Genomic DNA, 288,358 nt, shown 5'->3' with positions numbered 1-288,358 from the left:
TGCTATATATTATTTACAACTAGTCTTTAAGCCCGTTACATTAACGGATGCTAGAATATATATGTGTGTGTGTCTTTATTTCTTTCTCTCTCTGTCTCCTTAGCCGCTTTCTGTATTTCTGTCTTTCTTTTTTTCTTTCTGTCTTTGTTTTGGCTGTCCACCACCACCCCTTGCGTGCTCCCCCTGTCCATTCTCCCTTCCTTTTACCTCCCCTGTGTCCACCACCACTCCTTCACTGCTCCCCTTATCCAGCAGCAGCCCTTCTCCCTTTGTTTTACCTCCCCCCTGTCCATCAGCACCTCTTCCTGCTCCCCCTGTCCAGCAGTAGGCCTCCCTTCATTTTTCTGCCCCCCCTGTCCATCAGCACCTCTTCCTGCTCCCCCTGTCCAGCAGTAGGCCTCCCTTCATTTTTCTGTCCCCCCCTGTCCATCAGCACCTCTTCCTGCTCCCCCTGTCCAACAGTAGGCCTCCCTTCATTTTTCTGCCCCCCCCTGTCCATCAGCACCTCTTCCTGCTCCCCCTGTCCAGTAGTAGGCCTCCCTTCCTACCTGAGTGCTTTAGCTGTGCTGCCTTGAAGGAGGGCCGCCAGCGCCGCTTTGTGAAGGCCTCCTCCTGGCAGCCGCTGCTCGCGGCCGAAATCGACTCTTCCTGTAAGCCGCTCCTGGCCCTGCGTCTGCCCTCAGCTGACAGCCGCCTGTCTCAAAGCCCTCCTCCCGGCAGCCTCCGCTCCGTGTAGCAGGAAATCGTGCGAGTTGGCGAGAGCCAGGGACCGCCTCAAGCGCTGTGTTGGGGGGGTAGGCAGGCGCGGGGACCGGGATGCACGCTTTTGAGATCGAGTTGCCGCCATTTTGAAGATCGTTCTACCCTGCTCCTTGCCTTAGTATATTTTTAAGTTGAAAGACACGGTGGCGGTGGCTCCTCTCAAGATCCCCGACTGCATTGGACTTCCGACGCAGGTGGGGATCCTGAGAGGAGCTGCTGCCTCGTCTTTCAACTTAAAAATATAGTAAGGCAAGGAGCAGGGCAGACTGAAGAACAGCAGAGTCTGGTGCAGTTCGAGAGAGGAGCCGGTAGCATGCAGAGTGAGAGGCGGGGGTGAGGAAGGCCGCCACAGCTGAGTAAATTTTTTTTTTAAATTTGAAAGCCGCCCGCCGCAGCTCCTCTCTCAATCCTGGTGCAGTTCGAGAGAGGAGCCGGTACCCTGCAGAGTGAGAGGCGGGGGGCGAGGAAGGCCGCCGCAGATGTGTAAGTTTTTTTTAAATTTGAAAGCCGCCGCCGCAGCCGTGTCGTATTAAGTGAGCAGGTGGTGACGTAAAACTCGTGCATGCGCACTTGTGTTTTCGCGACGGACCAGGGAACACGTTTTTATAGTGCGCATGCGCGGCCTATCATTTTATTATATTAGATACGTTTGTAACACACAATTTTTTTGACAATGTTTCTATAACCATAAAATTCTATGACATCACAATACAGCTGTAAAGAGCCGTTAGACAATAAGGAGAGGAGGAGAGAGTGGATGCTGTGGATGGGCCATTTGGCCTTTATCTGCCATGATGTTACAATCTGCTGTAATAAAACCCTTAGCGCGCATGCGCACTTCAAACGCCATGCATCCGTGATCTATGCTTCCGTGCCACGCATGTGCAGTACCTGCCTCAGCTGATTTCCTGCCCCAATCTCCAATGCCAGCTGACTTTCTGCCTTCTGACTACACTGCCACTGCCGGGACACCTCTTCTTCTCACCCCCGGCCCAGCAGTGGCAACAGCCGCAGTTTCATAAAGCAGCCGCGGGGCATTTGCTAGGCCGGCCCACTTCGATAATGCGAGGCAGGCCGGCTTAGCAAAATCCCTGAGGCTGCCCAGCCTAGCAGATGCTGGACAGGGAGCAGGGAAGGGAGAAGGGGTACTACTGGACAGGAGGGAGGTAAAAGTAAGGGAGAAGGGCTTCTGCTGGACAGGGGGGAGGTAAAAGGAAGGGAGAAAGGCTACTGCTGGACAGGGGGAGCAGAGAAGAGGTGCTGCTGGAGATGGGGGAGGTAAAAGGAAGCGAGGTGGGCTACTGATGGACAGGGGGAGCAGGGAAGGGGTGCTGCTGGACAGGGGAGATAGACAGAAAGAAAGAAATACAGACAGCAGGCAGCGAGAGAGACAGAAAGAAAGACAGGGGGCAGGGAGACAGAAAGAAATACAGACTTACAGGGGGCAGGGAGACAGAAAGAAAGAAAGAAAGAAAGACAGACGGGGCAGGGAGAGAGAAATAAAGAAAGACAGACAGACAGACAGGGGGCCAGGGAGAGAGACAGAAAGAAAGAAAGAAAGGGGGCAGGGAGAGAGAAAGAAATACAGACATAAAGAAAGAAAGAATGCCTAAGTCTACATATCTATTCTAGCACCTGTTAATGTAATGGGCTAAAAAACTAGTGTTTCCATAATCACTCAATGACAAAAAACATCCAATATTATTCACAGCACTATGTACTAAAAATTGGAGAAAAGACCTCAGTGTCTAATAGGAATTGAAAAAACCAATCTCTCCACATAGACTTTCCTGCTTCAATATTACACAAATTTTGAAGCAGGGAGACACATCCTTGGTCTAAAAAACTCCACCTTCAGGGAAATGAGCGTCAATTGATCCGCTTCACAACTGTTATGAAGCGGATCAATCGACGCTCATTTCCCTGAAGAAGCGAACAGGAAACAGGGGGCCCTGTTGGAAATGGACACTTGAGAAGACGCTGCGGTTCTATTTTAACCACTTTTCTATATTAGACATTGACTTCATTTTGGCGATTTTTTTCTACTTCAAAATAAGTCCAGCACTAGGATACTTCAAAAAAGATAAGTGGGCATGTTTTTTTCAGGCATATGTAAGAATTTTAATATGGGAAGCTGCACTTTAGACACTTTATGAGATTTTGAATTATGCTCTTTATTTGATCAATTGCCTTTCTTAGATAGTTGCCCTTTGGAGTTTTTTAGGCCGAGGATGTGACCTCCTGCTTCAAAATTTGTGCAATATTGAAGCAGGAAAGTCTATGTGGAGAGATTGTTTTTTTAAACTCCTATTAGACGCTCAGGTCTTTTCTCCAATTTTTAGTACATAGTGCTGTGAATAATATTGGATGTTTTTTTTGTCACTGAGTGATTATTTATTAGCATCCTTACTTGAAGGTTTGTTTGGTGTGGGTTTTTTTTTTGTAACAATGTTTCTATAAGCATAAAGTTCCATGACATCACAATGCAGGTGTAAAGAGCCTTAGCCAATAGTTTCTATGTTGACCTATTCAGTTTAAGGTCAGATTACATTATAAGAGGTTGGGTCGGTTCATACACAAAATTGCGCGAGACAACGGCGCGCCGACAACTGAGCGCAGACAACTGAGCGCAAGGTTGACGGCGTGCCGAAGAAAAGCACTATTTTAAAGGGTTCCGACGGGGGTGTTGGTGGGGAACCCCCCTATTTTACTTAACAAACATCGCACTGGCGTTGTGGGGGGTTTGGGGGGTTGTAACCCCCCTCATTATACTTTAAACCAAACTTTTTGCCTGTTTTTTAGTGAAAAAGTTCAGTTTTAAGTATAATGTGGGGGGTTACAACCCCCCAAACCCCCCCCCCCAACGCCAGCACAATGTCTGTTAAGTAAAGTGGGGTTTCCCCCTCCACACCCCCCGTCGGAGCCCTTTAAAATAGTGCTTTTCTTCGGCGCCCCGTCAACCTTGCGCTCAGTTGTCGGCGCGCTGTTGTCTCGCGCAATTTAGTCCCGTCACCGGTTGGGTCAGTTACCCAGGAAGTTTGGCACGGACATTCAGTAGAGTTGCTAATAAAGGTAGATCAGTGCAGTTATTAATACCATTAGGTCATAGTTACAAATACTTAGTTACAAGTTCAAGTAGGTTATCATTGGTACATCGTTATGTCCTAGGAGTTGCATTAGACAGTTTTAGAAATGGGCTTTTACAATTCCCATTACAGTTACTTCAAGGTTGGCTCCCTGTCTTGGTACAGAAATGCTTTTAAAAGTTTTCTGAACCTGAGATAGTGGTCACAAGATTGTAGTGTAAGTGGTAGTTGGTTCCAGCATTTTGCTAATTGATATTGGATGGATAAGGATCAATGACAGATGCTTCAGAACTTGAGTAATGGTATAATATGGGAACCACAAATTAACACCATTCTATCATCTGAACAGTTGGTTTTTCAACTATATGTGCAGGTATCAACTCAGTTTAGACTCAAATGTACACAAATATCAATATGGAGAGCCTGAAAACCTGACTGGCTCGGGTGCTTTCAGGAGTGGGCGGAACGCTACCGATGTATGCATAGAATGAAATGTTGACATCCGGGTAAACAGAGCCTGTATTATGTTTCAGGGCAGCTTAGATAGTAGGGGGTAGGAGCAGGGCTGGAATAAAGGGTAGGCCCATGCCTCGGGCCTGAAAACATTCAGTGGGCTTCACCGGTGTGGTACTATGATGTCACGCACCAACAAGGACTGCCCAATCCGATTCGGCGATGGTGTTTCCTACCTGCTTCCTGCCTGGTCCTGCACAGCCGCAATCAGCTCCCGGCCCCAGTGGGTGGGGCGTGGGCAAAGGCAGAACTAGGGGGCCCAGTGTACTTGTGTGCTTAGGGGCCCTCGAAGAATTAATCCCGCCCTGGGTAGGAGGCATGGATAAGGGGAAATTCAAAGTTCGGAAAGAGATTTGAGTAAGGCTGAAGATTCACCCTAGGGCAGCAGTTCCCAAAATGGGGCCCCCAAAATCCTCATTTGTGATTACAAGCACACCTATATATGGGGAGAAAGGTAAAATGATGGTCTTATCTAATGAAACAGAGTATTAAGGTTTACTTAAAAATACCTGGCGGGGACTGAGCAGGGCACTATGGAAAGGAGGCGTGAAGTGCCGCTGGACGCTCCTCTGTACTCCATTCTCGTTGCGAGGGAAGCAGAAGCATAGGTTCCTTTTAAGGTGAGCTTAAACCTGGGTAAGTGAGGCTATGTAAATTTAAAGCCACTTGTTTGATTTTCAAGGTCCCCCCCCCCCCCCGGACAAAACGGATCAGAAAACTCAAAGAATAAGCTAACCCTTTACACACCTTTGAGACCTCTGAGGTCCTCTCTAAGAACATTACTCTCTGTACCCTCGTCAAAAGAAATTCTACGATGTGATATCTGCTCAGGAGTTGCTCCCACGCCCTGGAATTTACTCCTGACGACCTCTACTTCAGGAAGCAGGTGAAAGCCTGGCTCTTCGCCCAAGCCTAATACATAAGAGTGATTGACTGCACGCATTCTGCACTAGGACTAGCTTGCTACACACTAACTAAATCAGGTCCAAGTTTCCAAGTTTATTAGTTTTTAATATCCCGATCATAAAATGAATATCTGACCGGTTTACAATTATAAATAAAGAAAATTAAAAAACAAAACAAAACATAATTTAATATAGAATAGAGAGAAATAAAAAAAGAGTGTAAAAGAGTAGATAGAGAGAACAAGTATGACATTTACAGACAAACTAGAAAGTGAGGAAAGATGGGGAGGTGGGAAAAAGTTACATAATTAAAGAAGAAAAAAGGATATAGAGGGGAAAGGGGATGACACATGAGGGGTGGGGGCATAATAAAGAAGAAGGGTGGACTGTTCTAAAAAAAAAAAAAAAAAAAAAAGATGATTTTAAGATTAGGGTTTGTCGTATGCATCTTGAAAAAGAAAAGTTTTGAGATTGATTTTAAATTTTGGTAGTTGTAATTCATCACGAAGATATTGAGGGAGAGAGTTCCATAAGGTGGGTGCTGTTATTGCGAAATTAGTTTTTCTAGTGTAATAGGATTCTTTTAAGGATGGTATATATAGAAGTTTTTGATCAGTAGATCTTAAAGAGTGAGGTGAACTTTGGGGTATTAATAATTTATCAAGAAATGAAGGTAAGTGAGAGTTTTTAATTTTGAAAGAGAGGAGAATAATTTTATAAGTTATACGGTGAGTGATAGGAAGCCAGTGAGCCTCTTTAAGGAGCGGAGTGACATGTTCGAATTTGCCTTTTTTATTTATTAATTTGATTGCTGTATGTTGTATGAGTTGTAAACGTCGAATTTCTTTTTGAGGTAGACCGTTAAGAAGAGAGTTACAATAGTCTAAATGTGAAATGACTAAGGAGTGGATTAGAATATTAATTGAGTCTGTATTTAAAATAGAACTGAGAGAGCGGATGATACGTAATTTGAAGAAGCAGGTTTTAACAACAGAACTTATGTGGTCATGATAAGAAAGCGTACTGTCAAAAATGACACCTAATAGTTTTATATGAGTTTTCATAAGTAATGGGATAGATTTAATGTAGATAGTTCCTGGTAGTGATTCAGAGGTTTTAATTGGGAGAAGGAGACCACAAGATTTTTCAATATTGAGTGAAAGTTTGTTAGAAAGGAGCCAATCACTTAGAATATCTAATTATTAAACTGTATAGAACAGTGGATTTTAACCTTTTTACACCTATGGACCGGCAGAAATAGAATTATTCTGTGGACCGGCATCGGTCCGTGGACCGGAGGTTGAAGAACACTGGGCTAAGTCGTGGGCCAGACCCCGCCCATCTCTACCCAATCTCCACCCCAGACCCCGCCCCCATAATAGTACTAATTGCACCTTGCACGTCCCATGCCTCATCTGGAGGCAACGTCAGAGAGAAGGCTTCCGGTTCAGGCGCAGGATGCCCGTAGGAGCCACTGCCCGTGGCTTTGTGCACTGAATCAGTTAGGAAGAGGGAACTGGCTCGAAGATAACGCCGCATCGATCGCACCGTGGGCAGGCGGTTGAACAACATTGTTATGGGCTTGATGCACGTGCTGGCCCTGTGGACCGGCAGGAAATTTCTGTGGACCGGCACTGGTCCATGGACCGGTGGTTGAAGAACACTGGTATAGACCACCTGCCTGAGTTTGGCCTTCCCTCTGTTTGTCTCAATGGACTCTGTACCGCCCATCTTGTCCCCATCTAGTATCTGCACTTGGCCCTTTGGATGTACGATAAGATGTATTGTAGCAAAGCATTAGCGCCATATGCTTGGAACAAGCTGCCCGAATCCCTACGGCGGGCCCTGTCTCTGGCAGTATTCAAGGCCCATTTAAAAGCCCACCTCTTTGACTCCTAACTCCTCTCACCTTGCGTTCTGCACTCCCTACCCTCTATGTCATGTTTGTCTGTCCAAGGTAGATTGTAAGCTCTTCCGAGCAGGGACCGTCTATATATGTCAAAATGTACAGCACTGCGTACACCTTTCGGCGCTATATAAGTGATAAGTAGTACACTTCTCCCTCGGTATTCGCGGGGGTTGGGTGCAGAGCCGGACCGTAAAGTGTGAAAAATCACGAATAACTTCTCGGCCGGCTCTGACTCACCCCCGCCTCCCTCCTGCGTCCCCGGAACCTTACCTGGTGGTCTAGCGGTGAAGCGGGGCAGGAGCGATCTTCCTATGCTCCTGCCCCGTGCAGAGCCGTCATCAGAATGGCCGCCGGAAGTTCCCGTTGTAGTGTCAAACTCCCGGCAGCCATTCTGATGACGGCTCTGCACGGGGCAGGAGCAAAGGACATAGAAACATAGAAAGATGACGGCAGATAAGGGCTACAGCCCATCAAGTCTGCCCACACCATTTACCCACCCTCTTAAGTCTACTGACCCCCTAAAGTATAATTGTAATGATACTGTCACTCTACTGACCTGCTCATTCAAGTCCATACCCTAGTGACCCTATCCCTTGGCATGACCCTTGTAGGGATCCCACATAGGTATCCCATTTGTTCTTGAAGTCTGGGATGCTGCGTGCCTCGACCACCTGCACTGGAAGCTTGTTCCAATGCTCAATCACTCTCTCCGTGAAGAAGTACTTCCTGGCGTCTCCACGATCGATCCTGTCCCACTTCACCGCTAGGCCCCCAGGTAAGGTTCCAGGGAGGCTTGGACGGCTTAAAAATTGCCGAAAAATGAAAATAGTTTTTTGTAAAAAAAAAAATCGTGAGTAACCGAATCCGCGGCTACTGAAACCCAGCAGAGATCAGCGGCAGGCTCTTTCTGCACCAGCACGTCCTGTGGGTTGCTGCCGCGTGCCGGTTCCCGATCGCGGTAAGGGTTTGGGCGGGAGGACGGGGGTGGGTGTGTGTGATGCCGGTTCTCGGGGGTTGAGGTGGGTGAAGCCGGTTCCTGGGGGTGGGGTGGAAGCGCACCACTTGCCTCGGGGGTGGGGGAGACTTTTGGGGATGTGGTGGGGTGGAAGCGTGCCAGTAGCCTCGGGGGGGGGGGGGGGGAGGGGAGGGATGTTTGGGAAGTGGAACAAATCGCCTGCATTTCCATTCACTCTTATGGGGAAAGTTGCTTTGATATACGAGCGCTTTGGTTTACGAGCATGCTTCTGGAATGAATTATGTTCACAAACCAAGGTTCCACTGTTCCGGAATGTACACCGCTTTGTTAGCTTTCCAGCTTCCAAGTGGTGTATTAGAAATTACCCCTCCCCCCCCTTTTACTAAGCTGATTAGTACATCGGATAGTGGTCATTGCACCGAAGCCCATTGGGAATTAATGGGCTTTAGTGGCCATTGCAGGGGGTGTAAGTAAGTTAAACCCAAAACTGTTGAATAGTAAAAATAATGGATTGATTTAGCTTGTATCCAGACATAAGAACATAAGAAGTTGCCTCCACTGAGTCAGACCAGAGGTCCATCTCGCCCAGCGGTCCGCTCCCGCGGTGGCCCACCAGGTCCGTGACCTGTGAAGTGGTTTTTGTCCACTTTTATAACCTACCTCTAGTTCTATCTGTACCCCTCAATCCCCCTATCCTCTAGGAACCTATCCAAACCTTCCTTGAACCCCTGTAAAGTGCTCTGGCCTATCACCTCCTCCGGAAGCGTGTTCCATGTGTCCACCACCCTCTGGGTAAAAAAGAACTTCCTAGCATTAGTTCTAAACCTGTCCCCTTTCAATTTCTCCGAGTGACCCCTAGTGGTTGTGGGTCCCCACAGTTTGAAGAATCTGTCCTTATTCACTTTCTCTATGCCCTTTAGGATTTTGAAGGTTTCTATCATGTCCCCTCTAAGTCTCCTCTTCTCCAAGGAGAACAGCCCCAGCATTTTTAACCTGTCAGCGTATGCAAAATTTTCAATACCTCTTATCAATTTAGTCGCTCTTTTTTGGACTCCCTCGAGTACCGCCATGTCCTTCTTGAGGTACGGCGACCAGTACTGGACACAGTACTCCAGGTGCGGGCGCACCATTGCGCAATACATAGGAACAAATTCCCTGAAAGGTATCTTAAAGTGAGGGGGTGAACTGAGAGATCCTTTGTTAAATAAGTCATTTTCAGCAGACAGCATTTAGGGCTAAATTTGATAGATTATGGTGCCTGAAATCGGCTATTCTATAAGCCAAGTTTAAAATTAGGTAAGGTTTATAGAATAGCCGTTATGCCCGGGAGCCGCAACTACATTTCAGCACGGCCATGTGCACCAACAAAAATGTGATGCAAATGCCTGCGCGCCTTAGTCTGTAATTAAGCGCATCATTTCAAGTAATGCCTCCATTTGCCCATGACCTGCCCACGTCTGCACCTCCCCCCCTTTTTTTGACCCACGTCTAATATTTAGGCACAGATCTCGATCTAAATTTGCATAAGTATATAAGAACATAAGAATGGCCTTACTGGGTGGTCCATTAAGTCCAGTAGCCCACTCTCACGGTGGCCAATCCAGGTCCCTAGTACCTGGCCAAAACCCAAGGAGTAGCAACATTCCAGCATCTCAAAAAAGAGCAAGATTCCGGAACCCCAATGAGAGCAACATTCCAGAGCTGAGATTGTGATGTCATAATGCCTCATTCCACAGTGCCTGAGAGCCAACCTCATCAGTGATGCAATGGCTTAACTGTCCTATACTTGGCTCACGTAAGAACATAAGAATAGCCTTACTGGGTGGTCCATTAAGTCCAGTAGCCCGTTCTCACGGTGGCCAATCCAGGTCCCTAGTACCTAGCCAAAACCCAAGGAGTAGCAACATTCCAGAGTTGAGATTGTGATGTCATAAAGCCTCATTCCATAGTGCCTCAAAGCCAGCCTCACGAGTGTTGTTACAATGGCTTAATTGTCCTATACTTGGCTCACGTAAGAACATAAGAATAGCCATACTAGGTCAGACCAATGGATAATCAAGCCCAGTAGCCCATCCTCACTGTGGCTAATCCAAGTCACTAGTACCTGGCTAAAACCCAAGGAGTAGTAACATTTCATGCTACCAATACAGGGCAAGCAGTGGCTTCCCCCATGTCTTTCTCAATAACAGACTATGGACTTTTCCTCCAGGAACTTATCCAAACCTTTCTTAAAACCAGCTACGCTATCTGCTCTTACCACATCCTCTGGCATCACATTTCAGAGCTTAACTATATTCTGTGAGAGAAAAAAAATGTCCTCCTATTGGTTTGAAAAGTATTTCCCTGTAACTTCATTGAGTGTTCCCTAGTTTTTGCAATTTTTGACGGAGTGAAAATTCGATCCACCTGTACCTGTTCTACCTTGCAAATGATTTTAATTAGCGCCAATAATTGCTTGTTACAAAGCCAATTATTGGTGCTAACTAGCTCGTAATTCAATTAAATTGCACATGCACAGAGTACAAGACAGAATTACATTTCTAAAATTATAACTAAGGGGGTCCTTTTACTAAGGCACGTTAACCGATTTAGCACATGCTAAATGCCAAGGCGCCCAATATATTCTATGGGCAGCTTAGCATTTAGCGTGCATTAATCGTTAGCACACGCTAAATTAGTTAGTGCACCTTAGTAAAAGGACCCCTAAATTACAGTATCATAAAATACATTTTCTTAAAAAATTAAAAAAAAAAAACCATTTGGACTCAATAAACAATTCCCAGGCAATTAATAACAAAGGCACTTAACAATCCACCTGTTGACTCAAACATAGAGGGCTACATTCACTAAGCACACCGATCGTGTACCGATCGGTTTGTGACCCCTTTGCGACCTGATTTTCCTCCGACCTGATTCACTAACCTCTGTCCCGATCATCCTCTGATCTGCGCATGGAAATGAGGAAGAACGGCATTGAAATGATGGCAGGCAGCAACTCACAAACAAAAACCCTGCAACACCGACTGGGCTGGCCGATCACAAACAAGCGATTGCTGGGGACCAGTCGTTCACTGCTTTACGACTGCCATCTGCTCTGCCTGCTGTCTACCCTGACTTTCCAGCTCTCTGCTCCCCGACTCTCTGCTGTGATTTTCTCCTGCCGCCCTGCTCTGCCCCAAATCTTTTCTCCTGGTCCTTGCCCCTGACTCTCTGCCTTGAATCTCCTGCACGGCTCCCTGCGCCAAGCGCTGCCTGTGGTTTTGACCAGCGGGTTTAAAGCAGGTTAAAACCATGGGCTCGCTGGGCTAGTAAAAGTTTAAAAAAAAAAGTTGCGGCTCTTAGACGCATGCGAAGACCATCTGCAGATGGTCTGCGCATGCGTCGGGATTGCTACAGCGTGATCCCGGCAGTCAGCTGGGGGCGTGATTCTGATCGCCCTCATTTGCATGAGGGCGATTCATGAATCAGCCCCCCCCCCCGGACACGGATCGGATCCCTCACGGATCGGATCTGATCCGTGCCCTTAGTGAATCTAGCCCAAAGTCAAGACAGCAGTTACATCTCTCAGGAAATATATATGGGAAAATTGTGCATGCAATTTTTAGCGCTTTTTAATAGAATTGGAGGTGGGGTTAATGTTCAGTATACCACCCTGCAGTTCCTACTGCCCTGCCTTTCCTTATTGCTTGAGTAAAGAAGAGAGAAAAGCTGCCTGGTCCCTCTATTTAAATAAAGGGGTTGAGTCAGGGTTCCCATTGATCGTCAACCTCCCCACATTGGCTTGCTGTATAATGCCTTAATGGCTCTTAGGAAGCTTGATCCAAAATTCAATTTCTTTAACAGGTTTGCATAATTAAGACCACTTAACCTAAATGTCTTTCCTGCATCCAGAGCCAGGAAAATAGCTGGAGCACATCTGTCCTTGATAGAAACATATAGGGCGCCCCTGCGATCCCTATAGAAAGGTCCTATTATGCGCAGTAGTGCGGATCGTAATCTGCGCCTCTTGCAAATGTCGCTTTTACCTGAACGGAAGTATAAATGTCTTATTCCTACCCCCAGCCCCCGTGGTGCCACAAAAGTCAAATATAACCAGAAACAAATCAAATCCCACGTTATTTCTTAATTTTGTCTGTGTGCGTGCCTTCAGAATTAATAAAGAATACATGAATCACAGGGTGGTGTTTTGTGGGGTTGCTTTTTGGTTTTTTTTTTTTTTTTTAATTTAATGAAACCAAACTTTTATTTTCCGGTTTTTCATGTCATTAATCTTTTTTCACTGCAGCTAGTCTGAGGCACGATTATTCTGAGCCCAGAATACAGCTGCTACCCTCTCCGCTAAGGAAGCTAATTTCCTTTTTCCTTTCGCTTGCCCTCGCTGTAAATCCCGGTGGGGGAACAAAGATCGCCGTTTTCATCCTCTTAAGAGAATGCGCTCGATTTAACTGCAGACTGAATGATGCTAAGAGAGACCTTTAAGAAAATAAATCAAAGCAGAATTTGGATAATTGGAACTAAACCAAACCAAACCAAAGTGTTCTTTTCATTTGAGGCCCTGTATATATTACCGAAGCAAACAGTATCAATAGGTCTTTCTCCTTATTTATTCAAACTCTATTTTCTAGTCATCCCTTTATAAGAAACTTCCTCTGCAACGCTTGGGGCTCCTTTTATCAAGGGGCCCTAGCGGGGTTAGCGCGTCGGACATTTCATCACGCGCGAGCCCCCGTGGCAAGCCAAAAACCTAACGCCTCGTCGATGGAGGCGTTAGCGACTAGCGCGGCAGGCGGTTTAACGCGCGGTATTCCACGTGTTAAACCCCTACCGCACCTTGATAAAAGGAGCCCTTGATTTTGATCATCCAAAATTCTAATATTTGGGGGAATTATGATGGATTAGCGGCTATTGATCCCATGAGGATCTGTTTTACTGCCAGTGTTTGGAAAGAAGAAAGTGGGACTTTGGACGTTCTTAAGAGGATGAGTGAAAATACGTTTTTTTTTTTTTCAAGATTATTGGCTCCTTTTACTAAGGCGCGCTGGCGTTTTTAGCGTGCGCTGAATTGCCATGTGCGCTAACCCCACGCTATGCGGCTAGAACTAATGCCAGCTCAGTGCTGGCGTTACCGTCTAGCGTGTGCTAAAACCGCTAGCGCAGCTTAGTTAAAGGAGCCCTATGGCTATTGATCAGGAAATCGTTCTAAGATAGTTGCAACGACGGGGAAATTTTGAAAAGTTTTGTGGATAAGAACGAAAAGGTGCGGTGGCCGTGTTGGTCCACTCTTCAACGCAATATGTAGAAATAAAGCAAAAACAAAGGGGGGGGGAACCCCCAAACTCCTTTTTTATTGAACTATTTATTTATTTTAAAAAATTTGTCAACCGCCTAATTCCTGGGCGGCATTTCAAAAATGACGCACACAAAATAAACCAGACAAGACTTATATAAACATCATAAAAAACAGATGAGTAATTACATCTTTAAAAAAGCCTTATCCCCCTCTTTCACAAAGGTGCGATAAGCTTTTTAGCGCGTGCTAAACACACGCTAAACGCTAACATGTGAATTTTATCCTATGGATGCATTAGCGCAGTGGTTCCCAAACCTGTCCTGGGGGACCCCCAGCCAGTCAGGTTTTCAAGATATCCCTAATGAATATGCATGAGAGAGATTTGCATACCTGTCACTTCCATTATATGCAAATCTCTCTCATACATATTCATTAGGGATATCTTGAAAACCTGACTGGCTGGGGGTCCCCCAGGACAGGTTTGGGAACCACTGCATTAGCAGTTAGCGCATGCATTGATGCAGTGTGCGCTAAATCCGCGCTAAAACGCTTAGCGCGCCTTTGTAAGAGAGGGCCTTAGGGCTCCTTTTACTAAGGTGCGCTAGCGTTTTTAGCGCACGCAGGAAATTACCGTGCGCTACACCGCGCGCTATGCTTCTAGAACTAACGCCTGCTCAATGCTGGCGTTAAGGTCTAGCGCGCGGGGCAATGTAGCGCACGCCATTCCGCCCGTTACAGCTCTAGCGCACCTCAGTGAAAGGAGCCCTTAGTTTTAGAAATTCTCATCATATCAATTCATCATAAAACCGGCATTGAGCTTCTACTTTTAGGTATTTTTTTAAACTTCTGAATGTCGGATAGAGCCCTTAGTGGTCCAGTTAATTTGTTCCACAGCGTTATCCCATGATGGAGATAGCAGTTCTCGTATTCTCATAATGCATTTTTGAGAAGTCTGTCCATGTAGTTAATGATTAGCTTTGGAAGGTAACCCCTTCTTCTTCAGTTCAGAAATAAGCAACTCCGAACCCTTTTGCCTTCCCTCCACTCAAAGGCACTCAGCGCAAGAAGATGTTTGACAACCTTCTGGCGACGCAAGCAGCAAAACTTAACCACTCCATCTCCAACCTGCTGAAGGCAACGGGCGACCTCAAAACATTTCGAAAAGAAATCAAAACCCTGCTTTTCAAAAAATTTATCCAGATATCTTAACTCCCCTCCCATTTCCCCTCCTCCCAGACAAATTCTCCCCCCAAACCTCCACTTAGGTAATCTCTTCCTCCCCAAAACACCAACCAAGAATATAGATCCCTGAAATGCAATGTAATCTTATTTGTATTCTAACTGTAATCTATTTGTTATATCACACGGTAACGTACAGTCAATTTACTATCCAATTTGCAAGTTCTTCCGAAATTTATCCAGCTATCTCTCCTCTTTTGTAACCAAAAAAAAACCCCCCCCAAAAAAACCTTTGTAACTTCACTGGAAATGTCTAGTCAGCTCTTATAATCCGCCTTGAACTGCAAGGTATAGGCGGAATAGAAGTCCCTAATGTAATGTAATGTAATGTAATGTTGGCATCACCAATATATAGAAGAGAAACATGAAAGCATTCCAGTGGTAGTTGGAAACAAAGAGGTGACAAAATACAGTCGAACCTCGGTTTGCGAGTAATGCGGTTTGCAAGTGTTTGGCAAAACGAGCAAAACACTCGAGCAAGTTTTAACTTGCAAAACGAGCGTTGACTCCATAAGCGAGCACGGCCCACCCCCAAACCCTTACCTCAAGCGACATCACCAACTCACGCCGGCACTACCGCCTTGCCCATGCCGCATCCAGCTCTGCCGGAAACAGGAAATGAAATCAAAAGGGGGGTGGAGCTTGGATGACAGCATGGATGCAGTGGCAGACTGGGCTCTCGACGAGGCCTGCTCAAGAAGGACAATACTGGCTGGATGGCGAGTTGCTAGCAGCTGGCACCGGCGGAGGCCCCGGGGTCAGCGTGGGAGTCGGGGTGAGTCCGGTAGGGGTGGGACAGCGCCTGGAGAGTCCCGGCAAGGTGTGTGTGTGTGGGGGGGTGGCTACACACATGAACGGCAGGGCCAACAGTGCCCATCCAGGCTCGGTGGCGGCAGCAGTTTGATTACAGCCAGCACCACCCACAGCGACATGAGCACCCTGCAATACAGCCCTCCTCTCTGGTTCCCAGAGCTACATGAGAGGCAGCGAACAGCAGCAGAGTCCTCCTCGAGAAAACTGGAGGAGCCGCACATATAGGTCCGTGGCCGAGGCAATGGTGGAGGCATCACTAATGGTAATTAAGTTTTTGGGATCTGGAATGAATTGTCAGAGTTTCCATTAATTCTTATGGGGAAAGTTGCTTTGATATACAAGCGCTTTGGATTACGAGCATGCTTCTGGAACGAATTATGCTCGTAAACCAAGGTACCACTGTAGTTTCTTTATAGTGGGAACAAAGCCAAGGGGTTACCTTCGAAAGCTAATCATAAACTACATTGACCCCCCTCATTTACTAAGGCTTGCTAAACGCTAACGTATCCGTAGAATATAATGGGTGCATTAGCGTTTAGCGGGCGCCAAATCGTCTTGTGCGCCTTAGTAAAAGGACCCCTAAGTTATTTTTTCCAAATGTTTTCATTTTATTTCTACTAACATCTGGATCTGGAAAGGCCCATTTGGCCTCCTGCCCCACACAGCCCCCCCCTTAATTCCTTTCCCTCTGCTAAACCCCCACCCCTTCACTTTCTACACCCTACCACATGCATCACTTAACAATGAACAAGTTTTAATCAAAACACAGACCCTTTCTGTTGGGAAAACCAGGCTGCAGCTCTGTTTATTGGAAACCAAAATTATGCATACATTAACAGTTGAATACCTTCTGAGCTAGCACATGTGTGCCATAAGAAACCATATTATATCCCCCTGTCTCTGCCATGTCAGGTAGGGCCTGGGGGGTGGCGTGGACCTCCATGTCCCATTCCCAGCTCACCCGACCCAATGGCATCCACTCCCACAGCTTACTGCCAGTCAGCCGCTCATCGCTGGATGAGCCCAGTGCCCGGTAGCTCTGGATCACCGCCACTGCGACGTCCCAAGCCCCGTTACCAATATGTACCCCATCTCAGAGCTAGGAGGTGGGAGGGAGGGAAAGCCGCCTCCGAGGAAAAGGAAATAGGTCTTAGTTCCCGACCTTTATTTTCCTCCCAGGACCAACCGATTCCATTGCCCTCCCCCCAACAATCAATTTAAATTTCAAACAGCGGGAAGCCTGTTTTCCGCTCGTGCCCCTGCCTGCACACCTACCCTTTTTCACGCCTATCACTACCTCTGTCTTATGCTCTTTTCTCCCCTCCCCCCCCACAAAGACCTAACAGCTGGTCCCAACAAGCGACCAACACAGGCCTTCCAGCCCCATGTTACAGTTGCCATTTGAGACAAGCTCTCACATATTACCATGGATAAGAATGAATCGGGATAGTTCTGGACACCGAGAGTGGAATATTTTAGACTAATGATGTGTCCTTCTGTATGTTAAGTTTTAGACGTGGGGTCACTGTTGCAGTAATGGAGAGTTTTTGGTATCTCCATGGTTGGCAGCCACACTGAGGTCTTTTCTCCACTTTAAAGGTTGTAGAAAGGGCTGCTGAAAAGTTCTCAGCCCAAGTTGGGCTAATCGGTTAGCGCACCTTAGTAAAAGAGGGCCTAAGTGTATAGCCCTTGACAGTGGTGTACCAAGGGGGAGGGGGCGGTCCACCCCGGGTGCAGCCTTAGGGGGGGTGCACAGCTGGACAGGTCCAGAAAATTCCTGGGCTGCGACGGCACTCAGCGGCATCAGCGCCCCCCCTCCATGACGGCACTTAGCGGCATCGGCGCCCCCCTGCCCCGCGACAGCACTCAAGTTTGGCCTCCTTCTCCCGGCATCAGCAGAACTTCAGATCGGCAACAGGTGCTCAGTCAAAAGCTTCCCTTGACTGAACTGCCTGGGCGGAAACAGGAAGCTGAGTCAGGGGAAGCTTCTGACTGAGCACCTGTTGCTGATCTGAAGTTCTGCTGATGCTGGGAGAAGCAGGACAAACTTGAGTGCTGTCGTGGGGCGGGGGGGGGGGGGGCACCGATGCTGATGAGTGCTGTCGCAGCCCAGGAATTTTCCGGACCTGTCTGGCTGTGCACCCCCCCTAAGGCTACACCCGGGTCAGATCTCCCCTCCCTTGGTAGGCCACTGGCCCTCGATGAAGACTGCCCCAACATTGTTGCTTGGGCTGAGAACTTTTCAGCGGCCCTTTTTAGGTCTCATATTTTCCCTTGTCCTTGTTTTTTGTTTGTTAGTTTTGGTTGTGTGAGTTTTGGTTGTGTGAGTGGATTTATGGTGTGTTTTTCATTTGAACTCCATTCTACCTTGGTATTTTCTGATGGCTTTTGCACACAAAGCCATAAAATTGATCTAAAAAGCACCTGTCCTGGGAATGGTAACCCCCACTGCCAGTTCAATTCTTAGTAACAATAAGCAAAACCCCCAAAGCTTCAGATTAACTTCATATTTCTTGATCCTCTGCTGGCTTCGCAGGCTTTCAGCAACGTTCAGTTGCTAGATGCTAGAGCAGACATGGGCAACACCGGTCCTCGAGGGCCGGTGTCCAGTCGGGTTTTCAGGATTTCCCCAATGAATATGCATGAGATCTATTTGCATGCACTGCCATCAATGCATATTCATTGGGGGAAATCCTGAAAACCCGATCGGATTCCGGCCCTCGAGGATGGGAGTTGCCCATATCTGAGCTAGAAGCTGAAAACAAATTGAGGAGACAAAGGGGGCAGGGAAGAAATCTTTTGGGAAATATTCCTTCTTGCGCATTGTTCATCTAAGCCTGGCATATGTTACTCCCGGACAAACATCTGCCTTGTGTAAGCCTACGCGAGCCCTTGAACTCTCTGTGGAATGTGTTCCTACTGTATCTCATAACGTTTCCCCGTTCCAATGGAATGCAAGAGATGCAAACCTCTTTCTGTTCATCAGGGAGAGAGGCAAGAACTAGTTGAAAGAGGCAATAATTAGGCACATGGGCAGACAGGACAATGGCTACACATATTGGACTCAAATCTTTAAAGGGCGCTGAAAGGTTTTCCCCAACAAAATCTGTGCTAAGCAATATTCTATAACACAGTGCTCAAAGGCCCCCTTTGATGAAGCCACATTAGGGTTGTTGTTTTTTAATCGCCGGCCGCAGCGGCATTAGCTCTGATGCTCATAGGAATTCTATGAGCGTTGGAGCTTTTACCGCTGGCGATAAAAAAAAGCCTAATGCAGCTTCATAAAAGGGGGGAGGAGTGGGGTGGGGGTATGGAGAGAGTTAGGTGTCGTTTATAAAATAATGCTTAGAAACTAGGATCTAGGCCAGGGGTGTCAAAGTCCCTCCTCGAGGGCCGCAATCCAGTCGGGTTTTCAGGATTTCCCCAATGAATATGCATGAGATCTATTAGCATACCATGAAAGCAGTGCATGCCAATAGATCTCATGCAGATTCATCGGGGAAATCCTGAAAACCCGACTGGATTGCGGCCCTGATCTAGACCGACACCCCTGATCTAGACCGACCAAACCTTGGTGTAAATCCTCGGGTCTAAATTAGGCACAGATCCCCCTTATTCTACCACAGCGCGCTTAAATTTCAGAAAGGCCTCTGATCTGCCCAAGACCTCTCATTGGCATACTCCCGTTTTGGTGCCTAAAAAAGCTTGCAGAATTGTTAATTAGTGCCAATAATTGTTAGCACCCAATTATCGGTATTAATTGGCTTGCTAGTCAATTAAATTGTCAATTAAATTGTCTAGTCAATTAAATTTCCATGTGCAATTTTTAGCGCCAAGTATAGAATGCTACTCGTATATTTATATAGCGCTGCAAGGTATGCGCAGGATTGCACAGAGGGACTGAGTCTCTAAAGGGCGCCTAACTTAATTGGCAATTTACCCTTAATAGACTCAGTAATTGCTAAAAGAAAAAAAAAATCAATTGGGCATCAGACGCCAATCTGATTCTATAAAAGGCGCCTATTGCATGGCGCTTAGCGGCACCTAACGCCTAAGTGAGTGTTTCTGTGGATGGAGCGTGATTCCCCCCCCCCCCAACTTAGGCACCTGAAAACCTTCGCCTACATTTCAGGCGCCTAAGTTTTTACATAGGCAGCGCTTGCCGCAATTCTGTAAACAGCGCCTACGTGAGGTTGACACATGGCTGGCGTCTATTTTTTAGGCACCGTTTATAGAACCAGCCCCAGAAAGCTGACAAGCCTTGCTCTATGGCGCTTACAATCTAGTCAACAGATGGAGACTGAGGAGAAACATAGAAACATAGAAATAGACGGCAGATAAGGGCCACGGCCCATCCAGTCTGCCCACCCTAATGACCCTCCCCTACCTTTGCCTAGTGAATAAATCCCATGTGTCGATCCCATTTGGCCTTAAAATCAGGCACGCTGCTGGCCTCAATCACCTGCAGTGGAAGACTATTCCAGCGATCAACCACCCTTTCAGTGAAAAAGAATTTCCTGGTGTCACCTCGTAGTTTCCCGCCTCTGATTTTCCATGGATGCCCTCTTGTTGCCGTGGGTCCCTTGAAAAAGAAGATATTTTCTTCCGCTTCGATGCGGCCCGTGAGATACTTGAACGTCTCGATCATGTCCCCCCTCTCTCTGCACTCCTCGATCGAGTATAGCTGCAGTTTGTCTAACCGTCCTTCGTACGGGAGATCCTTGAGTCCCGAGACCATCCGGGTGGCCATTCTCTGGACCGACTCCAATCTCAGCACATCTTTGCGATAATGTGGCCTCCAGAATTGCACACAGTATTCCAGGTGGGGCCTCACCATGGATCTCTACAATGGCATAATGACTTCCGGCTTACGGCTGACGAAACCCCTGCGTATGCAACCTAGGATCTGTCTTGCCTTGGTAAGAAGCAAATGTGGATGAGCATTTTCTCTCTTTGTTGTGATCTGTTGACAGGTGGCTGGTCATACTGGAATCTGGAAGGGAACCTAAAAGCACAATATGTGATAGGTACAGGGAATTTCTTGTGTGCACCCAAAAATTAAACATTATACAAAAGTGATTCCTACAATTATGCATTAAGGGCTCCTTTTACAAAAGTGCGTTAGGGCCTTAACGCGCGGAAAAGCACGCCCTAAACTGCCCCGCCTGCTATCCGCTACCGCCTCCTCTTGAGCAATACGGTAGTTTATCAGGTAGCACGCGCTAATCCGGTGTGTGCGCTAAAAACGCTAGCGCAGCTTTGTAAAAGGAGCCCTTTCAAACCAAATGATATTGTATTATGTTAATTTCACAAGTTTATTGCTTTTTATGCAGTTTTAAAATTGAATGAATGAATAAATTAAAAAAAATGTCATGTCATAAATTAAAATTCACCTTATATCAATTCAATACATTTTTTTAAAATAAATCTTTATTCATATTTTTAAAACTCACAATAAGTATAACACAAATACAATCATTTTATACTTTAACGTTACTTATTATATCATCAAATTATAGCTTTCATCAAATATCCCCCTCCCTTATATCCAACAATTAATCATAAACAAAATAAATCATAAAATATTTCCACCCCCCCCACCCCACCCTGGATGTGTATAAACATAAGGGAATTAATATTTATTCTATGTAATAATTTCAATCTTTACAGTATCTCGTTAATGGCTCCCAAATAACCTGAAATTTTTAAAAATTTCCCTGCTGTATAGCAATGATCCTTTCCATTTTGAATACTCAATATATTTGAAAAAAATATATTACAAAACTGGAGCATGAATGGATTACAACTAGTTAAAATGACCCATTTATATCTAAAGCGCTCGACAATGATGTATTGATATCTAAAACAACTACTTAAAATCTAACATCTAAAGCGCAAGATGATGGTGTATTTGCAATCTGACCAATACACCATGGGGCTCATAATCGAAATGAAAATACGTCTAAAAAAACGCCTTAAGTCAGCACACTTGGATGACCTAAAAGATAGGTCGTCCAAATGCCGATAATGGAAATGAGTTTTTAGACGTATCTAGAGCCATTTTAGGCCTCTGACTGCCACTGTGTGTCTAGAGCAAAAAGGGGCATTTTTTGAGGAGTGGTAAGGGCGGGAGGTGGGCAAGGGTTTCACAATTTTTTTAGCTGGCGCTTATGACAGATGCTGGTTAAAGAATCGTGCTGTTGGGTGAAGGATTGGCCTCTCTTTCGCCTACAAGGTCTTGTTTGGGCATTTGGGACTTGGGCGAATTTGAGGTCGGGAATATGTTGTAAAGATAGATGTAGTAGCAATCTGGGCGATTAAACACCTGAACATTGAACGTACAGGTAGGCCATTCTTGATTTTGGATGTTTTTTTCGAGAATGGACATTTTCCTGCTGACAACTTTTGGTGCCTAGCGCCTTAGGTCAAAAAGGGACCTACCGGTAGACCAGTGGTCTCAAACTCAAACCCTTTGCAGGGCCACATTTTAGATTTGTAGGTACTTGGAGGGCCGCAGAAAAAATAGTTAATGTCTTATTAAAGAAATGACAATTTTGTATGAGGTAAAACTCTTTATAGTTCATAAATCTTTCCTTTTGGCTAAGTCTTAATAATAATATTGTAATTTATAGCTAAAGAGACATATGATGAAGATACTGTTTTATTTTACTTTTGTGATTATGATAAACATACTGAGGGCCTCAAAATAGCACCTGGCGGGCCACATGTTTGAGACCACTACGGTAGACCTTTTTTTTTTATTATGCCCCTCCACATTATCTATTATCAGTCATATGTCTTGCAACTGCTTGCACTAGTCCCCAATCATTTAATAAAAATCTATATCTATTCACGTCTGTTATTTAATTCATATAACTGAGTCTCGGCAATAACATTTCTTAATTGCCTCGCTATTCAACCACATAAATTACATATTGCCAATTTGTCTTGAAAACTTATAAATTAAATTCAAATAACAACGTTAATACAAAATTAGTAAAACCATGATTTAAAAACAGATTGCAGCAATTACTAGCAACAAATGCAACATATTCACCAGCATAATGTCTCAACAGACAACCATTATAGTTAATACTGTCATCTATTTTAAACTGACTTCTGCAAAATGAATGAACCTGATAACAGAATGTTTTCATTTGTTTTGCTTTCTTGAATTTAATATAAAAAAAGTAATCATTTAAAAAAGCCACTAATAATTAGATATATTTTCTTATAATTTGACAAAAGATGGTCCTGCTTAATGACTGTTGATTAATGCTTGTATGCAACTAACAAAAACACCCATGACTGAAAAACTTCAAGATTTCAATATACTCATTTTTTTTTTACTCCCCCTCTTATTAAAAAACTGTTTATTAGACAACCCAGTGGCATTATCATATGATACTGTGCTGTTTGGTATTGCAATGAGAGCAAAAAGTCAGATTTCTTCAAATAATAACAAATTATTACTTATAATGACTGGGGTTGCCATTCAACAAATTACCTATAATTGGAAAAACTGGAGTAGATCAAATTATAATTTCTGGTGGAATTCCTTATGTCATGTTTATAAAATGGAGAGATTTATTGCAATACAGCGAGGATATTTTAGGAAATTTCAAGATGTGTGGGAGCCATTAACAAAATATTGTACTGATTAGATGACATTTTTTCCCTTAAATTTACAGGTTCAATTATGAGGGGGGAGGGGAGTAATTTTATGATTACATATTGTACAAGTTATTTGATTATATAATAGGAAATGGTGGGAAGGTTGGGAGATAATAATAATAATAATAATAATTTTATTTCTTGTATACCGCTATACCATGAGGTTCAAAGTGGTTTACAGTATAGATACCATAAATATGCAATAAAAATTGAAATGAATGAAAAAAGGTAAGAGCATATCATTTGTATTATTGATGATTATTAAGTAATATATTTATTGTTAATCTGTTTTTAACATATTGACACACTTATTGTAAGTTTGAAAATGAATAAAGTTAAAAAAAAAAAAAAGAACAGAAAACTGCGCAAGAGGTTCTTGGCCTTAGCTGGTACGCTGAATGCTTTGTGTTGCTTCGATGCTCATAGGAATTGTATGACCGTCGGAGCAGTGCAGAGAATTCAGCGCACTGGCCTGTGCTAAAAACCTCTTGCGTGGTTTTGTAAAATGGGGAGGTTAATTCATCATATATAGATATATCTTAGATCTTTAGTGTAAATCGTGTTTTATTGTTGTACAATCAGCAAACATACAGAACAAAGCAACAGCACAACAAGGTCGAGAAAACCAAAAGTACAAGATAAGTTTTGGAAACAGACCCCCGTCTCCCACTCTGCCTTCTCCCGATTGCATACACTCCACCCATACTGGAATCCTACACCCCACATCCCACCCCATCTCCCCAAAGAAAACAAACAGACCAGAAGAACTGCTGAGCAAGCTGTGTTCTTATGCCAATCAGCAAGCACCGAACAGAGACATCCCCAACCCCGACCATCCTCCCACAGAAACCACCTCCACCCTACCCAGCAGATATATTCTAGATCTTTAATAAAAAAAACAAACCCCTTAAATGATAATACAGGCAGTCCCCAGGTTAAGAACATCCAACTTACGTCGGGCTCATACTTACAAACCGGGGTCCTGCCTCTCCCTTCCTGTGCTAAAGCACCCCCCTCTTCTAATCTAATCTAATCTTCTATTTCTGCGTCGCATATACCTAAGCAGGCTAAGACGACTTAGAAAGAGAAGAGAGTGGATTGAAGAGGGAAGGGGAGGAGAAAAGGGGGAACATTTGAGCAAGGGAGGATCTGAGATGTTCAAGTGTCAAAGAGGTTGGTTTTCATTTTTTTCCAAAATGTGGTGTAGTTGGGTTCTTGTCCAAATGTGACCCTTCTCCTCCCTTCCATGTCCCAATGCACCCTTCATAGTTCTTCATCCCAAATTCATGCCTCCCTCTTGCTGGTATTTACCTCCCCTGGCCGGCTGCCTCCTCCCAGCCGCACTTCTCTTCACAAAGCCACAGCTGCGGTTCCTACATGCGGCCAGTGGCTCACCCGGAAGCCTTCCCTCTGAACTCAGATGGGAAGGCTTCTGGATCAGCTGTGGGCCGCATGTAGGAACTGCGGCTGTGGCTTTGCGAAGAGAAATGCGGATGAGAGGAGGCAGCCAGCCAGTGAAGGTAAACATCAGCGGGAGGAAGGGAGGCACAAATTTGGGATGCAGAATGGAGGGAAGGACTACAAGGGATGCATTGGGATACATAAGGGACAAGGAGGGTCGCATTGGGACTGGAAGAGAGGAAGGAGGGGTGCATTGGCACAAGAAGGGAGAAGCAGGCGCGTTGGGACACAGAAGGAAGGAAGGGAGCACAAACTTCGGACATAGGATAGGAGGGAGGGAACATGAACTTGGGCCACAGAATGGAGGGAGGGAAGTATGAACTTGGATTGAACTAGGATTGAAGAATGGAGGGAGGGAGGGAGGGAAAGAGATGCTGAGGTGGGGAAATGAAGAGAGAGGTGAATTATTGGATATGATGAGAGAGATGTCAGGTACAGATACATGGGGAAGACAGAGATGAGAGGAGGGCAAGTGTTATAGCCTGCAGGCTTATGCTAAGAATAATCTCACAGACCAACCTACTGTATATGAAAAGGGTGGGGATTATTGAGCGTTTTAAGACTTTGTTAAGCTTTCAAATCAGATTTGAATTTGTCAAAAGAGGTCTGAGTGTGCAGAGAGAAGGGCAACGCACGTGATGGAGAACAACTGGTATCATGATTAATTTGTCTGAAAGAGGGGACTACCATGTCTTGTGATAATCTAAGGACATGAAGTGAAGAATATGGTAACAATAAACAAAAGAGAGGTAAGAGAGAAGGGCAAAAGGGGGCAGGGAAGCTACTGCGGCTGAGGAAGGAGCATTGGAGTTGGGTGACAACAATGAAAGTAAACCTTGATAACACCTCAAGTGTTACCTCTCATCTTGTGGTTATCACACAGTGTCTATAATGCTATATTTGTCATGCTACACTTACCTACTATTTTTGCTATGCTGTGTCATACTATGTTAGCCATGCTTTGTAACACTGTTTGCCATGCTATGCGCCCCAGATGGTGTGAATAACATGAAGAAAGACCTGAACAAGCTTGAAGAATGGTTTGAAATTTGGTAGCTAAAACTTAATGCTAAGAAATGCAAGGTCATGCATTTGGGCTGCAAAAACTCGAGGGAATGGTACAGTTTAGGGGGGTGAAAAATTTATGTGCACGACAGAAGAACGGGACTTGGGTGTGATTGTAGGTGATGATCTTAAGTTGGCCAAACAGGTTGAAAGGGTGACGGCAAAAGCTAGAAGAATGCTAGGTTGCATAGGGAGAGGTATGGCCAGTAGGAAAAATGAGGTATTGATGCCTCTGTATAAGACTCTCATGAAATCTCATTTAGAATATTGTGTACAATTCTTGAGACCGCAACTTTAAAAAGATATAAAAAGAATGGAGTTGGTCCAGACGAGAAAGGCTACTAAAATGGTGCGTGGTTGACGTCATAAGGCGTATGGGGATAGACTTTTAGATCTTAATATTTATACTTTGGAGGAAAGGCGGGAGAGGGGAGAGATGATAGAGATGTTTAAATACCTACATGGCATAAATGCACATGAGGAGAGTTTCTTTCATTTGAAAGTGAGCTTCAGAATGAGAGGGCATTAGGATGAAGTTAAAAGGTGATAGGCTCTGGAGTAATCTAAGGAAATACATTTTTACAGAAAGGGTGCTAGATGCGTGTGTAACAGTCTCCCGGAAGAGGTGGAGGAGACAGAGACTGTGTCTGAATTCAAGAGGGCCTGGGATAGGCACGTGGGATCTCTCGGAGAAAGGAAAAGATAACGGTTACTGCAGATGAGCAGACTGGATGGCCATTTGGCCTTTATCTGCTGTCATGTTTCTATGCTTCTTTATTGTTTTGCCATGCTTTGCTAACTGTGTTTTGCTATTTTTGCCAATGTTTGCCATGCTGTCCTTTACCATACTATGTTTGCAATCAGTTCGCTCTATTATGTATGTAAACTTGTAACCCGTTCTGAGCTCTTCTTGGAGGACGGGATTTAAAACTAAATAAATAAGAAATGTTGGATGTGGTAGTGGAGAGGAAACAGTGGGGCGGATGAAGAATGAAAGTACGTGTAATGTAAACCTCCTACCTTTTCTTTCTATTTAAACTACAGTACTTTATTCTGAGGACTGTTTCTTTAATGTTTAATGCTTTTATAGACTGTGTATTGTACAGGATCCGAGTTACATACAAATTCAACTTAAGAACAGTTTAAAAAATGCTTAGTGACTTTCTTCTAGCAGCCCACCTTAGTAAAGTTTGGTTGGTTGGTTTTCAAATCATCCCATTGTTTGCAGGATATTTACTATAAAGTCTGGCCAGTAACGTCCTCATGTTCCAAGTTTGTGGAGTTCCCTTTGATGCCCTCCCCAGCCCATCCCACGCCGAATCACCATATATGGGACACAAACGGTACAAGTCTGTCCAATACCGGCCTTAGTTCTTCAATTTATACCACTTGTTTTCTAATTAAAGATCCTCTGTGTTTATCCCACACGTTTTTGAATTCCATCACCGTTTTCCTCTCCACCACTTCCGTCTGGGGAGGGGAGGGGAGGGGGAATTCCAGGCATCTGCCAATCTCTCCGTGAAAATGAATTTCCTTACATTACTCCTAAGTCTTCCTCCCTGCAACCTCAAGTTCTATAGAGTGTGACCATTTTCCCTTCTCTGGAAAAGATTAATGCACAGGACTCAAATCTCTTGGGATTAAAAGGAAGCTCTAGAATAGGGGAATATAGAATGAAGATGAAAGGACACAGACCACCAGCAATCTAAGAAAACACATCTGTACAGAAAAGGTGATGGATGCAGAGAAAGGCCTCTCAAGAGATGGTGGAGGCAAAGACTATCTGAATTCAAGAAAGCATGGGAGAAGCTAAGGGAGGAGAAGGTATCGTAGAAATTAATAGTCAATATGAATAGACAGACTAGATAAGCCAAAGGGTGGTGGTATTTGCCACCCTTTGCTACCCTTTCTCTGCCTTTATCAAAGGAGGGGCTAGAAAACAGTCCCTTCCCAGTGCTTGCAAATATATCTCATGCATTTGCATTGTGGATAGCCTGAAAGCTAGACAGACTGGGAGTTCTTGGGGACAAAGTAGCCCATTGGTTCTCAACCTAGTCCTTGGGGAAGACTGCCTTTTTCTGGCTTTGGCATTCAAAGTGGTGGGCACTGGAGGATTAAGCGACTTGTCCAGGGTCACAAGGAGCAGCACTGGGATTTGATCTCACAACCTCTGGGTGCAGAGGCAGCAGCTCTACCAGCGAGCCATGTGAATCAAGTATAGGACAATCAAGCCACTGTGACATCACTGATGAGTTTGACTATTTGGCATTGGTGGAATGAGGCATTATGACATCACAATCTCAGCTTTGAAATGTTGCCCCACTCTTTGGATTTCTGCCTGGTACTTGGGACCTGGGTTGGCCACTGTTGGAAACAAGATACTGGGCTTGATGAAACAGAAAGGGAATGGGGGACTTGTAGACTGCCTTTTTCTGGCTTTGGCATTCAAAGTGGTGGGCACTGGAGGATTAAGCGACTTGTCCAAGGTCACAAGGAGCAGCACTGGAATTTGATCTCACAACCTCTAGGTGCAGAGGCAGCAGCTTTACCAGTGAACCACACCTTTCCAGTCTAGAGTTCAGGTTATTTACACCAAATGTGGATGAGAGAGATTTGCAAGCACTACCTCTACTGTATGCAAATCTATCTCATGCCTATTCATCATGATTATCCTGGAAACTCAGGTAACTGAGGGTGCATCGAAGAACGGCTTGAGAATCACTGTGTTAGTCTATGGTGACCCCCCCCCCCCCTACTATTACATGGCAGCCATAAATCTCCCCAGGACAGAATCAGATATCTCAGATCAAGCTGATATACATTACATTAGAGATTTCTATTCTGCCAATGCCTTGCGGTTCAAGGCGGATTACATCAAAGTTAACAAGAATTACATTAAAAGTTTTCAGGAACAGCATAAGCGATGTCATAATATTTACTTAAGAAGTACCAAAGAGTTGTCGAGATCTTAAGGTGATAAATGTTGAGTATACAGTTTCATTTTTTGCTGCTTTCCAAAATCCAAGAACACTGCTATAGTTCCAGTAACTTCTGGTAATGCCCATTTGTGTGGCTCATGAATTATAGAAATGTATAACTCTGCGTTACATATATAATGCAGGCAGAGCCATATAATTTAAAATATATTGGTCTTCGTTGCCAGAATTTTATGGTAGATAGATGAAAATCTTAATTGAATTCTCCACAAATGCAAGAATAGTAGTAGTTATTATTTTTACAGCCTTTCTAGATGCAGAATCCTTTAGGCTGAAACATTTTCTTTACCATTAACTCTGACAAGATTGGTTTCAAATAAAGGATTTCAGATACACTGTCCAGGCAATTGTAAATTATGGAAGGACAGTTCTTTTGCCATTAACCTTTCATATACATTTTTGCCTCCCATTATTGCTGAAAGGGGCCTTTTCTTGAGATATACATTGAAAACTAAAATATCCATGGAGTGCATATTGGCCTGTTGTCTGAGGATACTCAGTGAAGTGGAACTGGACACGGAAAAGGTAATTTTCAAAAGGCTCTTCTGGGGTTAAAACCAGAGGCGTAGATAGGTTTTGACATCTGGGGAAGAAAACTTATAAAAAATAGGTTAAAATTAATCAAATATGATGGAGCACCAATGGTGTATATGATGCGATTTAAATCAAGGGAAAAAAGACCTCAAAATACCCCAAGAATGCAATCAATAAGTCACAATCATATTGGGGTTGGGTATCATCATAGGTCAAAAACCCTTGAATTTTTAATTTTAATTCATTAATAATTTTAATTTTATGTGATAATTTTATATTATTTTTATAATTAACTTTTCATTATCATGATTAACTTTTCATTATCTCAACTTTCTTCTAGCCAATGAGCATTGAAAAACCAGCAATTGTATATTCAAGATTAAATGGGATGTGGTCCTACCAGGGTACAAACTCTATAGGAGGGACAGGACACATAAGAAGGGTGGAGGAATAGCACTATGTATAAAGGACTCCATTCCTTCAACCAGGATGGAAACAACAGTAAGGGCGGACGGCTTGGAATCGTTATGGGTTAAGCTGATAGGAGGAAAGGGAGCAGACATAAAATTCAGCAGAATTCTTACAGGAATAATAGCAAAATCAATACTTAAATATGGCCAAAAATTCAAATGTCTAGTACACAGTTTACTTCTCTCTGAATCACTAACTATTCTCTGTACTCTTTTAAATTTCTAATCTAATAAAGCTATATGGTGCTTATTTACATATTGCGGCACCATATACACTGTAAAGAGATTATTGGTCTGATATTAACATACACTTCATTATATGTGTATATGTGTATATATATATATATATATATATTAATTCTTAATTTTTTCACTTGTATGGACCTTCGGATATCAACTGGACCATGAATAATGCCCAGCAATCTCTTGTCTTCATTAGTCCACTTTATTGTTTATTTACTCAAAACTCTAAAATTCATTTAGTTTCATACTTATTCTTAATTTCATAACTCCATAACTATTTCTTCATTGTATTTCATTTTAGTTCACTTCACTTACTTACTTAATATCTTTTTCTTCTAATTCAATCTTATTACTTAACTTCGAGGTTAGCTCTCAAGCGTTCATCAATGCCACCTCTCCCGACATGCATGTTTCAAACAAGGTTTTTCTTCAGGGTCGAGTCAAGTATGTGCAGTCTTTCTTCAAAAAGATATTAAGTAAGGAAGTGAAGTGAACTAAAATGAAATACAATGAAGAAATAGTTATGGAGTTATGAAATTAAGAATAAGTATGAAACTAAATGAATTTTAGAGTTTTGAGTAAACTCATGGAGGCTCAGGGACCATTCCCCTGGTAGCAAGATTCACTCCTGGGTGGGTTCTGGAGCTGAAGCACAGGATGTGCAGTCCCCTGTCAATCCTGAGGGCTCTATCGGGTGCCAGCTGCATTTTCTCTGTGGAGGTTTGAGGTCTCAATCCAATTTATGATCTGATTGGCAGCCCCCAAGAAACAAACCTTTGGATTGCTTTTACATGCTTGTCTGAGGCAGAAGTCTTCTCCATTTCTCAGCTGCTGTTAGAGCTGAGGCAGGCACAGTACCAAAAGAACTGCAAAAGAATTGTGAGTAGAGTCTATTGCTGTCTATGGGAGACATCAAGAGGTCTCAAATTTCAATTTTAAAGGTTTCTGGTGTTTGTATTCAGGTCCCCTACCTCCAAAAACACCTTTTAATTTTTTTGTGTTTTAATATAGCTCTCATGGGCCATTTTTGGTGGCAAAATGCTGCAGCGGTAGCCATCTTGAATTTCCTGATTTAGTTTTAAAAGCCTCTATCTGTCTAAACCCATCTTGATTAAAATGCTATAGAGAGACTCCTCAGGCTGTTTTACCCAGTTCATGCCAGATTTGCGCTGAATGGCCTGCTGAGGAATATCCATGTGCCTCGTGCCGGGGGAGCAAATGAGGGGGGGTCAAGAGTCATGGTCTTAGCCTCCTCTGGTTCCTCTGGGCTGATGGAGTCGCAGGTAGCTTGGTTTTTGCATCAAAAATCCTCTTTAGAGCCCTCAGTTAGCGACTCGGCATGTTCAGCAATGCGCAAATGCACAGCAGTCCATAGGCCCATGAGAAAACAAGAAGAGTCCTTGCAAGGGTCCTCTGGGCGTCCTGTTCATGGCTTTATCCCTGATTTTGCGAGTCTAATATTTGAAGCCTACCAGCTGGGATCTCACCGGTAGTTTCACAGGAGGGTTTATCCTCACAGAGTGCCATTCCTCCAATGAAAGTTCATCCACAGGAACAAGAGGTCCAGTTTAACAGGAATGGGATGACTGGGGGTCAGAATCTATAAATTTACTCCTTCAGAGTGAATATTCAGTTTTAGAAGATCCAGGATCTCATGCGAGGGTCCACCAGCAGAGAGTCTGTGGCAGCCCTGGACCAGGGAGAGGACCCCATAGTGTGCTGCCTTTTTAAGCCACGGTCTTGCTGGAGGTCATTACAGGATCTTTGTGGAAGTTAAAGCCTGAATCCCCACAGATCTCTGATGCTCAGATTTCTGTCATAAACACGAAGGAGGGCCATACACGAAGGAGGACACGGTACTACTCGAAAGGGTCCAGAGAAGAGCGATTAAAATGGTTAAGGGGCTGGAGGAGTTGCCATACCTTGAGAGATTGGATATATTGGGCCTCTTCTCCCTTGAAAAGAAAAGACAGAGGGGACATGATCGAAACATTCAAGATAATGAAAAGAATAGACTTAGTAGATAAAGACAGGTTTGTTCACCCTCTCAAAGGTAGAAAGAACGAGAGGGCACTCTCTGAAGTTAAAAAGGGATAGATTCCGTACAAACATAAGGAAGTTCTTCTTCACCCAGAGAGTGGTAGAAAACTGGAACACTCTTCTGGAGTCTGTTATAGGAGAAAACACCCTCCAGGGATTCAAGACAAAGTTGGACAAGTTCCTGCTAAACTGGAATGTATGCAAGTGAGGCTGGACTCATTTAGAGCACTGGTCTTTGACCTGGGGGCCTTCACGTGAGCGGACTGCTGGGCATGATGGACCACTGGTCTGACCCAGCAGCAGCAATTCTTAAGTTCTTATGTACGCAGGTAAGTCTAGACTCAGTTAGGGCACTGGTCTTTGACCTAAGGTCTGCCGCGTGAGCAGACTGCTGGGTATGATGGACCACTGGTCTGATTCAGCAGTGGAAATTCTTATGTTCTTATGTTCTAAGTTTGAAGTTTATCATCTTCTACCAGACTTATTTGTGAACCCTCTGGCCGGATGGCCAGAGAAAGTGATCAGAGTCCATACCAGCCCAAGAATTGGGCTTAGTTAGATACTCCATACACTTCATCTTGCTCAAGAAATACTCAGACAATTGGAGACCAATTCTAGATCTGAAGTTAGTCAATACAGTATTGATTGTACCCCAATTCATGATGAAGGCCGCATGTTTGATCATAGCTTCGGTGGTTCCGGGGGAATTCCTAGCCTCTCTGATGAAGGCTTACTTGCCATCCCCATATTTCTGGATCACAGGACGTTCCATGTGCTGGGCAGACATTACTAGTTCTCGACACTCCCATTCAGTTTGGCAACAGCATCTCATACCTTTACTAAGGTGAAGGTCATTGCAGCAGCACACCTGTGCAAAGTGGGGATACAGATACATCCCTACTTGGGCAATTGGCTGATCAGAGCTCCACCCAAATTTGAGGGTGAGAATGCTGTGGCATAGGTTATCCAACTCCTACAGGAGCTGGGTTGGATCATCAGTTTTTGCAAGAGCCACCTTGAGCCAATACAATCCCTGGACTATTTGGGGATCTGCTTCAATAAAGTAGAGGGCCATGTTTTTCTTCCAGAAACATGCAAACTGAAGCTACGGCACCATATTTTGGAGATCCTAGCGATGCCAGCTCCTACGGCTTGGCACTATCTACAAGTCCTGGCCTCGATGGTAGAAACCATAGAGGTTGTTCCTTGGATGAAAACTCATATATGCCCTCTTCAGGTTGTGCTGTTATCATGTTGGTCACTGCAGATGGATTTGCTCCAGATGCTACTGACCTGGATGGAGAGAGTGTGTCACAGTTTGTGTTGGTGGTTCCAACTGGAGTCCTTGGCAAAAGGCTTGCCTCTCATGGGTGATCCTGACCATGGATGTTAGTCTTTATGGCTGGGGGGGGGGGGCATTTTTAGGGTCATCAAGTTCAGGGGTGATGGTCGCCCTCACAAAGGACATGGTCTATCAATTGATTAGAACTATGAGCCATTCATCTAGCACTGCAGACTTTCGATAACACACTGGAAGACAAAGCTTTCAGGGTCTTCTTGGACAATGCCACAGCTATGGCTCATATCAAGATGCCCCATTAAGACTATTAAACTACAATAACGTGGAACTCACTACCCACTGAGATTCGCACGTCCACCATGTACGCTGTATTTTTTAAATACCTGAAAACATAGCTCTTCCAAAAATCCTGGCTAGGAGCCTAGCTCGACCCTAACTCTGAACTGTATGATTATGAAGCGATTACATTACCCATTAACTCACTGTACCAGAAGTTCACATTAGGAGTACAACTGGACTTTTTCCTGCACTGTATTTATGTTTGTGTTGTAATAATTACTGTCGTAATGTTTGTGATGCATTAATTGATGTTCCGCCTCGAACTCCAATTCGGAGATTTGGCGTGCTATAAGACCACAATAACATAACACTCACACTCATAAAATATGTTATAAATGTGATATAAAATACGCATACTTGAGCCCTGACAGCCTTTCACATTTTTGGAACAAACTATAGAGTCTGCCTGGCATGAGCTTCACTTTTCCAAATGCGGGTGTCAGGCATCTTCCTTCCCCATGAAAACTGAATGTTACCACCTTGGAAGGAAGCATCCAAAACTGTTTTCAGGGATCTCAGTAATAGTAACAGTAATATGCATTAAAAAAAAGTTTGGGTAGTCACGATGGTAAAACTTTACATTGGATTTAAAAAAATATATAAGCACTTTTGCACATTATAGACATTAGACACATGCATTTGGGACTAACAGGAGTGCAGTACCTCTTTCCGTTCAGTGGCTGGAAGGTAGGCTTGTTTCACAAACAGTAACAATTAAGAGCTTTGGAAGCCTGGTCAGGATGCTTTATATAGCAAAACAAACACCACTTACTATTGGCGGCTGTCCCACTCAGATTCCAGCTCTCTGTCTCGCCTGTGCCCTGGGGGCCTCCGTGAGCCATTGGAAGTTTCTGAAACATTTAAACAACAATAAATTGTGCACAGACCTTGGCTTGTAATTCCAAACGCCAGACACAAATTTGTGAAGAAATAATGTTCAGCCCTGCGAGTTTTTCTCCTTTTGCCAACAAAACATGTAAATTAAGGAAATGCATCTCTCCTGTTGGGTTAAGCTATTATAGACTGGATGAAGCAAGCTGATTTGGGGTTTGCCCAGTGCTCCATCCAATCTAGGGAAGTTAACAGTAAAGATGCATTTTTTTTAACGTGTAGCAGGTCCTCCACAGGGCTTCTTTTTAACCCAGTCCTCTAAGGATGTGCAAAAATTTTTTTTTCATTTGAGCAAAAAGTTCTCTAAAAAAATTTTTTCATGTGAGCAACTAGTTCTAAAAGCCAGATTTGTAAATATTTTTGTGAGTGAAGCTTCTAGAATGTATGAGCAATTGCTCATGTGCTCCGCTTAGAGCAGCGGCCACATTTTGGATTTCTAGGTACTTTGAGGGCCGCAGAAAAAATAGTTAATGTCTTATTTAAGAATGACAACTTTGCATGAGGTAAAATTCGTTATAGTTTATAAATCGCCATATCTTAAGAAGGATATGGCATTAGTCGAGAGGGTTCAAAGGAGAGCAACACGTCTGATAATAGGTATGGAAAACCTGTCATATTCTGAGAGATTGGAGAAGCTGGGTCTCTTTTCCCTGGAGAAGAGGAGACTTAGAGGGGATATGATAGAGACTTATAAGATCATGAAGGGCATAGAGAGAGTAGAGAGGGACAGATTCTTCGAACTATCGAAAAATAAGAGAACAAGAGGGCATTCGGAAAAGTTGAAAGGGGACAGATTCAAAACAAATGCTAGGAAGTTCTTCTTTACCCAACGTGTGGTGGACACCTGGAATGCGCTTCCAGAGGACGTTATAAGGCAGAGTACGGTACTGGGGTTCAAGAAAGGATTGGACAAATTTCTACTGGAAATGGGGATAGAGGGGTATAGATAGAAGATTACTGCACAGGTCCTGGACCTGTTGGGCCGCCGCGTGAGCGGACTGCTGGGCACGATGGACCTCGGGTCTGACCCAGCAGAGGCATTTCTTATGTTCTTATGTTCTTATGTTTCCTTAATTGCTTCTGATAATGTCAGCTATGCACAGCTGAAAACAGTGCAACATGCAGAAAGTGAAAAACTATCAAAGTATCAACTGCAAGAGACAAGATTTTGGATCAACTATTTTGAGGCCCCCGGTATTATAAAGAATGATTCTTTATGGAAATCTTGTGCCTTAAGTGTCTGGTGGTTGCTTCCGCAACCGCCTTCAGCTCTCACCTCCTCCAGCACTGGATCCAACCGCCATCTTACATCAAGCAGTCATCGCCAGGAGAGATGCCAAATTTTGCGAGAGTTCGCGAGATTATGTACACACGCACAAGCTGCACTGCTCCAGTGGTTACCTTATGTTCTGGAATGTTGCTCGCCCCACTGCCGTAACCTCATACAAGTGCTTTCCTGCGTCTGTACGCGATTGTCCTCTCCACGCCACTTCATTATCGCATACAGACTTAGGAAAGCACATGCGTGAGATTACAGCAACCGCAGGACACTTAAGGCACTGATTTTCAATAAAGAATCATTCTTTATAACACCGAGGGCCTCAAAATAGTACCTGGCGGGCCACATGTGGCCCGTGAGTTTGAGACCACTGGCTTAGAGGGAGCATAGATCATAACCTAGCCAGTCAGGTTTTCAGGATATCAACATGAAATAGCGTTTCATGATCTATGACCACTGTATGAAAATTTATCTCATGCATATTCACTGGGGGCACCCTGAAAACCTGACTGGCTAGGTGCGTCCCAAGGACTGGGTTGAGAATGTTTCTGGAGTCCTGTTGCTCTTTGTGCTGGGTAAGTATACATATGAGAAGTAACAGGACATTGACAAGTATTTCATGAAACGAACACCCCTGGCATTGCAAACTCCTGCGCAGGGAAGATACATTCATAGAGAAGTGTTGACACTGCCCAATAGATGGCAAGGCGTGCTTAATCGGTAGGGCACCATATGCAAAATGGCGGTGCCCTTAGCTGTCTGCATGGTAGAGAAGCAGCGAGCAGTCATCAGAGTTTTGTGGTTGAATGGTGTGAAACCTCCTGAAATTCATAGAAGAAGGCTGCATAAGTATGGCGATGTCTGCATTGGTGAGAGAAGAGTGTACAAGTGGGTAGATACGTTTAAAAATGGGCAAACATCAATCCTTGATGAGGAACGCTTCGGCCATCTCAGCATGGCCATCACTGGTAAGAAGGTGGGTCATTCTGACATCATTATTCGTGATAACAGGCACATTTCTTTAGAAGTTCTGGTCATGGAATTGGATGCCAGTATCAGATCTGCATATACCATTATCACAGAGGTTCTCAATATCGCAAGTTGTTTGCATGGTGGGTGCCTAGGATGCTGACTGATCAGCATAAGATAATTTGTGTGCAGACTTCTACAGATTTTTTTTAGTGTGGTATAATGATGAAGGAGAAGGCTTCATGGCACATATTGCTACATGGAATGAAACCTGGGTGCATCACTATGAGCCTGAAAGCACGAGGCTGTCTTCACAATGGTGTCACACATCATCTCCAGTCAAGAAGAAGTTCAAATTTCAACCCTCTGGAAAGGTCCTGTTCACTGTCTTCTGGGATAAGAATGGACCAATTTTGGAGCACTATCAGGAAAAGGGTGAAACACTGAATAGTGCCCGAAGTAGTGGAATGTTGGAGGAGAAGCTGAAGCCAAAAATATGGAGCTGTTGCAGAGGACTTTTGTTTAAAGGCGTTCTTCTCCTTCATGGTAACACACACACCTTCATATGGCTACTGCAACTCGACAGCATTCGGAGATTGAAATTTCAAATCTTACAACATCCTCCATACAGCCCTGATCTCACTCCCTCTGATTATCATGTGTTTGGACCCTTGAAGGATGATTTGAGAGGATAAAGATTTGGAAGCAATGAGGTCAAAGAAGCGGTGCATTCCTGGCTGAAGGCACAACCAAAAATGTTTTTTTTCCAATGGAATTAAGAAGTTGATGAAACGGTGTGGGAAGTGTATTGAAAAGGAGAGTGATTATGTAGAAAAATGACATATAATTTGTATCTCTAATTGAATTATATATCTGAAAATATTCAATTTGCTGTTAAGAACATAAGAAGTTGCCACCACTGGGTCAGACCATTGGTCCATCGCGCCCAGCGGTCCGCTCATGCGGCGGCCTGTCAGGTCTATGACCTGTAATGTGGTTCCTGCCCATTTCTGTAACCTACCTCTTCTTTTTATCTGTAACCCTCAATCCCCTTTTCTTTTAGGAACTTATCTAAACCTTCCTTGAAACCCTGCAATGTGCTCTGGGCTATCACAACCTCCGGAAGCGCGTTCCATGTGTCCACCACCCTCTGGGTAAAAAAGAACCTCCTAGCATTTGTTCTAAACCTGTCCCCTCTCAATTTCTCCGAGTGACCCCTTGTGTTAGTGGTTCCCCACAGTCTGAAAAATCTGTCCCTGTCCACTTTCTCTATGCCCCTCAGGATTTTGAAGGTTAAATAATAATAAACTAGCTTTAAATACTCAAAAATCAAAAACAATGCTTTTCACTTGGAAAGGAGACATAATTCAAAAAATACCATTCATAATAGATAATACTCTACTTGAATCAGTATCTCAATTGAAAATTCTAGGAATATTAATTGATACAGATCTTTCATTCCACAGTCATATAAGTGAATTAGTTAAATCTTGCTTCTATAGATTACGGCTTCTTCGATCTATTTCCTCCTTTCTAGATTCTAAATCAATCAATATACTAGTACACTCACTGATCATCTCAAAACTAGATTATTGTAACTCTCTTTTGATTAACATAACCCAAAAAGAAAAGAGACTGCTCCAAATAATCCAAAACACCGCAATCAAATTAATTCATAAAGCAAGAAAATATGATCACGTAACCCCACTTTTTATTAAATCACACTGGCTCCCTATCTCTCATCGAATCACCTTTAAAGTTATATTTTTGGTTTATAAAACATTAATCTTCAATGAACCTCTATTCATATCAAAAATGATTGTCCCTTATAATTCCTCTCGTTCCCTACGATCGTCTTCAATGAATCTACTTTCGATCCCGTCTTTGAGGGTTATCGGCACAAGACGAAATGATATGTTTTCAGTCGTAGCACCTTCCTTGTGGAATACCCTCCCAAATTTTATTAAACTTGAAAAAGACATCACTTCTTTAAAAAAAATTTTTAAAACATATTTATTTCAAGATGCATTTGATTTATAACAAATATATTCCAATTTTCTGCATTTTTATAACAATTAAAAAAAAAAAATTTTTTTTTTTTTTTTACATTCCTATCCCATTCTTACCTAATGTATTTCCCATTTATGTAATTTCACTAAACATTACAATTGTAACTTTTTCCCCTCTTACCCACTCATTCATGTATGTCCATTCCCTTTGTCTAATGTCTTGTCCTACAATATTATATGTATTACCAAAAACTGTTGGTTTTTAATATATACATCGCTTAGATATTGTAATAGGCGATCCATCAAATGTAAATAAACTTGAAACTTGAAACTTCTATCATGTCTCCTCTAAGTCTCCGCTTTTCCAGGGAGAAGAGCCCCAGCATCTTCAACCTGTCAGCATACGAAAAGTTTTCCATACCTTTTATCATTTTAGTTGCTCTCCTCTGGACCCCCTCGAGTACTGCCATGTCCTTCTTGAGGTACGGCGACCAGTACTGGACACAGTACTCCAGATGTGGGCGCACCATTGCACGATACAGCGGCATGATGACTTCCTTCGTCCTGGTCGTGATACCCTTTTTAATGATACCCAACATTCTGTTCGCTTTCTTTGAGGCCGTTGTGCACTGAGTTGATGCTTTCAATGTTGTGTCCACCATCACCCCCAGGTCTCTTTCAAGGTTGCTTACCCCTAGCAGTGATCCCCCCCATTTTGTAGCTGAACATCGGGTTCTTTTTCCCTACATGCATGACCTTACACTTCTCTATATTAAAACTCATTTGCCATTTTTTTGCCCACTCTTCCAGTCTTGTTAGGTCTCTTTGCAGGCCCTCACAGTCTTCCGCGTTTCTAACCCTGCTGCAAAGCTTGGTGTCATCAGCAAATTTGATAACCTCACATGTCGTCCCCGTCTCCAGGTCGTTGATTAAACAGAATTGGTCCCAGCACCGACCCCTGCGGAACTCCACTTGTGACCCATTGCCAGACTGAGTAATGGCCCTTTACTCCAACCCTCTGCTTCCTGCCTGCCAGCCAGTGTTTGATCCATCGGTGGATATCCCCCTGCACCCTGTGGCTCCACAGCTTCTTAAGTAGTCTTTCGTGAGGTACCTTATCGAAGGCTTTTTGGAAGTCAAGGTAAATGATGTCTATGGATTCCCCTTTATCCACCTGGTTGTTTATTCCTTCAAAGAAATACAGTAAGTTCGTGAGGCACGACCTTCCCTTGCAGAAGCCGTGCTGGCTCGCCTTCAGTTGTCCATTGCCTTCTATGTATTCGCAGACTGTGTCTTTGACTAGTGCTTCCATCATCTTTCCCGGAACCGAGGTCAAGCTCACCGGCCTGTAGTTTCCCGGGTCACCCCTTGATCCCTTCTTAAAGATAGGCGTGACATTGGCTATTTTCCAGTCTTCTGGGATCTCCCCAGTTTTTAAGGATAGGTTGCATATTTGGCTTAGTGTGTCCGCTATTTCGTTTCTCAGTTCTTTTAATATCCTTGGGTGGATGCCGTCCGGACCTGGTGATTTGTCGCTCTTCAGTCTGTCTATCTTTCTGAGAACATCCTCTTTGTTTACCTCTAGTTGGACTAGCTTCTCATCAGGGTCTCCATTTATGTGCTCCTCGGGTTCTGGGATATTGGATGTGTCCTCTCTCGTGAAGACTGACGAGAAGAACTTGTTTAACCTGTCAGCTATCTCTTTTTCCTCCTTTACCACTCCCTTCCTGTCTCTATCGTCTAACGGTCCCACTTCCTCCCTGGCTGGTTGTTTCCCTTTCACATACCTGAAGAATGGTTTGAAGTTTCTTGCTTCCCCCGCCAGCCTCTCCTCATATTCTCTTTTTGCTTTCCTAACCTCTCGGTGACAGTCCTTTTGGTGCCTTTTGTGTTCCTTCTGGTTGTCCTTTGTTTGGTCTTTTTTCCATTTTCTAAATGATGTTTTCTTGTCTCTTATCGCCTTTCTCGCCGCATTTGTTATCCACGCCGGGTTTTTGGTTCGATTTTTTTGTTGCACCCTTTCCTGAACCTGGGGACATACAGGTTTTGTGCTTCGTTCACCGTGCCCTTGAGTAGGGCCCAGGTATCCTCTACGGTCTCCATCTTCCTTGAGCTGTTGCTGAGTTTCTTTCCCACCATTTTCCTCATGGCCTCGTAATTTCCTTTTCTAAAGTTAAATGCTGTTGTTGTAGTTCTTTTCACCTTTGATGCTCCCATTTCTAGCTTGCACTGGATCATGTTGTGATCGCTGTTTCCTAATGGCTCTAGTACTACCACGTCCTTTGCGGGTCCCCCTAGCCCGTTGAGTATTAGGTCAAGAGTGGCATCTCCCCGTGTTGGTTCCATGACCAGCTGCTTCATGAAACAGTCCCTCACCACCTCCAGGAATTTTGTTTCTCTCGTGCAATTTGAGTGTCCAGTGTTCCAGTCTATCCCACGGTAGTTGAAGTCACCCATCACCACCACACTTCCGCTTTTGCATACCTGCCTCAATTCAGCCTCCAGGTCCTGGTCGTTTGCTTCCAGTTGTCCTGGTGGGCGGTAGTAGAGCCCCAATTTTATGTCTGCTCCCTTTCCTCCTATCAGCTTAACCCATAACGATTCCAAGCCGTCCGCCCTTACTGTTGTTTCCATCCTGGTTGAAGGAATGGAGTCCTTTATATATAGTGCTATTCCTCCACCCTTCTTATGTGTCCTGTCCCTCCTATAGAGTTTGTACCCTGGTAGGACCACATCCCATTTATTGTCCTTGTCCTCGGACCACCATGTCTCTGTGACTCCAATTAAGTCTAGGTCCTCCTTGCTGGCTATAACTTCTAGTTCCCCCATTTTGGTTTTTAGGCTCCTAGCATTTGTGTATAGGCAAGTTAAGTCCCTGTTGTTTACCTTTTCTGCTTGCTTTCCTCGTGGATTGGTGCTCCTGCCTACCCCTTCATGGTTGGTCAGCCCCCGAGCCTCATTTCATTCATCCTCCTCCTGCGGTGTGTCCATTTCGTCCTTGCCCTGCTCCTGTGGTGCGTCTAAATCGTCCTCAGCCTGCTTCTCCATTTTTGTATGTCCCTCTGGCTCTGGCTGTTTCCTCCTTTTTCTGCTCTTTAGTTTCATTTGTTCCTTGGTCCCCTGCATTGTGTCCTTGGTTTTTTTTTCCAAAAAATGTCCACTCAGTCCCTCTATTGTCCTTGGTTTTTTTTTCAAAAAATGTCCACTCAGTCCCTCTACTGTCCTTGGGTTTTTCTTCAAAAAATGTCCACTCTATCGCCTTTTCCCAGTTCAGTATCCTTGTTTGATACTCTAGTTCGATGTGTCGATGTTGGATCAACTATCGGCTTTCCCCTTGTCCTTAGTTTAAAGTCATGTCTATGCCGTTCTGGATGTTGCGTGCCAGCATCCTCGTTCCAGCCGTGCTCAGGTGCAGTCCATCTCTCCTGTAGAGCTTACTTTTCCCCAGGAAGGTTGGCCAGTTTCGTACAAAGTGGAAACCCTCCTCATCGCACCATCTCCTCAGCCAACCGTTCATTGCTTGCAGCTCGGTCTGCCTCCTTGCATCCACCCTCGGAACTGGCAGGATCTCTGAGAAGGCTATCTTCCTTGTCCTCAGCTTCAGTTTCCTCCCCAGGATCCTAAACTGCTCGGTCAGTGTGGTCCTGTTGTAGTTCCTTCTGCTGACGTCGTTGGTTCCAACGTGGATTATCACTGCTGTCTCCTCCGTCTCAGCTCCCTCAAGGATTCTCTCGATTCTGTCGGAGATGTCCTTTGTCCTCGCTCCCGGGAGGCATGTCACTAGTCTGTCCTCTCTGCCTCCTGCTACGTGACTGTCCACTTCCCTCAGGATTGAGTCTCCCACTATGATTGTAGATTTCCCTTTTTTCAGCTTCCTCTTGGGTCTCAGGTCTGTATCAGTGGCTCGATCCTCCAATCCTTCCTCCGGGTTCTGTTGGGTCTCTGCCTCTTCTGCTCGCTCAGTTCCTCTGCAAGATCCTTTCCCCCTGGGGTCTGGTGGGTTCTGTCTTCCCTCTGTTGGTTCCCCTCTGGGTTGCTGGTGCTCCTGTGCCACCACCATCTTGCAGGCTTCCTCGATGAATCTCTCGAGCTCTCTAACCTGCTCGTTGATGTGGCTCTCTCTGGTGATATCCTCAGTTTCCATGATTTCCCACGGTTGCTCCACGGTGCGGAGTCCCTCCAGCTCCTGGATCCCAACCTCCTTCTTCAGGCTACCCAGTTCCTGACATCGACTGCATATGTACTCCTTCCTTCCGGAGGGGAGGTAGTCATACATATGGCATTCGATGCAGTATACTGGGAAGCTTCACTGGGTTCCTGCTGCCTCCATTTCTCCTTTCCCGTACCTGAAGTTCCTCGGTGTGGTGGGGTGTGGTCGGCGTGCAGCTAGATTGAAAAAGAAGAGAGAGAAGAAGAATAAATGAGAACAGAAGAAAGGGTTTTTTTTTTTTTTTTTTAGTAGTTCAAGTTTTAGTAGGTTAAGTTTAGGTTTGAGTTTAAAGTTGCTGCTGGGCAGCCCGATTTGGCTTGCACCCCTCCTTGCTGGCTTTCGTCCTCTAACTCACTGCTCCTCTGCCTCTCCTATTCAGATCCTGCTTTCTCCCCTCTGCCTTTTTAGGGCTCCTTCTCAAGGCTCCTTCGCAAAGGCTCTCGCCTTCGCCGGGCGCCGAATGGCTGGGCGCCGTTGGCTCCCCTCCTCTTAAGGGGGAGTCCGGCTGCTGACTTGTCTGGTGACGCGGCGTGGGTGGGCGGAGCTTACTCTCGCAGCTACCCGCCCTCGCCTCCGCTACCCTCTGCTCTCTGTCTCCGGCTCAGCCCTCCTTCCTCCTCCCGGCTACCTCTCTCCGCCGCTGCCTGCTGCTCCAATCCTCCACGCGGCTTGTGCTTTTTGAAACACCCTAATATATATTGAACTACCATGGGGGCTGACCTCCTAAGCGGGAGTTTTAGAGTCCGCCCCCATCTTTATTGCAGGGGCTTCAGTATGCTGTTTTGGCTCTTTTTGTGAATTCCAAACCTCATTCTGGCGCTCCAATAGCTTTTCTCAGTATATTTCAAGTCTCATGTTGGTGCGCCAATAGCTTTTCTCTGTGAGTTCCAAGACTCATTCTGGTGTTACTTCTTTCTGCAGGTATTTTAGAGTGCTTTGGTGTGATCCCCCAGTACTATCTGTTAGTTTTTTGCTGCTCCAGGGTCATTAACATTGGCTAGGGGGACGCAGTAATGTGATGCGCTGGGGCCGAGAATGTATTGGTTAAAATTGTTCTTCATTTTAAATATTGTATTGTTCTTTCATGGCTTTTATACAGTGTGCATGGGAATTTGTTTGTGGGTTTGTTTGGGGGTTTTTTTCAAACTATAGTCCGGCCCCCAACAGTCTGAGGGGAAAATGCTTGAGTACCTGAGTGGTATATAAATACTAAAAATAAGTAAGTAAAAAAGGGTACCGTGAACTGGCCCCCTGTTTAAAAAGTTTGAGTACCCCTGGTTTAGAGTAAGGTATCTTCAAGTAATACAGGTAAAATGTGGGAGCCTGAATATCCTAGTAATAGGTTATGAAAAACCTACGGTGCACTGCCAAAAGTTGAAGTAGCCCAGAGGTATTTAAATTAAAAAAAAAAACCAGACAGAGATAAATGACTCCCAAGGTAGACCAAACAGGCTCCGATTGCATCAGTGATAAGGTCATCCTTCATGGTGTTACAAAAAAAATAAGATCAATTAAATCATGGTTGACGCAACACGATTTGAAAACTTTTTTATTCCAAAGGTCGCCTATTGTAATTAAATTTACAATGGCCTGACACAATCTTCTCTGAAAAGGTTACAATTAAGACAAAACATGGTGGTTAAACCTCTTGCTGGAGCTCGCCATTATGACATGACTGCTTTTGCCAATAAGGTATTGCATGTTTTATACTAGTTATCCAGGAAGCAACACCTGTTAATTGGCCAAAGCAATGATATTCTGCTGCATTATCCAATTAATGTTTCAAGTTTATTTTGTAATTGATATATATCACCAAATCAGAGAACTTCCAAGGCGAGTTACAGACTACAGTTAAAAGAAGAACTTAACAAGGTGTGTTACGCATATTAATAAAAAACAAAATACTGTAGAGCAAAAGGATAAGCAAAACATAAAATACTATTAAAATAAACAAATAACAATTATGCATTACCCCCTAATTCTATACTGTATATTCCAAGCTAATAACTCACTTTTTTGAAGCCGCATTCAACTCTTAACTCCCACTCACCGTCAGATACCGGTACCCATTGAATCATTCCTTCTACTAGAAACTCCCCCAACACTAAGGGCTCCTTTTACTAAGGTGCACCAGCGTTTTTAGCGCACGCGCTAATCCCATGCTATGCGCCAAAAACTAACGCCAGCTCAATGGAGGCATTAGCGTCTAGCATAGAGGTTTGCACAGGAACGGGGATCGCGGAAATCCCAAGGGAATCCCCCCATAACCCATGGGACTCCCATGGGGACCCCCCTCTGGCCCACGGGACTCCCACAGGGACCCCCCCTCTAGCCAACGGGACTCCCACAGGGATGGAAGGCTTTGGAAGAAGGGTTCGTCCATATAATATAATGGACACATCAGCCTTAGTAAAAGAGGGGGTTTATAAGTTAATTACCTAAACAGAAAACAAAAAAAGGGTTCCACCAAAGAGATTCCACAAGGAAAACAGCAAAAGAAACTGTAGAATTGATGATCCTGTCAGAAGTAATTGCTGCTTTTTAGGGGGACGGGCGGGGATGGAGGTAATTCCTTGCGGGGATGGGTGGGGACGGAGAGGATCCTGATGGGGACGGAGAGGATCCTGGCGGGGACGGGTGGGGACGGGGAGCATCCTGATGGGGACGGGCGGGGATTTCTGTCCCCGCGCAACTCTCTAGTCTAGCGCAGCTTAGTAAAAGGAGCCCTAAGATGTCCTGTCTGTCCAAATAAGATTGTAAGCTCTTCTGAGCAGCGACCATCTGTTGAATGTACACCCTTCAGCGCTATAGAAATAAGTAGCAGTGTGCGCACAATTCAATTGCATGACAAGCCAATTAGCACTGATAACTGGACGCTTTCAATTATTGGCAGTAACTAGAATTTGCGCACAAACTTTTGTCGGCGCTGTTCTATAACGAGGCGCACATACATTTTTCCGTGCAGACCCAAAAAGGTCTTGTGGTGTGGCTACGGGAGTGGCTTGGGCAGATCAGGTTTCTGGTTTGTTTAAAATTTCTTATACCGCTCAATCAAGCTTTCTAGGCAGGGTACAAAAACGCCAAAAGAATGCGCCAATTAAAATACAATTTAGACAAAAACAAACCCGGGGAAATGGCATTTTTTAAAGACATTGACGAACGGGAACAAAAGGGAAGAAGGGTTAGAACTACAATTGATAGAAAGAAAGGAAACACTCAAGGGAAAGAATAACAAAGGGAGTGGGAACTGAAGGTAGAAACCTTTCGTGAATCTAAGTCGTCCTTAAAAGGACAGTTTAAGTTACAAAAGCATCAAGGAAGAGAAATGTCTTTAACTTCACCTTAAAATTGGCAAGAGTTGTTTTTTTTCGCAGTGTTAGACTTAAGGATTTACACGAGGTTTCACTTGATGGGAATCCTCGTGTCCAAAATTAGGCCACACACTGTTCTCTAAATCAGTGTTCTTCAACCATCAGTCCATGGATCAGTGCCGGTCCACAGAAATTACCTGCCGGTCCACGGGGCCGGCATGTGCATCAGGCCCAAAACAGTGTTCTTCAACCGCTGGTTCATGGTGCGACTGATGCGGTGTTATCTTTGGGCCGGCTCCCTCTTCCTCACTGATTCAGTGCACAAAGCCACGGGCAGTGGCTCCTACGCACGCCCTGCACCTGAACTGGAAGCCGTCTCTCTGACGTCGCAACATCAGAGGGAAGGCTTCCAGATGGCCCACAACTTAACTCGGTGTTCTTCAATCGTCGGTCCGCAGACCGATGCCGGTCCACAAAATAATTCTTTTATTTCTGCCGGTCCATAAGTGTAAAAAGGTTGAAGAACACTGCTCTAAATAGCGTTGAACTTGGAACACTGTTTATAGACTAGTTCTTAACACTCTTTCTTTCTTTTTTTTTCTGCCTCTTAACAGAATCTAACCCTATCTTTACAGAGGTGGGAATGACACCAGGAAAAGTGCTGCGACAGTGTACCAGAGGCCGTGGAGATAAAGAGAGATGTCCGACTGCCTGTCTGACTTAAAGATCTCAATATGCATATTTTGGGGGAAAGGCGGGAGAGGGGGGATATGATAGAGATGTTTAAATTACCTAAGTCACTTTTTTGAGAGTCCAATTATTTTTAGTGCAGGGATAAAAATCAAATATCAAAAAAAGCCCCGACACATATCACTACCATTTTAATATTTCAACTGCGAGTGAGATATCAAACATTCTAACGACATACTTTGGCGTTTAAATGCCCTCTGAATAAGGTTGCATAGTCCACTCTGGGATTTAAACACAACCAACCATTTCATCCTTGGACTCACACCTTCATTGTGGTTATAGTGGATAATGCGCAGTGGTCATGTAGCAGAGTACAGAGAAATTGCATTGCAAAGATAATACGATTCTAAGCTATGCAAAATTATTTTTGTTTTTACTTTCTTATGGTGTCTCCCATTGAATTAAAACAACGTGCACTTAACCTGCTGCGAGTACTTCACTGGACCACTGCCGACCCGGCCAGTGTTTTGTCTCCTGCTTCAGGGCCTCTCTCTTCACTTATCTCCCCCTATGCTTCTGCCTGCGAACTCCATTCATCGGGCAAGCCCCTCTTTGATGCAGCATCATTCCACTTATTGGTTCAATCTTCCATCTTAAGCATGCTCGATTATTGCAACATCATCTACTTGGGTTCCTTCAAAAAAAACCATTCTAAGACTTAGAGGTATTCAAAATTCGGCAGTGCGACTGATTTTTGGGCTGAGGATATTGGGAGCACATTAGTCCCTATTACCAAAAACTTCATTGGCTGCCCCTGGAAGCACGAGTTCTGTTTAAATTTTTCTGTCTTTGTTATAAATCAATATTTGGTCTGGCCCTTAATCTGGATAGTTATATTAGGCCCACACGTAGAATTCATCTGTTCCCCTATCCGACAATTAAGGCCTGCCACTACAAAAGATTCCTGAACAGAACTCTCGCCTTCCAGGCAGGCAAATGGAACGATTGGCTGGGTAACATTATCACGCATTCCTCATCCTACCTCAGTTTTAGAAAATCTGTAAAAGCGAATTTGTTTAATCGATTTGTAACCTAAGAATCCTATAACTTTCCACTTCTTCCACTCTGTAAGCTTGTATTCGATGACTTTATATTGTGACCACTTCGCTATTTGTCCAGCACCTTTCATTGTAAACTGCCTCGAAACATCATGACTTATATTAGATAACTCTTTATTGTAACCACTTCGCTGATTGTCCAGCTCATCTTGTTGTAAACCACCTGGAACTATCATGGCTTTGGCGGTATATAAGAATAAAATTATTTCTTACTATTATCTGTACCCTTCTCTTCCACAGCCAATTCTAGACTCCATCCCTTCTTTCTTGCCTCACCGTATGCCTGAACAGACTGCCTGAATCAATACGTCATGCTCCATTCCTAGCAGTATTCAAATCCAAGCTAAAAGCTCACTTTTTTTGAAACTGCTTTCAACTCTTAATGCCTACTCGCTAATGTCAGGTACCTGTACCCACTGTATCATTTCCTCTGCCATAATCTCCCCAATCCTGAGATGTGCTGTCTGTCAAATTAGATTGTGGATAAGGATTTTGGTGGTGCTCAGAAAGGAGAGGTCAGATTTTGGTAATATTATAGAGGAAGAAGTGACAGACTTTAGCAGTTGGATCTGAGCAGTAAAGAAGAGAGAGGAGTCAAAGATGACCCTTAGATTGCAAGCTGACAAGGCATTTAATTTACACAGTATAAAATCCCTTATATAATAATTTTATAATTTTTAGTCTTATATACTGCCAAACCATCAGTTCAAGGCGGTTTACAATAAGAAGAGGCTGGATAACAGTGAATTACATTCACGAGCATCAAATGTTTCTCAGAAAATATAAATTACACTTAAGTCATATATTTCTCAAACAAATAAATTGTAAGAATTTTTCACAATAGATAATAAGATTGAGCTTGGGGAATAAGAGCATTCTAAAAAATCTCAAAGTTAACAGATATTTTTGAAAGAGTCTAAACAGTCAATAAGAAGAAATCATCCTATGTAAGGAACTGAACAATATCAGACCATAACCTGTAATTGATTTCCATCTCGTCATTTGTAAATTAATTGTAGAAGAACTTGGCAAAGCTAGACTAATTTCAGGTTCTAACCTCAGACTTCTCCCTGGAACAGAAACATTCACCATGTAACATAAATATCCTGGAGCCAATCCATATAAAACTTTTAAAGTAAATTAAATTTGATTCTGGCTATTACAGGCAGTGAAAATGAGATTCAGAGTAATAGGATCTGTATAATTCCCTCCCCAAATCATAAGAATAGCCATTCTGGGTCAGACCAAAGGTCCATCTAACCCAATGTCTCTCAGACTGTGTGCCATGGCACATTGGTGTGCCCCAATGAGATTCCGGGTGTGCCATGAGATTCCAGAATTTACTTGATTTGAAAAATTTCTCTTCATAAGTATACACTAGAATAGATGACATGTATCTAATCTAATCTTATATTTGAGCGTCGCACATACCTATAAAGGCTCAAGGCATCATAAAGAGTGGAAGAGGATTGAGGGGAGAAGGAAAGGCAAGAGGGTGGAGTGAAAATTGAGAGGGAGAGAAGAAGGGAGAGAAAGGGGAGAACAAGTGTCAAAAAGATGGGTTTTCAGTTTCTTCCGGAATATGGTGTAGTTAGGTTCTCTTCTGGTTGATTCTGTGAGGTTATTCCAAGTTTTTACTCCTAGAAAGGTAAGCATGGCATGGAAAACACGCTTGTTTTGAAGGTATGTATGTCGTGTACGCAAGAGTCATAGAAACATAGAAACATAGAAATAGACGGCAGATAAGGGCCACGGCTCATCCAGTCTGCCCACCCTAATGACCCTCCCCTACCTTTACCTTGTGAATAGATCCCACGTGTCGATCCCATTTGGCCTTAAAATCAGGCACGCTGCTGGCCTCAATCACCTGAAGTGGAAGACCATTCCAGCGATCAACCACCCTTTCAGTAAAAAAGAACTTCCTGGTGTCACCTCGCAGTTTCCTGCCCCTGATTTTCCACGGATGCCCTCTTGTTGCCGTGGGACCCTTGAAAAAGAAGATATCTTCCTCCGCCTCGATGCGGCCCGTGAGATATTTGAACGTCTCGATCATGTCTCCCCTCTCTCTGCGCTCCTCGAGGGAGTAGAGCTGTCAATGTTATGAGTGTCTGTGTGCATAAGGATACAACCACCCATACAAGCATCATTCTTTTTTATAATTACCAAACGTAGCTTAAAGAACTTTAAATAAATAACTCTCAAATTTAATTTTTTGTTGGCTTTTGCAATTTTATAATTTCAATCATAATGTGCCACGAAAAATATTTGCTCCGTTTAGTGTGCCAGAGCTAAAAAAAAAGTTTGAGAGGCCCTGATCTAGCTCATTCTCCTGTTTCCAACAGTGGTCAATCCAGGTCACAAGTACCTGACAGAATCCCAAACAGTATCAACTATTCCGAGCTACCGATCCAGTACAAGCAGCACCTCCTTCCATGTCTGTCTCAACAGCAGACTGTGGACATTTTCTCCAGGAATTTATCCAAATCTTTCTTAAACCCAGATCCATTAACTCTGTTACTACATTCTCTGGCAATGAGTTTTAGAACTTACTCATTCTTTGAGTAAAATAAATATTTCCTCTTATTTGTTTTAAAAATATTTCCATGTCATTTCATTGAGTGAGCCCTGGATTTTGTACTTTTTGAAAGGGTGAAAAATTGATTCACTCTTACCCGTTCTACACCACTCAGAATTTTATAGATCACAATCATATGTCCCCTCTCAGCCATCTCTTTTCCAAGCAGAAGAGCCCCAACCTCTTTAGTCTTCCCTCATACGAGAAGAGTTCTATCCCTGTTATTATTATAGTCGCTCTTCCTTGAACCTTTTCTAATTCTACTATATCTTTTTTGAGATACAGCAACCAGAACTGTGTGCAATACTCAAGATGGAATGATACTGAGGCATTATAATATTCTCATTTTTATTTCAGAAGATGAATACAATAACAAAGACTGTTCAATGATCATTTGAATTCTTAAGGAAAAAAATAATAACTCTCAGGGATTTTCCATAGTCTCACTTTTATTCCTCTTAACCTGGGTATAGCTCACAGTGGATTACAAAAAGATAAAAAAGGAAAAATTGGGCCATACTCCTAAGTCAAAACAATGTCCTTTTGTGTATAAGGACTAAATAGATTTACATTGAAATTGCTAATTGGAATTCGAAAGATCAAATAAGTAAGCTTTCACATAACTCCCAAATATATGATAACTGTTGGGCCTGGTTCACAAAGCCGCGCGGTAACGGCCCCAAAGCCCACAGAGATTTAAAGGGGCTCTTAGTTTAGCCAATAATTTATTCCACAGATCAAGGCCACTGCCTACAACAGATCTCTTCCTAGTGCTAGATTTCTGGCATGCCGAGTTTGATGGAATGGTCAATCTAATTTCTTACGCTGAAAGCGCAGTGGTCTTGTGGCAGAGTACAGAGTATTGCAAAGATAATGCGATTCGACGCCATGCAAAATTTTAAAAGATAAACATTAGTCATTTAAAATGCATTCTGGTCTTTATTGGGAGCCAATGCGGTGTAGCTAGAAACGGGTTGCTTGGTCGCTGCATTCCGGGCTATCTGGAAGCCCTAATAGAACAATGTGAAAATAATCCAATTGATTCATGATCATTGCCATCAGCACTATTTGTAGTTGAGAGGAACCTAAGAATAGCCAGACTGGGTTAGACCAATGGTTCGTCTAGCCCAGTATCCTGTTTCCACAGAGGCCAAACCAAGTCATTAATACCTGGCAGAAACCCAAATAGTAGCAACTACTACTACTACTAATTATTCCTATAGAGCTACCAGACGCACGCAGCGCTGAACAGTCACAAAGAGTAAGTCCCTGCTCGAAAGAGCTTACTATCTAAACAGGCAAGACAGACAAACAGGATGTCATGGATACAGTTAAGGGGAACGGTTAATTTGCTGGCTGGGTTGGACGGCAGAGGGGAGTACAGGACAATCAAGCCATTGTGACATCACTGATGAGGTTGACTTTTATTGGTGGAATGAGGCATTATGACATCACAATCTCAGCTCTGCTTCCTAAAGACAAACAGGATGTCATGGATACAGTTAAGGGGAACGGTTAATCTGCTGGCTGGGTTGGAGGGCAGAGGCCATTGTGACATCACTGATGAGGTTGACTTTTATTGGTGGAATGAGGCATTATGACATCACAATCTCAGCTCTGCTTCCTAAACTGTCATGGATACAGTTAAAGGGAACGGTTAATCAGCGGGCTGGGTTGGAAAGCAGAGGAGTAGGGTTAAGGATTGAAAGCTATATCAAAAAGGTGTGGTTTCAGTCTGCTTTTAAACAAGGGAAGGGACTTGACGGATACACTCAGGTAATTTATTCCAGCATAGGGGGCAGCCAGATGAAAGGAACGAAGTCTGGAATTGGCAGTGGAGGAGAAGGGTAATGTTATGAATGACTTACCTGAGGAATGGAGTTCTCTGGGAGGTGTATAAGGAGAGAGAAACGAAGAGAGATATTGAAGGGCAGCAGAATGAACACACTTGTAGGTCAGCAATAAGATCTTGAACTGTATGCAATAGCAGATAGGGAGCCAGTAAAGTGACTTAAGGAGAGGAGTGACATGAGTGTAGCGAGGTTGGTAGATGATGAGTCACGCAGCAGCGTTTTGCACATATTGCAAGGGGGAGAGGTGACACTGAGGGATACCAGTTAGGAGTAGATTGCAGTAATCTAAGCGTGAGGTTACGAGAGCTTGGACAAGGGTCCGGGTAGTGTGCTCAGAAAAGAAGGGGCGAATTTTGGCGATATTGAAGAGATAGAAGCGACAAGTTTTAGCAGCATGTTGGATATACGTAGAAAATGAGAGCAACATTCCAGAATCCCAAAGAGTATCAAGATTCTATGCAAAATCTCAAAGAGAAGTAAGATTCTGGTACACCAATTAGTAGCAACATTCCACGCTACCGACCCCAGGGCAAGCAGCGATTCAATTTGACGAAACATCCAAGCTTTCCTGTTTCATTACATAGACAGGCATGAGACAGGCATGCGGGATCTCTTAGGGAGAAGAGGAGATAGTGGATGGTGTGGATGGGCTGATTGGACGGACCATTTGGCCTTTATCTGCCATCATACTTCTATGTTTCTACTCTATGTTTCTACAAATGGTTGTCTGAAAAGAATTGTTCTATTACTTTAGCAAAGTGTCTCTTAGAGGATACTTCTGGTTGAGACAGCTCCTCACCTACGTCTGACCATACTAGAGGGCGATCAATTTTACCTCTAGAGAGAATCATTTTTCTTTCTTTATAATGAGGGTGTCTGTCCATAAATAAAATGTAAATTTATATAAAAAGAGGTCTGACCATAAAGACTTAGCAGTGGACCAATGGTCTATCAGAGCACTGTGTACGTTAATAATAGCATCTAGTTTGTGACCTGCCTCATAAATGCTGCCAATATTGATAATCTTAAGATTAGGTTTCAGGAAGAATTCTATCACCTGCCTGTCTTCTAAGTCCTCCAGATGTAAATTAAATATCTCCAGCTTTAACAATAGACTGAAATTTAGAAGAGGATTACATAATAATACAAAGCTTCAGTACATTTTCTCCAACTCCCAGGTGGTTTGTAAATCACTAGAAATCCCTCAACCAAACCCTTTGGGGGTGCCTTGATTTTTAGCAAGATAGCTTCCAACTCAGCTTTCATTACTCTTTTGACAAGTTAAACAAAATATTTAAACTTTTTTTTTAGGGGGCATGTCATAGGATGAGAGCGGGCATTCTTGTGCTACCCAGTTAACACTTCTACGTTACCATGCATTATTTGGTTGGCACAAGGCTACCACCTGAGTAGGGTTGCCAGATTTCCTCTTTGAAAAAGAGAGGACCGGCCCCGCCCCGCTCCATTCCCACCCTATTCCACCTCTGGCTCCGCCCTGTGATGAATTTTGTCACCGTGTCATTCTCTATTTCTTGGCTTAAAATTCTGGTACCTAGGAACACCTAACTCAATCCATGCCCAAACTCCAGCTGAAATCCACTCTTAACCACGCCTACTTGCTGGTAGGTGCCTACTGGCAAATTAAATTTTAAAATCATTTTTGAATTGGTTTCTAATGGCACTTCCAACTATCAGTTTCAAGTTTATTTCAAATTTACTATACCGCCCACTCGAACCTTCTAGGCGGTGTACAAAAATGCTTTAACAATATATCAAATAAAATATAATTTAGTCTAAAACAAACCAAGGGAAAAAATGATTTAAGGACACAGACGAACAGAGACAGAAGGGAAGAAGGGATTAGAACTACAATTGATAGAAAGAAAAGAAAACAATGGGAAGAACTAAAGGTTGGGGAAATGAAAATGGAAATATTACTTAAAAAACTAAATCGTCCTGAAAAGGACAGTTTAGGTTACAAAGGCATCGCGGAAAAGGAATGTCTTTAGCATTACCTTAAATCTGATCAGTGCTAATTAAGCCAATTAAAAATATAAGTTTGGCACCTAGATCAGCCAGGCATCCTGATCTAGGCACCTAAGTGGGTTTTTAAAAAATAGAATCAGGGCCTTACTGTCATTGATACTCAGCTTCTGGAAGTCAGTATGGGGACAGATTAACCTCATACTGGAATCAACAATCCCTTTGACGTATGAGGCAATTATATGTTGAACATTGCTGCATATCAAGCCTCCCTTGGATCGCTACAAAGGCAGGCTCTTCTTGATAATGACAGGGATAGGTATGCAAATGATAACACGCAATTGGAAGAATTGCGATCGCCTCAACTTTCCATTATGGTGGGCCAGTTTATGTTTAGGGTACAAATACGAAAAGATGAATGCGGATATGTTAGGGCATAGCAAATTATTTAATTTGGTTTGGGGTCCGTTGACATCCTTTGTTAATTCAACATAGTTGTCTTGGTTTAAATTATTATTTTTTTTGTTTTGTTTATTTTTATACGTGTCCAGGACGGGGAGGGTGGGTGGGGGGGGGATATCTTTTTGGATTATTTCTTGATTAAATTGATAAAGGGGAGGGTTATTTTATCTTCTGCATTGTTATTAATGGAATTTAAGTGCTTATTTTGTTATTAATGTCTGTATAATTTATGCCACTTTGTATTAGCTTTGAAAACTAATAAAGATTTAAATAAAAATAAAAAAAAGAATCAGGGCCTTACTGCTTGCAAAGTGGGTGGTGCTAAATGCTCACACGGTAATTTATAAAAATGGTTGCACGCTAATGGCAACATTAGTGGAACATCATTAATAGGAAAAATAGAAAACTGGCCAGTTTATAGCTGCAGTAACAATGGCCTAAGTGAGTAAGAAAGACCTGCGTAAGGGCATGCTAGGGAAACTTTATGCCGTCGCTTAGTAAAAGAACTCCTTTATTGGGTTCTGTTTTGTTGAAAACTACTAATAATAACTTTGTATGTTCATTGATGACTTTTACCAGGTATTTTATTTGCAGTAAATCAGCAAAGTTGTGTTTCATTAAAGTAGTGTTCAGACTAGAGCATGAGAATGAGTTTAGACAGGCCTTTGAGTAATTAGCCACACTGGCCCCTATTTTTATATGAATATGTTCCTCTGATCCCATCTTACCACTCTCTCTCCTATCGTCATCCCCTTTATCTGCTATATCCTGAACCTAACATTCTCCACCGCAACTGTGCCCAATGCCTTCAAACATGCATTGTTTCACCACTCCTCAAAAAACCCTCACTGGACCTTACTTGCCCCTCCAACTATCGTCCTGCCTCCCTCCTCCCCTTCTTATCTAAACTACTTGAATGTGCTGTTCACCACTCTTGTCTTGACTTTCTTTCATCTCAAGCTATCCTTGATCTGCTTCACCCACTTCATTCTACAGAAACTGCCCTTACGAAAGTCTCCAATGACCTGCTCCTGGCCAAATGCAAAGGCCTTTAACTCCGCCCTCATCCTTCTTGATCTATCCACAGCTTTTGACATGGTAAATCACCACCTACTCGTCGATACACTGTCCTCTCTTGGATTTCAGGGCTCATGGTTTTCTTCCTATCTTTCCCATCGCACCTTTAGCATAGGCCGTGATGGATCCTCCTCCACCGCCATCCCACTGTTGGTCAGTGTATCTCAGGGCTCTGTGCTGGGACCACTTCTTTTTTCCATCTACACTTCTTCCCATAGTACTCTAATCTCCTTCCATGGCTTCCAGTATCACCTCTATGCCGACGACTCGCAGATCTATCTATCTACACCTGAAATCTTGACAAGACATTCAATCCCAGGTTTCAACCTGCTTGTCTGACTTTGCTACCTGGATGTTTCATTTTCATCTAAAATTAAACATGGCTAAGACTGAACTCCTTATCTTTCCACATAAACCCGTCTCTCCGCTTCCCCTGTTCTCTATTTCTGTGAATAATGCCCTCATCCTCCCTGTCTCGTTGGCTCGCAACCTTGGGGTATTCTTAATCTCATCTCTCTCCTTCTCTTTACATATCTAAGACTGCCAAAACCTGTCGTTTATTTCTTTACAATATTCTAAAATCAGACCCTTTTTTTCCTGAGGTCATTGTTACTACACTGTTAAGACCCTCGTCCATACTTTCATCGCCTTTCACTTAGACTACTGCAACCTGCTTCTCATTGGCCTTCTGCTAAAACATCTCTTTCCCTTTCAATCTGTTCAGACCCCTACTGCACACTACATATTCTGCCAGTGTTGCTATGTCCACATTACCCCCTCCTCAAGTCACTTCTTGGCTCCCTGTCTGTTTTCACACACAGTTCAAACTCCTCTTAATGATCGACAAGTGTATTCGCTCTGCAGCTCCTCAGTATCTCTCCTCTCTCCCCATACTCCCCCCCCAGGGGCACTCCATTCATTGGGTAAGTCTCTCCTGTACCCTTTTCTTCTACAGCCAACTCCAAACTCTGAGCCTTTTTACTTTGTTGCATCGTTTGCCTAGAACAAACTGCATGACTTGGTACATCAAGCCCGTCTCTAGCAGTATTCAAATCCAGAGTCAAAGCCCACTTCTTTGAAGCAGCTTTCAGTTCCAAACTCCAACCCACCTGCTAAGCGCCAATATCTGTCTCATCATTCCCTCACCTGAACACTGTGTACAGATGCACCTTCATGTCCACTTTGTCTGTCTTGACTAGATTGTAAGCTCTTTTGAGCAGGGACTGCCTCTTCTGTGTTTTGATGTACAGAGCTACTTATGTCTAGTAGCCCTATAGAAATGATTAGAAATAGTAGAAGCTGTCTGAACATTCTGTGACATCACAATGCATCGGGGTCATACCCAGAATTCTTGATGACATCATAATGCAGCTATATATGGTTCCCCCACCACAGCACTGTGTACAGATGCACCTTCTTGTCCAGTTTGTCTGACTTGACTAGATTGTAAGCTTTTTTGAGCAGGGACTGTCTCTTCTATGCTTTGATGCACTGCGCCACGTATGTCTACTAGTGCTATAGAAATAAGTAGTACACATAAACCAGGGGTGTCAAAAGTCCCTCCTCGAGGGCCGCAATCCAGTCGGGTTTTCAGGATTTCCCCAATGAATATGCATGAGATCTTATTGCATGCACTGCTTTCATGGCATGCTAATAGATTTAAGAACATAAGAACTTAAGAATTGCCGATGCTGGGTCAGACCAGTGCTCCATCATGCCCAGCAGTCCGCTCACGCGGCGGCCCTCTGGTCAAAGACCAGCACCCTAACCGAGACTAGCCCTAACAGCGCCCGTTTTTGTTCAGCAGGAACTAGTCTAACTTTGTCTTGAATCCCTGGAGGGTGTTTTCCCCTATAACAGCCTCCGGAAGAGTGTTCCAGCTTTCAACCACTCTCTGGGTGAAGAAGAACTTCCTTACGATTGTATGGAATCTATCCCCTTTTAACTTTAGAGCAGGGGTGTCCAATCTGCGGCCCAAGGGCCACATGCGGCCCAGTGAAGTATTTTGTGCGGCCCCGGTTCAGGGCAAAGCAGTGTGTTTTCCTCTGCTGCCCCCGGGTGTTTACCGTTTTGCTGGCTCCCTCCTCTGTCTTGCTGCAGTGTTTGCGCTTTTGTGCGGCCCCAGAAACATTTTTTTTTTTTTTGCCAATGCGCCCCAGGGAAGCCAAAAGGTTGGACACCCCTGCTTTAGAGAGTGCCCTCTCATTCTCCCTTTCATGCATATTCATTGGGGAAATCCTGAAAACCCGACTGGATTGCGGCCCTCAAGGAGGGATTTTGACATCTCTGACATAAACTGTCGTATGAGTGGGATCAACTTTTTAAAGCCAAAACCTGTTGCTTGAATGGGAAGTTTTGAAGAGCTGATGCAATCATAGTTTAATCTGCTGGCACATAATTCTTTCTTTGGATATAAGCATCGTATATCAGCCTTTGAAACAGTAGCTGAGTCAGGCACTAGATTCTATCAATTCCCGCATGCTCAGACTATCAAAGCAAATACTTATCAATATTTCAGAATACAGCTTTCATGTTCTCTCTACTTCTTTTAACTGCCAAACCACAATAAAGCACTGAGAAGCAAGCTGACCTCCGCCCTTTCCTTTAAGAATTTAATTTTCTGAGGTAAGGATGGCTCTGGATTCCTCAGGAACCCTGGTATTCAATCCCATTAATGGTTTACACCGCCTGAGCTTCACTGTGCTGTATACAGTGGAAAATATTGTATTGTACTGCTGTTATCTAATACTTTTATTTATTAAAAGACTTCTACACTGTCTTTCCAATCCAAAAGGAAGTTCAAAGCAGTTAAAAATCAATCACAATTGAATTATAAATTAAATAAATAACTTCAAAACTCCCTACAAAACAAAATGACCATCAATCAATTAAATTAACCCCCCCAACCCCACTGAATCACTACTTAAGCTTACCTCTGATGGTCCTTATAGAAGTTGTTAGGGAAATAAGCAAACGTTATGCTTTTTTCTGGAAGCTCAGATAATTTTCTTCCACTTGAATAGAAGCAAGTGACTTGTTCCAGAAGAGATGCGCTATTGCTTCTTAGACCATTGTTGGAGGAGCAATACTAGAAAAGCATTTTTTGTTAGATAGCACAGATAACAAATCATTTTAAAGTTTTGTTTAGTCTTTCTATGCCATTCCTGAAATGATATCAGTACAAAAAGAGGGTCTCTTACTAAAGGGAGTTAAATCCCAACATGCCATGAGCATGTGAGAAAAGGCTAACCACAGAACATGTCAAAGCGTTTTGTGGTTAATTGCCCTGTTTCCATGCACTGTGCATGCATTAAGTAACATGGAGGGCCATTTTCAACCGGACATCTGAGTCTGGATGTCTTGAGAAAGATGTCCAAAAATCGGGTGGAAAAATGCCCAATTTCAAAACTGCAAGATATTCTCTCCCCCCCCCCCCCCCAAGATAAAAAAAAATAACCTGCTAGATGTCTTGGTCTAGCAAGATGTCTTATCTTTTTTGGTCATTTTCGAAGAATAGGACATCCAGATGAAACACGTCCAAAACAATTCATTTGCATATAGGAGGAGTCAACAGTTTGAATGCTCAAGAAGCTGGGGAACCACGGGATGAAAGGGGATGTCTATCGATGGATTAAACACTGGTTGGAGGGCAGGAAACAGAGGGTTGGAGTGAAGGGCCAATACTCAGACTGGCGATGGGTCACGAGCAGAGTTCCGCAGGGGTCGGTACTGGGACCGCTCCTGTTCAATATCTTCATAAACGACCTGGAGGCGGGGACAAAATGTGAAGTTATTAAATTTGCAGACAACACCAAACTCTGCAGTAGGGTTAGAACCACGGAAGACTGTGAAGACCTTCAAAGCGACCTAGCGAGACTGGAAGAATGGGCAAAAAAGTGGCAAATGAGCTTCAATGTAGAGAAATGCAAGGTCATGCATGTAGGGAAAAAGAACCCGATGTTCAGCTACAAAATGGGGGGATCACTGCTAGAGGTAAGTAACCTTGAAAGAGACCTAGGTGTGTTGGTGGATACAACAATGAAAGCATCGGCACAATGTGCAGCAGCTTCCAAGAAAGCAAACAGAATGTTGGGTATCATCAAAAAGGGTATCACGACCAGGACAAAGGAAGTCATCATGCCGCTGTATCGGGCAATGGTGCGCCCGCATTTGGAGCACTGTGTCCAGTACTGGTCACCGTACCTCAGGAAGGACATGGCAATACTTGAGGGAGTTCAGAGAAGGGCAACTAAATTGATATAAAGTATGGAAAACCTGTCATATGCTGACAGGTTAGAAAAGCTGGGGCTCTTCTCCCTGGAGAAGCGGAGACTTAGAGGAGACATGATAGAAACCTTCAAAATCCTGAAAGCCATAGAGAAGGTAGACAGAGACAAATTCTTCAGACTGTGGGGAACCGCAAGTACAAGGGGGCACTCAGAGAAATTGAAAGGAGAGAGGTTTAGAACAAATGCTAGGAAGTTCTTCTTTTCCCAGAGGGTGGTGGACACATGGAATGCGCTCCCAGAGAATGTGATAGGGCAGGGCAAGCTACGGGGGTTCAAGGAAGGTTTAGATAAATTCCTGAAGGATAAGGGGATTGAGGGGTACAGATAGAATTAAAGGGTACAGATAGATTTAGAGATAGGTTATAGGAAAAGGCAGGAACCACTTAACAGGTCGTGGACCTGATGAGCCGCTGTGGGTGCAGACTGCTGGGCGCGATGAACCTCTGGTCTGACCCAGCGGAGGCAACTCTTATGTTCTTAATGGACTGGCCACACAGACATCCCTGCAGAGCAGTGGGGCACCTTCGAGGGCACTGCTGTGAACTTCACATAAAGGATGCCAGGTTTACATCTTACCATGACCCCCTTATAATGTATGGTAAGCCCTTCAAAACTTCCCCAAAACCTATTTTTCTCACCTGCATACTGCCCCAATAGCCCTTCTGTTACATCCACTCTGAAGTCAGTATGAATCTGTCAACCGGGTCTTGCAGAAAGCCACACATTGTTTTCTGCTCTTCCTACTTAGCAGAGGAATACCGTTTTTTCTTTCTGCAAGAGAGCCGTGCAGAAGTCTTTCTGATCTGCTCTGCTTATTTTATTCTTTTTTTCGACATAAGTTCATTCGTTCGGTGGCGTCAGTGCCTTGAGACTTCTTATTCAGGGGTTCTCTGGCTGGGAAAGGAAGCAGTTCCTGTGGAGCTGGACTGCAGCTTCACAGAGTAAGCTTCAGGTGGGTCTGTGGAGCCAGCCTGTTATGTGCCACCATCTAAGCTCGGGGTCTGTTCCCCTGAGAGTGTAAGTCTTCTGACCTTGTCAGAGGCTTAAGCGCAGGCTGTATGCGCCCCGAGTAAGAGCCATCAGGGCGCCGGCTGTATTTTCCCGCCCCGGTCACATGTTGAGGTTCCAAAAGGGCGAAGGTTTCGGTCGGAGTCTGTCTGACTGCCAGCCCACAGATCCTGAAGATTGGACTGTTCCTGGAGAAAATTCAAGGCAGAAATTCCTTTCCTTTCATTTCAGCTCCAGAGACAGAGCTGACAGGCAGGCACTTCTGAGACTGTGAGTACAACCCTATTATTTCCTGTGGGAAAATTGGGAGGGGGGTTCTAAAAACATTGTTTTAGCAGTTTCTGGGGGGTAGGTTTCAGGTCCCCCACCTCCAAAACCCCTATTTCAGCATTTTTTATTTTTTCAATCATCTCTATGGGCTATTTTTGGCACAAATTTACTGGTGGTGGCCATCTTGCATTTTATCAATCTTTTTTTTCAACTTCTTTTTTCTGCCTCATAACCCCTTGATTTTGTAAAAAAAAAAAAAAAATAAAATTTTCAGGGACAGACTCTTCAGCCTCTAATCAGATGAATTGTGGATTGCACCAGACTTCTGGTCGAGGACTGTTCATGTACCACATGCCGTGGCACAAGTGAGGAGGGGGTGGGAACTTCGGGCTTTACCTCCTCCGGGTCTTCTAGGGCTGGAGAACTGATGTAGGTCTGGGAAATGTGCAGAAAATCCCACCAGTACCCAGGGCAGGATTAATTTGTCGAGGGCCCCTAGGCACACAAGTACACTGGGCCCCCTGCCCCACCCCACCATGCGCCCAGGTGGAAACAGGAGCTGCGTCAGAGGGAAGCTTTGGGCAAGCAGCACCGCTTGCACAATTAAGAACATAAGAAGTTGCCTCCACTGGGTCAGACCAGAGGTCCATCGCGCCCAGCGGTCTGCTCCCGCGGCGGCCCATCAGGCCTATGACCTGTGAAGTGGTCCCCGACTATTCCTATAACCTACCTCTACTTCTATCTGTACCCCTCAATCCCCTTATCTTTTAGGAATCTAACTAAACCTTCCTTGAACCCCTGTAGCGTGCTCTGGCCTATCACAACCTCCGGAAGCGCGTTCCATGTGTCCACCACCCTCTGAGTAAAAAAGAACTTCCTAGCGTTTGTTCTAAACCTGTCCCCTTTCAATTTCTCCAAGTGCCCCCTTGTACTTGTGGTTCCCCACAGTCTGAAGAATCTGTCCCTGTCTACCTTCTCTATGCCCTTCAGGATTTTGAAGATTTCAATCATGTCTCCTCTAAGTCTCCGCTTTTCCAGGGAGAATAGCCCCAGCATTTCCAACTTGTCAGCGTATGAAAAGTTTTCCATACCTTTTATCAGTTTAGTTGCTCTTCTCGGATCCCCTTAAGTACTGCCATGTCCTTCTTGAGGTACGGCGACCAGTACTGGACACAGTACTCCAGATGAGGGCGCACCATTGCACGATACAGCGGCATGACTTCCTTCGTCCTGGTCGTGATACCCTTTTTAATGATACCCAAACATTCTGTTCGCTTTCTTTGAGGCTGTCGCACACTGTGCTGATCCTTTCAATGTTGTGTCCACCATCACCCCCAGGTCTCTTTCAAGGTTGCTTACCCCTAGCAATGATCTCCCATTTTGTAGCTGAACATCGGGTTCTTTCTCCCTACATGCATGACCTTGCATTTCTCTATGTTAAAGCTCATTTGCCACTTTTTTGCCCACTCTTCCAGCCTCGTTAGGTCCCTTTGCAGGTCTTCGCAGTCTTCCGCGGTTCTAACCCTGCTGCAGAGCTTGGTGTCATCTGCAAATTTAATAACCTCACATTTTGTTCCCGCCTCCAGGTCGTTAATAAATATATTGAACAGGAACGGTCCCAGCACCGACCCCTGTGGAACTCCGCTCGTGACCCATTGCCAGTCTGAGTAATGGCCCTTTACTCCAGCCCTCTGTTTCCTGCCTGCCAGCTAGTGTTTGATCCATCGGTGGACATCCCCTTGCACCCCGTGGTTCCACAGCTTCTTAAGCAGCCATTCGTGGGGTACTTTGTCGAAGGCTTTTTGGAAGTCAAGGTAAATGATGTCTATGGATTCCCCTTTATCCATCTGGCTGTTTATTCCCTCAAAGAAGTACAGTAAGTTCGTGAGGCACGACCTTCCCTTGCAGAAGCTGTGCTGGCTCACCTTCAGCTGTCCATTGTTTTCTATGTGTTCGCAGATGCTGTCCTTAACCAGTGCTTCCATCATCTTTCCTGGAACCGAGGTCAAGCTCACTGGCCTGTAGTTTCCCGGGTCACCCCTTGATCCCTTCTTAAAGATAGGCATGACATTTGCTATTTTCCTGTTGCCTTTCTTACCCATGTTGCTTACTTGTCTTCCTTTCCGTCAATGGGGGAGGGCCGCATTGCCGATCGGGGGGGGGGGGGGGCCGCGTTGCCAATCGATACTGGAGGGGCCCATCACTGTTTGGAAAAAACAATGTTGATGCCCTCCTTCATCGGGCCCTCCTGGACATTTCGGGCCCTAGGCACGTGCCTACTTGGCCAATTGGTTAATCCTGCCCTGTCAGTACCTGGTTTTGGGGTCCAGAGGGAGTCAGTTTCAGCCCGTGTGTGTGGCTTGTCTACGGAATTTGTCCAGCTCATGTGAAGAGCATATCTTATGTACCCGGCTCATGTGGCATTGACAGCGGGTGCTTCGCAGCCTTCCAGGACAGTGGAGGTCCCTGCCCAGGTCTCCAGTGCCCAGGTTCTTACACACCCAGGCTGCCTTAGTTGGCGCACTGATACTATGCCTTCTTTGTCCCCAGATGCTGCTTCCACCCTGGATGAGACCGATTCCCTTTGCAGAACAGTTAAGTAAGATGCTTCGGGGAGTCCTGATCCGGTTAGAGACCCCTCCCATCTGCCGGCTGTTTCAGGCAGCGATTTCAGTGCCATGTCGCCAAGCTTGTTAGTCACTCAGTCTCTGAGGCTCTCTTGAGTACTGAAAGCTGCCAGTGAATTAATTAAGGTTGAAAAATGAGGGTTATTGAAGTAGGTGGCAGGAGAGATCTGACTAACACCCTCTCCTGAATATGACACCACGTGATCTCTCTATGTACTAGCTTTTAAATGTCTTCCCCACTCAAAAAAACAATGTCTTGCAAAAGGACTAATCAGTGAAAGAAACCAAAGGGATTGCTATGGGATAAGAGTAAACTTTAGAAACTTATCTCTACCGTGTTCCTTGTAAATACATAGAAACAAAGTACTTATGGTACAGAGATATTTTTAGCTAAATTACTCTGATGGCCATATTCCAGTTCCATATGATATGCTATGAATCAAGTATACATTAAAAAAAAATCTCCAGGCTGCAATAAGTACGTATATATAACCATCAATATCAACATTGTACTTATCCCATACACTAATGCAATTCCAATTACAAACCTTTTCAAATGCAATGCATAATATAAAAGTGTTTTTATATGTGGCTCCACAGATGGCTGACTGAATACATTTCTCATTAGACGTTCAGCACAACTCTTCATTGATCCTTCATATTATTGTTCTGTATTTTTATATATATATAAAATATATACTAGTCTTATAGCCCGTTACATTAACGGGTGCTAGAATATGTGTGTGTGTATGTGTGTGTGTGTGTCTTTATTTCTTTCTCTCTCTCTCCTTAGCCGCTTTCTTTCTTTCTGTCTTTCTTTTTCCTTGGCTGCCCATCACCACCCCTTGCCTGCTCCCCCTGTCCATTATCCCTTCCTTTTACCTCCCCTGTGTCCACCACCACCCCTTCACTGCTCTCCTTATGCAGCAGCAGCCCTTCTCCCTTTGTTTTACCTCCCCCCCTGTCCAGCAGCACCTCTTTCCTCCCCCTGTCATTGCGCCAAGTTATCGTTGCGCTCAATTGTCTTGCGCTGAGTTATGGTTGCGCTCAATTGTCTTGCGCTGAGTTATCCTTGTGCTCAATTGTCTTTGCGCGCTATTGTCTTTGTGCTGAGTTGTCTTCGCGTTTTTGTCTGCGCGCTATTGTCTTGCGCGCATTTGACCTGTCACCGGAATTCCAGAGGTTTTTACCAGCAATGGAAAAGAGAGCTAGTTTAGATTTCACATAGCGAATACTATCTTCCTTTAGACTCGTTAGGTGCCTCAGTCAGTGCGCCTAGCAAATCTAGGTGCCTCGCTTAATTGTTTAAAAGGTTTAATCATCACCAGAAATTGGTAATTAACAACTGATAATCAACATTAATTGCACTTAATTGGATGGTAAGTGCCTAGTCCAAGACATCTACCAGAAAGCAGGTGTGGTTAGGGGGCAGATCGTGGACGTGTTTTTCATGTAGGCACCTGTTTTGGACTTAGGCACTCATTTAGGCCAAGAAAACCCTGGCTTAAATAGGGTGCATCTAAAGTTAGGGCCCAAGTCCAATTTAAGCACCACTAAGTGCATCTAACTCTTATAGAATCGCACTTAGTGCTGCACTTAACCTTTAGGCGCAATTTATAGAATTTCCCCGTTAGTGCACACTAATGCCCATTAACATGCTAGGCTTTATGAACAAGGCCCTTAATTAATTAACAATGCAACATAACACAAATACCAGAAATTATTGTAATTTGGCAGAACTCTGTTTAACTAGTTGGGATCTAGCTAGGTACTCGGGACCTGGGTTGGCCATTGTTGGAAATAGGTTACTGGGCATGATGGACCTTCAATCTGTCCCAGTATGGCAGTTCTTATGTGAGTCAAGTATAGGACCAACAAGTCATTGTGACATCACTGCTAGGATGGCTCGTAGGCATTGGTGGAATGCGTATCACATCGTATTGCTGGCATTATGACATCACAATCTTAGCTCTGGAATGTCGCCGTACATGAAAAAGGACACGGTACTACTCGAAAGAGTCCAGAGAAGAACGACTAAGATGGTTAAGGGGTTGGAGGAGCTGCCGTACAGCGAAAAATTAGAGATACTGGCCTCTTCTCCCTCGAACAGAGGAGATTGAGAGGGGACATGATCGAAACATTCAAGGTACTGAAGAGGATAGACTTAGTAGATAAGGACAGGTTGTTCACCCTCTCCAAGGTAGGAAGAATGAGAGGGCACTCTCTACAGTTGAAAGGGGATAGATTCTGTACAAAGTTCTTCTTCACCCAGAGAGTGGTAGAAAGCTGGAAGGCTCTTCTGGAGGCTGTTATAGGGGAAAACACCCTCCAGGGATTCAAGACAAAGTTAGACAAGTTTCTGCTGCACAAGGACATACGCTGGCAGGGCTAGTGTCAGTTAGGGCGCTGGTCTTTGACCAGAGAGCTGCCGTGTGAGCTGGTCTGACCCAGCAGCGGCAATTCTTATGTTCTTATGGTACTCTTTGGGTTTTTGCCAGGTACTTGGGACCTGGGTTGGCCACTATTAGAAAAGGGATGCTAGGCTTGATGGACCTTCCCATACTGTCTGTCCCAGTAAGGCAATTCTTATGTTCTCTTGAAAGAAAACTGTTTTCTAATCCTGAATATTGTGTAAAGAAATTGCAGTGTAATCTTGCACTCAAAATTACTATTCATTCTTCAAGCATATCTTAATTTTTATATTCAGTTGTAAACCTTATACCTCATTATAGCTATGGTAGATTTTACTTTTAACATTCAAATTCTCTTTTTGCAATTTCGCAGTTCACCTGTTTCTTATTGTAAATATCTTCCACTATCTTACTCACATTGTAATATACTGTATCTTACTCTTATTGTAATTATCTTCCTGTAAGCAGCTCTGATCTCTTGTACCTTGTTCTGAACCCTTCGTTCTGTAACATGACCCAAATCACTTCGCCTCTTATTGCTAACTCCTGTATTCTAATCGCCTGTATATTCTTGCAAGCTACCCCAACCAGTTGTATTTTTACAGCCATATCTTCTTGCAAACTGCCCCATACTGATTTACCCTGATTCAATCCAATGTATCTTAGATATCCTGTTCCAAAGTCAATGTATCTCAGATTCCTGGTCCCAAAGCTGGTATCTTATATCTTGTTCTAAACATATGTATCTTGTTGTAAACACCTGTTCTCCTGCTGTAAACTCTGCACTCTCTCTCGGCACGACTCTTATTGTAAACCACTTTGAACTTAGGGTATAGTGGTATATAAGAAATAAAATTATTATTATTACATAGGACATGATGTGAGAGCGTGTTTTGTGTTGAGGGACAGGTGAAGATGGATTGACGCTATCAGCTTGTATATCAGACCTCTTTCTGCTATCTCTGTCTAGACAAACAGCAAGACTGAAGCAAGTCTCTGGTATTTTTAAAAGTGTGGTTCCACTTCCTCTTGAGTGCCAAAATAAAAATCTCTTTCACAAGTACTCAAAATTAGAAATGCCTCCCTTCTACTGACCACATCTGCCTACACTGATTACCTGTTGCCAAATTCTACGAACTAAAACTACCCACACCCAATACTTTGGTTAGAATAACTTATGAAATAAATTGAATCTTCTGAACGTACTTTCCTTTGCCCATAGTAATTTATTGCTCTTTTTGGAGTCATATTCACTTTTATATAGATGGGAGAGGCCAAGTGGTTAGAGTAATGAGCTGGCAGCCAGTCTATCCAACCCGTGCTATAATGTTCACATTCCAACTTTATTTGGTACACTGCGAATAAAAATGGGGTCGATATTCAAAAAGAGTTTATCCAGGCAGTTAAAATCTGCGGAGCTAGCCAGTTTCTGATATTCAGTGGCACTTAGGGACAATTCATCAATGGGCGCTAATTGCGTTAACTAAACGCTAAAGATGCCCTTATATTCTTATAATATAGCTTTAATACAACAGGCTATTCATAGACTGGTTTTAAATTATAACTTCAATGCACACATACTCCAGTCTTCTTTTATGATCCTCAGAGGGCTAGAGAATCCTTATGGTTTATGTGAAACAAATCACAAAAACCCGATCGTCATAGGATCAATATTTTCTACCTTTTTATATTTTTATGTATTTTAACGACTTTTTCACATTTTTATATACTTATCTTAATATTAGCAGCCGATTTTTGGGAGCACCTCTACCAACATGCACATGTTTCAAGAATACTTTTCATCAGGGTTGAGGCTCCCGTATTTAATCTAAAAACAAATACAAAAATATACGGTCTTAGCCAATGAGAATAACAATAATTTACTTTTAATTTATATTCTATATTTGCTAACTAGGACCTCTCATTTATTATATATAGCTTAAATTATAGTAACTTACTATCGTGCTTCAAAGAAACCGCTCCTCTCCATAAGATATCATGTTCTGATGGCGAAACTAATTATGTGATAGAAGCGGATACCTCCTGAACTAATTCAAACCGAAACTAATTATATGATAGGAACGGATACCCCCTGAAGGACAGACGAGCACTGACCAAAGGTGACATAATTACAATTAAACTGAAAAACCTCAATGATATTAATGATATTAAAGAAACCTTAATTTAGACTAAAGACATCCAGTCAATTTCTTCATTCAGACCATTAGGAGCCAAAGTATTTAAGGAACATGTGCATGTTGGTAGAGGCACTCCCAAAAATCGGCTGCTAATATTAAGCTAAGTATATAAAAATATGAAAAAGTCGTTACAGCGTAAAAATGTATAAAAGTCATTAAAATAGTGATCCTATGACGATCGGGGTTTTGTGATTTGTTTCACATAAACCAAAAGGGTTCTCTAGCCCTCTGAGGATCATAAAAGAAGACTGGAGTATGTGTGCATTGGAGTTATATTCCTATAGGCATCTTTAGCATTTAACATGTGCCAATGTGGCCGCATCAGTTAGTGCTACTGAATATTACCACTAACTGGCCATCCCATAACCATCTAAGGTAGGGATGGGCTGGGGGCAGTAGCTTACCAGGTTAACAGATAAATCAGTCCACTAACCGGCCAAGGGACTTTTCACTAAGGTGAACTAATGATCAGTGCATGCTAAATGCTAAGAAGCCCAAGAGGTACAAAATGGGTTTCTAAGCATTTAGCTCTTGCTAATTGCCAGCATGCGCTAAATATGTTAGTATACCTTTGGAAAAGGGACTCTACGTAGGTGCATAAAATTTAGACAGCAAAAGACAATGTATATGGTAGTAGATCCCGGGTATGTGTCACATTAGGGTAACAATTTGAATTGAAATTCTTTCATGGTAACTATGGAAATTTAACCTGCAAACTATATATTATGTATATTAGTATTATATTCCTAGTGTGTGTTAAGTTAGAATAATAACTTGTATTGAAAAACTTGCACTGTAAGGATGACTGTGACAAACTGTATATTGGTATTAGACCCCTAGTATATAACAAGTTAGGATATATAAAAAAAAAAAACCAACAACTTGTATCATAAATTGTAGTGTAATTATGGCAAATCATAACCTGTTAACTCTCTTTTATGTATGTTCCATCTGTAACCCATTCTGAAATCTTTGGGGACAACGGGATACCTATATTAAATACCTATATAAAAGACTGTCCTAATTCTATGCATCAAGTTGACTGGGCATAGGTCTAACTTCTGGGTTGGCGAACCTACCTGGATAGTCAAAGCCAGGACCGCACATGCTTCTGCATTGAGTATCTGGAGTTAGGTCAACTTGAGGCTGGAAATGACTTACCAACCCCTTACTGTTGCAGGCTAAATCTTCCCCCAATTTTTCTAAGTGGTAGACAATAAATTGAAGTACAAGCAAGGAAGAAAGTAACATAGTAATTGACGGCAGATAAAGACCCAAATGGTCATAGTAACATAGTAGATGATGGCAGATAAAGACCTGAATGGTCCATCCAGTCTGCCCAACCTGCTTCAATTTAATTTTTTTTTTTCCTTTTCTTCTTAGCTATTTCTGGGCAAGAATCCAAAGCTCTACCCGGTACTGTGCTTGGGCTCCAACTGCTGAAGTCTCCGTCAAAGCTCACTCCAGACCATCTACACCCTCCCAGCCATTGAAGCCCTCCCCAGCCCATCCTCCACCAAAAGGCCATATACAGACACAGACCATGTAAGTCTGCCCAGTACTGCCCTTAGTTCTTCAATATTTACTATTATTTTCTGATTCTAGATCCTCTGTGTTCAACCCACACTTCTTTGAACTCTTGTCACCATTTTCCTTTCCACCACCTCTCTTGGAAGTGCATTCGAGGCATCCACCACCTTCTCCATAAAGTAGAATTTCCTAACATTGCTCTTGAATCTACCACCCCTCAACCTCAAATTATGTCCTCTGATTTTACCATTTTCCTTTCTCTGGAAAAGATTTTGTTCTACGTTAATACCTTTCAAGTATTTGAACATCTGAATCATATCTCCCCTGTCCCTCCTTTCTTCTAGGGTCTGGTTCAGACTGGTCCATCCAGTCTGCACAACGGTACATGCTCTATAAATTAATAATTTAATTTAAATTGTCCTTTTTCTTAGACATTTCTGGGCCAGAAACCCAGAGCTCTACCTGGTACTATGCTCAGGTTTTATCTACTGGAGTCTCAGTCAAAGCTCACTCCAGCCCATCTAAACCATCCAATCCATCGAAGCCCTCCCCAGCCTGTCCTCAACTGAATGGCAATATACGGGACACAGACTGTGCAAGTCTGACCAGTACCGGCCTTAGTTCCTTCAATATATACCTATTTTCTGATTAGAGATTCTCTGTGTTCATCCCATGCTTGTTTGAACTCTGTCACCATTTTCCTCTCTACCACCTCCCTCAGGAGTGTATTCCAGGCATCAACCACTCTCTCCGTAAAGAAGAATTTCCTAACATTGCTCTTGAATCTACCACTCCTCAACCTCAAATTATGCCCTCTGGTTTTACCATTTTCCTTTCTCTGGAAAAGATTTTGTTCTACGTTAATACCTTTCAAGTACTGTACTTGAATGTCTGAATCATATCTCCTCTGCCCCTTTCCTCTAAGGCAGGGGTGCCCACACTTTTTGGGCTTGCGAGCTACTTTTTAAATGACCAAGTCAAAATGATCTACCAACAATAAAATTAAAAAAAAAAACACAAAGCACACTGTACGCAGAGAAAATGTTAATTATCATTCCTATTCCAGGGTTTTTCAAAGAGGTCAAAGCAGATGACTCTATGCACTCTCTCCTCAGTAACAACCATACAAAAATAGACAAATATACCCCCTCCCTTTTTACTAAACCACGATAGCAGTTTTTAACGCAGGGAGCTGCGCTGAATGCCCAGCACTGCTCTCGACGCTCATAGGCTCCCTGCGCTAAAAAACTCTATTGCGGTTTAGTAAAAGGGGACCTTAGTGTAAAATATAGACAGCAGATATAAATTCAGACACATTTTGATCACTAAATTTAAAATAAAATCATTTTCCCTACCTTGTCTGGTGATTTCATGAGTCTCTGGTTGCACTTTCTTCTTCTGACTGTGCATACAATCTTTCTTCCCTTATTTTAGCCTGTATGCTTCCTCTCCTCCAGACCTCATTCCTTCCCTCAACTTTTCCTTCCTCTTCCCTGCCCTTTCTTTCTCTCTGCCTCCCTTTCATATTTTTCTGTTTCTCTTCTTTCCTTCTGTCTCCCTGCCTGCCCTTTTTCTTTCTTTCTTCCTGCCCTCCCCCAAGCCACTGCCACTGCCATTACCATCGGGGACCAGGACCCAAACGCCACCAATAACAGGCCCCAAGCTCTCCCTGCTTCGGCCAACCAGCATTCCTCTCCCCGACGTCAATTCTGCCGTCGGGAAGAGGAAGGCTGATCAGCCCAAGATCGTGATCAACCTATTGGGGGAAATGCTGCCGGGTCCTGCCTTCGCGGAAACAGAAAGTAGGCAGGACCCGGCAGGAAGAAGAACAAATGCTTCACTAACCTGTCTCCCGCATTAGCCCGTAGCGAACGCTTGCTTCAGGGCTCTCAACATGTGCGTGCCGGCTTCCCTTCTCCCCTCCCCCCCCGGACATAACTTCTGGTTTCGGAGGGAAGAGAAGAGAAGCCGGCACGCACACTTTAGAGCCCGGAGCATAAGTTCGCTATGGGCTGAAATCTCCAAGCCGTTTTTTTTTGGGGGGGGGTTTAATGTTCAGCAGCGGCAGATGACAGCTGGGCGGACCGCCCAGCTAAAAGGCCCTAGGGAGAACACTGGAGAGGAAGGCTGATCGGCCCGTAGATCAGGACGGCAACTCGAGTCTATCACAGAGCCCGGGATGGGCTCCGCGATCGACTCGCGTTGCCTTCCTGAGCTACTGGTCGATCGCGATCGACGCGTTGGGCACCCCTGCTCTAAGGTATATATATTCAGGGCTCTCCTCATACGTCTTTTGGTGCAAACCTCCTACCATCTTCATAAAGACAATGGTAAAGACAGAGGGTGTAGGTCAATAGTCTGAAGGTTCCTAAACATACAAGCCAGCTCTTGGAGGGGGAGGGGAGGGTGATGAGCTGTGAAGGTTAACAGATGACAGTCATAGAGTTGAGGTGCAGAATTCTAGTTTAATCTAATCTTCCATTTGTGAGTCGCACAAACTTATACAAGCTCAAGGTGACAGATCAAAAAGGAAGAGGAAAAAGGAGTAGGGAAGGGGGCTCAGAGAAGCAAGGGGAGGGGCCTAGGAGGAGGGGGTGATATACAGAAGCTGAAACAGTTAGTTGTCAAAGAGGTGTCTTCAGGTTTTTCCTGAATGCGGTATAGTTTGTCTCCTTCCTGATTGCTTCTGGGAGGCCATTGTTTGTCAGAGAAGTTGAAAAGGTCAAGGCAGTGGCCATTCTGGTGCCTAGGGGTAAAGGAGCACTGCTGGAGATTGTATGATGTTGGGGTAAGAAACCTGGAAGTATAGAAGTCAGAGGGGTCATCAGCATGGATGTTGAAGTAATCAAGGATGAGGGTTTGAAAAAGGGGAGCAGGAGTGAGGAAGGAAGAGAGGAACTTATCAGGGGGTCAGTAAATAACTGCTACTCAGAGAGTCAGAGGAGCAAAAAGACAGATGGAGTGGACTTCAAAGGAGGGAGAGCAGTGAGAATGAGGCGGAGGAAGGGGGTCGCTATCTACAAGATGATGAGAGTAACAGCCCAACACCACCTAACAGGGCCTCTGTTTCATGATAGCTTCATCAGGATAAATACTATAAAAATAAAAAAAATACATAAGATAATCGCAAAAAGCAAAAAATTAATCAATCACAAAAAAATAGATCAATTACAAAAAATATACCTTCAAAGTAAGTCTTTATATTGGCACTTTTCAACATTGAATGCTTTTTGATTGGTTTCAGGTTTAATAAGAATTTGATTGATCGCTTAATTAGAATTCTAAGCGATGTACATATCAATAAAATTACAAAATTTAGGGAATACAACAAATGACAAAAACTAAGTCTTACAAGACTAATTATAAACTAACATTACAAACCCATTAAAACACAAGGAGAGGTAGGGAGAGGAAATGCAAATTGTTTGATAGTAAGTAAGACATTCAAGGAAAAAAACAAAAGGAAAGGAAAAATCAATATACTTCAGAAAAACTATAAAGTGCAATTAAAATAAGGCCACTAGACTAGCTTACTAATTATCAAATGCATCCTTAAAAAGAAAGCTTTTTAATTTGCTCTTAAATCTATCCAAGTTGCGTTCTTCCCTTAAATAAATAGGGAGTGAGTTCCATGTTTGAGGGGCTGTGACAGAAAAAATGAATTGCCGCCATGTATTAATAATTTTAAGCGAGGATCACATTCACAATCTGTGAAACTTTTATCATCCTCTGTATCTCCCATTCTGATATATTCTTCCTTTTATTCTATAATTTTTCAAGCCTGCTGGTAGTTGATATTGCTTCTCAGTGTTGTAGCATATAGAGATATTGAAGGATCAAATACTTCTTCAGAGTCAGCTATAAGTTATATGCTGACGATATCCAGTTTCTGGTGCCAGTAAAAGGTTCTATATTGGAAGCTGTTGAACGGGTCAAATACTGTTTTGGTGTGATCAAGGAATGGATGGATTCCAACCATTTGAAACTGAATACGGATAAAACTGAAGTTTTACGTTTTGGCCATCAAAAGCAACTTGATTTATTTCGCTCAGTGATAGCTTGGATAATACAGATATTTCAGTTTCCCCTATAAGTAAATACCTGGGAGTCATTTTGGACTGTACCTTGTCTTTTAAATCCTAGATAAGATCAGTTGTTTCTAAAGCCTTTTTCAAACTACGGTTGCTTAAATAAATTAAAGGACTTTCCGCCAGTAGAAGCCTTTCACACAGTGATAAATGAGATATTGACCCCGACACTTGATTATTGCAATGTCTTTTACTTAGATTTGCCAAAGTATGTGATTCGGGCATTGCAGTTGGTACAAAATGCTGCGGCGCGATTAATCGTAGGGTCTGCTAAATCTGATCATATAACTCCAATTTAGTCAATCATCATTGGTTACCTGTTTCTGCTTGGATCCGAGTTTAAAGTGCTCCGTTTCATTTACAGACTGTGACACACTAAACAGCCGGTAGTGATGAGCAGTCTTTTAAATCTATATCAGCCAATCTGGATGTTACGTTCTGATCAGCAACTCTGTTTAGAGGTGCCATCTTTGAAACAGGTTAGACTAGGGTGTCCTCGCCATTCAATGTTTGCAGTTTAAGGTGTGTTGTTGTGGAACGCCTTACCGCTTGAAGCAAAGAGAGCTCCAGCCTTATTAAGCTTCAGGAAATTAATTATAACAGAACTATCTGAGTGTTACTATTCAGTTTAACCTGATGCTGGTATTACTGTTCCAAGATGAAGCTGATTTTTATGTTGATTTATTAAGGTTATTATACTGTGAAGTATGTTTTTAAATTATGATTATTCTTTTGCGACTCGCACAGAATTGTAGGATGTCGCAAGTAAGAAATTTTTAAATAAATAATAAAAATGTCTACATCTTTTATAGTTTCTCTCACCTGTAGGACTTTTATTTCATTCTTTACAGGCCTGTCTCTAATTAGGCAGCGTTGGGGGTGCATCCCTTCTTTCAAAATCTATTTGTTTTTTTGCTAGTCTTAATCTTTTCCTTCTGTCATGGATAAACTATACTATTTTTATAATCAGTTTTATCTCTTCTATTAACGTCTTTGTTCTAATTCATTGTAGAAAACATTGAAAGAGATCATTTTCTCTCAAGAAAAGAAAAAAACAAATTCTAGATTTCTAACATAACAACCAATTTCTAGACCGAATAGTCTCAAGTTCAATGCGGTTACCAAAAAGTTATGTTAAAAATACATATTGTGTTGCAAATACAACAGAATCTAATTAGTCAGAAATTTTGTAAACAGAAAGTTTTCAACAGTTTTCTAAAATGTTCATAAGAACTGGATCTAAGTAGCAGTGATTGAAAATCTTTATCATAATGAGCTGCTTGGTATGAAAGAGTGTGCTCATGATATTTCTTACTTTTGCAGCCCTTAACTGCCGGAAATAGAAAAAATGTATGTGATTTTCTACTGTTCTTGAGTGACATTATAAGAAACCCTTCTGCAAGATATAGTGGAGCAGCTCTGAAGGCGACTTTATAACACAATCAACCGGGCGTCTATGGGGAGCCAGTGCAGCTCTCGATAACAAAGTGTCACATAGTCATATTTCCTCAGACCATCGATCAATCTCACTGCAGTGTTTTGAACTAAGGTCAATCTAGCCAGATTTTTCTTAGTACTCATCAGATAAATATTATAATAATAGTCAAGCATTTTTAATTAACAGCACATGGTCTAGAGCTGTGGTTCCCAACCTTGTCCTGGAGGACCACCAGGCCAATTGTATTTTCAGGCTAGCCCTAATGAATATGCGTGAGAGAGATTTGCATATAATGGAAGTGAGAGGCATGCAAATCTGCTCCATGCATATTCATTAGGGCTATCCTGAAAACCCGATTGGCCTGGTGGTCCTCCAGGACAGGGTTGGGAACCACTGGTTTAGAGAGCATTTATTTAGTATAGCCTCTCCAAGTTCTCATAAAATCAACATCTTAGGTGCCTTTATTATCCATGGTCCCCTAGGAGTATATGTGTATGTAAGGAATATGTTTGTATGTAATTCATTCCAGATCAATCACCTACTGTATGTAATAGTCGCTTCCCAATAAGAAAATAAAACCATTGTCAGTATTATCACCCTCATTTTGCTTAAAAAACAGTTCCTAAGGAAGCAAGTTCTGAGGATCATCTGCAAAGCTCAGAATCTCTTTCCATAATGACAGAGACATTGGCCCTGATTCAATAAAAGATGCCTACCTAGATCGGCATGCCTATAATTTAATTTTTTATTTGGTTCAATCGGAGCTGTTAATTGAACTGTGCCATTAAAAACCATTTTTAAAAAAATTTATTTTTTGGGTAGGCATCTAACTCAGTAAGCATGATGTAGGTGTCTACACCAAAGCACCTACCCGAAATGTAGGCGTGGTTAGGGGTTAGAGTTTGGGTGTGGAATGAGTTAGGTGCTGGAATTATAGACCATGAAAACCCTGGCCAAATATATCGGTGCCTAATTTGTTAGGCGCCATTAGGCATGATTCTATAAACAGCACCTAACTTTGAATGACACACGGTAGGAGCAGTTTCCTTAGGTGCCTATCAATTTAGACGCCATTTATAGAATTAAGTCCGTTGTCCTTCAACAATCCAAAGGATAGAAAGTAGTAGAGCAGGGGTGTCCAATGTCGGTCCTCGAGGGCCGCAATCCAGTCGGGTTTTCAGGATTTCCCCAATGAATATGCATGAGATCTATTAGCATACAATGAAAACAGTGCATGCAAATAGACCTCATGTATATTCATTGGGGAAATCCTGAAAATCCGACTGGACTGTGGCCCTCGAGGACCGACATTGGACACCCTGTAGTAGAGGTACCAATTTGCAGACTGCACACAAGGGGTTAAAAGGAGCAGCTCACATGTTGTTCATAATTTTTTTTTTTCGCATGGGAGATCTCACATAACAAAAAGCCCATGGCCATGTTTCACCCATAGGGCTGCTTAGTTTGATCTCCTGTGAGTATATATCTTTAATGAAAAAATTAGGTTCTTACCTCATTAATCTTCTTTCTAGTAGACAGACACTGCATTCCTAAACCTGTGAGCAGTCAATCCCTTTTTGAGAGAATTCTTGTAGGGAGCTTCATTAGCATTCTTTTGCTCCGCCTCCCATTCTTCTGGGCTGTCCTCCAGTTCCTCGGTTCATACTAAAGCAGCTGGCCAGCCCTGAAGAAGAAACAGAAGAGGGAAGGGTACAGGGACACTCCCCAAGAAACATGTCTGTTCTGCTCATATTATTAAACATACAAACAAAACTTAACCATTTGCAACACATAACAAGGAGAAAAACAAACAAGTCACCAATTGAATGCTACCTGCACTAAAAATGTGGGAGATTTCATAGATACCCCTAACTTCTTCAACATGGCAGTCACATCCTTTATTCTTGTCAAAGCTAGACAACCCCCCCCCAAAAAAAAAAAGATGTCCCGATTCCCAGGCACCTGAGGCAGTAAGCAGGCAAATGAACATCTGAGAGGACAGGCTTCAGGAATGGAGTGTCTGTTTACTAAAAAGATTAACGAGGTAAGAACCTAATCTTTCCTTGCAGTGTGACAGACACTCCATTCCCCCGAGTTTAGGGTGGGATAGTTGAGCCTTCTGTCAGAATTGACAATCCGAATGCGGAGTCCTGTTTGGCTGCCACGTCCACCCTGTAAATTTTTGTGTATGTATGGACAGAAGACCAAGTGGCAGCTCTATAGATTTTTTCTGGGGACACCACAGAAGATTCTGCCCATGAGGAAGCTATGCTTCTAGTATAGTGCACCTTTACGGATATATTTATTTTTATACCACTTATAGCCTCAGTGGCTTACATCCAACATAGGCTGAAGAAATGGCCATATGGATTCATCTTGAAATGGTTGCTTTCGAGGATGGTTGACCTTTACAGGCAGTTCCAGCCAATATGAAAAGATGATCCCATCAGTGTTGTGATCCCAGCAGCACAAACAACCCATGGTCTTGGTTTCCTGTGCTTGATTTTTTCTGGGGACACCACAGAAGATTCTGCCCATGAGGAAGCTATGCTTCTAGTATAGTGCACCTTTACGGATATATTTATTTTTATACCACTTATAGCCTCAGTGGCTTACATCCAACATAGGCTGAAGAAATGGCCATATGGATCCATCTTGAAATGGTTGCTTTCGAGGATGGTTGACCTTTACAGGCAGTTCCAGCCAATATGAAAAGATGATCCCATCAGTGTTGTGATCCCAGCAGCACAAACAACCCATGGTCTTGGTTTCCTGTGCTTGAGTGCTAAGAGAGAGAGAGAACTTCACACACAAACAAGGTTCAATACAATTAACCACAAAAGCTTTCGGAAGGCAGGACCTGATCAGTTTAAAGGCAACCAAATCCTCAGGTCTGTCTTCAAGAATCCCTGCCAGCCTTATGCCTTTAATTAGGATTCAGATCAAAATTGCACAAGCAGTTGCCAATCAACATGTCATCTGATACAATCAGGCCATTTTCATGTCAACAAAACTCATGCAGGAAAAACCCAAACATAGGCACCTAGACTAGATGCAATTAGATGTGATGACATTGCTCCACAGAAGATGCATAAAAATTGTCACTAGTGCATTACATAATAGAACATATGCTATCCTGTTGACCCATCACCCATTCTACATCTAAAGGTTGTGTCCTTTCAATTCTTAGTTCCCTGTTCCCTTTCTCCAATGCTTATTCATATTAGCCTCAAGGTTTCTGCAGACGTTCAGAATGTACATTCCATAAACAGTTTTCACTTGTTTCTTGTCAGGGCGCAGGACAATCAAGGCTGCAAGTAATTTAAACAACATAACATTCCCAAGGATTTTTAATCCATAGCAAAACTCTGCTCTTATGACTAACATTTCACAATGTATGCAAAACTTTGTTCTTTTAAGTTTTTACATATATATTTTCTGAGGGGGCCCCTGATTCTCACCTAGTCCCCTTTGGGCCCATCAATCCAACAATCGAAATTCATTTGTAACCTCTAGATACTGCAGTAAGAGTCTGAGCACATTCAACAATTTCAACACCTGATCACTCTCTCTCAGTCCTGAAGGAGTGAAAGCAAGTAAACGAACTTCTTGACTGATGTGAAAGCTTGAAACCACTTTTGGTAAGAAAGATGGGACTGTGCATAAGACCACGCCTGAATCCAAAATTCTGAGAAATGGATCTCAGCAGGACAAAGCCTGAAGTTCCGATGATGTAAATGCTGTCTTGATGGTGAAGTCCATCAGGAAAGCTTGCTCCAGAGGATTGTAGGGCACTCTGGCCAGCACCTGGAGGACCAGATTAAAATTCTACATGAAAAAGGCTGTCACACCAGAAGATGGAGGCATAACACACCCTTCAAAAACCTGGCCACATCTGGATGTGTGGCTACAATGCTCTTATTAATTCTAGGCCCATAACAGGCGAGCCCCGCAATCTGAACTTTCAGAGAGCCAACCACAGTACCGGGTAAAGCTTTGGATTCTCGCCCAGAAATAGCTAAGAAGAAAAAAAAAAAAAAAATAATAATTTAAATTGAATCAGGTTGGGCAGACTGGATGGACCATTCGGGTCTTTATCTGCCGTCATCTACTATGTTACTATGTTACATTAGGCCTTTTTCCAGACCTTCCTGCAGGAAGGCGAGTACCACAGAGATTGGTGCCGAACTTGAGTCCTTGCTCCACTGAGTGCACCAAGTTTGGGAACACTTCCATGCTTCCACATATGCTGCTATAGTCACCTTCTTCCTACATCTTAGAAGGGTGGAGACAACTCTATCTGAATAGCCTTTAGAAACATAGAAAGATAACGGCAGAAAAGGGCTATAGCCCATCAAGTCTGCCCACTCTACTGACCCACCCCATTAAGTCTGAGTACTAATGACCTATTTCCTAAACTCGACCCTCGTAAGGATCCCACTAGGGCATCCCATTTATTCTTAAAGTCAAGCACGCTGGTGGCCTTGATCACCTGCTCTGGAAGCTTGTTCCAGTGATCTACAACCCTTTCTGTGAAGAAATACTTCCTTACGTCACTATCGAATTTCCCTCCTCTGAGCGGATGCCCCCTTGTGACCGAGGGTCCTTTGAGAAAGAAGATGTCTTCTTCCACCTCGACACGTCCCGTGATATATTTAAATGTCTCAATCATGTCCCCCCTCTCCCTGCGTTCCTCCAGAGTGTAGAGCTGCAATTTGTTTAGTCTTTCTTTGTACGAGAGACCCTTGAGCCCCGAGATCATCCTAGTGTCCATCCGCTGAACCGACTCAACTCTAAGCACGTCTTTACGGTAATGTGGCCTCCAGAATTGCACACAGTACTCCAGATGAGGTCTCACCATGGTTCTGTACAGTGGCATTATGACTTCAGATTTGCGGCTAACGAAGCTTCTATTGATACATCCCATAAGTTGCCTTGCTTTGGATGCGGCCTTCATGTCTGCACTGATGATTACTCCCAAGTCTCTTTCTTCTGAAGTCCTAGCTAGTGTTTCTCCATTTAAGGTGTAAGGTTTGCATGGATTTCTGCTACCGAGATGCATAACCTTACATTTCTTAGCGTTGAAGCCCAGCTGCCATGTCGACGACCAGTTTTCCAACGTAAGCAGATCCTGCGTCATACTATCCTGCAGATTGCTTTCACTTACTATATTACATAGTTTGGCGTCATCAGCAAATAGAGTTACTTTACCCTGAAGCCCTCGGGTCAAGTCTCTTATGAATATGTTAAAAAGGAGTGGACCCAGGACCGAGCCCTGTGGCACTCCGCTGGTCACCTCTGATGTCTCAGAGAGGGTGCCGTTGACCACCACCCTCTGACGTCTTCCACTCAGCCAATCATTGACCCATGCAATTAGTGTCTCACCTAACCCCATCGATTTCATCTTGTTTAATAGTCTACGGTGTGGGACGCTGTCGAAAGCCTTACTGAAATCCAAGTACACTATGTCCAGAGACTCTCCCGAGTCTAGCTTTCCTGTTACCCAATCAAAGAAGCTGATAAGATTGGATTGGCATGACCTACCCCTAGTGAATCCATGTTGACTAGGATCCTTTAGATTCCCCTCATCCAAAATCGTGTCTAATTTACCTTTAAGTAGTGTTTCCATGAGTTTATACACTATTGATGTGAGACTCACTGGTCTGTAATTCGCAGCCTCCGCTCTGCAGCCTTTTTTGTGCAGAGGAACGACGTTAGCTGTTTTCCAGTCCAGGGGGACTCTCTCCGTACTTAGGGAGAGATTGAAGAGCATGGATAACGGTTCCGCCAGGACATCGCACAGCTCTCTGAGCACTCTTGGGTACAATTTGTCTGGTCCCATGGCTTTGCTCACCTTGAGTCTTGACAGTTCGCTGTAAACATCAGCTGGTGAGAACCCAAAATTCTGAAATGGGTCTTCCTTGCTTGGCTTTGCTTCCAGCTGTGGCCCGTGTCCAGGTGTCTCGCAGGTAAAGACTGAGCAGAAGTAATCGTTCAGTAGTTTGGCTTTTTCGGAATCTGTTTCCACATAATTCCCATCTGCTGTTCTAAGGCGTACTATCCCGTTTGTGTTCTTCTGCCTGTCACTAATATACCTGAAGAAGGATTTGTCCCCTTTCTTAATGTTCTTTGCTAGAGTTTCTTCCACTCGAAGTTTGGCCTCCCTGACTGCTGTTTTGACCGCTGTAGACCTTGTCTTGTATTCAATGTTAGCTTCTTTCTCCCCGGTGCGTTTGTATGAAAGAAATGCTCTTTTCTTGTCCTTGACTAGGTGTGAGACTTCATCAGTGAACCAAAGGGGTTTCTTCTTTCTTTGTTGTTTATTTACCGATTTTATGTAGCGGATAGTTGCTTCGTGTAGTGTCCTTTTCAGTGTTGACCACATAGCTTCCACATCATCCGTTGTTTCTTGAGCCTGTAGCGTCTGGTGGATGAAATCACCCATGCTTGCGAAGTCAGTGCCCCGGAAATTGAGTACCCTCGTTTTTGTTTGTGATCTAGGGAAGCCCTTCTAAGGTTGAACCATACCATGTTATGGTCACTGGTTGCCAGCGTTTCTCCCACCGAGACTTCCGTGACGCTTTCCCCGTTCGTAAGTACCAGGTCCAGGATGGCCTGGGCCCTAGTAGGCTCAAGTACCATTTGTTTGAGCTGTACTCCCTTCATGGACGTTAATATCCTCCTGCTACTACAAGTTGTTGCTGAGAATGTGTTCCAGTCTACATCAGGCATGTTGAAGTCCCCTAGCAGGACAACATCCCCCCGTAAGGTGATATTCTCAATGTCTTCAATTAATTCTGTGTCCTTGTCCTCCGATTGTCTTGGAGGTCTGTATACCACACCAAGGTATAGGCATTTCTCTCCGCCTCTGGCCAGGTTTACCCAGATGGATTCCCCAGTGTACTTGACATCTGTGATCCTAGTTGTTTTGATGTTCTCTTTGATGTAAAGTGCTACCCCACCTCCCAACTTACCCTCTCTATCTTGGTGAAGCAGGTTGTATCCTGGTATAGTTATATCCCACCCATGAGAGTCTGTGAACCATGTTTCGGATATTGCTACCACATCTAGGTCTGCATTTACTATTTCTGTTTCTAGTTCTAGAAATTTATTCCCTAGGCTGTGTGCATTTACATACATAGCTCTCCACTCTTTGTGTCTACTAAACTCCTTTAGAGAGTTACCCATCTGATTTAGAGTGTCTCCTAGCAAATCTTTTGCAGCAAGGGTACTTACCTCTGACTTAGAAGTGGAGTTTTGGTTCACCTCATCAGGATTGTTACTTACTGCTCCGATATATAAATGAGTACCCTCCCCCAACTTACCTAGTTTAAAGCCCTTCGAAGCAGGCGGGCTACTCAGTGTCCGAAGACGTTCTTACCTCTGTTGGTCAGGTGGAGTCCGTTTGATCCCTGGAGTCCCTGTAGTGCCTCCCCGTGATTCAGGAATCCGAAGTTCATTTCCCGGCACCATCGTTGTAGCCACTCATTTGTCTTCAGAATACGTTCGTCCCTGTCTCTTCCCTTGCCCCTAACAGGAAGAATTGAAGAGAATAATACCTGTGCTTCTGTCTGCTTCAGCCTCTCCCCCAGAGCTCCGAAGTCTCTAGCTATGCCTTCCAGAGTGTTCTTGGCAGTGTCATTCGTTCCGACGTGGATGAGCAGCATTGGGAAGTGGTCCTTGGGCCTGAGAAGCCTATCAAGACAGGCTGTCACATCTCGTATTCTGGCTCCAGGCAGACAGCAGACCTGCCTCGACTGCATATCTGGTCTGCATATTGGTCCCTCGGTGCCCCTCAACATGGAGTCCCTGATGACTATTACTCTGCGCTTCGTTTGGGGATGTCGATCAGATGTCCCCGGAACTGGAGTCATGTGATGGGTGTCTTCCTGATTTTCGTCGGCCGTTCCTTCCTGTAAGATCTGGAATCTGTTCTTCAGGGTGAGTTGTGGGGTTGATGTGAAGCTACCCTGTGTACGAGAAAGAGAAGAAGATGAAACTAAATAAGGGGGGGGGTCTTCTGCGCTTGCCTGTGGAGGAGGTTACAAGCTGCCAGGAGTCGGCGTCTTCAGGCGTCTCCTGTACCCCAATCGTTGGTCTCAAAGCTGAAGGTTTGGGCGTCTCGAGGATGGACTTGTCGTGCGCCTGCACGGTGATGTGGGACAGCTCCTGGACGACCTCATCGATGAATGCCTCATCCTCTCGGATGCTCCTCAAGCGTTTCACCTCCTCCCTCAGGTTCCATAGTTCCTGCAAGATGTCACCGTCCAGCTGTACCACCTCCTCTGTCTGCGTAGACTGTAGTGTACTGCTGGGGGAAGGCCTCGGTCTGCACAGCAACCTCTGTCCACCATCTCGGGTCCTCCTCTGTCTGAGCGCAGGCCGTGGCCATCCCCTTCAACCCCTCGGTGACAGGAATGCTGTTCTTGATGGTAGTCTTAACGCTTCTTGTTCTCCCTGCCATATCCAAGTTGCAAGCGAGATCTGCCTATTCGTTGGATAAATAAAAAGAGAAATTAGAAAAGTCTGCCTAAGTGTGACCTTGATAGGTCTGGTGCTATTAGAATCATTGTCCCCTAGTGTGTCATGATCCTGCAAAGAAATTGGCCATAGAGGGAAGGGTTGCACCAGGGTTCCAGGCCTTCGCCTCCTGACTCCCGTCTTCAATTGAAGAACCGAACCACCTTCTTGTTGACTGCTGATGTCATCAGATCAAATATCAAGCGCCCCCACCGATTCACAATGCAGGTGAAGGCTTCATGAGACAGTGATCACTCCACGGGATCCAGGTTCTTCCAGCTGGGAAAATCCACTTGCACATTGCCCACTCTTGCCATATGCACTGCTGAGAGCCTTAGAAGATGGGCCTCCACTCATTGAAACAGTATTTGGGCTTCCAAGCATAAAGCAGCACTTTTGGTGCCCTCCTGGTGATTGACATAGGCTACCATCATTGCATTGTCTTGAGAAAACTCATACCTCTTTGATCTGCATTGCGCTCTTGAACTCCTGAAGCACCAGGCAGATGACTTAAAATTCCAAGTGGTTGATCGACCACTTCATCTGGGAAGGGGACCAGCATCCATGAACTGGATACCCCTCACAATGTGCCCAACTTTATAGACTGGCGTCCATCGCTGGAGTCACCCATGAAGAGATGCAAAGGGGAACTCCTTTGGTGAGAGACTGGGATTCCAACCATTAGGCTAGACGTCGACGAGCTTCAACTGCCAAGGAAGCTGCTGGTGAAGCACATTCCTCTGCTGGCACCATTGGGAGAGGAGCAAATCCTGGAGCAGCTGAAAGAACGTTCTTGTCCAGGGGACTATATCTATGGTCACTAATGATCCCAGTATCTGCAAATAATGCCAGGTTGTCAGAGCAGACTCACTCAGTAACACCTGTATCTGATGCAGAAGCTTCTCACTGCGGGCTTCCTGAAGAAACACTGTTTTCTCTTGTGTTGAATTTGATTCCCAGATACTCCAAGATCTGCGCCGGCTCTAGATGGCTTTTCCAAATGTTGACCACTCAGTCCAGCTTCTACACTCTTCGGATTTGGACTGGGCTCTTATTAGCCAATTGTCCAGATATGGATGGACCTATATGCCTGCTCTGCGTAGGTGTTCTGCAACAACCACCATTACCTTGGTGAAGATCTGTTGTTCCATGGCCAGCCTGAAGGGCAAGGCTGCGAATGGGAAGTGTTGTTCCAGCACATGGAAATGCAAAAACTTTCTGTGCTCTGTAAAAATGGAAATGTGCAGATAGGCCTCCATCAAATCAAGGAGAGAAATTCCCTTGGTGTTACTGACGCAATCCCTGACCTTATAGTCTCCATCTGGAAATGGAGTATCTTGAGGGCTGCATTCACTGTACTGAGGTCTAGAATCAGCCTCCAGTCGTCTGATCCTCTCTTGGGCACTATGAATTATATTGAGTATCTGTCAGAACCCAAATCTTCCTCTGGTATGTGCTCTATGGCTTCCAGATCCAGCAGCCTTTGTACTGTTGCTTTGACTGCTTTATCTAGCTTTCCAGCTGGAGATTCCAGAAAGAGGCCCACAAGGGGATGAAAGAACTTGAGCTTGTACCCTGTATAATGTCTAGCACCCAGCAGTCTGTAGTGATCTCCACCCACACTTCCCAAGAGGTCAATAACCTCCCTACGATGCTCGTCTGATGGTTTGGCCTCATAACTGCTTCTTGGAAGGTGTTGCAGATTGGGATCCTGAAGTTTGGAGGCACCTGACCCCTCTCTGAATCCTTGTCTCAAGCTTTGAAATGATCTCTATCCCGAAGGCCTTGTCGACAAATGGTGATATCTTCTGGAGGCCTCAAAATCACCATGACTTGACCCCCTAAGGGTTCGAGATCTGCTGTACGGTAAAGACTTCTGCTTCCAATCCTGCATGCTAACCTTAAGATCATCCAGACCTTTCCCAAAGAGTAAATGAATCTTACATGGTAATTTATTCAAGGTCGTCTTGGAAGAAGAATCCCCCGCCCACTGTCGGATCCATAGCATCCTGCGGGCAGAATGGAATAAGCAGATATTTTGCTTATGACTCTGAAAAGGTCATACAGATCAACAGCTACACAATCCACTCCAGACAATAAATACAGTCAACCCTCCTGGCAATTGCATCCAGATCACAATGCAACTCAGCCTGGCAAGCCCGGGCAACAAAAGATGCCACTGAAGCTGCTTTCAAACCTGAGGCCATGGCATCAAAGAGATTCTTATGAACAAAGTCCAGCCTGTGGTCCTGGGAATCCTTTAATACCACGCCACCTTCACTGGAAAGGAAGGTATGTTTGGGAACCCGTGTCACCAAGGAATCCACTTTCAGTGGAACAAAGAGCTGGTTAAATTCAGTATCCATAGGACAGAGCCTTGACATGGCTTTGGCCACCTGAAGGGGTCCCTCTGAGGCCTCTTAATGGCCCATGAACATTTTTGTAATGTCTTGATGAAAGGGAAAACAGGTGGTCTGTAGTACTTTTGTGCTGCTCATAAGTGAGCACTGTGTATCAGAGTCTCCATCTTTAATTCCTTGAGGGAGCACATGATCACCTCCAACAATCGAGTCCTCTCCGAGATAAGGGGCCTCCAAAAGATCAAGATCTTACCCCCTAGAGCTGAAGCAGCATCTCATGGTACAGAAGATCCTGGGAAGAGTAAAGGTATTGAAAGTGAGCCCTCGGCAGCTCAGTCTTCATTAGAATGGATCTCCCTATCTTACGCATGGCACTATTTCTGGGGAATTGCGCTCACAGGGGAATGAATCTATGACCCCAGCATGGCTGCGATCCCTGGTTTCATTCAGCCTTTATTAATCACATAAGCTTCAAACATCTTTTAAAATTTTGGTTCAATCGTCAATTCTTTCAGTATTAGATTATTGCAACATTATTTACTTAGGTCTTATTAAAAAAAAGAACTTTCAGTATTAGATTATTGCAACATTATTTACTTAGGTTCTTATAAAAAACAACAACAATCATTCGATTGAGAATAATACAAATTACAACAGTTCGTCTGATCTTTAATCTTAAAAAACATGATCATATCAGCTTATATTACCAAAAACTTCACTGGTTGTCATTTGAAGCTAGAGTATTATTCAAATTTGGCTGAATTTGCTTTAAGATCTTCTTATTTGGTTTAGCACCATCTTATCTTTCTTCCCATTTTATATTCCATACTATTAAAAACATCAGAAGACCAGTTTGGTTTTCTTTTCCCTTAGTAAAAGCATGCCACTACAAAAAATTTTGGGATAGGACTTTGGCATTCCAGGCCGGAATAATGAATTAATGTTTGAATGTCCTTATTTCCCCTTTCTTTACTTATTATAAATTTCAGAAAGATCTTAAAACTTATCTATTTAAAAAATGTGAAATACAGAATTGATGTTAATCTTTATTCTATATATCCATCTAACTTCCTATTTGATTTTTTGATTATTTGTACTGTCAATTGAATTGTGAAATTTCTATTTAATAGTTTTATGATGCTGAAAACTTCTTTGCCTAATGTTTTATTATTCTGAATTATGTAATTTATATCCTTAATAAATGTCTAATGATTTCGTATTTCCAATGCCTAGTGCATTATTATTGTGAACCACCATGAACTGATGGTTTGGCGGTATATAAAAATAAATTATTATTATTATAATGATGAATTCAGGGGAGAACCCCAGTCCAGATGGCACCTGCAAACACTCATGAGCTCCTTTCTGGGGTTTTGCTGCAGCGTCATGATTGCGCTTCACTGGGGACACATTTGCATTGCTCTTTGGTCCAAACATGGATTTTCCCCCGTGGCCCTCACACCATTTCGGTACTGAGACCCCCGAGGGACTAGGGGAGGCTAAGCCATCGGCTTATGCAGCACCTGGGACACAGATGATCCTCAGATGGCCATCCATTGTGAATATGGACTGAATCCAAGGTATCCTGGCCTGAGGAGTCCATCATACCTGTTTTAAAGCAAAGTCAAGGTGTTTTGAGACAGATAGAGGCTTTTATTTTCAAATCAGGAAATCCAAGAAGGTCACCACAGCGGGGGAACCTAACTTCATAACCCCCCCCAAAAATCAATTTTAAAGACTTCCCACCCTACGATTTTATTTGCCATGCTGTGTGCTGCGAGCTACAAGTGTGGAAACTGCAAACAGCTTACAGGGAGAACCTCTGATTCAACAAGCCTAGAATCTGGACTGCTTTTCTCTTCTGACTGCCTCTCGGGCCCAACGAAGCGGCTGGAGGCTCTACCCCCACCAGATCATGCGCATGCAAATGTGGGGAGGAAAGCAGTCTGCCCTGATGCTGGAAAAATCATCACGAGTCACTCAGCCTGTGCTCATGCCCACTGCTGACAAATCTGGGGCAGGCCTTGCTCCCAAGGGAATGGTCCCTGAGCTCCTGAACTACTAGTACAGACTTTCCAAGCAGGTGTACTGCAAAGTAGTCTGCCCCTTGGAAGGAGACCCTCAACCTCAGTCTGTGCTCTCCCACAGCCAGAACTGTCCCATGAGTGGGATCCTTTGTAGCACTGAAAAGCTTTGCAAACAGTCCAAAAATCTAAATGAAAAATAAACACAAGCAGAAAAGACTGGCTCTTACCATCTCACTTGCAGAGAGTCAACTGAGGAACTGGAGAACAGCCCAGAAGGATGGGAGGTGGAGCAAAAGAATGCTAATGAAGCCCCCTACAAGAATTCTTGCAAGAAGGGATTAACTACCCACAGGTTCAGGAAAGGAGTATCTGTCACACTAGAAACGCATTTTATGGAAGATCCCATTTGAATTAGTTTTATTTCTAGTTTATTTTTATTTATCTATTATTTTATCTATTATAATAAAACACTAAGTGCGCATGCACACTCTTACCTGCGTGATCCCTGATCAGTAGGTCCGTGGCCGGCAGGAGTGCGCATGCACGCTTACAAAGGATGCATTGGAGCTGGAGGGGAGGGAAGGGGAGGGGAGGCAAAAAGCTCGAAAGCAGAAAAGGACACATCGGAGCCGGAGGAAAGTAGGTGGAAGGCAAAAAGCTCGGCAGCAGAGACGCCACCCCCTCTTTATTTACAGCCTCAGCGCTTACAACTGCCCTACACTTGCGGACCTCCACATATTTCCTCCAGATTAAAAAGAATACATCGGAGCCGGAGAGAAGGGGGGAGGCAAAAAGCTCAGTAGCAGAGACGCCCCCGCTCTTTATTTACAGCCTCGGCGCGGCGCATTCTTTGTAGAATGCTTTTTGCTTCCGGGATGCAAATTTCACTCAACCCCTATTTCAATGGCGCCATCCGGTGGGAGAGAGGGCAGACCTGTGGAGGCTGTGGACCAGGAGGTTTGTGGAGGGTCCATCAGGGTGAAGGGCTGGGGAGGGGTCGCCTGCCCAAAGATTTAGTGCACTGGTCAGGGAGGAGGTAGGTGGGGGAGGGGTGGGGTTTGAATTGAGGGAAGACCTGTGGGGGCGGTGGACCAGGTGTGTGTGTACAGGGTCCATCAGGGTGAAGGGCTGGGTAGGGGCAGCCTGCCTAAAGATTTAGTGCAGTGGGAAGGGAGGAGGTAGTTGGGGGAGGTGGGTGCAGTTGGGTGAAGAGGATTAAAGTAATGTGGAGGGGGAGAGTTGCATTACTGTGGGGAGGGGCAGGGGAGAGACGAGAGAGAGAAATTGGTCCTGGGGTGTGGTACAAGAGAAGGGGTAAAAAAGGAAGAGAAGCTGAGTGGGAGTGGAATATAGGGACAGGAAGAATGGCCTTAAAGGCAATGGAAGGAAGGATAGATAGGAATGGAGCTGGGACTGAAAAGGTGATAAATGCAGTGGAGGATCGATGAGGGCCAAAATGGTACAGAGGACTAAGGAAATGGTGATGGATAGCGCTGGGAGCCAATACAGGAAAGAAAGACATAAAGACAGACAGGGAGCAGGGAGAGAGACAGAAAGAAAGAGGGCAGGGAGAGAGAGAAAGAAAGAAAGGGGGCAGGGAGAGAGATAGAAAGAAGAAAGGGGGCAGGGAGAGACAGAAAAAAGAAATACAGAAAGAAAAAAAGAAAGAAAAGGGGGCAGGGAGAGAGACAGAAATTCTACACATCTATTCTAGCACCCGTTAATGTAACGGGCTTAAACACTAGTGAGTTAATATTGTTGAATCTACATTTGCCCTTGACATAACTCTTTGGGTGAAACACAGCCAAGTTGGGCTTTTTTTCTGTGTGATTTCCTGTGCTGAATAAACATTCTGAACTCTCTTGACATGTAAATTGCTCCTTTCAATCTCTTGTCTGTAGATAACTAGCACCTCTGCTTTTCCCTATCTGTTGGTGCTCAGGGTAGCCACCATTCTTGGCTCCAGAAATCCAAATTTTGCTCTCCCATCAAATGGGCTGCTTTTCCATCCTATCATAGGATTATGTAACCAATATACTGCAAATTAATCACAAAATTAAAAGTAAAAAATTTAGAATGTGCTCATTTCTACTCGCATTACACTATAAAAATAATGTACTACCAAACTTTTTGCTTTTCAGAATCACCAGCTTTTACTTGTTGAAAATTTAACAGCTTTCAAAAAGTTATAATTTCAAATGTTGACAACATAAGACTATTAACATTTCATGTTATTTAAACTTTTCAAGCACCTCAAATATCCATGTTCCGATTTACAGTATTTGCAAGGCACATACAAAAACATCCTCCTTTTAATTATACAACAGATATTCTCCCTGAAATATAATTTAAAAATCCTCAAAACAATTAGAAAGACTACAAAGTTAGCAGTTTCTAGTTATAAATTTTGATCCTGAAAGACCATGCACTTTTTTGGTGAAACAATCCACGAAAACCTTTATGTAAATATATTTGTACGTTTGCACTTTTTAAAATGCAAATATCTGTAAAGAAATATTACTGTGGTAGGACAAATGTGAATTATTGCCTTCATTACAGGTTGTATCAAGGATGTCTTCAAGTTTTATTATTTTATAAAGAAAGAGAACAAGATTTGCAATTAAAAAACAAGTCCTACGTTCTTCCTCCTTTTAAGCATTTTGTAAAACCACACCCAGTTCTCTCAGGAAAACAAGTGAATGGCTTTGCCTTTTTCATTGTGAACTATCACCTGTACTTTATATACTAAATTGGCAGAAACACACGATTTGTCTCAACAATTCTCATGTCTAACCCACTCTAACTAGAAATGTCACTGAAATTTTAAGATGCTTTTCCATGATGTACCTCACTTATAAATATAACTGTAAAGAAAAACAAAAGAAAAACAAGCACAAATGTCTTTCAGTACAAGGATCAGGTCTTAGAAACAGCAAGGTAAGTTATCTTTCGCAGTATGAGACTTTGGCAGTCCAAGGAATTTCTACGGTGTGCCGATCTGCAGTCAGTGCATATTGGACTTTCCCCTCACTAGTTATCAAAACACGAGCCTGCTGATAGTGCTAAATCCACCACCGCCGCCGCCACCTCCAGTGGGGCCACAGCTTCCGGGAGGGTCATTGTCATCAAACCCATTGGGCCGAAAGTAACACGAGGAAGAGGTTGCTTGCAGGGCTCTTGTCCGTGCATTTAACTCTTGCTCCTGAAATGTTTAAACACAAAAACATCAGAAAAACATGATGGTGTCCCAAGTTGTTTTTTTTTTTATAGAACAGAGAACATGCCACAAATTAAAAATCCTATAAAAGGTTCCTCACCAGAAAAATGTAAAAGCTAGGTAAATTGGTAAGAATGAAACATAAAAAATAAAAATCAAAGCTCATAAGAACATAAGAATTGCCGCTGCTGGGTCAGACCAGTGGTCCATCGTGTCCTGGAGTCCACTCAAGCGACGGCCCTTTGGCCAAAGACCAGTGCTTTAAATGAGTCCAGCCTTACCTGCGTACGTTCCGGTTTAGCAGGAACTTGTCCAACTTTGTCTTGAATCCCTGGAGGGTGTTTTCCCCTATAACAGACTCTGGAAGAGCGTTCCAGTTTTCTACCACTCTCTGGGTGAAGAAGAACTTCCTTACGTTTGGAAAGGGGATAGATTCCGTACAAATTTAAGGAAGTTCTTCTTCACCCAGAGAGTGGTAGAAAACTGGAACGCTCTTCCAGGGTCTGTTATAGAGGAAAACACCCTCCAGGGATTCAAGACAAAGTTGGACAAGTTCCTGCTAAACCGGAACGTACGCAGGTAAGGCTGGACTCATTTAGAGCACTGGTCTTTGACCAAAGGGCCGTCACTTGAGTGGACTGCTGGGCACGATGGACCACTGGTCTGACCCAGCAGCGGCAATTCTTATGCTCTTATGAGCTAACAGGTTTTTTTCAGCATCCACTCCAAAATGAAACCTCTACAAACCTTCAATCCCTTTGAAACCCAATGATTTAGAATAGCAAGATGAGACTGTGCTCACTTATCAATTCACAAACCTCAGGCTACAGTGAGTTCTATAGAAGAATATAGCAGCATGATTCCAAAATATAGGCAAAAAATACAGCATGATATGGAGTTCAGCTGGCTATAGTGATGTGAGCAGGGTATTCCAAGTACACAGCAAAGCTGAGGGTATGTGACTGACAGTACCGAGACATAGAGGCTTTCAAAGCAGAAGCGGGAGAACTCAGATGCTGACGTATTTTATTTCCTGAAGGCGTAACAGAATCCAACTTAATCACATGATTTGAAAAGGTTTTGAAGCTTAGGAAATGAGATGCGATCGGGGTAATTCTATAAATTAGCACCTCAGCCATGCGCTTAGCACCAATTCTATAATGGCATCTTGGCACCAAGATGCCATTATAGAATACTAGTACATATCAGCATTGCTATGCCCTCTTATGCCATGTCAATGGCACGCATTAGTTTGTGTGCCTAAGTGTGCCAAGTGATGTGTAATATAAAGGATTCTATCAGGCTCATAAGCAAAAAATGGATGTCCAAAAAGTATCCTAAATTGGCACTTAATCGCCAAGACATCCAAGTGCCGATAATTGAAACTGTCTTTCTGTACATCTAGTGAGGTGTTCCAGCCTGTGCATCCAGAGCATGAGATGGGCGTGGTGGAGGCATGCTATGGGTAGGCTTTAGGTGTTCCCAAGGGTGGGTTAGACATGGACATCTTGCAGCGATAATCAAACATTTTGCAAGACATCATGGACGGAACTTAGACGTTTGGAACTAGACCTGTTTTAGAAGGGTCTAAGTGCCACAAAGGGGCCCAAACTGACCAGAAGACCACTGCATGCATCAAGGTAAGACACCCCCACACTCTCCCAGTGCCCACCATACACAAATGAGAACAAAAAGGTACATACTAGTCTCTAAAACAGCTGCATCTGGTATGGGGAAGCCTAGTAGAGCTGCATACAGGTGTCTTAAGTAGCCTGGTGGGTGGACTAGTGAAATATAGAAAGAAGGACCTAGGCCTATAAGCCACTCTAACTACTACATTTATGATTAAGGTGACCATACGTCCCATTTTGAACGGGACCGTCCCTTTTTCTGATCCCCATCCCAATGTCCCCACGCACAGCTTCGGGATGCTGAAATGTCCTCTTTTCAATGATGGTGTCCCGAAGCTATGTGTAGAGACAACGGGACAGGCGATCATGGGAGAATGGGCTCTCTCCTTGCTTACCTGCCCTTGCCACAACAACAGCTGGAAAGGCATGTCCCGACACCAGCCCATAAGCCTTTTCCCCGACGTTAATTCTGACGTTGGAGAGAAAGTTCTGAGCCAGCCAATTGCTGCCTGGCTGGCCCGAAACTTCCTCTCCGATGTCAGAATTTACGTAGGGGAGAAGGCTTCTGGGCCGGTGCCGGGACATGCCTTTCCTGCAGTTGTTGCGGCAAGGGCAGGAAGTAGCAGCGAGTAGCGTCAAACCCGGGGGTGGGGGAGAGCAGAAGAATCAAGTAAGCTTCGGAGAGAGGGAGGGAGGCAGGTAGACAGACAGGCAGTAGTCCTACCTGCAGTTCAGATTTCTCATATTTGGTGTGGCAGGGAGGGAGGGAGGCTGGATGGCTTCAGGGAAGGGGGTGGAACAAAGGCTGGAAGGCAGTGAGGGAGAGGCAGTCAGGTTGGCTTTGGCAAGGGAGGGGCACTAAGGACATAGGAAGGAGGCACTGGGGGCACTATGGACATAGGAAGGAGGCGCAGGGGGCACTATGGACATAGGAAGGAGGCGCAGGGGGCACTATGGACATAGGAAGGAGGCGCAGGGGGCACTATGGACATAGGAAGGAGGCGCAGGGGGCACTATGGACATAGGAAGGAGGCGCAGGGGGCACTATGGACATAGGAAGGAGGCGCAGGGGGCACTATGGACATAGGAAGGAGGCGCAGGGGGCACTATGGACATAGGAAGGAAGCGCAGGGGGCACTATGGACATAGGAAGGAAGCGCAGGGGGCACTATGGACATAGGAAGAAGGTGCGGGGGGCACTATGGACATAGGAAGAAGGTGCGGGGGGCACTATGGACATAGGAAGGAGGCGCAGGGGGCACTATGGACATAGGAAGGAAGCGCAGGGGGCACTATGGACATAGGAAGAAGGTGCGGGGGGCACTATGGACATAGGGAGGCGCAGGGGGCACTATGGACATAGGAAGGAAGCGCAGGGGGCACTATGGACATAGGAAGAAGGTGCGGGGGGCACTATGGACATAGGAAGGAGGCGCAGGGGGCACTATGGACATAGGAAGGAGGCGCAGGGGGCACTATGGACATAGGAAGGAGGCGCAGGGGGCACTATGGACATAGGAAGGAGGCGCAGGGAGCACTATGGACATAGGAAGGAGGCGCAGGGGGCACTATGGACATAGGAAGGAAGCGCAGGGGGCACTATGGACATAGGAAGGAAGCGCAGGGGGCACTATGGACATAGGAAGAAGGTGCGGGGGGCACTATGGACATAGGAAGGAGGCATTGGGGGCACTATGGACATAGGAAGGAGGCACTGGGGGCATTAAGGACACAGGAAGGGGCACTAAGGACATAGGAAGGAACCCTGGGGGCATTAAGAACATGGGAAGGAGGCACTGGGGGCACTAAGGACATAGGAAGAAAGGAGGGAGGGAATAGAAAGGGACAATTGTTGGGCCTGAGTGCAGAAAGAAAGAAAGAAAGGAATGAAAGAAAGGATGCACGGTAAGAAGGAAACACAACCAGAGACTCATGAAATCACCAGACAGCAAAGGCAGGAAAAATGATTTTATTTTCAATTTAGTGATCAAAATGTGTAAGTTTTGAGAATTTATATCTGCTGTCTATATTTTGCACTATATTTGTCTATTTTTCTATAGTTACTGAGGTGACATTGCATATTTTAAAGTCATCTGCCTTGACATTTTTGAAAATCCTTCAAATATAAATGATAATTAACATTTTCTATGTGTATAGTGTGCTTTGTGTTTTTTTTAATTTTATGGTTACCATTATGAATTAAGATATTATGTGTACATGAAAAATGAATGGAATAAATTAGGAGCGGGGCTAGGGCGGGATTGGGGGCGGAATTGACAATTAAAAGATGTCCTGTTTTGATGAAAAAAATAAATGGTCACGTTATTTATTTATGTGTGAGCCCACCCAAACCCTACTATACTGCCATATAGGTGCCACTTGCAGCCATAAGTGCTATTTGGGTGGTACACAGGAGGATATAGTAGGTTTGAGTGGGGGAAGTTGGGGGCACTGTTGTGAACTTCACATAAAGGGTGTCCAGCTGTATATCTCACCCTAAACTATAAAGGGGGTTATTGTGAGATATACGCTGGCACCCTTTATGTGAAGTTCACAACAGTGTCTGTTAAGGTGTCCCATTGCTGTTTATGTGGTCAGGATTAGGATGTTTTCAACATGGATGTTTTTCTAATTGAAAATAGGGTATAAAGTTAGACATCCCAGTGGACAAGACATCTAAGTAGATAATTAAAAAAAAAAATAATAAAAAATTTATATTTGGACGTCCAGCAGTTTGCCATTCAAAAATGGCCATTTTTGTTCCTCCAACTTTGGATGGTCAACTGGAAATGTCCAAGTTGGACTTAGACTTTTTTTTCAAAAATGCTCCTCTATGCATATAACTGGGAGACATGCCCCTTGCCTGCCCATGCTCTGCCATATGCATGCCCCCCTTTGTATTTAGATGCTATGGCACTTAGTGCACATAAGTACCTTTCAATTAATGGCATTTTTGATGTGCATAAGTGGTACGTACTTCTAATCTACAGATTTATGATGGCAGATAAAGGCCAAATGGCCCATCCAGCCTGCCCATTCACTATCTTCTCCTCTCCCTAAGAGATCCCACATGTCAGTCCCAAGCTTTCTTGAATCCAGACACGGTCTTTGTCTCCACCACCTCTATCGGGAGACTATTCCATGCATCTACCACCCTTTCTGTAAAAAATTATTTTCTTAGAATATTCTTGACCCTATCACCTTTTAACTTTATCCTTTGCCCTCTCATTCTGGAGCTTCCTTTCAAATGAAAGAGACTCGACTCATGCACATTTATATCACATAGGTATTTAAACATCTCTAACATATCTCCCCTCTCCCGCATTTCCTCCAAAGTATACAGATTGAGATCTTTAAGTCATATGCCTTATGACGAAGACCAAATCCATCCTTTTTATATCTTTTTGAAGATATGATCGCCAGAACTGTACACAATACCTCCTTTTTCCTACTTTCCAAATCTCTCCCTATGCACTCTAGCATCCTTCTTTCACCGTCACCTTAAGATCATCACATACTGTACTATCAAGTCCCATTCCTCTTTCGTACACAAAAGTTCTTCACCCCATAAACTGTAGCGTTCCCTTGAGTTTTTGCAGCACAAATGCATGACCTTACATTTCTTAGCATTAAATCTTAGCTGCCAAAGTTTAGACCATTCTTCAAGTTTTGCTAGGAAATTCCACATGTTATTCAGGGTGTCTACTCCATTGCAGATTTTGGTATCATCCACAAAGAGGCAAATCTTACCTGGCAACCCTTCAGCAATGTCGCTTACAAAAATGTTTAAAAGAACAGGCCCAAGGACCGAACCTTGAGATACACCACTGGTAACATCGCTTTCCTTAGACTACCTTCTGTCGCCTTCCACTCGACCAGTTCCTGACCCAGTATATCACCTTGAGGACCATTCCAAGGGCACCCACTTTATTTATTAGATGCTTGTGTGGAACACTGTCAAAGGCTTTGCTAAAATCTAAATACACCACATCTAACACACTGCTTTTAGCCAATTCTCTGATCACACAGTCAAAGAAATTGATGAGATTTGTCCAACAAGAATTGTCTTCAGTGAATCCATGTTGCCTTGAGTCCTGCAATACACTTGATTCCAGAAACTTCACTATTCTCTCTTTTAAAAGTGTTTCCATTAATTTACTTACCACAAAAGTCAGACTTACCAGCCTGTAGTTCCCTACTTCCTTCTTACTTCCACTTTTGTGGAGAGGGACCAAATTCACCCTTCTCCAGTCCTTTGGTACTGCTCCCGACTTTAGAAAAACACTGAAATGGTCAGCCAGCGTAACCGCAGGAACTTCCCTAAGTTCCTTCAGTACCCTTGGATATACACCATATCAACCTTGGATGTCACTATATCAACCTCTTTGGCAATTGCATTCAGAAACTGCTTTGAGGCTGGTTGTTTCTCATTTGAAGAATATTCATTATGCTATCATGAGAAATGCAGCCTTAGTGGCTTGTCCAGTTTTATGGAACACACTACTTGGAACATTGCCATTGTGTTCACACACAGAGGAAATTTTAAAAAATTGTTTAAAACACACTTGTTTATACACCCATTTATGGCCCAGTAATATATTTTGAGGAGCTCTTAGGTTGTGCTATAATTGCTATTATCTAGATGAGGTGGGAACAGTCTGTTTTTATTACTGTGTATGTATTTTGTGCTCGACTTAGGTATAAGCGGCATATAAATATGAAAAATAAACAAATCTTATGGCTAATGACTATATTGAAGATTAAATAAATAGGAGAAAAAATCTTTTATAAATCAATTCACCTAATAAATAATATAACACTAAAAGTGAATCAAAGTATTTAAAGTATATATTAAATTATTAAAAAATAATTTGTAGAGTGCTCAGTGTGAAATCTTATTCAAAACCAACAGGTTATTAGAATGAAGATGTAGTAACATTCCATCATTGCACTCACCTACCTACCAGCCCTATATGATTGATTGAATATAAGTTGTTCAAGCAGAATAATAATAGTGAAGAAGTATAAATAAATACTTAGCTGGATATACTTGATGACAAACTTATGTATATCTCCACTGAATGTCCTTGAGATCTGCTCATTAATGCTGGAGGTGGTGCAATGGAATCTTTCTTATATCGTTGGTTTAGTAGATAATACAAAAGAAGTGAGTCCCCAAGTCCACCGTTAAAAATTAATCCATTTCAGCATAAAGCTAAAACTTCTTGTAGTGAAAACAATACAACATTTCCTTTGAGGAGATGTTGGATTGTTGAAATGTTGGATTGTTGAAATGTTGTATTGTTTTCACTACAAGAAGTTTTAGCTTTATGCTGAAATGGATTAATTTTTAACGGTGGACTTGGGGACTCACTTCTTTTGTATTATCTACTAAACCAACGATATAAGAAAGATTCCATTGCACCACCTCCAGCATTAATGAGCAGATCTCAAGGACATTCAGTGGAGATATACATAAGTTTGTCATCAAGTATATCCAGCTAAGTATTTATTTATACTTCTTCACTATTATTATTCTGCTTGAACAACTTATATTCAATCAATCATATAGGGCTGGTAGGTAGGTGAGTGCAATGATGGAATGTTACTACATCTTCATTCTAATAACCTGTTGGTTTTGAATAAGATTTCACACTGAGCACTCTACAAATTATTTTTTAATAATTTAATATATACTTTAAATACTTTGATTCACTTTTAGTGTTATAATGACTATATTGACCAAGTTTTTGACCAAGGATGTGTCTGCTGGTCTCAAATTATGTTTGAAACCAGCTTGTCTATGTGGGTAGCGATATAAAGCCCTTATTGGACACTGAGGTCTTTTCTCCTTTTTTGACATAATTCTGATACGTAGACCGGGTGTTCTACGTATATTAAACATTTTATGGTTCCGTCTCACTATAACATTCCTCCCATTCTTTATCTATAGGTGAAAAAAGGCATAGAAAATTAGACCTTATTTTTATATAGCAGGTTTGGAATACAAATTGTCAGATTCATGTGGAAAATCACAACAGTATTCAATGCAGGAAGCACATTAAAGGCTCTTTTTACTAAGGTGCGCTAGCGTTTTTTAGCGCATGCACAAAATTACCGCGCGCTACACTGTGCGGTACACTTCTAGGATAACGCCAGCTCACTGCTGGCGTTAAGGTCTAGTGTGCATGGCAATTTAGTTTGCGCTATTCTGCACATTAAGGCCCTAACTCACCTTAGTAAAAGGAGCCCTAAGCTCTTCATTCTTAGGACCAGGCAAATATACAACCTACTAGCCTTAGAAAAGCCCTCCTCACTTACTGCTTGTTTCCGTCCCTGTGACTGGGATTCTTATGACCTATCTTTCTGTTTTTCCAAATATTAATAATTTAATTTATATTTCTTTAGCTATACGGAATTAAAGGTGAGCTACTTTTATTATAACCACAAAACACAAGCCTGCTTACTTCCCCATTTAAGCTTTCTTTTCAGCTCACATTTTGGATTACATTACATTAGTGATTTCTATTCCGCCATTACCTTGCGGTTCAAGGCGGATTACATCCAAACTAAAACAAGAATTACATTTCAACTTGAAGTAATAGATTAAACGATGAGATAAAATTTTAAGGGAGAATTATGGGTTTTAGATAATGTTTGGTAACTAGAAAATTTAGAGAGTACTAAGGGTTTATAGAGTGTTGGATGTTGGGTTGGGATTGTTATGCTGGATAGGTTTCACGTGTTTTTTGAAGAGTATGGTTTTAATTTCTTTCTTGAAGGTTTTGTAATCTGTGGATGAAGATAACAGAGTGGTGAGTTGTTTGTCCAACTTAGCTGCTTTGGAGGCTATTAGGTTGTCATAAAGTTTGGATGTGCCATAGATTTCCAAAGACAGATCAGCATCCTGAAAAAACTGGGCATAACGGATCGGAAAAGATGTGAAAAACTGATTCTTTCCAGAACCGAATTTAAATTATTTTAGCCCAAGATATTTTATTAAATTTTATAAAAATAGTATACATTTCAAATATGAGAAATTCTGGAATACAAAACCAGAAACAATACAAATTCTAATTTTAATAAAAAAAGTAGGATTTGACAGCTGTTAACTGAATTACAATAGCTTTGGATGCACTGCTCCTGTATATTATGCATCATTATTTGACTAGCTTTCACTCTGGCTTTAATCTTATCTTTTCTGTTCAAAAATGTATTGGCGTTGTGCACTTTGATAACCCTGGACTCTCTTCCCTTCATGTTTCTTACTTGAGATACTTTTTTTAAATACAATATGATTTTAATCGATGTCTTACCAAACGAACACATTGCTCACAGTTTGAATAATCTCTAATCAATCCATGTCTCTCAACAGACATCAATTTTGGAAAGTAATCCGATATATCCAAATCAAGCCCTATTTCAGACATCTGATTCTCCTTAAAAGACCCCTTTTTGTCTGTCCAGTGCATGCTATCCTCCACCGGGCTAAATCTAGTACTCCCTGCCAAAATGTGAGATAATCCCACTTTTTCCAATTTCTTTACTCATTTCCAGAAGGAGGACTACCGAGTTAACAAAAACTGAAAGACAATTACAGATCCCACTTGCTTGGTCTCGAGTGACAGCACTCTTTCCTGATCTATGTTTCCTATTCTACATACACATTTCTCAAAGGTTCTTATCAGCAAACTTTCTTTTGATGCATTTTTGAGAAGTGCGAGGGGGGACCAGTAGTAATGGACAAGAGACCACGTCCATGTTTTCATATTACCCTCTTCTATGTACAAATACAGAGGGTCTAATGTTCTTAGCTGGAAATTGTTTTCTAATACTGTTTTTCAAACATCCGAACTCATCCTCTCCTCTTTGATATGCATTAATTTTTTTTTTCTTTTTTACTACCTCCAATAAGTGATGTGTGGGAAAAGTAGGATATTATTTTGAGTGGGTCAGAAGGGGGAGGGGGGGAAGCGGAGAAGAGTGATAGGAATTTTATATAAGTAGTCAGGGATTTAATATGAGACATGGGTCAAAATGTTTCTGCAACTGAAAATCTATATCACCTTTTAAGTCAAGATTGTTTCTTCAAACTTTATGCAGTCTTCTCACTTTCTCTAAATAGCTGATTTCTTTTGTTGGCAAACCATATTATCTTTGTTAACTATAAGCTCCCCTTTTCCTTATAGCTGCAAAACACACACAACTGCCATAACATTTCCTTCACTCAGTACACACTAGTCTCTTACATTCTCTCCCATCTTAATCTCTTGATTACTGCATATCTCAACTAAGGCTTTCCAACTCCCCAAGCTTCAACACGTCCTGAATGTAGTTATTCAACTCATTACTCATACTAAAAATAAAGTGATCTCATTTTCCCTTGTCCTTTGAGACCTCTGCTGACTCTATGCTCCGTATTTCACTAGGAAATATAATCACTTAAGCCCATTTCATCTGGTTCCAAGGGGTTCTGCAATTTGTTTCACATCAGCAGTTCAATTGTCTTATTTGTCTTGCTAATCCCCCAAGGGCTTTCCTTGCAACCTTAATGCAACTTGTCTCCCCTTACGGCTCCCTTCAGTATACTACTGCTTCCTCTCTTAAAAAGCAAGCTGTATTCCATGTAGTGCCATATTAAAAAAAAATACCCCAACCACACACAATGTCATACTAGTCTTCCCTATACAGATGTTACTTAGAAAGAGAAACTGCTGCAATTCACCATTTCAGAATGGTGGCAGAAAAAGAAATTCAGTATGAAACTGGATAGAGAGGTACTAGCTGTGATGGTCTTAGAAAAAAACATGTCAGCTTTGTAGTCTATATAATACAAGTGCTTTCGTAACCACACCAGACCCTTCTTGAGATGTAACCAAATGAAATCACGCAGTGTGATGGTATTTGTGACAATCCACGTGGACTAATTGGATCCAAGGAGGATTTGTGATGTTTAGAATTATGGCTGATCCCATGGGTTTAACAAATAGTACAAGAGCCTTTCTTAAAGGATTTCAAAGTAGTGAATTAGTACATGGCAAGATATGTCACTTATCTGTGCTTCTGAAATAATGAACAGGATAGATTTGTTTTCTTTTTGAGTCTAACAGCACACGCTGCTAGTCGGAAGCAAGTCTTTTTCTGATCTCACAACTAGCGCGCAGGGCTCCTTTTACAAAGGTGCACTAGCGATTTTAGCGGCTAGCCGCTACCACCTCCTTTTAAGCAGGCGGTAGTTTTTCAGCTCGTGTACGCTAATCGTGTGCGTGCGCTAAAAACGCTAGTGCACCATCGTAAAAGGAGCCCACAGTGTTTCTCAGTGCAGCGTTACGTTCAGGAGAGCTCCTTGCCCGATTTCTTTGTATTTTTGCCTGATTATTTCCACCCTATTTGGTTCTTGAAATTTTTCTATTGAACATCCTGGACCCCAGCACGCTTTACAACAAGAGCCAGCCTTTGGATTAAAGATATAATTTTTATGATTTTATTGATGCTACCATACATGTTTTTTATGACTTTTAATTGAATAAATTCCTGCACCTTGTAAATGTTCTGCATTTTGTTCTTGGGGTTTTTTTTTTTTTCTGATCTCACAACAAACACGATTTTATAACCAAAGGCATCTATGAATCATCTGCTAAGACTTAAGTCATCATGATGTTTCAGAGCTCCTGAGATGCATTAGTTTATCTTGAACTTACAAAAACCAAAAAAGTGAGAGCCTGAGCAAAACCTCAGATCAGACGTAATGTGAGAAGGTGCTATTAGTTACTCCAACATTATACTGGGCTTGAGCCTTGCTTGATGCTGTTGTAGATGCTCCAAAAGTCATTATTATTTATTTTATTTCTTCCATTTGTGCATCGCACATACCTATACAAGCTCTAGGCAACATTACAGAGGAAGGGGTTAAAAGAGGGTAGGGAGGTCTATGGAGGGCAGGAAGGAGTGGAGAGGAGAGAAGCATGTAGAATATTTCATAGAAATTCCTAACTTTACAGATAGGAGCACCATCCATGTATCTAAATGAATTAAAGTACAGTATAATCTCATTATAATGGACTCACTTATAATGGAACCTCGCTTATAGCGGACAAGGTCCACTGGTCCCGGCCGTGCACCATTATAAACATACTGAAAATCATTGCATGTAGTGGACTCGCATACAACGGACTTTCGGATATAACGGACAACCAATTTGGTCCCCAGAGCTGCTTTTAGCTGTAGTTTTGTTTGGCTATAACGGACATGCAGGCTCCGCCTACAAGGCGCGTGGCGTGACTGTGATATAATATCAAAATGCAGCCCAGAAGAAAATGACAGAGTAATTTTCTTTCCAGTACAGTACGACAAAATGCTTTGGACCATCTTTTAGTGTTCTGGTTTTGCAACCATTTCGTGCCATACCAAGTTTTGCTATTGATGTTGCTGATATGCTTGTGAAGTGACGTTGTTTCAAGTTGACCTAAATAAAGTTAAAAAAAACTGCAACTCTGGAAATAATGGACCGTTTTTCCAGGTCCCTTGAAGTCCGTTATAACGACATTATACAGTAATATATAAAAAGGAACAGAACATAAGAACATAAGAAGTTGCCTCCGCTGAGGCAGACCAGAGGTCCATCCTGCCCAGCGGTCCGCTCTCGTGGCGGCCCATCAGGCCTAATTGCTTGAACAGTGTCCCTGACTAATTTTGTAACTGCTTCTAATCCTCTCCCTATTACCTACCTCTACTCCTATCTGTACCCCTCAATCCCTTTGTCCTCCAGGTACCTGTCCAGACCCTCTTTGAAGCCCTGTAGCGTGCTCCTGCTTATCACATCCTCCGGTAGCGCGTTCCATGTATCCACCACCCTCTGAGTGAAAAAGAACTTCCTGGCGTTTGTTCTAAACCTTTCCCCTTTCAATTTCTGAGTGCCCCCTTGTACTTGTGGTTCCCCGTAATTTGAAAAATCTGTCCCTGTCTACTCTTTCTATGCCCTTCATGATCTTGAAGGTTTCTATCATGTCTCTTCTAAGTCTCTGCTTTTCCAGGGAGAAAAGCCCCAGCTTCTTCAGTCTGTCAGTATATGAGAGGTCTTCCATACCCTTTATTAGCTTAGTTGCTCTTTTCTGGACTCTCTCAAGTACCGCCATGTCCTTCTTGAGGTACGGCGACCAGTACTGGACACATTACTCCAGGTGCGGGCGCACCATTGCACGATACAGTGGCAGGATGACTTCCTTCGTCCTGGTCGTGATACCCTTCTTAATGATGCCCAACATTCTGTTTGCCTTCCTTGAGGCTGTGGCGCACTGCGCCGACGCCTTCAATGATGTGTCTACCATCACTCTCTTTCAAGGGAGGAACCGCTAAACAATAGAATTCAGGGGTAAAAACAATGGAATAAGAACATAAGAAGTTGCCTCCGCTGGGTCAGACCAGAGGTCCATCACGCCCAGCAGTCCGCTCCCGCAGCGGCCCATCAGGTCCATGACCTGTAAGGTGATCCTTGTCTAAAACCCTTTAGTCCCCTTTATCCTTCTATCTATACCCTTTCATAACCTATCTCTACCTCTATCTATATCCCTCAATCCCCGTATCCTTCAGGAATTTATCCAATCCTTCTTTGAAACCCCTTAGTGTACTCTGTCCTATCACAACTTCCGGAAGCACATTCCAGGTGCCCACCACCCCCTGAGTGAAAAAGAATTTCCTAGAATTTCCTAAAATTTAAAATAATTCATAAAAAAAAATCTAATAAGTCTGACAGAAGTCCAATTTCCTGAAGCCATAGCCATTGCCAAAATATTATGCTCAAAAAGCACTGCAATCCTATTGTTAGACAGAATACTTTAATAAGAAAGGCCTCTTACTAGGTCTTTACTGCTAAAAATAGCAGCATGATCTGTGTCCTTCTACAATATTTTCCTGTTGCCTGGCAATTTCAAGTGCATATTATTTCTGTGACAGAAAAGGAATCTATTGGAAAAGTAAAATGTAATGATTCATGTTGATGCAGATGAGAACCTGCTGCAAAAATTTAAGTCCAAACATCTTCCTGACATGCTTATCGCCCAAGACATAGCAAAGCCTACTGAAATACTTGTACCACTAGTTTCACTGTATTATATAATCAGAAGGTTACCATTATATTTTTGGAACAAACAGAAATACAACTAAATTAAACCATGAAAATTATACCTTTATCAGACCAACTTAAATATATTTTTTGACTAGCCAATTTTGAAGGCAATGCCTTTTCAGGTCAAAAATGAACAAGGGGATGAAATTATCAAAACACATAAATGAAAACATAAAAGCATTCCAATGACACTTTCACAGGGAAAGGAGGGGATGGGGTTGGGGAGAGATCATGTGATTTTATAAACCATAAATTATGCTACTCTGTCAACTCCAGATCACTTTTAAAGTGGACTAAAGTGCCAACCACATTATTTGATCCATTTTTAAAAGGAGTTCTTCTTGTAAACAGAGCGATATTTAAGGGACTGATTGTAAACCTAAAAAAAAAAAAAATCACAGCTAAATGCAAACTCTAGTCAAGAACTTTCAAGTAAAACAGGCAATACCAGAAAGGTATTTTTTTTATTTTCTATGGGGGTATAGAGGCCATTTTCACTAGGATGTCTAAATCCGAGTTTAGACGTTTTACAGAACATGCACAAAAATCCAGTACCTAACATGCCCATTTTCAAAACATCTATTGTTTTTACAAAAATGGATGTGTATGTGCTCTGTGCATCTTTTTGAGCCATTAACTCCCCCCCCCCCAAAAAAAAACCCCACCCAAAAGAAAATACATAGAACAAGCTATAAGGATGTGTGTGGGGGGGGGGGCACATTTCTAATAGACTGGTCACACAGACATCCCAGCAGAGCAAGGGGACACCCGTGGGGGCACTATGGTGAACCTCAAATAATAAGTCTCAAATAATAAGTCTATTACATTACATATTTCTATTCCGCCATTACCTTTCGGTTCAAAGCGGATTACAAAAAGAGTTATGGAAGAAGGATTACAACGTTAGATCAGAGAAGGTTTCCAAGAGAGGGAAAAGTAGGATCTGGGGTTAGGGAGGGGATGGTAAGAGGGGGGTTAAGCTTTATCATGTTATTAAGCTTTATTAAGGGATTTCTTGAAGAGTATAGTTTTTATTTCCTTTCTGAACATCTTGTAGTCTGGGGTTGTTGTCAATAGTTGGAGACTTGGTTGTCTATCTTCGCTGCCTGAGTGGCCAGTAGTCCGTTGTATAGTTTTTTCCGTTTTACTTCTTTGATTGGGGGGTAAGTGAATGGGGTTTGTGTTTTTCTATGCCTGGTAGAGGTGGTTTGGATGAGGCGGTCGTTTAGGTAGGTTGGGCTGTCTCCATTTATAGTTTTAAATAGTATACAGTAGAATTTAAATTGTATTCTTTCCTGGATTGGAAGCCAATGAGAATTGATGAATGCCTCAGTAATGTGATCATGTTTTTTCAATGAATAGACGAGTCTCAGAGCTGTATTCGGAATTGTCTGTAGTTGTTTAATCATTATTGCAGGGCAGGGGAGGTAGATGATGTTGCAATAGTCTAGGATTAGAGATTGTACTAGGAGCTGAAATTGTGTTTTTTCGAAGAATTTTTGGACTTGTCTAAGGTTTCTCATAACTGCGAAAGATTTCTGTATTGTTTTGTTAATTTGTGGTTGCATGGTGCAGCCTCTGTCAATAGTCATACCTAGAAGTTTTAGGGTGGTTTGCAAAGGGTAGTTGATAGAGTTGATTTCTAAGTTGGTTATGGTTGGGATTTTGTTATTTTCTAGGAGGATGAATTTAGTTTTGTCTGGGTTGAGTTTCAGTTTGTGGTCTTCCATCCAAGTCGTAACTGTAGCTAGAGCCCCCTTATATTGTATAGGGAACCCTCTAAAACCCACTATACAACACAATAGCCCTTATGCCTGCAGGTAACACCTATATGTGGGTACAGGTACAGTGGGATTAGGATGGGGTTTGGAATGGTTAGAGTGGAGTATGGGCCTGAGCCCTCATCTTTATGGTCGACTATACCACCCACTAGGCTACTCCAAGAACCTGCCTGCTGCTCTGCTAGGACTGACCATAATATCTGAAGCCATAACACGGACATGTATGTACTATTTCATTTACATTCTTTGGGGGGTGGGAAGGGGTCAGTGACCGCTGGGGGAGCATGCACACATCACTGCAGTGATCATCTAGTCAGTTTGGGCAACTTTGGGGCACTTCTTCGTTGTTAAAACAAGTCTAGCCCCAAACATCCAAACTGTGCCCTAGATGTATTTTTACACGTTCAATTATGGCAGAAAAACATCCAAATCATAAGCTTGCCTTAGTCCTACCAACACCATGCCTCTAGATGAACTATAGATTAGCATAGATATCAGTCTAGAAAATACTTTAGGTTTTGAAAATGAAAACCATTGAAGCCCTCCCCAGCCCATCCTCAATCAAAGGCCATATACAGATACAGACCGTGCAAGTCTGCCCAGTACTGGCCTTAGTTCTTCAATATTTACTATTATTTTCTGATTCTAGCTCCTCTGTGTTCATCCCACGCTTCTTTGAACTCCGTCACTGTTTTCCTTTCTACCACCTCTCTCAGGAGCGCATTCTAGGCATCCACCACCCTCTTCGTAAAGAAGAATTTCCTTACATTGCTCTTGAATCTACTACCCCTCAATCTCAAATTATGCCCTCTGGTTTTACCATTTTCCTTTCTCTGGATGGACTCTAATGGAAGTGGACTTGAGGCCAGAATGAGGCAAATGTAGAAGGTAATCCAGAACCAAAGATAAAGAGGTGGATTTTGGTTCCTGATGAAGAAGATTGCACCAAGCAGAAAACCAAGTCCGTTTTTTAATATAACATTGTCTTGTGGATGGTTTTCTGGAAGCATCCAAGATGTTTCTGACAGATTGAGAAAAATGAAGATCAGGTGAAGTCAGCCCGAGAGATACCAAGCTGTCAGGTGCAAAGACTGCAGGTTGTGATGAAGAAGAGAACCTTGACTCTGTTAAGAAGAGATGGAAAAATTGGCAGAAGTGGTGGCTCCCTGATGCTGAGCTGAACTAGAAGGGAGAACCAAGGTTGTCTGGGCCACCAAGGAGCTATCAGAATCATGATGGCTGACTCCTGTTTGAGTATGACAAGTGTTTTGACAATAAGAGGAAAAGGAGGGAACGCATAAAGGAACTTGTTCGTCCAGTCCAGGATAAAAGCATCTGCCTCCAGGCGATGAGGAGCGTACAATTTGGAACAGTTAACAATTAATGTAGAACAGGGCAAAGAAAGAGTGAGGACTACATCTTGCAGTTATAACACAGAGAAAGACACCATGCATTAATTACATGCAGCAGATAGTGCAATGTAGTTAATGCCACTTGGACAGATGTAGCCAATTGAATCTTGTTAACTGCAGTGCAGTTAATGTGTGGTAGCGACATTTCCACTGTGTTAGCTGAATTGGAAAGTGCTGGGATTTTTCAATTAGTGCAGAAGTTTTGCAGTTACCATATGTTAATTTTGGCAATCAACTTGAGGGAGCTGTAGAAGTTAACACACTTTCGCCTTGGATAGGTCCCTAAATGAATAAGAAACAAGTTGTCTATCCAAAGCATACTCTCTGCAAAACGCACATATGTACAGGTCCAAATTCCTGACAGAATTCTCGTGACATATTCTGAAAATCTGGCATAGACGGTACCAAACAAAAGTTATTAAGGAACACCCACAACATATACAGACATAGCAATCTCGCAAACCTCTCGTTTCAGAAAGCAGGATAAACAAAAATGCAAACTCAGGCAGTGCCAATATGAATCCAGCACTAATCTTTGTTCGTAACAAATGGAAATGCATCTCCTGAAACTACAGCACTATGAGACTTCTTTCACAAGTACCCAAGATATCCCCTTTTATAACCCATAAGCCATCACAGCTAGAAACTTTGGTTAGGAACAGTAAACCTGGCAGGCAAAAGCAGCTCTGGCTGACTAGGGGTCTTGTCTGCTTTTGGGCTACTGGTGGCTCCCTTGATCTGAATAATTTATGAGTATTAGTTTTAATATGTTTCTTCTCGATCTTTATGTATTTATGCATTATTATTGCAGAGTGTTATGGTCAAAAGCGTTTTATAACTCGTGCAGACATAGTAGTTTTTTGTTTTAAATAAATGCTGTATTTTATATATTTTTTTTATATTTTATTTGCTTTTATTCTTTGCTGTTTTTTAACATCATTTTTTCATATATGTTTTTATATTTTTAATATTTGCTATTCATGTTCTAATGTATAATTATGTTTATTTACTTATGATCGTTTATATGTATGTAATTCGTAGACTCCTGATGCAGGCCGGGTGGCCGAAACATGATCATGTCGAGTCGTTGAGTTGCGTTGGATGTATGAGCTATTTTGGATTAATAAAGACCATTGGATTTATCAGATGAGTTGAAAGACACTTTTTTGTGCACCAATCTGATTGGACATTTCCACTTTGCTCTTGCCTGTTTGATTTTTGTGGAATTGCTTCCCCTGTTTTATTGTCCCTTGATCTGAAGCCAGAAAGGGCTTGTCTGGAGCTTCAAAGACTTGCCAGGTCCACCTTGGATGATCTGAAATGACCCTCATGGTTTCATAATGAGTGTACAGAAATTTAAGCAACTGACAGCTTCAGAAATGTACATCAAGTAGTGATTTGATCCTTAAAACGTTTCTCTACCTACATATAAAATTGGAGTTGACTCGTTTTTTGCAAGGTGCTATTAAACCTGACAGAGTCACATCTTGCTTCAGTATGAGTGTACACAGAGTCTGAGTGGTAGGTCTGCTGTTGTTCAATGGTTAACATTTCTTTCCCAGCTATAGCTGTGAACATATTCTTTGTGGTATCTCTAAGCTTTGGTCAACCTGAGGAACAGAAGCTGGGCTCAAAAATCAAATTCATGCCATGAGTTCAAAGTCTGTGTTCTGTCTCCACAGAAGCTTGAAATGAGTCAAAAGCATTCACAGAAAGAAAAAAAGCCATTAGAAAAAAGATGACTGATGATGCAATGATGACAAATTCACAAACAGAGAATCTGCTTATTGGGTTAGTCTCCATGAAGCCTTCCTTCTCGTGCCCATACCACCCTGGTTTGCCTGTGCCCTAAAAATGCTCTTGGAATACTCAGCCTATCAAGCAACCTTACACTGTTAAAGTTTTTCAGGTGTGAGATTGCTACAGAATACGATACATAAATTCAAGGCTGCCATTTTTTTGCAGGAGCTCAAAACTGGGTAACTTACAACTAATATAAAATCTGGGAAGTCTTTTGGTCCCCATGGTAAGGGTGGGGAATAAGATCAGATTTCTATTTTATGTTTGTTTGTTTTTAATGATTGTTTGATGGGTTTTATTGCAATAAATGATTGTTTTGATGGGTTTTATTGCAATAAAACCCATCGAAACAATCATTAAAAACAAACAAACATAAAATAGAAATTTTCTGAACCATATCAGCCTCGACGCAGGCATGTCGGTTGCTGAAACGCTAGTGTTGAGACCAATCCGAGATCGATTCAAATACATATACTCCAAACTTATTTTGTTTTGAATTTTGGGTTAGATGATGAATACTGGCCAACTGGTCTACACAGCTACAAGAACAGCTGGATATTAGTATGATACTCTGTTTTTATTTATATAATTATTCTTCAAAATTACTATGGCCAGTCTAATTATCAAAATCATCTTTTGCTTCACATCTTCCTCAAATAATTCATTTCAAGTCTCTTTTTACAAAGCCATAGTAGCAATGCTGCCAGAGTAAATGCACTAAAGCCCATTCAGTTCTATGGGCTTTGGTGCATTTATTATGGCTTTGAAAAAGGGGACCTTAGCCTCTCTGCTATTGCATTGTCCTCTCTGGCTGCCTTAACGGACTATGTGGGGTTTTATCTATCGTCATATACTATGATGATCTAATATGGACTTCCTGCTTCTAATGTACCTGAAAAGTTTTTTGAAAAGTTTTTGCCTTTATGGCAAGCTTCTTTTCAAATTCTCTTTTTCCTTTCAGTATCAGTGCTTTGCTTCTAACTTGCCAGTGCTTATGCTGCTTCTGTTTTCTTTATTTGGGCTCTTTTTCCATTTTTTTTTTTTGCAAGGATGTTATTTTGACCAAAATAGCTTCTTTCATCTCACCTTATAACTATACCAGCTGTTTGGTCTTCGTTCTACCTGCTTAAATACATGGAATACATCTGATCTGGGCTTCCAAGTTCCAAGGAGGTATTTTTTAAAGCATGCCCATGATCCATGACAGCTTCAGGTAATTATGGGCATTCTTAACAGATCAAGAAGCAGGTCTGAGGGGTAGCCTTGTAGTTAGTGCAGTGGACTGTAAACCAAGGGATCTGGGCTCAAATCTCAGTTCAACTCTTTTTTTTTTAATTGTGAGCCCTCCACAAACAGAAATATATCTACTGTTCCTAAATATATAAAACACCTGCAAACCCGCAGGATATTGAAGTGGTGTACATTCAGATACAGTAGGCATTTTTCTGTTTGTGGAGGGCTCACAATTGCAAAAACAATAAAAGTGGGATTTGAACATGTGTTCCTTGGTTTACAGTCCACTGCACTAACCACGGGACAAGTATGTGGGATCTCTTAGGGAGAAGAGGAGATCTTGGCTACTGCAGATGAGCAGACTGGGTGGGCCATTTGGCTTTTATTGGTCTTCATGTTTCTATTAGGCTGACCCTCTGCTTTGCAAGGATGTCTTGTGTGGCCATTTTCAAAGAATGCAGCTATACAGACCTCTAGGTCCCTTGTTCCCCCCCCCCCCCCCCACTTTTAAAATTTGGATGTTTGTTTGTAAAATGGATATTGTTCATGCTGGACATTTCCAGCACATGGACGTCCATTTAATGTATTTTCAAACAGGCTGCATCCTGTTTAAAAATGTCTTATTTAGGACATTCCAACTTGAACATCCTTTCAAAAATGCCCCCTAAATGCCCAATATCGCAGAAATACAAGTACAGTATAAGAGGATTCTATTAAGGAGAATACTTCTAAACCTAAAATTATTGGGTTTTTGAGGCCATGGAGATAAAAACAAATTGCTCCCTCACTCTTTCCTTGAAGCCCAGAGCCAAACAGGAAGTTATCTCACACTTTTGAATAATTTAAAGGAGATGAAGTGCAAACATGGATTAAAAAACCCAATGTGTGTGTTCTCCTTGTAAAATGAGAAATATATAAATATTTTAAAAGCCTGGGGCAGGCCTCTGAGATCTGTGCATGTTATGGATATACAATACATGTATGAACAAATAGTGATTATTCTTAACTTGCCATATTCTTAAATTGCTATTTACACATGTAAATAAGTTTTTAAAAAATTATTTAAACAAATGTACATACCACCTAACAATTCTGAAAAGACCTTCAATGTGCTAGTTTGAAACATTTCAGTATGCGGTGTGAGCATACCTTATCCCCTTCCTTTACAAAGCCACACAAGCATTTTTAGCACCGGCCACGGCGGTAACAACTCGGACGCTCATAGGATTTCTATTCTGGTGCTAAAAACACTAGCGTGGCTTTGTAAAGGAGGGGATCAGTTAGGCACACTTATGTGAAGGAGGGTTGAAAACCTGGAATGGATTCCTTCTACATGGCTCGTTAGCATGGGGAGAATATCCTACTGTCCAGAATATCACACACATTGCACTAGAAAAAGCACAGCAAGGGATTTCTTACCTGCTTGGGAAAACGAATGGGAATAGCTCAAAAAACCATTCAACAAGGATCTTAAACGCTTGCCTCCCATCTGTCAGGGGTGAGGAACTAAGATGTGATGGGTACAAGTATACCAAGTTAAAGGGGATGGGAATTGATATACCATTTTTTGTGTGTAGTTACAATCAAAGTGCTTTATATCTTTTAGGCAGGTACACTTCTCCCTCGGTATTCGCAGGGGATAGGGGCAGAGCCAGACCGCGAATTGAGAAAACCTTGAATATCTTCTCGTCTGGCTCTGACCCACTCCTGCCTTCCTCCCGCCTTCCCCCGGCATCCCAGCCTTACCTGGTGGTCTATCAGGTTTTTGGGGCAGTAGCGATCTTCCTACGCTCCTACCCCGTGCAGATCGCCAATAGGAAATGACTACCGTGAGTTCCCGTAGTCTCTCGAGACTACGACGGGAGCCCACGGCAGTCATTTCCCATTGGCGATCTACACGGGGCAGGAGCGTAGGAAGATCGCTCCTGCCCCGAAAGCCTGCTAGACCACCAAATAAGGCCGGGATGCCGGGAGGAAGGCTGGAGAGAGACGGAAACATGGTAAAATATGGGTTTCCCCCCCCCAAAAAAAATCACAAATATGTGAAACCACGAGTGTGGAAACCGCGAATGGGGAGGGGGGAGTGTACTTATTTTGTACCTGCACAATGAAGTGTTAAGTGACATGCCTAGATTCACAAGGAGCTGCAGTGGGAATCAAACTCACAACCTCAGGGTGCTGAGCCAGCTGCTCCAACCACTAGGACACTCCTTTACTCCAAAATATGCAACAAAAAATATACTTAAAGATGTAAACCCCCCCCCCACATAAATTGTGAGCTTTTCTGTAAGTAAAAAACCAAACCAAAAAACCCAGACCCCCCCCCAATTATTTTTAATTTCCTTACCTGTAAATACAGTTTATTGTCTTTTGTAATAGCATCCATAAGCTCTTTCTGCAGAGGAGGTTCACCATTCACCCAAAGTCCATTTGCTGAGCTAGTGCTGACACCATTGCTTTTGCTATTCTGGCGTTTATAAAGCAGTACGTAGGCAGTGTCCTTTGGAAACCTACTGGTGATATTCTGAACAGACTGAAAAGAGGTAAACGTTACTCTGCTGTCGTTAAAAAGGAACCACTCGCGTGACACCTCCCTGCTATCCCTCTCCTTTCCAACAACAGAGATGGGAGTTTCATCACCCAAGAAATGTCCCTGGTGAGGCCCCAGAGCCAGAGTGTTGGGCTGATGACAAAGCTGACCTGGAGATCCCGTGCCTGCCACATTTCTGGCATAGGAATAATAATGACCACTTTCAGAAGATATGCCGGAATGCACCACAATGGAGCTCAGCACGTAGGGTACAAGTTGAGTGCAAATATCTTCAGTCCCAGAGGGTTTCAGTTTTTTAGCAAGGTTCTCACCAATATGGAACTCCATATTCACAGCCCAATTTCCGGCTGCCTGAGCCAAGGATGATGTAGTTCTTTTCACTGGCAACTCCAAAACCAGTGGCAGGGACACATTGTCCAAGATCTTACGCCGTATGTGGCACTTTGGGTCGTAGGAAAATCTCAGGAGGGTGAGGATGAGGTATTCTGGCTCGTCCATAATTTGCATAGTTTTCTCTGCATTTTGTAGAGAATCGCATTTCTCGCAGTGATATCTGTTGTCTCCATCGAGAATTTCAGGTGCCAGGAAATAGCTGAGCAAGTCGGTGACTGAAAGGGGACTTTCTTTTCCTGGTTTCACAGGCCCAGAAGTGTTACTAGAAACTCGGCACAGGTCAGATGTGTTCTTCACACTGTCAAGGGCAGATGGCAGACCATCATGCATTTCTACGTTCAAATCTACTTCATGATCGGTGGCTTCTCTCCCTGGAATACAGAGGTCTGATTCAGCAGATGAGCTGGTCGTATCGGTTTCCACTTGCACCATGCAAGCATCTTTCTCTCTGGGAGAACAGAGAGTCCCTTTCATTGACACTCTTGAAGAAGAAGGGCAGAAAGCTAGGGAAAGGTCAGTGAAAGCCTCTTCCTTTTGAGAAGTGCTTTTGCAGTTCAGACAGCGTATGTTGGTGAGCAGCTTTCCACCAAACATTTTCTCTATCAATGTTTTGTCCTCTTTAATACTACCCTTGTAATGTGCTTCAGAGAAGGGCTGGATCTTGGAGTTTGACTCATAGAAATTGCTGTCTGTAATCATATTTTCTGAATTCTGCAGCGAAGAAAGTGCTTTAATACTTTTTTCTTCTTCATGCAGTCTGAAAAAGATAGATAAGCATAAGTTTGGCACTTCATCAAATAATCTCTAAATACATTTTATGTAATATACTGTTAGACCAGCACTTAAAACTGGTCAACTGTTCTCTCCTAAAAAAAAAAGGCATGCTGAAATGCTTCCTTGATGTAAAGGAGTTATTTTGCTAAACATTATTTAAAGGACTTTTTGAAATTAAGAATTTTTTTGCTCTATTACTTGAAGATTAGATATGACAGAAGTTTGCTCATTCAGTGGAGGCACTGAATTTTCTGCAAGCCCATTCTAGGATTGGTTTCTCCATTTGTTTCTGTGGCTATAATTATTTCAGAACACCCATACAGACAGATATTAGATGGTAGAGAGGGAAATTCACACATCCAGGCCACAGAGAATATACCCTATGATAGTAAGTCCTCCTACAGCAAATCCCCCTTGATGGCTGTCTCTCCACTTCATGGAATCTTCCCGAGGCCCAACTCCTCTTCACCCTCCCCCCCCGCCCCCCCCCCCGAGATCAAAGGTGCCAATATGCGGCTCCCCTCCAGATCCTCCCACCCCAATCCTTGTGATTATTACCAGAGGGTCTCATCAGGCTGAAACAATGCCACCTTGATGAGCAGATTCCCCCAACTGACTGCTGAGACCTCTGGCAGTAATACCTTAAGAGGTATTAAAAATCCATAGGCAAAAGGAAAGGATTAGTCCAAAGAGTACTCTCTCTCTCACTCGCCTTCTCTGAAGGTAAATATTACTTCAGTGCTCTCTTAGGTGACAAACATCATTTCTGTGATCTCTATGTATGTGTCCCGTCAGGTTCTCCAAAACCCTAGCTGGGGGCTGCACAAAACTTACTGATTGTGTCCTGATCATTGCTAAACCAAAACCTTTGGACTAAGGCCGATACTGGGCAGACTTGCATGGCCTGTGTTCCGTATTTAGCAATCTGATATAGGGAGGACATTGATGGGGACTCCAGAAACTTGGAACATGAGAATGTTGCTGGGCAGACTTTATGGTAGGCATCCGCAAGTGATGAGATGGTTGGATGGGCTGGAGTTAACTTTGACGACAACGCCAGAAATTGGGACCTAAGGACAGTACTGGGTGGACTTCACAGTTTGTGGCCCAGAAATATTAAAGAAAAAAGGACAATTTAATTATGAATTTATAACTTACTGTTCCACACATTGATTCTGAATTGGTCATTCTTTTTACTTTGCACATTATTGTATCTCAAGAACCATGGGATTGTTTACATATGAAAAGACTAGTTTCAATTTACAAAGGTATCAAAGTAACAGCTTGTAATTCTCTCTCTCTTTGATATAATTGGAGTTCACAAACCTTTTCTCAGCTGTATGACCAGAAGGAGAAGCTGAGCCACTCTGGAATTTACCCCATTGAATTACAGGATCATAATTAAAAAAAACCAAAACAACCACCCTCACAAAGAAGAACCAGAATTTTCCATGCATGTGAAGGGGTAAAACCAGGAGTGGATCAACTTGGTCATGCTGGACAGAGATAATGGTATTCTTACCTATGAGTAGATATTGAGGGAGTTGCACGTTTATTGATAAAGGCATGAACACATTCCTCCTAGTTTCTACACATTTTCGTCAGCTTCCTATGAAGCGTAACAGGCTTATTTTAAAATAGTGACACTAGACTTTACAGTTTGAATAAGCTTACCCTGCTGCATTTTAATATAGTTTAAACTTTTTAATGCCCAACACAGGAATTGTGCTCCACTTGACAGAGACTGGTACCGTTACTCTCCATTGAAGGTAGCAGAGACTAAGACCAGGATGTCTGCAGTTTACAGGTCTTAGTCTCTGGAATAAGTTACCAAGTGAAAGTTAAGGAGCGGAGGAGATTAAGTTTGCCCAGCCACAGCATCCACTATCAACAAAATATCTCAAAAAATGCTGCACTAAGATATTTAAAAGAACCAAAACAAGCAGCAGTGCCAATAGGCCGGACCAGACTCGACTCACCTAACTAAGCCAAAAAATTGCCCCATAAATTTAACGTAAAAACTCAACTACAACGATAATAATTTGTAATACGAACCCTCAGTGTGAAATGGTAAGCTAAAGGAGAAAGCAATCAAGTGCTTAATCAAGGCAGAACAAGAGAGCAAAAAGCTCACTTAATCTCCTACACACCATCATAGGGCTCCTCCCTCCAGCCTCACAATCATGTATTGCTCGACAGCCATTACATTTGGCTGGTTTAGCGTTCCTGAAGAAGGGGCTTTTGTAGCTCTTGAAACCATGCTTGATTGAACCTTTGATGAAGTCTATTATACAATGGAGTAACTTCAAACATCTGAGCGCTAAACGGATGAAAAGGCTCAAGAAGTTAAGTACTTTTTTAACCTGGAATATCGCTACCGTTTACCCACTGCCTTAAATAGAATTTTTCCTTTAAATTGCTCCTTAATCACACTGCTTTATTATTGAAGTTTTTGTTGCACTATTTAAATACATATTATGGTAGCACACAAACGTACCCTATGATGGTGTGCGGTAGTTAAGTGAGCTTTTTGCTCTCTTATTCTGCCTTAAGCGCTTTAGCTGCAACTTCGTTGCTTTTTACGTTAAATTTATGGGGAATTGTTTGGCTTAGTGAGGTAAGTCGGTTCCGGCCTATTGGCTCTGCTGCTTGGGAGTGGCCTTAGTTATCTGGCCAAATGGAGTCTTAGGTCACTACCAGTGCATCCCAGAATGCACCGGGAAGGGGAAGGCTCGCCATTTTGAAGAGGCGGGCCTGTCGGCTGGAGGGAGTAAGCATCCCTCTGGCTGGACTTTCTTCCATAAGTTTATTTGGGGGGGGCACTTAGGGGGGTGCCGAGGAGGCTTGATGTTCATGGGGGTGTTATCGCTTCAGTGGTGGTGGGGGGGAAGATAATGTCAACAAGAGGGAGTGGGCATCCCTCCTGCCAATCATGATGGCAGGGGATTGGTGGCAGGAGGGAGTGGGCATCCCTCCTGCTGATTTCACAGTATATGTCGGGGGGGGGGGGGGGTGTCCCCTGTCATTACCTGCTCAGGTGATTGCTGTAGGGGTATTTCCCCCGATCAACTGAGCTGGCAGGACTCCCTGAAGCCACAGCTTTAGGGAGACCTGCTGGCTCAGCTGATCGGGGATTCCCTTGCTGCGATCAGCTAATGGCAAGGGATCCCTTGATCAGGCAGGTTTGATTCTGTAACTGGTGTTGGTTAGAAAATCAAGGGGAAAGGCGCCTGTCTTTAAGGATGCCGATGTTCAATTCTCAGCTGCTTCTTAGACAGCTGAGACCGGCGTCCTATACAAAATCAGCCCCATATTTAGAGCTTAACAATAGGCATCAGCTTATCCAATTGCCCTGTAGGTGTTTATTATCTTTCAACAAAGGATCACTACACTGCTTTTTGACTTTACACTTGTGCTTTTATTTCTGCTTAAGAATCACATCGATTGTCAGTATTTTTGTCAAGCATTCCACCTACTTTTTGGTCACCAGTACTGTATGTTATTTTATGTATTCTTTAAAATAGTACACCAAATTTTTCTGTGAAGAAATATTTTCTTAGATTGCTCCATAGGCTACACTAGTGCTCATCAATCTTTTTGTGGCTGTGACCCCATGACAGGAGCTCTACCCTTTCACTTGCATTCTATAACACCCCCACCCTCATTCAAGATCTTTTTTCCCCATTTTCTGTGCATTTTTAAATTTTGATGTGAGATTACAGCAGATAAAAGTCAAGTATTTCAAGTTTTTTTTTACATTTTGCTTTTATAATGGCTATAGGTACGTGCATGCCCCTAATGGTCTTAGTTCTTTGACAGATCAAACAGTAGATCACATAAAGGAAACCTCTTACATAAATATTTTTTCAGGGTGGAGAAAAGGAAATAATATTTGAAACTGGAAAAATACTTTTCTAAAAATAATCTACTTTGACGGAAATTTATTTTATGGATGTGGGTGATAGCTGTTTGCACTTCTTGTGGTTAGAAGTACAGATTAGAAAATAGATGTGGACATCTGAAACAAATTTTTATGTACCTTGCTTGTTAAAATAACATGCTATTAAAGTAAGACATTATATTAGTGTTCTCTATTCCCCCATTACCTTGTGGTTCAAGGCGGATTACATAGGAAGTTATCTAGACATTTCCAGAGGTATTACAGAGTGGAGCAGGTTGCTAGAGGGGATTGAAATGATTCTTGCGGTGTTAGTTTGTCTTTAAGGATTTCTTGAATAGAATGCTTTTTATTTCTTTTCTGAAAGTTTTGTAGTCTGGGGTCGTGATCAGTAAATTGGAGAGTTGGTAGTCTAGTTTTGCTGCTTGTGTGGCTAGAAGGCCACCGTACAGTTTTTTTCGTTTGATGTCTCTGACTGGAGGGTACGTGAATGGTGTGTAGGTTCTCCTATGTCTGGTAGTGGTAGTTTGGATTAGGCGGTTGTTCAAGTAGGTTGGGCTGTCTCCAGCAATGGTTTTAAATAGTAGACAGTAGAATCTGAATAGTATTCTTGCTTGTATTGGGAGCCAGTGATTCGAGGTATGCCGCTGTAATGTGATCGTGTTTCCTCATTGAATAGATAAGTCTCAGAGATGTGCTTTGTACTGATTGTAGTTGTTTTATCATGGTTGCAGGGCAGAGGAGATAAGAGGATGTTGTAGTAGTCTAGAAGACCTAGGACTAGGGACTGGATCATGAGCTGGAATTGTTTTCTGTCGAATAATTTTCGAACTTGCCTTAGGTTTCTCATTACTGCGAATGATTTCTGTGTTGTTTTGTTGATTTGTAGCTGCATGGTACAGCATCGGTCTATCATCATTCCCAGAAGTTTTAGAGTGGGTTGAATGGGGTAAGTGAGAGAGTTTATTACTAGGTTTGTTATGGTTGGGGATTTGTTATTTTCGAGGAGTATGAATTTTGTTTTGTCTGGATTCAGTTTCAGTTTGTGATCTTTCATCCATGTTGCGACTGTTTCTAGTGTTCTGTGTAGTGTGGCTGTCATGGAGGGTATTGGTTGGTCAAACGGAAGGAGAATGGTGATGTTGTCTGCATAGGTATAAGAGGTTAATCCTAATTTGTCTAGGCAGGTGCCGAGGGATGCAATGTAGAGGTTGAAGAGTGTTGGGGAAAAGGTGATCCTTGAGGTACGCTGCAGGGGTTGGACCATGGTTCTGATTTTTCTTTGTTTGTCTTTACTCTGTATGTCCTGGATTGTAGGAATCCTTGAAACCATGTGTGTACTTTACCTGTGATTCCTATTGGATCTAGTATTTGTAGTAAGATGTCATGGTCCACCAGGTCAAATGCTGTGGTGAGATCTAGTTGCATAATCAGCATTTTTCTGCCTTTGCTGAGGTGTTGTCTAGCTGTGTCCAGGAGGGATCCTAGTAGTGTCTCTGTGCTGTAATTGGTTCTGAAACCAGACTATGTAGGGTAGAAAGTTGTGGTTTTTCAGGTAGCTGGTGAGGAGTTTAGCTACGAGGCCTTCCATTAGCTTGACATAAAGTGGTATTGAGGCTATGAGTCTGTAGTTGGATGGTTGATCTGTTGCTCCTTTATGGTCTTTTAGGATCGGGGTGACGATGATTTCGCTGAGGTTGCAGGCTGCGTGGCTGTATTTTTTATAGAGTTTGTTAAGGTTGGTTCATTGTATAGTGGAGAAGTGAGACCAGGTTCTGTCTGCTGCAGCTGATTCTTTTTCTGGGTTGGGGGGGGGGCATTGTGATCTCTTCTAGGTGAGTTGGGGTTCCAGTAAAGTTAGTCCTGGCAGTTGTAATTTGGTTTTTAAAGTATTCAGCTAAAAGAGTGGCTGAAGGGGGTGCAGTGTCGTTATTAGCAAGGAAGGGTTTAGTATCTGTGAGTTCTTTTAGTAATTGCAAAAGTTGTCTACATAAGAAGATTACTTTTTTAAAAAAACGGGGTCACTGAACACTTAAGCCAGTCATAGATCTAGCCAAAGTGTGTGTATCCATGCTCCAGAGATACACATGTAACCTAAATTACAAGTCTAACTTTGCATTCCAACCTGACTCCGCAGGTTCACATGTAACTACAGAATAGTGCTTACATGTTCAGTATATCTGGCGTGTACAGACATATGTGTACATATACACACACATTAGCATTCTAAATATCCATGCATGCAATGTTAGAATCTACTTTTTTGTCCCTGTATCCCCTGCCAAAGGAATCTTGTTCAAGGGATCTAGATTACAGTTCTGGACACCTTGCCCTCAAAATCCTGCGCTTCTCAAAGTGCTCATCATCTGATCCTGTGTCCGACTGCCAACCTTCTGCTTTTACAGCATTCTGTGCAGCAAACTTTGGGACGCCGCACCGATCTGGCCCTGGTAGATGATAGTGGTACATAAGAATATATAGTGCTCAAAACACCAGAAAAGATGTGTATGGATCACAATGTTCAAAAACACTAATCCGCTTGATTGTCCAATAAATCGGTATGAAAACTAATGCTATAAAGTCTCTGCATCTATGTCTTAATAACCATGATTAATAAGTGCAAATCTAAATGTGGAACTAAGCATGAATAAAGCAAATTATCCAGATGTCTGATTATCCAAATTGCTTCCATTCTTTATTAAATTTTTGTATCATAATCACTAATAGTTTGGATGCACCTAAACCGTAAAGCCAGCATTGGGGCCCAAGAGGCACCTTCCACTCAGACGCGACCCACATGAAGAATCTAAAAAATGCCAGAACAAAGCTCCATCATAGGAAAACTGCTGTGAACCCAAGCAGCCCCCTCCCCCCCAAAAAAACCAAAACAAAAAACCAACACAGTCCCAGACTCACCGACCTCACACCCCAATACAAGTACCAAATTTTATAATCCCAAACCTGAGCTACTTTTTTCCCCCCCAACAATATTAACTGGCTTTCAATCACTCCCAACCACTATCTTACTACCTCCCCGCGCCCCTCACACCACCTAAATGCTCCAAACCCGCCAAAATTCCTCACAACAGCCTCCACCAATCAACCCCCTTTACCATTCTACTAACCAATCATCCTTCCCCTTGCAATTCCACGCCCCTTTCCAATTCTCTCATCCAAACTGCACACTACCAACCTATCATCCCCCAACCACACTCGCACACTACCTAACCCTCATATCCACACAATCCAAAAAGAATGTCCTGTAGGAGTGTTACATCATTGTTCTTTCAAAGGCTTAAGGCCTGGATAGGCTTGACACCATTTTAATGAATCCATCTTTGCTGAGCCATAAAGAACTTTGATGAATCAGCTCTTTTAAAACAAAGAGTCTATGGAGTTCATCTTGAAAAAGTATATAGAAGCAAGTTATAAGCATGATAGTTACGCCTGTCCTGCTTCATCATCATCTTGACTGGACATGTATTAATCTCGGAAGAAGGTACATGAAGAAGACTGTTCACCCTCCTTAGGTCCCGTCCCTGATTGGGATAATTCCTGATTGGTCAGGTGGTCACCTGATCATGGGAGGTATGTGGAATACAATCAAAAAGTGAGAAGGAGTTGGGGGCTGAAGCCCAAGGGGAGAAGATTTCCTGGATACATTTGGGGAGATATATTTAAGTTAATTATTAATTAAAAAAAAAACAAAAACAAACTACAGTATAAACTATTGGAGTTGCCTTACTTTCCAACATTTGGAGTGGCTAAGTACCACTCTTGTCCATCAAAACAGCTAGCACATTTCTGAATGGCTAGCACATTTCTGGATGGCTAGCACATTTCTGAAAAAGGACTATCAGTTATGTTAAAGGACTGATCTCAGTACTAAGCCACAGTTCGCGGGGGGGGGGGCTTCGGGGGGAGCAATGCTGGTTCTTGGGGGAGAGCAGCGCTGCTGGCCTCAGGGGGGTGGGGGTGGGAACCTATCAAAGCGAGTTTCCATTATTTCCTATGGGGAAACTCGCTTTGATAAACGAGCGTTTTGGATTACGAGCATGCCCCTGGAACGGATTATGCTCGTAATCCAAGGTACCACTGTACTGGTATTTGCCTGCATTTTCTGATACATTTGGGGAGATATATTTAAGTTAATTATTAATTTAAAAAACCCCAAAAACAAACTATATAAACTACTGGAGTTGCCTTACTTTCCAACATTTGGAGTGGCTAAGTATCACTCTTGTCCATCAAAACAGCCTTGGCTTTTAAAAAATATTTATTGCACCATAACGCATTGACAGTCAAGAGTTCATTTAAGTTTTGTTTTGAATGCATTCTCTTTCCATATAGGAATTATCTGGGTTTCTCTCACTCTAATTTGGTGACTGTTTTTGTTTCCACCACTCCACTGGGAGGTTATTCTGGGAAAAATTATTCACAGATATTACTCCTAAGTCTACTATTCTGCAACCAAAATGTCTTCTAGTTCTATCACTTCCCCAACTTAGGAAAAAGGTTTCTTTATATATTAATACCTTTCAGATTATGGTTTATTGTTTTTATTTATATCCCGCTTTATACAAAGTGAGTTCCAAACACACATAAATAATAAAATACACAAATACATACACTAAAAATGCCTAACCATACAAATACAATACCATATTAATGAATATCAAAAATCAAGTCTTCATATCATCTTGTAAACTGATAGCCCCATGACACTTTTCCCACCACAAACCTCTTGGTAACAAAATGTACAAACAAGCCAGAAAAAAAAATTCATTTTCATCTTCCTCAGCCATCATATTTCATTTGGAAGAACAAATGGTGTTTTAACAGACGTTTAAACATGCTCAAGCTCAAGATTTCATGGGGACATCAGGAAATACTTCTTCACCAAAAGGGTAATTGATCGATGGAATGGTTTTCCACGTCAGGTGGTCGAGTCCAGTACCATGCTCGACTTCAAGGGACGATGGGACAGATAGGTGGGGTCGCTCCAGAGGAATGCTTAAAAGATGGTTTCTCGAAGGAGAGAGGGTTCTTGAGTGGGCAGACTTGTTGGGCCGTCGGCTCTTTTCTGCTGTCATACTCTATGTTTCTATATCCCGGAAGCTTGTTCCATTCTGCTGGACCCACGCATGATTAGGCCACAGCCTTCATTGTTTGCATTCTCACCTCTTTTCTAGTTGGTATGAATAGATCTCCGTTTCCAACAGAACGTAACTTTCAGAGCGAGTCCTGGAATGAAATTGCTTCTGCCATATATCGTGATGACCATTCATGTATCATAAAGTAAGTTAACACCAACAATTTGTACCTCCCTCTATATTCCACTTTGAGCTAGTACAATATAATATAAAACTCTGATACATGCTCACATCTGGACAACCTAAACAATATACGGATAATGGAATTCTGCATAACCTGTGGCACTTTCAGCACAGTGGAGGGAATACTATGTTACAATAATCCAAGCTGGATAATACAATTGTCTGGAGGACCAGTTTATAGTCACTCCCAGATATTGATAAAGACTACTTACAAGTCGCAACTTGAAGTAAATATTCCTTGTCAACATCTGTATGTGCTTTTTAAATGATAACTGAGAATTGAGAATCACCCCAAGATACCAAATTTATGTGGACAAATGCAAGAAAGTATCTAATATTTGAACAGGGGCCAAAGTGATCTCAGTCATGTTTCTAGATAAAAGCATCACTTTTGTTTTCTCTATGTTAAACCTCAATCTGCTCACATCCATCCAGTCTTTTATATCACTTAGCCTCCTATTTGCCACTTCCATTGTATCCTCTTTAGAAAAGAAAAACTAAATGTCATCGGCGTATAACCTATAACACACCCCAAGATCATTCAACAGTGATATTTAAACATCGGTTATCTTCTCTCTCCTATTCCTCCTTTTCTCTAGGGTATACATATTCTGTTTTTTCAGTCTCTACTCATATGTCTTTTGCCTTTTTCTGAATCACTTCAAGTCTTTTTATACCCTTAGTGAGATACAATCCAAAACTGAATATAATAATCCAAGTGGAAACTCACCAATGACTTGTACAGTGTCATTAACATTTCCTTTCTTCTGCTGGTTATGCCTCTGTTTATGCCGACTAGCATACCTTCTTCCTGTGGCAACAGCTCTGTCATAATGGTTCACCACCTTGAGATCACCAGGCACTATCACCCCTAGTGCCTCTCCTGGACTGTGGATATCAACCTCTTGCCTCTCTTGGATTTCACTCACCAAGTACATCACTCTGCACTTCTTTGCTTTTAATTGCCAAACACTAGACCGTTCTTCTAATTTTTGTAGATCACTTCTCATATTGTCCACTTCCTCCGAGGTGTCCACTTGTTTGCAAAGCTTTTTCTCATCCATAAAAAGACAACATTTTCCTTCTAACCCTTCAGCAATATTACTCAAATATACTGAATAGAATCAGCTCCAGAATGGATTCTTGGAGCATTCAACTATTTACTCACTACTCACCTTTATTTCCTCTGAGCAAATCCCATTTACCACCACCTTCTGTCATTTGTCAGACAGTTTCTAATCCACTTTATTTCCCATCTTCAGCCCACTCAGTATCATCATGAAGCATCTATGGAGGAACTGTGTTAGCAGCTTTGCTCAGATCCAAGTAAAATACATTTAGTGCTTGTCCCTGATTCACCCAAAGAAATTAGATTCTTTTGGTAAAAACATGTTACCTTGGATCTTGGAACCCATTGGATTCCCGTTAGTTCACTCTTTTCCTTTAGAAACACCTCCATTAGTTTTCCTACCACCGAAGTGAGGCTTATTGGCCTTTAGTTTCCCACTTCTCTGTCACTATTTTTGTGACGAGGGACCACATCTGCTTTTTTCCAATGAAATGGAACCTCTCCCATCTCCAAGGAATACCTAAAGAACCCATTATAACCTCTCCAAGCTCCCTTAATATCCTGGGATGGTCCCATGGCTTTATGCTCTTTCCATTTTTCAAAATCACTTTCTTCTGTGAATGGTGCAATATCTACTCTATTTCCATATATACCATTGTCAACTGACCAAGGACCTTCTTCAAAAACCCCATACCAGCATTTTCTTCTGTAAACAGAGAACAGAAATATTTGTTTAGCATGCTCAGTTTTCCCCTCATCACTCTCCCACACAGTGATTTTCAGTGTCTTTCAGTCTTACAATTCCATTTCTAGCCTTCTTCCTTTCACCATTATATCTGAAAAAAATCTTGTTACCTCTTTTTATATCTCTAGCCATCTTTTCTTCTGCTTGGGCTTTTGTCAGCCATATTTTGCAACTCCACATTGCCCTTTTTGATACCTAAAATGACAGTTGTGCTATCAGAGAAGTATCCGAAATAGACAACATGTTAAATCCAATAAACTAATTGACTACTAATTTGCCTTTTGAAAACAAAAATAATATATTTTCTTGTGTCTAATCTTCTGTACTTTTAACCACCATTCACTCCAAATCAAATACTACATTCCAAAAAACTATTCTAATTATACTAATGTAAGACTACAATGCATAAAATTATATCAGATTTCTCAAATTTTGTGGTGTTACAGTGGAAAAAAACACAAAGATTACTTCCAAATTTTTAAAAAATGTACAGAACACAGGCCTCTTTTAACAGAAGAGATGATCTGGAATGAGGGATCACAGAATGAAGGAGTAATGGTAAAGATTTTTTATTTTTACAAAAAGTGTGGTTATACTAGCATTCCTAAGAATGCTTAGAGAATATACAGTATATACCTGTTGATCAAAAAATGGAATGATTGCTTAAAATATTGTGGAATCGCTCATATTGAAAAAAATAATTACATGTGTAAAGTCAAAAAAATATATGAGGGGCATTCAATAATTTATCTACCTGAGTATGAAAGAAAGTAGCAAGCGTGTTGAAACATGTCTGTGCATGTTGTGACATGTCTCAAGGTTACTCATGCACAGCAGTAGCTCAGTTCAAGTCTAATATTCTAAGAGACAGGATGTCAGGAGAGTTCTCATATGAATCAAGTAAGAAACTGCTAGATTTGGAGTACTGTTCAGTGATAAAATTTCTCACAAAAGAAGAGAAAAAGCCAAAGGAAACCCATGAAAGCATGACTGCAGTTTATGGTGAGTCTGTCCCCATCATCCTACAAAGTAAAAATTTGGAGCAAGCAGTTTAAGTGGGGTAGAGATAAATTATTGAATACCCCCTCGTAAAATAGATTGAAAAGTACCGTACTTTACTTTTTGGGCACAATGAAGTAAATGGAGCAACTTCTGGCACCCAGTTCTTCTTTGAGAACCACACTACACTATTGAGCTTTATCAGGTTTTCAAGAGTTGCCCAAACTCTGCCATTTCTGCAGAAGTATGGCATGTTGAAAGTATAATAGCAGCTGCAAGGGGGCAAGAAAACTCTAGTCTGTAACCCTGCTTGTCCATGTCGAGAACCTTCTGATCCAACTTGATAAACTGAGAAAGATGCCCTCTTAACAGATCTACTGAGGAATGGACCCAAAAACCATATTGAGCTGCTCTGGAGGAACCTGGAGCCAGTAGCGTAGCCAGACCAAGTATTTTGGATAGGCCCACAATTAACTTGTATGGATTCTTCCACACACCCCCCCTCCTGAAGATATTAAACAAAAAAAAGTTTTAACACCCATCCAGCATCTCTCCCTTCTCCTTCACGGTGTCCCAGCATCTGCCCTCCTATCTCTCAAGCTTGTTCTTCAATATAACTTATATGAATCCCCGGAGACTGCAGAGATTCAGTTTTGCTGTCAGCACCAATCCTGAAGATTTCCTTCTGCCATGACCCATCAAACAGGAAGTGAAATCATCAAGGGCAAGATACGGCAGAGGAAAGCCTTTGGGGCTGGTGCTATCAGCAAAAATAAATTGCTGCAGGCGCAGGGAAACGGATGAGAGACAGGAGGCCAGATTCAGGGTTGCTGCATAGGACAGATGGAAGTGTGGTGCCGCTGCTGGGTGGGCCTGAGCCAAAAAAGGATGGCACTAAGCCTACCCAGGCTAACCCATAGCTATACCACTAACTTTTAATCACTTCAAAAATAAAACTGGGGTGAAATTGAAAATGTTGAAAAACACTCAACAGACCCAGATTGTAAAACTACATTGCCAGAAATTTAGATATTTATTTATTTCTTCCATTTGTGCGTTGCACATACCTATACAAGCTCTAGGCGACATTACAAAGGAAGGGGTTAGAAGAGGGTAGGGAGGACTATGGAGGGCAGGAAGGAGTGGAGAAGAGAGAAGCATGTATTGTAGAATATTTCATAGAAATTCCTAACTTTACAGATAGGAGCACCATCTATGTAAATGATATCTAAATGAATTTAAGTAATATGTAAAACGGAATAGGCAGATAATGAGCAACTCAAGGACTTGGGAGAGAAACTGATTTGGGCTTTAAGGAAGAAGATGTAAGAGATCTACATTAACAGTTAATTATTTTCAAGGGTGATGATGTGGAGGAACTGAAAAAAAATCTTGGTGAATCTGGAAGATGTACTAAGCCAAACTGACAAATTAAAAAGTGATAAAATTATGTGGATTGGATGGTATACATCCCAGGGTACTGAAAGAACTCAAGGAATAAAACAAGGAAAATAAAGCCACAAACTCAAATAGATAAAGTAAGGAGTGGAATTGTCCTAATCAGATTGGTGACCACAAATTATTAAAAAATGTCCTTTTACTGAAAGAACTCAAACATGAAATTGCTGACCTGCTGTTAATGATCTGTAACCTGTCGCTGTTGATGTAGTGTATCTAGATTTTCAGAAAGCTTTTGACAAAGTTCCTCATGAGAGGATCCTAAGAAAATTAAAGAGTCTTGAGATAGGAGGAATGTTCAGTTGTGGATTAGGGATTGTTATCGGATAGAAAACAGGAGGTAAAGTTAGATGGCCATTTTTTTTTTCAATGGAGGAGGGTAAATAGTGGAGTGCAACAGGGATCTCTACTAGGATTGGTGCTATTTCACTTATTTATAAATAATCTGGAAATTGAAAAAGTAAATAAGGTGATTAAATGTGCAAACTAAACTGTTCAAAGTTGATAAAATGCATGCAGATTGTGAAAAATTGCAGGCAGATCTTAGGAAATTGGAAGACTGGGCATCCAAATAGCAGATGAAATTTAATATCGCCAAATGTAAAGTGGGATGTTGGGAAGTGCAAAGTAGCACATTGAGAAGAATAACCCATCACAGTTACCAGATATTAGAGTCCACCTTGGGGGTCAGCGTCCCCAAAAAGATCTGGGTGTCATTGTAGACAATACGCTGAAATCTTCTACCCAATGTGCGGCAGTGGCTAAAAAATAAAACAAGATTTTAGGAATTATTAAAAAAAGGGATGGTTAAGAAGACTGTTATAATGCCTCTGTATCGCTCCATGGTGGGACCTCACCTTGACTACTGCATTCAATTCTAGTTGCCTTATCTCAGAAAAGATATAGTGGAACTAGAAAAGGTTCAAAGATATAGTAGATGACAGCAGATAAAGACCTGAATGGTCCATCTAGTCTGCCCAATCTGATTCAATTTAAAAATTTGTTGGGGGGGGGGGGGGTTTCCCCTCCTTCTTCTCCTTAGCTATTTCTGGGCAAGAATCTAAAGCCTTGCCCGGTACTGTTCTTAGGTTCCAACTACCGAAGTCTCCGTCAAAGCTCAATCCAGTCCATCTACACTCTCCCAGCCATTGAAGCCCTCCCCAGACCATCCTCCCCCAAACGGCCATATATAGACACAGACTGTGCAAGTCTGCCCAGTACTGGCCTTATTTTTCAATATTTACTATTATTTTTTTATTCTAGATCCTCTGTGTTCATCCCATGCTTCTTTGAACTCCGTCACCGTTTTCTTCTCCACCACCTCTCTCGGGAGCGCATTCCAGGCATCCACCACCCTCTCCCTAAAGAAAAATTTTCTTACATTGCTCTTGAGTCTCCCACCCTCAACCTCAAATTATGTTCTCTGGTTTTATCATTTTCCTTTCTCTGGAAAAGATTTTGTTCTATGTTAATACCCTTCAAGTACTTAAACATCTGAATCATATCTCCCCTGTCCCTCCTTTCCTCTAGGGTATACATATTCAGGGCTTCCAGTCTCTTCTCATAAATCTTTTGTCACAAACCTCCTATCATTTTCGTTGCCCTCCTCTGGACCACTTCAAGCCTTTTTGTGTCCTTCGCCAGATACGGTCTCCAAAACTGAACATACTACTCCAAGTGGGGCCTCACCAACGACTTGTACAGGGGCATCAACACCTTCGTTATTGTACTGGTTATACCTCTATTTATACAGCCCAGCATCCTTCTGGCAGCAGCCACTGCCTTGTCGCACTGTTTTTTCGCCTTTACATCTTCAGACACTATAACCCCAAAGTCCCTCTCCCCGTCCGTGCATATCAGCTTCTCTCCTCCTAGCATATACGGTTCCTTCCTATTATTAATCCCCAAATGCATTACTCTGCATTTCTTTGCATTGAATTTTAGTTGCCAAATTTTAGACCATTCCTCTAACTTTTGTAGATCCTTTTTCATGTTTTCCACTCCCTCCTCGGTGTCTACTCTATTACAAATCTTGGTATCATCAGCAAAAAGGCAAACTTTTCCTTCTAATCCTTCAGCAATATAACTCACAAATATATTGAACAAGATCAGCCCCAGCACTGAAACCTGAGGGACTCCACTACTCACCTTTCCTTCCTCCGAGCGACTTCCATTAACCACCACCCTCTGGTGTCTGTCCGTCAACCAGTTTCTAATCCAGTTCTCCACCTTGGGTCCTAACTTCAGCCCTTCAAATTTGTTCAAGAGCCTCTTATAAGGAACCATGTCAAAGGCTTTGCTGAAATTTAAGTAAACTGTATCTAGCATATGTCCTCGAACCAGTTCTCTGGTCACCCAATCAAAAAATTCAATCAGGTTTGTTTGGCACGATTTACCTTTAGTAAAGCCATGTTGCCTCGGATCCTGTAAGCCATTAGATTCTAGGAAGTTCACTATCCTTTCTTTCAGCAACACTTCCATTATTTTTCCAACAATCAAAGTGAGGCTTACTGGCCTGCAGTTTCCCGCTTCATCGCTGTGACCACTTTTGTGAATAGGACCACATCCGCTCTTCTCCAGTCCCCAAAAACCACTCCCGTCTCCAGAGATTTGTTGAACAAGTCTTTAATAGGACCCGCCAGAATCTCTCTGAGCTCCCTCAGTATCCTGGGATGGATCCCATCCGGTTCCATCGCTTTGTCCACCTTCAGTTTTTTAAGTTGTTCAAAAACACTTTCCTCTGTGAACGGCGCAGAATCTACTCCATTTTCTTGTGTAACTTTGCCAGACAATTGCAGTCCTTCTCCAGAGCAGAAGTATTTGTTCAGCATGTTTGCTTTTTCCTCATCACTTTTCACATATCGGTTCCTAGCATCTTTTAGTTTAGCAATTCCATTTTTCATCTTCTTTCTTTCACTGATATATCTGAAAAAAATTTTGTCTCCCTTTTCTTACATTTTTAGCCATTTCCTCTTCTACCTGCACTTTCGCCAGGCGTATCTCCCTCTTGGCTTCTTTCAGATTTACCTGGTAGTCTTTTCTATACTATTCTTCTTGGTTTTTTTAAATATTTCAGGAACGCCAACTCTTTTGCCTTTATTTTCTCCGCCACTAGTTTAGAGAACCATGCCGGTTTCCTTTTTCTCTTGTTTTTATTTATTTTCTTTACATAAAGTTCCGTAGCCATTTTTACAGCTCCTTTCAGCTTAGAACATTGTTTTTCCACTTTTCTTATGTCCTCCCATCCTAACAGCTGTTTCTTCAGGTACTCTCCCATTTTATTAAAGTCTGTACATTTGAAATCTAGGACTTTTAGCATCTTACGGCCGCCCTCCACTTTAGCCATTATAACAAAACAAACCGTTTGATGATCGCTACACTTCCCAGGTAAGCACCCACTCATACATTAGATATACTCTTTCCATTTGTGAGGACCAGATCCAATATCACTTTTCCCTTGTGGGTTTCATCACCATTTGTCTGAGAAGAGCCTCTTGAAAGGCATCCACAATCTCCCTACTTCTTTACGATTCCACAGACGGAACTTTCTAGTCTGCATCCGGCAGGTTGAAATCTCCCAACAGCAGCATCTCCTCTTTCTTTCCAAACTTTTGGATATCCACAAATCAGATCTTTATCAATTTGCTGCGATTGAGTCGGAGGTCTGTAGACTACACCCACATAGACAGATGTTCCATCTTCTCTTTTCAGAGCGATCCATATCACTTCTTCCTTTCCCCAGGTCCCTTGCATTTCAATCCTTACATAGAGAGATACTCCTTCACCTTTTTGATTATCTTTGTCCTTTCTAAAAAGATTATATCTTGGTATGTTTGCATCCCATCCATGGGAATCACTGAACCACGTCTCTGTGATAGCAACAATATCCAGGTCTCCCTCTAACATCAGGGCTTGCAGATCATAAACTTTATTGCTTAGATTGTGAGCATTTATGGTCATCGCATTCCAGCTATTTTTCAGCGGTAATCTTTTTTGTATAGTTTTTTGTTTCGTTTCACTTCCCGTTGCAATGCTAAGAAGTAAGTTGCTAATATTGTTTGTGTTGCAATCTTTACTACCATCATATCTTGCCTTTTGCTGGGGGGTGATCAATATAATTGTCCTTCATACATACGCCACTCCTACCTTCTAGTTTAAATGCCTAGAAGCATATTGCCTAAATTTCTCTGCATGGTTTCTTTTTCCAGCTGTAGTAATATGTAGCCCATCAGTACAATATAGCTTCTTGTCCTTCCATGTATTTCCCCATCCTCTTATGTACCTAAAGCTTTCTTGATGACACCAGGCTTTGAGCCACCTATTGAAGTCCTCTATGTTTTTAACTCCTATGGCTCTACAAACCTTGAAGCCAGCTGCAGGAGCATCCTACACTGCTTCAATGAGGGCAGAATGCAGAGAGAAAACCTTTTCTAATACCCTGTAGATGGGATCCCCCACTGGGGTCACTTTCTGAAGCAGTGTCTCTAGGGTTGTCTCCGTCTCTCACTGGGATCTCTCCTTCCTCAAGAGGATACACTAAAGAGAAGATCTAGCCCCATCTGCAATGCTGCACTTTGACCTAATACCCGGGGCCAGTGACTGGGAGCCTAGTCCTCATGAGCCTGCATCCTGAATTATATATATAGCTGCGGCTGCTTCCATTGCCTCTACAGGGGCAAAAACACTGCCTGATAGTGAATGTGTCCTTTAAGAGGACTTTAAATTTAAAAAATCTCTGTACAGGTCCAGAATAAAATTACAGGGAGAAGATTTCCTCACGCCTAGGGGTCCAAGATCACTCCTTGATCTAGCTGATGCTCCCCTTGGTTGTCCCAAGAAGCTACCTAAAGACTTTCCACAGCTACAATAGTACTCATGGCCAACAGTTCCCTCTGAGATAGAAAGCAACAAAATGGCAGTAAAATTTTTCCTCTGGGGAATGGAAGTCTGACAGAAGAAACAGGGAGGTTCAGATTAATGGACAAAGTCCTTTCATTTAAAGTCAAGCTCAGCCCTGCAAAATTTTCTCTGCACTTTGAGCACCCTGTAGAACCCTTCCCCCTAGCAATCACCACACTGCTCAGTGTTGCTCCTATGTCTGCCATAGCAGGAGCAGTACTTGGTTTTATCTGCTGGGGCTTCCATCACTCTAGAGATCTTAAGCCACCAGCTCTGCTAACCACCTGCTCTTAACTATGGTACATGCTGTTCCAACGCTGCTGAAAATATGACTCAAAATCAACCTGCTTGAGATGAGGCTTCTGTCTGATCAATATAATCACTGAGCCCTGCAATCACCAGCAACCTGCCAGGATTTCAGGTCTCTCTTGGCTGCTGGGATTTTTTTTTTTTTTTTAAACTGGAGAAGGAAGGGTATTGGTAAAGTACAAAATACTGTAGCAATGGTGGTGGTGGGTGGACCTCGGATTCTCCGAGTACCCATGAAGTGGACCAGCAGCTTCAGCCTAAGCAGGGATTGTCTCTTATATGATTAAATGTACAGCACTACATATTTCTGGCAGCGCTACAGAAATAAGTATGAGTAGTAGCCCACCATGCATAACTAGCTACTAGTTAATTCAATGGGGCCAGGAGCCAGTTTAGGAGTTGCCACCATCATCTGCTGAGACAGAGATATTTTGAGGTGTCTAACCCATTTATGCCAGAAATACAATTTGGTGCTTTTAGGCGTCTCAATATGCAAAATTCACATCAAAGGTAGGCACTGCAAATGTAGGTCTTGAAAACCCTGGCCTAAATTTCTGGTGCTTACCTATTCCAGAGGCGCGATTCTCTAAATGGCACCATCACATGACGGACACATGATCAGTGGCCGCTTTTAAAGTGGCCACCGACCATGGCGCTGTTTAGAGAATCCAGACCTCTGTGTTTTTGTCTTTAAGTCATTAGATGGGGAACTGCCCTCACATTTGTATACTTATTTTCAATGGTTGCAGGGAACGAGAAGACAGAAGTTTTTATTAAGCTTTCCTTCTACCAGATCTGTAAGATTGTACCAGTTTCACAATAACAGTTTATCTTATCAGGTAGCATCCATATGGAATTCTCCTCCACTCTCTTTGAGATAAGAATCTAGTTTTCCTGTGTTTTGTAAACTGCTAAAAATGTATATATATATTTGGGAAATTTGTGCTGTGAATAGTTTGATATGGATCTGATGGAGTTCCTGATGGCTGTTCTTTCTTTTGTTAACCGTTTTTTGAACTCTAGCTGGTATTATGCAGTCTATAAATTTCCTTTAATGAAATGCAAATAAAGGGGTCCATGGTTGTGGACAGTTGAACTCTAGCTGGTATTATGCAGTCTATAAATTTCCTTTAATGAAATGCAAATAAAGGGGTCCATGGTTGTGGACAGTGGAACAGAGAAAAATACTAACTATTCAAATGTCTGAACTATTTACCGTATTTTCACCCATGTACTGCGCACCCGTGTAAAACGCGCACACGGGTATAGCGCGCGGGGAACACAAATTTATGTAAAAAAAATTTAATATAGCGCGCACATGTGTATACCACGCATGCTAAAACCTCCTCCCGCCTACTCCGAACCGGCATCCTCCCCCCCCCACTCGCTTACCCGCGTTTTGCAACTTTTTTTTTTCAATCCGATCGGCATCCTCCCCCCCCGCTCACGTCACACCCCTCCCCCGTGATCCTACATCCCCCCCAGCACCGCAAAACATCTCTTACCCGATTGGGCACCGGCACCAGCACCAATGCACAGGACGTACCAGTGCCAGTGCCCGAACATCCTCCCTCGTTGGTTTGGGCTGGGCAGTGCGGGAGAGATCCTCCTTCTTCCTGCGCCGTGCTGGACTAGGCTTTGAGCATTTGCGCATGCTCAAAGCCTTCTGGTCTCGCTCTCTCCCAAACCAACGAGGGAGGATCTTCATGCACTGGCACGTCCTGTGCATTGGTGCTGGTGCCCAATCGGGTAAGAGATGTTTTGCGGTGCTGGGGGGGATGTAGGATCGCGGGGGTGACGCCGGTACGCAGGGGGGATGCCAATCGGATTGAAAAAAAAAAAGTTATAAAACGCGCTCACACGTATAACGCGCACAGTTATGCACGGTTTGTAAAATCGTGTATAACGCGCGCGTTATATGCGTGAAAATACGGTACTCCCTTTGAAGCACCCTTTTCTTCTTTTTTTTTTATTTATAGTTTTATTGATAATATGCATAACACTGAATAGTATAACAGCAGCATAAACACCCAAAAGGGCATTCCTTCAACACACCTCCATCATTACACTTAGTTTACCTCAAGACTTCTCATCCCACTCCCCCCTTCCTTCCTCCCTCCCATCCTCATAGCATATGATAATGTTTCCAATCTATAAAGTTCTGCCATTTGCGAGCAAAACTCCCCATTCTGTGGTGTTATAGAACAGTCAATTTATACACTGTGTACCAATCCTCCAGTTTTTGCACAACCAAATCTCTAGCAAGTGCCACTGGTAGCTGTCAGGCAGCTGCCAACAGTACTCTAGCTGCAGTAAATAGTATTTTCCAGAAGGCCACCTCTCCCTTAGACATATCTATTTCATATTGATGCAAAAAGACAAATTCCATTTTAGGTTCCACACGCTTCCCCATAATCTGAGAAAATATTTCAAATACCTTATCCCAGAACTCCTAAACAATCACAAAACTCCACCACATATGAATATATGTCACCTTCCCCCCACATTCCCTCCAGCACTGATCCAGTCTATCACCCCTTCATCCTTGCTAATCTCACGGGGATGTAGTACCAACGTAAGAGGGTTTTATACTTGTTCTCTACCATAAGAGTTGCCATACCCATGGATTTAGTGGCTCCAGGCCTGTTCCCATTCAAGCTGGGTCAGGGACCATCCTATAACAGTCTCCCAAGCCTTCATATAGGCCAGAGGTTCATCTTGTCTTGTTGTCAGACATTTATAGAAAGCCAAAATACACTCCCCTTAAAAAGTGAGGGACCCAATAATGCTTCAAAGGTTGTCTTCCCCACCTCTAACCAAGGCATAAACCGTGCACAAGGTCACTCCAGCATCTGTAATTCCAAGAAAAGGATCTCTGCAGGACAAAGCCTGAAGTTCCGACACTCTCCGGGCAGAAGTGATTGCCACCCAAAACATCATCTTGATGGTAAGGTCCATCATGGAAGCCTGGTCCAGAGGCTTATAGGGTGGCCTCGCTAATGCAGCCGTTCAAAAGCCAACTTGTTGGAAGCTTCTGAATGGTCACATTGTCGACGAGATATAACAGTTTGAGTACAAAGTTTGAACTGTGCTTCCATAACAGATACATCTTTATTTGGTTGGTGCTGGGAGATAAACTGTTTGCGATACCAGTTCTTAAGTTATTAGGTCTACTGATTCCTTGAAGAAGCTCTGGGCGAAACAGGTCCCATTGGAATCAGAATTCTCCAACCAAAAGCTAAGTCTCATTAATTTTTTGATTTTGAGAAACGATCATGTCCAGCCATTTTATAATGTGTAAAAAGGTTTTTTTTTTATGACCAGTGATTACAAGGATGACCCATTCACTTGATCAGCTTTGGCTGTCTGACATGATTAGAAGAGTGTATGAGGTATTTTTCCCTCTTTTTGAAAATTTTTAGCCAGGATACATAGTTATCTATTATAAGTGAATGGTGTTGATCATTTTATAGAAGTACTCAATTGCTATTGATTGATTACAACTCTACTTTTGATGTTTATCTGTTGATAGTTGCTTGTAGAGTGTTTGTGTTCATTTTCTATTTATAAGCAGCCAAGGATATCAAGCGTCCCTTCAGTGTGGCATTAGCCCCTCCCAGACTGCCCGCAGAGATGCCTCCCTCCCACACTGATATCCAGATAATCCATCCCCGGATCCTCCAAAAAGCTATCATTCAACCTCCAGTATTTTTGTCCTGGATCCTCATACAATGCCTCCAGTGACAGCCATACTGGAGCACAACCCTTTCAACATTCATATTGCTAAAACTTTGTACAAAAAACAATACTGATCCAGAGGAGAATGTTATGGGAAATTAAATTCAAACAAAAATGATTTAAATTTATTTTTCACTAAATTACCAGAGCTGCAGAATTTCAGACAAACTCTTCTGCCTTAGAGCTTGTTGATGGGTTATCAAAAAGGTGGTGGGGAGGGTGGGGGGGGGGGAGAAACAAAAGAAAAATCCAAACTGTGTTCATCCATGATTACCTGTCTAGTAAAAACCTGAGGTATTCAGAGCAGTCCTGCTGGGATCTAGGAGTGAACCATGGTGGTCTGGAAGCATCAAAGAAAATCTGAGGAGCATAAGCCTCCCTCTGTTGGTAAAAAGTGATAAAAATCAGCTACACAGCTATCCAGTATAGTTCACTAAAGGCATTACAGCTGGTGCAACTTAGGTATGCACAAAAGGAAAAAAAATTATGTTCTTTCCTGGTTTGTTCAGGATTTGCTATCAATTTTTTGGACTTTTCCTGTTTGATTCATATATTAATTTAATAAAACTTTCTCACACAGGCTAGAACTTTTTAAATGTGCACATTAAATCAATTTAGCATGCACTAAAGCAGTAATGAGTCAAATACTTGATAATGACTGCAATTGTTGGGTGGGGGGGAAAGGGTTATAATTTCTACTTTAATGGATTATATGTATAAGAATGTCAAGTGCTGTATATTTTTTTAGTAATGTAATGTTTTAATATTAATCACTTGTTTGACCGTTTTAAAATGAATAAAGAAAAAAAAAAAAAAAAAAAGAAAAAGATAATGACTGCATATCCCTACTGCAGCCTGACTAGTAATGGGCACCAAATTGCATAACCATATATCACCAACAGTGTATTTGTTGAACCAGCTACGGTTTGAGTGGCACTTCAGATTAAAGGCTGCGATGATAAAGTGGACTGAAGAGATGGACTGGTGGTTAGAGATGCTGCCTTAGCACCCTGAGGTTGCCAGTTTGATCTCCTTGTGGCCCTGGGCAAATCACGCATTGCCCCAGGTACCGCAGTTAGATTGCGAGTCTGTCAGGACAGATGGGGGAAAAATACTTAAAGAGTACCTGATTACTATTCAATGTATTGTAAACCGCTTTGGGGTGAATCTCTTCATGAAAAGCGCAGTTAATGAATCTAAATAAATAAATGCACTGCATTCAACATCAACATTATCTTTCTAACTATAAGACAGAAAGCGGAATCGGGGATTACTACATCTACAAATTCCTTCTTTAAGGAATGCATAAATTGTGCATTGTTGACAGCCAAGGCTAGATTATGAAATTTGTTGCCAGCTCCAAAGTCTTTAGAATTTAACTACTGACTTTGTCTAAAAATGAATTTTTGTCAGGCATTTAAAGTACATGGAACTGGAAGGTCATGATGAAACAGTATTTGACAGCTCCAGTTTACTACACTGGGGTTTGTTAGGATGCGTTATGCCACGAATGATGTAAGACTTGTCCTTGACACAAGGTACGATTTTATTAGTTAGAAAGGCAATAGGATTTGATATACTGCCTTTCTGTAGTTACAATCAAAACAGTTTACATATTATATATAAGTAATGGAGGGTTAAGTGCCCAGAGTCACAAAGAGCTGCAGTGGGAACTGAACCCAGTTCCACAGGTTCTCAGGCCACTACGCTAACCACTAGGCTACTCCATTTTTTAATGGTATCTGTAGACTAGCATGTCCCAAATCGGTCCTGGAGTATCCCTTTGCCAGTTAGGTTATCAGGATATGCACAATGAATATGCATGGAACTGATTTGCATATACTGCCTCCATTATATGCAAATTTCTTTTATGCATATTTATTGTAGAAATCCTGCTAACCTAACTGGCAAGGCAGTACTGCGGGATTACCTTGGGAAACACTGCTGTAGAAGACCGGTAACAATCAGATGGATATATAAATAAATACTTTTCATAGAGCTGGAACATTATTGAAGCAAGTTTTAGAGTACAAAAGGTTTACATTAAAAAGACTTTAAAAACGTATTTAAGACAAAATAAATTGCTATGGGAACACAAGATAAAAGGATTAAAAGCATATTTGTCCTGTTAGACTAAATCAGATCCTAAGAGAAACTACTGTCAGGACACAGTGGCAAAACACACACACACACACAAATTTAATCTAACAAGTAGAGAATGACACGGTGACAAAATTCGTCACCGTTCCCGTCCCCGCGGATAACCGCGGGAAACCATCTTCATGTCATTCTTTAAGGAGAGAGGGAAGAATCAGAGTATGAATGGCCACAACCACTGACCCGCAAGCTTTGCTTTGAAGAATGCTGAGATTGAGCAGCAACATTCCAGAGCTGAGATTGTGATGTCATAATGCCTCATTCCACCAGTGCCTAAGAGCCAATCACATCAGTGATGTCACAATGGCTTCATTATCCTTGGCTCCCATAAGAATCAGAGTATGAATGGCCACAACCACTGACCCTCAAGCTTTGCTTTGAAGAATGCTGGTGTAGAAGGATTGAGGTTGAAATAGACACTAGAAAATGACAATCTCTGGTATCCAGAGCAGATATTGTGATGTCATAATGCCTCATTCCACCAGTGCCTAAGAGCCAATCACATCAGTGATGTCACAATGGCTTCATTATCCTTGGCTCTCATAAGAATCAGAGTATGAATGGCCACAACCTCTGACCCACAAGCTTTGCTTTGAAGAATGCTGGTGTAGAAGGACTGAGGTTGAAATAGACACTAGAAAATGAGATGGGATTATTTCCCGCGGTTATCCGCGGGGACAGGAACGATGATGAATTTTGTAACCGTGTCATTCTCTACTAACAAACAAGCAGCATAGATATTTGGTGTGCATAGATTAAGGACCAAATTCGGTAACCGGCGCCTAATGTTAGGCTCCTATTTCAGAGGCGCCAACCAGATAGGCGTCTATCTAAACAGATTAACAAGCTCAATTAAGCTTTTTAATCAGCAATAATTGAAACTTAGGAGCCTATCAAGAAAGAGCGATTCTGCAATAAGGCATCTCTAAAAATTTAGGCGGCCTTCAATAAAATAAGCGCTATGCACGTTAGGGGTGGGCGTGACTACGTCTTAGGCGCCTTATTGCAGAATCACTGCTCTTAAGCGTGCTTAAGCATTCAGGCGCCTAACTTTTAGTTGTGCCTAGAGCTGGCCTATTTATTGGGTGCCTCCGAAACAGTTGCCGCTCAGCGCGATTCATTAAACAGCACCCGATTTTACTTGAATTGTGCTGAACAGTGCCTAATTAGGCACCCAACTTTTGGGCGCTTCTTATAGAATTTGCCCTTAAAAGTTCATAGTTTTCTGATGATCTCCCTATTGTACTGTTATTAGGTGCCATCAACTCGTGCTCAAGTCCTAGCGACTTGATGAATTGTGGCTCTAAGAAGAAATCGGTTTTGTGCTAGTTCTATATTCTTTACACATCTCCCTCGTTATTCACGGGGGATAGTGGCAGAGCCGGACCATGAATAGGGAAATACCGCGAATATCCGGCTCTGACCCACCCCTGCCTCCCTCCTGCCTTCCCCTGGCATCCCGGCCTTACCTGGTGGTCTAGCAGGCTTTCGGGGCAGGAGCGATCTTCCTACGCTCCTGCCCCGTGCAGATCGCCAATAGAAAATGGCTTCCGTGAGTTTCCGTAGTCTCTCGAGACTACGGCGGGAGCTCACGGCAGCCATTTCCTAATGGCAATCTACACGGGACAGGAGCGTAGGAAGATTGCTCCTGTCCCGAAAGCCCGCTAGACCACCAGGTAAGGCTGGGATGCCGGGGGGGAAGGCAAAAATATGGGTTTGTTTTTTTCCCCTCCCCCAAAAAAATCACGATTATGTGAAATCGCGAGTGCAGAAACCGCGAATGGGGAGGGGGAAGTGTATTTCTTAGTACCCCTTCTGCTCTACAGACTTGCTCCTAAGCTCCATCAATGGAAGCACTAGGAATAGGGGAAAACGGGACATCTGTTAAAGTTATGTTACTATCTGACGATCTGGGCAAATGGAAATGCAACCAGCATCTTCTTCTACTGCTTTTTCAAGGCAAATGCTGGTTTCATCCATGTTTCCCCAAGGAGTTAAGAGTCTGGGCAGTAGATCACCACAGCCCCGCACTGCCAAGGTAAAAATTACAACCAATGCGTTTTTAAATTAAAGATGCATACCTGAGTGTGGCCCAAAAATGCAAACAGATGCTGCAATTTCTTCATTAGCGAATTGCACCCATTGAGATTTAAAGAGAGTACATGCCTCCTGAAACTGAAATTATGTAATAAACAGTTCATATTTATGTTCCAAATAAAGAGTTTTCAGCTTTATCTAGGCTCAACAGTGCTACTAGAACTCCTTACTATAGCATAAAGCAGTGGTCTCAAACTCGCGGCCCGCCAGATACTATTTTGAGGCCCTCGGTATGTTTATCATAATCACAAAAGTAAAATAAAACAGTTTCTTGATCATATGTCTCTTTAGTTATAAATTACAATATTATTATTAAGACTTAGCCAAAAGGAAAGATTTAGAAACTATAGAGTTTTACCTCATGCAAAATTGTCATTTCTTTAATAAGACATTAATTATTTTTTCTGAGGCCTTCCAAGTACCTACAAATCCAAAATGTGGCCCTGCAAAGGATTTGAGTTGGAGACCGCTGGTATAAAGGGATCAATTTTCAAACACAATCACAGGCGACTTGATACATTATTGCCCTGAAAGTGGTGATATGTTTCAGAATAAAAACACATCAGAATGTCCTTTATTCTGTTATGGCTACCAGCTTACTGCAGTCAAGTAATAAGGACATTAGTCATCTATGTCATAAGATGTTTTGCTTCAACAGTGCCAAAAAAAAAAAAAAAAAATAAAAATCAGATGTATAGCTATTAATATTCATGCACTCTAGTTACTCTTCACTAATTTCAGGCATGCTAAGAACATTCCCAAGCACAGTGAAATGTGCTGCATCTAACAGATGCTTATTTGTCATATCTAAGACCAGTCAGTAAATTAAGTGCAGATCATGAACACTTTAGGAAACAGAGACCCATGGACATTAAAAAAAAAAAGATAAACACAGTTCTGTAAACTTCTGAGCCGGGATGCCTACGATTGGGCTTATTTGTGGAGGACCAAGTTAAAGTGCAGCTAAACACCTATTCCACTTATGGTTTTAGCTGGCTGACTTTTTTGAAAAATGACTGCGCTCTTGTAGTCTATGGAACGCCATATTTTCAAAGACTTGATTGAGGTTTATGTAGGTAGAAACATAAGGCTGAATGGGCTTAGAGCCGGATGCACTAAAAATGGTCGTGGGCTGATTTTTTGACCAATTCCAAAATGGAAATCTATATTCAGATGGTTTCCCAAATGAATTTTGCAGAAATCTGCCGTAATCTCTCCCACCAGTCCCTGGAAAAGCGACTTTCACACATGCACAGAGCTGGCAGGAGAAGCACCAACAGCTGAGAGGCAGGGGAAGCCCTGGAACAGCTGATTGGAGAGGGAAGACATTGGAGATATTGTGCATGTTACCCATTTTTAAAAAGTTGTGCGCCCCCCCCACCTCAACAACAGCTTCAGAGAGGCAGGAGGGATGCCCACTTCTTCCTGCCACTGGGTGGACATCTCGTGGAACCAACACACCCTGATGCTGCAACCCTCCCTCCCATGCCAGGACCCCCTTCCCCTTCTCTATCTCTGACCCCCATACTTTCAGCAGGAAGGATGCCCACTCCCTCAGCAGCCTTGGCAACACCACCTTTTAGTGCATCCGGGCCCCCCCACCCCGACACAAAGGCTCCCTCTTCTAATCACTCCCACCATCCCATCCCATCAAAGCCCCAAAAGAAGGCCCTGGTGATCTGGGGGAATCAGGTCAGACCCCCCCAACCCAAGGACACCACCTAATCCCCCAATGCAGCGGGAATGGGAAGGCCTGCCATTTTGCAGAAGCGGGGCCTGCTAACAAGAGGAAATGTTCAGCCCTCTTTCTGGACTTCAACGATGATGCCTACGAAAAGGTTCGGGGGGGAAAGGGTCCTTGAGCTGGGAGGGTCTGACCTGACTCCCCAGGGCCTACTTTTGGAGACTTTGGTGGGATGGGTCAGAAGAGGAAGCCTTCATGTCGGGGGGGGGGGGGGTAGTTTGTAGGGGGGCCATATGCACTGAAACATGGTATTGCCGAGGCAGGAGGGAGTGAGCATCCCTCTGGCCGAAAGTACGGGGGTCGGAGGTGGGGAAAGAGAGAGGGGTCCTTGCATGGGGGAGTGGCAGCAACAGGGGTGGGGAGGTCAGTTCTGCGGGGGTCACCTGGAGGCAGGAGGGAGTGGACATACCTCCTGCCTCTTTTTTTGTTTGGGGGTATTGTCAGGGGAGGAGTCATGGGGGGGGGTGGCATAGCACCAATTCGGCACAACTTTTGTTTTTGGATGGGAACAGATATTGTGCGTAACACACACATACATACACACACGAGATCTGTGTCCATCATAAAAAGAAAAAAAATAGGGCAACCCCATTGGTAATTTTGGGCCCTTAGCAGCCATTGCTAGGTGCCTTAGCAATGTCAGGGCATCAATCGGCGGGCTCATTTTAATACTACTAAGGTCATTTGCATGGCAGAGGAAGAATGAACGAACACTTGGGTAAAGCACGCAGTGGGCCATTTTGTATATGGGGTCGGCAAATTAGATCATCACAAAACCAGTCAAACTAGTTTAGCGATGATCGTTAGATGGTTGGAGAGTTTTGTGCATCTTGCCCTCAGTCCTTCAGTTTCCTAAAAGTATGTATATACTTCACTTTGAGCTGCAGGGAGGGAAGGATGTGATATGATTGGGAGAGAAAATGCCATGCAAACATTATTAGCAATATATCTGAATAACAAATGCATATACTTTATACCCTCTTTAAAAGATTGCAGTTTATCTGTGTAAGTTTTAGCTGTATAACCACCTAATTTTCAAACTTGGATGAGGTCACTACTTTTGAGTTTGAATATCAGGCACTTTGAGCTGAAAAATGCATGTTTACTTGAATGCCCTTTTCAAAGGTCATCCTCTCATGTCGGTGGAAAGAAGTTCCAGAAATGAGGGGATGAGGATATGAGACCAAAACTTAAGGAACCGATTCCTCAGCAAATGGAGGGGGGATGCACAGAACTGCTTTCCAGTCAAGTGGAAGAAGCAAATCCATGATGAGAACTCAAAACAACATGGGAAATGCACAGAGGATCTTGCCTGGAGAGGAATTGTGGGTAAACCAGGAGATCAATTAACGCTTTGCAGTAGATGGAGGTAAGGGAATAAAAAAATATTAGCAGACAAGATCCTATTTGTTCCTCGATAATGGCAAGTGGTACTCAAAAGCACCCTGCCCCACCCTCTCCCCAGGGTGCCAGCATCACATTTTCCAGATATTCTTAAAACAGCATAACTGTCTACAGCACAAGGCCTTAAAGATTCTGCTCAGTCCCCATTTACCTCCAGCATTTTTGCACTTAACCTAGCAAGTTGGCCAATGCTTGCAAGTTTGGTAAGACTAAAAATGATCCAGCTGCACGATACAAAAGGGTTACAATTTTAAACTTACTCTGTGGCCATAAAAAGTGCCTGTAGGACACTGTTCATATAGCATGTATTTCCCAGGTTTATGAGACCCGTTTTCCCGGTTTCAGATTTTCCAGAAAGTCTAGATAAACAAGATGCCAGTGAATTGGACTGAGACGTCCAGGCACTTTGACTGAGAACCAGCTTAATCTTCTCTTCATTGGGTTTAGGTAGTTCCTGTAAAGGGGAAGTGGGGGGGGGGGATATAGAAGAAAGCAACATTAAACAAAGACATATTGTTAAGGAACATCTTACTAGTTTAGAGCTGCTTAATTAAAAACATTTTTTTCACATTCTTCAGTGCCCTGACATTCTGCAGTTTCTCCTCTGTGCCTGAAGGATACAGAATGCAGTTGGCTTTGAAATCAATGCCAATAACATTCCTTGGCTGTCCATCAATGGACTACGCTACAGTTACTTCAATGAAATTCTCTTCCCAGCCAATTCGCCACAGATTCTGTCAGCTCCGATACAGGACCCGAGATACCTGAAGTCTTCCACAGTGATCAGCTTTAAATACTTAACTGAATACCCTCAAACAAATTCTGCATCTTTTCTGATCTAATCTAGCACAAATGTTCTCCACAGACAGCAGGCGTAATCAGGCGCTCAAGTGAGTGATGTCATCACATGGCAGCAGGCTGATCAGCTGTCTCAGAGCACAGTGTTTTCTTCAGTTCCACAGCTCCAGGAATAATGCAACTTTCAACAAGGTAAGAGAAAACTTACTGTATATACTCGAAAATAGGACAAGATTTTGAGGCCAAAAAAATGGCCCAAAAATGGGGGTCATCAACCCGACCCCCTCCCGGACGATATGGCAGGCCGGGACAGGAGGGACACCTCCTGTCTCCCATCCCGGCCGACTAACTTTTTTTTTTTTTTTTTTAAACACCCCGCGCTTACTTTTTGCGCCATTTTTAATCCCTGGTGGTCCAGCGGTATACAGGGCAGGAGCGATCTTTCCACGTCCTGCCCCATGCTGAGCCTCTCCGTCCCATTTCGTGACCAGCAGCGCACCTGATAGGGCCGAGTTTTTTGTGCTTCCTGCTTGGCCCCGCGCTGCTCACTGAATGGCTGCCGCCAGTTCTTGTGGGATGAGAACTGGCGGCAGCCATTCCAAGAGCAGCGCGGGGCAGAGCAGGAAGCACGAAAAGCTTGGCCCTGTTGGGTGCACTGCTGGGCTCGAAATGGGAACCAGGGACAGAGAGGCTCAGCACGAGGCAGGGTGCAGAAAGATCGCTCCTTCCCCGTACACTGCTGGACCACCAGGGATTAACAAAAGGTAAGCGCGGGCAGAGGGGATATTTAAAAAAAAAGTTAGTTGGCCGGGATGGGAGACAGGAGGCATCCCTCCTGTCCCGGCCTACCATTAGACCACCAGAGGGGGTACAGAGTAGGAACGTGAGACAGGGTACAAAGCCTGGCAAGGAGTTAAGGAGGCTGGGTACAAAGCCTGGTAGGACAGGGAGGGAAGAGGGCTGGGTACAGAGCCTGGCAGGGAGTAGGGGGGCTGGATGAACAGCCTGGTAAGGAAGGGAAGAGGGCTGGGTGCAGAGCCTGGCAGGGAAGGGGGCTGGGTAAAGAGCCTGGCAGGGGATGGTGTGAGGGAGGGGACACTGGGTGCAGATCCGGGCAGGGCAGGGCACTTGAATATTAAGACCCTGTCTTATATTCGAGTCAACCATTTTTCCTCCTATTCGGATCAACTTAAGTTCGAGTATATACGGTAATCCTGTAAACCTACCTCGATTTCAGAAAACTTCTCAAAACTCATTTATTCCACGGACAGAATCCCTAATCCCCCTTCTTTCTCTTCTCTCCCCTCCCACCAACGATCTGAACTCTCAATTTACTCCTTCTTATCGCTCTCTTACAACCGAACTCCAATGACTTGTATAACCCCTTCATGCATACCTCAACGACCTCGTTGTTTGTAAATCTTAACAATTGTAATTCTTTTAAATTTTATTTAATTGATGTTAACCACCTAGAACTGCCTGGGTATGGCGGTATACAAAAATAAAGTTATTATTATTTATAGAGAACATATGTTACAAAAAGCAATCTTTCTTTTTACTCATGCTAGGTGTGGAATATGTCTGAGGGTGTTCAATATTGCTTTCTCCACCAATGCATAAGATATAATCAGGCACAAAAGTGGATGATACCCAAACTCAGATATGGCAACTGGGGCAACCTGATCAGATAATGTGAAAATTGCCTAGATTGCAAAGACAGATTGGTGAGTACTGCTTGACTAAAATGCACCATCTCTGCGGAGTGATTCCAGCTGCAGTGTGAAATGAATGGATGACATGTGGACCAAACATCTGCTTTGCAGATGCTTGCCAGCAAAGCAGATTTTAAGAACGCTATAGTAGCCATAGTGGTTAGGGAAGGCTGGGGAAACTAAGTGAGCAGCAGAGGAAATTTCGAGAGAACACCAATTCACCGAGTGTCTTCTCCGATAATGAAACCCCACCAGAGATGGAATATTGGAAAATCTTGCATACAAGGAGGTGCGACTCTCTCTTTCTTGAATTCAAGTAACTTATTATAAACTCTAAAGAAAAGGAACAAAGAAAGAAGTAAAACTGGTAAAAAGACACAATGAGCTTGGAAATGAACCAAAAATAAGAACATAAGAATAGCTTTACTGGGTCAGACCAATGGTCCATCATGCCCAGTAGTCCATTCTCATGGTGGCCAATCCAGGTCACTAGTACCTGGCCAAAACCCAAAGAGTAGCAATATTCCAGCATCTCAAAGAAGAACAAGATTCCGGAACCCCAATGAGAGCAATATTCCAGAGCTGAGATTGTGATGTCATAATGCCTCATTCCACAGTGCCTCAGAGCCAGCCTCATCAGTGATGTTACAATGGCTTCATTGTCCTATACCCAAAGAGTAGCAACATTCCATGCTCCTGGGAGGACGGGATAGAAATCGAAATAAATAAATAAATAAATTCCATGCTACCAATCCAGGGCAAGCAGAGGCTTCCCCCATGTCTTTCTCAATAACAGACTTTGGACGTTTCCTCCAAGAAATTGTCCAAATCCTTCTTAAAACCAGCTACGCTATCCGCTATTTCTACAATTTCTGGCAATGCGTTCCAGAGGTTAACTATTCTCTAAGTGAAAACATATTTCCTCCTATTGGTTTTAAAAGTATTTCCTTGTAACTTCATCAAGTGCCCCCTAGTCTTTGTAATTTTTGACAGTGAAAAATTGATCCATTTGTACCCGTTCTGCTCCGCTCAGGATTTTGTAGACTTCAATCATATCTCCCCTCAGCCCTCTCTTTTCCAAGCTGAAGATCCCTAGCATTGATTCCAGCCTAATGAAAGTTACCCACTAAAATTTAGAAAAGGCGGTTTCTCCAACTATAACACAGAAACGCCAACAATGTTAAACAAGGAGACCAAGAAATGACTCCTTCCCAACTGACCATCTTTCCCTCATGATCAAAGCTACACAACATCCACATTATCCACTCCTGATATCAAAATACCACTAGGAGAGCTAGCCCTTTCACCCTAGGTAACATACTAAACTGACTACAATGAAGTGGGTAGTATTATCTTGCATATGGCTGGTGGCTACCATGAAGTTTTTAGGTTTGCAACTACACATCAATATCAAAAACAGAATTCCAGTTTTATCTGATTTCAGAAAGCTATGGCCAACCTTATAGGAAAATACATCACATAGACAACTGAAAAACTGTGCAGACCGGATGCCATGCATAATAGAAACAACTACCCCAAACAGTAGAACACAAAGGAACAGAAACCACACAAACAACTCCAGGAGAAACTTAAAAACAATCACATATGATAGACCTGTATCCCGCCCAACAATCCTACCTATATACCATGCTGCTATGTAAATGCAAGATCCATATGGAATAAAACTACCCCAACCAGTAATTTAATAGTGGAATATGAACTAGGAATAATGTTCACCACAGACACATGATTAAAAAATAAATCTGATCCGGCAACATTAGAGATCTACCCAGTTGGATATAAAATGATACAGATCAGCACATGAAGGTAAAAGGGACGGAGAGTAGCAATGGTATATAAAAGTTTTCTAGAAATAGAAAAAGCCAACTCTCTATGTGAACAAGAAATAGAACCATTATTCTGTCAATTTAGAAGTGACCCTGTAAAACAACCTTTAGGCCTTGTACTCTGTTACAGACCTCCTTGTCCACTGTCAAAATGTGAACCAAAGTCCCAAGAATTTATATCTAACTAGTGTTTAAGCCCGTTACATTAACGGGTGCTAGAATATATGGCTGGCTGTCTTTCTTTATTTATGTCTCTCTCCTTGCTCCTGTCTCTTTCTTCCTTTCTTTCTGTCTCTCTCCCTCCTGCAATTTTTCTCTCTCTCTCCCTGGCACCCTTTGTCTGTCTGTCTTTCTTTCTGTCTCTCTCTGGTCCCCTGTCTGTCTTTCTTTCTATCTGTCTCTCTCCCTAGCCTCCTTTGTCTGTCTGTATTTCTTTCTGTCTCTCTCCCCCCCCTTTCCTTTGCAGAAGCAGCAGTGATATTTCCCTTCCCCTCCAGATCCCTGTGAAGTAGTAGCAGCATTTTTCCCCACCCACCCCCCATTCCCTTCTCTCCCCCCCCACCACCACCACTTTCCTTTACAGAAGCAGCAGTGATATTTCCCTTCCCCTCCAGATCCCTGCTGAAGCAGTAGAATCATTTCCCCCACCTCCCATTCCCTTCTCTTACCGTGAGCTGCCCTGCTCCGTTCGGCCCCTCCCCCTTCCCTTCCCGCGTGCTGGCCTGCTGCAGGCTGAAGGTTTTTTTTTTCGGCGGCTCTTCTCACGATCCCCATGGTGGCTGATCCTCCTGTTCAAAGCGGCCTGCTGAGGTTCGCGGCCGGCTGTAACGAACCTCGCAGGCCGCTCTCCAACTCAGTAGCATGTTCCCTCTGACGCGATCGCGTCAGAGGGAACGTGCTACCATGTGGAGAGCGACCTGTGAGGTTCGTTACAGCCGGCCGCGAACCTCAGCAGGCCGCTTTGAACAGGAGCGGTAGCGATTGTTGCGAGAAGGGGGGGAGTCGGCGACGTGCTGTGAACAGGAGCGCCAGCGGCGGCAGGACCATGAGCACTCCTCCCGCCATCCGCTGCCAGCCGCGGGTTTAAAGTTAGCCGGTCAGGTATTCAGAGCGGCAGGGGGAGGCAACCGGGTAAAGCGCCGTGCCGAGTAGAGGAAGCAAACGCCGTGGCAGGAGAGCAGGGAGTGAGTTTTTCCTTTGCGTTTGTTGGGGGGGGGGTTTGAACAGAAAGTAGAGCAGAGGCGTGAGTGAGCTGTTCAGCTTCCCCTATCTGGGCAAACCGCTCTGGCGAAAATGGAGTGAAGTGCCGCGTGGGGCCGTAGAAAGAGCGGGGCATGCTGCAGTCTTGGCGGCCACGGACATACGGCAGGAAGGAAGCATTGATTGAGTTTTTCCCTATGTGGAGAAACCGCCGTGGCAGGAGAGCAGGGAGTGAGTGAGTTTTTCCTATGCGGTTGTTTGGGGGGGGGGGGGTTGTGAACAGGAAGTCGAGCAGAGGCGGGAGTGAGCTGTTCAGCTTCCCCTATCTTGGCAAACCGCTCTGGCGAAAATGTAGTGAAGTGTCGCGTGGGGCCGTAGAAAGAGCGGGGCATGCTGCAGTCTTGGCGGCCACGGACATACGGATCACGGAAGCACGCTGATAAGACTGCGCATGCGCCGCCTACGGTTTTATTATATAGATGCGGCGTTAACATGCTCCTTGTTGAGACTGCTTGGTGATTTCAACCTATCATTAGAAAATACTGTAATCTAAATGAGGATATTAAGGAACTGAATCAATACCTCAACCATCTCTAATTTCTATATAACACAATTGGTCCTACTCACAAAAAAACCCCACTCGCTAGACATGGTCACCGCAAATGATCCAAAACTGCTGTCCTTTATTGAATATTCATCACTAATATGGTCAGACCACTATACAGTATACGAAGATTTACCTTAAACAGCAAGACAACAAAAACAAATCCATTAAATCTAGAGGGAAAAATTGATGCCCAAATGCTCTGGGAAAAGTTGGTCCCTCTTTACAAATGACAGACCCAAACCTGGATCAAAATCATAAAAAATGAACGGAATCCATAGAAATCACATTAAAATTAATAGGTCCATTAATTAAGAGAATGACATGGGGAAAAAAATTTGTCCCCGTCACCGCCCCTTCCCCACAACCACTGTCCCCACTCCGCCCCGCGACCACTGTCCCCACCCCGTCCATGCGACTACTATCCACGCAGCATCCATACAAGCCTCAGTACTGCAATATTTAGCTTATTCCTTCCTTATAAATCAAAGTTCTGGCTGCTCAACTAGAGAATGAGATGTTCAACTTGCAGGGCTTTGTTTATAAATTTTTATCAACACAACTAATATACTACTTTATCCTAAAGCAAAAAAAAAAAAAGAGAAAATAAATATAATTTTTTTTTCTACCTTTGTTGTCTGGTTTCTGCTTTCCTCATCTTCTCATTCAATTCCTTCCATCCACTGTCTATCTTCTCTCTGCGTCTTCCATTTGCTCCATTACTGTGCCTCTCCCTTCACACCCCCCCAATTGGTCTGGAACCCATCTTCTTTCCTACGCTTCCCCATAGTTTGGCATCTCTGTCTTCTTCCCTTCCAACGTCTTATCCCCACTCTCTTACCCATTTTCCCTTCAGCGTCTTCTCCATACTCTCTCTACCCCATTTCCCTTCAGCGTCTTCTCCACACTCTTCCACATTTCCCTTCAGCGTCTTCTCCCCTGTTTCCCTTCAGCGTCTTCTCCCCACTATCTGTTCCCCATTTCCTTTCAGCATCTGTTCCTCTTCACCCCTCTTCAGCGTCTGTTCCTTTCCACCACCACCCTTCCCTCTCGCCACCTCACCGCCCTTTGGCACCCCTTGCGCAGTCCAAGTATCTCCCTCCCTCCCCCTTACCTTCGCGGCACGTTTTAAGTTTAGAGTAACTTGTTCAAGCTACCGGAGCCTGCATGCAGTCAAGTGCGTCTGTGGGCAGAAGCTTCTCCTCTGATGAAACTGGAAGGTTGGATGGTCAATATTATCTAAGAATTTATGGAATAAAGTATCCAAAGGAATAATTTCTGAATGGGTCTGGCTGATGTTTTTTCTGCTCTAGTTTCCCTCAGAGTCGAGGCCATTGTGATTTGACTTTCAGCAGTGAATTGTCTATGCACACCAGTGATTAACCGTCCCAGACAACTATGAGGTTAGCTCTATGCTAGGCTCTGTTGGATGACATCACCCAACTGTGAGAACTGAAGGACTGTTTGTCCTTAGAGAAAATATAAAATAAAACAAATAAATATACTGGATATGTGCAGGTTAAGAACTATGCGGGTAGTAGAACCAGTTTTGTGTGTCTTGCAAAAAATATACTCTTATTTGGTTTAAAAAAAAAAAAAAAAGCAAGCGGAATGAACTAAGTAGAGGGCCTAAATTTTGAAGACTCTAAACCAATGCCTCTCAAATTTTCTCAAGCCGGGGCACATTAAAGGTAGTGGCCATGGCTTGAGGCACCCAGAGGTACGCGGATGTCGCGGTGATGACATCATGGGTATGTATCACATCATCACGTCGACGACTGTGCATGTGCAGAGGCCCTCCAGATGGGCCCTGAGACACCAATAGGGGGTGCCAGCAGGGAAGAGGGCTGGAGAGGAAAGAAACTGGCACCAGCTGATTGCCTACAGCAGTGTTTCTCAACTACTTCAAGCTAAATCTAACAAATATCAACCGAGTACCCCAACCACAGATCTCCCTAGGCCCACCCAAGCTCTGCCCCAGATCCCATCTCCTATCCCCTTAACTAATTGTAATGTAATTTTTTCCATTCATTTTTCATATACACACAATATACATATAATATATATACATACAATATATAAATTCTCAAAAATGATACATTTCAATCACTATATTGAAAATAAAATCATTTTACCTACCGGCGATCCTCTGCAGGCTGATGTAATTAGCTTTAAAGGTGAGACCAGGAGGCCAGGGGGGAAGACAGAGGACGCTAGAGAAGGGGCAAACATGCAGGCCTTCAGCAAATCGGGCAGTGCTGGCGCCATACCGCATAGGGAAGTCAGCTGGCAGGCGCCTCTCTTCCTCCTCAGTGTGCCGTGGCACACTTGGAATCTCAGGAGGCACACAGTTTGAGATACACTGCACTAGACAGTATTTAATCCTTTATTTTTAGTTTAACACTTCAATGTGTTCCCATTACCCACAGAGATCCAGCACCCTTCAGAGTTGGTCTCTCAACATGCAATATGAAGGAATTTTTTTTTCACAGAAAGGGTGGGAAATGCCCAGAATGTCATCACAATAGAGGTGGTGGGGACAAAAAAAAGTGACAGAATTCAGAAAGGTGTGGGATAAAAACAGAGGATCCCTATGTGGCAAGAAAATGAAATTAAAGTATAGATCATTTATACTCAAAGGACTTCAAAAAAGGCATACAGGATGGCTGCTTGCACAGAATGGCAGTTACTACCCTGGCCACATTACTGGGCAGATTGAATGGGTAATAATAGTTTTATCTACTGATAATTATGCTACAAATTTCTTAGGCCACTACAGGAGATGAGCAGGAGAGCAGGATATAAACATGCTCATTAGGTATTTCAAAATACTAACTAGAATAATCAGTAGCTCGTCTGTTGTTTTCCAACAAAAGGGTGCATATCAAAATACAAACTTGTTAAATTCTCTGTTCAAGCCTGCAAATTATACAACAGAAACTTTTCTGAAAAGATAATAGCTCTAACTCTTCTACTGAGAATAACAGAGTACCGAAAAAATGGAAGGTTTATTTTAGCCAATCGGCTTCAAAATAAAGGTATAGGGGACAATAACTGATCATGGCAACCTGCTAGATCTCATCTTTAATGCAAAACATTTCAAAATGATTTTAATTACCTTCTCTAAAAGCCACGGTGCTCTTACTATCAGTCTCTATGATAGAGAATTGCACTTCATCAATTTAGGTTTACCCAGTTCCACCAATGGCCAGAGCAGAAGGTGCTGCTGTAAAAGCTTATTACATGTATTGCTTAGAGAACATTTATGTACCAAAGGAAAAGAAACAATTAAGTTACCTTTAATTATGACCTACATGTGAGATACAGAGCATGAATGCGTTTCTTTTTATGCTCTCCTAGTATCAAAAAACAAAAAAAGGTACTGCATAGATCCTTACCTTGATAGCTTCAAGAATTGGTTCATAGAGGTCTGGAAATCCCGAATAGTGATATATCATACAGTGCATTAGCTCGGCAAATTGCACTAGGAAGGCTATACTGGAAGGTAGGCCATCACTTTTTAAAGACTGGACCAGGTTGACTATGTGTGGAACAATCTATAAAAAAACCAAAAGCAAACCAAATGACATTTTAATAGGTATAATGAACATGGCCCTAGTCCAAATCACAGTTGTTAAAGCTACCTTTTTTAGACTATGCCAAATTTGCTCAATATCCAAATTTTTATGTCCAAAATAATTGAATATACTAATTCATTCAATGATTATCTCAAAAATTGATTATTGCAATGCGTTATTTAAGGGAATGGCTCAAAAGGAAATTAGGCGGTTGCAGATAATCCAAAATGCTTCCATTAAACTAATTATGAAAGCAAAGAAGTTTGATCATGTGACTTCTTTACTTCAAAAAGCTCATTGGCTTCCAGTGTCTCATCGTATTCTATATAAATTATGTTTGCTTACATTCAAATCTCTCTTATTTAAAACTCCAGCTTTTATTTATAAAGCATTGATACCATATAATTCTTTTAGATTATTGAGATCAAATGACCAACATTTATTGGTCATTCCCTCTTTTAAAATTATCAATACTCGACGGCAATTTATCTTTACTATTACGGTGCCTCAGACTTGGAATTCACTCCTACTTTACTTAAGAGAGAAAAAGAACTTGGAAAAGTTTAAGAGCAAACTTAAGAGTTTTCTTTTTAAAGATGCATTCAATATTTAATTGAATTGCCTACTGCTCTTCTGTTTATTTTTAAATCTTCTATTCAGTTTTGCCTTTCCCTTCCTGTTGTGCTTAACCTCTAATTGTTGACTCTTACATTACTTAGATTGTATTTCTTTCCTTGCCTTGCCTATTGTTTCACTGTGTTGGTAATGAGTTTTTTTATCATGTTTTTTAAACTTTTGTTAGTTATGTATATTTTATGTATTATTTTATGTATATTTTAACTACGTATTTTGCTGATTTGTACATCGCTTAGAATTTGGGATAGGCGATTAATCAAATTGTAAATAAACTTGAAACTTGCACAAGCAGGACAGACCTTCTTAGACTATTTGTTCTCTAAGCAAAGGGGGGCTTTTGATTTTAGGATATTTGCAAAGAACATTTAGCAAAGACAGCCACATACATTTGATTTAAGAAAACAGGTTTGCTTGCCTATTTTGGTTACTCTTAAAACCAGGCCTGGGCAGTGGCCTTACAAGGACAAGGAATAAAATACGGTGGTAGCAAATAGCACGTGCTAACTTAACTGTAAATCAGTGATCTCTTACTAGTGTGGAGCTACAGAATGACATGGGGACCATTTACCGCGGTCAGTGCAGTAAATCCACAGGAATGGAGACATTTGCAACTGGTTTACCGCGGAAATGGGGACAAGACCTTTCACCGCCCCGTGGGAATAGGGGACAAGATCTTTTACCGCACCGTGGAAGCGGTGAAAAGTCTTGCTCCTGTGGTAAAAAAATTGCACCTGTGTCAATCTCGGCATCTCCTCCCCAGCTCCTCTTGTGCCTATTTTACCTTCAGGAGCCAGCCATGCCACGATGAAGACAGGAACCCAAAACCAAAGCCTAAGACCAATGTGATTTGAAGAATAAAATTACCAGACAACAAAAGGTAGAAAAAATAAATTTATTTTATATTTTGTGATTAGAATATTTTAGATTTTAAATCTGTATCCTGCTAGAGCTGGTATTAGACATAACTGGGGACCACAAAGCCCAGGCTGTGCTTCTTTAGCTTCCAGCTGGCTTAGGTCTCTCTCTCGGACCAGGGGACAGTTGCCCTAGTTGCTCTCCCCTAACACTATTCCTGCCATATGTGACTGAAGCATTCTGTTAGCTTGATTTTTCTATGTAGTATTCTGTAGTAATTTGGTTTGTTCAGTTTTCACAATAGTGGAGGGGATATTTGTGAAAGGGAGGGGAGACAAGGGTTTTGTTGATCCTTGCTCTGTATTATTTGTGTTTATAAAATGACAATTGTACAGAATATTGTCTCTTTTTATACTTTAATAAAATAAGTTCAGTATAAAATCATAACTATTCGAGGATTGTGTGGGTGGGATCTGACAGTTTGCGGGGCGGGGACTGAGCTTGCGGGGACGGGGCAGGGACGGGCACTGAGCTCGTGAGGACAGGGAAGGGACGGGGAGTGAGCTCACTGGGACGGGGCAGGGATAGGGACGGGGCGAGAACGGTGATACATTTTTTTCTCTGTGTCATTCTCTATGTGGAGCTCTTGATAAAGGTTATCAATTTTTGCAAATTAATTAGACAATCCATTATATAAGTTAGTAAAATATCATTGTTCCAGGTGACTTTTTTTAGTATTGCGAAAATGCGGAGTCCCGCAAGGCTCCCCCCTCTCTCCTATCCTTTTCAACATCTACATGTCCTCTCTGAAACTCCTTCATCTATCCCCCCTGGAAACTCTCTACACCTACGCCGATGACATCCTCATCCTCCTCGAGACCGACTCGAACCTCTCTAACCTCGCTGAGAACATATCCACTTGTATTACGAATCTCCAATCCTGGGCCCAATCTATCCAAATGAAACTGAACGAGTCCAAAACAAAACTACTTTGGCTCGGCCCAACATTAGATCATTTCCCCACCTCCATCCCATTACCTTCTGGACCCACTCTTCAGCTTGAGTTTTCAAGCAAAGTCCTAGGCATCGTCATAGACTCCTCTCTCTCCTTCAACGATCACCTCAACTCTTTGATAAAAAAATGCTTCTTTTGCCTTCATATGTTGAGAAAGGTGAGATCCTGCTTTCATCATTCTCACTTTACCGTCCTCGTTCAATCTACTATCCTCTCTAGACTGGATTACTGCAATTCCATCTATATAAGCCTTACTAAGAAAAACCTCCATAGACTTCAGCTTATTCAGAACGCCGCGGCTAAGCTTATTTTCGCAAAAAGCAAGTTCGATCATGTCTCCCCACTCTTCTCCAAGCTTCACTGGCTCCCAGTACATTACATTACATTACATTAGTGATTTTTATTCCGCTTGTACCTTGCGGTTCAAAGCGGATTACATAAGAAGAGAACTGGACATTTCCAGGATGGTACATGACAATAGAGAATACAGTTTGAGGATAGAGACTTAATAACAGAATGATAGTAAAGACTTAATAACATCGGAAGATGTTTTGGACGGCAGTGTTTTGGTTTCTTGGGGGATGGGGTGAGGGAGGTTAGGTAGATTGTATATGCTTTTTGAACAGCAGTGTTTTGATTTCTTTACGGAATGTCTTGAGGTCTGATGTTGTGGTTAACAATCTGGTGATGGAAGGTTCGAGTTTTGCAGCATGTGTTGCCAGGAGGCTATCATAAAGCTTTTTGCGGTGAGTACCCTTGAGTGGTGGGTATGTGAATGATGTCAGTTTTCTTCTTGTTCTGGTTGGAAGGTTACGGTTTAGGCGGTCATTTAGGTAGGTGGGTGCAGTACCGTTAATTACTTTGAAGAGTAGACAGTATAGTTTGAATTGAATTCTGGCTCGAATCGGTAGCCAGTGTGAGTCTAGGTAGGCATTGGTGATGTGGTCAAATTTTCCGAGTGAGTAAATTAGTCTAAGGGCTGTGTTCTGAACAGTTTGAAGTTTTTTGATCATGTTTGTGGGGCATGGTAGATAAAGGATATTGCAGTAGTCCACGAGACCTAGTACCAGGGATTGTACAATTATCCTGTAGTGTTCTTTGTCAAAGAATTTCCTTATTTTTCTTAAGTTGCGCATTGTGAAGAATGCTTTTTGGGTAGTTTTGTTGATTTGGGTCTGCATAGTGCAGCATCTGTCTATCTGCACTCCCAAGATTCTGAGTGAGGTCTGGATTGGGTATTTGGTTGCTTTAATTTCTAGGTCTGTTATGGATGGGTTTTTGTCCGTTTCAAGCATTAGGAATTTGGTTTTGTCCGAGTTTAGTTTCAGTTTGTGGTTTGTCATCCATTTTTCTACTTCATCCAGAATTATTTCCAGGTGTCCTGTTGAGGTGTGGTCTTGGATTTCAAAGGGGAGGAGAATAGTTATGTCATCTGCGTAGCTGAATGATGTTACATTTAGGTTGTCTAAAGTGGTGCCGAGGGAGGAGATGAAGAGATTGAATAGAATGGGCGATAGTGGTGACCCCTGCGGGACTCCGCATGGATTTGACCATGGGTTAGATTTCGTGTTGTTTGTCTTAACTCTGTACGTTCTTGTTTTGAGGAATCCTTGGAACCAATTGTAAACCACCCCTGAGATCCCGATTGCATCAAGTATCTGGAGTAATATGGTGTGATCGACTAGATCGAAGGCGGCGGAAAGATCTAGTTGGATAATTAGGATCCTGTGTCCTTTACTGAGGTGTTGTCGGGCTATGTCTAGTAGTGTTGCTAGTAGTGTTTCCGTGCTGTGGTGAGATCTAAATCCTGATTGAGAGGAGTGAAGTATATTATGGTCAAATAGGTAGTTGGTGAGGTATTGAGCCACAAGTCCTTCAATCAGTTTGACATATAATGGGATCGAAGCGATAGGTCTGTAGTTGGTAGGAGCGTCTATAGGGCCTTTTTGATCTTTCAGTAGGGGTGTGATTATGATCTCTCCAAGATCTTGTGGGAATTGACCTTCTATGAGAGTGCTTTGAATCCATTGCATGAGGTTGGTTTTGAATTTAAGGGAGGCATTTGTAAGCAGATACGATGGGCAGTAGTTCAAGTCGCATGAGGTGTGGCTGTATTTTTTGTATAGTCGGTTCAAATCAGACCATTGTAGGGTTGGGAATGTGGTCCATGTTCTGTCTGCAGATATGGCTTCTTCCGTTGTGGGGGTTATTATCTCGTAGAGTTTGGTGGTTGAGTTGTTGAAGGTATTTCTGATTGTAGTGATCTTGTGTTTGAAGTGGTCTGCTAGTTGAGAAGCTGTTGGTGGTTTATTGCCTTGAGTGGCAAGGAATGGGTTTGTGTCCGTAAGTTTTTTTACTAAGTTGAAGAGTGTTTTTGTGTCAGAGGTGTTTGTGCCAATTAGTTTAGAGTAGTATGTTTTGCGCTTTTCTTTAAGTTTGATATTGTATAGTTTGATTTGGGTTCTCCAAGCGGATTTGGTTTGATCATTTTTCTTTTTTCTCCAAGATCTTTCAAGTTGTCTGCAATGCCTTTTTTGTAGGAGGAGTTCGGAGTCGAACCACTTGTCTGAGGATCTGCAGGTTCTATGTTTGGTTTTATCAGGGGCTAGCTCGTTCAAGGTTGTTTCACTTAGGATGCGCCAGTGATTTACGAAGTCAGTTGGGTCGATGGGGGCGATTATAGGGTCAACTTTATCCCAGAATGTGGCAGGCTCAATTTTCTGTCTAGATTTGAAGGTTGTTTTTTGTGGCTTGGGTTTTGTGTTATTTTGAGGCCAGTTGATGGTGAAAGTGTATTTGTGGTGGTCTGACCAAAGAGAGGGATGCCAGGTACCATTGGTGATATGAATTTTTGGGGTGTGGAGGTTATGAGACGTGAATGCTGCTATATCAAGTTGGTGGCCTTTTTCGTGCGTGGGTTCAGGATTGAGGATCTGGTAGGATAGGGCGTCGAGGTATGAGAGTATATCGTCTACTTGTTTGGATGTGTGGTCCTCGAGGTGGAGATTGATGTCTCCTAGGAGCAAATTGTATGTGGAGGTTAGAGAGTTCTGGAATATGAATTCTTCGAGTTCAAGTTTTGAAGTGTTCCATTTTCCTGGAGTGATGTAGCATAATAGACAGTTCAAGGTGTCTGTGAGTGTATTGTCGGAGAGTTGGCATGCAAGAAGGTCTAAGTGAGGGGTTGAGTGTTTGTGTAGAACTTTTAGGTTGAGGTTGTTTTGTACTAGAATAGCTAGTCCTCCCCCTCGTTTGTTTTCTCGACAAACCAGCTCTAATTTGTACCCTTTGGGGCAGAATTCGGTTATGCATGGGTCCGAATTGGATGTTAGCCAGGTTTCGGCTAGGAAGAGACAGCTTAGTTGTTCTTCAGTCAGCCAGTCTTTAATTAGGTTTGCTTTTGGGCTAATTGATCTTATATTCATGTAGGCACAGGTTAACGAGGTATATTTTGTGTTGGAATTAGGATTGCAATTAAGGTAGAGGATATTTTTTGGTGGTGTGAGTTGTTTTTGAGTAGTAGTCTTGTGCTTTGGTGGAGGTCTTTTTCCCCAGGTGGTGGGAATGTGGTCTTGGCTGGTCAGTGGGCAGGATGTTAGGGTTCTCGTGGTGTGGATTTTTCTGGGTGGTTGTGGTTGTCTGTAGGTTGTTGTCAGAATTGGGATGGGTGATAGGTGATATCCTGTGGTTTGCCAGTTGGAAATGAGTAGTGAAAGTATTAGGATGGCAAGTGTGGTTTTGTATATGTAATTTTCCATTTTGTTTGTGGTGTGGAAGATTCTTTGGTTCTGGTATGTCTCTGGTTTGGGCTGTGGTAATGGTGTTGGTGCGGGCTGGGTTGGCTCTGTCGGCAAAAGCTCCCGCTGCTGGAGTTCCCGAAGCAAATCAAGAAAGTAAGGAAAATAACTGTAAAATAACTGAAAAAAGTCTCCTCTCCCGTCTGGCAATGGGGAGGAGGCGGATCGGGGCTTGAGTGGCCTGTTTGCAGGTCCGATGCTCTCCTTCTCGGCGGCGTGGGCTGGCTCCCGCTGCTGGAGTTCCCGAAGCAAAATCAAGAAAGTAAAAAATAACTATAAAATAACTGAAAAAAAGTCTCCTCTCCCGTCTGGCAATGGGGAGGAGGTGGATCGGGGCTTGAGTGGCCTGTTTGCAGGTCCGATGCTCTCCTTCTCGGCGGCGTGGGCTGGCTCCCGCTGCTGGAGTTCTCGAAGCAAAATCAAGAAAGTAAAAAAATAACTATAAAATAACTGAAAAAAGTCTCCTCTCCCGTCTGGCAATGGGGAGGAGGCGGATCGGGGCTTGAGTGGCCTGTTTGCAGGTCCGATGCTCTCCTTCTCGGCGGTGTGGGCTGGCTCCCGCTGCTGGAGTTCCCGAAGCAAAATCAAGAAAGTAAAAAAATAACTATAAAATAACTGAAAAAAGTCTCCTCTCCCGAGTATACTCTCCCAGTATACTCCAGAGTCCTCTTTAAATGTGCCTGCTTAGCCTTCAAGATCCTACATGGCATCCTTCCTCCCGTAATCCCACTCTTTTGGAATTCCTCAAAACCTCACTCCACCAGACCCTCCCAAAAACTGAAACTATCATTCCCCTCTATAAAAGGTATATCCCGCGCAGGAAAACTTGGAACATCTCTCCCCTTTAGAACCACAGAACTCTGGAACAACCTCTCATCCCCACTCAGAAACTCAAGCTCCTTCCAATCCTTCCGCAAACACTTGAAAACGTGGCTCTTTGCAAAAATCTAATCACCTCCCATTCTCCAGTATTCTGTCCCTCTCTTTCCTCTTAGTCCCTCTCCTTATCCCTTATTGTAGTTCCTTTCCTCTTAACTCTGTAAACCGTGCCGAGCTCTGCGCTTGCGGAGATGGCACGGTATACAAACCTAAGGTTTAGTTTAGTTTAGTATTGATTCCACAGATCATTTCAATTCATTTTCAATTAAGATGCCACCTTTTATTTATTTGGGATATAATCTAATTGCACTCATGTTACCCCCCTTTTGCAAGAAGCCCACTGGTTGCCAGTGGAAAACAGAATCACTTACAAAATTCTTCTGTTAACATTTAAGACCAGACAAAACAATCAATCCGAATTTATTAATAACATTCTTACCCCTTATAATCCTTCTAAGACTCTAAGATCGACAGCCAATAACCTTTTTTTCATTCCGTCACTGAAATACATACATACAATGAGGTCTACTATCTTCTCTGTTACCGCCCCTTCTCTCTAGAATAGTATCCCAAATTACTTAAGCGAAGAATCAATTCTTAATAATTTTAAGACGAAGCTAAAGACATTTCTCTTTCTTGATGCCTTCGAGATCTAACTGTCCTTTTAAGGGCAACTGAGTTCAACATTATTTAAAGCAGCCCCTCCTATTGTTTTTTCCCTAATTGTTCTTTTACTTTGACTATTGTAGTTCTTGCCTTTTTACCTTTTGTTCCCGTTTGTCTTTGTAAGTTATTGTTACTGTTTGGTGATGCTTTGTCAGCTTAAATTTGTATTTTAGCTAAAGTATGTTTTTATGATTTTGTACACCGCCTAGAAGGTTGATTGGGCGGTATAAGAAATTTTAAATAAACTTGAAATTTACCCAGTGATTTATTTCTACGTACAGTGGAACCTCGGTTTGTGAGTAACCCTGTTTGCGAGAGCCAGAAGGCCATGAGCATGCACAGATGCTCAAGGCCCAGCCCAGACAAGAGGCGGGATCTTTCCTTAAATGGCTCCGGCATGCAGCAGATGGGGTAAGGAGCTTGTTTGGATGGGTGGGTGGATGCTGCTTCCAGCATGGGGGTGCGATGCAGTTCTCACGGGGGATGTTCGCGTGCAGGGGATGCAATGCCGGTTCGAGCGGGGAGGGGGTGGGGAGTGATGGCGCAGCGCCAGTAGCCCTGGGGGGGGGGGGGAGGAGGAGGAGGTGGAATGAATCAAAGCGAGTTTCCCTTACTTCCTATGGCAGGAGTGTCCAATGTCGGTCCTCGAGGGCCGCAGTCCAGTCGGATTTTCAGGATTTCCCCAATGAATATACATGAGGTCTATTTGCATGCACTGCTTTCATTGTATGCTAATAGATCTCATGCATATTCATTGGGGAAATCCTGAAAACCTGACTGGATTGCGGCCCTCGAGGACCGACATTGGACACCCCTGTCCTATGGGGAAACTTGCTTTGATATATGAGCAATTTGGTTTACGAGCATGCTTCTGGAACGAATTATGCTCGAAAACCAAGGTTCCACTGTACTCTGTACTGTAGGTTTGAGAGAGCCTAGTGTGCAGTTCCCCCTATTGTGACATCTTTTAGTTGCATATAGAAATCTCAGTTTGAAGAGCCAGCCCTCTTTTCTCAGGTCATATTCTGAGAATGCAAATAACATTTTAAATAACCTAAAGATGTGTCTTTTGTCAAAGGAGGCCTCATTCTTTAAAGAAAAGGAAGACAGGCAGCAGAGCTGGTTTAAAAGCATCCAATATAATTTCAGGTCTTTACTTTCCTTAAGTTCTTAGCAGACCTGCCCATGGGAAGAAGTGCTATGTAATTTGTTTCATAAGAACATAAGAATAGCCTTACTGGGTCCATCTAGCCCAGTATCCCTTCTTTGCGGAGGCCAATCCAAGTCACAAGTACCTGACAAAAACTCAAATTGTAGCTGCATTCCATGCTACCATCCCATGTCTGTCTCAACAGCAGGATTATAGACTTTTCCTCTAGGAATTTGTCCTAACCTTTTTTTAAAACCAGCTACATTAACCGCTCTTACCACATCCTCTGGCAATGCGTTCCAGAGCTTAACTATTCTCTAAGTGAAAAAAAATTTCCTCCTATTGATTTTAACAGTATTACTCTAACTTCATCAAGTGTCTCCTAGTCTTTGTAAATCTTGATGCCCTCAAACTATTAAAAAAAAAACCAAAAAACAACACACCACACACTGAAAATGTACCTGATGATCTAAAGTACCATCCTGAATTTCGAGTTTGCCCTGCTTTATTTGGTATTTGTGTCCCCTTAAAACTCATAACTTAGCTTTTCTGTTATAATTGATATATTTTATATTCTCTTAAATTGTAACCTAGGCTTCCTAATGTATGCTTCCATTTTTGTAATCCCTCCCCCACTCTATTTTATATTGTATACTACAGGCAGTATATCAAATACAGATCTACTAACTGCTTTAGCTCAGCCTTAGGCAACTAATTCTAGAGATTGTTGTCCGAGTTAAAAAATATTTTATCCAATTCATTTTGAATGTGTTATTTCGTAGCTTCATGTTCATAACTTATTTGTGTTTAGTTGTTTCACTCCACTTGTGACCTCTATCATATCCTTCCTCAGTCATCTCTTCTCCAAACTGCAGAGCCATAAACTGTTTAGCCTTTTCTCACAGGGGAATCTGTTCCATTCTCTTATTTTGGTTGCCCTTCTCTGCACCTTTTCTAGTTCATCAGACAGAAAATAAAGATGTAAGAAAGAAGAAAAGGACATTCTGTACACACTGAACTGAACTCCCACCTGACCAAGTCAAGACGAGAAACAAAGTCTATCGTCTTGGGTGCAGAATAATTTGGTATAAACATTGCTCTCCAATACATATGACTCTCAAGAGATCCTAACAGAAATTGAAGGTATGTAAAGCACAGTTACTTACCGTAACAGGTGTTATCCAGGGACAGCAGGCAGATATTCTCACATATGGGTGACGTCATCTACGGAGCCCCAGCGCGGACAGCTTTTCAAGCAAACTTGATTGAAGTTTCAAGCTTGCTATGCTGCACCATGCATGTGCATGCCTTCCTGACCACTAGAGGGCACATCCTCACCTCGTGGTCCTCAGTTCCATAGCCAGTAAAGAAACCATCCCCGGGGAGGAGGGCGGGTTGTGAGAATATCTGCCTGCTGTCCCTGGATAACACCTGTTACGGTAAGTAACTGTGCTTTATCCCAGGACAAGCAGGCAGCATATTCTCACATATGGGTGACCTCCAAGCCAACCAAAAAAGGGCAGGTGGGAGGATGGCAATTTAGGAAAACAAGGTACGTAAAACCGACTGGCCAAACCGGCCGTCGCTTCTGGACAACGTATCCAGACAGTAGTGGGAGGTAAAAGTATGAACTGAAGACCAAGTGGCAGCCTTACAGATGTCCTCGACCGGCGTAGACCGGAGGAAAGCCACAGAAGCTGCCATAGCTCGGACCTTATGCCCCGTGACTCGACCATGGAGCGTGAGACCAGCCTGAGCGTAGCAAAAAGAGATACAAGCAGCTAACCAGTTGGACAAGGTGCGCTTGGAAACAGGATGTCCCAACCGATTAGGATCGAAGGACAAAAACAATTGAGGAACCCTCCGATGAGACTTAGTGCGCTGAAGATCAAAGGCCAACGCCCTCTTACAGTCAAGCGTGTGAAGCGCCACCTCGCCAGGGTGAGAGTGGGGCTTCGGGAAAAACACCGGAAGAACAATGGACTGATTGAGGTGAAAATCAGACACAACCTTAGGTAAAAATTTAGGATGAGTGCTAAGAACCACCTTGTCATGATGGAACACCGTAAAAGGCGGGTCCGCAACCAAAGCTTGCAGCTCACTAATCCGACGAGCGGATGTGAGCGCAAGCAAAAAGATCACTTTCCAAGTGAGAAACTTAAGATGAGATTTGTCAATAGGCTCGAAAGGAAGCTTCATCAGTTGAGCCAAAACCACATTAAGATCCCAAACTACAGGAGGAGGTTTCAGAGGAGGATGAACATTCAAAAGACCCCTCATGAAACGAGTAACCAGAGGATAAAGAGAGAGAGACCGACCCTCGAGATGCCGATGGAAAGCAGCAATCGCACTGAGATGCACCCGAATGGAAGTCGTCTTCAGCCCAGACTGGGACAAATGCAACAAATATTCCAGAACCGAAGACACCGGAACCGAACCCGGATCCAGATGGTGCGAGGAACACCAGGATGAAAATCTGGTCCACTTCTGGGAATAACAAAGCCTAGTCGAGACCTTGCGCGAGGCTTCCAAAACCTCCCTCACAGACTGAGAAACAGGAACCGAAGTCAAGGGGAAAGGAACCAAGCCGTCAGATGTAAAGACTGAAGATTGGGATGCAACAGCGAACCCCGACTCTGAGACAGCAGAGAGGGAAAAACAGGCAGAAGTAGAGGCTCCCTGACACTGAGTTGAAGGAGCAGGGAGAACCAGTGCTGCCGAGGCCAACGAGGCGCAATGAGAATCATAGTGGCTCCGGTTGATTTGAGATGTACCAACGTTCTCAAGATCAGAAGGAAAGGAGGGAACGCATACAGGAACCTCCCTCCCCAGTCTAGAAGAAAGGCATCGGCCTCGAGACGGTCCGGGGAGTACATCCGAGAACAATAGAGGGGCAGTTTGTGAATCTCCGGGGAGGCAAACAGATCCACCTGAGGAGTCCCCTAGCGGTCGAAGACCTCGTGCAGAACTCGGGAGTTGAGCGACCACTCGTGCGGCTGGAGAAGACGACTGAGTTTGTCGGCCAGACAGTTCTTCTCTCCTTGAATGTAAACCGCCCGGAGAAAGATGTTCTGGGCGACCGCCCTTTCCCAAAGGCACAGGGCTTCTCGGCACAGGGACCAAGAGCCCGATCCCCCTTGCTTGTTCACATAGTACATTGCCACTTGGTTGTCCGTCCGCACGAGGACTACCTGATCATGCAGCAGGTGGCAGAACGCTCGAGCAGCCAGAAAAATTGCACGAAGCTCCAACACATTGATGTGACAAAGACGGTCCACCGCCGACCATAGACCTTGAGTCCGGAGACCGTCGAGATGAGCCCCCCACGCGTACTCCGAAGAGTCCGTGGTCAGGACCTTGCGATGCGGAGGGACGAGAAAGAGCAAACCCCCGGAAAGATTGGAAGAGTTGGTCCACCAACGGAGCGAGCGTCTCAAAGAAGGAGTCACTGTTACAGGACAGGAGACCAGGTCCCGATCCTGACGCCACTGGGAGGCTAAGGTCCACTGAGGAAGCCTCAGGTGCAAGTGGGCGAATGGCGTGACATGAACTGTCGACGCCATGTGGCCGAGCAGAATCATCAGACTCTGTGCCGATACTGAGGGCTGCAGCGAAATCTGACTGCTCAGTCGAAGCAGGGCCTCCAACCGAGGAGGGGGAGGAACGAACGGAGGCGAACCGTGTCCAGCACGGCCCCGATAAACTGAAGGGATTGAGCCGGGCACAACTGAGACTTGGGAAAGTTCACTTCGAGCCCCAGACGTTGAAGGAAGATGATAGTCTGTCGGGTCGCTGAGATAACCCCCTCCCTGGAAGGGGCCTTGATCAGCCAATCGTCCAGCTAGGGAAAGACCTGCAGACCCTGAGATCGCAGGGCTGCCGCGACAACCACCATGCACTTCGTGAAGACTCGAGGGGATGAAGCCAAGCCAAAGGGGAGGACCCGGTATTGAAGGTGCAACTCCCCCACCTGGAACCGTAGAAACTTGCGGAAGGCAGGATGCACCGGAACATGTGTATAAGCTTCCTCCAGGTCCAGGGAGCACATCCAGTCCCCTTCTCCCAACAGTGGGTACAGGACCGGAAGCGACAACATACGGAACTTCTCCCGGACAAGGAACTTGTTTAGCCTCCGGAGGTCCAAAATGGGGCGCAAGTCCCCGGTCTTTTTAGGGACCAAAAAATAACGGGAGTAAAACCCCTGACCCCGTTGGTTGGGGGGCACCCGCTCGACTGCCCGGAGACTCAACAAGGCCCTGGCCTCCGAGAGGAGAAGGGGAAGTTGTGTCCGGTTGAAAGGACACGCGCCGGGAGGATTGTCCGGAGGAGCCTCCCTGAAGTTGAGGGAGTAACCCTCCGAGATGACACGGAGCACCCAAGCATCGGACGTGATCTGAGTCCAGGTCGAATGAAAAGCTCGCAGCCGGCCCCCGATTGGAAGCGGGGACGGTGACAGCGCGGAGGGGGCCCGCCCCCATCTGCTCAGAGCGTCAAAAAGACGGCGCCGGTTTGGACGCCGCTTGCGCCTGAGGCTTCTGGTGGGACGCCCTGGCCTGCTGAGTGGGTCGCCGAGGAGGAGGCCTAGAAAAAGCCGGCGTGGACTTTTGAGGGTAGCGCCGCGGGGGAGGTCGGTAAGGCCTCGGAGTGGTCACTTTGGCCTTGGGGCGGACCAACGAGGCAAAAGAGCGCTCATGATCAGACAGGCGCTTGGTAGCCGCTTCCAGGGACTCATCAAATAGTTCCGACCCCACGCACGGCAAATTTGCTAGGCGTTCTTGTAGATCCAGGTCCATATCTACAATGCGCAGCCATGCAAGACGGCGCATGGCCACGGCAAAGGCGGAGACCCGGGACGACAACTCAAAGGCGTTGTAGACTGCATGAAAAAGGAAGAGACGCAGCTGGGACAAAGTATCCATGAGCTCACTAAAGTCCCCCTTATGGGAGTCAGGCAGAACCCCGTGATAACGGGGCATAGACTTGACTAGGCGACGCAGATAAGAAGAAAAGGCGAAAGCGTAGTTGAGCACTCTGTTGGCCATCATGGAATTGTGGTATAGGCGGCGCTCAAACTTATCTAGCGTCCGCCCCTCACGCCCGGGCGGAACCGCTGCAGAGACGCGAGAAGGCTGAGATTTTTTCAGCGAGGATTCCACCAGCAAAGATTGGTGGGACAATTGCGCCTTCTCAAAGCCCTTACAGGGAACCGTGCGGTACTTCGATTCCATCTTCGAAGGGACAGCCGTGACCGCATACGGGGACTCCAAATTGCGCAAGAACGTCTGATGGAGGACCTTGTGCAAAGGCAAACGCGGAGCTTCCCGGTGAGGAGAGGGCAAATCCTGCTCCTCCAAAAAGTCCTTCGTATATTGAGACCCCGAAAACAGGTCGAGGTCCAAGGCTTTCCCCATATCCACCACGAACCTCGAGAAGGAAGAGGGCCTCGAGGGTGGGGAAGAGGAGCGAGAGGCCCCTGCCGCCATGAAGGACGGAGAAGCCTCCCGAGAGTATCTGGGTTCCCGCCCGGTGCCAGACTCCGAACCCCAGGAAGCTGCACCAAGGGACTTCGTCGGAGTCGGAGATCTCCGACGACCCGAGGAGCCCCTCGGGGAAGTCCCCGGGGTACGAGGCACCGAGGTCCGCCCCCTCCTCCTCGGGAAGAGTCCCTGGATCCTTTCCATGCAGGGGAACGGAGAAGCCTCGGATTATCAAGGCGGAGTTCCGACACCCCCAGTCGCTGCGCCTCCCGGATCGGTGAGGAGCGACTGCACCTCCGCGGAGACCCCCGAGGGCGCTTGGGCTTCCAGGACCGGTGCTTCGCCCGAGGCCGACCCAAGGGCGAGGACCCGCGGGAGGACTTCGACGAGGAGGAGGAGGAAATCCTGCGAACCCGGCGCACCTTGTCCCGAGGTCGTACACTCTGCACAGGCTGGTCCACCGCCAGGGTCGAGGCCGGGACCTCCACCGGGGCCGAAGTCGGAGCCGAGGTTACGGTCGAGGACGACTGCAGGTGGGCCATGGCGCAGGACAGCTCAGAGGCAATAAGCGCTCGGAGCATGTCCTGGAAGACAGGGATAGCCATCATAGATGGCATGTCCGAAGACGGCGGGTGCTCTCTAGAGGGCGACCTCGGCAAGGAGTATTCCCGTGGAGCACCCGACTTCGACGCCCGGGGCGGGGCTGAGGACGACCCCCCCGCCCCCGTCGTGGAGCCCGAGGATGGCTTCTTCGAGGACCCTGGAACAGAAGAAGGAAGTGAGGACTTACCCACAGATGACTTCGGGGTCGAGGACGCAGGCTTCGACGAAGAAGGCCTCCGCGGCGAGGTCGAGGGAGTCGAGGCCGAGGTCTAAGCCGGGGCTGAGGCCGAGGCCGACGTCGAGGCCTTCCCCGCCGCGGGGTCAACACTGAAGAGCTCCGCCATGCGGGCACGCCGGCAGCGGAGTGCTCGGGGCTGAAAAGTCACCGAGTGCAGGAATCAGTCGGGTGATCCGCACCCAGGCAAACGAGGCACCACCGGTGTGGATCGGTGATGGAAAGCAGCCGATCGCACCGGGTGCACTTTTTAAAGCCCGTCAAAGGACGGGACATGAACACGAAAAACGGCCGGGAACAAGCGAGGTCCCGCGGCCGTGGCTACCGGGAGCCCCCGGAGCCGGAACAAAAAACTTTTTTTTTTTTTTTTGACGAAATCGAAACACGAAAGAATAAAAATAATAAATAAAGCACAGCGACCGAGAAAACAAACCCAGCCGTGGTGTCAGAAGGCAAAAGGCACGGAGCACAAATTCCACAGGGCTTCTGGCTCCGCGGAAAAAACAGAACTGAGGACCACGAGGTGAGGATGCGCCCTCTAGTGGGCAGGAAGGCATGCACATGCGTGGTGCAGCATAGCAAGCTTGAAACTTCAATCAAGTTTGCTTGAAAAGCTGTCCGCGCTGGGGCTCCGTAGATGACGTCACCCATATGTGAGAATATGCTGCCTGCTTGTCCTGGGATAAGGGAAGATTAGGTACTTACCTTGATAATCTTATTTCTAGTAAATAGACACATTATTCTTGAACACGTTGGCTGTGTGTATCTGATCGCGAGATCTGGTGTAGAGAACCTCATTTACATTTTTCTGCTCCACCTCCCTTCACTCTGTGCTGTCCTCTAATTCCTTAGTTCATATCAAAGCAGATGGTCAGCCCTAGAGATGAAACATAACAGGGAGGGGTGTGGGAATTCCCCCCCTCCCAAAAAAAAAGTCTTGTTCTGCTCATATTTAGCACAAAATAAACATGAATCCTGTATAACATATAATGAGGTGGAACGAACAAGCCACCTACCTGGGTTCAACCTGCACTAACAGTGTTGGAGTTCTGAAAGAAACCCCTTGGACTCTTCAAAGAATAAGTGGCCTCCCCTGTCCTTGACTTTGCTGGACAAGGGAAAGAAACAAGATATTATATAATAGATATGTCTAAGACAGCAAACAGGGTGGACTTCAAGAATGACTTGCCTATTCATTTGTTTATTTATACACCGCTTATAGCCTTAAGTTACTCAAGTATTTCTCCCTATCTGTCCCAGTAGGCTCACAATCTAACATACCTGGGACAATGGAGTGTTGTGCCCAGGGTCACAAGGAACAGTGTTGGGCTTGAACCTGTAACCGCAGGATGCTGAGGCTGCAGCCCTAACCACTAGGCCACTTCTCTAATGTGCCTAATCTTCCTTTCAAGTGCAATAGGCACATCATTCTTGGAACACGTGGGACATGCCAAAGCAGTTCCCAGCATCTGGGGTAGGACAGATGAGCCTGCTGAAAGTACCGAAGATCCGAATGCAGTATCCAATTTGGCTGCTACATCAACCCTATAAAACTCTGTATGTAAGTATGGAGGGAGGACCATATGGCCGCTACACAAATTTCTTCAGGTGAAACAGCTCTAGATTCCACCCAGGAAGATGCTACAACTCCTGGTGGAATGTACCTTTAAGGATACCGGAGGTCACTTTCCGTTTCCGATATAAGCTGAAGAAATGGCCATGCAAATCCATCTAGACATGGTCGCTTTTGATGCCGGCCTCAGCGGTTAATACCCACCAGCACAAAGAGATGATCCAACAGTTGAAAATCATTTGTCACTTCCAGATAATGAAGCAACACTCTACAAACATCCAGCAATTTCAGAACTTTGTCACCCTTCTTGGACCCCTAGGGAGTTAAGGCGGGCAACCGCACTTCCTGGCCGAAGTGAAAACTTGATACTACTTTCGGTAAGAAAGAAGAGGCTATATGCAGTGATACCCCGGTGTCTGAAACTCTGAGAAAAGGTTCTCTGCAGGATAAAGCCTGCAGTTCAGACACCCGCTGTGCTGACATGACTGCCACTAAAAACCCTGTTTTAACAGTCAGGTCCATCACTGAAGCTCTCTCTAAAGGCTTACAGAGCTCTAGAGAAAGACCAGAGAAGATCAAGATTCCATGTTGGAAATGGTTGACGTACTGGAGGATACAGATGTAATGCTCCCTCTAAAAATCTCGACACATCTAGATGAAAGGCCAATGACTTTCTATTAGTCTGGGGCCTGAAGCAGAACAGACCCGCTATCTGTACTTTGAGGGAGCCAACCACCAGGCATTTTCAAGACTCTCTTGAAGGAATGCTAGAACCAAAGGAATCTGAGCCAAGACCATATCTTTACTCTTTTCTGCACACCAGCCCTGGAAGCACTTGCAGACCTTCACATAGGCGGCCAAAGTTGTCTGCTTCTTGGACCTTAGGAAAGAGGCAATAACCTTTTCTGAATAACCTTTGTGCACTAGGGCTGTGCACTCAAGAGCTATGCTGTAAGAACAAAGCACTCTGGATCTGCCAGGGCAATTGGGCCCTGCAAGAGTAACCCTGGGGTGACAGGGCAGCCTGACACTCTGATCCCTCTTTAGATGAACCAGATCTATATACCATGGATGCCTCAGTCAGACAAGTGCAACAAGAACTATCAGTCCCAGGTGTGACATTCTATGCAAAACTCTGTCTATCATGGGCCACGGAAGGAACACATTCAGAAGCCTTGCCTGTAGCCACAGCTACACCAGGGCGTCTGAGCCATTGCTTCCTGGCTCGTATCTTCGACTGAAAAAAACATGCCACTTTCTTGTTGGCTGATGATGTCATCAAACATCAGGTTCTCCTAACGACTCACAATGCAATTGAACGCCTTCCAGTATAGGGTCCACTCTCTGGGATCTAGAGTTTGTCGGCTAAAATAATTTGCTTGCACACTGTCCACTCCCACTACATGTGCAGCCAAGGGAGCCAACAGATGGAGCTCCACCCACTGAAACAGCTGAATGAAGTAGAAAATCAGTGGGTGAAACTGAAAGGAGCTATTCTAAAGACAACAAACCTTTTTGTTATGAAAGTACATAAAAGTGAAAGGAAAAGAAGGCCTCTTTGTTTCTCAAATGTAGTAGCTGAAAAGGTGAGAGAAAAAAAGTTAGCTTTCATAAATTACAAGATGTCACAGAAAGAAGACAGATAAAAAATATGTGGAAAAGCTACAAGAAGTGGGAAAAGCTGTCAGAAAAGCAAAGATGCAAATGGAAGAAAAGATAGCCGATATTGGGGGACAAATTTGTTCTAGATCTGTAAGTGATAGATGACGTGTCAAAATGGCATAGTGAGGCTCAAAGGTGCAGAAACTGATAAGGATAAGGCTGAACTGCTTAGCAATTATTTTTGTTCTGTGTTCACAGATGAAAGACCAGGGGTAGGACTGCAGAAAACAAACACAAATGGGAATGGATGTGTAGTAGACCAGGAAAGATTCTCAGAATACGGTGTTTGTGAAGAGCTAACTAAATTAATAAACAAAGGATACATCCAAGGGAACTGAAGGAACCTAGAGAGGTTCTGGCAGCCATGTTTTCTCATCTTTTCAATGCTTCCTTAGAGTCTGGTGTGATCCTGGAAGAATGGAGAAGAGTAGATGTAAGGAGAAGGTTGCCAGTAAACTAATGGAATCACTTCTTAAGTGAAGGATAGTGAGATTTCTAGAATCAAATGGACTGCAGGACTCGAGGCAGCATGATTTTACAAGAGGCAGGTCTTGTCAGATAAATCTGATTGATTTCTTTGACTGGATGACTAAACAGTTGGATGTGGGAGGGGCGCTAGATGTAGTGTACTTAGACTTTAGCAAAGCTTTTGACACGGTGCTGCATAGGCGATTGATAAATACACTAAATGCATGCAGTATGGGCTTTAAAATGGATTAAAAGCTGGTTAAGTGGAAGGAGACAGAGGGTAGTGGTAAATAGAGTTTGCTCTGAGGAAAAGGATGTTGTTAGTGGAGGGCTGCAAGGATTTGTCCTTGAGCTGGCTCTATTCAACATCTTTATGAGTGGTATAGGGGAAAGACTGTCTGGCAAAGTTTGTTTTGTTGTCTGATACCAAGCTCTGTAATAGGGTAGACACCCTGGAGGGTGTAGATGACATGGGGTGGGATCTGGCGAAGCTTGAAGAATGGTCTGGTAATTGGCAACTAAGATTTAATGCTAAAAAATGCAGGATCATGCACTTGGGCTGTAAAAATCCAGAAGAATGGTATAGGAGGCGAAGCACTTCTGTGCACGGAAGAAGAGCAGAAGTTGGGGGCGATCGTGTCTAATGGTTTCAAGGTGGCAAAATAGATAGAAAAGGTGACAGTCAAAGCCAGGAAGATACTTAGGAGTATAAGGAGAAGAACGGCCAGTAGGAAAACGGAGGTGATAATACCGTTGTATAAGTTTCTGGTAAGGCCCCATTTGGAATATTGTGTACAATTTTGGAGACTGCACCTTCAAAAAGATATAAATAGGATGGAGTTGGTCTAGAGGGCTGCTACAAAATTGATTAGTGATCTTTGTGATAAATCTTAAGGGGACAGATTTAGAGACCTTAATATGAACGGTATACGCGGAGAGAGGGGATATGAAAGAGATGTTTAAATATCGCCATGGTGTTAATGTATAGGAGGTGAGTCTTTATCAAATGAAGGAAAACTCCAGGAGAGGGTATAGGATGAAGTTAAGTGTTAAAGTGATGGCACGCTTAGGAGCAATCTAATGAAATACTTCTTTACAAAAAGAGTGGTAGATGCATAGAATAGTCTCCCGGTAGAGAAGATGACTGTATCTGAATTCAAGATAGCATGGAACAGGCATGTGGGATCTCTTAGGGATAGGAGATAGTGGATGCTGTAGATAGGTAGGCTGGGTGGGCCATTCAGCCTTTATTTGCGGTCATAATTTCTATGTTTATAGTAATGTCCAAATGGGAGGGAAAGCATGTGGTCTGAGCCAGTAGCATAGTAAGGGGAGAGGGTGGGGCAGACCGCCCCAGGCGCCATTTTTGCGGGGATTCCAGCACCTCTCTCCTCTACCAGACATACCTCTTGAAATGTTCGCCTGTGGGATAATCATCTTGAATCTTATGCTTGCGCTGGCCTCGGCTCCCTTCTGATGTCACTTCCTGGATACGAGATCAGAAGGGAGCAGAAGAAGGTGAAAAAAACAAGTGGAAGATGAGGCTCATGTCGGCAAACATTTCAAGAGATACATGAGTGGCATGGGGCACTGAAGTGGCTAGCAAGTACGAGGGGGGGGAGGGTACATGGCACAGCAATGCCAGGCACCACTACCCCAGGTACCAATCTCCCCAGTTATGCAACTGGTCTAAGCCTTAGTGCAGAGCAGTAACTGTCTGAGGAGGCTCTATCTTTAATTCCTGGAGAGACTCAGTAATTATCTCCAGAAGTGCTGTGGGCTTAAACAGCCTGCACACCATCTGATCCTCTCTAAGGTCCAGGGCTGCCACCTGGTTGAGCTCTGGCCCTACCTTGCACAATGCAGAATCTCCTGCAGGGATCTAGACTGGGAAAGTAAAGGCACAGATACAGAATTTTCTTCATCCCAGTGTTTTGCCGACTAAACTCCCATATTTTGAACATGGCTCTGCTGTGGGGAAACTGTACACAAAAGGGGGGGACCCCAGCGCTACTACCGTCGTGACCTCTGAGGAATCACTGTGACCACTGTAATTCAAGTACGCTTCATACATCATACTAATAAATTCCAGAGCAGGGGGCCACGTGATGTGTTGAGCCGAGATGGACATGCCTGACTCGTGCTCCTGGGCCCCAGGTCCTTTCTCGCCCATTTACTGCTTCATCTTTGCTGCTTCGAGCCGCTTGCGGTAGGGGCGGTGTATGGACAGGTTTGTCCAACACCTTAGCCCGATGACGATGAGTGGGAGAGCTACCAGGTCTGAAAAAGAGAAGACCATGCGCCCCGCTAAACCTGACCCCAAAATGGCGACCGTGGACTCGGGCCCCGCGCTTCAACTTACTGCCAAACATATTGAAACTCTCTCTGCTTCGGTGGTGGATGTGCATTTTGAGCAGTTCTCAGGGCAGCTCACTGTTCTGGAGACCCTGCTAGCAGATACCACGAGGCGCATTGGAGACCTGGAAAATCTGGTCTCAACGGTTGAAGAAGCCCATGCTTCCTTTTCTGCGGACCTGATTATGCTCCGGGAGCAGGTGAAACGCCAGGCGGAAAAATTGGATGATATCGAGAATTGCTCCCGGAGGGATAAGTTAAAGTTAGTGGGTCTCCCAGAAACGGTGTCTGACTCAGGGGTTCTATCTCGGTTGGAATCCTGGCTGCGCAAGGAATTCCCCTTGCTCGAGGGTATGGGCCCATTGGCATTAGAGCGAGCACACCGCATCGGAAGACAGCACGATGACTGCACACGGGCTCGAGTGGTTATCTTGAAAATTCATCACTATGCTCATAAAGCGGAATTGATGCGCCAGTACAAGCAGCGGCGGAATACTTTAACCTTCGAAGGGGGACCCATTCGACTCTTCCAGGATTATTCTCCATCTCTTCAGGAGTGCCGACGGCTTTTCTCTCCCTTGTGCTTCGCACTCTACGCCCGTAAACATCGCTTTATGCTGCTGTACCTGGCGCTACTGAGGATCTGGACGGGCGCTGGGTGGAAGACCTACGATTGGGTGGAGTCAGCTCAGGCCTACATGGATTCTTTATCTGCTGAATCGAGCACCGCGACTGCATCTTTGACCTTAACTGTTGTGTTGCTGGGGTTATTTGATGTTTCTCTGATACTCTGCTAGGGGGTTCATTTCCCCTTTGGGCTGAGGATTGTCTTTTGGGTACTGGGGATTGTAGGTTTTGCGTGAGGCTTGTATCGGAAATGTTATTATGTTTGGGTGATAGAGTGGGAGTGCTTGTTTGGCTGGTGTGCGGTTTCAGAGGGGTTGAGTGATAATGATGATACATTAGGTGTGGAGTGTGTGGTGCGGTTGGAGAGTGTTTCTTTCTTTGCTTTTTCATTGAGGAGTGTATACGGAGTCTTTTTGTACCTAGGCCCTCTCTGTATTGCCCTGCTCATGGGCCTGAGCTGGGGCCCCATCTGAGGATCGTCCTCTTTTGGTTTAACAGATTTCTAATTTTTTTTTCTATCTTCGATCCTTATCTTTCAGAAGTATGTGGAATTGAGTGGGGTATTTTCTTTTTGGCGGGGACCCCACTTTTGGGTTGCCCGCCTTTGACTTTGTATTTGAAGACTGTCTTGGGTTGGGGGTTTCTTTTGCTGTGATTGTTGTTGTGGGGCCTTTTATTATGTGTTCGTTTCTTGGGAATCTCGTTTCATCAGGTTGGGTGGGTGGTGTTTTTGGTCCTTGTAGATCTTGGGACTTACTGGTACCCTATCCGCTTATTTTGCATGTTTCCTTTAGTCGGGTGGGGGGGAGGCCTGGGGCCCTGTTTACATTGTAGTGTGTCTCCCTCACTCTGCCTTTGTGGACGGGGTGAGTTCTTGTGTGGGATATCTGGGGGGGCTGGTTTTGGACAGGAGTTGGGGGGGTTGGGGGGGGAAGGGAGGTTTGGGGGGTGAGGGTTGGGTTTGTGGGCTGGGCTGTTGGCTGGGAGGGTGGGCGGTCCTCCTTCAGTTCTTATTAGGTTTTTTTAGGAGCTTGTATTGTACTTGTTCTGTTTACAGGGGTCTACACTATGTAAGATGATACTGCCTTGGGGGATGGCTGGGCTCCTGGGGTTGTCCTTTTATCTTCATCTGTACTATTTTTCTCTTCTTTCTTCTGACTTTCTCACCTGACTTTCTTTCTTCTGACTTTCTAACTTTTAGATTCACATCCTGGAATGTGGGGGGCATTACCTCGCTGGTCAAGAGGTCAAAAATTTTAGCAGCATTGCAGCGATATCATTCGGACAGTGCCTGTTTACAAGAGGCTTGTTTAACGGACGCAGAATATCTCAAACTGCGCTGTTCTTGGGTGGGAGAGGTCTATTATGCTTCTTCTTCGGGTCGTCATGGTGGTATCGCTGTGTTAGTCCGCAAGTCTTCCCCCCACTTGGAGTTCAGATCCTTGATAAAACAGCTGATGGTTGATATCTTCTTTTACATCTGACATTGGGTGACAAGCACTATCTTCTGTTGGTGGTCTATGGCCCCAATTCGTCTGAATCTACTTTTCTGCAGAAGTTAATTCAGCTTTGCTCTCGCTATTTGGGGGACCCCCTTCTTCTTTTAGGAGATTTTAATCTGGTCTTGGATCCCAGAGGGCGCCTTCTTTCTGATTTTTGTGATACTATTTCGGTGGTAAATCCTTGGCATCTTCTTCATCCTGAGGTTCGTGACAATACTCACCTTTCTCAGGCTCATAACACTTGGTCTCTGATTGATCATATTTTTATGTCCCCGGCGTTGTTTCCTTCAGTCACATCAGTGGCAATTGGCCCTTTAAGTATTTCAGACCACACACCTATCTGGGTAGACATCTATTTGGACATCGCCTATCTTCGCTCGCCTTCTTGGCACTTTCCGTTTTATCTTTCACAAGACGTGGAATTCCAAACCTTTTTGCAGACCCAATGGGATGACTATTCCACTAATATTGCTGCTCATATGGATGATCCTGTTTTGTTCTGGGAAGCTGCTAAAACAGTGCTTCGGGGTCATATTATTTCTTTTTTGAGCTTGCTAAACAAAGGTATTTCTAGAGGGATTGTCGCTTTGGAACGGGCCCTTGTGAACTGTCAAGCGATCCTGCCACTCAGCTCCATCGAGGGAAACTCGGGAACGTTATTTGTCTACTCAGGAGGCTCTTAACTCTCTTCTTCACTCGCGTTTTCAGAAATGGGCTGCCTATCATAAACATCGCTTTCATCATTTTGGTAATAAACCAGGGCGCCTTATGGCATGCTTAGTAAACACTGATCCTAGTAGGAAACCAATTTTGACTCTTCGAAACCCGAATGGGGGCAGGGTGACACGTACGTCTGACGTTTCTGGGGTCCTATTTGATTTCTTTCAACAGTTGTATGATGCTCCTGAGGATGCGTCTCCGGAATTGCTAGCAGACTATGTTCAGTCCTCGGGACTCCACCGTCTCCCAGAAGACGTCATGTCTTCTCTTAATAGTCCCTTCCGAACGGTTGAACTAGAATCTGCTATTAAAGCTCTCCGATCTGGTAAGGCTCTGGGCCCCGATGGTTTTTCTGACAAATTTTATTGCATTCTTTCCCCTCGTCTCTGTGGCCCTTTATTGGCTTACTTCAACACAGCTATTGCCCGAGGCTCCTTTCCTCGCTATGCTAATGAGGCACTTATTACTTTATTGTTGAAACCTGGCAAAGAGGCTGATGACCCCGGCTCTTATCGTCCTATTTCTTTGATCAACGTGGATCTTAAGCTTCTTTCTCGTATGCTAGCTGATCAAGCTTCTTTCTCGTATGCTGGCTGATCGTCTTGCTCCGTACTTTCCCTCGCTTATTCGTGGGGACCAAGTGGGATTTGTTCATGGCCGTCAATCTGTTTGTAATGTCCTCTTTGCTCTAGCCTCACTGTCAATATCATAATATTCCAGCTGTGTTTGCCAATTTAGATGCCTCTAAGGCCTTTGATAGTATCCACTGGTCCTTTTTGTTTCGCATCCTTGAACATGTTGGGCTGGGTGGCTTCTATCTAAATGCAGTGCGTTCTCTATACTCTAATCAGAGGGCCTCCTTGTTGGTTAACAGGACGCGAACAGATTCCTTTCCTATTCTTCGGGGTATTAGGCAGAGATGCCCCCTCTCGCCCTTGCTCTTTCTTTTATCTTTGGAACCTTTATTCTGTACTCTTCGTGGGTTTGGGGAGGTGCGGGGCCTTACGGTCGCCGGGATTGAATTGAAGACTTTGGCCTTCGCTGACGACATGTTTCTTATTCTCACTAGGCCTGAGGACTCTCTCCCTACAGCGTTAAACCTCATTTCTGAATTTGGATTCTACTCTGGCCTCTCTCTCAACTTAGATAAGTCGACCGCTTTACCTTCTCATCGCGAGATATGTACGGCATGGAGAGATGCCTTTCCTCTGAGATGGGAGGACTCCTCATTGAAATATTTAGGGATACTTAGTCTGTTTGACTTATCTCGCTTGTACTCTTTGAACGTGGAGCCGTTGTTTCAGGCCCTTCAGACTAAACTGCAGCTCTATCTTTTTCACTCCACGGCCACGTACATTTATATAACATGCTTATTATCCCGTTGGCTATATGTCTTTCAGGTGCTTCCTCTTTACTTGACTTCCTGAGATGAGCGCCATTTGGGTCGCTTGGTTCAGCGGTTTCTTGGGTGGGCAAGAGGGCCAGACTGCCTTATGGGTTGGCGGCAACACCGTGGTACAAGGGTGGCTTGGGTTTGCTAAATATTCGCTATTTGACTGTTAGTTGCGGCATGCGTCATCTTAATGATTTTTTTCAGGGTTCCTCTGCTTTCACCAATACCTCTCTAGAACTTTCCTGTTTCCGGACTCTTCACTTTAGTGCATATCTTCATTCTGTTCCCTCTACTTCTCCTGAGCCTCTCACTAGTAAGGTGCTTCATCGCTCTTTGCAAAAGGTTTGGCACTGGGTAGTGAAAAGGGAAACAGAATGCTAGGAATGATTAAGAAGGGGATCACGAACAGATCAGAGAGGGTTATCAAGCCGCTGTACCGGGCTATAGTACGCCCCCACCTGGAATACTGCGTCTAGCACTGGTCGCCATACATGAAGAAGGACATGGTACTACTCGAAAGGGTCCAGAGAAGAGCGACTAAAATGGTTAAGGGGTTGGGCGAGTTGACGTACAGTGAGAGATTAGAGAAGCTGGGCCTGTTCTTCCTTGAAAAAGGAGATTGAGAGGAGACCTGATCGAAACATTCAAGATAATGAAGGGAATAGACTTAGTGGATAAAGACAGGTTATTCACCCTCTCCAAGGTAGAGAGAACGAGAGGGTACTCTCTGAAGTTAAAAGGGGACAGATTCCGTACAAACGTAAGGAAGTTCTTCTTCACCCAGAGAGTGGTAGAGAACTGAAATGCTCTCCCGGTGTCTGTTATAAGGGAAAACACGCTCCAGGGATTCAAGACAAGGTTGGACAAGTTCTTGCTGAACCAGAACGAACGCAGGTAGGGCTTGTCTCGGTTAGAGCACAGGTCTTCGACCTGGGGGCCGCCGCATGAGCGGACTGCTGGGCGCGATGGACCACTGGTCTGACCCAGCAGCGGCAATTCTTATGTTCTTACTATTACTCCTTTTCTGCCTACTCGCTTCAATAGTAATTTCCCTCCTGGGGTTGATGGATTGAGTTTTGCTATATGAGAAACAAGGGGCATTCATTATGTGTTTCAATTAGTGGATGATGATGGGAGAATTAAATCTTTCCTTCAGTTACAGGAAGAATTTGATCGACCGCCCACTGATTATTTTGCATATATGTAAATTCAACATTACCTTAATTCTTTACCCTCTGGTTCCCTTACGGCTCCTTGTCAGGAGTTTCTGTCTACGGCCTTTACTATTGATTCCCAACTCCCTGTTCTTCTTAAATTTCACCATCGTCATTTGAAGGATGAGTCCCCCTTGTTTGACCATTCTAGATTGAGGGATGCAAGGGCACGTGATCTTGCTATAGACCTATCTGAAGAAGTGATTTTGCAAGCTGTTCGGAGGTTGCCTACCTATTGTAAATATACTACTTTTTGGGAACAACATTATAAGCTTGTCCTTCGCTTGTACATTTCTCCTAAAAGGGCTTACCTCTCCGGGTTCCGGGAGTCAGCTTCCTGCCCGCGATGTCAGACCCCCAAGGCATGTTTGGGACACACGTTTTGGACTTGCCCCACTATTACTTCTTTCTGGGATGCAATTTTTCGCTTTGTGGAGTGCATTTGGACTATTACTATTCGCCGATCCCCCTTAGTTTTATTTGGAGCTGTTCCCCACTATTCCCCCCGTATCAAGGGGGCTGCTGCCTTTTTCAAGTGGACAGTTCTTCTTGCCTTGAAATGTATCCTTCTTAAATGGCTTGACCAGGATGCTCCGGACTACTCTCTATGGCGATGCCACATGATTACTCTTCTGATGTGGGAACGCCGAGATATGTTGGACTTTTCCTCTCTCCCAGGGCACTCTTTTCAGCGTACTTGGGAACCTTTTTGGAATACCCCGACACCTGTGGCTCGTAGCCACTTGCTTTATTGTTAAGGTTTTTCTCTTGCTGTTTTCCATTTATGTATGCATTTGCCCCCTTTTCTATTGTAATACAGTTTCTACTGGGCTTGTATTTGGAAGGAGGACCAGGGGTGGGGTTGGGGATACTGTTGGGGGGGTTAGGTTGTAGGATATTTCATATAACTTGAGCTTGTTTTGCTGCATTGTGTGCCTATTTCTGTTTTTTCTATTGAGCTCAATAAAATATATTTGAATAATAAATTCCAGAGCAAAAGATGGACCAGGACATCCAAGGGGATCTTGCAGGAGCTCTTGTGCTCCACTCTGGGGTTTAACATCAGATGCGCAGCTACACTTCACCATTTCCCTGCTCCAGCCAAGATTTGTGACCTGAAACTCAAGCCACTTGGTATCCTATAACCCCAGAGGGACAAGATGTGGTGAAGCCAGTGATTCCCACCCCCCCTATCATGTCCCACATGGCACGCGGCCGGTCCTTGGCCGGCCATCCAGGGCAAATCAGGCATGAATCCTGGATATCCTGGCCTGAGGAGTCCATCTAGACCAATTTTGAGCCAAACTGAGGTGTTTTGAGGCAGATATTTTTATTTTAAAATTGGGAAATCCAAGATGGCTACCATAGCAGCAATTTTAGTGATAAAAATGGTCCATGGGAATAGGATTTTAGAGATGGCACTTCTGGGGCTGTCCACAGCCCCAGAAATTCTTAAAATTCACTTTTGCAGACATCCCCCCCCCCCAATTTTTCTCATAGGCTCTGCCTGTACTCACTGTGCCACACTGGTACCAGGAGCTGCTTGGATTGAAACTGCAGTCAAAGAAACTCTGCCTCAGACAAGTCTGGAAACCAGGATAGCTTGTTTCTTCAGACTGCTCTTCAGTTCTCCCAGCTGGACTGAGACTTCAAAGCTACACCGGAACTCTCACATGCAGACAGAGGAGGAAACAGTCAGCAACTGATCCTGGTGAAAAATCACCATGGGGCCTCTCAACCTGCACTCAAGCTCTCTGCGGATAAAACATGGAGCAAGCCTTGCTCCCAAGGAAACAGTCCCTGAGCTTTTGGACTGTTAGTGCAGGCTGGCCAAGCAAATGTTCTGTAAAGCAGGCTCAAAGCAACAGAACCAAAGGAAAAGGGAGGTCCAACCTTGTCTGCAGTGAAAAAACCAACCAGGAACAAACAAACCAAAATTGCAGATATGTACAATGATGTAGGCAAAATTTATTGTGACAACCCAAAAATATATCTAAAAACCTTTTTACCAAACAGGGGACCCAACACGGTCCGTGTTTCGGACAACCTTCATCAGGGGTCCATGGTAGAAAAGGAAAGAAAAAAATGTCACAAAAAATTGCAGTAGAAAAATCTCACAATATTCGGTGACCCTCGGCGATACATACAATCCGGTTTTTCTACTGCAATTTTTTCTACTGCAATTTTTTGTGACATTTTTTTCTTTCCTTTTCTACCATGGACCCCTTATGAAGGTTGTCTGAAACATGGACCGTGTTGGGTCCCCTGTTTGATAAAAAGTTTTTTAGATATATTTTTTGGTTGTCACAATAAATTTTGCCTACATCGTTGTACATATCTGCAGTTTTGGTTTGTTTGTTCCTGTAAAGCAGGCTGCCTCTTGGCTACAGACTTCTACCCTCAGTCTCTGTTCTCTAGCAGCCAGAGATGTCCCGAGACTGGGAGCTTCTGCAGCACTGAAAAGTCTCATAATCGGATAACAAAAAAACAAAATTAAATAAAAATAAACATGAGCAGAATAGACAGGCAGGCTCCTACCATCTCACATGTACAGTACAGAGTAAAACTGAGGAATTAGAGGACAGCCCAGAGTGATGGGAGGTGGAATGGAAAATGTAAATGATACTCTCTACGCCAGATCTCACGATCAGAAATACAGAACCCACATGTTCAAAAATGATGTTCCTGTTGCATTAGAATCTGCAATACATGCTCCTTTTTTAGATAGGAAAAATTAAAAACTAGGGCTGAACAATTAACAGGTTAATAACGCGATTAAATTAATTGTTTAACTCGCATTAAAAAAACAGACACGATTAACGCAGGCCTTGGAGGGGAGGTTGAGCAGGGCAGCTCCTGGGGATCCTGTGGGTGGGAAGTCCTTCCCTTCCTCCCCCCCCCGGTACAAAAGTCTCCCCGCATAACCTTTTAAAATTAAAGGGCATCCCCAACATGGCAGTGATTCTCAAGCACTGACCAGGTGCTAAGGAAGTCGTTCCCTTCCCCGGTCCAAACGACCCCGCTTCACCTTTTAAAATTTAAGGGTATCTCCAGTGCAGAAGTTCTCAAGCATTCTTCCTCCGTCATGGCCCACCTCTTTTATGATGCAACTTCCTGTTTCCCGTTCAGCAGCCAGCAATGGAGAAAGAACGCTAAGGAGATCCCCTGGAGCTGCCTTGTTTGACCTTCCATTAAACAGAAATGCGAGGTGGGGAGGAGGAAGGGAGGGATGGCGGACCCAGGGGTGATGGAGTAGGCGAGATGGCGAGGGCAGTTGGGAAGAGAAAAGGAGAGATGATGGACTCAGGGGTAGTTGGGAAGGAGATAGCAAGAGATGGTGGACCCAGGGGTGGTTGAGAGGGAAGGAGAAAGAAGGAGGGAGAGATGCTGGATGGGTGCTGCGAGCACAGGGAAGAGGCACCACCAGAGTCAGGGAATGAGAAAAGAAAATCACAAGACAACAAAGGTAAGATAAATGATTTTATTTTTAGTTTAGTAATTGAAATATCTCTATATTGCACTATACAAGGAGTGCTTTTTAATTGCGATTAATCATGCAATTAAAAATTATAATCGATGTACGGCCCTAATTAAAATAAAATTGTAATAATTTTATTGTAATAAAATTCCTAATGGAAAATCTAACTTATAATTTGTACAAATAAAGCTTTTGTTCAAATTTTTAAATAAAGCTTAGAACAAGAGAAATGCATTTTGAACCTTTTGGTACCTGCTAGTGGTTTTTGAAGTTTATTATACTTCAATTTTAACCTTTCAGTTCAACTCCTTAATGAAGATTGCTACTTTTTTAGACACCATTTTGATACTTTTACAGGATTAATACATCTAAAATAAAAAAGGACAAATGTACTAGGTAATTTTCCCCTTGGACAAAAAATAAAAGTGAAAGCATTGTAATATATATGATAGCTTACCAAATGGAACGCTTCTGGAGAATGCTGAAAGCTAAGCAACATGTGGGATAGGACAGCCAAAGCACCGGGTCTTATAAGAGGGAACGAGAGTCTGTTAAAAACCTTAAAAGCAAAAATCAAACATTTGGTCAATTATTTTCCTGGAGGAGAGAGGTAAACTGATCTGACCTATCATCTGTTTTAACCTAGAAAAATACCAATTCATTAACCAACAGCAAAATTCTGGTATCCTTACAAGAATAGCATGCAAACGGGATGATAGATTTCAGGCCCAAAATAGTCTCAATGCTGAAATGTCAATTTGTCACTCATTTTACTTAGCACAGGGTCTTCTTCTGACTCTCACAGGTTTACCTTTTATATTACACATTAGTACATGTTAGTAGATAAAATCCATTTGGCTCACCCAGTCTGCCCAGCTGTCCTTGCTTAGGTCTTGTCATTCATCTCCCTTGCCGATACCACAGACCAGTGAGCGAGGGCATTCTCTCATGTGTCAGCTGTTCTAGCATGATCGCTTTTAGGAGATCACATGGCCTTAGCTGGGGAGTTAGTCAAGCCAGCTTGTAGCCCATGCTATAGAGCCTTCTCTTCTCTCCAGTTACAGCTGAGAGAATAGCATGGTTCTACTGCTTTTTCATACTACCATTCTACTGCACTGTGCAGTTGACTTTGTCATCTTCCCTTACCGTTCCAAGCAGAAGTGCACAGAGGTTTCTAAGTATACACTTGGAACCCCTTCCAAGGGCCATCTGCCTCTTCCTTTGCGCCCTGTACCTATCCCAAGCATGCTTGAAATCTTAGGGTATTTTTTGTATTTTATGAAAGCAATCTCAAGGTGGTGAACAAAGCTATCTATTAGGGGTGTTCAATAATTTATCTACCTGAGTATGAAAGAAAGTAGCGCGTTGAAACAAGTTTGTGCATGTTGTGACATGTCTCAAGATGATTCATGCACAGTTGCGACTCAGTGTGAGACTTAACATTCCAAGAGACTGGATGACAGGAGAGTCCTCAGGCAAATCAAGCAAGAATCTGCTAGACTTGGACCACCGTTCAGCATTACAATTTCTCTCAAAAGAAGGGGAAAAAAACCCAAAGGAGATCCATGAACGAACGACTGCAGTTTATGGCAAGTCTGCTCCATCATCCTACAATGTACAATTTTGGAGCAAGCAGTTTAAGTGGGGTAGAGAGTCCACTAAAGATGACCCTCACACTGGATAGTCTGTGGAAGCAACTTACACAGAAATGTGCAAGACAGTTGAGGATTCAATTTTGACAGACAGACGAATTAAGGTTTCCTGAATAGCTGAAGAAATGGGCATCTCGGCAGGTACAATTTGGAAAATAATTCATGAAAAGTTGGGCATGTCCAAGGTTAGTGCAATATGGGTTCCAAGAATGCTGACACCATGTCAGAAGATCACGAGGCTCCAGTGTTGTCAGGAGAACTTGGAGATGCTCCATGAAGACCAAGTGAATTTTTTTCAACGTTTGGGTCTATCACAGAGATCCTGAGTCCAAAATGGAGTCAATGCAGTGGAAGCACAAGTCAACCTCCAATGCAAAAAAGTTCAAGACAGAAAAACCTGCAGGCAAAGTCATGGCAACTGTCTTCTGGGTTGATGAAGGACTTTTGCTTCTGGAGTTCATGCCACACAAGACATCCATAACCGGGGAGAGTTATGCCAATATAATGATCGCATTGCGGGAGTTAATCAAGATGAAAAGACGAAGAAAACTCACAGCAGGCATGCTGCTTCCTCACAATAATCACAGGTTGCCATCTGAGAATGTGGGTTTCAGCAGCTGATCCATCCACCCTACAGTCCTGACCTGGCTCCCTTGGATTATTTCCTGTTCCAAATTTTGAAAAAATTTCTCCATGGACAGCGTCTTTCAAGTGATGAATACGTCAAGGAAGTTGTGAAGTCCTGATTTGAAGGTCAAACAGAAGAATTCTTTTCAAAGGGGTTAAAGTTATTGCAGGAAAAGAGAATGAAGTATATAAGCTATCAGGGGACTATGCTGAAATATAAAGCAAATTTTTTTTTTTTTAAACTCTTTTCTTTCCTAGGTAGATAAATTGAACACCCCTCGTAAGTACTTAATCAAAAATAAAATTAAACTAAACTACCTACTCTCTCCTGGCAGATTATTTTTGACACAATTAAAAGAAGGAAAAAAGACTCTAAGGAGGTACTGTAATTTTAGAAGGATTAAATGGCTTTATTGTGTGTAAGGTAAAATTTGCCTTTACCTGATAATTTTCTTTTTATGAGTCTTGCTAGACCAGTTTAGACAATGTCCAGTTTGGTAAAAGTATGGCAATTTTACAAGGGGATTGTGAACATAAGAATTGCTGCTTCTGGGCCAGACCAGTGGTCCATCGTGCCCAGCAGTCTGCTCCTGCGGCAGCCCTTAGGTCAAAGACCAGTGCCCTAACTGAGTCTAGCCTTACCTGCATACGTTTTGGTTCAGCAGGAACTTGTCTAACTTTGTCTTGAATCCCTGGAGGGTGTTTTCCCCTAGAACAGCCTCTGGAAGAGTGTTCCATTTTTCTACCACTCTCTGGGTGAAGAAGAATTTCCTTATGTTTGTATGGAATTTATCCCCTTTTAACTTTAGAGAGTGCCCTCTCGTTCTCTCTACCTTGGAGAGGGTGAACAACCTGTCTTTATCTACTAAGTCTATTCCCTTCATTATCTTGAATGTTTCAATCATGTCCCCTCTCAGTCTCCTCTTTTCAAGGGAGAAGAGGGCCAGTTTCTCTAATCTCTCACTATATGGCAGCTCCTCCAGCCCCTTAACCATTTTAGTCACTCTTCTCTGGACCCTTTCAAGTAGTACTGTGTCCTTCTTCATGTACAGTGACCAGTGCTGGACACAGTATTCTAGGTGGGGGCGTACCATGGATCGGTACAGCGACATGATAACCTTCTCCGATCAGTTTATGATCCCCTTCTTAATCATTCCTAGCATTCTGTTCGCCCTTTTCGCCATCGCCACACATTGCGCGGACAGCTTCATTGACTTGTCGACCAGTACTCCCAAGTCTCTTTCCTGGGGGGGGGATCTTCCAAATACTGCACTGGACATCCTGTATTCGTGTATAAGATTTTTGTTACTGACATGCATCACCTTACCCTTATCCACGTTAAACCTCATTTTGCGGCCCATTTCTCGAGCGTGTTTATGTCACGTTGCAAGTCTTCACAATCCTTTTGTGTCTTCACTACTCTAAATGACTTCGTATCGTCCGCAAATTTAATCACCTCGCTCGTCGTACCAATTTTTCAGGTTGTTTATAAGTATGTTGAAGAGCACGGGTCCAAGCACCGAACCCTGCGGCACTCCACTCGTGACGCTTTTCCAGTCAGAGTATTGTCCATTTAATCCCACTCGTGACGCTTTTCCAGTCAGAGTATTGTCCATTTAATCCCACTCTCTGTTTCCTATCTGCCAACCAGTTTTTAATCCATGTGAGTATTTCACCCTTGATTCCATGATTTTTTGAAGTAGTAAGATTTTACACTACACTGACTTGAACTGCTCCTCAAAAGCATCAGTTCACTCTTTAGCAGGCCAATGCTGATTGGGGAACAGTTAACGTCATTTGAGGAATTAACTTTCAATGAATAATGCATTTGAAATTTAATGCAAGCTGCACTTCTCATTTTACATAATAATGAGCTATTTTGTATGTATTTTCATGCTCAGTTGTATATTTTACAGAAGAAATCCTGTGTTAACTGTATCATTGGCAAATATTGCAACTTAGGGAACAGACCCTTAAGTTTTTATTTATTTTTTTCAGTGCAGTGAACTGACAAAGCCAATGGCAGAAGCAGGGCTAGCTCAACCTATGGACTAGTTGAGGTCCTGACCCAGGGTGCCAGTGATAAAGGGCACCAAAATCCTAGTCCAGTCGACCTTTAAACTTCTAGAGCAGTGTGTCGCAAACTTTCCGGCCGGCGGTACACTAAACGCAGTATCCCGGCTGGAAGGCACTTGGAAGTGCACGGTCATCAACACGCTGATGTCACGCGCATTCATGACGTCACTGCGTCAATGTCCGCGCATGTGCAGAGGCCTGCTTTGGTGGAGGGAGATGGGAGGTGGGGAGGTATGGTGAGAGGAGGAGAGACGCTGGCGAGGAGGAGAGTCATCCGCGCCAACTGACTGCCTACAGGACGTGCCTCTCGCTGCAAGAGGCACGTCTTGAAGGCAGTCAGCCAGTGCGGATGACTCTCCTCCTCACCAGTGTGTCATGGCACACCTGAAATCTCAGTACACTGCTCTAGAGGGATAGATGCAGACTGGGATTTTGGCACCCTTTATCATTAGTGCCCTGAGCCAGTGCCTCACCTGGTCCAGCAGGAGGGGGAGAATTAAGAGAGAGGGGAAGTATTCTTTCCCCATATTCATAGGGTTACCAGACGTCCGAGGGATTTCCAAAACCCAGCAGTTTGTCCTGAAGAAGGGCTGTATCCACCTGGAATCAGCACCCTTCACCACCTATAAGGCAGGAAACATCCATATCCTGCATTCCTTCCCCATCAAAAGCACAGTATCCTCCAGGATATGCCAGGATCCTGGAATTCTGACCCGAGGAAGGGCTGTATCCACATTTGCTTTTCACTGTAAAGGTTGAACACGGTGAGGAGACAAGATACATCCTTGCCTGATGCCACATTTTATTGGAAACCAATCGGTGTTGCCATATTCAGTTCTCACGGGTTCAAGTGAATTGATTTTTTAGTCCACCAAAAATTACAAAGTCTAGGGGACATTCAAAGTTACAGGGGGATACTTTTAAAACCAATAGGAGGAAATATTTTTTCACTCAGAGAATAGTTAAGGTCTGGAACACATTGCCAGAGGATGTGGTAAGAGTGGTTATCGTAGCTGGTTTAAAAAAAAAAAAAAGGTTTGGACAAGTTCCTGGAGAAAAAGTCCATTGTCTGCTATTGAGACAGACATGGGGGAAGCCATTGCTTGCCCTGGATTGGTGGCATGGACTGTTGCTAATATTTGGGTTTTGCCAGGTACTTATGACCTGGTTGGCCACCATGAATATGGGATGCTAGGCTAGATGGACCATTGGTCTGACCCAGAGAGGCTACTCTTATGTTCTTATGATTTCTGTTCACAGGGAGATACACCCATGAGGAGTTCTAAGAAACAAAAGGCATTTTTAGCCCACTAGAAGGGAAAAATAAACTCTCCTAAGAGTTTTGTGCTGTCTTTTCTAGCTGCAATGATTTATTATGCAGAATGAGGCATTCTTGTCTTTTATGACAAATATAATTGAATTTTTTCTTTTTGATAAGCTAAAGGCCAACATTCCATGCAATATTATAATCATTTGCCCTTGAATCACTTTTTTTTCCTATGGAAAATACAATTTCTTATTCAAGTTTACTAAATATTTAACACTTCTCCTATTCTTCTTTCCCTTTTTTCTTCTAGAAGGTATATTTCTTTAATTGTTGCATGCTTGGTACCAATGTAGAAACTCTAATCTGAACTACTTCCAACCTTTTAATATCCTTACATAGGTATGGCCTCCAGAACAGAACATGGCACTTAAAATGAGACCTCAGTGGTGATCTGCGCAACCCATCTAATATAATAAAACGCTAGGCCGCGCATGCGCACTTCCTATGTGTGCGCCGGTTTTCCGTGAGCTGTAGCGACACATAGGAAAGTGCGCATGCGCGGCTTACGGTCCGTCCTGCTCCCTGTTGAAAGACGCAGCGCCGCCTCTCCGCTCTCTTTCTTCTTCCCCACCCCACCCCCCCGAGGCGGATTTCGACCGCCCTTACGGGTTTTAAGTTGGGCACTGCTTCTCCTGCGGCCTGAGTCGGATGTTGGCCGCGGCGGCACGAGTCGGATGTCGGCCGCGGCGGCCCGAGTCAAATGTCGGCCGCGGCAGCCAAACCCGAAAAACACATAAGTAGGGCATGGAGTTAAGAAGGAATGTATGGGGGGGAGGAAAATACTGCACAGGGAAGTGGGGTGGGAGGGAAATGCTGCAACACACAGAAATGGAGGGCAGAAAAGGGGTTGATGGACAGGGGAAGAGGTGCTGATGAACAGGGGGGGGGGGCAGAAAAATAAAGACAGGCCTACTGCTGGACAGGGGGAGCAGGAAAGAGGTGATGATGGACAGGGAGAGGTAAAACAAAGGGAGAAGGGTTTCTGCTGGATAAGGTGAGCAGTGATGGGGTGGTGGAGGACATAGGGGAGGTAAAAGGAAGGGAGAATGGACAGGGGGAGCAGGCAAAGGGTGGTAGTGGACAGCCAAGGAAAAAAAAATAAAAAAAACAGACAGAAATACAGAAAGCGACTAAGGAGAGAGAAAAAAAATGAAAACAGACACACACATATATATTCTAGCACCCGTTAATGTAACGGGCTATAAGACTAGTTGTTGATAAAATATTACCAGTATGTTGGAATTACTTTAAGATATATGTTTAGCATTAGTCTGCCTACATAGGGCCCACTGGGTCAAAAATAACTAAAAGACTGTGTTCACTAGTAGGCATGAAACCAGAAACAAGAGGTCCAAACTCTCAATGCATCTGCATCATGCAGAGAAAAAAAAGTTACTTACCTGTAACAGGTGTTCTCCGAGGACAGCAGGCATATATTTATATGTGATTGACATCATCCATGAATCCCAATGCGGACACTGCCAAGTGTACTGTCGCTTTAAATCTTTGAGGCAGTGCTCCCACCAGATGCATGCAAGTGCCTTCCCACCTGATGTCGACATGCAGGTTCCTCAGTACAGTAAAAAAAAGTTAAGAAGCCAACTAGAGGTGGTGGGCGGGTTGTGAGAATATATGTCTGCTGTCCTCAGAGAATACTTGCTACAGGTAAGTATTTTTGTTTTCTCTGAGGACAAATAGGCATTATATTTTCACATTTGGGTCATGACTCCAGGAGAGCTTAAGTACTGATTAAACATGAGCCTGGCATAATCCAAAAAGGTCGGAGGGAAAGTTTGCTCTCAGGAAGTGAAAAGATTTTGCAGAACTGCTTATCCAAACAGACTGTCTTCTGAAGTTTTGATCTAGACAGTAATGGGAAGTAAATGAATGTACTGAGGACCATGTAGCTGCTTTGAAGTTTTCTTCAATAGAAACAGCGCAAAACTGAGCTGTTACACAACCTTGAAGCTTTAGCCCAGCCTGATCATATGTGAAGGAGATACAATCCGCAAACCAAGTTGAACTTGTTCAATTTGTAACAGGAGCTTCTAGTCTGTTCGTATCAAAAGAGACAAAAATCTGGGAGGACTTCCTATGAGATTTAGTACAGTGCAGGTAGTATGCTAAAGTATTTCTCCAAGTGCCCCCTTGTTCTTGTGGTTCCCAATAGGCTGAAGAATCTGTCCCTCTCCACCTTCTCTATGCCTTTCATGATCTTGTATGTCTCTATCATGTGTCCTCTGAGTCTCCGCTTCTCCAGGGAGAAGAGCCCCAGTCTTTCTAACCTGTCTGCGTATGAAAGGTTTTCCATACCTTTTATCATTTTTGTCGCCCTTCTCTGAACCCTCTCAAGTATCGCCATGTCCTTCTTTAGGTACGGTGACCAATATTGGACACAGTACTTCAGGTGCGGGCGCACCATCGCACAATACAGCGGCATGATGACTTCCTTCATTCTGGTTGTAATACCCTTCTTAATAATACCCAACATTCTGGTTGCTTTCTTTGAGGCTGCTCCCCACTGTGCCGTTGACTTCATTGTTGTATCCACCAGCACACCCAAGTCTTTTTCAAGGTTAATTTCCCCTAGTACTAACCCCCCTATTTTGTAGCTGAACATTGGGTTTTTTCCCTATATGCATGACCTTGCATTTCTCTACATTGAAGTTCATCTGCCATTTGTTCGCCCATTCCTCCAGTTTGTTCAGGTCCAGAGAAAGGAAAATGTTAAAACCAGAGGACATAATTTAAGGTTGAGGGGAGGTAGATTCAAGAGCAATGTTAGGAAATTCTACTTTACAGAGAAGGTAGTGGATGCCTGGAATGCGCTCCCGAGAGAGGTGGTAGAGAGGAAAACGGTGACTGAGTTCAAATAAGCGTGGGATGAACACAGAGCTCTAGAATCAGAAAATAATATTAAATATTGAACTAAGGCCAGTACTGGGCAGACTTGCATGGTCTGTGTCTGTATATGGCCATTTGGGGGAGGATGGGCTGGAGAGGGCTTCAACGGCTGACAGGGTTTATATGGGATGGAGTAGGTTTTAACGGAGATTTCGACAGTTGGAAACCAAGCACAGACCGGGCAGAGCTTTGGATTCTTGCCCAGAAATAGCTAAGAAGAAAAAATTTAAATTGAATCAGGTTGGGCAGACTGGATGGACCATTCAGGTCTTTATCTGCCGTCATCTATATGTTACTATGTTATGTTTATCTGGATTTAACTTCAATTTGAAATCACTCATCCAGTTATTAACTATTAGAATCACTGAAGATATGAACTGAGTGACTACAGATAATTGAGAGGTTAAAGGAATTATGATAGTTATATCATCAGCATAACTATATAATTGAATTCCTAGATTTGTCAATCTTGTCCCCAAAGATGCTAGATATACTGTACAGTATATTGAACAATGATGGCGAAAGAGGATATCCTTGTGGAACACCACAGGAATTGTCCCATGTACTTGAATAAGTATTTTCAAAATAAACTTGGTAGGTTTGGGATTTTAAGAAGTCTTGAAACCATTTCATTACCTTGTCAGAAATACCCATGCAGTCAAGACAATCCAACAATATAGAATAATCGACCAAATCGAAAGCGCTACTTAGATCAAACAGTATTACAAGAGCACTAGAGCCTTTTGCAAGCAAAGAGAGTAAATAGTTTAATATAGATGATAAAAGTGTCTCGGTACTATGCAGAAGGCGAAAACCAGATTGAGAAACATGTAAAAGCGTACCGTATTTTCACGCATATAACGCGCGCGTTATACACGATTTTACAAACCGTGCATAACCATGCGCGTTATATGCGTGAGCACGTTGTACAAATTTTTTTTTACATAGTTCCCCCCCGACGTCCGATTCATCCCCCTGCCCCACCCCGAAGGACCGCTCGCACCCCCACCCCGAAGGACCGCTCGCACCCCCCCAGACGTCCGATTCATCCCCCAGAGCCCCCCCCCCCGCACGGAGAAGCTGCCTACCGTTGGTTCCCGATGCCAGTGAGCCCTGCTGCTTCCTCTGCCGGCGGTCCCGCCCCTTCTCTGAGCCCTGCGCTGCTTCCTCTGCCGCGGTCCCGCCCCTTCTTTGTCTGTAGATGGTCTGCACATGCTTACAGAGCTGGGAGCAGGTCAGGGCGGCGAAAGGAGAGTCGGGACGAGAGGAGATTCGGGGCAGAGGACAGGGCGGCGAGAGGAGAGTCGGGACGGCATGAGATTTAAATTCATGAAGCAGCATGCGCGGTATATAATAATTTTTTTACATAAATTTAGGTTTCCCGCGCGTTTTACACGGGTGCGCGGTATATGCGTGAAAATACGGTAATCCATTGGTTGAAAATGTACCAGACCCTCCAGTTGTTTAACGAAGAATGGAATTGAAGCAACAGGTCTGTAATTTGATGTTAGAGTAACAGATTCTTAATTATTTTTAATTATTGGAGTGATTATTATATGCCCTTTATCTATAGGAAATTCTCCGTTATAAAGCATATGATTCATTCATTCAAACAATTGTTTTTAAAAAGATAGTTGTGATGTTTTTAGAGCATGTGGGAGACACGTATCCAAGGAACAGTAAGAATCAACATTTTTTAAATATAGTTTCATGAAGTCAGTCCATTCTGGGTTTTTAAAAGAGTTCCAACTTAAATCTACTAAACAATTTTCATTGGATTCAGATATTGGTAAAGTCTGAAAATTTGATGTTTTCTTTTATAAGATCGACGGAGTTTAATTATTTTAGAATTAAAGTAAAAAGCTAATTCATTAGCTGTTGGAGGAGTGTTTTGAATTGTTCGTTGAAAGGAAGAAGTATCAAAGATCGACCTTACCATTTTTAATAACTATTTCGGGCTCCTTTTATCAAGGTGCGCTACGGGGGTAGTGCGTCGGACATTTCATCACACACTAACCCCTGTGGCACGCCAAAAAACTAACGCCTCGTCAATGGAGGCGTTAGCGACTAGCACGGAAGGCGATACCTTGATAAAAGGAGCCCTTGGTGTTAACACTATTATGCCCTACTTTAGCAGAGTAAGAGAATCTACGCTTTCCCTTAATCTTCCTTTTATAATTGTGAACTTCCATTGATCATGGTCTTTTATGTGATTGGTCTTACACCAAACTCTTTATCATTTTCTAACCAGACGCTTGGCTTCTTGTAATTCGTTATCATACCAGTTATGATATTTTCTAGTTTTTTGATTCATAATTTTTGATTTCTATTTTTTTGGGGGGAGGGGGCAATATTATCTAAGATCAAATTGCTTACATTATCCCAGCGAGAGTATAAAGTATATTTCTGTGTCTCGTTGGCCATGAATCTGGACTTGGAGACTGAAATGTACAGCGTCAGCATCTATGAGACAAACATGGTTATTTTTATTGCATAGGATTTTTTGGACCCCAGTTCGCTTACAAAAACTAGACAATTCTAAGTCTAATAGATGCTGGCATTGTCAAAGTGATATAGGGACTTTGGATCATCTGTTATATTTTTGTCCATTGATACTTAGTTTCTGGAAGTCAATTTGGGGACAAATAAATCTTATTCTTGAATCATCTATCCCCTTATCATGAGGCAATAATATGTGGTACTCTTCTTCATGTCAAACCTACTTTAGACAAATTTAAAAATTGCCTTTTCATGATATTGACAGGAATAGGGGTTCAGATGTTTACCCATAATTGGAAAAATCATGATAGGATTAATTTTCCTATTTGGTGGGTACCACGTACAAATATGAAAAAATGATGGCAGAACGTTATGGAAATAATAAGTCTTTTAAAGATATATGTAGTCCATTGACTAATTTTAATGTAGTATAATTAAGGCCATGTTTCTTTCTTTTTCCATTATATTCATTGCACATCCAGGGAGGGTGGGGGGGGGGGGGTGAAATATATTTTGAAAAGTTTATTTATTTCATTACTAGTGTTTAAGCCCGTTACATTAACGGGTGCTAGAATATATGGCTGTCTGTCTTTCTTTATTTATGTCTCTCTCCCTGCTCCTGTCTCTTTCTTCCTTTCTTTCTGTCTCTCTCCCTCCTGCAATTTTTCTCTCTCTCTCCCTGGCACCCTTTGTCTGTCTGTCTTTTTTTCTGTCTCTCTCTGGTCCCCTGTCTGTCTTTATTTCTGTCTGTCTCTCTCCCTAGCCTCCTTTGTCTGTCTGTATTTCTTTCTGTGTCTCCCCCCCCTCCCCCCCACTTTCCTTTGCAGAAGCAACAGTGATATTTCCCTTCCCCTCCAAATCCCTGTGAAGTAGTAGCAGCATTTCCCCCCACCCACCCCCATTCCCATTCCCTTCTCTCCCCCCCACTTTCCTTTGCAGAAGCAGTAGCGTATTTCTCTTCCCCTCCAGGTCCTTGCTGAAGCAGTAGCAGCATTTTCCCCCACCCCCCATTCCCTTCTCTCCCCCCCCCACTTTCTTTTGCAGAAGCAGCTGTGATATTTCCCTTCCCCTCCAGATCCCTGAGAAGTAGTAGCAGCATTTTCCCCCACCCACCCCCCATTCCCTTCTCTCCCCCACCACCACTTTCCTCTGCAGAAGCAGCAGCGGTATTTCCCTTCCCCTCCAGGTCCCTGCTGAGTAGTAGAAGCATTTTCACCCACCCCCCATTCCCTTCTTACCTTGAGCTGCCCTGCTCCGTTCGGCCCCTCCCCCTTTCCTTCCCACGTGCTGGCCTGCTGCGGCTGAAGGTTTTTTTAGGCGACTCCTCCTGTTAAAACGCCCCCCCCCCCTTCCCGCAACCGCTCCTGTTCAAAGCGGCCTGCTGAGGTTCGCGGCCGGCTGTAACGAACCTCGCAGGCCGCTCTCCAACTCGGTAGCATGTTCCCTCTGAGGCGATCGCGTCAGAGGGAACGTGCTACCATGTGGAGAGCGGCCTGCGAGGTTCGTTACAGCCGGCCGTTAACCTCAGCAGGCCGCTTTGAACAGGAGTGTTAGCGGTTGTTGAGGGAAGGGGGGGGGGAGTCGGCGACTTGCTGTGAACAGGAGCGGCAGCGGCGGCAGGACCATGAGCCCTCCTTCCGCCATCCGCCGCCAGCGCCGCTCCCTAACTGGCGCATACGCCTGAAGCCGCGGCCACGGACGGACACAGGACACATCAGGTTCCCACAGGAGATTGGGCAGCCTTTCCTTGCTTTCCCCCTTTGCCACACCCCCCTTTCCTATGCCTGCTCGTAGGGGAGGGTGTATTCCAGGATCTCGCTGTAAAACTCCGGAGTAATGGCTTCGGTCTCACCCTCCTCCTGCTCGCACTGCAAACAATTTGCGTTTATGCTGCCGAACTTCTTGCCTCCCACCCCCCTTCCCTCCGTCTCCGACGCCAAGAGTCGCCGCCAACAACAGTCTCCACCTGCATTGCCCCCGCCGCGCCACTCACTGGCCCGTCGTGCGAGGAACGGAGAACAGGTTCAGGGCTGCCAGGAGTGAGCCCGGCTGAGACTGGCAGGAAGAGGAAGGCGGAGCAGGTGAGCCGCCACTGCGAAAAACTGTAGTGAGCCAGCCAGACCGTGAGTGCGGGCTGTTGTAAGCTTGCATGTGCACTCTTGCCGGCCACGGACATACGGATCACGGAAGCACGCTGATAGGAGTGCGCATGCGCGAGTTAGCCTTTTATTATATAGATAATATTGGAATTAATTTATATGTATTTTTATTCAAATAATAAGTTCAAGAGGGGAGGAAATGATTGTTAATGTAATAACTATATAGTTAATAATGTGTTTTTTGTGCAGTTTTTATGATATATTAATTGTATCACATTATTGAAGTTTGGAAATCAATAAAGATTTACAAAAAAAAAAAAAAAAAGAGACATTGAACATATTGTGTCCAAAAGTCAATTGGATTAACTGAACCTCCATGCATGGCTGATTGAAAACATGCTAGGGTTAAATACTACCAAAACAAAAATAATGATTTTGAGTAGAACCCTCAACCTCTCTCTTGAAGCAGAACAGGTTCTATTGCATTTTCCTGGAGAAGGGCAGAGAGTTTCTGGTGAAAGAGGTTCTTCTGGAGGGAGTTGAAAAGAGGGACTCTTTTGGTGGTGGTCAGAGTTTGATGAGCCAACATAAGATATAGTCCTGAGAAATGGCTCAAAATATCAACTGGTCTGTGGTGATGAGACCAACACTGATGGAAAAGAGCGCAACCTGTCCCCGATGGGAAGGTTAGGTGGCAGAGGTAAGGTGATGATGGCTATGCTCTCTAAGAAAAAGTAAAAATGACTGCTGCTGTTTTGACAGAGGTTAAGCCTGAGATTTTTAAGGTTTTTGTTGTTTTAAACAAGGATGTTGATTAGTAGGCCTAGAAGTTGATATAGCAGGTTGGCTACAATTACACTTAGTAGTATAATATGAGCATCTAGGTGGAGCTGAATATCTTCTATAAAAGGAAGATGAAGATGTTTGTAGATTAGACAAGGTTGTAATGGTGTAAGCATGTTTGTTTTGTTTTTTTAAAATTAGGTCAGCTACCTCTTCCACCTTGTCTCCAAACAAATTATCACCCTTACAATGATCAGCAGTGAGGCATTCCTGAACTGAGTTTGCAAGACCAGACACTCTGAGCCACGATAAGCGACGCATTGCCACTACTACAGCAGAGGTTCAATAAGAGACACAAAGTATCAAAGGTGCCTCTGGCCAGAAACTTTCTAATAGTCAATAAATTTTGGCAAAGTTGTTGCAGTCTTTAATTCATCAACTACTATCTTTTGAAGAATTCTTTCCTCAAGACAAACTTAAACATTTTAAATAAATGGTTGTTTAGAATTGGTAATCCATGATTCTGTTTGTTAGCATTGATGCTTGAAATATGCACCTGCCAAAGGAGTCCAAAGTTTTGGCCTCCCTTCCTGGAGAAGCAGAAGCATGAAACCTTGAACTGTGGAATGATGTTGTAACTGTGTTCTATCAAAGCCTAGACATTTCTGTGTTGTATACATGGTATCATATCACTGGGTGGATTCCTCACTGTGTGTGTTGCCAGGAGTTGGGTAGCCGACTTGGTGGCATAATCCATCCATCCATCCAAGGTATCAATTTTTTTAGGAGCTACCTGGACAGATAAGGGGAGGGGGGTGTCTCCCAGTTCTTTAAGAGCATTTTTTATGACTCGATGCAAAGGCACCGTTATACATTCCTTTGGAGGAGAGTCATAGTCAAGGAGCTCAAAAAGTTCAGTGAGGTTCCTCCTCTGTTGCCATATGACATCCAAAGCCAGTGAAGGATATAGTTTCTGGTGGATACTTACGCTTTTGAGAAGGATCAGAAGTTATACCATAGGACACTTCAGCAGAGAAGTCTGGCAGGTTCTGTCAGAGTGATTTGAAAAATCAGAATCAGACTCCTCAAAATAGCCTCCTCTAGGTGAATCTAGAAAAGTGTGTTGAGAGGAGTGTCGACTGTATGGAAGACCATCGAGGTAAATGTTGATCCTCTGATCCAAGAGATAACTCCTCTACCAATGACAATGCATGTATTGAATGGGTCTGTGCTAACCCTGATGCTGGACGTTGAGAAGGGGTGCGCAACTGTCTCTTCAATTGATGCTCTGATGTATTCTCAGATTGGGCTGAGGCAGGCATAATTACCCTTAAAGCCTATGAAGATTGCGACTGCAGTAGCCCAGAAAGTCTGATCTAAGCATAGCCCAGACCTCCTCCTGGAGTCCGTGCCTATACCTGAAGAGACATCAGCATGGAAACACTCTGTGGTACTGGTGTGAGACCTCGATGCTGATGTAAGTCTGAGAGGAGACATTATTTGCAGAGATGGAGAGTGCTTCTCAGTGTATCAATGCTTACTAAGCATTGAGGACGCTGACACCTGGGAAAAAAAACCATGCCATGCCTAGAAGGGGGAAGAATATTTGTGCTTCTTAGCTTTCTTTCGTGAAGTATCACGTGATACATAAGGCATGGATAAAGAGGATGTGGAGTCCTGACGAAGTTAGCCCAGTGCCTGGCATTCCTGGTGTAATGTCTGTGCCAATGTAGGCCACACATTGGGATATGAATCTCCTGCCATTTTCGATGTTGATGCAGATACAAAAAGTTTATTACACTGGATTCTGCAAGCTTTAAGTAATCTCTTATGCATATGTGAGCAGAGATCACGATGGATGACCTGATTACGGGGATCCTATTGCAGAGAGCACATTTTTTTGAAGCCAGTCAGCATCCTTTTTGACATGGAGGGAAAAACAGCCAACACAAAGGGCTCCTTTTACTAAGCTGCGCTAGTGGTTTTAGCGCACGCTACAATGCCGCACGCGCTAGACGCTAACGCCTCCATTGAGCTGGCGCTAGTTTTTCCGCATAGCACGGGGGTAAGCGCACGCTAAAATCGCTAGTGCAGCTTAGTAAAAGGAGCCCAAAGTCTTGATGGCCAAAAGGCCAAAAAAGTCAAAGTTGTTTAAATCTGACCAAACTTGAGAAAAATGAAGGAAACAAAAAAAAAAGAAAAGAATTATGAAGAAAATAAGCATAAAAAGAACCAGGAAGGTATGCATTGAGACAGAGAGACTGAAAACACAGCTTCTTGGCTCCAAGGATAAGTAGAGACTGAGGGTCTCGCACATCGATGTCGGGCGGGAATGCAGTGGTGGCATTGCCTCAAAAATTTAAAGTGACAGTACACTTGGCAGTGTCTGCACCAGGTTCTGTGGATGACGTCACCCATATGTGAGAATATAATGCCTGCTTGTCTGCAAGAACTCCGTTTTAAAATGATGACACTTTATTTTACTTGCTTCCCATTATCACCTCCCTATCTCACTTTGATAAAACCAAATACAGTGGTACCTCGGTTTACGAGTGCACCGGTTTGCGAGTGTTTTGCAAGACGAGCAAAACATTCGCAAAATCGGCGCCTTGGAAACCAAGCATGGCTCAATTTATGAGCGCCCCCCCCCCCCGCTATCCGGCACCTCCCCCCACGATTGGGCACCCCCCCGCTGCTGCTTACTGTCATCTGGGCACCGGCACGTCCTGTGCATTGGTGCCGGTGCACGAAGATCAGCCTCCTCTTCTTGCTGGGCCTTGAGCATCTGCGCATGCTCAAGGCCTGCAAGTTCACAGAGAGAACGTGAACTCGCAGGCCTTGAGCATGTGCAGATGCTCAAGGCCCAGCAAGAAGAGGAGGCCGATCTTTGGGCACCGGCACCCACGCATAGGACATGTCGGTGCCGGTGCCCAGATGACAGTAAGCAGCGGCGGGGGGGGGGGGGGGGTGCCCAATAGCAGCAGGGGGGGTGCTGGATCGCGGGGGGGAGGGTGCCGGATCACAGGGGGGGCCTTTGGGAGGAGCAATGTCGGTTCTCTTGGGGGGGATAGAGCAGCGCCGCTGGCCTCAGGGGGTGGGAACGTATCAAAACGAGTTTCCATTATTTCCTATGGGGAAACCCGCTTTGATAAACGAGCATTTTGGATTACGAGCATGCTCCTGGAACGGATTATGCTCGTAATCCAAGGTACCACTGTAGATTCATCCATGATTTAAACAACACACACAGGTTTTATTGAGGACAATGTCACTGGCCTAGTACTTTCCAGGCTAGAAGCATTACCTTCAAAAGCACATTCTGCTTCAGCAGGCCAGTGTTCATCTTTTCTTGTTATTTTTATTTATTTCAGTATGACATATAGAAATAGATATGCAGGAGGAAGGTGTGGCGCAGCAGTTAGAGGCTGTGGGTTCAAACCCTGGGCTGTTCTTTGTGACCCCGGGCTAGTCACTTAAGCCCAAATTCTGTAACCGGCGCCTAATGTTAGGCACCTACTTTGGAGGCGCCTGCCTAGATAGGCGCCTATCTAATTTGAATAACAAGCTCAATTAAGCTTTTTAGTCAGCAATAATTGAAAAGTAGGCGCCTATCATGAAAGAGCGATTTGGGGCCTCTAAAAATTTAGGCGGCCTTCAAAAAAATAGGCACTAGGCCCGCTAGGTGTGGGCGTGGCTTCGTGTTAGGCGTCTTGTTGCAGAATCGCTGCTCTTAAGCGCGCTTAAGCGCGCGCATGGCCGCCTAGCTTTTTTAGTTGTGCCTAGAGCTGGCCTATTTCTTGGGCGCCTCCAAAATAGGTGCCGCGCAGCGTGATTCTCTAAACAGCGCCCAATTTTGCTTGAATCGTTCTGAACTTTGCCTAATTAGGCGCCTAACTTTTGGGCGCTTCTTTTAGAATTTGCCCTTTAATCCTCCACGTCTGCAGGTTTCAAGTTTCAAGTTTAATCAAGTTTGATGAATCGCTTATTACATACTAAGCGATTAACAATAAAATATAAATTGTACAGTTTTTTAAAATAGGGAAAAAACAAACTGACAAAACAAACGTACTCAAGCACATGTGGAAAGGAAAAAGGGGGGAAAAGTTACAAAATTGTTGTTCTTCAGATGAGAAGAAAGGAAAAACCAAGTAAGGGAAAAACATGAGGTTTGGGATAAAATTATTAGGAAAAATTTTGTTTAAAGATTAAAAGAAGCTTTAAAAAGAAAAGTTTTTAAATGGGTTTTGAATGAGGTACATTAGATAGACTGTGAGCCCGCCAAGACAGATGTGGAAAAAATGTTTGAGTACCTGATTGTAAACTGCTTAATATACCTTCTGCAAGTGGTATATCAAATCCCATTCCCATATGGCAGTCTGTATTACAAGTACACTTCCAGCTTGTTTCTACTGACAAGTTGCTATGAAAAACATTGAAATGCTTGCTTTTTAGTGGATTGTCCTTACGTCGTACCACAGTTACAAAAGTCTTTAGATTTACATTTCTAACTCACATACCAGCTCAATTTTCAGCAGTGTGACATCGATGAGAATAGTGAACTTCTGGACTGCTGCCAGTCCCTTCAGCAATGCGATCACCCATGTCTCCACATGCTGAGCCAAGGGCCACGATAGCCAGTCGATCATTCTGAAGGGGAAAACAAATTAGAATATGGCCTAAGAATGGCATTTTATTGGAAAGTATGGAATCTGCAGTTATCCTCCTACTCACCACACTTCCTACTCAAATTATGGAACACAATCCCACCAACCATTAGATCACCGACAGGCTTACTAAACTTCAGGAAGGCGGTAAAAACCCACCTCTTTACCTGACTCTTGCTAACACACACCTAACCTATTTCTACCTCAGCAAAATTATACTGAATATGCCCTCCATCCAATTTACAGGCAGAACTAAGTCTCGAGGCACACACTCGGTGTGAAACTACGCAAGATCTTATCTCCCTACTATATGTACCCACACCATAAAAGCCACAAACTGTCCTATACTTCGAATGTATTGTATTTCTAGCTGCTTTACTTATAGGGCCTATTGGTTGTCATGCTACTGTGCTCAGCCCCCAAATCCTTTATTCTTTCCTCCATACAGTTCATAAGAATTAACCCTCTGCTGCTGTTCCTCCCTTTAACCTGCTGTTCTGAATACCTTATATGTGAATTCGCATCCTTGTTGCCCACCATTTGCCAGTCCCCAAACACATACATATGAATTTCTACTACTGCTCTTCATCCTTATGATTAATTGTGCTGTCTATCTGCTGTATATGAAGTTGTAATCTTGCTGCTAAACCTTCTACTGTGTATGTAAACTTGTAACCCTTTCTGGGCTCTTCTGGGAGGACGGGCTAGAAATTCGACTAAATAAATCCCCTGTACATAGTTATGGAAGTCTCTTTCTTTTTTTTTTACAATACAGAGCATTGCTAAAGGGATAAGTTTATTCATCTACATGCTCCTTGATATCAGAACATAAGAAAACATGTTTCAGTGAAGTACATTATGCAGATATGAAAGCCATTGCTTTTCAGTAGCTGGTCCTTTGATGTAGAATCATTTGCTTGGTCCACTGCTAAAGCAGTTCAAAAAGTACGTGAATACACATCTTTTTATGCGATGGCTTTTTTTGGAGCTTGAAGATGTCTCCAGGTTGCTGGTTAGTTGTTAATATTATTAAGAAGTTTTGAAGAAATATTGTAGATGTTTTATATTTTAAATATATTTTCTTTGTGCCTTGCTTAGTTTAGGTGCTGTAAGTGTGGATAACAAGCAATCTGTTTATTATCAGAGAGTTTAGTTTTCCCTTTGTTCTCCACATCCAATCCAATCCATTTTTCAAGAGGGAGGTCACGTGGTCGAAATTTTTTCAGTTTGTGATGATCTTTATAGCTGTATTTTGAATTGTTTGTAGCCTTTTGAATTATTTGTTTGAATTAGTTGTAGCCTTTTAAGTTCTTTCTGGGAAATACCTTTGTATAGTGAGTTATAATAGTCCAGTCTTGATATTATAAAGGAGTGGATCAAAATGTTTAAAGCTGCTGGGTCTAATATTTTTGATAATGATCTGATTAGTCACAGTTTCACTACAGATTTCACTACAGAGCTAATCTTGATCGTGGTAGGAGAGCTAGTGATCGAGGGTTACTCCTAAGATCTTTGTGGGCTTAACAGTTTGTAGTGGGATTTTATATAAAGTAATTTGAGGCGAAAGTGTAAAGTCGTCTTTCCATGGGAACAACATTGTCGTTGATTTTGATATGTTTAGTGCCAGCATGTTGTCTCTGAGCCACTGAATAATTTGTTCTAATTTGGTGTTTATGTTATTAATATCAGTAGGGTCTTCTGAATTCAGGGGATGCAGGAGTTGTATGTCGTCAGCATATGAGTAAACCGAGAATCCTATAGATTGGCTCAGAGTCAGTAGAGGAGATAGAAAAATATTGAATAATAGAGGCGAGAGAATAGAGCCTTGTTGGACCCCATAAGAATTTGTATAACTGCTTGAGGTGGAGTAGTTAAATGTAACCTTTGCAAAACGATCGGAAAAGTAAAAACAGAACCAACATAATACCTGATCTGAAATACCAATAGAAGATAATCTATTTATAAGAAGATAATAGTCAATGGTATCAAAGGCTGAAGATAAGTCTAGGGAGATCAGAAGAACCGACATGTGATGGTCTAAGAAGTATTAGATGCTGGTGGTTAAGCCTATCATGGAATGTTCTGTCGAGTGATTGGTTCGAAAGCCAGTCTGATTGGGGTGTAAAACATGAGTTTTTTCCAATAAAGTCAGTTATTTGATTAAAAACTACCTTCTCTGTTAATTTAGCAAAGAAGGGAACGTTAGCTATTGGACGGTAGTTTGCTTCATCTGCAGCCGACTCACCATGATTCTTAATGATGGGGCAAATTAATGATTCTTTCCATTCTTGAGGAATGGAGCCCGAGATTAGACCATTTTTGATCAGAGATTGAATATATGGTCCAAAGAAAGAGAAATGACGCTTTAAGACAAAAGGGGAGATTGAGTTTGTATTAGTCCCTTTAGTATTAAGGGTCTGAAGCAGTCTTTTAAGATCTTCCAAGGATGGAATATTGAAGTTAGTACATTTTGAGACGGGAAGAGTGAAGATTTGTTCCTCATCAGCCTTGTAGGAAGTTGTATTTGTTTTAATGTTCTGTCTAATTTTTTTGACTTTTGTTTTACAAAATAATTTGCTAGATTTTGTGTAGTAGGTTTTAAGGCCGGAGATAATTCAATTTTGACTCTAGGAGCTGTAATAGACTTTAGAATAGAGAACAGAGTGGACGAGTCTTTGGCCTTAGAAATGCATTTAGAGTAGTAGTTTTTTTTTTTTTGCTTGGTTTATTTTGCAGTAGTGTATCTGTTCTCTATATTTATTTAGGGTTTCCGTAGTTTTCATTTTACACCATCTTCACTCTAAGTTGCTTTTTGATTAGTGCAAGTTCGGCTGTGAACCAGGGGTTCCTAAGTCGTTTTGGGCTGATGGTTTTAACACAAAGTGGGGCAAGATTATCTAGTAAGTTTTAGGATGAGGTGTCCCATGCTTCCATGGTAATAAATGATTAAAGTTTTCAATGTTTAAAGAGAAACATGAAGTGATAGCTGGAAGATCGAACTTACTAAAATTTCGGTATGAAACTGTTTTTGAAGAGCTGCTAGCTATCATGGGTTTCAAACAATATTTATGAATGATCAATGAGTGGTCCAACCAGGGAACTGGATTAATCAAAGGTTTAGAAAAATTATAAGTATGAAGTTTAGGGATAAAAACTGTATCTCTAACTTTGTTAGTTCTACTCAATTTGTAGCATTTTTTAATCATTGTAAACCGCATAGAACTTCACGGGCCTGCGGTATATAAATAAACTGTTATGTTATGTTATGTTAAAGTATGACCTGCTATATGGGTTAAATCTGAAATCAGAGAAGTGAAGTTAACATTTGCAATTAAGGTGTAAGAGTTCAGAGGTTAGTGGGTTCCCAGAGTCTTCAAGGTGGATATTGAAGTCGCTGAGAAACATAGTTCCCAGTCCACAACTTCTTCTGGAGTCCCTCAGGAGGAAGGTCCACCTCTCTTCGTTCTGCCATCTCAGAGCAGGCTAGCGGAGCTGGAGCTTTTGGTTCCAGCCTTTCAGGAGCAGGGAAATTGAAGCAGAGGAGTCACTTTTCTGATACCAACCCAGGCTGACCTGGCTCGATTGGGGACATGGAATTAGAAGCTGACTGAGACTGAGGGTAGTGAGAATGACTGGGGTTTATTTTTATTTTTGCTTTCGTCTTCGAAGACAAGCTATAGGCTGAGCGCTGGGAGGGGGACCCACAGGGGAGTGCCAATGCCGAGGGGAGGGGGGAGCCCAGGCCCATGTTGCCGTCGATGTTGGGGGGGAGGGCCCATCGCCGTTGCCTCATCTGTTTGCCTTCTATCAAGGGGCCCCCCTGACAATTTTGGGCCCTAGGCACGTGCCAACTGGGCCTATTCGTTAATCCGGCCCTGTTCATAGGTACAATAGTTAGATTGTGAGCTTTGGGACAGAGAGAGAAATTCATAGTATATGATTAGACTTTTGGCCATTACTTAAGTCAATTTATTTGTTTTGTAAACTGCTTCAGATTCTTTGGGAGATCTAGCAGTATATAAGATACCACATTAAATTAAATTAAGAGCTATCGTACTGCCTCAGTTGGACTACTGTAATTCTTTATATTGTAGTATTACACTGAATTTAAAAATTAGCCTGCAATTGCTTCAAAATACGGCTGTGTGTTTGATTTTTAGAGCAAAGAAATATGACAGGATTACTCCTCTTCTGAATCAATTACACTGGTTGAAGATTGAGAAGAGAGTAAATATTAAATTAGTTATATTTATATATGCATCAGAGGGAAAGCATCCAGGTCAGCTGCGCTATTGTGTGGGAAGTGCTGCCAGTGACCTGAAGAAAAGGTACAATAATGTAACCCTAATTGAATAATAGCCAATAATATCCAAAATGTAACAACACTAAAAAATTGGCTAACACACCTTGTCCTTGGAAGAAAGAAGTCTAAAGGAGTGAAACAAATCTGTAAATTTGTAAATGATGGACATCAGTATGAGCCCTTGATGAATCAACGTAAACCTCTGGCTCAGGCAATATCTCAAAAGGTGACCAGCACCAGACCATAGTCTAAATGAGAATAGCCTCATACATCATATAGTCCATACAAAATTGATAAGTGTGTAAATCAAATCACACTCCCAAAACAAACACAATAGACTTTTAAACCAAGGAGAAGGAGTTATAAAGGCCCATACATACACTCCCTAAAAAACCACCCAATAAACAAAGATCTGCCTAATAAATACAGGAATAAATAGATAAGAGAATAAATAAATTGTGCTATAAAATAGTAAACCATGCAGTAGACAAAAACAGTACCTATGTATAAAGTGCAAGTGATGAAAGGTAAATACTTAGTAGAAGAAATACAAAGTGCGCAGTGCTTGCTAATAATTCATAAAATACAAATGTATATATATCTCAATGAAGTATGACAAAACAAGGGGCAATATAAATATAAAGTGCAAATGCGGGTCCCTACTAACAGTCCAGAACATGTGCCATTTTTTATATATAAAGTGCAAATGCAAGTCCTCAATGAATGTTCATAAGGAAAAAGAGAATTATCAAAAATCTCTAGCACCAAATATAAAGGAGGATGGCGGCTTCAGTATTCCTCAAGATCAGGCTCTAAACATAATTAAAAAGACTCTTGACCGACGACAGGCTCCTTGCAGAGTTTCTACATCTTTTCTCATGAGTATGGCCTCCCTGGTTCTTACTAGAAATTATTTTAGGTTTGACAGTTCTTTTTACCAACAGATCTAGGGAGTCGCTATGGGCACTACCGCAGCCCCTAGCATTGCCAATCTTTTTATGAGTCAATTTGAGGAAGATCTTTTATATTCTAGTCCTCAATTTTCATATGTGCAGGGTTGGATGCGTTTTATTGACGACATCTTCTTTGTTTGGACCAATTCTGATGAACAACTTCATGGATTTGTGGATTGGCTTAATTCTCTTACCCAATACTTGCATTTTACTATGACTTACCATAAACAATTCATTACTTTTTTTAGACACTGTGGTTACCTTTGAAAATGGCAAATTATTTACCAAGGTTCACCATAAACCAACTGAGAGAAATCATTTTTTGTCTTTTTCCAGTTGTCATCCTAAACGCTTAAAGGCGGCCATTCCTACTGGGCAATTTTTACGCATCAGACGCACTTGCACCACTGAGGAGGAATTCAAAAAAGAAGCGAACACCCTCAGAAAAAGATTTCTGGCCAAGGGTTATCCCAATAATGTCATTCATAAAGCCTATTTGAGGGCCAAACATGCAAATCGGGATCTGATGCTGAAGGGCAGCAGCAAAGAAGTTTCTTCTAATCAAATTTGCACACTATCCCATTCTACACAGTCTGCGGCTGTAGCCGCCAGCATCAGATCCCATTGGCATGTTTTACAACTTCATCAGGCCTTCCAAGAGGGCTCCTGTATAGCATTTTCTAGGGGCAAAAACCTTTCTGAATATTTGGTGTCTTCTGATTTTCATCCCAAACCTCCCGCTCTTTGGTACCCTGTCCCTCTTTATCTTCCTAGCTCCTTTCCTATAACCCTTCATTGTAGCTCCTTTTCAATCTAACCCTGTAAACCGTGCCGAGCTCTACGCTTGTGCAGATGGCGCGGTATACAAACCTAAGGTTTAGTTTTAGTTTTAATATATTCGTGGCTCTGGTTATCATTCTCCCTGTGGCAAATGCTCTGTTTGCGATACGTCCATTTCGGGGAATCAGTGGGTACATCCTGGGACCAACAGAACTTACCATCTAACTTCACATACCACCTGTGAGTCTAAATTTGTGGTTTACGGTGATTACCTGTCCTTGTGGACTTATTTATGTGGGTTGCACCACTCGCAGCATAAGGACTAGGCTTATTGAACATCACAGCTGCTTAAAAACAGGCAAAATTACAGCTCCTATGGTGTCCCACAATATGACCCACAAACACAATTTTGACCAACTTCGTTGGTGCATTCTGGAACAGATCGTTATAAATTTCGATGGGGACAAATTTTCTTATCTTTTGAAACGTGAAAACTTCTGGATCTTTCACCTTCAATCGTACCCCCCAATGGGTTTAAACGAGAATGTGGACAGATGGTTTGTGGTTTGAATGCTTTGGTGGTCAGTGTTTTGCTTGGTTATTTTCATTTCCATTTCCTTTTTTCAGGTTACCTTTATATATATTTTTCTTTCACTTATTTTTTTCTATTTATTTACATTTTTTTATTTTTTTGTTTTCCCTTATTGCGTCATGACATCATCACGTTTTTACATTTTTTGCGTTCCCTCCCAGGTGGAGAGCGTTGTCCATGCAGGATCTCCTAGGCGTCTTTAAAACCTGAAGCCGCCATACTTTATTTTTTTGGTTCCAGCGTTTTTGATTGTAATACGCTGTGGAACCCTGACATTTTCTTTCCGTCAGACTTAGCAGTCTATGTCGGTTCTTTATCCACTTTATTTTTCCCTCAAACAATCTCTGCTCCTGAGGAAGTGGCGAAACGGAGCTCTGTCGAGTGGTGATTTATCGAGTGGTGATATTCTTGAGTGATGAGTGATGTTAGGATAGTTTTGTAATGTAATTTACCATGGCTATTGTGCGTTTTTGAATGCCTATTGACTGAAGTCATTTATTAATTATTTATTGTTTGGTGTGTTTGTGTGATTTGTGTGACTGTGGCACTTTAAAGTCTTATGAATGTTAGTAACAAAAAACCTCCTTTATATTTGGTGCTAGAGATTTTTGATAATTCTCTTTTTCCTTATGAACATTCATTGAGGACTTGCATTTGCACTTTATATTTATATTGCCCCTTGTTTTGTCATACTTCATTGAGATATATATACATTTGTATTTTATGAATTATTAGCAAGCACCGCGCACTTTGTATTTCTTCTACTAAGTATTTATCTTTCATCACTTGCACTTTATACATAGGTACTGTTTTTGTCTACTGCATAATTTACTATTTTATAGCACAATTTATTTATTCTCTTATCTATTTATTCCTGTATTTATTAAGCGGGTCTGTTTATTGGGTGGTTTTTTAGGGAGTGTATGTATGTATTAAGCCTTTATAACCCCTTCTCCTTGGTGCAAAAGTCTATTGTGTTTGTTTTGGGAGTGTGATTTGATTTACATACTTATCAATTTTTTATGGACTATATGATGTATGAGGCTATTCTCATTTAGACTACGTCTGGTGCTGGTCACCTTTTGAGATATTGCCTGAGCCAGAGGTTTACATTGATTCATCAAGGACTCATACTGATGTCCATCATTTACAAATTTACAGATTTGTTTCACTCCCTTAGACTTCTTTCTTCCAAGGACAAGGTGTGTTAGCCAATTTTTTAGTGTTGTTACATTCTGAAGAAAAGGTAAACATCCTGGGGGTGGGAATCTGCTGCAGGGGCTATGGGTGAGAAGGGAGGGAGACAGAATCTGCTGTACAGGCTTGGTGTGGGAAGGGAAGATTCTGCTGCACGGGCTGGGAAAGAGATGGGGGGAGACAGAATCTGCTGCACGGGCTGGGTGGTGGAAGGGAGGGAAAGACATGGCTGAGGTGGTGGGAAGGGAGGGTGAAAGAGTCTATTGCATGGGCTGGGGGGGGGAGGAAGGAGAACATAAGAATTGCTGGAACTTGTTCTTAACATGGGGACTGCCTGTAGTGGCAAAAGCACCTTGAGCCACAAAATAATTTCTCCACCCAGACCCTCTTGGGGCCTGAGGTCTCCTGTCTGGGAGCAACTCTGGCTTATGATCTGCCATGCTGGCTATTAGATCGCTGAGGCTTTTACCAAAGAGCAACTGCCCTTTAAAAACAGAAGCTTGCTCAAAGTCACCTTGAAGGCCAAATCTCCTGCCCACTGCCTGATCCAGAACATTCTGCGGGTGTAGATGGTATATGGCAAGACCTTACCCAAGACTCTTAAAGAGGTTATTTATTTTTTTAAAAAGTACTCAGCACAGCGTCTTTAAATAAAAAGTTACTTTTTAAGTTTTCCATTACATTATAGAGCCCACAAGTATTCTAGATGCTTTTAGTTTTATCACCCCTGAGATTTCCTAATTTCTTTCCAGAAAAGGCTATGAAAGTGTGTCAGTCTCTGACTGCTCAGACGTGAATTGTCGTCCTCCCTTCTCACAACACATGTCCGTACCTGCACAGAGCTTTTGTCATGCTGGCATCTTTCACATTTGGATCTGTGGTCAAGCTCCTGATGAGAACTGTAATCATTTGCAAGGGGATATGCTGCACCAGGCTGGCAAGAGCAACAGATGGTTCAAATGACGTATCTGGGGGGGAAAAAAAAAGGATACCCCAATATGATATTTTCGAGAGAATTCTGAGCTCTTTGGGGAGGTCAGGATAGAAAACTAACTAACTAAATAAATAAATGAAAGCAATCGTAAAACACCTATAATCATTTTACCACACTAAGAAAACACTACTGTTTAGTAGAAACTGTTACCACACAGAAGGATGGTTGGTACAGACTAATGAGTATAAGGTGTTGCCGAAAGATACATTTGAAAGAAGAAAGTGAAGAAACAGAGCAGGTGGTGGGTCTAACAGCATTGCACAGGTATAGCAAAGACTTGATTTTGGAAAGATAGGAAGGGACAGAAATAAAATTATGGGGAGGGGGGAAATGATTGGTGGAGCAAGGGGAAGTGACAGAAATAAAAGACAAAATAGAAAGGACTGAAAAAACAACATACATTAAAAAGCAGTGTTAATGGACCAGTGTGCCATTACACACTGGTGTGTCTTCCTTTAAACCTGACCAGGTGTGCCATTATACCCCCCTCCCCCCAATTCACCAGTGTCTTATGCTCAGGTCTAAATCTGCAAAAAGGATCTGCTCTGAGCAACAAGTACTGTATAGTCAGTTATACATACTGTACCTCTCTCCTTCCTAGATAAAGCAAGAGCCTCATACTTTAGGAATTAACAAAGGTTCAGAAACACACTTTCAAGTTTGCTTGATCCTAGTAACATGGCAAGCCAGATTTCACCACTCCTTCCATTTCTGCCAGTCCTGTCCCTCCTCATTCAGCAAATCATTCTCTCTGCCCCATCACATACGCCCCCACACCAGAGCTGACAGTGGGTCATCTTTTGTGACCCATGATCCATGTGACCCATCACACCTTTGACCCATGACCAAAACTCATGACCTTATACATCTCGCTCCCTTCCAATCCATCCAGAATTCAGCTGCACGACTTATATTCCAGGAGAGACATTATACTCGCGTTATCCCTCTCCTAAAGTCACTTCATTGGCTTCCCATCTGTTTCCAAATACAATTCAAATTCATCTTACTGACCTACAAATGCACTCACTCAGCTGCCCCTCACGATCTCTCTTCGCTTTATCTCCCCCTATGATTCCTTCCGTGAGCTCCGCTCAGCTGGTTAAGTCTCTCCTCTCTGTGCCCTTCTCTTCAACTGTCAATTCCAGACTCCGTCCCTTCTGCTTTGCTGCACCATATGCTTGGAACAAGCTGCCCGAATCCCTATGGTGGGCTCTGTCTCCAGCAGTGTTAAAGTTAAAAGTCTGCCTCTTTGAAAGTGCTTTTGACTCCTCTAACCTTGGGTTCTACATCCCCAACTCTATATGTCATGTCTGTCTGTCTGTCCAAGTTAGACTGTAAATTCTTCCGAGTAGGGACTGTCTATAAATGTCAAAATGTACAGCGCTGCATATGCCTTTCAGCGCTATATAAGTGATAAGTAGTAGTATCTGTGGTGCATTTTCTCAGCTCAAGACAGTGTCAGCAGATAAGGCTACAATTTGACAAACATAGGCCTCTCAACAACAGAGAACGATAGTCCAGCCTGAACAAACTGGATGCAGTTCAGCACTTTCCACTGAAACTCTGTGCCCTGGTGAAATATTTGTACCAGGAATCTTGCTCACAAATCAATCAATCAGCGTTTGCCTGCCTAGTCTGACAACAGTACATGATTTAATATATATGTCATCATATTTTTTGTCCCATATTATTTAATCGATCCTTTGTCCTACGTTGACTTAAACAGTAGACAACTCAAACAATTCATGCAGGCCGCCCTGCAGCTTTTTCTCCTTTGTTTCTGTCAGCTGCCCTTTTATTTGGGCTGAAGAGGGAGCCTCTGGTGCTGAGTGGGCGGGGCTTGGCTCCAGTGATGATGGGGAGGGAGGAGGGTCAAGATGGTGGCTGCCTTCCCACTTCTCTTCCTTTAGTTGGATCTGCAGCTTTTTTCTCCTTTGTTTCTGTTGCCTCTGGTGCTGAGTTGGCTCCAGCAATGATCACGAGGGAGGAGGGTCCAGATGGTTGCTGCCTTCCTCCTTCTCCTTCTCCTTCCTGTAGGTGGATCTGCAGCTGAGGTACGCTTTGTAACCTATACCACTAGGGAATCCAGATTTGGTGGACTGAAGAGGTGGTGAAATTCAGCATCCACCGGTTAAAGTCCAGGACCTTCCAAAGCTCTATGAGCATTTTAATAATGCCCGGATGAGTCCTGGTGCTGCTCATGAGCAAGCATTGGGCAGTAAAGGCCTGAGAAGTCTCTATCTTTAATTCTTGGAGAGATTCAGTAATAATCTCCAAAAGCTCTGATGGCTTGTACAGCCGGCGCACAGTCAAGTCCTCTCCGAGCTCTAGGGCTGCCACCTGGTCAGAATCTAACTCTCCCAGGCACGATGCCGAATCTCCTACTACTGACTGGGACAGTAAGAGCATACAATCATGTGAAAAAATTAGGACACCCCATGAAATATTCAGTTTTCTCTTAAGAAAATGTTCATATATCAACGCCAATTTTTTTTTTTTTATTTATCTCTGGAAAAGAAAGTGATGCACTTGCAAGTAAACAACAAAACTTTTCCTCGATTTACTCATGAAACAAAAGATATCCACAAAAATGTGTATTCTAACTGAGGAATACATTAGGACACCCTACACCAGTGGTCTCAAACTCGCGGCCTGGGGGCCACATGAAGCCTGCCAGGTACTATTTTGAGGCCCTCGATTTGTTTATCATAATCACAAAAGTAAAATAAAACAGTTTCTTGATCATAATGTCTCTTTAGCTATAAATTACAATATTATTATTAAAACTTAGCTAAAAGGAAAGATTTATAAACTATAAAGAGTTTTACCTCATGCAAAATTGTCATTTCTTTAATAAGACATTAACTATTTTTTCTGAGGCCCTCCAAGTACCTACAAATCCAAAATGTGGCCCTGCAAAGGATTTGAGTTGAAACAACTGCCCTACACCCTAATAGCTAGTGTTACTCCCTTTGGTTGAAATAATTGCAGTGAGACGCTTCTTGTAGCCATCTACCAGTCTCTGACATCGGTCTGAGGAAAATTTGGCCCACTCCTCAATGCAGAATTCTTTCAGCTGTGAGATGTTTGAGGGGTTTCTTGCATGTACAGCCTGTTTCAAATCACCCACAGTATCTCAATGGGATTAAGATCAGGGCTTTGACTCGGCCACTCCAGGATTCTCCATTTCTTAGTTTTCAGCCCTTGGTGGATTTTCTGGTATGTTTTAGGTCATTGTCATGTTGCAGGGTCCAGTTCTGCTTCAGCTTTAATTTTTTTACAGATGGTCTCACATGTTCCTCAAGGTAGAATTCATGGTGGATTCTATGATGGTGAGCTGGCCAGGTCCTGTTGCAGCAAAGCATCCCCAAACGATGACACTTTCACCTCTATGCTTCACAGTTGGTATGAGGTTCTTTTCCTGGAAAGCTGTATTTGGTGTATGCCAAACATGTCCTCTTTTCTGGTGTCCAAATAATTCCATTTTAGACTTATCTGTCCATAGAACACTATTCCAGAAGTCCTGGTGTTTGTCTACATGCTCACTGGCAAACTTCAGTCTGGTCTTGATGTTTCTCTTAGAGAGCAAAGGTTTCCTCCTTGCACACCTCCCATGCAAGTTAAATTAGTGCAGTCTCTTTCTGATTGTAGGGGCATGCACTTTCACATCAACAGTAGCAAGAGCCTGCTGTAGGTCCCGTGATGACATTTTAGGGTTTTTGTAGACTTCTTTTAGCATCTTGCAGTCCACTCTGGGGGTCAACTTGCTTAGACAGTCAGACCTGGGCATTTTGGCAGTTGTTTGGAAAGTCCTCCACTTGTACACTATTTTCCGGACCGTGGAATAGCTAATGAAAAATTCTTTCGAGATCTTTTTCAATCCCTTACCAGACTTATAAGCTGCTACAATCTTCTTTCTGAAGGCCTCAGACAGCTCTTTTGATCTTACCATAGTGTTCACTCTCACTGCAGCAGTCATGAGCACACCAAACTAAATGTCTGAGGTTTAAGTAGGGCAAACCTCCTTCAAAATGCTGAGTAATGATGTTCTAATCATGTGCACCTGATGTGATACATTTGTGTGTGATTTTAACTATAGAATGACGTGGGGAAAAAATTTGTCCCTGTCACCGTCCCCATCCCCGCAACCACTGGACCCACCTCATCCCCGCAACCACTGTCCCCACCCCGTCCCCATGACTACTATCCCCACAGCATCCATACAAGCCTCAGTACTGCAATATTTCGCTTATTCCTTCCTTATAAATCAAAGTTCTGGCTGTTGAACTACAGAAAGAAATGTTCAGCAGGCAGGGCTTTGTTTATAAATTTTTATCAACACAACTAATATACTACTTTAACCTAAAGCAAAAAAATAAAATAAATTTCTTTTCTACCTTTGTTGTCTGATTTCTGCTTTCCTCATCTTCTCCTCATTCATTTCCTTCCATCCATTGTCTGCCTTCTCTGTCTCTTCCATATGCTCTGTTACTGTGCCTCTCCCTTCCATTTCTCCCTCCACCCCCACCCCAATTGGCCTGCCACCCTTCTTCCCTCCGCTCCCCCCATAATCTGGAATCTCTCTTCCCCATTTCCCTTCAGCGTCTGTTCCTCCGCACCCCACCTTCCCCAGTTCCCTTCAGCGTCTGTTCCTCTCTAGCCCACCTTCCCCAGTTCCCTTCAGCGTCTGTTCCTCTCTAGCTCACCTTCCCCAGTTTCCTTCAGCGTGGTCCTCTCCACCCCACCTTCCCCACGTCCCTTCAGCGTCTGTTCTTCTCCACCCCACCTTTCCTCCCTGCTCCTTAACTTCGCAGCAGGCAATTTCTCTAAAAGTGCTTCCTACCAGCAGCCGGAGCATTGAAATGGCGTGTGGCTGCAGGAAAGGTCGTCTCTAATGCAACTTCTGGTTGCGTCAGAGATGACCGACCTTTACGCAGCCACATGCGATTTCAACGCTCCGGCTGCTGGTAGGAAGCACTTTTAGAGAAATTGCTTGTCACGAAGGTAAGGAGCAGGGAAGGAGATGCTCAGATTGCAGCAGTGATCAGAAGGGATGGAGATTTTTGGGTGGTGGCAGCAATCGGGCGGCAGCAGCTATCAATATGGAGGGAGGGAGCGCGATCTGTGACTGCGCGCGTTCCCTCCCTTCACTGAGGAGGCAAGGCCATTCACTGCTCCATGGGGCGGTGAACGGCCTTCTCCCTGTACCTGCAGTGACCACTTCTTTTCTCTCCCCCATTTCAGCAGGTTACCCGTGGCTAACAGCCACCATGTCATTCTCTAATTTGAACCACTTGAAGTGGGAGGATATGTGGGGGTGTCCTAATTTATTCCTCAGTTAGAATACACATTTTTGTGGATATATTTTGTTTCATGAGTAAATCAAGTAAATTTTTTGTTGTTTACCTGCAATTACATCACTTTCTTTTCCAGAGATAAATTTAAAAAAAAAGATTTTACATTGAAATGTGAACATTTCTTAAGAAAAAAATGAATATTTCATGGAATGTCCTAATTTTTTCATGACTATAGATACTGAATTCACTTCACCCCAATCCATTCTGACTATACCCTTGCATATTGTGCAAGGCTCTGCTATAGGTACAATACATCCTTAGGGGGAATAACCCTTGGTGCTACCACCGTTGTGACCCTTGAGGGGTTACTATGACTCCTTGGCTACAGACTACTGCCTTCAGAGTCTGTATTCTCTGCAGCTAGAGATGTCCTTAAATTGGGAGCCCTGCAGCACAGATAAAAACCCACAATTAACTTTAAAATAAACACAAGCAGAACTTACTGGCTCCTACCATCTCACCTGTACAGAGTAAAACCGAGGTACTACAGGACAGTCCAGAGGGATGGGAAGCGAAGCAGAAAAATATTAATGAGGATCTCTAAACAGGATTTCGTGACCAGGGATTCACAACCCAAGTGTTCCAAAATGATGTGCCTACTGCACTAGAATTCATAATATTATTTCCTCAAGTTAATTTCAAGCACAAGTGGCTGCTAGCTTACAAATATTGACCACACTATGTATGTTTATTTAGAAATTCAGTGTGCCGAACATCCCTATACAAATAGCTTGATAATTCCAATTTAAAGTCTTCCTACCTAACAGAATGTTCAGGGCCAGCCCTAGTGGAAGTTGCCTGGGGGTGGCACAAATTTAGGGTCAGCAATTGCTCCCACTCTCATCAAGGGAGATAGGTTCAAAACAAATGCAAGGAAGTTTTTTTTCACCCAAAGGGTCGTGGACACTTGGAATGCGCTACCGGAGGAAGTGATCAGGCAGAGTACGGTACAGGGATTCAAACAGGGATTGGACGGATTCCTGAGGGATAAAGGGATCGTGGGATACTGAGGGAGGAGCTGGGATGTAACACAAGTATAGAAAGCTAACCAGGTAATAAGTATAGAAACCCAACTAGGTCGTGCATGTGCAAGACCAGAGGGTTAGGACTTCGATGGGAAGATAGGACTTCAATGAGAAACCAAGGTGGCAAGGGAGCCCCTTCTGGTGATTCAGACAGGTCGTGACCTGTTTGGGCCGCCGCGGGAGCGGACTGCCGGGCAGGATGGACCTATGGTCTGACCCGGCGGAGGCACTGCTTATGTTCTTATGTTCAATCTATGATCCAGTGCCATCTCCTTCGCACTCCCTTCTTATAATCCAGCAAGTCCCCCCTTGTGGATATAATGCTAAGCAATTAACACATGCTGCCTGCAGTGCAATCACCCTGATGTACCCTTTGATGCATCCTGCCATGCTGGAAACAGGAAGCTGCATCAAAGGAAAGGGTCGAGAAGGCCTCAGGCAGCATGTTGGAATCACTTTCTACTTCTAAACATCTCCAACTAGCAAACGCAAGTTTGAATGTACACAAAGGGGGAACTTAACATATCGTAATAGAAAGGAGGGAGGATAGGGAGAGATGATAGACAACGGAAAAGAAAGAAAAAAAATGGAGAGATTTTGGACAGGGAGATAAGAACATACTGTGTCAGACCAATGGTCCATCAAGCCCAGTAGCCCGTTCTCACGGTGGCCAGTCCAGGTCACTACTACCTGGCCAAAACCCAAGAAGTAGCAATATTCCATGCTACCAATTCAGGGCAAGCAGTGGCTTCCCCCAAGTCTTTCTCAATAACAGACAATGGCCTTTTCCTCCAGGAACTTGTCCAAACCTTTCTTAAAACCAGCTATACTAACTGCTCTTACCACAACTTCTGGCAATGTGTTCCAGTAAAAAAAAAAAAAATAAATTCCTATTGTTTTTAAAAGTATTTCCCTGTACCTTCATCGAGTGTCCCCTAGTCTTTGTAATTTTTGACAAAATGAAAAATCGATTCACTTATACCCGTTCTACTCCACTCAGGATTTTGTAGACTTCAATCATATCTCCCCTCAGCCATCTCTTTTCCAAGCTGAAGATCCCTAACCATTTTAGTCTTTCCTCATATGAGTGGAGTTCCATCCCCTTTACCATCTTGGTCGCCCTTCTTTGAACCTTTTCTAGTGCCACTATATCTTTCTTGAGATAAGGAGACCAAATTTGAACGCAATACTCCAGATTAGGTTGCACCATAGAGCGATACAAGGGCATTATAACATTCTTAGTCTTGTTAACCATCCCTTTTTAAATAATTCCTAGCATCCTGTTTGACAAGAAGGAAAGAGTGGGAAGATACTATTAGGGGGTGAAGGGAATACAAGGGGGAGATAGATGCTGACTAAGGGAAGAAGGAGAGACACAGAAAGACACTGCCCTGTAGGGGGGAATAAGGAGAGGAGATGCAGAAATGCTAAGTTACAAATGTGGGGGAAGAAACAAACAGACAGGATGGGGGAGGGGACCAAAGAGGAAGAGATGCTGGATCCAGTCATAAATTTCCATAAATTTCTGTCCCATCACATCCCTCTTTATAAATTCATACTTTTTAATATTAAAGTTGCAAATATGAAGGAAGGAAAGCAGGGGGTGGGTGAGGGTTGTTTACTGAAAGGTGGCATATATTAAGTGTGTATGTATATGTGGGGGGTTGGGGGGGCTAAACTGTAAAGGTTCACCCAGGGCATCAGATACTCTTGACCTGGCCCTGAGTATGTTGAAGTAAATCAACCTGATCTCCTTACCATCCTCTATATCAGGGGTCTCAAAGTCCCTCCTTGAGGGCCGCAATCCAGTCGGGTTTTCAAGATTTCCCCAATGAATATGCATGAGATCTATGTGCATGCACTGCTTTCAATGCATATTCATTGGGGAAATCCTGAAAACCCAACTGGATTGCGGCACTCAAGGAGGGACTTTGAGATCCCTGCTCTATATGAAAAGAATGACGAGCAACTTAAAAAATGTCTTTACCTGTGGAAGAAATGATTGCAAACACCTCTTGCAAAGAAGGAAGCAAAGTGCATGGTTCAGCCTTCCAAATGTTCTGAAGCAAACAACTGACTTTGGTAACTTGAGAGATGTATTCTTGAAGCTCCTTCTCTTGTCTGGAAGCACAGTGGAAGTGACCAATCGTCCGGACTAACTGCTGACAAAATGCTACCGATAGTTTACCTTTAGGCACACATTGCACAAAATTGGTAAGCAACTCGCTTAGTTTAGCGCATAAGAGGGGTTTAGGTCTCTCACAGACTATTCTTAAAACTTCAACTTGCAACATGCTGAAAAGGTCCAGGACAGAGGGACAACTCATTATCAGCTTCAAGCCGCTTTGGATATAATCAAGGACTGCAACATCTGTATGATCTATAGATCTGTAACCTTCTTGCAAAAGACTCAGAACAAAACTCTTGTTGAAGAAGTTCTCAAATTCCAAGCGGTGATACCTAGCGTAAGCTTCAAGCACTTGATGGCCAACTTGTTTCTGGAAATGATCCTCTCCTTCCAAGATGAGGTGTGTTGTGAGGGCAAACATGGCCTTGCACTGTTCCTCGGTGATAGAGTTTTCCGCTGACTCCACCACTTTCTTAACAATCAGTCGCTTCAAATTCAGAGGGTGAGAAGAAGTCACCAGGCCTTCTAAAATCTTGTCCATTATGACTTACTGAAGGTAGAAGCCCCTGTAGTGAAAGCAGCATCTGAAGGAAAAAGAAAGAAACATGATTCTAACCCTGTTCAAGGCAATATACCATTGATACTTGCATATAGGTCAGCCTTGTGTATAAGTTGCATCTTGACTTTCATTCTTAACTACTAAGAAACTGTGTTGACATGCATACAGGTCACATTTTTCCTCAGGTCCTGTGACCAGAATATCCCTCTCCCTTCCCTACCCCACCCTGGGGTCAAGCATCTCATTTTCTGTGCCCCTCCCAGTCCCACAGCCAGTATGTAATCCCTGCTCCCTTGTTCATGCAGCCCCAGTCACCTGCAACTCTTCCAGTGCTCTAAAATGTGTTCTGTGCTAGCACAGGGCCTTGTTATACGAGCTTATGCTTATGTGTGTTGCTGCATTTCACCCTCTCCAATATGAAATGCATCATAGGAGCTCCCATGATGCATATCCTGTCTGGAGAGGGAAGGACACAACAATGTGCTTAAGTACGAGCCTGTATAAGAAAGCCCTGTGCTGGCACACAAAACCTTTAGAGTGCCAGAAGCAGTATGGAAGGGGTCTGTATGGGGGGTGAGGGGGGGGAAGGGTTACAAGACATCTGGATTTACCCAGACATGTTCTCTTTTTAAGAGGGCTGTCCAGATGTTTTCCTGAACTGGAGGGAGTTTGTCAAGATTTTGGACTCATTCTTTTCAGTCCAGCCCCCACTCCAGAGTCAGGAGTCTCCTCTATCCCCAGTACTTCCTCCAGCACTGCAATTTCACAAACCTTTGGGCAGCCTGCAGTATTAGCAACAGGATCCTGCTGCCATCGGCCTGCCCTGGCATCCTTTGCTCTGTAGCGTCCTGCCTACACGGGAAAAGGAAGTGAAATTGCAGCCTCAGACAGGGGCAAACACGTACAACACCTGGTGCACCATAGATATCACCTTGTATTGCACCCAGAGGTAGAACAATGATTCAAATTATTAATAAAATTATTCAATGATGTGATCACTTCCTGCACCTTATCTGCAGACATGTTTTCAAAATTTTCCCCATGTCAACATGTTCGCGCCCTTCATTTCCGTTCTCTGGGATAATTCTACTAAATCAAATGAACAATATTCTGAATCTTTTCCAAAAATCTATTTACATCATCTTGAAATGACTACTGGTTTTAACATTTACATTTTTAGACAAAAAATCCACCAAAAAGAATAATTCTTTCACATTGATTTTCCTATCATAAAATTCCTTTTTTGACAAACTTGAGGTCCTATGATATTCCATCAACATCTCATTGTAATGATTTTTATTTTTCCTTCGCACAAGGATTCTTTGGAGCCAAACGTGATATAGGGCCTAATTTCTTGAGGACATACTCTAGTTTAAAAAATTCTGGAGACTATTTGATTTTAAAAAGCAATTGAAGACAAGACATTTTAATGGGCACTTTAAACAGTCTCAGGTATGCTAGTGGGTACTTGAAGTACCTGCGTATAATATATATAAACCACTTTGGTTGTACCCACAGAAAACTGATATATCAAATCCATGACGTTTACCCTTCAGCAGGATGAGAATTTGAGGTTTTGACATGGATTTATATACTAGAATAGATAATAGAAGAAAAGGTCGGATCAATTTTAAGGGAAATGGGTATTTAATAGTACTTATGTGAACTGTATCTATGAAAGCCTGTTTTAATGAAAACGTACATGGCGCTACTCTTACTATAATCTACTTTGAACAATTCAGAGTAACTGAATGCAGTGAACTTAAATCAGAATACAACATGGTCCTAACTACTGTGATCTAAAAAGATCAAGAGGGGAATGTTGTCTGTACAAAATACATGGAGCATGGAGAGATTAGACTAAAACAGGGGTTTTTCAACCATAACATAACATAACTTCTTCTATACTGCCATAATCAAACAATTTCTAGGTGGTTTACACAGAAGAAGGCTGGACAATCAGTGAAATACAAATAATTAAAATACAACAAATTTCCTAATATATTTAATATAAAATTTTGATTAACAGTAATATCCTCATTTAGAAAATAGGTTTATCAAACAATGCTGACTTAATTACTTTTCGAAATGCACCATAAGACAACATTGCAGCAAGGGGAAGCTAGGAGGTGCTGTGCTGAACTGCAACCCAAACCACGAGGCAGGCAGGCAGTGGAGGAAGCTGCGGGGTTTGAGGAATCGGAAAGCGGGCAGAGAGAGGAGAACAGAGGGCTGAGAACGGTGGCCAGAGAGCGGAGCGGACAGAGAGAGGAGGTTAAAAGCGGTCAAGAGAGAGGAGACAGAGAGCGAAGCGGACAGAGACCAGAGCGGACAGAGTGAGAGGGATAAAAGCAGTGTGACATTTCCGCTCCCTGAGACGGTCATGTCAGAGTGAAACCCCGGTCTCAGTCTCTTACTCGAGACCAGACTCTCCCTGAGAAGGATCAGGAAGAAGATCCTGAAAGCCCACCTGCCTATCCTGAGTCTTCCAACCTAGAGCAGTACCCAGAGTATAGGTTAACTCCACGACCCAGAAAAGCTTCCAGTCACACTAAGAGGTTTAATCAAGCTCCCAGTGATATTCTGCCCTGTAGCCTGAGGGGGAGCCCAAGAACACACAAGCTAGGCACACAAACACCCAGTGTAGGGCGTGGCCCTAAGCCTTTTAAGCAGCTCTCCAGAGCATTAAAGGAGGCTGCCCAAGAGAGGCTGGGAGAGAGAGTTCTCCGGGCCAGGAGAAGGCCAGACCTCACTCCAGAGCCAATGGAGTGGGAGGCTCCAATGCCTCAGGAGCCAGCAGAGCCGCTGGATACACCAGAAAGCATGGACCTGGATGAAGGGTGTATGCCAGAGACCGGTATGGAAGAAGCCATGGATGTGGGCTTGGCAACTTTCCACTGACCACTGCAGGTACAAGGCTGTACAGGAATAATAGTGGAGAGGAGTTTTTGCAGAACTGATTTTGATTGTTTGTGCTGTAACACAAGCTTAGAGCAGGGCTGCAGCAGCTTGATTATCTGGCTACACTGCAGCTGTGCAGAAGCTCAGGAGAAGCCAAAGGACTGTGAGCTAATCAGAGCTGTAAGTTTAGGAGCCTGCAGTAAGGCTTCAGTTTTTGTCTTTTGTTCCTGCTTAAAGGTTACTTTATATTCAAGAATGTAAATACCTGGTGAAGAAACTGGACTGTGTTGATTGGTAAGTCCAGGACTCCAGCTCAAAGCTGGATAATTTCTAGAGAGACTAATTGTGCTGTGTTTTTTCAGAGACTGTGTGATCAGGTAGAGCAAGCCCTAAAACCTGGACTGGACTTATACCTGATAGAAAGCCTGCTGTGCTTTCACTGGACTGGGTGAAAGTTTAAAAGTCTTTTTATTTTCTGTTTTCTTTCTTTTTGCCCTTGTTTGGGAAGAAAGGAAACTTGGACTATAATAATACCTGATATGATTTATAGTTTTGTGTGTTAAGTGACTAATTAAACTTTACACATTATTTTTGGTTCAACTTGACTCACGGTGCTTTATTTTTAGCAAAGCCCAAGATAGTGAGACACCAGTGAGGTCTCCCCCTTTGGGAGCCGCGTCGAGAGTGTGCTACCCTCTACCGGGGGTCTTCTTAACCTTACCGAGACCCCGGCAGGTGACAAAATGGTGGCAGTGGTGGGATTATAGCACACTCTACTGGTGGTTTCAAGTTTGAACCTATAAAGGGAAAAAAAAAAAAAAAACGAAAATTTTGCAGGTTTTTTTTTTTTTGCTTCATAATTTTTCTTTTGGAGTGTTCCCGTGACGCAGGACGACGCTACCGGAACCACACCCGACTATACTTCTGAGGGACCACCGGAAGGACCAGGACCAGAAGGAAGTGCCTGAGTCGGGAGTAACGGGACGTACAAGCACAGCCAGAACGACTGGAGGCCAAGGAGGCCTATTTACCAAAGGCGCAGACTCGTCAGTACCTCAGGTAAAGAGTACCTAGGGAGGGGACTGACGAGGATACGAGAGGTATCGGTTAAGATACTCCTCGGGGTTAAACAAAGAGGGATAGTTTCTCTCTCTGGTGAGACCGCACTTGGGTTTCCTTTTTGTTTGTGTTTATCTATTTACACAGATCGGATGATGGACCCACAGCAATTCCTGGCGGTGCTGGCGCAAGAAAGACGTCAACATTCCGAAGACATACAGAATTTAATAAAAGCGAATCAGGAGATGTGGCATTCTGGACAGCAAGCCGCGAGGCGGCAACATGATGAAATCCTATTGGCCATGGGAGAGCAGACCAAGGTCTGGGCGCAGACATTACACCCTATGGTGACCAACCCAGGCGCAGCGAATCCGCCGGGTCCTCCGGCGCAGCCCATGGTAGGACAAATTCCATTACACACATTGAATTTGTGCAAAATTTCTCCTGGGGATGCGCCTGATGAATTTTTAAACGCCTTCGAGCGTATTGTAACAGCAGCCGGATGGCCCCCTGATCCGTGGGCCGTGCGTCTGTTGCCTTGCCTGGCCGGAGAAACTCTATCTGCCTTTCAGACTCTCAGTCCTGAGCAACCTAGTAATTATGCCACAGTAAGAACACACATCTTAGATTACCTAGGGTATACCTGTGAGCACTACCGACAGAAGTTTAGAGCCACGCAGTTACTAGCGAAAGAAAGACCCAAAGCATTAGTACAGAGACTGTTAAAACTGGTAGAAAGGTGGCTACAGCCTCACCTGGCGGATCCTAGAGCCCTCTTTGCGGAGGTTGTGAGAGAGCAGGTGCTCGAAGCAGTCCCCAAAGATTTGAGGGGATGGATCCGCAGGAAAGGCTGTCAGACTTTACCAGAGGTAGTGGAGGCCGCCGAAGCCTTCATAGATGCTCAGAACTCTTTTGAGGAAAGGAAAGCTGATAGGTCCAGTAGAGGGGAAACATGGAAAGAACAGCCTCCATGGTCCAAGTCCCTGGATTCCCAGAATTCACCCCAGAAGAAATCGCTAACCAGTACTCCTAGGAAGACAGGGCAGGGTACGAGCCTCCGGTGCTTCAAGTCTGGGAAGCAGGGGCATACCCAGCGATATTGTCGGGAGAAAAGAGACCTCGTAGTGTGCAGACCCTCTGGGGTAAACCAGACCGGACCTTACCAGGTGCCCATCTTGATAGCTGGGAAAAGAGTTCAAGCTCTAGTGGATACTGGGGCTGAACAATCTGTGATTTCACGCAGACTGTGGAAACAGATTGGTAAGGCAGGCCATCCTAGGGAAGGGCCCGAATCCGTCTTCCTTGCCTGTATACATGGGGACTCCCGAGAATACCCTCTCCGCCAAATGCTCATAGAGACGAAGAGGGGAAGTTGGGACATGAAGGTAGCGGTGGTGGACTTTTCACCATATCCAGTAGTTCTAGGGAAGGACTGGGCAGGCCTAACCCAACAGGTCGCCCAAGCTGGAGAGGCGCTGCGTGAACCCCTTCACAAGCAGAAATGGGTGATGGGGGCTAGAGTGGTACGAAACCAGTCCCAAGGTTACTCATGGGGGAGGAGAGAGAGTACCCGGGGCCAAGTACGAATTGGAAACCAGTTATAAGATGGGCTCCCTTATCTGATAAAGCCCATATTCCTACAAGGGCTTATGACTGTGCCGCGGGGTACGATTTGTACGCCGCCCAAGAACAGGTAGTCCCAGCGCAGAACCGGGTGCTGATTAATACAGACATACAGGTGTCCTTGCCACCGGGCTCTTACTTGAGGATAGCGCCGAGGTCAGGGTTAGCTCTACGGCACGCTATAGATGTGGCCGCAGGGGTGGTTGACCCGGACTATAGGGGTAACTTAGCCGTGTTGCTAGTTAACCAGAGCAATACTGACTATAAGATCTGCCCCGGGGACCGAATCGCTCAAATGATTTGTGAGCGCATTTGGCACCCGAAATTGACAAAATATAAAGAACTTCCCGATACTCAAAGGGGAGGAAAAGGGTTCGGATCCTCAGATAAAGGGCAAGCAGGGGAGTCCCAGCCACCGGGGAAAGGGAAACAAACAAAATCCTTACGAGAGGAACTGGAGGAACTAAAGGCCGGTCAGAATCAAGCAAGCCCACAGATAATTACCCCCGAAACAGCTAGCAACCAGGCCAGTTCAACAGGAGCGGAGGTAGAGAAGTTACAAAAAGACCTCGCTCAAGTATATGGGCAAGTGCAGCAAGTAAGGAAACAGCTACAGGAGGAACAAACTCGCGGTCAAGATATGTTGGTGAGGCTTAAAAAAACGGAAGAGCTTAAAGACCGACTAGCGGAAAAAGAAACAGAGGCTCAGTTGCTGGCCAAACAAAATGAGGCAGGCAACGAACGGTGGGAACGCCACTTAGGGAAGATGGCTGATTCACTAGACGAAGCAAGTGAGGATATGGACAAGCTACATCAACAGGTTAATGACATCCGGGAAAAGGAGTTAGGAGAAGTCAGGCAGGCAGTGTCCGCCCTGGCTCAGAGAATGGACGTTTTAGAGGAGTCGGGTGGAGAGACTAGCCCAGGGGTACAGGCAGGGTATGAAACTCCAGTACTGCAGTGGCCCGACGATTTCATGGATCCTGACCCATTACCTACGAATCAGGGGAAGAAGTTTAATAAAACCCGTAGGCGGTATTGATGCACTAGCTAAGCTTAACACCAATGTGGACGTCCTGGCTAGAATGTACAAGACACCCCAGCAGAAGCAGAAGCCTCAGACTAGGCAGCCTTTAAGTGAGGGGGTATGTGACATTTCCGCTCCCCGAGACGGTCATGTCAGAGTGAAACCCCGGTCTCAGTCTCTTACTCGAGACCAGACTCTCCCTGAGAAGGATCAGGAAGAAGATCCTGAAAGCCCACCTGCCTATCCTGAGTCTTCCAACCTAGAGCAGTACCCAGAGTATAGGTTAACTCCATGACCCAGAAAAGCTTCCAGTCACACTAAGAGGTTTAATCAAGCTCCCAGTGATATTCTGCCCTGTAGCCTGAGGGGGAGCCCAAGAACACACAAGCTAGGCACACAAACACCCAGTGTAGGGCGTGGCCCTAAGCCTTTTAAGCAGCTCTCCAGAGCATTAAAGGAGGCTGCCCAAGAGAGGCTGGGAGAGAGAGTTCTCCGGGCCAGGAGAAGGCCAGACCTCACTCCAGAGCCAATGGAGTGGGAGGCTCCAATGCCTCAGGAGCCAGCAGAGCCGCTGGATACACCAGAAAGCATGGACCTGGATGAAGGGTGTATGCCAGAGACCGGTATGGAAGAAGCCATGGATGTGGGCTTGGCAACTTTCCACTGACCACTGCAGGTACAAGGCTGTACAGGAATAATAGTGGAGAGGAGTTTTTGCAGAACTGATTTTGATTGTTTGTGCTGTAACACAAGCTTAGAGCAGGGCTGCAGCAGCTTGATTATCTGGCTACACTGCAGCTGTGCAGAAGCTCAGGAGAAGCCAAAGGACTGTGAGCTAATCAGAGCTGTAAGTTTAGGAGCCTGCAGTAAGGCTTCAGTTTTTGTCTTTTGTTCCTGCTTAAAGGTTACTTTATATTCAAGAATGTAAATACCTGGTGAAGAAACTGGACTGTGTTGATTGGTAAGTCCAGGACTCCAGCTCAAAGCTGGATAATTTCTAGAGAGACTAATTGTGCTGTGTTTTTTCAGAGACTGTGTGATCAGGTAGAGCAAGCCCTAAAACCTGGACTGGACTTATACCTGATAGAAAGCCTGCTGTGCTTTCACTGGACTGGGTGAAAGTTTAAAAGTCTTTTTATTTTCTGTTTTCTTTCTTTTTGCCCTTGTTTGGGAAGAAAGGAAACTTGGACTATAATAATACCTGATATGATTTATAGTTTTGTGTGTTAAGTGACTAATTAAACTTTACACATTATTTTTGGTTCAACTTGACTCACGGTGCTTTATTTTTAGCAAAGCCCAAGATAGTGAGACACCAGTGAGGTCTCCCCCTTTGGGAGCCGCGTCGAGTGTGCGCTACCCTCTACCGGGGGTCTTCTTAACCTTACCGAGACCCCGGCAGGTGACAGCAGGCAACCGGATAGCGGAGCTGAAAGCAGGGGAGGAGAGCCAAGGGGCGAAACCAGACAAAGCGGAGCCAAGGGGAAGAGGCGAGAGATATCTCCACCCACCCCCGACGTCACCAGCCGAACTCCCCCATAAAAGGGGAGGAGCCAACGGTGCGCAGCCGTTTGGCGCGCAGTGAAGGCGAGCGGCAAAGGCGCTCACCTTAGCGAGAGCGCCTTTGCGAAGGAGCCTTGAGAAGGAGCCAGGAGACCGGGCAGCCCAGCAACGACATCTAAGTTCTTGAAAATAAACCACAGGTACCTCTTCTATACTCATTTCTCTCTTCTCTCTCTACTCTTTCAGCTAGCTGCGCGCCAGGCACCACCATACACACCGTGGGACATAGGAACGAGAAAGAAGTAATGGAGGCTGTAGGAACACAGCAGAGCTACCCAGTATACTGCATCAAATGTCATATGTATGACTACCTCCCCTCCGGGAGATGGGCGTACATATGCAGTCGATGCCAGGAACTGGATAGCCTGAAGAAGGAGGTCGGGAGATTGCAGGTTCGAGTACAGGAGCTGGAGGGACTCTGCACCATAGAGGAACAATGCTGGGCAACGGAGGACACCGCCAGAGTGGAACACATCACAGAACAAGTTAGAGAGCTCGAGAAAATCGAGGAGGCCTGCAGGATGGTGGAGGCACGGGACCACCAGCTCATCAGGAGGTAACCAACGGGCGGACGACAGAATCCACCAGACACCATGGGAGTAGGACCTTGTGGAGAATCTGGACAGGCAGATGAGGAGGAGACCCGACAGAACCCGGAGAAGGGAATTGAGAACTGCGCCACCGACACAGACCTAAGACCAGAGAGACAGTTGAGGAAGGGGAAATCTGCTATCGTAGTGGGAGACTCAATCCTGAGAGGAGTGGACAGTCACGTAGCTGGAGGGAGAGAGGACCGTCTAGTGACATGTCTCCCGGGGGCAAGAACGAAGGACGTCAACGACAGAGTTGAGAGGATCCTGGAAGGGGCTGAGACGGAGGAGACAGTTGTAGTAATCCATGTTGGAACCAACGACGTCAGCAGGAGGGACTACAACAGGACTGCACTAACTGATCAGTTCAGGATCCTGGGGAGGAAACTGAAACTGAGGGCAAGGAAGGTAGCCTTCTCGGAGATCCTGCCAGTACCGAGAGCGGACGCAAGGAGGCAGAGCGAACTACAAGCAATAAATGGTTGGCTCAGGAGATGGTGCGAAGAGGAGGGTTTCCTTTTTGCAAGGAACTGGACAACTTTCTTGGGAAAGAATAAGCTCTACCGGAGAGATGGACTGCACCTGAGCACAACGGGGACGAGGATGATGGCGCGCAACATCCAGAGCGTCATAGATTTGGCTTTAAACTGAGGAAGAGGGGAAAGCCGACAGTCGATCTGACACATCGGACAAAAGTATAAAGTAAGGATACTGAGCAAGGACATTGTAAAAGAGGGCTCGGGACTGAGTGGAAATTTTTGGAACAAGGGCCTAAGGATGCATTATAGGGGCCCAGAGCCATGGAGATGGAGCAAGGACATTGTAAAAAAGGGATCGGGACTGAGAGGGAATTTTTGGAAAAAGAACCTAAGGACGCAATGCAGGGGACACGGGCCAAAGATATTGAGCAAGGACACTGTAAAAGAGGGCTCAGGACTAAGTGGGAACTTTTTGAAAAAGGACCTAAGGGAGAAATGCAGGGGTCTAGTGCACGAATAAAACTGGCAAGCAGCACTACCGTATTTTCACTCATATAATGCGCATACGTGTACAACACGTGGGTCCAAAACATTTCTGTAAAAAAAATTTTATATAGCACACACGCGTATATCGCGCCTGCTGCTATAACCTCCTCCCACTCCCGCTTACTCTTCTGGCATGCGAACCGGCATCCTCCCCCGCGATCCTACATCCCCCCCCAGCCCCGCATAACATCTCTTACCCGATTGGGCACCGGCATCAGCACCAATGCACAGGACGTGCCACTGCCAGTGCCCGAAGATCCTCCCTTGTTGTTGCTGGGCTAGGCTGGGCTGGGTGGTGCGAGGGAGATCCTCCTTCTTCCTTGTGCTGGGCTGGACTGGGCTTTGAGCATTTGCGCATGCTCAAAGCCTTCTGGTCTCGCTCTCTCCGAGATTCTCAAAATCTTGGAGGAGAGCGAGACCAGAAGGCTTTGAGCATGCGCAAATGCTCAAAGCCCAGTCCAGCCCGGCACAAGGAAGAAGGAGGATCTCCCTCACACCGCCCAGCCCAGCCCAGCCCAGCAACAACGAGGGAGGATCTTCGGGCACTGGCACGTCCTGTGCATTGGTGCTGGTGCCGGTGCCCAATCGGGTAAGAGATGTTTTGCGGTGCTGGGGGGGATGTAGGATCGCGGGGGAGGGGGGGGTGACGCGAGCGGAGGGAGGATGCTGGTTCGCAGGGGGGATGCTGGATCGGAATGAAAAAAAAAAATTGTACAACGCGCTCACACCTATAACGCGCACGGTTATGCACGGTTTGTAAAATCGTGTATAACGCGCACGTTATATGCGTGAAAATACGGTAAGAGAGAACAACGGATTCCAGAGGGACAACCAAAAACAGGGAAAAACAAGCTGAGGACGAAACAGACACACCACAGGAGGAGGATGATCGAGACGAGGCTTGGGGTCTGGCTACTCACGAGGGGGACGCCAGGAGCGCCAAACCATGAGGAAAAACAGCGAGAAAGGCGAACAAACGGGACTTACTTTGCTTATACACTAATGCTAGGAGCCTAAGGGCTAAAATGGGAGAGATGGAAGTCCTAGCCAGCAAAACGGGACTAGACATAATTGGAGTCACAGAAACGTGGTGGACTGATGACAAGAAATGGGATGTGGCTTTACCAGGTTTTAAACTATACAGGAGAGACAGGTCACACAAAAAGGGTGGAGGAATAGCGTTATACATAAAAGAATCCATACCTTCAACCAGGATGGAAACAACAGTAAGGGCGGGCGACTTGGAATCACTATGGGTTAAGCTACCAGGAGGAACTGGAGCAGACACAAAATTGGGTCTGTACTATAGCCCACCTGGACAAACGGAAGAAATCGACCAGGATCTGGAGGCTGAACTGAGGCAGGTATGCAAAAGCGGAAGTGTGGTGGTGATGGGAGACTTCAACTTCCCGGGAATAAACTAGAGTATTGGGCACTCAAACTGCATGAGGGAGACCAAATTCCTGGAGGTCACGAGGGATTGTTTCATGGAACAGCTGGTCACAGAACCAACACGGGGTGATGCCACTCTTGACCTAATCCTCAACGGACTAGGGGGACCCGCTAAGGAGGTGGCGGTACTAGCCCCACTAGGAAACAGCGATCACAACACGATCCAGTACAGGCTAGACATTGGATCATCAAAGGTAAAAAGAACTACAACGACTGCACTTAACTTCAAAAAAGGGAATTATGATGCCATGAGGAAAATGGTGAGAAAGAAACTCAACGACAGCGCAAGGAAGATGGACTCCATAGAAAATGCCTGGGCCCTACTCAAGGGCACAGTGCACGAAGCACAGAACCTGTGCATCCCCAAGTACAGGAAAGGGTGCAAAAAAAATAGAACAAAAAATCCAGTGTGGATAACAAATGCAGTAAAAAAGGTGATAAGTGACAAGAAAGCATCATTCAAAAAATGGAAAAAGGACAAAACAGAGGAGAACCAAAAGGAGTGTCACCGAGTGGTTAGGAAAGCAAAAAGAGAATATGAAGAGAGACTGACGGGGGAAGCAACAAACTTCAAATCATTCTTCAGGTACGTAAGGGGAAGCAATCAGCAAGGGAGGAAGTGGGACCCTTGGATGATGGGGACAGAAAGGGAGTGGTAAAAGAAGAAAAGGAGATAGCCAACAGGCTAAATAAGTTCTTCACGCCAGTTTTCACGAGGAAGGACACAACCAACATTCCGGAACCTGAGGAGATCGTAAAGGGGGAGCAGGATGAAAATCTGGTCCAACTAGAGGTAAGCAAGGTGGATGTCCTCCGGCAGATAGACAGGCTAAAGAGTGACAAATCGCCAGGTCCGGATGGCATTCACCCAAGGGTACTCAAGGAACTAAGGAACGAAATAGCTGAACCACTTCGACAAATATGCAACCTATCCTTAAAAACTGGAGAGATTCCGGAAGACTGGAAAATAGCAAACGTCACGCCCATCTTCAAGAAAGGCTCAAGGGGAGAACCAGGAAACTACAGGCCGGTGAGCTTGACCTCGGTCCCGGGAAAGATGATGGAAGCACTGATTAAAGACAGCATCTGGGAACACATTGACAACTATGGGCAGCTAAAGTCGAGCCAGCATGGCTTCTGCAAGGGCAGGTCATGCCTCACGAACTTATTATACTTCTTTGAGGGGGTAACCAGCCAGGTGGATAAAGGGGAATCCATAGATATCATTTACCTTGACTTCCAAAAAGCCTTCGACAAGGTGCCACATGAAAGACTACTAAGGAAGCTATGGAACCACGGGGTGCAAGGGGAGGTCCACCGATGGATCAAAAACTGGTTGGCGGACAGGAAACAGAGGGTTGGAGTAAAGGGCCATTACTCAGACTGGCAATGGGTCACGAGCGAAGTTCCACAGGGGTCGGTGCTGGGACCGCTACTTTTCAACATATTCATTAACGACCTGGAGGCAGGAACAAAATGTGAGGTTATTAAATTTGCGGATAACACCAAACTATCGCAAGGTAAATAACATGGAGGACTGCGAAGATCTCCAAAAAGATCTGACAACACTGGAAGAATGGGTCAAAAAATGGCAAATGAGTTTCAACATAGGGAAGTGCAAAGTCGTACATATAGGAAAAAAAACCCGATGTTCACTTACAAAATGGGGGGATCAGCGCTAGGGGTGAGCGACCTTGAAAGAGACCTGGGAGTGATAGTAGACACAACATTGAAGGCGTCAGCGCAGTGTGCAACAGCCTCAAGGAAAGCAAACAAAATGTTGGGTATCATTAAGAAGGGTATCACGACCAGAAAGAAGGAAGTCATCCTGCCACTGTATCGTGCTATGGTGCACCCGCACCTGGAGTACTGTGTCCAATTCTGGTCGCCGTACCTCAAGAAGGACATGGAGGTACTTGAGAGAGTTCAAAGAAGAGCAACTAAGCTAATAAAGGGTATGGAGGACCTTTCATATACTGACAGACTGAAAAGGCTAGGGCTTTTCTCCCTGGAAAAGCGGAGACTTAGAGGAGACATGATAGAAACCTTCAAGATCATGAAGGGCATAGAAAAAATAGACAGGGACAGATTTTTCAAATTAAGGGGATCAACAAGTACAAGGGGGCACTCAGAGAAATTGAAAGGGGAGAGGTTTAGAACAAACGCCAGGAAGTTCTTATTCACACAGAGGGTGGTGGATACATGGAACGCGCTATCGGAGGATGTGATAAACAGGAGCACGCTACAGGGGTTCAAAGAAGCTTTGGATAGGTACTTGGAAGACAAAGGGATTGAGGGGTACAGATAAGAGTAGAGGTAGATTATAGGGATGGGATTAGAGGTAAGTTATAAAATTAATCAGGGATCACTGTTCAGGCACTAGGCCTGATGGGCCGCCGCGGGAGCGGACCGCTGAGCAAGATGGACCTCTGGTCTGACTCAGCGGGGGCAACTTCTTATGTTCTTATAACTCCACCAACATAATTATCCAACCAGGACTTATTTGCTTGAAATGCAAGGGTCCTATCCAAAAAAAGTCCTGTATCTGCAGCCAGTAATTTTTGGATAAGCAAATAAATTGGAATTCCTGGTTATCCTCATTGGACTGTATAGCACAAAATGAGATCAAAGGTAATTTGGGGCAAATCCCCAAACCAGATGCAAGAAAATTTGAATAGTACTCATGCCTCCACTGGGAGCCAATGCAGAAGTCGGTAGTAAGGACTAATATAGTCATTTTTCTTCAACCCAAATATCAATCGGACAACCATATTCTGTACTATTCTCAATTTTCTCAAGATTTTCTTTGGGGCTCCCAAATAAGCAATATTACAGTAATCCAGTATGGATAAAACTAGTGCCTGCACTAATAGTCTAAAAGATAGAGGATCAAAGTATTTTTTGATGGTCTTTAATTTCCATAGTGCAAAAAACGCACTTCTTTACCACTAAATTCGTATGATCTACCATAGATAGTTGTGAATCTAGTATGACTCCCAATATTTTTTATAGATTTTGAGATTGGGTAGTCATATCCATTTAAACAAAGCTGGTCTGGTTATTTTGTCTTTTGGGCTAGCCAGAAAAATTTTTGCCTTTTCTGTATTGAGTTTCAAAGTAAAATTGATTGTCCATTGCTCTATCTCGGTCATGATATGAGAAATGTGTTTTAAAATATCATTAGTTAGATCATTTAAAGGAATTAAAATAGAAATATTGTCAGCATATATATAAAAGGTTAGATTTAAATTTTGCAATAGATGACCTAAAGATGAAACATAAATATTAAATAGCGTAGGAGCTCCGAGAGTGAGAGAGTATTTGCCATCACAAACCACTTGACTTGATCTTTTCGTAAAGAATCCCTGAAACCAATTCCACACTTTTCCTGAAAGTCCTATTGCATCTAAGCAGTTCCTGTATCAAGCGATGGATTGGTTTGGTATAGGATCTGGATTTATACAAATGATTCAAACCTTGTATAGTTCCCCCTCAGCTAGACTATATATTAATAATACATTTTCGGAGATAGACAAGGGTGTCCCTTGTCTCTTTTGCTTTTTGATATTGTTTTGGAACCCTTGTTATTGGCCATTCAGCAGGCAAAGGAGATACAGGGGATTCCTTATGCAGGTCGGGAATATAAGGTCTCTTCTTATGCAGAAGATATTTTGCTTCATTTGAAGAATCCTGAATCTACCATTCCATTGATAAATTTGGCAAATTTTCTGGATATAAAATAAACTGGAGCAAATCAGAGATTCTTCCATTAAATGTACACTGTGTAAAAGGATTATTTGATCCATTCCCAATCCTTTGGGAATGGTATAAAATGGTATAAAATACCTAGGTATCATGATTCAAAAAACTTTGGAAGACACAATGTCAGTAAATGAAAAATCTTTATTGCTGAAAGTCAAAGAAATGTGTGAGCATTGGAACCCATTATATCTCTCTTAGTGGGGGAAGAGTCCAAACTGTCAAGATGATGATTTTGCCTGTAGTTTGCTACCAAATAAGTATGTTGCCAGTTTATATTCAGGTGTCCTTTTATAAGAAATTGAATGGAATTCTCACTAAATAAGATGGATTTGCACGCACTGCCTTCTTGAGTTGCAAATCTATCTCATGCATATTTATTGTGGATATCCTGAAAACCTGACCTGCTTGTGGCTCTCGAGGACCGGAATTGCCTACCCCTGATCTAGGGGATAGGACTGTTTCAAAGAAAACCTCGAAAGCAGAAGGAAAACAATGAAGGTGACTGGTTGGTTGGAAAGTCTCACCATTCATTCTGGGAGCCAGGATTCTACCAAGCAAAAGACCTCTATTATACTCCAAAAAATAACATCAACAGAAAAACTGCAAAAAGATTCTAGTAGTTCCTATGGGCAAAAAGAAGAACTGATAGGTGAGCGACACATACAATAAGAACTGACTGTTTAATTGAGTCTTTATACCTTTATCTATTCTGGGGCTAATGTTCAAAATCCTTCATAAAGTTCAAGAAAAATTTACAGGAACATAGAAATACAGTCAATAATAGACCATAGGGAGGATTATATTGCATTATTTCATCTGGAAGCACTTCTCATTCCTGAACATGTCAATATATTCTTACATTATTAAACAAATACTGTACATACTCGAATATAAACCTAAATTATTTGTATCAAAAAAAATGGGGGTCTCAGTTTATATTTGAATCTTCACCCTCTCAGATCCCAACACAGACCTCTCCACAGGCCTACCATAAGCCCTTCTGGTCTAGTGGTGAGCCAGGGCAAGAGGCAATCCTCCTATGCTCCTGCCCTGTTCAGTCTCACTATTCAACATGGCTTACGCGAGAGGCTGCTATGTTTATTTACCACCTTTTCATGAAGAGATTCATCCAAAGCAGTTACACTATCTCTCCCAGTAAGTCCACAATCTAACTATGGTACCTGGGACAACGGAAGGAACAAGTGAGTTGCCCAGAGTCATAAGGAGCAGGCTGGGATTGAACGCACAACCTTAGGGTGCTGAGGCAGCAGTTTTAACCACTAGGCCACTCACTCCCACAGTAACCTTGCAAGACTGACATGAGTTTAGTTTATATTCGAATCTACCTTTTCTCTCCTTTTTTGGGAGGGAAAAAAGGTTACCTTAGTTTATATTGATAGGTTTATATTCGAGTATATAAAATAGGCCTGGATTCTACAAATGGCACATTAAACCCCCCCCCCTTTTTTTTTTACAAAACTGCACAAGAGATTTTAGTGATGGCGTGCTGTATGCTCTGCATAACTGTGAAGCTCATAGGAACTCTATGACCATCGGAGCAGCGCATTCAGCATGCCAACTGGTGCTAAAAACCTCTTGAGCAGTTTTGTAAAAGATGTATGGGGGGGGGGGGTAAGTTACGCAGTGGTAGGCACCATAACCCTGCCTAACCTAATTGACTTAACTGATTTTTAAGTGGCGCAGTAACTGGCCTTCGTTTAAAATCAATAATTTTCTCATTAAAAAAATGGAGGTGCCCCCAGCAAAGGTGCTGTTTACAGAGGTGCCTAAGGTTACAGTTGCATGACTGACGTGATCGGCGCTGCTTTTTTTCAGGCGGCTGCTGCAAATGGCACTGCTTCAAGAATCTGTCCCATAATATTGTAATCATTGTTTAGTGATAATTAACACGCATATCTTTTTAAAGTAACTGTTGATCAGGTATTCACTCATGGCCATCTCAGGTCATATACCGTACTTGGTTTCTACCAATAGAAAAAGTGCTGCTATATTAATTTAAAATTTCAAACATTTATTAAGCTTTAGATTAGTTAAGACATGCTCCATTGATCAATATTCCATTTTATATCTGAACACAGAGCTGGATGCACTAAAAATGGTAGTTAAGACTGTGTGGGGTTGCTGTGGGCTGATTTCAAAAGGGCAATCAATGTTCAAATGGTTTCCCATGCTAATGAGTTTCCCGAGGTCTGCCATAACGCCATCCAATCAATCATTCAGAAAGCAACTCTCACATATGCACAGAGCTGGAAGGGAAGCCCGAACAGCTGAGCAGCAGGGAAAATCCCAAAGCAGCCTCTTGCCTGCCACTCAGCTGTTTGGGACAGGAAGATTTTTTTTTATGGCACAGATGTTTTCTGTGTGTTATACACGTACAATACCTGCCCCCATTCAAAAAAAAAAATGTGCTGTTCCCCCCCCCCCCCAATGACAGCCACCCCCTCACCAAAGGCCCAAGAAAAAAAAAAATTTCAGCAGGAGAGATGTGCTACTGTATATTTTCATGGACTGTTCCCTAGTCTTTCTATGTAAACAATTGATTCACATTTATTTGTTCCACTCCATTGAGAATTTTATAGACCTCTATATCTCCCTTCAGCTGTCTCTTCTCCGAGATGAAGAGTCCTAACCTCTTTAGCCTTTCCTCCTATCCTATCCCATCACCTTAATCATTTAACTTGCCCTTTTCTGTATCTTTTCCAAGTCCCCCATATCATTTTTGAGATGCAGTGACTAGAACTGCACACAATACTCAAGATGAGGTCTCACTTTGAAGCAATAACAAAGGCATTTGGATATTCTTTGCTATACACACACACACATCTGTGCCCATAGAAAAAAAAAAAAAAGAAAAAATATGGCAGACCTGTCGGTTTTTTGGGGTCAGTATTAGCCGTCACTAAATTTTGTGCATGCCTTTGTGATGTTAGGCCATCAATCGGATGGCTTGTTTTAATATTAATGACCTAATTTTAGGAGGAGAGACTGGAAGCCCTGGATATGTGTACCCTAGAGGAAAGGAGACAGGGGAGATATGATTCAGACGTTCAAATACTTGAAGGGTATTAACGTAGAACAAAATCTTTTCCAGAGAAAGGAAAATGGTAAAACCAGAGGACATAATTTGAGGTTGAGGGGTGGTAGATTCAGGGGCAATGTTAGGAAATTCTACTTTACAGAGAGGGTAGTGGATGCCTGGAATGCGCTCCCGAGAGAGGTGGTGGAGAGTAAAACTGTGACTGAGTTCAAAGAAGCGTGGGATGAACACAGAAGATTTAGAATCAGAAAATAATATTAAATATTGAACTAGGCCAGTTACTGGGCAGACTTGCACGGTCTGTGTATGGCCGTTTGGTGGAGGATGGGCAGGGGAGGGCTTCAATGGCTGGAGGGTGTAGATGGGCTGGAGTAAGTCTTAACAGAGATTTCGGCAGTTGGAACCCAAGCACAGTACCGGGTAAAGCTTTGGATTTTTGCCCAGAAAAAGCTAAGAAGAAAAAATTAAAAAAAAAAAAAAAAAAATTTAAATTGAATCAGGTTGGCAGACTGGATGGACCATTCGGGTCTTTATCTGCCATCATCTACTATGTTACTATGTAAGTACTGTTGAGATCACTTGCATGGCAGAGTCGGCAAAATACAAAAATCCATGTGGCGAGACATTTGGAACAATGGGTCGGCAAATTAGGTCGTCGCTAAACCAGTGTCTTGGCCCTGAATGAATTACATCAAGTGCTTGAAGCTAATCCGTATATGCTGGGAGATGAGAAGCTGATATGCACGGACGGGGAGAGGGACCTTGGAGTGATAGTGTCTAAAGATCTAAAGGCAAAAAAACAGTGTGACAAGGCGGTGGCTGCTGCCAGAAGGATGCTGGGCTGTATAAAGAGAGGCATAGCCAGTAGAAGGAAGAAGGCGTTGATGCCCCTGTACAGGTCATTGGTGAGGCCCCACTTGGAGTATTGTGTTCAGTTTTGGAGACCGTATCTGGCGAAGGACGTAAGAAGACTTGAAGTGGTCCAGAGTAGGGCAACGAAAATGAAAGGAACCCAAGCACAGTACCGTGTAGAGCTTTTGGATTCTTGCCCAGAAATAGCTAACAAGAAAAAATTTTGAAAAAATTTAAATTGTATCAGGAAGGGCAGATTGGATGGACCATTCGGGTCTTTATCTGCCGTCATCTACTATGTTACTATGTTACCAATCGTTACATTTCATTTTTTTTTCCTTTTTATGGTATTTTGTATGTGTTTCAGTTTTGTTTAGCAGAGATGTAAAAAAAAAAAAATGTTGATTTTACTGTTACAGTACTATGTTGTGAGTTTGCTGAATAACACATTGAGTTCATTAAAACATGCATATTTAATCAAATGCAAGCAAACAAATAAAATAAATCCGATAATCCAGCAACTGAAAAAAAATCCATCCACACTAAATTCAGAAGTAAATTAAGCATGAAAGTTTGAACAACATTATTATCAAAATACTAGACACCAGCAAACCACTTATTGGACCCTTGCACTTGCTTTGTTCAATGGCACCAGTGTCACCGTCTCCCTCTTTCTGCCGCTTCTACGCTCCTAGTGCTGCCTCCTCCAGCCCACTTGAGTTGGCACACCTAGAAAAGAGCTAAACTGCAGCAAAAAAGAGGAATGGAAAGGCACCGGTGCTGTCCAGCCAGGTGAGGTCCAAATATTGGGGTCACCTCAAGCACTTTGCTGGAGTCTATCTATACCAGTGGTCTCAAACTCAAACCCTTTGCAGGGCCGCATTTTGGATTTGTAGGTATTTGGAGGGCCGCAGAAAAAATAGTTAATGTCTTATTAAAGAAATGACAATTTTGCATGAGGTAAAACTCCTTATAGTTTATAAATCTTCCCCCCCCCCTCCCCTGAAGGCCTGCATGTTCCCCACTTCTTTGCAGCGTCCTCCAGCTTCCCCCCTGGCCTTCCAGTCTTAGTTTCAGCTAATTAACGCAGCCTGCAGAGAGGATCGCCGGTGCTGTAATGTTCCTTGCAGGCTGCCATCAGCCTCTGCAACATGTTCCCTCTGCCGCAGTCCCGCCCCTCCTCTGACATCAGGGGCAGGATTGCGGTAGAGGGAACATGCTGCCGAGGACCACAGCAGCCTGGAAGGATCGCTGCAGCACCGGCAATCCTCTCTGCATGCCACGGTAATTATCTGAAGGTAAGACCAGGGGGAAAACAGAGGACACTGCAAAGAGCGAGTAGCGGGCTGCAAAATAGTACCTGGCGGGCCGCGAGTTTGAGACCACTGATCTATACCGTTCAGCGGCAGATATGCATGTCAACAAGCATCACTTCTAGCTAAGCTCATCATATATATATCTATATAAATAAAGAGAGAAAGAGAGACTAAGGCTCAACTCTTCCTTACCCCTTCCAAGTTTATGACTGGCATGGCTGCAGTAGCTTATCTATTACTAAGGGTTCCAGCCTGTCCTTCCTTATATTGTTCTGAGCATGCCCATGGGCTGCTGGTGCTAATGCTCAGCCTCTGGTCTCTAGGCAACAGCTCAGCAGCCTTAGCTTTGTTTTAGATTTGGTTGCCATGACAGCCCAGGCAGAAAAAAACATTTCTGCAGTATTCGGTCTATAGCAGCGTTTCTCAACCCTCTCCTGGAGGAACACCTTGCCAGTCAGGTTTTCAGGATCACCATAAATGAATATGCATGAGATAGATTTACATATAATGGATTTTGGCTATTTGCATATTTATTTCATGCATATTCAGTGTGGTCAATCTGAAAACCCAACTGGCTAGGTGTGTCTCTAGGAGAGGGCTGAAACCCTATTTTAAACTCATATGACTACACTGATAAGTTCTGCAATTAAAACATTGTAGTAATACAAACCGAATGCATAATGTTAGTTCATTAATAAAATGTTTAGTTTCATGGTTACTGAGCAATAGGCACTTCTTTAGCTTGTGGGAGTGGGTCATTGGTATGGGCAGACTCGATGGGCTATAGCCCTTTTCTGCCGTCAATTTCTATGTTTCTATGTGTGTAAAGATAAGTGGTAAAACACGGCAACCCTCTCTGTACACTGGAAGGGGGTGGAGCAAAGTCTCAAACTAGTTAATGTTGCACATACCATAGTAATGCACCTTACTCCTAATCCAGGGTATGCATTATATGATTGAGTTACAGCTAATGCTTGCCATAATACTTAAATTATGTCAAAGAGAGCCTTCTGGCATATATAATGTTTAATATCTATAGGCAACTTGTTTGAAAATTCCTTTCCATTAGGCCTCTGGCACCCATGGAAATGAATAGCGGTTCTTTCCTATTACATATTATGGAGTTCATTTTCACTTTCTTATTTGCGATTGTCAATTTGTAAACTGCTTTGACTTGTTCATTTAAAAAATGGTATATCAAATTAATAAACGATAAATGAAACTGCTTTTACTTGTTCATTTTAAAAAAATGGTATATCAAATTAATAAACGATAAATGAAATATTTCTGTTTCTTCTGCCAGGTTCTCTTCATTTGACTGCAGATTTTGGTAGTTTTAGATCTTTTCTCTCTCTGTACAAATCAGAGTAATAGCTTAGGACCGACACCTCTATGATCAATGCCATTTCTGGTGTTTTTTTCTTACTACTATGCTGATTTCCTTGCACTATTTTTTAAAAATTGATTAGAATGACATGTTCCACGCTATCATAATGTTTACAAAAGTTTCCAAAGGATGAAACATGCCACCTTATTGCTTCTGTCTGTATAGTAGTAAATCATCTCTCTAAGTAAGAGATATAGGGCTCCTTTTACAAAGGTGCGCTAAGCATTTAAGCACACGCTAACCATATGTGAAACGCTAACGTGTGCATATTAGTCTATAGATGCGTTTGCGGTTAGCGCACGTGTATTTTTTGCGTGCACTAAAACGCATAGCGCACCTTAGTAAAACAGGGGATAGTTTCTGTTCTAATCTCTTGTATAATTTTATTAATATTTTGTTAACCGAGTCGAGGCCTCCTGTTGGGATGAATTGATATAAAAAAAAAAAAAAAACAACCCAAAGCTTAGATTAGATTACAAATTTCTGCCATCAGAACTTCGAAAGTAGCTACAAGAAGAGTGAATCTATAAATGTACTAGTTTTGCATGAATAAACAGCCTCATGCTACATAATTAAAAATTAATCCTTATTTCATGATGAATAACTTTTGGATTGTAATGTATCTAGATTTTTCCTCAAAAAAGAATAAAAAAAAAAAAATACAATTTAAATTTAAAAAATGTGATTTAAATGCTAAAAAAAAATAAAAATCATTGATTTTTATTCACTCTGTCCATAATCCACTGTCCTGGGCTGTTATCAATTGCTCATCCTTAGGTTTCATTGTGTTCAGTTTTTGCTCCATATATTTATTTTAGTATTTATAAACCACTTATAGCCTAAGTGGTTTAAATTCAGATTCTCAAGCATTTTTCCCTATCTGTCCTGGTGGGCTCGCACTATCTATAGTACCCTCGAAGCTTGTGCATATGAGGACAGAGTTTGCAGGGATAGGGAAAGGACAGAGATTGATCCTGCGGGGATGGAGACAAATTTATCCTCGTGTCATTCTATATTCAGAATAATACAGCAATGTAGAATCCTTATGAATAAAAATTCTGTGTGTGAAGAGAATACTGGTAGGGCTAGAATGAACAGACAATGAAACATTAATAGAAATTAGGGAAGCTAGCAAGTTTAGCAGCAATAATGGGTGATTTCAATTACCTCAATATTGACTGGATAAATATCAATACTGAGGCTAAAAAGGCTCTTCAACCTGGAGAAGAGATGGCTAGGTGGAAATATGATGAGATCTATAAAATCCTGATTGGAATAGAATGGGTATGTGAATTGATTGTTTACACTTTCAACAAGTACAAGTTCCACGGGGACAGAAATTTCACTCATCCCCACCTGTCTCTAATGGAATGTAACCCAAATCTACCCTTACCCGCTAAGATCCATTCCATATCTACCCATCCCACAATTAATCTCCATCCCTACCCATACCCTCAAGAGAGTAAACACTATTTACTTACTCGCTCACAGCCATCGATTTCCTCCCATGGTTTTTTGGATGGTATTCACTATTCAACTAATAAGTGTTCCAAGCCTCAATCTAGTGTTGCAGCTGCCTCTCTGGGCATTCCAAACTAGAGAATGACACGGGGACCGTTTACTGTAGTAAACCTTGGTCACAGCAGTAAATCCGCAGAAATGGGGATATTTGAAACTGGTTTACCGCAGGAATGGGGACAAGACCTTTCACCGCCTAGCGGAAATGGGGACAAGACCTTTAACCGCCCTGCGGAAGCGGTGAAAAGTCTTGCTCCTGTGGTAAAAAAATTGCGCCCGTGTCAGACTCGGCATCTCCTCCCCAGTTCCTCTTGCGCCCATTTTACCTTCAGGAGCCAGCCATGCCACGATCAAGACAGAAGGAACCCAAACCAAAGCCTGAGACCAATGTGATTTGAAGAATAAAATTACCAGACAATAAAAGGTAGAAAAAAATAAATTTTATTTTATATTTTGTGATTAGAATATTTCAGATTTGAAATACGTATCTTGCTAGAGCTGGTATTAGACATAACGGGACTGCAAAGCCCACGCTGTGCTTCTTTAGCTTCCAGCTGGCTTAGGGCTCTCTCTCTGACCAGGGGGCAGTTGCCCTAGTTGCTCTCCCTTAATACTATTCCTGCCATGTGTGACTGAAGTATTCTGTTAGCTTGATTTTCCTATGTAGCATTCTGTAGTAATTTGGTTTGTTCAGTTTTCACAATAGTGGAGGGGATATTTGTGAAAGGGAGGGGAGACAGGGGTTTTGCTGATCCTTGCTCGGTATTATTTGTGTTTATAAAATGACAATTGTACAGAATATTGTCTCTTTTTATACTTTAATAAAATAATTTCAGTATAAAATCATAACTATTTGAGGCTTGCGCGGATGGGATCTGACAGTTTGCAGGGCAGGAACAGGGACTGAGATTGTGGGGATGGGACAGGGATGGGGACTGAGCTCGTGGGGACGGGGCAGGAATGGTGATAAATTTTTTTCCCCATGTCATTCTCTATTCCAAGCCTCATTTTGGCCTTCCAATCGTCTCTCTAAGTACTGTACATTCCAAGGCTTATTCTGACACATAAATTGCCTCACTCAGTGCATTCTAAACCACATTCCAGCAGCACGTGGGATCTCTCAGAGAGAGAAAGAGATAATGGTTACTGTGGATGGGCAGACTAGATGGGCCATTTGGCCTTTATCTGCCATCATGTTTCTATGTTTCTACCAGAGATTTTGACTAGAATCCTGTGGCAGCTCCATCCATCTCCACGGGAATCCTGCGGGTTCTACAGTATTTCTGTGATCCCCCATTTTCATGCAGCTCTCCAACAGACAGAGGTCACTCCAAGAAATTAAATGGTAATATACTTTTAAAAAAGAGAAAATATCTGGAACTCATTGTTAAAGGATGTGGTAACAGCATTTAGAATAACTAGGTTTAAAAAACAATTTGGACAAATTCCTGGAGAAAAAAAATCTATAAATTGCTATCAAGGTATTCATGTGGAAAACCAATACTTCTTTGAGATCAATAGTATGGAATCTTGCTACTTTTTTGGATGTTGCCAGTTACTTATGATCTGGGTAGCCTAGTGAGTAGTTCAATTCCCACTGTAGTTCCAGTTACTTAACTCTTCATTGCCCCAGGTAGAAAATTAATTAGTACCTTATATAATATGTAAACTACTTTGACTATAACCACAAAGGCAGTAAATCAAGTCCTAACCCCCCTTTCTCTGTTGGAAGCAGGATACTGGGCTAAATAGATCATCGGTCTGATCCAGTATGGTGAGTTCTTATGCTGCATAATCAATACATATTATTGCAATGAACAGCGTAAAGACTCTAGGTAATCAACTTATGGGTCTGTAATTTGTAGAAACATTAATTGGATCTCCCTTGGAAAAATAACTGTTATAGCTGTTATTAGCCACTGTGATGTCTCACTGCTGACCAACTAATTTTTGTAATCTGTCAGGTCTTGAAGAAGTGACTAACTGAGCCAAAAATTGGTCACTCTATCTGGGCTAGGGATTTTACAGTTTGGGGCTCTTTCAACTATTTTTCAGCTCTTTTGCTGTTATATCAGACCATTTTCAGAACTTTAATATTTGCCTTTTCCAGATTCTCCTGTATGCAAGATAAACATTCTGCTTCTCAACTTTACTCTATAGATCTTTGTACAAGCTATTCCAGAATATCCCTAGTTCAGCTTTAGCTGGTGGTATTTTCACTGTTCTTATGCTTTTTCCCAGGTCCCTGTAAAATTATTTTGGGTTATTTCTAAACAGTTTATTTTGATTTCTCTCTTTTCTGGTTTTTGCCCCCCCCCCTCCCCCCGTATCTTCACAGTAACTCTGTCTGCTTATCCTCTCATTCCATAATGACATTATTGGTTTAAAAATGTGCTAAGGCTCTTTTGGTTTGATTTTAAAGATCAAGGTAACCCTGTGACGTTGGCAGCCACAAAGGACATTGCCTATTAATGTTGGCGCTACAGAGTCTGCAATCTGTTTGGACATTCCAATTCCAGAGCTTAACCCTTTATTTGGCACTAGTGTTTAAGCCCGTTACATTAACGGGTGTTAGAATATATGTCTGTCTATCTTTCTTTCTTTCTGTCTCTCTCCCTCCCGCTGTCTTTCTTCATGTCTGTCTCTCTCCCTGGCCCCCTTTGTATCTGTCTTTCTGTCTCTCTCCCTGCCCCTGTGTCTTTCTTCCTTTCTTTCTCCCTCCCTTCCTCTGTCTGTCTGTCTTTCTTTCTATCTGTCTCTCTCCCTGCCCCCTATGCAGCAGCTGCATTTCTCTCTCCCCCCCCACTTCCTTGTGCAGCAGCCGCAGCAGCATTCCCTCCCCCTCCATTTCCCTGTGCAGCAGCATTTCCCTTCCCCCATCCCACTTCCCTGTGCATTAGCAGTATTTCCCTCCCCCTCCACTTCTCTGTGCAGCAGCAACGGTATTTCCCTCCCCCTCCATGTTCCTGTGCAGCAGCAGCAGCAGCATTTCTCCCTACCCCCTTCTCTTCCCGCGGACTGGCCTGCTCCCTTAGTCCCTTGCCGCCCCTCCTTCCATTCCCTTCCCGCGGTCTGGCGGGCTTCCTTAGTTCCTTGCTGGAGTTTATTTTAAGGTTAAAGGTGCCGCGGCAGCTCCTCTCACGATCCCCACCTGCTTCGGAAGCCTTCTCCGACGCAGGTGCGGCTCATGAGAGGAGCCACCACTGCGGCTTTTAACTTAAAAATAAACTTTGGCTGGTAGGGCCGTATTTCCTGGATGGAGAACTGCCGCTCCGATGGCTTGAGGAGGTGGAGAGCAGGGAGGCCAACGCTTTTCAATTTCTCTGTCGGCCACTGGCACAGATAAGCGCACATGTGCACTCTTGCCGGCCACAGACCTACGGATCACGCAGGTAGAAGTGCGCATATGCGCTTAGCGTTTTATTATAGTAGATTGTTGCTCAGAGCATCTCCAAATGCCTGGTACTTGGTACTGTTGCTCTCATTCAACATCAAGTTACATAAAGCAGCCATTTCACCATCTGCCAGTTAAAGTTCTAAAAGCAAAAGTGTGTAACATATACTAAAAATGTAATAGGTGTTGAAATAAAGGTTATGTGATAGTTATTGAACTCACATGTTGCAGTAGTGTTTACAAGGGTGTATCATGTATCAATTGCAAAATCACGAAAAGAATTATATTTATATCAATTGCAAAATCATGAAAAGAATTATATTTATTTAGAAAATACCTATCAGATTTCTGAAAAATAGTACATATCCTCTGTATTACATACTGTGTATATCAGATGTGAACTTTTCTCTAAGTGGAATATTTATAGCACATGCACCCATAATATATTGTCTTCAAAATAGACAGCAATTATAATCCCCATGACAGGAAGCTTTCATTAAGATGTTAAAAACACAAAAACCCAATCTACTTCATAGTAGTAACAGTGTTAAAGACATACTTAAGATAGTTTAGGAGGTGGCATTCATCATTGGATGCCGAGTCATTGCAAGTTTCCTCCTGCAGCACGACCAGTTACCCTGAGTAATAATGCTACCACTACCTTTTCTGTCTATTTTAGTACTGTCAAACTGGGATGGAAGGGGAAGAAGATAATTTATATCAACCTTATATCAAATCCACTTGCCTCCTGTAAAATACAGGGACCCAACACAGACTCCCCTCTCCTGTAAAATACAGGGACCCAACACAGACTCCCCTCTCAATGACAGCGCCAGAGAGAGAAAAGAAGGAAAGATTACATTCTCACCTCGGTAATCTTCTTTCTAGTAGACAGATACATTATTCCTGAACCTTTGGGTAGTCAATCTATTCCCATAAGAAATTTTGTAGAAAGCCTCATTAGCAATCTTTAGCTCTGCCTTCCATCTCTCTGGGCTAGCCTTCAACTCCCCAGTTCATACCAAAACAGATTGTCAGCCCTAGAGAAGAAACAAAATAGGGACGGGTATGGGGACATTTCCCGACAAACATATCTGCTCTGCTCATATCATTAACAGATGAAACAAAACTTAACCAATCACAATACATATAAGATGCAACCTGCACTAAGAATGTGGGAGATTCATCAGACCCCCCCCTCCCCAAAATTCATTAAAGCGACAGTCGTGTCCTCTATTCTTGTCAATGCTGGATAAAGGAAATAAACAAGATGTCTGGATTCCCTGGAACGTTCAAGGCCGTAAGCAGGAGGGGCGGGACCGACGCAGAGAAGGCAGCTTGAAGACCCGATGGCAGCTTGCAAAGATCGCTAACACTAGCGATCTTATGCAGGCTGATGAACTGAGGTAAATTGATGCCAGGAAGCCAGGGGGGAAGCCGGACAGAAGCACTGATGCTCCCACTCGCCCTCTAAAGCAGGAGCGGCAGCAACTGGCCAGCAAGAGACAGCGCTGCTGATCCTGCTTTAGGGGGCGAGGGTCAGTGCCGAATTGGGAGGACGATTTTTTTTGTTTTTGAATCGATTTGAACCAATTCACCTGAAATGAATCGATGTGAATCGGGCAGAACTAGTCTCGGATGACATGGAAGCCTGAAATCTTGGTCCATTTGCACAGACCAGATCTACATACTACGTTTGCCTCAACTAGTCTGGTGCTACTAGAATCCCTTGGTGCATCAGAAGTCTGCCTATCATGGACCATGAAGGGAAGATGTAAAGAAGTCCTGCTTTTGGCCAAGGTTATACCAGGGCGTTCAGTCCTTCATTTCCTGGTTCATATCTTCAACTGAAGAACCAAGCCACCTTCTTGGTGGCTGCTGCTAGCATCAGACTGAAAGTCAGGTGTCCCCACCGACTCACAATGTAGGTGAAGGCTTTTTGAGACAGTGACCACTCCCCGGAGTCCAGGGTCTACTGGCTGAGGAAATTTGCTTGCACAATGTCTACTCCTGCTACTTGTGCTGCCGAGAATGGCAACAGATGGCTTTCACCCATTAAAACAGCATCTGGGCTTCCAAGTGTAGAGGAGCACTCTTGGTGCCCCCCTGGTGATTGACATAGGCTACTGCCATTGTGTTGACTGAGAAAAACCATACCGTTTTAATCTGCAGAACGCTCCCGAATGCCTGAAGCACCAGGTGGATGGCTTGAAGTTCCAAGCGGTTGATTGTCCAGCATCTCTGAACCAGATGTCCTTCACAATGTGCACCCCAGTCATATAGGCTGGCATCTGTGGTCAGGATCACCCATTCGGAGATGTGAAGGGGAACTCCGCTGGCTAGAGACCAAGGGTCCAACCACCAGGCTAAACTGTCGCTGTGCTTCCGATGAACAAGGCAGCTGTTGCTGCAGCATATCCCTCTGTGGGCACCATCAGGAGAGGAGCACCAGGAACCATATCCACGGCCGCTATCATTAAACCCAGCACCTGCAAGTACTGCCAGGCCGTTAGAGCTTTCCCCTGCAGGTTTCCGGAAGGAAAATCTTGTTTTTCCTTGTGTCAAACTAGACTCCCAGATATTCCAAGATCTGCATCAGTTCCAGGTGGCTTTTCCAAAAGTTGACCACTTAGCGCAGCCTCTGCAGTAGCTGAATCACTCTTTGCACAGCCATTCTGCCTTCGGATTCTGACTGGGCTCTTATCAGCTAACTGTCCAGATACAGATGCACTTGTATACCCATTCTGAGCAGGTGTGCTGCAACTACAACCATCACCTTGGTGAAGATGAATGGTGCTGTGGCCAGCCCAAAGGGTAAGGTCGCGAACTAGAAGTGTTGCTCCAGCAAATGGAATTGCAAGAACTTCCTGTGCTCTGGAAAAATGGGAATGTGCAGATAAGCCTTCATCAAATCCAGCAAGGTGAGAGATTCTCCATATGTCACTGAGGTAATTACTGGCCTCACCATCTCCATCCAAGAACGGGGCGTCTTGAGGGCTGCATTGACCACCTTGAGGTCTAGCATTGGCCTCTAGTCTTCTGAGATTCTTTTGGGCACTATGAAGTATATCGAGTATATGCCGGAGCCCGAGTTTTCTTCTGGTATGGGCTCTATGGTTTCCCAATCTAGCAGCCTTTATACCATTGCTTGGACTCTGGCCGCTTTTTATGGCTTCCCAGTCAGAGAGTCGAGAAAGAAGTCTGGGAGGGTTGAAAGAACTCGAGCTTGTACCAACTCCTGTAAAACTTCCAGCACCCACCAATCTGTAGTGATCTCCACCCATGCCAAGTTCCAAGTTATTCTATATTTGATATACCAGCCATCAACAAGTATCTAGTCGGTTTACAATGTTAAAATTACAATGTTATTTACAATATTAAAATAAAGATACAATTCTGAAAGAAAAAGGGGTCATTTACTAAGAGCTCCTTTTACGAAGGTGCGCTAACGGTTTTAGCGCACGCAGGGTATTACCGCACGCTACGCGGCTAGAAATAAAGCCATCTCAATGCTGGCGTTAGCTTCTAGCACGCGGGGCAATGTAGCGTGCACTATTCCATACGTTAATGCCCTAACGCAGCTTAGTAAAAGGAGCCCTAAGTATTGCATAATTGACTGATAAGACTTAGACAGATTTGATACATGAGGTACTGGGGTTTGGGCTGGATAGAAAAAATACATCAAAGTTAAAAAAAAAAAAAAATTTAAAAGGAAGGTGAGAAGGGAAAGAAACAGAGGGGAGGAATCGCTTCTTAAAAGCGGTTCTCTTTCATCATTGATCTTGTGTGAAGTGGCCAATAGCCAGACATCCACGCATCGGCGGAAGGCTGACTGCTTGGCATCATAATGGGAGCAGCTGTGGGGCAGAATCTTGAACACTGTGGGGGGGGGCCTGGCCCTTCCAAGTCTATGCCTCAAGCTTTGAAATGATCTCTGGCCTGAAGGTCCTCCTGGTCTTGAGGACTGAAAAGTACTGTGCCCCAAGTCCCTAGGGGTTTGGGGGGGGAGGGGGCTCAGAGGGCTAAAAAAGCATTATACAGTTATGTGGGTGCTAACATCTGCTTAGCTAACCAGTCATATTTAAGACAACTTTTGGCTGTCTTAAATTTGCCCTTTTAGCTATTCGGGTGCTGACACTGAATATTGCTGGCACCTATATACTGCCGGCTCCTCACCGGTACCACTACCTGTGCTGCCCCTATACATGGGTGGACTGAGTCAATATTTAGCAGTATTTCCTGGTTAAATGCTGCTGAATATGGGCAGCTCCAAGCCATTTTAAGCAGGCAGGAGCCAGGTGTCATTTGGTTTTCCCATTTTATTTTAGTTCGTGAAATATAGCTAGGCTTCCAAGATAATATTTTTAAACAACCTCTATGCCTGATTTTAAAACTTTTAACCTTTGCAGTTAGCTTTTTTATTTAATTTTTTTTAACCATTTTCCCCATTTCCCCCCCCCCCCCTTTTTACTAAACCACGTTAGCGGTTATTAGCGCAGGGAGCCACGCTGCTCAAGACACTTATAGAGTTCCTATGAGCATCAGGAGCAGTGTAGGGCATAGGGTCAATTTTCTTAAGTGTTTTCACTCCAGTTATTAACAGAGATCTGGTCATGTTATGATCACTATTGTCACGTGGCTCTCACACTGCTACCTCTTGTACCAAGTCCTGTATTCTACAAAGTGGTAGTCATTTATCTCATCTAAGAACTTTATCTCCCAAGCATTTCCTGATTTTACATTTATCCAGTCAAATCTGGGAACTAAAGTCACTCATTATTATAGTGTTGCCAAATTTTTTAGTTTCCCTAATTTCTATTAACATTTCATCATCTGAATTTTTTTTACACAAGTACATACTTCCACACTACTTTACTTTCCCCCTTTCCTATTGTATTTTCCTTTTATGTATTCTTTCTAAGAAATTGTAGTTCTTCCCTTTTTTCCTCAATGTTCTCTGGCCATAAGTATGTATGATTAGTTGGTGTATGTCTAATTATTTAAAATGTTTGTCTCCCAGCTATTTTAAATTATTATGTACAATGCTTTGTACCTTTGGATAAGCGTTTAATCAAAATTTAAATAAACTATGACAGTAGTATACCCCCACTATTATTTTGTTCTTCTTCATACATGGAATTTCTATCCATAAGGATTTCAAACTGTAATCTGTTTCCTGCCAGTATTTTTACTCTGTTTGACTCAATTCCCTCTCTGTGGTAATGGGTTTATTGTGCTTCATATCCTGCCAAACAAAGTGGTATCCAAACAAACAAAAAGATAAAAATAAAGGGGAATATCAATTATAAGCAGGAAAGAAAAGAATAGAATAGAGAAATATCATCCCAAGGATCGGTGCTGGGGCTGATTCTCTTTAATATGTTTGTCAGCGACACTGCTGAAGAGTTAGAAGGTAAGGTTTGCCTTTTTGAAGATGATACCAAGATCTGTAACAAAGTGGACAAACCCAGTGGGAGTGGAAGCATGAAAAAGGATCTGCAAAAGTTAGAGGAATGGTCTAACATCTGGTAACTAAAATTCACTGCAAAGAAGTGCAGAGTGATGCATTTGGGGGAGTAGAAATCCAAGAGAGCTGTATGTGCTGGGAGGAGAGAGGCTGATATGTATAGATGGAGAGAGGGACCTTGGGGTGATAATGTCTGAAGATATGAAGGCAATGAAACAATGTGATAAGGCAGTGATTATAGCCAGAAGGACGCTAGACTTTATAGAAAGAAGAGTAACCAGCAGAAGGGATGTGATGATGCTCTTGTACATGTCATTGGTGAGGCCACACTGCTGCCTTCTGTTGGCATTGTGCAATAGCACATTTAGGGATTGATTTATTCAGTTTTCCTTTTCCATAGGCACAGAATAGAAAGCAGGCTTGTATATTAGGCCTTGAAGGAGCTGTGATACACTTATTTCTTTTTTGTTGGGTGAGGCAGAAGGGACTATTGTGACAAATGTCTCAGCAGCTGGCTCCTTAATTCAAAGAAAATTTGTCAAAGCCTGATTTAAGCAATTACTAGAAATTCGTCTTTTGTTTCTCTCAACCAGATGGTAAGCTCCAAGATCAGGGACTGCTTATTTTATAATCTGTACAATGTTACATACACCCAGTATTACTACAGAAATATTTAGCAGTGGTATATTAAGGACTGGCTGTCACAACCAACAGGCATGTTTGTATGCCAAATCACGGACCATGTAGGGTCCTCTTCATGCAATTGGGACCTTATATACTTCACCACCTGCCAGCTTTGTTTCATTTACCATACTGTGTGCCAGCTGATTCAGAACACTGGACTTTTGACCAACTGCTATTTCACTTAACAAAGTGGTATTATTCACATTATAGATTTGCCGTGATTCGTGCTCTGCCTCTCCTCCTTGCATCTCCTGGGACAACATCACTCTGGTACCCTAAGACCAAGTGTCCAGCTTGGCCATTACACTGGACACTGGTCTGACTCTTTCAACACAAATCTCCAAGGTAGTATCCTCCTCCTTCTACTACTACTTACAGCAATTAAAGCCCATCCGCCATTAATTCACTGATTCTGACTTCACCCAATTGTTATATGCCTTTCTTCTATCTTGCCTGGACTATTGCAATGGTCTTTACACCGATCTATCGGCCAAAGAGCAGAACCGTCTACAAAGAGTCCAAAATGCTGCAGTGCGACTCCTAAAAAACCTTGGCCCTATCGACCATATCTCCCCAGCACTGATCCAGGTCCATGGGCTCCCAATACAACAACGTAATATCTTCAAACAACTAGTATTAATGTTTAAACGCTTCCACGACATGACACCTGACTATGTAGCAAAGAAACTCCCAATATACTACCTTTCAGCGGTCCCTCTGTTCGCAACAGGAACTCAGATTTCCAACCCTCCAGCTAACAGCCTCCACCAGGAGACAGCCTGAAAGCGATCATACCTAAATTATGGAATCAACTCCCTCCTGCCATTAGGGCAATTGATAACCTACTGACCTTCTGGAAAGCAGTAAAGACGCTTCTTTTCATGGACCAGATCAATTCTGGTCTCAAACTCTGACAGATCTCGCTTCAACATACCTTATCTCAGAACATCTGTGCCTGCTAACCAATTCTTCTACCGTTCACTGCAGATATGTTAATACCCACTTGTGACTCTATGATTAATTTTCTTAGATTCTGCAAAGCATTCTGCAAAGTTATTGATTCTATAGCTTTGTGTTTTGATCCTGTAGCATGTTATTGTTTCTGTAATGTACTTATCTCTGTTCCTGAAAACTTTGGGCTCCTTTTATCAAGCTGCGGTAGGGGTTTAACGCGTGGAATACCGCGCGTTAAACCGCCTGCCGCGCTAGTCGCTAACACCTCCATTGATGAGGCGTTAGTTTTTTGGCTTGTCGCAGGGGTTAGTGCGTGATGAAATGTCCGACGCGCTAACCCCCGTAGTGCACCTTGATAAAAGGAGCCCTTTGTGTATGTGTCCGTGTAACCCGTTCTGGGCTCCTGGGGAGGTCAGGCTATAAAAATGAATAAATAAATAAATCAGCTTGGGACTATTTGACACAATTGCTAATTGTTTCCATTTTATTGTTTTAAATGTTTTATTTTATTTCATGTTACAAATAAACCTGTGTTTATCCAGTTCATCAGCTCCACTTTTGCCGGTTCCTTGGTTTACTGGTATTTTGTTTTTATATTAAGGACTAAGCACTGAACTAGGGGGATAGATATAAAGGATTCTTCCCCCCCCTCATTTCTCCCCCTTTTACAAAGCCGCATTAGACTTTTTTTTTTTTTTTTAAATCGCTGCCCGCAGCGGTATTGGCTCAGATGCTCATAGGAATTCTGTGAGTGTTGGAGCTAATACTGCTGTAGTCAAAAATGAAAAAGCCTAACGCGGATTTGTAAAAAGGGGGAGGGAGAGGGTTGTTAACGCCAGAAAAAATGCTTAGTAAATCTAATCCTACACAGCCTTTGCTATCATTTTCTAATTATTTTTCCTATACATATAATCTGAAAGTACAGAGACTAGCTAGCAAGTTAAGGTTTTGCATTACTTTAATTTGTTAAAAAAAAAAAAAAAGGTGTTTGTGAGAAAAAGCCAACACTTTTTCTTACTGGTTATCGCAATTTCCAATACGTTCAGGGCTTTTTTTGAGGGCGTGCTCATGGGATACTAAGCATTGGCACCTTTTCCATTAATTGATAAAAATGGCCCATGGACCCCAACAGAGCCAGCTTAATCCTTGGACCAGAGTACCGGCTCTAAAGCGTGCCAAAAGCCCAATGCCATGACAGCACCAGACTATAAGTTAAGTTATAAGATGGTTTGAACTCTTCCCTCCTCTGGCACTGCTGCCTAGTTCCGACAGGATGTGTATTCAAAAGCCAGCTGCCACTGGGGCAGAGGGCTAATGTCAGAGGAGGAAGATCCTTCCTCCTTTCTTCTACTGCTGCTCGATACTGACCTTGGCCCTGCCTCATGGCAAGTGGCCTATGACCCTGCATCCTGTTGAGACTGGGAAGTAGTGTTAGAAGGAGAAAGAGAGAACTGGCCAGCGGTAGGGTTACCAGATGTCCAGATTTACTCATGCATGTCCTCTTTTTAGAGGACTGTCCAGGCGTCCGGACAGGCTTTCAAAACCTAACACTTTGGGTTTTGAAAACCATTGAACCCTCAGCCCAAAGAGCTGAGGTTTGTTTGGGACCGGGGTTGATCAGGGCAGGCTGTGGCCATGGATTCTATTTTTTTAGACAAGAAAATATGGTAACCTTAGCCTGGGGGGGGGGGCAGGGCATGGGAGCACCCCCCAAAAAAAGTGGGCCTGGAGCACCATAATCTTTTGAGCAGGCCCTGGTCCCCCAAGTATTAATATAAGGGCTCAGGTTCTTAACACTCAGTGCTACAAGGATTCTGTGGCTGGTTGCAGAGGGCATGGCTGCTGGGGAGTGGGTCCCTCAGTGACCACTCAACTCCTGAAGAGTGAAATTTTTTGCTAGAAAAAAAAAAAAACACCCCCCACACTTTTATAGTAAACCATAAATCAGAACGCATGAAGCTTTTCCGATTCTCCTAAAATGAAAGGGAGAGTCAGGTATAGGAGGGGGGGGGGGAGCCCTTAAGGGACAGTGTTTATGAATTTGCTTGGGACTGCGTTTTAGGAGGTACAGTATACTACGATACTACTCAGCCTGCATGGCACCGATTACCCATTTTCTCCTTGGATAATGGAGGCGAGTGACTACTGTGCATGTTCTGGCATGAGCAGCGTGTCATCTACGGAAAGGGGGGGGGGATATTGGAAGGGGAGCACAGTGGCCTAAAAGATAGAGCAGCGGATTATTTACTGCTATAGGTTAAAAGTAACTCCTGGAACAGCTGGGGGAGGGGGGGAACAATTAGGACCTCAAAACAGGTTGATCAATTTGATTGATCTTAGTAATCCAGGAGCGATCGGAAAAGCCGAGCAGGTGGGCGAAGCCTCTAGGAGCAGGCCAGAATGGAGGTGAAGATGACAAGAGGAAAAACCAGCCGGCAACCTCCCAACCCCAGCGGCTGCCATTTCCCTCCTGCTCCCTCGCCCGAACCCTTCCCCCTCCCCCCCCCGTCCCTCTGGTGTCTCTTCCTCGTCCGTTTACCTATCTCAGCCCCGAATCTGCCGCAGCTTTTCCTCCTCTTCCCCCCCCCACCCCGCTTTCCTTCCTCCGCTTCTCTCCCTCCTCCTCTTCTCCAGCCGCCTCTCTTCTTCCCACCCCGCGGCTCCCGCTCCCTCCGCGCAAAAAGTGAAGTACTTACCAAAGCCGGGGCAGGAAGGTGGAGAGCCGCCGTACGTCGTCAGGGCCAGCGTTGAGCCTCCTGGTCAGTGTCATGTGAACGGTGTTGGCTTAGGAGCGCTTCGCTGCTGATGGGAGAAAGGTGGACTGCGCCTCGGCTAGTTTGTCTCCCTACGCTTCCCGTCCCTGCGTTCGCAATTACTGCTGGGTAGGCGAGAACTACCCCCCGCCCCCCCGCAGTCGGCCTCCATCTTGTTCCCTGGCAACCAAAGGCTTCCCTGGTTACTTATTATTTCCAATGAGAGAAAAATAGGTGAAGGCGAGGCCTTCTTTCGTTCTACATTTTGTAAAGGTAAGATTGGTTTCTAGTTACTGGGTTTGATTTTTTTTTATTTTTTTTATAAAGTTTAGCATGTTTCAGTCTTGTCTTTTAGAGCAGTGTTTTTCAACCTTTTTACATCTATGGACCGGCAGAAATAAAAGAATTATTCTGTGGACCGGCATCGGTTCGTGGACGGCGGTTGAAGAACACAGGGCTAAGTCGTGGGCCAGACCCCGCCCATCTCTATCCAATCTCCACCCCAGACCCCGCCCCCATCATAGTACTAATTGCACCTTGCATGTCCTGTGCCTCATCTGGAAGCCTTCCCTCTGACGTTGCAACGTCAGAGAGAAGGCTTCCGGTTCAGGCGCAGGACGCCCATAGGAGCCACTGCCCGTGGCTTTGTGCACTGAATCAGTTAGGAAGATGCAGCTGGCTCGAAGATAACGCCGCATCGATCGCACCGTGGACCGGTGGTTGAAGAACACTGTTTTGGGCCTGATGCACGTGCTGGCCCTGTGGACCAGCAGGAAATTTCTGTGGACCGGCAGTGGTCCATGGACCGGTGGTTGAAGAACACTGTTTTAGAGGATACAGTGTATCTCAAACTGTATGCCACAAGAAATTCCAGAATTTTACTTTATTTTTTTTTTTAATTCCCTTCCTAAGCATACACTAGGGGCTCCTTTTATCAAGCCGCACTAGCGGGGTTAACACACGCGACGTTTCATCACGCATTAACCCCCGCACTGGCCTAAAAACCCCCGCACTGGCCTAAAAACTGGCTCAAGGGAGGCATTAGCGGCTAGCGCAGCCGACGGTTTAGCGTGTGGTATTACGCGCATTAAACCGTTAGCGCGGCTTGATAAAAGGAGCCCTAGATGACATGTACGTGACATGCGCAAGAGTCTGTCAGTGTTATGAGCCTCTGGGCTCCTTTTACTAAGATGCGATAGCGGTTTTAGCGTGTGCAGAATTACCCCACGCGCTACACGCTAACGCCAGCATTAAGCTGGGGTTAGTTTTCCCACATAGCGTGGGGGTTTGTGTGCACTAATATTTTGCGTGTTCTAAAATTACTAATGCACCTTAGTAAAAGGAGCCCTCTGTGTGCATAAGGAGACAACCACCCAGACAAGCATCATTCTTTGGTGTGGCTAGTCCTTGAAAACTAACAGCAATTAATTTTATTTTTTATGAAGTAGTTATCCTAAGTTGAGCAACAAAGCTTTGTTACCGTTTGGATCTTCTTATCTTTGCAAATTTGGATTTTCAGCTCTGGCAGAAATTAAATTGAAAAAAAAAAAAAAAAAAAAGAGAACAACTGCAGATGAAATGATAAATGATGAAATGCGTGTTTGCTTATCAATTATTGAGCAGCATTTTGAGTTAATTTGCACTCAAAAATAAGCACATCCATCGCACTGATTAGCAATTCTATTCTATCTATTTTAGTTAAGAACATAAGAATTGCCGCTGCTGGGTCAGACCAGTGGTCCATCGTGCCCAGCAGTCCGCTCACGCGGCGGCCCTCTGGTCAAAGACCAGCGCCCTGAGACTAGCCCTACCTGCGTATGTTCTGGTTCAGCAAGAACTTGTCTAACTTCGTCTTGAATTCCTGGAGGGTGTTTTCCCCTATGACAGACTCCGGAAGAGCGTTCCAGCTTTCTACCACTCTCTGGATGAAGACGAACTTCCTTACGTTTGTACGGAATCTATCCCCTTTTAACTTTAGAGAGTGCCCTCTCGTTCTCCCTACCTTGGAGAGAATGAACAACCTGTCCTTATCTACTAAATCTATCCCCTTCAGTACCTTGAATGTTTCGATCATGTCCCCTCTCAATCTCCTCTGTTCACCCATACATAGCTTAAATAACTTTAAATAAATAACTCTCAAATTTAATTTTTTATTGGTTTTGCAATTTTATAATTTCAATTAGAATGTGCCACAAAAAACATTTGCTCCTTTTAGTGTGCCAGAGCTAAAATATATATATATAATTTTATTCTAGAAAAGGTCTTATTTATACGTATACATGGCAGCATACTCCGGTTTGAAGAAAATGGGTTATGGATGGTCCTTCAACATATGGAGGTGTAAAAAAAATAAATAAATAAAGTTTTACCCCTCTTTTACAAAACCACGGAAGCAGTTTTTAGCGCAGGCCGTTGCACTGAATGCTCTGTACTATTCCTGACACTCATAGACTTCCTATGAGCATCAGGAGCAGCGCAGAGCATTCAGTGCCCCGGCCTGTGCTAAAAACCGTTTCTGCGGTTTTGTAAAAAAAAAAAAGGGGGGGTTATGTTTATTAGTTCTTATTTACTGCTCTTAGTTACACTGTCAGTGTGATTTACAATAAAATTTGGAAAAGGAAAAGAACATCAATATTTAAAAATGTTAAAAAAAAAAAAAGTATTACAGTAAAACACACATTGCCATTAACCCCCTTCATGAAAGACTTCTGAGGAAGTTAGAGAATCATGGGATAGGAGATAATGTCCTTTTATGGTTTGAGAACTGGTTGAATGACAGAAAACAGAGAGTGGGTTTAAATGGTCAATATTCTCAATGGAGAAGGGTAAATAGTGGGGTTCCAAAATAATAATATACACAGTAGCCTGGGAGAAAAAATAGAGCAGATAAATAGTGGGGTTCCCCAGGGGTCTGTGCTGGGACCACTGCTTTTTAACATATTTTTCAATAATCTAGAGCTGGGAATAGCTACTGCAATACAGCTTTACAAAGCTGCACTAGCGTTTTTAGCTCCGGCCCTGGTGGTAACAGCTTGGACACTTGTAGGAATTCTATGAGTATCAGAGCTGTTACAGTGGCGGCCGGCGCTAAAAATGTTAGTGTGGCTTTGTAAAGGAGGGCTAAATTTGCTGATGACACAAAGTTGTTAAATCAGAAGAGGATTGTGAAAAATTGCAAGAGGACTTTGCGAGACTGGAAGTCAAAATGGCAGATGTTTAATGTGAGCGAGTGTAAAGTGATGCATGTGGGAAAGAGGAACCCGAACTATAGCTATGTGATGCTGGGTTCTATGTTAGGAGTCACTGCCCAGGAAAAGGATTAGGTGTCATTGTTGAGGATAGGTTGAAACCCTCAGCTTAATGTGCAGCGGCTGCTAAGAAAGCAAATAGAATGTTAGGAATTATCAGCAAAGGAATGGAAAATAAGGATGAAAATGTTATAATGCCCTTGTATCGCTCTATGGTACGGCCGCACCTTGAATACTGTGTGCAGTTCTGGTAGCTGTATCTCAAAAAAGATATAGCAATAATTAGAAAAGGTACAGAGAAGGGCAACAAAAATGATAAAAGGGATGGGGTTACTTCCCTATGAGGAAAGGTTAAAGTGGTTAGGGCTCTTCAGTTTGGAGAAGAGACAGTTCAGGGATGATATGACAGAGGTCTATAAAAGAAGCTACTAATTAGTAGATTTAAAACAAATCAGAGACAATATTTCTTCACACAATGTGCAATTAAACTCTGGAATTCGTTGCCAGAGAATGTGGTGAAATTAGTTAGCTTAGGCAGTGTTTAAAAAAGATTTGGATACTTTCCTAAAAGAGAAGTTCCTAGAATCTGTTTTGCTACTTGGGATCTAGCTAGATGCTTGGGACCTGGGTTGACCACTGTTGGAAACAACAGTATGGCAATTCTTATGTTAAAATATTCCCCTCACTTTGAACACATTCCTCTCATCATTCTTGACATCTGAAGTCCTCTTTTGTGAGTGTCTTTAGTTGCGCTGGTGTGGATGCCGCAATGTCCTGAATTGATTCAAAACATTTAACTTTTTTGGTCATTTTGACTTTGGGGAAGAGCCAGAAGTAGAAATGTGTGACACAGAGCATTGTCATGATGGAGGATGAAACCTGTTTGTCCATTTCTCACGTTCAAATCTGTTAAAATGTTTTGAATAGAACCATAAGAGATTTCCCTAATAGTCCCTGTTTGATCAAATCATTTCACTTACTCTTTCAACATTCTCTTGGGTTTTTGATGTTGAAGGACGTCCTGATCTCTCCTCATCTTCAATTGATTCACAACCATTATGAAATTGCTTGAACCACTTATAAGCTGTCTTCATGGTCACTGCAGCAACACCATAAACTAATTTCCACTGCAATAGGTGAGACATTCTAGAACAGACATGGGCAACTCCGGCCCTTGAGGGCCAGAATCCAATCAGGTTTTCAGGATTTTCCCAATGAATATGCATGAGATCTGTTTGCATGCACTGCTTTCAATGCATATTCATTGTGGAAATCCTGAAAACCTGATTGGATTCCGGCCCTCGAGGACCAGAGTTGCCCATGTCTGTTCTAGACAGTAGGGTTGTTTCCCCATAGCCGCATGCTGCTGCAGAAGAAATCTACTCCAGATTTTTCACTATGCCTCTGTTGTACTGCTGCCCGATTCAGGAAAAAATAATTGGATTCAGCCTATTGAATCGATTTTTCGGTTCGATTTTGAGTCAAAAGGACAATTCCATCACCTTTTCTGAGTGCTATTGTATTTGCTAAATTCTTTAGTTTTAAAATCTCTGATATAAAGCAGCAATTTAAGAATTCTACAACAGCTAATTTGCTCTCAGCTGATTACTCTAATATCTTTATTGGTACTGATGGTATCTGTCTTCCCCTTCTCTTGCTTCTGAATTAGGACTCACTTCTCATGCTTCACTGGGTCATTCATGGTATAATTTTGGTCACTACCTTTCTTCAATTTATCACTTCTGCCAGGGCTACTACCTGTCTACTAGATCCTTTTCCTACAGCCTGGTTCAAAATTTCCATCTTAAAGCTGCTGCTTTTTCTTTACCCCATTTGCTACAAAAACATAACCAGTGATTAAACTAAACTGAACTAAACCTTAAGTTTGTATACCGCATCATCTCCACAGAAGTAGAGCTCGGCACAGTTTACAAGAATTGATATAGAAATGAAAAGTAGAAGGACTTAGAAAGAGAAGTTTAGAGGGACTTAGTATATCGAAGAACGCCCACTGGCTTCCAGTAACCCATAGAATAACATATAAAATATGTCTACTGACTTTTAAAGCAATGTTTTTTAAAACTCCTGCTTTTATCTATAAAACACTGATCCCCTATTCCACAAATAGAGTTTTGCGATCTAACGAACAACATTTACTGACAATTCCATCTCTTAAAATTATAAATACTAGAAGACAATTCATCTTTTCTGTTACTGCTCCACAAATGTGGAACTCCTTGCCAATCTACCTAAGAAAAGAGCACGATATTGATAAATTCAAGATTAATTTAAAAACGTTCCTTTTCAAAGACGCTTTTGATTAATAACTTATAATCTGGAACACAATGATTCAATATTTAAAGAAAATAAATTCCTACCTTATGTTTTTACCCAACCTTCTTTTAATTATATTTTGTAGTTCTTATCCCTTTTTTCCCTAAACTCATGTCATGTCATGTTTTTTGTCTCTTTTACATTTATTTTTACGATTATGTATAATTAATGTTTTAATTTTTGTTTTTAAGATTGTAATATTAACTAATTCTATTTATATATATGTATGTTCATCGCTTTGAAAAAAGACAAAGCGATTAATCAAAAATTTTAATAAACTTGAAACTTGGATGAAGTTCCCAAGTCATGGAAACACTCTTGTTTGCCCCTTAATCAACAAAGTCTTGACAAATTTGTTCACCAATGTTATGCCTATAGCCAGGGGGTAACTGAAACTCAGCATACTACGTGATATGTCTCCTCAAGTCTGCTTATCTGCTATCCTGACCTCAGTGACCTGGGTGTTGCCAAAACAAAGAACAAAAAGACAGTAAAACCAGGTTGACCAGGTGTCCGAGTGAAGACAGCTGGTTTCTGCAACAAGTCTGCTTATCTGCTATCCTAACCTCAGTGATCTGGGTGTTGCCAAAACAAAGAACAAAAAGACAGTAAAACCAGGTTGACCAGGTGTCCGAGTGAAGACAGCTGGTTTCTGCAACAAGCCTGCTTATCTCCTATCCTGACCTTCTGACCTCAGTGACCTGGGTGATGCCAAAACAAAGAACAAAAGAACAGGACCGGGTGTGCCTGAATCGTAGTGAAGGACGCTGGTTACTGCAGGATCAGCTGTATAACTATGAACTCAGCAGTTTTCACCCTATATAAGAACGGGACTTTGCCCCTAACATTAGAATCCAAGACGTTGCAACCATGGGACTGTCTCCCGTGTCCACCCACCTATCAATTGCAGGGATTCCCAATTGTGAAGGATGGTAGTTGCCTGGGATCACGGTGAAGCTATTTTATTCTTATATTCATATATATATATATATATATATATATATATATATATATATATATATATATATATATATATATATATATATATATATATATATATATATATATAATAAAGGGTTATTGTTTATGCTTTTATATTGTCTGTGTGCTTTTCTGAGTGTCACTGATGTGTGCTTTTCTGAGTGTCACTGATCATCCCATCTGACAGAAATAAGTGGCGGAACAACCAACAATTATCGTTCAGTTTTCAATCTACCCTTTCTCGTTTATCTTAAAGCATATGACTCTCTCCCAACTGCTTTAGCACATGGAACATTCAAATTTTCTGCATCCTCCACCATCCACCTTCCCCCTCCACCAAGTTCATTTCTCCCATCCATCTTCTCCCCATCTCTCCTCCAGTCCACCAACTCCCCCAAGTCCATCTCCCCTCTCCCTGCAGCTACCTTTATTACAACGTGTTGCCGGTGGCAGTAGTTATTAATGATCCACTCCTGTAACCACTCCTTGTGTCTTCTCTCCACTGCAGCCCGCCCTCAGTGAAAGCTTCCTGTTTCCACTTGGGCGGCCGAATGGAGAGAAGACGCCCAAAGTAGCAGCAGGTTAGTGAATTGCATTCTCTACCGCCGCTTTTGCCTGGCCAGAGAGGAGAGGAGAAATACTAACACCCAGGAAGGAGACGGCCTTGCTGCCACCGATCTGCATGCAGAGACCTGTTCAGGATTTCCCTCTGCCACCGGCGTCCTTGCTTCGATGTAACTTCCGGTTTTGCAATAGTTTTCTCTGGAGCTCAGGGCCATCCCTTAAGTGATCTCCCCTGCTGTTAATCAGAAGTTGAGCACAGGCTGTAAGGCACCCTTAAGAGGCTCAGCGGTGTCTCGCAGGGTGCTGGCTGCATCTTCGTGCCTCTGCCCATCCTGGTGCACATCCGTTGGTCTGCAGGGGTGTTAGTATAGTCGGACATAGGAGTCTGGCAACCCGAAGATCAGCCTTGTAGAAGCATTCCCAGCATTGTGGCAGTGAATTTTCTCATCCAGCTACTGTGAGAGAATCAGGTTGCAGCACAGATCCTGTCAGATCACAGTTGAGTACACAAGCTGACAGCCTGTGAGAGACATCGGGGGAGGTTGGAAAAGTGGGGTTTTGAGTGTTTCTGGATGTTCTCTTGTGTTCCCCCTCCTGAAAAATCCTAAAGCCGCCATTTTTAGAGTTTGAGAAGTGTGAAAAATATTGCAATTTTGGCGTGAATTTTTTGACGGCGTCCATCTTGGATTTTTAGTGATTTTGTTTCTAAAGTTCCCTGTTTCTTCCAAACTGCAAATTTTGACTGGAGTCCACTAAGATGGAATCCTTGGGCTCTCCTCATGTGGATTTTTGCCAGGATTGTGCAAATTTAGCACTTTTAGATCATCAGCTGGGGGGGGGGGGCTGCAGCATCCATCTTAGCTTCTCCCCTGCTGAAGCAGATGACCAAATGCTCAGCTAGCCCAGTGGGGCAGCCATCATTGTTTATGGGGTTTGGCACAACTGGTACATTGATTAGCCAGGCTGTGGACCCTCTGCAGCCTACGAAACACAAATGCAAGTCATCTAAGGAGGACTCTACACCCCAAATTTGTGAAATTTTTGTGGTCTGAGTTTCAGAACAAGTGTTCTCCCGCTGAGCAGTCTCAATCCACCTCCTCGGCATCTCTTAGTGGTGTGGTGCCTTTGGGCACATTCTCGCCTCAGCCTACTGTGGCTTTCACGCTACCTGATTTAGGGGACCCAGATGCTGATATTTTCCTCACTGATCTCTTTTTTGCAGGTACAGCGCTCCCCAGGGCGGAAGATCAGGGACTGTGTGCTGGATCTGTCGATGCCTCTGGGGTCTTAGATTCATGGGATTGATACGTGAAAGCAGGAGTCCCGACATATGCGATGGCAGCAGGCAATTGCAAGTCAGCCAACACCAGCGCGATCTCGCACACTGGGCAGGAAGAGAAGCTCTGGCGTCGGTGTCAGCTGACTAGCAACTTCCTGCAGCCGCATCATATGCTGGGACTCCTGCCTTCGTGTATCTGGCAGATACGCAAAGGCAGGAGTCCTGGCATATGATGCGGCTGCAGGAAGTTGCTAGTCAGCTGACACCGATGCCAGAGCTTCTCTTCCTGTCCAGTGTGCACCAGGTACTGCTGGACAAGGGGGAGGCAAAAGGAAGGGAGAAGAGGTACTGCTGGACCTAGCAGAAAGGGAAGGAAAGGAAAGGTGCTACACACTGGAGGGGAGGGTGAGATGGTGCATGAGGAGAGAGCAAGCGTGCAGGAGGCAGAAAGTGTTGGACTCACGGAGAGACCAAGATGGATAGGGAGGACAGAAAGGAGGGAAGGAGAAATGTTACACTGGGGAAGGGGAAGAGGGTAGAGAGTGAAAAGTTGGACTCATGGAGGGAGGGAGAGAGAGAGAGATGTTGGTTGAGGGAAGGAGGATCAGAGGAGAAGCATGCAGGAGGAAGAGAGGAAAAAAAATTTTGGACTGGTGGAAAGGAGGGAGAAATGTTGGATTGGGAGGAGGCCAGAAAGGAGGAAGGGAAGGAAGATGGACTGCAGGGGGCAGAATGGAGAAAGGAAAAGAGAAATGTTACACTGGAAGGGAAGGAGAGAGATGTCAGACCATGGAAATAGGAAGGGAAGGAGAGAGATGTCAGACCATGGAAATAGGAAGGGAAGGAGAGAGAGATAGGAAGGGAAGGGAAGGTAAGACATGGAAAAATTAAATGTTAAGTTAATACCAAAGATGGATGCAAGGCAGAACGTGAAGACGGAGAGAAAAACAGTCAAAGGAAAAGAAGGCCCTGGAAACATTGAAAAATGAAGTCAGTAGACAAAGGTAGGGAAAATATTTTATTTTCAATATAGTGATTGAAATGTGTCAATTCTGAGAAAGGAAAGATGTTAAACTTAACTGTGAGGGCCGCAGAAAAAATAAGGTATAAAGAGTTTTACCTCATGCAAAATTGTAACGTCTTTAATAAGACATTAACTATTTTTTTGCGGCCCTCCTAGTACCTACAAATCCAAAATGTGGCCCTGCAAATGGTTTGCATTTGAGATCACTGGTCTAGATGTTCATTGGGCATTGCAACTTTGTTTGCATTTCCTTCTGTAAAAGGCTGCTTATTTCTATGATATTTTCACTGTTTAATTTCAAGCAGCTATTTAGGATGCTGACTTTTGACAATTATTAGGTAATTCAAATTCTTATTTGCATTTTAGGAAATTATTGAAAGCTTATTTATTTGTTAAATTTTTGGAAAATGAATGATTTGTTAACAGCACTGATCTGCATAGTATTGCGGTATATAAATAAATTTTATGTTAAGTTAAATCTGGGTTTGGAGGGGAGGAGCTTGGGAGCTTGACCCGGATAGAAGAATGATGAGAGAGCTCCTATAAACAGACTATTTTGCTAGAAAATAACTGGATTTTTAAATCAGATTTACCAGCAAATAATGCCTTTCTTTTCTATCATGGCTAAGTCCAAGAATTCTAAATCAGACCAGCAGTATTCAGTTTCTTCTGGACAAAAAAAAGACAAGAAATAGCACCTCTGATCCCTGACAAAATGGCTGAAAAGGAGAAATCGAAAGTACAAGATCCAGTCCTAAAGGAAATACAGACACTTAGGCCCTGATTCTACAAAGTGCGTCCCGATTTTAGGCAGCTGTAGGCGTCCTACAGCTGTCTAATCAGCCAATCAGGATGCAAGTTTTTTTTAAAAAATGCTCCCCAGGCAGGCCACCTATATTGAAGGCGCCTCCGGGAGCCTAGGGAGGTCTGCAAGATGCCTAAACTCGCCTAAGGGCCTTAGGCGAACCTAGGCAGTCCTACGCGTCTCCCTAGTAGAGGAAGAGACGCTTAAAATGTAGGCCAGCAAAATGCTGGTCTACATTGTAAGTAGACGCGGCCATTATACTTATCGCGGCAAGAGATCTCCCTGCCTAGCCTGGGCCAATCAGGCCTTAGGATTAGTGGGGATGGGCAGACCCGCTATGCCTAAGGCCTGATTGGTCCAGGCTTCTAGAACCTGGGCCAATCAGACCTTAGATTTAGCAGGGATGGGCCAGGAAGGGGCGGGTCCATCTCATTTCCACGAGGCGGGGCTGTCGGCTGGACGGCAGCATGACCCGTCCAGCTGACCAACATTTAAAGGTTAGTTGGGGGAGGGAGGTTAGTTGGGAGGGGTCGTCGTTAGCATGGGGGGTCTGGAGAGGGTCCGGGGGGTTCCGGCAGGAGGAGTTGGGCATCCTCCTGCCAGCGATTACCAGTTTGGGGGGGAGGGGATCCGGGGGGTTCTGGCAGGGAGGAGGGGGGTCCGGGTGGTTCCGGCAGGAGGAGTTGGGCATCCTCCTGCCGGCGATTACCAGTTTGGGGGGAGGGGATCCGGGGGGGGGTTCCGGCAGCAGGGAGGGGGGTCCGTGGGGTTCCGGCAGGAGGAGTTGGGTATCCTCCTGCCGGCGATTACCAGTTTGGGGGGGCGGGGGGTCTGGGGTTCCGACAGGGGGGAGGGGGGTCCGAGGGGTTCCGGCAGGAGGAGTTGGGCATCCTCCTGCCAGCGATTACCAGTTTGGGGGGGAGGGGATCCGGGGGGTTCTGGCAGGGAGGAGGGGGGTCCGGATGGTTCCGGCAAGAGGAGTTGGGCATCCTCCTGCCGGCGATTACCAATTTGGGGGGAGAGGATCCGGGGGGGGGGGTTCCGGCAGCGGGGAGGGGGTCCGGGGGTTCCGGCAGGAGGAGTTGGGTATCCTCCTGCCGGCGATTACCAGTTTGGGGGGGCGGGGGGTCTGGGGTTCCGACAGGGGGGAAGGGGGGTCCTGGGGGTTCAGGCAGGAGGAGTTGGGCATCCTCCTGCCGGCGATTACCAGTTTGGGGGGGGGGGGGGGTCCGGGGTTCCGACAGGAGGAGTTGGGCATCCTCCTACTGGCGATTGGACAGGCGGCCACTATACATATCCCTTGCCGCAATAAGTGTAGCAGCTGTGTCTAATCTAACCCGATTCTCTAACCAGCGTCTGTAACCTCTCCCGGGCGTCCTATACAGAATTTGGGCCTTAGGGCTCCTTTTACAAAGGTGTGCTAGCGTTTTTAATGCACGCACCGGATTAGCGCGCACTAGCCAAAAATCTACCGCCTGCTCAAAAGGAGGCGGTAGCGGCTAGCGTGCACTATTCTGCGCGTTAAGGCCCTAGCGCGTCTTTGTGAAAGGAGCCTTTAAGGATATGCTTAAAACACAATTAGAGCTTACCAAAGATATGCAAAAAGAGCTGAAACGTCTTTATGCAAAGCTAAATATTTCTCAGTACAAAATAGAAGATCTGGAACAGAGAAGTACCAACTTGGAATCCAGCACATGCAGCTTTGTAAGAAAAATGAAACTGAAATTAAAAAATTGCAACTGGGCCTGAAATATCTTTCAAATAGGAACAGAAGTAGTAACATCAGAATCCTGTGTGTACCAGAATTAACTGAGGGAAAGGATATGATTGCATTTCTAACTGCATTGCTACCAAAATTTCTGGAACTTTCCTTTGATGCTAAACTGGAAATAGGACATACAAGAGTTCCCTCTAGACCGCTCACAGGAAATAAACATCCAAGACCTGTAGTGGCAAAAAAATTCTGCATTATCAGCATGCTTTAGGTATTTTAACAGTGGCTAAAAACAAAAAACAATTGCTGTTTCAAAGTAAGAAGATATTGATTGTTTCTGATCTTGCTAAAACAACTGCTTTAAAGTGGAAATCTTTTCTGAATATGAATGAGATCTGACCTTAAAGACATAAGGGCAAAATTTGGATTATTAGATTCAGCTAGAATGCTAATGATTTATAATAACAAAACTACATTAATTAATGGATAGGTTAATATCTTAATACTGTTCTGTTTCTTTTTTTTTCATAGTATATTCATCCCCTTTTCCCATTTTGCCTCCTCTCTTCAGATTGTGGACTGTATTAGATAAATATTTCATTGTGTTATTTTCTGGTGCTTAGTCTGTACAACTAAGTGAGTTTTTATTTTGTAATGCCTTTGATATCAATGTATATTGGATGTTTTGAAACAAATAAAAATATAATAATAATAATAACAAAACTACTTCATATGTAGATCCTGAAACTACAAGATTTCATAGATAAGCACAAGATGCAGTGTTCTTGATTATAATATTTAGCATCTTACTTTCTCTGCTCTATTTGCCAATGGGCAAGCATGATGATTATAAATGTCTTGGAAATGCAGATGTAAGTTTTTTTTGTAGAATAAACATTTACTTAGCAGTACTTACACAGTAAATGACTGACCTGGCTCTTGCTTGATTTGCTAAATGAAAAGTTGGATTACATCTTTATATAAAAATCTCATTAGCAGTTTTAAATATTGCTTTACTGTGAACCATTGGACTTTGTTTTCTCAGCATTTTCAGGGAAATTTTATAACTACTGTGTTTCCTCAAAAATAAGACCTACCCCGAAAATAAGCCCTAACATGATTTTCAGGGTAGGTCTTAATGTAAGCCCTATCCCCGAAAATAAGCCCTAGTTGTAGGCAGCCGCACTTCCCCCCCCCCCCCCGCCGCCTCACAGCCGAACCTCCGAACCCCCCGCTGATCCTTCCCATCCTTCCCTTCCAACTGATCCCCGCTGACCGCAACCATAAATATCTTGCTGCAGAGGAATGTCGGGCCAGCAGCACTTACAGGCTGCTTCGCCCTGTGTACTGATGACGTTATCAGTACACAGACGGCCCCAACGAGAAGGCCGTGAAGCAGCCTGCGAGTGCTGCTGGCCCGACACTCTTCTGCAGCAAGGAATTTATGGTCGTGGTTGGCGGGGATCGGTTGGAAGGGAAGGATGGAGGGTCATCGGTGGTTCGGCTGTGCGGTGGGCGCTCAAGGGTTCTGCTGCACAGGGGGATGGGAGGGAAGGATGGAAGCTGGGCAAGGGGTTCTGCACAGGGGGATGGAAGCTGGACAAAAGGTTGTGCTGCACGAGGGATGGGAGAGAGGGAAGGATGGAAGCTGGGCAAGGGTTCTGCTGCACAAGGGGGATGGGAAGGATGGAGGGATAGCAAGATGCTGCAGAGGGAAGGCACAAGGGGATGGGTGAGAGGGGAGGAAAGATGTTGAATATGTGGGGGAGAGCAAGGAGGAAGAATTGGGGTGAAGGAGAGGAAGGGAGAGATGATCATGTACATGAAAAAATAATAAGCCCTACTCGAAAATAAGACCTAGTGCCTTTTTTGGGCCCCAAATGAATATAAGACACTGTCTTATTTTCGGGTAAACACGGTAGCACCTAAACTTAGGTGTCAGTAGGCACCCTGCTGGTAAATAAGTTAATTGAAAAATGCCATCAGAAACAGCAGCATTGAAGCGCCTACCACTGCATCATGGCTAGTTAGTGGTTTAGTTTTAGGCTGTGGAATGCCAAAGTAGGTTTGGCCAATGCCAGAAGTGGTGATAGGCAGCCTAAAGCGGCTATCTAGCCGTGATTCACAGCAAGATAGGTGGCTGAAATTTAGGCCTGGAAAACCCTGGCTTACATTCCAGCTGACTATCTATGCTGCCATGGGATCCTAAAGTCAGGCCGCAGCAACCATAAGCTGATCGCAGCAGGAGAAGTTATCCTTGATCAGCTGAGTTGGCAGTGCTTCCCAAAGCTGCAATGTTTAAGGTTCACCACTCACTTCATTGAATAATATCTAAATGATTTATTAAATAGATTTTGCTTGGAATTTTGGAGTATTAATATCTTAGTGAGCAAGAATCTTTGTTTATGATACATTGAACTTGAGTGTTATGGAAGAAGCTAAGTCCACTAATTCCAACTGGTGCCAATTAAGTGCAATTATTGATTGTTAAGGCTGATTAATTCATACTTCATAGCGTATTTACCAATTTAGTTGCATGCACATCATAATACCAAACCAAAATATTGGCACCAATCTTTCAGTGCTATATCTAGGAGATAATTGTACAAAAACAAGCATAAACATTAAGATTGGCAAAATGTGCATGGTTCCAAATCAAATAAAAATATAATAATTATACAAATTAACTTCTCAGGAATAGTTGTAAACAAATGTCCACAGGCAGGCCTTTTTCTCTGCTAATTAGACAATGCCTAATTGGAGCAATTAAATGAAATTGAAACAGTTTGTAGAGCCAGGCTTTTTTTTAATCATTTTATCCAAAACCTGAAAGTCTGAGCATTTTCTAGTACGCAAGCGCAAGGGATTCCAGAGCTTGAGACACACAGCTGGATGCTCTGTTATGCATCAGAATAAGGTTACCACCTAGAGCCAGATTTGACTAATAGGGTTGATCTAACTTTGGGATTGCCCCGTTTTATGGAAGAACTTGTAGTCTTGCTCTTCATAGGGATGCAATGAGAAAAATCGAGCTAACATAGCATACCATAATTGTTTATTCTTCTATTCATCATACATCTGAAACAGATTCAACGCAGATCACAGTAAGAGACTGGGCATAACCAAGAATTGCAAATGAAAATCATACCAAACCACACTATACAATGAGACATCTATCAAAGTATAAATTGAGAGAATAAAAACATTTTCATAAATCTAAAAGCCTATAAGCTGAAGTTTCACTAAATTGAGCAAAGTGATGTATATAGGGAAGAATAACCCAAATCACAGTTACCGGATGCTAGAGTGCATCTTGGAGGTTAGCACACAAGAAAGGGATCTGTAGTAGAAGGGATACGAGTGGATCGATTTTTCACTCCGTCCAAAATTGCAAAGACTAGGGGACACTCGAAACTGCAAGGAAATACTTTTGAAACCAATAGGAGGAAATATTTTTTCACTCAGAATAGTTAAGCTCTGGAATGCGTTGCCTGAGGTTGTGGTAAAGGCAGTTAGCGAAGCTGGTTTTAAGAAAGGTTCGGACAAATTCCTGGAGGAAAAGTCCATAGTCTGTTATTAAGACATGGGGCAAGCCATTGCTTGCCCTGGATCGGTAGCGTGGAATGTTGCTACTCTTTGGATTTTGGCCAGGTACTAGTGACCTGGATTGGCTACTGTGAGAACAGGCTACTGGGCCTGATGGACCACTGGTCTGCCCCAGTAAGGCTATTATGTTCTTATATTCTCTACAATCTAGCAGCCTGAAAAGCAAAAGAATAATTAAATAGCCTTTGCATCATATGACAAATTCCCATGACTTAATCCTCTGGACCAATCATGAATTACCAAGCTCCATTACAGCCATATTACCCTTTCAACAGGACTTACCATTAATGACTTTGGAGACAAATCCTATATAACATGAGATTTCCTGGATATCAGCAAGTAGGAGTGTGTGAGAGGCGTGTGTATGTGGAAGGAAGGTGGGAGAATAAGATCCAAAGTGTAAATGTGTATGTGTAAGAGTGAAAGTCAGAATGAGAGTGTGAGCATAACAGAATGTGAGAGAGAATTGGTGGCCTCCTGCCGGGCAGAGGGACTGGAGAAATGTGACACGGAGAAGGATGTCTCACTGAAAGAGGATTGTAGGTAGATTTTATGGGTATAACTAATTAGTGCAACATAAACAAGTTACGTGCATATCTCGTATCTAGGCCCGTTTATACTAAGAATAGAGACCAGGGCTATATCAAATATTTTATTATAGAAATAGAAAATATAATTCACAAGCCAGCAGTAAATAATAACTAATTATTTGTTCACAATATCTCTGAGTACATACATATATCTCATTACATAATTATTACACAATAATCCCTACGTAAATGAGCAAATATAACTATTTCTTACACACTAAGTAATTCCTTATAATAATAATTCCTGACTAGCAGCGATCTAAAAATAGCTTATCACCACGGAGCTTACCTTTCCCTTATCCCAAAGACAATAGAATTTTATCTGACCCAGCTGAGAAGATAGATAATTCCTTATTCTCACCACTTGAAAGCTATGCCTCATCAGAACAGGGAGATGGAATTCTTCGTTTCCTTCAGCGTAGCAGATGTGAAAATTCCTCTGATCAGGAACAGGCCGTTAATCACTGGAAAAGCTGTAAATTAGGTCTGCCACAGTTTCCTTATGTGAGGTAAAACCAGATCTGTATAAAAAGTCCTGTTTCTTCACTCTTTGGTAGAGCTAGTCACAAGAGGTAACTTATCAGAATTTTATTATTATAGAAGGTGTGCAGAGAGACCTGTGCTAAAATCCAAGCTTCCTTACACCTCAGCACAGACTAACTATTAATTAGGCACCTTCTCCTTAGTTCTCATCAGATGACCTCCCTCTGACCAATCCAGAAACAATCCCAATTAGCAGCCTTCCCCCAATTAGAGGCCTTTCTGTATATTTGTGTACCAGGCTTCAGTGAGAGAGGTGCCTGAGTAGATAAGAGAGATACATACCAATCATGGCATCTTATCCCTCCTACAACTTTCTCAGGAGCTGAGCCAGGCAGATGTCCTTGACTGAAGAAACACAGAGTTCTTGTAAAGAAGTCCAGAATGCATCTGGCAGGCAGCAGGCAGCAAAGTTGATTTCTTCTTTTCTCTTCTTGCAAAAGATGGTTCAGGCTTTGTGACATCATAGAGGCCTAACCCCAGGTGTGAGAAGAAGGAACAATCCCTACAGGAAGAGCAAGAATCGTTTCCTGGAAAGAGGTGAAAAAATTCTATTCAGACTGAGCAATATCAGAACTAATGCTACAGTGAAAATTGTTTTCAAATTAGACACATTTTATCAGGACCCCCATTCCATTTTTGGGAACTTCTGGCTATGCCCCTGCTATATGCACTGAACACACTGTACGATGGTTGATCTTGGACAGAACTCTCTAGGTGTCAAAGAAAAACTGTCAGAGATTGGTGGTGAGTCTATAGGAAGCACCATGTAAACAGAATTCATATATTTCTGCACACATGGTTTTGCTCCTAAAGGCTGACACTATTACTTACAGTTGTTCATTACTTTGTTGCTGGCTATACTGTCATTTTATTTTTCCATTAACCAGATGTCCTGGGGTCATGGCATGATGCCCAGCTCACAAACACAATGAGGCCTTCCTTGTGATTTAGATTGTCTAACAGGAGCATGCTTTAAATATTTATTAAGAATGTTATATGGAAAAGTTTCTCATTCCTAAAATTGAAATTGTTATAGTTTGTAGTGCTGCCATGAGTGAGAAGTTAAAAGGAAAAACTGTGCACTTATGTACTGAACAAGGTTTCAAAAGTGTACCCATTATGTACAATCTGCCTTTTCGCTTTGTGACCGGGTAAGATCTGGACTGGAGTTGCCCAAGTCCTGACCTGGGTCATCCAAGCCTCAGCCGAGCGGTTGAATGTAGAGGCATGGAGGGGTAGAGGGGTGTCCATCAAAATAAAAGGTCCAGTACAGGTGTTTAGTGTGAATTTTAAGATGACTTTATTTTCTGGTCTTATATTGTAGTGCAATTCCAAACATAAAAAAACAAAAACTCTCATTGGTGGCTAAACAGCCTGTTAGCCCACCATGCTTCATTCCAGTGGCGTACCTAGGGTATGTGGCACCCGGGGCCCATCATTTTTTGACACCCCCCCCCCCCCCCCATGTAAAAAAATTTTTTTTTTTTTTTTTTTTGCAATAACCATGAAATGGAATAAATGGTCAGAATAGAAACAGGCAGTGAAAATTTATTGAACCTCATATATGTAACCATTATTCCAAACATAACATAACATAAATTATGTCTAAATTGTCATGACATTAGAAGTACATATGGAGTAGTTGCAGGTGATGCTTGGGACAGTTCTGATTGTGTTAGTTCGGTTTTATGTGTTTTTTGAATAGAAGGGTTTTTATTTCTTTTTGAAGGTTTTGCAGTCTGTGGTTGATATCAATTGGTTGTAGAGTTGGGGGTTGAGTGTTGCAGCTCGAATGGCTAGGAGGTTGTCGAACAGTTTTTTTTTTTTGACGTTTTTGGTTGGAGGGTGTGTGAATGGTGCACAAGTTCTCCTATGTCTGTTTGAAGTGGATTGAATTATTCAGCTGAAGAAATTAGTTACCCCCCATTCCACACACATTAATTCTCTTCCATTTTTGTTCCCATTATAAAAAACACTGATAAGTTCCCAGAAAAAAAATACATTAAAATAAGAAGTGAAAACAAAGGCCCCTACAGATGAGAACATAACATAAGAATAGCCTAACTGGGTCAGACCAATGGTCCATCATGCCCAGTAGCCCATTCTCATGGTAGCCAATCCAGGACACTAATACCTGGTCAAAACCCAAAGAGTAGCAACATTCCATGCTACCGATCCAGGGCAAGCAGACACTTCCCCCATGTCTTAATAACAGATTATGGACTTTTCCTCCAGGAATTTGTCCAAATCTTTCTTAAAACCAGCTACACTATCTGCTTTTACCATAACTTCTGACCACTTCATTTTTAAGTTTAGATCTTTCCTTTCAAACAGAGACCTTGCTAGATGTCAAATACAGCACAAGGTAACTTCACATGGACTTAGCTGTGCAGGAAATGTGAATCTCCTCATACACCCATCATATAGTGCAAAAATGTGCAAAGGTCTGTTTTTTTCTTTCGATCACTACATAGCCTAATGCCACACAAGCAGCGCTGTTACAAACATATTCTGTAGGTCAATGCTAAGGATAACAAAGTTTCCTTCCTTGGACCAGAAGGAGATAAACCACTGGAAGAGATCCCAAAACAACATCCAAAGACCCACTCAGTGTGTGAATCAGTTGAGTGGAGTGGACTAACTGGGAGGTGGAAATGGGCCCGGAGTTTGCTCAGCAGAATTTCCCAGACCACCTCTTCCTCTCAACACATTGACACGCTGCCACCATCACCACTAGGAACACCTCACTGGGTAGGCCAGCTATGCTATAAACTTTATAAAACACATTATTATATTTTCTTATAAAGCACATATTTTAACTGACCTCTCTGACATCTCAGCCTTTCCATTCACAAAAATAGAAGGAAGAAAAGTTCCCATTTCCTGCTGTCTCATGTCCCCGGCCTATACAATATTTTTTTTCTGCAGACCCTTCAAAAGTCTGACCAAATCCTCGTTTCACTTGCATTATAAAGTACTGAGGATGCCATCTCTCCCCAATCCCAGGTCCTAAAGTCTAAGACAGTAGCGCAAACTAATGCTGCCAGATACAGGAAAAAAAAATTTTGATTCGATTCAGCCCTATTGAATTGGTTTTTCAATTCGATTTTCCTGCCCAGTTGGGTGATTTTTTTCAAAACTCCTGGTGGGTTTTATAGCTTTTTCACCCCCTTTGGCTTCTCCTAACCACACTGGCGCTGTGGTGTAAATAAAATAAAGAAACAAAAAGGACTTTTCCTCTTTCTGTTAAATCCTAGCTCACGTTTGCAGTCCAACACCAGCTCTGGCAGGATACACATTTCAAATCTGACATGTTATAATCACAAAACAGAAAATAAAATTAATTTTTCTACCTTTTGTTGTCTGGTTATATTTCAAATCTTGTTGGTCCAAGGCTCTGGTTTTCTTCTGATAACTTGCTTGCCAGGGTCTCCTTCTTTCTGCATGCTAACCATCCATCTGCCAACTCTGTCCTCCCTTTCCATTTCCCTTCCCTTCCCAGGAAGTCTGGTATCTTTCCTTTTTTTCATCTCCCTCCACAGATACACCTTTTCTTAAATACCCTTTCATCCGGCATCTCTCCCTCCTTCCCCACCATCCCAGAGTCCACCATCTCTCCCTTTCTTTTCCTAATTACCCTCCTATCCAGTATCTCTATCCCTCCTCCACACCATCCCTTGTGTCCAATTTCTCTCCCTTTCTGTTCCTTCCCTCCCTAAATCCCATGGTCCATCATCTCTCTCCCTCTCCTCTATTTTCAGACCCATTATTTCTTCCCCCCCCCCAAAGTTTGGCATATGCATGTCTCTTTGAACACCCCCTTCCCTCCGTGTACTTCTAAATCATGGTCCCCCCCCAAAGGCCTGTCCCCCCTTAAAGGTCTGCCTGTCCCACCTTGAAGGCCTGCACCCCCCTTGAAGGCCTGTCCCTTCCCCTTGTAGGCCTGTCCCCCCCCTTGAAGGCCTGCCTGCCTGTCCCCCCCTTGAAGGTCTGCACCCCCCGAAGGCCTGCACCCCCCCGAAGGCCTGTCCCCCACTTGAAGGCCTGTCCCACCCCCTTGTAGCTTCTCTCCCCCCCCTTGTAGGCCTGTCCCTCCTTGAAGGCCTGCCTGCCTGCCTTTCCCCCCTTGAAGGCCTGTCCCCCCTTGAAGGCCTGCACCCCCTTGAAGGCCTGCACCACCCCCCTCGAAGGCCTGCACTCCCTTGAAGGTCTGCACCCCCCCCGAAGGCCTGTCCCCCCACTTGAAGGCTTGTACCACCCCCTTGTAGCTTCTCCCCCCCTTGTAGGCCTGTCCCCCCCCTTGAAGGCCTGCCTGCCTGCCTTTCCCCCCCTTGAAGGCCTGCACCCCCTTGAAGGACTGCACCCCCCCCCGAAGGCCTGTCCCCCCCTTGAAGGCCTGTCCCACCCCCTTGTAGGCCTGTCCCCCCCTTGTAGGCCTGTCCCCCCTTTAAGGCCTGCCTGCCTGCCTTTCCCCCCCTTGAAGGCCTGTCTCCCCCTTGAAGGCCTGCACCCCCCTTGAAGGCCTGCACCCCCCCTTGAAGGCCTGTTCCCCCCCCTTGTAGGCCTGTCCCCCCCCTTGTAGGCCTGTCCCTCCCCCTTGTAGGCCTGTCCCCCCCTTGAAGGCCTGCCTGCCTTTCCCCCCTTGAAGGCCTGTTCCCCCCCTTGAAGGCCTGCACCCCCTTGAAGATCTGCACCCCCCCAAAGGCCTACACCCCCCCCGAAGGCCTGCACCCCCCTGAAGGCCTGCCTGCCCCCCTTGAAGGCCTGCACCCCTTGAAGGTCTGCACCCCCCCCGAAGGCCTGTCCCCCCTTGAAGGCCTGCCTGCCTGCCTGTCACCCCCCTCCCCCTTGAAAGCCTGCTTGCCTGCCCGCCCGCCCCACCCTGAAGGCCTGATGCCCCGACCCACCCCGAAGGACCGCTCGCCCCCCTGGCCTCCCCGCACCACCTATGAACAGCCGCAGCAGGATCGCGAAGTCAGCGTCAGCGATCCCTGCGCTGCTTCCTGCGCCACGGTCCCGCCCCTCCTCTGACGTCAGAGGAGGGGCAGGATCGCGGCGCAGGAAGCAGCGCAGGGATGCTGACGCTGACTTTGCGATCCTGCTGCGGGCTGCTTCACAGGTGGTGCAGGAAGGTCAGTGGGGCGAGCGGTCCTTCGGGGGTGGCGGGGGACTGAACGGCAAGGCCGGGAACACCCCCTTAGGGCTGGTACCCGGGGCGGCCCGCCCCCCCCTAGGTACGCCACTGCTTCATTCACTAATAAAGTTCAAGAAAAACATAAAAATAACTTTTCAGTTTCAAGTCCTGGAACCTGCAACCTGCTTGCACTACTTGGACAGGTTCCCCACAGTTCTCCTGTGAGTATGAAAATTCAGAAGCAGTGATTCTTAGCTCTTCTGTTACCTTAATTACATCAGAAGCAGTAATTACTGATGCTTCTGGTATTCTTAATTCAGAGGCAGTAATTCTTAACTCTTCTGGTATTCTTAGTTATGTGAGGCAACACCACCTTATCAGAAACAGCATTTTTACTTTCCCCAACCTTTACTCTGTAATCATGCTCTCAAACAAGCACGACTCCTCAGGTTCCATTTCAACATCATTTGTAAGCATTTCTGTATCAGATTCATTATTACCTTCAGAAGAATGATTAGAAGTTTCTGTCCTGAGGTTTACTCCTTGCTTTCTATGGGGAATGCTGGCCAGATGAAGCTGAACTGAGGCCTTTTCTCCACTTCTTTTCTTTTTCCTTTTTCCCTTTCTCTTTGGGGAGTGTGAATGTTGTGGGTTGTAAGTAAGGCCTTGTAGTGTTGCTGGGTGTGTGTATCGTTTGTCAGTGTGGGGCTTGTTTTTGAGTGAATAAGGAATGCTGGCTGGCCCAGGTCTGCTTCTCTCCAAGGATTCAGGTATCCTGTAAGCTTGTGGCTGCCTCTGCCTTCTTTGGCCTAGAGAACACACCCTTTTCCCTAGCATGGGCTGATTGCCCCTCCAAATACCTGTGGTTCTCTGGTGCTTTGCTAATGAGCCTAGATATCTTCCATGCTCATTAACCCTGCCCCCAGCAGAGCTGATTGTGGGTTTTGCTATCACCTGCCTGGTGCATGCTGGTCCTTGTAGTTCTTTGCTTTTAGCATTTCCTACACTAGAACCAGGCAAGTATAATCGGGTCACTTTTGGGTTACCTTTCACTGGGGATAAATTCTGCAGCGCAGTTTCCTTAACCTGCCTGCTTCTAGGGGTAGGTTTAGAGATAGTTTTAGAGCACTGCAGGGTTTCTTCCAGCATGGCAGGACTCTCCCTGTCACAGCTTGTAAAACAAGACTACTATGCCCAATTGACTGTTTCTCTTGGATCCAACCCTCACCATCTCTTTGCCACACTCAACTCTCTACTCAAAGTACATGAGAGCATAAGAATTGTCATACTGGGACAGACCAAAGGTTCAAACCTAGTATCCTGTTTCCAACAGTGGCCAACCCAGGTCCCAAGTACCTAGCTAGATCCCAAGTAGTAAAACAGATTTTATGCTGCTTATCCTAGGAATAAGCAGTGGATTTCCCCAAGCCATCTCTTGGACTTCTCTTTTATGAAATTATCTAAACCTTTTTAAAGCCCTGCTAAGCTAACTGATTTCACTACATTCTCCAGCAAAAAATTAGAGAGCTTAATTATACATTGTGTGAAGAAATATTTTCTCCAGTTTGTTTTAAATCTATTACTTAGTAGCTTCATCGCATGCCCCCCAGTCCTTGTATTTTTGGAAAAAGTAAACAAGTGATTCACATCTGTCTTTCCACTCCACTCAGTATTTTATCGGCCCCTCTCATATCACTCCTGAGCTGTCTCTTCTCCAAGCTGAAGAGCCCTAGCTGCTTTAGCCTTTCCTAATAGGGAAGTTGCCTCATCACTTTTACCATTTTTGTCAACCATCTCTGTACCTTTTCTAATTCCTCTATATCTTTTTTGAGATACGGTGACCAGAATTGCCCACAGTATTTGAGGTATAACCATACCATAGAGCAGTGTTTCTCAACTTGGTCCTGGAGTACCCCCTTGCCAGTCAGGTTTTCAGGATATCCACAATAAATATGCATAAACTTGATTTGCATGCACTGCCTCCGTTATATGCAAATTTCTTTCATGCATATTTATTGTGGATATCATGAACACCTGACTGGCAAGGAGGTATTCCAGGACCGAGTGGAGAAACACCACCATAGAGCGATATAAGGTATTTTAAACAATTTTCATCTTTGCTTTTCATTCCTTTTCTAATAATTCCTAACATTCTATTTGCTTTCTTAGCCACCGCACATTGATCTGAGGGTTTCAATGTATGCTCAGCAGTGACACCTCTAATGTTGAACCCTGCATCACAAAGCTATAGTTCGGGTTCCTCTTTCCCACATGCATCACTTTGCACTTACATTAAACATCATCTGCCATTTTGATGCCCAGTCTCACAAGGTCCTCTTGCAATTTTTCACAATCCTCTTGTGTCTTCAGCAAATTTAATTCTCACTAGTTATTCCCATCTTTATATTGCTGCATATTGATAAATATGTTAAAAAGCAACAGTCATAGCACAGACCTCTGGGGATTCTGCCCCGAAAGCCTGCTAGACCACCAGGTAAGGCCAGGATGCCATGGGGAAGGCAGGAGGGAGGCGGGGGTGGGTAAGAGCTAGATGAGACGATATTCACAATTTTTCCCTATTCGCGGTCCGGCTCTGCCCCTATCCCCCGCGAATACCGAGGGAGAAGTGTATATACATTTTCATCTTGGTTTTCCATTTCTTTCCTGATCATTCTTAACAATCTATTTGCTTTTTTAGCTGCCGCCACACATTGAGCTAAGGGTTTTAATGTTTCCTCAACCATTACATCTCGATCCTTTTCCTGGGCAGTGACTCCTAGCATCACCTTTATCCACATGTTCATTCACCTCAAAGAAATGCAGTAGATTGGTGAGGCAAGAGTTCCCTTGAATATTGTAGCGTGGCCGGCCCTCGAGGCTTGCGGTAACCGGCCCACGCTTAAAATATTCTCCCAGCGTGCTTCCTCAAGAGGGAGGAAGACCCTGTTGTGAATAAACTATCCTTTGTGGAAAAACAGAATGGCCTCACAAAGGTAAGTTATCAAATAAGGAAATCAAATTTATTGTGTATCCGCACAAGTCCAAACAAAAAGGCATGAAGGATAACAGTCTCAAAAAGGTAATAGCAAAAAAAAAAATAAAAAATTAGTGCAAGCAAAATCATACTGTGTTTACCAGCCTGGTCTGGTTAATTCACTCAAAGTTCTTTTACTAATGTCCCAGGTATAACAGAGTCTCTGGCAGTCTTTGACTCTCAAAAGTCTTCCTTGCAAATTGAAAAGCAAACTATGGCACGTGGCAATGTGCAGCACTGCCTTTCCAATGCAGTGGCAGAAGGCTGGTGGATTTGCAAAAACGGCTCCTTGTTGCAAAGAGCAAATAACCCGCAAACCCTCCGCTAAGGTGTTGGGCAAATCCTGCCCCAGCCTTCAGGATATTCTCACCTTATGGGAGATACTGCTAAAGTTGTTCCACTGCAGCCCAGTCAATGGCTTGCTGCAGCCATCTTAAAAAAAAAAACTTCCAAGCAAACAAAACACTTGACTGGTATGTTCAGGACAAGTCTTAATTGCCACATAGAAAAAATTGAAACATTTCAACAATGAACTCCAAAAGAAAAGTTCCCCTCCAAGCCAGGAATGCCAAACATAAATTCAAACTTGATTCACTTCCATTTCCTCAATCAGTCCCACCTCTGGTAAAGCACTCCATTCCATTGCTTCATGTTCCGGGTTTACCAGGGTTGTTCCTTCTGGTTCTGTGTCCAGCATTTCAACATCCTTTGGCTCTGGAGGAATTGGAGGCTCCTTCCACCTGAAAGCTTCTCCCCCCCTCCTGGACAGCCAGCTTTCCAAATGCTGCCAAGCTGCTGTACCACACCCAGTCCTACTCAGGGGCCGGACTTCTTTCAGCTGAGGCTGCCTTCTACCTTGTTTAGCCAGCCTCTTACAAAATGGAGGATTTAAAGGGGCCCTACCAGTTTTCACCAGGCTGTGTTCTAAAGCAGGTCTGAACACAGCCTGTGCTTCCTGGTCCTGTTCCTGCCTAACAGGAACAATGTGGTTAGCCCGGACTAGTTTCAGGGGATTTTTTTATGACTCTTCCCTGGCACAAAGCCGGCATTGGGCTCGGGTTTGTAACAATATATATATATCTGTGTTGGCTTTGTCTCATTAATCCATGATTATGTATATGTTCCGACATTTTGTTCTTTATAATACAAACAGTTTCTACTATTTTGTCTGGCACCGATGTCAAACTTACTGGTCTATAAATTCCTGGATCACCTCTGGAACCCTTTTAAAAAAATGGGTGTCATGTTGGCCATCCTCCAATCTTCCGGTAATATGCTGGATTTTAAAGAAATATTACAAAATACTAACAATTGCTCTGCAAGTTCATTTTTCAATTATAATCAGCACTCTGGAATGTATACTATCCAGTCCAGGCAATTTGCCACTGTTCAATTTGTCAAAATGACCCACTCCATCTTCCAGTGTTACAGAGATTTGTTTGAGTTTCTCTGATTTATAAGAATTGAATACTATTTCTGGCACTGATAACTCCCCCACATCTTCCTCTGTGAAGACCAAAGAAAAGAATTCATTTAATCTCTCTACTATGGCCTTGTCTTCCCTGAGCCCCTTTTATTCCTCAGTTATCTAGCAGTCCAACTGATTCTCTTCCTGGCTTCTTTCTTTTAATATACCTAAAAAAGGTTTTACTGTGTATTTTTGCTTCCAGCGCAATCTTCTTTTCAAGGTATCTCTTTGCCTTCCTTATTAGCGCCTTGCATTCGACGTGCCATTCCTTGTGTTTACAATTATTATCAGTCGAATCCTTCTTCCACTTTCTGAAGGATACTCTTTTGGCTTTAATAGCTTCCCTCACCTCATTTGTTGGCTTAGACTTAGTCGTACAGCATGTATAACCAAAGTTATACAGCCCACGATCGACGGAACTTGGACGTTGTGACTTAGACCATGTAAAACATGGTCTAAGTCACAAAAACCCACCTAAACTCACCAGATAAGCACTACAAACACATAACACAGACCCCCCACACACTACACCTGTGATCACCAACCCCCCCCCCCCCCCGCACACACCCATAAAAATTGTATTCACAACTTTAAATTTCAGCCTCCAAACCATCATCAACTGGCAGCCTGGCATAGGAAAGCTTAGTTGTCCAGCACAGAGGCTGCTTAAGCCGTCTTGAGGGTGGGTTAGGGACTCATGGAGAGGAGGACCCATGCCCATAAGCCCCTGTAATCACTGCATTGATAGTTAAACATGTGCACTCCCCTAAACATCCCCAAAACCCTTTTTTACTGGTATATAAGTGGCTCCTGCAGCCATAAGGGCTATTGGGCTGGAAGATAAGTGGGTCTAGGGGATTCTGGAGGTGGTTTGAGGGGCTCACCGTCACCTATAAGGGAGCTGTAGTGAGGAGAAGCCATGACACCCTTTTTGTGAAGTTCATAGCAGTGCCCTGAAAGGTACCCCACTATTTAGGTGCCTTGTCTGGGTGTGCAGTCCATCACTTTGCAGACCCCTCCCACGTCCAACAGGGCTTGTTCTAGGCGTTTTGGACTTGGACGGAAAGTTGGACGGAAATGTGGTATAAAGATGGACGATTTAGCGGCTTGGACGATCAGAACAGCAGGACGTATAATTAGACGATTTTCAAAAGTAAAAAAAAGTTGGACGTATCTTTCAAAAATGTGTCTTAGGCTCTTTTTAACTTTGGACGACTTGCGAGATGGACGTAAACGGACTTAGACGTCCCTTTCGATTATGCCCCTCTATATCTTTTGGGATCCTCTACAACTTGAGCAATTTTTATCAGTTCAAGAATCTCATAAAATATAAACTGATAATTACTGATTTCTTTTGGAGTTAATTGAAATACCAGCAGAGTTTAGAAAGTAATTGGTTTTTTTTTTAAAGTTAAATATAATTAGTTTTATTATTACTTGGAATTTCTAAATTTTTGATTATCTTTTTCCTTTCTTGAAAGAAGGTAACCTCCCTTAAATGTGGACTAGATGGTAATATTGATTACATTGTTTGTTTGTTTGTTTGTTTTATCAAATTTTTCATCATTATCATTCTATAGATAATAATAAAGAAAGGAAAATTACAAAGAAATGAAAACATCACATTAAATAATTCAGTATCTCCTCAAGTCTACATAATGGGAGAATATATCCTGATATTAGCTAATTGATACATTCAAGATAATCCTGATCAAAAAATCAAACATTTATGGTGCATCATAAATCCAAACTCCAAACAATATTAAATCAGATGCCGACCATACTAGTTTCATGAAGTTGTAAAAATTGTTCCAGTTGAATAGAGTCCCAGTATACATATTCACATTCTTTAAATTTAACTAAACATTTACATGGAAACTTCAAATAAAATGTGGCTCCCAGAGCCAACACCCTTGGTTTCAAAGCTAAAAAAGCTTTTCTTCTCAATTGTGTAGCTTGGGCCACATCTGGAAAAATCAATACATTATCTCCACAAAATTTCATAAGCTTATTCAGAAAAAAACTTTCATAATTAAGGATTTATCTATCTCTCTTGCACAAGATATCAATAGGGTAGATCTAGTTTGAATTATATCTTGTGAATCTTCCAGGAAACCAGTTAAATCGAACTCTATTTGTTCCAACTGGTCCATACCCAAGTCTGCGGGATTATTCTTTTTCTGTGGAATATAATATAAATTTGTTATGGGCAATTTCTCTGCGTCGGCCAACCCCAACACTTCCTTAAAATATTTCCGAATTAAAATTTCCGGGGACAATGATTGAGTTTTTGGGAAATTGACCAATCTTAGGTTTTTTGCCCTTAAAATGTTTTCCATTTTGTCAAATTTCATATGGGTAATATGAGAATCTTTAACAGCTGTTGAAAACACTGCTTGCAATGTAACCACATGAGACTCAGTTATTATAATACATTTTTCCATAATCTTCAAATTTGAATCAACATTTTCCAACTTATTAACTACTTCCTGTGAAAATTTAACATTCTGAGTCACCACTGACACCACTCTGGCATTAATCAGCCATAAATCCTTAAGGGAAACTTCCTAAACTAAACTAAACCTTGGGTTTATATACCGCACCATCTCAGTAAATGCAGAGCTCGGCACGGTTTATAGGAATTAGGAAGAGAGAGGAACTCCAGTGGAGAGTTTAAGAGTTAGATGTAAAAGGGTGGGGAAGGTGGGAGAGGCCTAAGAGGGGGGAAATGTTACAGTTTTGAGAATAGCCAGGTTTTTAGGTGTTTACGGAAAAGTTGGAGGGAGCTTGAGGATCGGAGCGGGGAGGTAAGGTTATTCCAGATCTCAGTGATTTTAAAGGGGAGGGATGATCCAAGTTTGCCTGCATGAGAAATACCTTTTGTGGAAGGGAAGGATAGTTTAAGAGTTTGGGAGGATCTGGAGGAGGTAGGGGTTCCTGTGGCTCTGCCCGGGTTTCTCTTGCAATTAAAGTCTCCTCCTGAAAGGATAAGGCTTTAGGTATCTCCCCATAAACTAGTGAGGACGATACCTGTTGCTCTGATTCTCCCACAGATTGAGAACTGGAACCATTGTTAACTATATGGTTATAAAGTGTATTTTCTTTAAATTTCCATTCTTATATTTTGTATAATTGTATAATTTTTAAAATTATAATTATAAAAAAAAAAAGTCAAAATGTACAGCGCTGCGTATGCCTTTCACTGCTATAGAAATGATAAGTAGTTTGTTCATCAATTATATACTCTTAATAAACTAATCCCTTTTGATATACTTTGCTCCACATACCTACTAACATCCTCTGCTTATTCACAATGGATCATACTCAGTGAAATACTGTCTTCTGTACAGATACAATATGACTTCATATCTTCTAAAAATACTATTTACCATTGGTCTTTACGGTCTCTATCAAAAGGGAAAGCTATATCTTTTTTTTATAATATTCTAAGAGACCAATCCTTCACTTTCTCATATCATGCTATGAAACACTGGGATAATATAATAACC

At 43.5% G+C, this 288,358-nt stretch overlaps 1 protein-coding gene across 2 annotated transcripts; it reads right to left on the bottom strand.

The window, feature by feature from the left end:
* Positions 1-90,942: 90,942 nt before the first annotated feature.
* On the bottom strand, positions 90,943-258,808 carry USP38 (ubiquitin specific peptidase 38). 2 transcript variants are annotated; one of them, XM_033939927.1, is made up of 12 exons: positions 258,469-258,808; positions 249,536-249,707; positions 221,441-222,165; positions 212,910-213,045; positions 204,106-204,235; positions 186,079-186,180; positions 155,137-155,295; positions 145,838-146,031; positions 142,414-142,507; positions 138,450-138,556; positions 114,354-115,707; positions 90,943-92,010 (listed from the first exon to the last, which is right to left on the bottom strand). In XM_033939927.1, the coding sequence occupies exons 3-12, from the start codon at positions 222,120-222,122 to the stop codon at positions 91,846-91,848; spliced, it is 3,123 nt and encodes a 1,040-aa protein (XP_033795818.1). In that variant the 5' UTR covers positions 222,123-222,165; positions 249,536-249,707; positions 258,469-258,808; the 3' UTR covers positions 90,943-91,845. The 2 variants fall into 2 exon arrangements, with proteins under 2 accessions (XP_033795818.1, XP_033795813.1); XM_033939922.1 differs by lacking the exon at positions 249,536-249,707 and having other exon boundaries at positions 258,469-258,806.
* Between the last annotated feature and the right edge of the window lie 29,550 nt (positions 258,809-288,358).

The sequence above is a fragment of the Geotrypetes seraphini genome, chromosome 1, assembly GCF_902459505.1.
Source record: "Geotrypetes seraphini chromosome 1, aGeoSer1.1, whole genome shotgun sequence".
NCBI classification, from domain to species: Eukaryota; Metazoa; Chordata; class Amphibia; order Gymnophiona; family Dermophiidae; genus Geotrypetes; species Geotrypetes seraphini.
This window is presented reverse-complemented; position numbering and strand designations above follow the sequence as displayed.

Excerpts from the sequence above, each read along its gene's own strand:
- USP38 (XM_033939927.1), bottom strand. The coding sequence starts at position 222,122 with ATGGACAAGATTTTAGAAGGCCTGGTGACTTCTTCTCACCCTCTGAAT. Across the intron at positions 142,508-145,837 it reads GCACTTTTTATGGCCACAGA|TTTCAGGAGGCATGTACTCT; the intron begins GTAAGTTTAAAA and ends ACATAATTTCAG. Across the intron at positions 115,708-138,449 it reads CTCAGGTTTTTACTAGACAG|ACTGCATGAAGAAGAAAAAA; the intron begins GTAATCATGGAT and ends TATCTTTTTCAG.